The sequence below is a fragment of the Lutjanus erythropterus genome, chromosome 14, assembly GCF_056507025.1.
Source record: "Lutjanus erythropterus isolate fLutEry1 chromosome 14, fLutEry1.hap2, whole genome shotgun sequence".
Lineage (NCBI taxonomy): Eukaryota > Metazoa > Chordata > Actinopteri > Lutjaniformes > Lutjanidae > Lutjanus > Lutjanus erythropterus.
Genome location: NC_139330.1, coordinates 24,175,633 through 24,463,990, shown reverse-complemented (window position 1 = coordinate 24,463,990; position 288,358 = coordinate 24,175,633). Strand labels below are relative to the sequence as shown.

Sequence of the window (288,358 nt, the reverse complement as noted above, 5' to 3'; positions counted from 1 at the left end):
GTCTGGGGGAACGATAAGCAAACGACACGAGGAGGTTGGGGCAGAGAAAGGGGTGGGTGGATGGATGGAGGTAGGGACACAGGAAGGAGGAGGGGGGGAGAGGACGACACAAAGGAGAGGCTGTCACACTCACTTAGATGCTGAAATATTAAAGTGAGCAGTCAGGTTGTAATTTTCCTGAGAAAGCCGAGGGAAGAGGGGGATAAGTGAAGCGAGAGAAGGAGGGAGGCGGAGGGACGAGTGATAGAGACGCAGAGAGAGGAAAGGTATCACCGCTGATCTCTCTTTCCTCTCTTCTTGGATGAGACACAGGCACACTTTTAATACCACTACTTTAATTAGCTTGGCTTTATACGGTCTGTCTCTTTCTGCTCCTCTTCTCCGCAAGACGTGAATAATTCAGCAGGAATGGTGTAGTGCTGCCTTGCAAAGACAGCAGGCCCACCGATCTGCAATGTATCTGTGGCGAAGAAACAGACACAGAGAAAGAGGGGACAGAATAAAGGATCTCCAACATCAGACAGCAGATTTTGCTTGTCTAAAACCTTAAGATTTCCTGTCCCAATTTTACAGATCAGTGTTTGTCTTGTAACAATTACCAGGTGGGCTCTGTGGTTATCCAACCTAGTCTTTTCACTCTGCCTACAAAAAACACAACTTTATACTTTGAGATAGTGTACAGTGCATATGACAAAGTCCAATTTTGCAAGTCGGTGATATGTTATTTCTTCCAATTAACTTCTGTGGTAAGCAGATCCGTCCAAATACCACACATTACAAATGTCAGGTGACATAAAGATCAAGAGAGTCATGTAAGATGGAGGTCAGGGTAGACCGGTGTTCATGTCACATGTAAAACCAAAAGTCATCATAGACTTGTTTTAATGTAAGTCTTTAAGTTAATGGATATAATGCAATGTGACAAACCAGGACCTTTTCCTAAATCTAACCAAACCAGCCTGTTCTCACTCCCAGCTCATCAGATTCCAATGTTTTGTCACCGCCCGGGCTTTTGAAGTAGTATAAAGACTGCGAAGGGCATTATTGGAAGTTTTAAGGACAATAATGTTACATACGTCATATGACTTGCATCCAGCAAGTAGCTTCAGTGACATCACATTATATACATAAAATAATGTAATGTAATTATTATAACCCTGAGGTCTTATTTGAATCCAAACCCTAACCCTAAATTAACCCTAATCTCTTACCCTAACCATAACCCTAACCAAGTACCTTTGTTTCCTAAACCAACCCAAACTGTTACATTTTCACTACTGAAAATATGTTCTGGCATGTGTGACACCCAGCTAATGTAGTCTAAAACAACAATCCCACAATAAACTCTACTTTCATGAAGGTTATAATATTCAATAATAATATTCATTTTGTTGAAACTGTTTTAAGAAGGTGTTGATTCAACTTCCTGGTGATTTTGGAGGCTATGGTTTGTGGTGCTGTTTAATGTGTTGCTTTATTCTAAGAGGTGTTTCACATATTTAGTCTATCCTCAGTACACCTCATACTCATATACCTGACAAACTGGCAACTAAAAGTGTATGCCTATGTGTAGGTTTGTTGAGAATGTATGTCCTTTGTATGAGTGTGAATGTGTGCGTGTGTGTGTGTGTGTGTGTCAGTGTGTATGCATGTCAGACTCTGCCTAGCTCACAAATTTGGGTCGTTGAGAATGATATGTCAGGACACTGTAGGTTGGTGGTTTTGGTGTTGGTGGGGTTGGGGAAAAAACAGGGGTGATGGAAGAAACAGTGATATAGTTTCTCTCATATATCATCATGTTGATAGTATATGTTCTCAGTGTGTGTGTGTGTGTGTGTGTGTGTGTGTGTGCATTTGGTCTGACAGCCTATCAACATGCACCCCAACTCCCAAAACCCCTCATGTCCCAGCTTCCCCAGCGAGGCAGCATCACTGTCTGGATGGGTACTCTTGGTGACGGAGGGGGCCGCGGTGTGCTTAGTGGCCCAGACAAGGTGAGTGTTTCTGGGCCAGACTGAGGTGGGCTGTCCCCTGTGTCAGCCCTGGAGCCTTCACTGTCAGTGCAGGAGGGTAGAGGAGAGAGGACTTAGACACTCACACACACACAGAATGATACGAGCGTTGCTCTGTCTCTAGTCATCTCTCAGCTCCTGAAGAAGTTTTAATGAGTTGAGAATAAATAGAATTCCTCGTTCTCCCCCTCGCTGTTGCTCTCTTTCCATCTTTGTCTCCGTCTCCCCTTTGTGTGACTTGTCTCCATTCCAATCATAGCTCGCTTCAATGATCGCTGAGTCACGTCTGAAATAGAATCGACATGGCAGCCTGAGTCAGCCAGGACAGCGAGCCGAGCGCAGATTAGTCATCCTGGCGAGGTGCTTTTGTCCGGGGACGATGACAGATCTATGAAATGAACAGGAGAGTGATGCACCAGGGGTGTCTGCCTGTCTCAACTAGGGATTAGAGATACTCCTGAGTGTGTGTGACCGCGGTTGTATGAGTGTGTGTGTGTGTGCATCTGTGTGTGTTTGAGTCCAACTCTATAAAAAGACATGACTCTCCAGCTCAATCTCCAAATCACAGGCAAAATTACTGCAGAGTGTTCTTTGTTGACTCCTGATTGTCAGAATGAGCTGGACAACTCTGCAACAACATAAACCAGTGATACAGAAGTTGTTCGGTCAGAGAGTGAAATAAAAAGTTCAAACTGTTCTCTTGTCCTGATGCATCTGCATGTGAATTCTGTGGTTTCCATCCTGCTGGCTACAAGCAGGGCAACAACTTGTCTCACAGTGGTGAGGGCTGTTTTGGAGCTTCCCAATCAAACATGATCCGCTGCCACTAATCTTGTTTGCGACTAGATCGGTCACCGTAATCCTTTCCACAACAAATAGGCTTCTACAGCGCAGAGTGAAATCCACCAGGTTGAAATGGGCTCTCACGGTATCACCCACTGGAAATCTGTCAAGAAGAGACACCTCCTTTATCTGACTCCCTATAACTTTGTCAAAGAAAAGGCACGCAAAATCATCTCTCTGTATATCAACCACCATTATCTTTTATTGTCAAAAATTTAAAACATATTGTATGATGTTTTTTATCACACTGTTTACTGCAGGACAGGCTGCAAAACAAGTATTCATCCCTCGAGGGAATGGTAAATAAGCTGCTCTATGTGCATTTTAATTTCAAAGTGGTAGCCAAATATTATTACATATTTGTCATGTAATCAAGTTTGATTTTGGATCATTCAAAAATACAGATCTGTATATAAAATCTTTATATTGAAACGGAGTGTATTGATATTAAATTTAAAAAAACACATGACTAAAAGAGGTCTGCTTGTATTGCTTTAATCAAATTTTTATTGTTTGATTGTTTTTCCCCTTTCTTTTGCTATGGTTGCATCATTTAGTTTTTTTAATGTAATTTATTAATTTAACTTTTATTTTTTAATCTGAATGATTGCAATGGACTTGAAAGAAAAAAAAATTCTGGAATGGTGATCTTTTATTCATTGCAGTAAAAAGAGATTTATTTATTTATTTATTTATTTATTTATTTATTTACATTTTTCAGGGTATTTTAGGGTCTTGTGGCAGAGTTTAAATTCTGTAACAACTGAAACTTACAAATAGTGGGTATTTTACAAGCTCAATGCAATATTTTTGATATGTTCAAATTTCACACCCACAGACCAAAAACAAATAAAAGACCAGCATTTCCCAACTAAAGTTGTATTCCTTGCTGTTTAAAAATCATTCACAGAAAAAAAAAAAACAGTTCAGAAGTTAAATTAAATGTGAAATATCCTGATATTTAGACAATTTTGCATTTCATTTGGCGTCTGGTCAAACTTTTCTCAAATTGTTCTGGGGGCAAGTAGACTCATTACATCACTACATTTGGCTATAATATGTAATCATCTGCATTAAAATGTCTAAAAACCCCAGTGATATGTTATATATTTTGTTGAACATTGTACTTATATTATCCCAAATATTTCAAACTATGTTAATTTGCAGAGAGATCCCTAATTTATATAAGTAATATATAAGTAATATGTAACTATTTTATTGTGTTTCCTACTTGTCACTAGTTGATATAACTGTACACCGGGTTAAGATGGTGAGAAGAATAAACATGACTAAACATGAACACTAAATGTGAAGTGAATAAAACGTAAATACATTCCTCATCCATGAACATGACGTCTGCCTGCATCTGCAGTGGTGATTGTTTAACAATAAAGACAACAGCTCCCAAACATCAGCAAACTACGTCTTTTGGTATTGTTTTAATGTGACAGACTCCTGGCAGCATAACTTACATATTGTGTGTTTAAATGTCATTCTACTTTTCCAGATTTTATCCAAGACTTCATCCCACAAATCCAGAAGAAAAATTGGATTATAGCACTACTACACCAGGTACAGGTTTATCATGATCATCAGGGGGCTTATCAGATTAGTAAAAAATAGTAATGGCTTTGCACATTCAACTTTGACACACTTTTCTATCAGCCTGGCTAATACAAAATACAAAAATATCACTTGGGACTAAAATAATAATAAATTAACAACATTTTTTTTTACAAAACAATGGGATTTGTTCTGTCTCGTGTTAATGCACAGTAGACGTAACAACATGTTTATGTGAATGAACAGGTTCTAAAGCTGCTTGTTGGACAGTTTCCCATGGAAACAGATGGCCTCAGCATTGCTGTTAGTGTTGTGTTGACAATAGAAATGTCCTGGCTGATTTAGAGACTTTGGAGTGAGCTGCTATGTTTTGATGACACACACACTCACACACACACACATACAAAAACCTTGTCCCCCTCTAACCTGGACTGAGGAGGTGTATGTGAGTGAGCGACTGATTAAATCAACTTTCATTTCTAATTCTCCTCAGACCCCCGAGGTTATCCTGCACTATCACTGCCGAGGGAGGAGGTGAGGGCCGGGATGGGATGGGGGAGAGATAGGATGACAAAGAGTGGGAGAGATTCAATTGCTTAGACTAGAAGCTGCTTTTGTAGTTTAATGGAGACAGAAATAACAAGATATACATGCAAAGTATCGCGCACAAAGCGCGATGGGAGGCTTTTAGTCATAACAGAGGTTTTCTTTAATTTCCCTGACATTGCTTTCTTTTTTTCTCTTTCAATCTTGCGCTGAAAGGTCACACGGCTCGTGTGTGTGTGTGTGTGTGTGTGTGTGCTCCTGTGGTTGTGGCTTCAGGGAAGAAAACTGGCTGAGTGTAGGAGCTGAATTATAAATCTAAATATATACATAAACCTTGGTCTGTTGTCAGTTTGTGCTGCTCCACGGCAGAGCTGGGCATCCTCTTAAAAGCCTCAGCGTTCAGATCGCTTCAGTCCCACGGACTTGCAGGTCAGCTAAAACTATTTAAATGCCAAGACACTTTGGAGAATCCAGGCTGTTTTACATTGAGGTATAGACTGAGGTCACTAAAAGCAAACAATACTGTTTTCACAACAGGAGCCTCTGTTGAAGCCTGTTGAGTTGGATGTCAATCAAAGCTGATGTAGGTGTATGCCAGTGCATTTACAAGCACTGTAATATTTTGATTATCACTACAGTAAAGAAATATTCCGAATATTACAGTGCCTTTAAAGGAGTTATTTTAGAGCAGGTTGTGATTGGATTAAACATAACTTGGTTAACAAAGGTGGGCTATTTATCACTCTTTCAAATACCTGTCATTCCTGTTTTATAGGGTGTTTTGATTCTGTTCATGAACCAAAACTATGAAATGGACCAGATGCAAATCAGCATGTTGGAAAAAAGAGAGGCACGGGTAGAAAAGTATAACCTGTTTTGGGAAAGCAACAGCAAACATACAACGAACTTGGCACGTACATAAACAATTCTTTGTACTCTTACTCACCTGTAGGCTACAAATGTTGGTAGTTCTGGACAGTTCTGCTGTATTGTAGTCATGGCCCTCATTTATACTGAATATAACTTGAGAATGTAGAACCTTTCTCAGACGATCTGAATTATTTATGATCAGACAGATTGTAAACAAGTCAACAGTTTAGTCAGATATCTTGACAACTTTATTTGGGGGTAAAACCAGAGGTGAGAGCACAAAAAAATCTGTTATAATCCTTCTTTGGACAGGACACCTGTGTGCATGCACAAATTCGGCAAATATAATAGGTAAAAGTGGAACCAGAAGGACTGTAATAATTTTATTCATTCTTCAAAATAAGTTTTGTGAAGCTGGGGTTTGTTAAAAACCTGTTTGATAGTCTATGTTTTGTCCCATCTGACTTCTTTTTAGCAGAAAGGCACCGATTGCAATTTTCTTGCCCAAGATTTCCAATTTTTTAAAAGTCTGTCTGGCCAGTTGCAATTTTCTTCCTTCCAAGAGCTAGAATTGACAGCATAGACAAACAATTTTGTAACTTTTCTTTCATGGAAAATTAAATTGTATGTTCAAAACCTCGACAACCAAATAACTTTTGCATTTTCTCTAAAAGTGCTTCTCTTTTGTCTTTTCTCACATTTTCTTGCCCTCTTTTCTCATGTCCTCTCCTCCATTTCTCCCTCGCTTCTTTCCCAAAATCCTAACCGATTTTGAGATCTGGTTGTATCAGATCAATCTCAAATATGTCTAAAAAAAACATTTAAAATCCACACAATACAAGATTTGAAAATAATGGTGCATCACAGACTACAGGATGTTATTGAGAGAATTGTACCAGAGAGAAAGTATTGTTTGACGAGAACCGGTCCACATGGATTGTCTATTCTTCAGCCAGAGCTGGAGGTGAGATTTTAATTTATCTGTTTTAATACCTGCTGATAGAAAACATAAGCCTCAAGGATTAGAAAGTATACAATTGTTTGGCAAGACCATCAGCCGCTCAGCTGTTTTCATCTCCCGGATAGACTGTCTCTCTTCTCTTCATCCTGTTCCATTTGTGTGTACATGTGACCAGCGCTGTTGAATATGGCTGTGATGTTACTGACTGTGAGGCTGTGCACATTACATGAACCATTATCCAGAGCATGCATGTAAATTTGACCAGCACAGACTCAGATATAGACTATAGGCTGATATAGACTGTCTGCTCCCAGCTGGTCACTGGTCATGGCTATATTTATATGCTCCTAGATCACAGAAATGAACTCAGTGACTACAGTTTTATTATTGCAAATAGGAATGACAGCTAAAATTGTGAAAACAAAACCAAAGTTGGAATAAAGCAAAACTTTCCTTTAAACAAATCCACTGCAACAGTGGTCGACAAAGTTGAGTTACTGGTAAACTTGCCAACACCGTAAGTGAACTGTTACATCAACAACAGTTTTTAAGAAAGTTTAATTATAGTACTTGTGAACTTGTGAAAATGTACTGAGTATCTTTACCATAATGTCAAAGACGTCATATAAGTAGTCTTAGAAATCTGTAAATGTGCACTCAGCCCCACAAAGGTATAGATTGAGTGAAACTACAGGTCTGAAATGCTATTAGTTTACAGCACATTTATAAATGGATTTCCAGGGCTATTGTAGCAAAGATAGCGAGTGAAATCTTTATGACTCCTTCATAATTCCATGCAAACTCTTGCCATGATTTGGACTGTATGAATAAATGGACACACATATGCGCAGAAATAAATGTACACTGCAGTCAAACCAAGGCTGAATCAAGCAAGAGGGAGGTAAGTTTTTATAAAGGAGTGATTTTATCAGTCTCACACCCTTCTCCTCCATCTATCCTGCCTCCGTCCCCTTCCTCCCCTCTGTCGCCCTCCTCCTCTGCTCCTCCTCCACCCCCCTCCTTTCATTGGACGGTGGTGAAATATCAGTATTGTTTACGCAGAAGATTAGGGCAGAATTGGGCAGAAGGCGGTTGTTCTGTGACGATGGAGATAAGATAGGGGATGGTGGTGGTGTGTGTGTGTGTGTGTGAGCTGTGCTACCCCGCCTTATCTTGGCAGCAGGCGGAGCAGCCATATGAAGTTGTTCATTGTAATTACCCGTGGCAAGAGTAGATTTCATAGGGAGATTTAGGGTAGAGAGTGACAGAATAAAAGCAAGGGAGCAAAAAAGGAAAGAAAAGGTGAGAAAGGAACAGAAAAGGGGACATATGAAGATGAACAGTCACAAAATACACACACATACCGTTACACACACACCTCACTTTGATTTCTGCTGTCTGCACATCGTTCTGTCTGAGTATTTTACCGCTCTCATCTGTGATATCTCAATGCTGCCATATCTTAATGACCTTTTGTAAGTCTAACATCTTAGCCACTGTTCTAATAATCAGCATCTCATGACTCATCCCCATCTTTTCCTCTGTTATTCAATCAGTGATCTTTTCTCTCGCTACCCGTCTATTGCTCTCCACTGTAATTATCACACCGGATGAGAATGTCAGGTGCAGCCAACCAGATATTCATCTTCAAATGGAAAATCAATCCACAATCTCCTAAAAGTTATTTATATTTTCAAGGTTTCATAAAACTTTTCAAGTCTTTATATGCATACAGTCATATGATTTTATGAAAAACTTTGGTAAGCAAGCATCACCGCTGATTTAAACCCTGATTGTTCAAAACCGCACAGAGGAAAGTACAAGTACCCACACAGATACACCATCCCTTAACTTCCATCAAACTAGACAGCTGGTAAAGAAATTTAAAATGTTTGATATATTGACATTAAAAATATAGCAATCCTCAGCAATATTTCATTAATGATATAATGATAAAAAGAAAATGATAAAAATTGGACTTGTGAGGAAATGTCAACTGGACAGACAGTAATTTGTATATTTAGGTCCTGTCAAATAAGTATAGAATGGCAATACATGTAATCAGAATTATACACAATAAAAATATAGGTATTTTGTTGAAATGAACTGATCTTATCTTGTTAGGCAAGGCGCTTTACAGAACTTGAAAATACATTAAAATAAAAACATTAAAGGAACATTAAAATTGCATTTGAGATCATTAAAAACAAAAATTAAATTAAAAACAAAAAAAGCAAAATGCTGGTTAAATTGAGTCTTTTTTCCCTGTGGTGTCAGCTAAAACAGAGGGTGAACTGTCCATAACTCAAAGCCACACACCTCGTGACGAGGAGTTGCAAGTAGATATTGCTTTGTCCTAAAGTGTCACAAGCAAAAACAGTTGGGTGCCACTGATCTTAAATATCATTCACTGATGATTGTCATTTATCCTGGTCTTTTTTCTCCTAGGAGAATTTATCAGATTGATTGGACCTTACCTTAACAAACTCAGCATGCACCGTTTTATGAATTATAATCAGGCTCCCTTTTGCCTGTTATAAATGTTAGTAACTCAGTAAGATTAATTAGTAAACAGTAACCGGATCTGAAATGGTGAGCCCACATGAATGTCAATCAACCTAATTTTAAACCATTTATAAAACATTTATGAGGGTAGTTTTAATTGTAAAGTGGTAGTGATATTTTTACTTGTCTAATTCATTTGCCATATTTCTCTATTCTAGTCCTATTATAAACTGTGAAGTTGAAGACGACACAGACAGTCTCAGTCTGTGTCTGCCTCCCCTGTAAATGTCACACTGAAAAATAATGGCAGTTGATTGAATGCAGTGATAAAGGCCATGAGATTTTATGAAGTTATTATGGATATTTTCATCTAATCAACTACTGTAATTCAGATTGTGCACATTATCTGAATTTATACTTCCTACATTTAAACCAGAGATGTTGCTCAATGTACAAAGTGCAAGTCATGATAGAGGGATCTCTGAATATGGACCATGGCCATTATTACAATAACACAACAGTGGTGCAAGTGCATTTTATAAATTTCCTTTCACTTTGCTCTTAAACTTACAACAAAGTCCCTTCAATGCATATCATACATCAGTGCTTTATAACCTTGGAAAAAGTGTTGTGTTATAAAGTTTAAAAACCAATGAGAAACTACAATAACTTAGTGTTCAATGTTTTGCACACAATATACTTGACTCAATGGAGGTCTGTGGACTGACCTAAGTAACTATTGTAAACATTATTTTGGTAAAGGTGTGCTGCTTTTGAGTTTTTCAAACATGATTTTTCTAAGCTTTAAGCTGCACTTAAATGATTCTATTCACTGCCATTGTACTGAAGTAGAAGCATAAATTTAAGACGATAGCATCTCCAAAACTCAGTACATCAAACTGAAACTATCAGCACAGCCTAACACCTCGAGGGGTAAGTAAAAAAAAATATGTTTTTGGCAAACTGGGAGAACTGACCCTGTAACTTTAATATTTACATTCATTACAATACATTATCTTTAACTTTACTAGCTGCTGAAACATGATTCAGCAACATAATTCCTCTTTTGATTTTTGTTTACATGCTTTTAAGGTCGGTAAGGTCAATAGAAACTAGAAATGTATTGCCTTGACTACCCAGCTGAATCAGTGTTGTTTATTATACAGACTGGAACAAAAAGAAACTCATTTAAGTCACAGGTAACACATATTTGTCTTTGTGCGTTCCATGTACTACATATGGAGGTCATGAGTCAAGTACCACATGGCATTTTCCAAAAGGGGATTTCATAATGCTATAGCAGCACCAGCATTAAATTGATTGGTTGATTATGATATTATATTTAATAATAAAGAAATGTTGTTGACCTTCAGTGAGTCCACTTGACTGAATCCTCTTGAATGACCATTTTATGATTAATATTATAGAAAGAAAGAGCATACCTTTCAGCTATCACTGGTTTTCTTCCTCTTGTGGTGCAGGTCGTTTGCTCTTGACCAGTGCGCTATGTGTTGAGAAAAGAGGTTTCTAAATAGAAATTTAACTGTCAGTCTGGAAACACAGAATATCTGTAGAATGACAAAGAGTGTCTGCCTGCATAACTGACTTGTGTTTATGAGTAGAAAAGTAGAAAATCATGAACAGCTCTTTAATTTTGCTTAAGCAAAGGTCAGTGTCATTGAATTCTGGCTGGGTGTTGTGTGGCCTTTACTCACTCAAAGTTCTTCCATCAAAAGTAAGTATGGTACATTTCATGGTTCAGCATCACAGACAACCTGTTCTGGATGCCACTTAAAAGCATTACTGCTGCAATCCTGGTAAAGAAAACTCAGAAATAGGTGTATTTCTTAAGAAACTTAAGGGCGGATTCACACCAGCTTTGTTTAGACTGGTTAGACTGAACCCTGGAAAATTTCACTTCTTCATGCGGTTTGTTTGGGTTGGTGTGAACAGCAGATTTGAACTCTGACATTCTAAACCTAATATCCACCCCAGCCACAACCTGTTCACCCTGCTGCTGTCTGGCAAGAGATGCAGGAGCGCCCACTTCTGTACTACAAAGACTTCTGACTACAAAGCTGCCTCTTCCCTCAGACCATGACACTGCTTAATTCAGTGTTTTCCAAACTTTTCACTGTCATGTACCCCATCAGACATTCAGTGTCCAGCTATGTAACCCCGCCTGTCAACCTACCTACACACAAATAATTTTTTTCATGTTCCTAAGCCCCCTCCATACATGCATGCAAAGAGAGCCTATAAAATCCACATTGAATGTGAAGTACTCAACACAGGTTAATGAGAGGGATGTGCTTGAAAGGATGTGCATATTTCTGCAATGTCTGGCTGAATTTGCAAGAGTTTGAGTCTGATTTTTTTTCCCCACACTCAGTCTGTGCCTAAATTTTGCAAATCCCATATTTTTTGCATACCCCGTACATCAATTCATGTACCCTGGAGGGTACATGTACATGTTTGGGAATAGGGGGATTAACTCATCCTTGATGTTCCACCATGTAAAATAGCTTGTTTTACTTTAATGTTTTCAATCAATACACTATATTTTAATGCTGTTTTAATATTGTTTTTTAAGTAGCAAAAACGGGTACAACTTAATCTTTCTATACAACCCTGTGTTGTATAATGATGAATAAATCTAACTTGCACATTGGTAGAATAAGCTGTTTGTTTTGCTCCCTATCTTTAACAGTAGACAAATTGGCTGTTTAGCCTGCAGTTGCTAATCTATTAGCTTGCCTTATCTGAGCCCTTATCTACACAGTGTCAACCCTATTTAGTGACACACAAACAGTTTACGGCACACTTCACAGCACTTCACCATTTAGCTCCTCATTAGCTCTGCCTAAACAAATGCTAATGTTAAGCTAACGTAACACAGGCTGTTAAACCTTCACTGCTGCTCTGCAGGTGTGTTTAGCTGTGTGTGTGTTTGTGTGTGTGTGTAGATTGTGGGTTCCCTGGAGACGTCCTTACCTGAGGGGGAGTTTAAGCTTTTCTCCAGTTGAACGAGCGGAGAAGGAAACTCGCCGTAGGCAGAGCAGCAGAGTGGGTTTAGAGGAGAGTGAAGGGAAGAGCAGTGGAAAATTAATTCATCACTTGAATTCAGCTTACTCAACTTAAAATCACTGGTGATCCAGCAATGTTTGGTGCTGTACGTCAATTGAGAAAATATTTATATTTAATATTTCCCTAATGTTTCGTACAGAATTGCTATTGTACTTTTTTGGCTTCTCAAGAGAAGCAGCAAGACTCGGTTGAAGGTCAAATTCCTTTGATAAATCATGGTTGAGTGGCAGTGCAGCTTACATGCAGGTAAACAAGACTTGAGAAAATACTTGAGCTGGAATTTAAAGTTTTAGCAAAGTAGCACAGAAAAATAAGTGAAAAGACATTATGGAGCATAAAAGTTTGAACCAAATGTAAACAGTAAAGTGCAAGATAATATCTTCTCTGCCATCTGAGATTTTTGTGGGGACTGACAAAGTAGAAACTGAAATCTGTGATCCTCCCTCTATGGTTTAGAGTCTAAGCAGTGACATTTCTTGCAAACCAAAACATTTGCCCTCAAGATCTGATCACATCTCAAGATATGATTTAAAGGATCAGTGTGTAGGATTTAGTGGCATGTAGTGATGAGCTTGCAGAATGCAAACACTTTGTCTTTACTCTCCCCTTCCAAGCATGGAGAAGATCTTGCGATCGTCACACAAAACATGAAAAGCCGTATCCAGCGCCAGTGTTTGGTTTGTCCATTCTGGGCCACTGTAGAAACATGGTGGACTCAGATATGAACATTTCATTTTAGGTAACAATAGGGGTGTAACGATTCACTCATACATCCAATGCATCAGACTTTAATGTGTTAGATATGAGTGCATCAGTTCAGACGGCCTGTATCGGTAAAAAGCTGAACATGAATTGGAAGAAAATTTAAGCAGCACCACGTATTGGTACATCTCATTAGGATGCACATATGTTTCATTTTTGGTATCAACGAACTGCTGCTGTAACTTTCGTCTGTTTTCTCTCTCCTTCTGCCTCTGCCTGCACCGCTCTTGCTGGACGCCTGCTGTCGCAATCACACAAAACAAGCGCTCCTTCCTCCCTCTCCTGTGTCTCCTTTTCATTTCCTCAAAACAGACTGTGCTGAAAACAGCGACAGAAGTGTCACCGTACCCCATCGCACCAGCAAACTTTCATAACACGTAAGTGAAGAATAAGTTATGGATGTTATAAGAAATATGAGAAACACTGATGCAGATCATTTATGCAAAATGTGTCGGACAGCATAGTACAAAGCCACGAGTCTGACCCACAGGGACGTCATGTCACTGTGAGAGCAGGTAACACTGAGCATCACTGTTTCTCCACACTAATCAAAACCACAGCACTCTTCATATGAAACAGAGAAGAATATCATCTTGCTGCAAAAATACTAATATTTTAAACAGTTTTAAAGTTTGTTCAGTTTGTAGGCTGCAGTGTGTCATTTACACATGAGACTCATAATAAGATCTTCTTCTTTCTGTCTCTGCTGTTACTATATTTAGTAAAACTACCAAGACTTATTTTTTTCAACTAATAGCACTCTACAAATGTTGCATTAATTTAATCAAAATGTAAAGATTCACACATTGCATTATCCTGTATTGCATCATATTGTATTGTATCGTGACAGGGCTCAATCGTATCGAACCGAATCAATGGCCATTTAAAAATTTCCAAGATATATCATATTGTTCAACATGTATCGAGATATGAATGGAATCAGTCTCAGTCAGTGAGATACACACCCCTAATACTTATGAATACTGTATTCAATTTTTTGCCATTTTCTGCCAGTAAACCCCTCTAAAGGTTACACACTGGACTTTCAATACAGTTAACTTTACATTGTCCAGTTGTTGAGTTACAGCCTCTTCATGTCATTAAAACTCATCTGTTTTAATAACATGTGGACAAAGCAATACAAACAATAAAAAACAGTTGCACAGATTTTCTTATATTATGTGCAAAATAATCTATATTGAGCCAATAGCAAATCATCTGCAAAGTTAATGTTGGTGTTATGTATGCTGGAAACTTCTTAACTACTTTAGCGGTACAATGCTTAACAATAATACAATAATTCCGTCTCCTCCAATATAGAATTAGGGAGTGACTCAGAAGACTTTCCTTATTTAAACGATTAACGATGCCTTGCAACACTACGGTTTTCAAGGTTGGGAAGTTATGTTTATATAGAAAGATTTGCAATGAACAGCAATGTCTGAAAATACAACGGCGAACTATTCCTTTCATTGGATGATGTGACATTATTACTGTAAAGTACTGCTTCCAAAGCACTTTGATGTAACCACAGGAATGTCATCTTTTCCTCACCCTGAGAGGTGCATACCTGCTTTTGTAACCATTAATAGAGAGAAGTGGAGGCCCACAATCTTGTTAAGAATTGATAATATTTTGCTAAGAGGCAGAAAATGAATGTTATTGTGCGTGTATCGGTGAATAGGGCTTTGTGTTGTTCTCTCTTGTCCTTCCACCATCTTGGTTTTGGAGCACAGTGTGTGTTTTTGTGTATGACTATCTCAAACAACCTTGCCATGTTTCAAAAAACAGAAGTCCAGTCAAACAGTTTTGCTCATTCTCTTTCTCTGTTTCACCATCACTCACTCATATGTTCAAAGCAAAGGATCAATCCGGTGTATAATTAACATCAAAAAATGTTGTTATGAGAATCATAAGAAATCTGTTGAATATGTGAGGAGAAGAATTGAAATCTGCAAACAGGAATGTGAGAGCAAGAGTACATTGTGAGAAGAATGAAGCAGAGAGTAGTTTTTTGTTCCTCTTTTTAAGGTGCAGAGAGATATTCTGGACAAAGATGGTTAATTGTTTAGGCTCATTCCCAGGTCATTAAATACTAATGTTTTGAGATTGAGACTCAACAAGTATCTTACCAGCCTGTGATTAGTCTAAGTTTCCCATCACAGGCTAGATTTTTTTAAGCCTGAAAACTGGAGGAGAAGTAGTTTTTGCTCAGAGCACTTGAATACCAGAGTACCTGGAGAGAACCCACACGGACACGAGGAGAACATGCAAACTTCGCACAGAAAGGCCCTGCCCCAGCCACAAACCCCACAACGCCCCAGCTGGCTGGGGGATTCGAACACTTCTTGCTGTGTAGCAGCAGTGCTAACCACCATGCCGCCATGCCGCCGCAGCTAGTTTGCTCTAAATGTGGGAATTGAGTGCTGGAGGGGAGAGCGCATGAGGAGCACCACTTCAAGCGACTGCTGCCTGGAAGAAGAGTAAGCACCACCTGCCTTCTGACCATGATGTGATGATGACAGAGCAAAACCCAGAACAAGAGGCAGCTTCCAGCGACAATTCCTGGTCACATCTGGCCTCACATTTTATACCAAAAAACAACAGTTAGTATACAGTGTATATATTATACAGTAGAGTATACAGTACAGTATTCTAATGTCAATTTAATGATTAGCATTGCCTTTATAATTGCAGTGGCTCCACCCATTTGTATTTTTTTTAATAAGGGAGCTGCATGTGGTTCATTTTGCTCACCTGTGACTAACCTACTCATGAACAATTTTTGCCTCTGTAGATTTTAAAACGAAAGAGACAGAGGGGCAGGACTCTGAGAAAAAGGCTAAATTAAAAATCCGACTGATACGTCTCTGTCAAATACACACATATACATAGTAAGGCTATGGATATTTCAGAGCCATGGTCGGGGTCATACATTCTAACTTACATGGACCAAGCCAGAATAGGGATCAATAAGTCAGGAAGACTAGACTAACATATTCAACTTAGCAACCCCTGCACTCTCTCTGCTCCTACAGGATGGAGAGGGGTGATGCATTTTGGTCATTTTCCTAACAAGGGGGGCGGCATCATATTACCTACTGGCTACACCCAAAAATCTGAAAATAGAAATTAACCTTTGCTTTAAGTAATCTAATAACTGGGTACTGTTTTACTTGAGCAGATTTCTCAAATCGTAATTGTTACTTTTACTTGAGTAATTTTATTAGTTTTATGGAGTAAGTTTGCTTTTACTTTGGAGTTTTTTGTTTTTTTTCCTGAAGGTGGTGCTTCTCTCCTGGACAGTAAAGCTGGAGATACACTCATAGGCGCCATCTCCGGGGGGGCACTGGGTTTGCCCCAATCTTGGATGAAATAGTCTGATCCGATGGATTTACCTTCAGCAGTTGGCTGTGACAAAAAGTGCTCCTCACTGAAGAAAGACAACAAAATCTTGCGAAGAATCCATCCAAAGCCTCAAACAAAGTGAGTGAGAATTTTTTTGGTTCAAGCTGCACACAGCATGCAGAGTATTATGTTCAATATACTGTTGATTAATGTTGAAATGACGTTCTTCTGCCTCATTAATACCACCACATAACAGACTAAAGTGGTCATCTGGTAAAAATGTGACATTTTCGGGAAAATTTTAATCCCTACCCTTCACTTTATCAACATTATATAGACCAATATTTTTTGCCAATTCTTCAAGTCAAGTCGGCACCTATGTCCACATCATCAGAAATGCTATGTCTACGCAAAGGCAGGGTTTAACAGCAAGTATATCTCTGCCCAAACTCTAGCCATATTTTTAGGTAGGTAAATCTCCTTGGCCAGATGTGGGTATACACTTCATACCACATGTATTCTCACCACCACCACACCTCTGCTCCATATTTCTGTAAACATCAAAGAATGCAACACAATAGCAGGATAACATCATTCATCAGTGACAAATTACAAATGATTGCAATGGTTGCCTTGCAAAAATTATTTGACTTTCATCTAATGTGCCACTGGTGCAGTGTCAAGTTTAAGAAAAGACTGTGGTTGGATCATGGTTAAATCAAAATTTTCGGCTGACAGGAACAAGGAAGTGTCTCCCGTGTTAAAGTCACACACTTTGTTGACCCATCCGTCCATCCCAACTTCCTGCCAATGAGGTTCTCTTGTGTTACTTTACTTTGTTTCTAAAAGACAAATGTCACAATTCACCCAGCGCCAAGAGGTCTTTGTCAGGTAACATCACTTTGTTTTAGTCATTTGACCAAATGACAAACGCTGTCATTCTTCTACCGAGGACAGAAAGGAACAGAAAGAGATAGATGCAGAAATAAAAAGAGAGAGGCATCCCAGTTATGTTTGGGTCAGCTGCGGGACACAGGGCTCCAGCGTGCCTGTTGTTGTTGTTGTGCTGTTTTTCTGCCTGCCTCTCTTTCTCTCCATCGTTTGCAGAGGGGTGGTAATGCTCCACTCATCTATCATTCATCAGTGCTGACGATATGATCCAGATCAGACGATCCACATTTAGCTCCCCCTGCGTCCTCGTACTCCTCCTCTCCCTCAACCCCTCGCCCTGCATCTGCCTTTCACTTACTCTTTTCTGGATCTGTTTCTGTCTCAGTGTCTTCTGTTTTGGTTCATCACATATCTGCTCTGTCCTCTATCTGTTTCACTCCCTCTTCTTGCAAGGTCTCCTTTTGTTTTTGCTTCTCCCCACTTAACTCCCACTTCCATCCATCTCAGTCAGATTTAGATGATGCAAATGTTTCCTGTTTCCCTCTGAACTATTTTTAGAGGGTTTTCCTCGATTGTCCTTGTCCCCTTTCTTCTTTGTCTCCCTGTCTCTCTTTCTGTCTCTCTTACATTCAGACATACTCAAACACTCATTCACCCCCAGGTCTTTTCTCTTCCAGTGACTCTGAATGAAGCAGATGAGGTGAGTGAACTCGAGGGCTCGAGGACTAACTACTGACACTCCATGAGGGACATTCCCAAAGGCAGCCATTTATTTGACACTCAGCCAATCAGCTTTTTGCTTCTGCATGACTGACACCGGTGGTGTCTAATTACACAGGAATGTTTGGAAGCACCCGGCTAATCCTCTAAATGCCTATCCAAAAACTAAAACTTCCCACTTTGGATAAACAACAAGAACAAGTCATTGTATTTCTAGCAACATGGGGTTGAGGAGCAGGGGAATCCCCACTCAACTGGGACAATTAAAGTATATTTTCAAACATGGAGAAGTATCAGTCTGAGTGTGTAGCTGTCCAGACATGTTCTAAGTAAAATCAGAGGTGTGACATTAAGAATCGTGACTATTGTTCCCATTCTTGAAGAAAACTGATTCCGAATAGTGGAGATAAGTCATTTGATATGGTTGTAATACACCATTAATATTTGACGTTTGACATTATGGAGACTTTGCATCAAAACAACACTTAGTGTCTTTCAGACACCACTCACTGAGGTTGACTGAAGCGCAACCCACACCAGACACACATTTTTGAAGCATATTTTGGAGCATTTTTAGATGTCACATGACTGATACACACTATGTCTATAGACTCAGAGAGATTCTTGTGTGACATGCCACAAATATGCACACCATGGATTAAATGAGCATTCTTTATTGAATATAATTCATCACCTTCATGAACATAAATGTAATTGATGTTACTGTTAGTTTGCTGTTAGACCACCATACCATACCCTTTTGTGTGTGGCAAGTGGAAGAGCAAACACTTCTGCAGTGAAAATGTTGTTTTTGAAAGGAACACCAACAAATATGGACTTCGGACTTTATAATGCTCTGGAGTCATTGAACATGTTCGTAAACAATCCAACACAGCCACCACTTATTCTAAAAGTAGTGTAATGCTTATAATATTAGTGTGGCCTCCTCTGTGTCTGCAACTGTGCAGAAATACAATGATATACCAGGAAAAAAGAAAAAGAGCTGCACACCATTCAAACGTTGATTTAGAATTCAAATGTCAATGTTATGAACGAAGCTTCAAACTATTTGGTATAGCCCTACTTAAGTATGCTTCATAACTTATGTAGCCTTCACTACATAACTTAACAGGAAATCATACTTGAATTGCCTGGGTGAAAGTCCTCTGTATGTCAGACTTTCTCACTCTTTATACTACATCTTCTGACTTTGACGGTGCATCATAACATAATGCTAGAGGGGCGCCTCCATAAATTACTTTACAGGGTTGCCTACCATAATAGTTTGAAGCATGAGGCACAAACCAAGCTGCTGTATTTGACACTTTGAGAGTGAGAACAGGCTGATTGCCAAGCCTTCTCTCAGTAGCAGAAGTATCAATAGTATTTCTCATACTAGTCAGCTTGGTAAAGAGAGTTGATTGAGAAGGGTGGTGGTCATAACAGTGCTTCAGGTCAGGGCAGATAGAAGACATGAACACTTGGGCAGTTTGCATAGCTGAGAAGAATTAATTGTATACTATATATATTTCAAAAATGAAAACAATGTAGCCCCAAATGCAAAAAATTACAATGTGGATAATGTAGGATGAATACTGCAAGCACAATTATTTTTCCACTGAGCGGACACAGTGGTCAGTCTCCTTAACAACAGCACAGAAGTGCTGTAACTGGAACCAGTGAAATCTTTTAGGGCTATGGTGGCTTCTTGCTGCTAGCTGGTTTTACATGGCAGCTAATGGGTTGCTTACATCCACTGTTCGTGGTCCATCCATGTTTTACTGAATCCTGGATTAAATAAACAGTCCCCTGAGAGCAGCTTCTGTCGTTGCTTGTTGTTGAATTGGGAATAGCAAGGCCGGGAATGAAGACAATGAGGCAGCCGGATAGTAGGTAGTGCAGTTTTAGAGATAAAGAAGCCCAAGTGTATTGTGCAGTTGTCAAACCAGAGTTGAGCCAGATGTGACCTGATTTGCCTATGTTAATATCACATGGCATCTCAAAATTAGTAAGGCGGACACATGGGACACCAGCCACTGTTTGCTTTGCTTAATGGTACTGCAATAGTAGGCCTACTTCTGTCTGTGTGCTGTGTGTGTGATGAATCTGCACTTGGCTAAGTGTGTGGTCATGTGCGTGCAAGAGAACAATGTCTGCCCATACTCCACATTTCTCTGCACGATGCAGCTCATCATATTGTATTACACTGTGCAGTGCACTCCCTCCAGCTCAGAAAGTTAGAATATAGCAGGATGAGGTTGTCAATTCTTGTTAACCTGTGTCTGAAAGACAGTAAGGATAGATGAGAGGAAGACAAGAAGAGACTGAAGAAAGGAGGAAAGAGGTATCTGAGGTGGACAGAGGAAGAGGAGGGGAAAGAAAAAGGGGAAAATGTGCAAAATACATAGGGAAGGCCCGAAGATAAAGGAAGATGAAGTGATTGACAGAGAACTAGGAAGTGTATCCTGACCTCGCCACTCCAGCTTTAATGGAAGATTCATGTTCACAGGGTCATCGATCACCTGTGGGAGACAGATAGGAGAGAAGGATCCAGAGCAGTATGTGTGTTTGGGGACAGAGGAGGTGCGGAGGAGTGAGGTAACAGAGGAAAGAGGAGGACGAATAGTATAGGGTCGATGAGAGACAAAGGTCGAAAGTCGAAAGACAAGCTCCCCTGAAAGCCTCATTTGAGAAATTTAGGGGGAGCTCAAAAATATCGTAATTTTTGGTGACACTGGTTTTAAATTTATATTTTCCTGTATGTTTAGGTATCTGAAATAAGTTGTAGGCTGATAGTTAAAGGTATAATATGCCACATTTTCCTACAAAAAAACAATACACAGACTCATATAAACATAATCCCTGTAAATCATCACTTATGACTAGAGGCATGTGGTGAGGGCTGTATGTGCACAGACTCTGCCCTCTGCCTGTATTTACTTATATTCTCATTATTTTGCTGTGCTTGGGATGCTTTACCAACCCAAAATGTTTGTGTTTTACATCCTGTCACAGCAATCAACTATTTTCCACTATTGTTTAGGAACACCTCAGACAAATGCTACTGATTCTACCTTTAAGCACTTATCAACAATTATAAAAATTTCTGATCATTGTGTCTAATAAAAACAGTGCTTCCTGTTTCTGCTGTGGCCATCGATGCACCAGGGCGCATTCAACGCACATTATGCACTGTGAATAATGTTTTGGCTCCTCTGTTGGCCTAGGCTAAATATTTTCTGTCTAGACTGAAATATACTGATAATATATTTTTGCATGTAGGTTGGCACATTCATGTTAGATGGATGCATGTGTGCAGTCCCCTCCCACCCCCTCAAAACAGGACTGCCCTGAAAACCACTGTGTAATTCAACACTGATGAGAAAGAAGGAATCTTCAAATGTTGAAATGTTTTTTGATACAATCACAACAGACCTCATGCATGATGTTTTCTTATTTTTATCTTATTTTTCCAATAACAATGAGAAAATAAGAATAAATAAGAAAAAAACAACGTGGGATTCATTAAACGTGCCAAGTCTTTTCTTACCTACCTGAGTATGTTGATGACTTGTTCAATCTTAAACAGGATGCGTGTGCAAAGGAAGTTAAAATTTTGGAAACACCCTGATAAATCCATTTAGAGCAGTGGACTGCTATGTGCAAACTAAAAACCAACAAGCCACTGATACTTGACAGGCAACCCACAAAAAAGAACAAAATGATAAAAGGAAAGGAAATGCCACAGGAGGACAGCAAAAAAAACTTTCTTAACAGACGTGTGAGTGCACTGGAGACGTTTCTCTGTCGGGCTGCAGCAGGTGACATTTCACAGACACAAAACGCAAGCTGACTTTTGCATGTATTGGCTTACGTGTGGGCACTCTTAAATTTTGAACAAACAGGAAGTACAAAACAATTGATGAATGCCACAAAAGTTCTGTAACTGTTTGCATGCACAATTTAAGATCAAATCTGTGTATAAATGATTCATGCATGAGGCCCAATCTTTCAGACCACTTGGCAATCTGGTTTTCCTTGCTGCCAAAAAATTTCATAATCAGATAAATTAAAAACTGTTGCATAAGTAAAATTTACTGACTGAGTGAAAATAAAGTGGAAATATCTTGAGCATTTCATCTTGACAGCACCTTCTGTCAAGTAAACCAAAATGCTCTAGGTGTTTCAGAGGTGATTTGGTAATACAGAATTGGCTCTCACAGAGGCCTTGGAGGCTCTGCATGATGTCCAAGGGCTTTAAAAGACTAAAAGACTTTGAGAGCATTTAAGTAATCAGGTTTTTGTTTGCTTTTTGGAGAGAAGCCCACGGCTCATCTTATTTAACAAACAGCCATAAATTCTTTTAAAACAGCATAAAATAAATTTTTTTTTTTTGAAATTCTCCTGATTCCTGTCATGAAAGTATTGAATTCACAGTGAACTTTAACTACGGCAGAGAGCAGGAGTCTCTACTACTAAATAGTGATACTCAATAGTGAGCCCAATAATAAAACATATGCTTTATTTAAAATATTATTTTTTATATCAGAAATGACTTGACATTTAATGTTACTTCACAAGACCTCAGATTGTATTTGTTTGGTCTTACCCAAAACATATTCCCATTGTCAAAATTGTCAAAGATCATGGAAAAGTGGAAATATTTTAGAAGAACTCAAAGAAAAATGGATATCTGAAGATGTATTTGCACAAAAATACCTACATCTATTCTATAAACTATTTTTTCTCCATAGAAACTATTTCCATCTTTTAGTGTTTGCAAAAAAAAATCAATTATCAAACTGTGCACACAACGAAAAAATGCATTTTTGTTGCGGCAAGGTCAGTGAGGGAAATCTCTATAAGTTGCCTAGGTTTGAAAACCTAACAAAAAAGGGGCAAGGCACATTGAACACACTCTTGTAGCCTTACACACATCCACCTACAATCATACACACGTGCACACACACACACACACACACACACACACACACACACACATAAAACTCATAACATAAAACAGGCGTTTAGTGAGTAAGATTTGCTCCTTGGCAGCAGATGAATGACACACACACACACATATGCTGTAACCCAGACACACACTCCCTCCTCTCTTGCAGCCTTCCTACTGATCATCACACACTTGGTTGGGCCAGGAGAAAGCCAGTGTGTGTGTGTGCTTGAGTGTGTCCATATTATGACATGAGTGCTTATCTTAGCATGTGTGATTTGACGTATAATATGCCCGCTCTGTTGTTGGTGTGTGTGCGCGTGAATGTGTGTTTTACTCGCACTTGACTAGCCATCTATGTGAAATGAGTGCAAATGTTCCACTGAGGTGTGAGTGTGGCTGTATGCATTCTGCTTGTATGCTCTGCCAGTGTGTGTGTGTGTGTGTGTGTGTGTGTTCTTGGTTGGTCTTACAAGTGCCGGGGCAGTAAGCTTGTGTACACTGGTGAGGGGAGCGAGAAAAAGAGAAAGAAAGAGTGAGAAAGCAAGAAAGACAGAGAGTGGGGGGTCTCAGGGGGTTAATGGTGCTACATGATTACGGTCTGTTGTAGGTCAACCTGTTGTTCTCTTCCTCTCCCTCTCTGTCCCTCTGCCTTTCCCTCCATTCCTCCCTCTCCCTGGCTTGCACCTGCCTACTCCGCCCCGGCATTGTGCCGCTGTGAAAACGTTTAACCGATGCTGAATGAACCAGCCACCCCAACCCCCCACCCCCCTCCCTCACCATTCCCTTCAGTGTTGGAGAACTAGCAGGGGTGGGAGTCGGAGGAGGGGGAGGCAGGATATGGAGAGATAGAGAGAATGGGGTAGGGGGGCAACAAAGGGCACATTCTCCCCTCCCCTGCATACTTTGCCCCACTTCATTCTGGCCCAGCCCAGAGCACAGGGCTTTGTTTCCGGGACATGGCAGAAATATGGCTGATCACTCCGCTCTTCCAAAGTGAGCATCACGGTATGGAAAGAGGGGTGGAAGGGCAGAGGGGAGAGAAGAGGAGAGGAGAGGAGAGGAACAGGAATGCACAAATACTGTAGTGAAAGGTTGAAAGGGATGAACGTGATGTCAACTGCTTGACCAATCACAAAACCCTCATAGCCAAAAACATCTGCTATAACTCTTCTGTCATACACACACATATGCAACGCATGGCCTTCCACCGTGCTGGAGTGGGGTCACAGTGAGGAGAAGGGGTCAAATTCAGGGTGGAGAAGAGTTAGATTCTCACTTCAGTTGGGTTTATTCCAACAAAACAGGTGTTTAAATATGGAGGCACCCTGCCCTGACTCGGAGCAGATGTGATATTTGTATCAACTACAATGATCAAGATCAACAACATCGAGATATCAACATCTTGCCAGTATCACGGGTCAGTGAAAATGTGACATGCATACTTTCTCTTACTCACTCTATTCTACCCCGTTAACCACTTGTAAAACACACTTCATTCATGCCTGACAAAAAACTAAATAAAACTCACCAAAAATAACTTGGTTAGTCTTTGCACAGCAATCACCAACCCTGGTTTGGTCAAAATAAATCAATAATTAACTGCATGACATGTCAAAATGTTCTGGCTCTACAGGCTGTTTTCCTCTCACTCATCCTCCTCCTCCTAACAGTAGGTCGCTGAGCAGCAGCTCTCACTCTGCCAACCATAAAATAAGCTAAATAAAACTTAAAAAACAACTGGCAATGGACTCAGCTAACTGCCATTAGAGAGCATAAGTCCCTCCCCTTCCAGTGGACCACGATGTTGGTGTCGATGACCGGTAGTTCATTGAGTGGGGTCACACAAACCTGAACAAACCTACTACAAATTGTGTTCTTGACTTGTAAAATTATCTTTTAAATTGACAAACATCATATGTTTGATTCATTCTGGGGCACACTGGAGGGTCAAGGATTTCACATCACACCCTAAAACGGCATTTAATACTGACTAACATGATGTAGTTTTATGGGAAGACAGGGAGACATGTTACCTCCAGTAATTTCATTTAAATGACTGGTGCTCAATTAACTCTGCCAAGTGCCCATGACAATCACCCTCATACCCTCAAGTATTTCAGAATGAAAGAAACTCTAATATTTTGTGTTTTTCCCCCAGTTTAATATGTCCCGTTTCTCTGCGCTGAGGCCTGTCTACCTCCATTGTTGGCCGGGGAAAGGTGTAGACAGAAATTTAATACCTCTGACATACAGTGTCTGCAGCTGCTTGTTTTCACATGCCAGTGATGAACTTATTATCCCCTGCTATCTGTTCCATTTCTCTCTCTTCTCAAGTGATCCAACCAAGGACGCAATCCCACCCTGGCTTCCCAATTTTATTTTGTTGGAATCAGCACGTCCTCATACCTAAACATTGCATAATTTACAGGAAGTTACTTTGTATAGGTGATGCAATTTAACTTACATACATAGTTAAGTTAAAATAAGGGTGTGTTTGATTCTTTCATCCGCCCCCCAACCTCCTTCCTTTGGCTCGTTATACTATGTCACTTGACTTGAGCCTCCTTCATAATTACTATGTCCCCTAGGGGTCAACACCTAACAACAGACATAAATATGAATTGAAATAAAGTCCTACAGTGGAGGGCAAGAACCTTGCCCCAGCACCAACCATGTACCCCTGACTCTTAATCTAAATGGGAGTAAATCAGGGAGTAAATTTCACAGATATGGATAATCTCGCCACCTAATATTCAAGCTTAATTTACTTGCCACTTATGTCAGCTTTTCAATATAGATGGCAATTGTGCAATTAATATTTCTCTGGCAGTCATGCTACAAATATCACTTTGAGGGTGCTACCTTAAGTGCAGACAGTATCCTGTAGCTAAAGTACATTAATTTGGAAGTGCTTGTTTGTTTTCATGAGGGGTCACTCACATGACTGATAATTAACCCTCACCTCACTATTTCTGAAATCCCTTCCTCGTTAACTCATTTACTACTCCCTAAATAATAAACACTCACTAGTTTACTCACTTATTAGTCATCAGTTTGTGTCATCACTAACGAGTGTAGTGTTATAAAGTCATTTTTGCTTCCACAAAATGCAAAGTATTCCCTTGTAAGATTGCTAGCGCAACATAGTGTATATGCCATGGAAACTACTTTTTATTTCCATTGTGGGATTTTCTGATGTCACTATGTAATGCATACATTCCACAGTCACAATTAATGGAATTCATTCAGGAATTTTGGGTGTAGCCTTCCTGTTTTCAAGGAATTATTTGTTGTCAGAATGTCTGTGGGTCCTTACATAATAATAAATTCTAGTTTTTTTTTATGTTATTAATCTTTTAAGTCTCCATTTTGAATCCATTGTCTTAATTCAATTATCTGATTTATTTCTAAGAGAGAAAATATAGTCTACCCACCACTTAAATCAACCATCAGAGTCAAAATTATTATTTTACGGAGGACCTCTGCTAATGACCTTTTCTTACACTGTTCAGGTCAGGATGTCATGTTGAGTCCCATAAGGTATATTATGGTCTGCAGTGTATTATTCAGATGAATACTATTCCATTAAGAACATCACTCTGCTGCTGTAAAAGATTATAATTGTAGTGGCTTGAAGAGTTCCCAGTGGATGTGTCCTCCAAAGATGAAATGAAAATTATGCCCTAGTTGAACAAACATCACATTAAAGCATTATTTTCTCTCCGCTCTCTACTTCCCTCAAGTGTGGAAAGTTGCAGTGCTGTTGTTCTCTCAGTAGAGTGCCAAAATGCATCCTGGGAAATGTAGGAAATTGCTGACAGAAGTAGACACAAATGAGGTGAGCTGAAAAATCTAATCGTAAATTACAACACTTAAAATACTGTAACTCCTGGAATGCACACAAAAGTGCCAACATCTATGTTTTTTTCTTAGCCATATTTACTAAATATATACAAATAGGCCTGTATATTTTGACCTAGTACATATGTTGTTTAACAGATTAATGCTTTAGATGAAAACTGTGAAAAACATTTCAGCCAACAATTACAGTTTTCACAACATGAGAAATGCAGTTTGTACTTTAAAGAGACTTCAGTTCAGCATTTCAGCTCATCAACACTGACTAATGGAAAAAACACTGATAAATGGTTCCCAGTGTGTGTAATATCCATTGTTAAACATGCTGCTACAGTACACTCATGAATTTGGGTAGCTATTATACCTTATCAGGATTTCTGCAAAACAGAAAAGTTTGGTAACACTGAAAATGAAAAGATGTCAATAATTTGGTATCTGAGAAAAACTGAAGCCGAGGCTGGTTATGTTTCCATTGTTCAGTATCAGCTCTTGGCTCATTATTGTGCGGAAATGTATTTCATAACATAGTTTTCTCCCAGACCTTCCTAGCTTTCACACCAATAGTCCTCTGATATGGAAGAGAAAAAAAACATATTATTTCAATACTGTATTCATTTTGCATTAAACAAGGCACATTCATTCAAGGCATATTTTCAGTCTGTCTCTCTCACACAAATATCCACACACACACACACACGTGAACATATCCATAGAGCGAGGCTGAAAAAACAATTACAGTTTCTCATTAAGACACTCCTAATCCCTTTATGCAAAACACAGTTACACAAGTACACACAATGAGGAAAAAGAGAGAATGAGGGAGGGGAGGAAAAGAGGAGGGAGACTGAAGAAAAAAATGTAGCGCAAATGCGAGGAGAATAATTACATATATCATGAAGCCGTCCCTTTTATTTCGGATGTCACTTCTGATGTCACTGGCCGGCTTTGGCGCTAATTTGAATTCAGACCTTTATCAGTCGCCGGCAGCAGATTTTGAGTGACAGCGCCACCAAACGCCTCTCGCCAGCCGTCCTATTGATTTCTCTAAATCCCCAACAATAGCATTTGCATGCTTGTTTCTGTTATAATACAGATATGCCGTTTCGGAAATTAAAGAGCGGCAGGCAGACCAGAGGTAACTAATTGTGTGCCTGTGTAATGAGTGCAGTTTCAATTTGATATAACCCACAGCTTTTCCCCTCGCAGGCCCGCGCTAAGTACTTTCAAGTCTTTGTGGGGAAATAATTGATTTTTGTGCTTTGGGCACAGGGAAAACTATTATGATCTTTTTGAATAATGGCAGCGGGAGGAAAGGCACGTTGAACGATTTAAATTGGTATTAGAGGAGAGGAAGGAAGGGAAGGAGGGCTTGGTGACGGGCGGAGGACTGATAGCGTAGCGGAGTCCTGGATTTGACTGACAGTCTGCAAATGGCTCCCAGTTTGTTGATTACTCATTCTCTTAAGGTGGAAGTGGGGCGATGCGAGGTGTCGTCGTGGCAGTAAGTAAAGCCACATTGAGCCTGACTGCTTGGATTGCTGGCTCAGAGTAGAGGAGAAGACGGAGAGGGGATGGTGTGAGGAGGCCGGTCAGGGTGGTCTGGCTGGCTCGCGATGCCAGGGGCCTGTTAGTGGGCCAAAACAGTGGGTGAATGAACAAGCGCACAGGGTGGGGTTGGCAGATTGTCATATAGCCTCAGGGTGTTGTGTGTGTGTGTGTGGGTGTATGTGTGTGTGTGGAGGTGTGTATTTTTGAGCAGGATGGTGAAAATAAAAAGTCAGTGTGCAAAGTCATAGAAAATGCAACACTCTCTGGTGGATGGTTTTAAACCTGTGCATGTGTTTGCATCTGTAGATGAATGCTCTGGGTGTGTGTGTGTGTGTGTGTGTGTGTGTGTGTGTGTGTGTGTGTGTGTGTGTGTGTGTGTGTGTGTTTGCACCACATGCCAACCAGTCTGATTTATTTGAGGGAAATGTGATTATTCTGGATATCAGTGAGCCACGCTGTCTTTCTCTCTCATGACTGAGAAATCCTTTTTTCCTCCTTCCCTGCTCCCTCTCCCTCTCTTCTCTCCTGAGGCTTTGTTTCCTTTGTAACAAAAGCAGGGTTTCTTAGTTAATTCGGCATGTTCGAATTTCACACTCTTAATTGTACGCAGAGATAAACAGGTTTTTCCATTGTGGACAAGGGTGGCGGTGGGAGAGGGAGTGGGGGGCTAGCGGCTTTACTCTCCTGTTGTCGTTTTACATGGTGGAGGGCAACAACCGTGCCATGTTCTCTTGTCCTTTGAAGCCCACTGGTTCCCCATTAAAATTACAGCGACCGTTTTCAATGGCGTTATCCAATACTCAAGGCTTCTGAGTGACAGCTAAGTACAAAAGGAGAAGAGAAGACTGGTTTGGGAAGGCACACTGTCACCGAGCAATCTTGTGAACCAGACACACCACTGTACCGCCAACATCAAATACAAGGACACCATGTGTACGGCACTTGCACATGTTGTCTTGGTTTTCATAGCGGCATGTTTGTTTATAACAGGTCGTCACGGCAGCTTAGGCTGTATTGTTGGTGGGCTACATTTCAAAGTCCAAGTATTTTACATGGTGACAATATAGGGCATGTTATGGAGAAATTATCCTTAGCACAGTGTACAAAAACACCACAGTATTATTGCACAGTATTCAGCAATAGGACTGGATGATATGGCTTATTAATAATATCTCAATATACACATTTTCGCAAACAAAATATACCATAAATTCTCAAATAGTGCAAACATATTTCTTTTCTTCAGTAGGGTTGGGCAATTTGCACAAAAACAAATATCACAATATTTTTGGCCAAATAAATTGATATTTACAGTGGTGTAGGGATGACTATTGTTTCTTTCACAAAATATTAACACAATGAGAGTTTTGATACATTATCATCAGTAATGACTAAGTGGGAAAAGGCAAATAATACTACAACTGGCACAGTCTGATAAGTTCAGAAAATTACATCACTTTAATGTAGCCTTTAAAACCAGGAAAAAACAACACTTGTTCTATTCAATTCAACTTTATTGTTGTTAACAGAATATGGAGGCCCATATTTAAATGAAAAGGGGGTTACAGATTCACTAAAATTGTGCAAGGGGGAGACATGGGGGACATACATGAATGAAAAATAAAAAAGATAAAATATAATCAAATAAAATATGGCTAAAATAGCAGCATTTGAATTTAATATACTGTATGTACAAATAGTAACATACCATAATCATGATATAATGATTTCCAAATTCAAAGATGATATCTTGTCTGATATCACAATATCAATATAATTATATAACCCTATTGAGCAACAGTATTTCTGGACTTTTAACTTTTATTTCACTTTGCTTGTGTTGTTGAATTGTCGAACAGTGTGAAGAAATCATTATCATAATATATCATTTAAATTGGGGACGACCACCTCAAGATAATATATGTTTTGTTTCTGAATCAATTTTTCATGTCAGTGTCATGTAAATATGAAAACATATCTTTGGCTAGTATTTTCATGTGTGGTCAATCTAGGGCTGGACAATATATCGATATTATATCGATATGAGACTAGATATCATCATCATAAGTAGCATAAGTGTTGTCTTTTCATGGTTGTAAAGACAGCATTACAGTAAAGTTTTGTAATTTTCTGAATATGCTGTTCTAGCTGTTCTGTTATTTCCAATTACCCACTTAGTCATTATTTCTACATTGCTGATGATTATTTATCAAAAATCTCATTGTGGTAATATTTTGTGGAAAAACCAATAGTCATCATTGTCAAACAATATTGTTACACTCTCAATAAATATTTATATCAAGGTAGTGGGCCAAAAATACCATAATATGATTGATTTTTTCCACATGACACAGCTTTCAGTCAATCTTACCTCAGAAAAAGCAAAATTCCTGATCAACTATAAGTCCATGGTCACAGCTGAACTCTTGATGTGAAAACCAAATACTGGATGGATGTTTTAAAAAGATCTCTAATTAAAACTGCAGTTAGCTCCTTGAATGAATAAACCTGCTGAGTATTGATTTTTGGATGTGTAAGGTTGTCTGTGCATGTGTGTCTGTGCGTGTCTTTTCAGGGCCGTATGAATGCCAATATCATATCAACACATGGTAAGCTGGGAGAAAAGGCAGCGTGGGGGGGATGAGAGAAGAGAGACAAGTCAAACACAGAGGAGAGACGATGGCCCTGGGCACAAAGACTGCAGCAGCCACGTGAAGGTGGCTGTGCTTTGCCCCGTCGCATCTCCTGTCAATACAGTCCAGATGTGATGGCTTAATACTGTTAGCACAGGCTTAGCAGGGTGTGGTGTGATACTGTGACTGTGTGTGTTTGGGACATGTGTGTGTGTGCATGTGAGAGGGGTCAACTCATGCAAACAGAAAGGCAGTGTGTGTGTGCTCCATGGCCCAGAGCCTCCATGTCTATCTCCCAAATCAACACCAACACACACCAGAACACACACACACACACACACACACACACACACAGCCATGTTGTTCCTTGTGACCCTCAGTCAAGAGTAGGCAGGCTGGTCTGAGAGCCATCAGGAATCAGAGTAAAACACACAGAAAAAGATGAAGATATTAGACAGGAGAACAAACCCATCTAATTTAAGTTATCTTTAAATTATAACAGAATTTGGATATATCTGATGTATTGATACAGAAGCTCAAAAACAGGATTGCACATATATATATTTTTAAGTACCATTAACTTGTAAATGTAATGAAAAAGCAATTTAAATCAAGAATAATGAACAGGTTGAAAAAAATCTACTTTGTACACAGATCATTCATTATACTCATAAATACTACCAGCTCCTCCACTGAGTCAGTTCATATCAAAGTATTTGTGTTCTTTTTTTATTATTATTTTAGTAATTAAAACTTTTAAATAACATCTACTTTAGCAGTACAATATCATCCCTTGTGTCTGTGTGAGTTGTTTTTATTCAATGAGTCCATTGTTTGAATTCCCCTGATGTTTTCCAAGAAGGTGCTGCATGCAATTAAAACAAATCGACCACAGAAATGCCATTAATGTGAGGATGTTTACTGCTGTAAACCCTGTGGCTCATAAACCAAAGAGACGCTGTCAACTGGAGAGTGTTTGTGACAGTTAGCACTGCTAGAAAATTGTGTTTATTTTCACTTGACGGTCTATTCAGCGGCACTGACACTGCTGAAAAGGAGAGCGCTTTACTCAAAGGCAAAGTTATCGTGATGATTGGCTCAGTCCATTGAGACAATGGTTAGATTTTCTATAATTTGAGATGGAGTCAAGTGAAATGACATTAAGTAAATAAATGAAATTGCATAGTATGCACCAAATTACTGCGGCGATGAGCAATGTTTTAGCCAGAGTTTGTGTGACAGAGAGTCAACATGAACATTTATGGGAGAAATTTGTATTTGATTTTTTAAATATGACAAAATAATGACTCCAGTTCTTTCTGATTTCAGAATATTTCCTAGTGATGTCAGTGTTGGTGTGCCATGTGCATGTCATCTAAGCGTTAGGATATCAGCACAACCAGAGTGTGTGTATGGCTTGCAATACCTACGTCCCAGAGAGTGCGATACAGAATGAGCCACTTCAGAGTTCACATGCACACACACACACACACACACACACACACACACTGCTCTGAGCACTTGGCCTCTCTTTCTATCCCTCTCTCCTTCTCACCCTCTTTCCATCAGTCTCCCCCCTGTTTGTCCCTCTATTTCTAAATGGACCACCCCATGCTCATTCCATCTCCCTCCATCCACCTCCATCTCCCACTCCCGCCTTCTCTCCTTCTCAGGGAAGCGGTGGTGGTTAATTTAGTTGGTCATAACTAATAGCGGCTAATCTGCGGGCGGGAGTCTGCCGAGGATATTGGACAGTGTCGAGGTTAATCGCAGCCCGCCCGGTTAGCCAAGGCAGACAAGGGAAGGAGAGGGGAGGAGGGTGGAAGAGGAAGAGGTGGAGGAGGAGGAGGAGGAGGAGGGCTTAATTCCACCGAAGGCAAATGGCATGCCGGTTTTTATCTGGGCCCCTGATAAGGGAGCGCTAATACACCGAGGAGAATGGATGCTCAAGGGCCGGGTTCCCCTTATCAGCAAACTTTACAACAGGAGCCCCGGACTAACGGCGCAACCCCCACGCCGCGCACAATAAGCACCTCATTTCACCTCTCAAGCAGAACTATCGCCACACCACCACCCACTACCCACCCGCCCCGCTCGTATACGCCTGCATGCACGTACACACTTACACACACGTACGCCGCATCCTCTCCACTTCACTTTTCCTGGTCGCCAACCCCGCCTACCTCCACCTCCTCCTCCACCGCCCCATCCCATCAAGCCACGGAACACACACATTTTACGTGGACACACACACACTTACATACACGCCACTTCCCTCCCCGTCTCTTGTGCAGCCCAGAGCAGGCAGCCACCAGGAATGGGGGAGTATTATGAGCGTGGGCTAATTGGAAGATCACTCTAATGCATTAAGAGATAAAATAGTTTGGCTGCGGGCCTAGAGGCAGGATCAGAACAACATTGGAGGAAGCTATCTGGCCCTGTCACACATTTGCAGATTTCCATACTAACGCAGCGAGAGCAATTACCCCAAACACAGAGCTCTGTTGGCGCTACAACACACTCCCTGCCAGTACCATGGCCCCAGGAAATTAGAGGAGGTGTGTGTGTGTGTGTGTGTGTGTGTGTGTGTGTGTGTGTGTGTGTGTGTGTGTGTGTGTGTGTGTGTGTGTGTGTGAGTGAGTGTGTCTGTGAATAAGCTTCGGCAAGGGAGGAAATTGGCTTAGTGTTGTTTGATTGTGTATTTGTTTTCTGGGTAAAAAAGGCAGGAATTGGCTTTAGGATGAGTTTGGATTTTACAGGGTGGCCTTGGGTGTGCCGTCAAGGGGTAGAAAGAAAGAGCGGAAAAGAGTGGGAGAGACACGCATCCACCAAAACAAAGATATTAAGGCAGTGGGCTAATCAACCTGGCTAATAGGGGAACAGGCATCTGCTTGCTTACACCCCGTCTGTGTTGTTTTTCACATGCTAATCACTGTTTGTTATCACCATCAGTGGGAGGTGTGTGTATTTGTGGGAGTGTGAGTGTGTTTGTGTCACCATCCTCTGTGTTCTTTGCTTTTTAAAATTAGGTCCATCCTGCTCAGACTGAGTGTTATAGTTGTTAATTTGTGGAGTTTTAAGTAAAATACTTCAAACTTCACAAGTTCTCTAAACACACAGTGGAAATGACTGTAATTCTACAGTCTGTAGGGCATCATCATGTGGCACAAGTATATTAACAATCTGTATTTCATTGATATCTTCACATGTTTTATTGACATTGCACATGTATAGTAACAGTCCATATGTCATCATGAACAGTCCTATTTAAATGTCTTTGAAATATGGACTGTACATGTATATTAACAGTCTGTATTTCATTGACATATTGCACATGTTATCTTAAGTTATAGACCATCTCTTTTTTTAACTGGTATTAGAATGAGGAGTATGAAAGAGAATACTAGAAATTAATGGTTAATGTCTGTCTTTGTTATTTCTTACATGGGAAGAAATTTACTAAAAAATAATGAAAGAACTATGCAAATAGATTGTTCACAACTTACTGTCTTTTGTAGGTAAAACATGTTTAACTTTGCTAGTTTGGAGTCTGACAAGTATTTTTTCAAAATCAGCAAATAGGATTGGATCAAGTCCCACACTGACCCAGGACCCATGTCGTCATGGCACCTGTAGGCCTGAGTCACAGGTGTAACAGGTATGAGCTCCCCACAGCTCAAAGTCTGCCTGGTGGGGCTTGTTTGGCTTGATTCTGTGCTGGCATCCGCCTGCGGGCAGGAACAAGCACTCCCCTGACTCTCCTCAACTAAATGGATAACAGGTCACGGCTGGAGAGAGAAGGTGCTTACGGTCAGAGCGATTTCATACCTTAACCGAGACGAGACCCGTTTAGGCACACAAACACACGCGGAGGTCTTCGTAGATCCTCGCTGTAGGGTGGGACAGACAACAGCCCTGAGCGTCCTCAACCATTGTTGCCTATGATTTGCCGTTAAATCCAATTTATCGCTGTTATGGAAATGCATCTCTACCCTGCAGCACATAAGGCAGGGTTTATTCCACATAACCCCTCCATTTATCCATTCCTCATCCCCTTGTTGATTTGCTACAGTGGCACGGCTTAGGTTAATGTAACAGCAGCCTGAGGATACAGTACAATATAGTACTTGAAAATTATTGTATGTACTATTGGAGTTATTGATGAATGGTGGAACGTAGCTGTCACATAATTACCTGATTAAAATAACTACAAATCTCATAAAATGCTTTTAAAAAGTGCACAAAAATACATTTTCTCACTTTCATCCTGTAGTATCTAACTATGGAGTTAATTTTGGCTTTATTCTCTGAGGTTCTGAGTTTTCTGTGTTCAATCCAATAAAACAGAGATGAATAGTATTGTACTACATGTAAAAATTAAAAAAAAAAAAACATCTCTTCTCAGAATCAGTGTCCTCGATAATCCACAGACCTCACTGTGAACTGTTTTCACTGAAACTACTTTTTAACTAAAGAAATAGTTCCTGTGAAAACTAACAGGGACATTGAATCTTTTTAGAGATGTTGCTGAATTAAATTATTGAATTAAATGCCATTTTCCAATGCTGTGAACACCACAAAGGAAGTTCCATACACATGCATTGTATTGGGGCTGGCAGCAGAAATGTCAGAGACAAGTATCTTGAAAAAACAGAGCAAAGAAAACCACAACTGTTTCCATGGACTTCTACAACTAAAGGTAAGTGAAAAAAAAATCTTTATGAATGATCCTTTAAAAGCAGATTATGTACTCCATTTACTTCTACACACCTTCTTATCTATGACGCTACTGTTTTTGTCTAAGGCAGAAAATAATGGCACAAATTATTACAACTGCAACAATTAGTCAATTAAGTGATTAGTTGATAAAAAAAAAAAAAATAATTACTATTTTGATAATCAATTAATCATCTCAATCATAATTCATGCAAATGTGTCAGACATTTGCTGGATCCAGCTTCTTAAAAGAGAAATATGCACTATGATAAATCATAAAATGACCATGATATGGCATCAGAGATACAGGAAACAACTTCCTTCACCTATAGAAAGTATTTTTAATGGGAATTCAACCTATTTAATATACTGTCTCTGGTTCCAACCTGCTTTTTTGAACTGCAATGCTCATTTCCGGGTGCATAATTATACATATTGCTCCTTTAAATGTAAGAATTTGCTGCTTTCCTTTGTCATTTATGATAGTAAATGAAGAGTCTTTGGCTGTTGGGTTTTAGACAAAAGACAAAATTTGAAGACATTGCTTTGGGCTCTGGGAAATTGTAATGGACATTTCACATTACATTTTTAAATTAACTGATTAATTGATGGATTGATAATCAAAATAATGGTTGGCTGCAGATCTACAAATAATATAATTCTATATATAATTCTATATATACATATATATATATATATATATATATATATATATATATATATATATATATATATATATATATATATATATATACATATATATATACATACATATATATATATGTACATATATATGTACATATATAATGTTTACACAAACACACTTGCACTTTCTGAAAATCAAACACATAGATCATCACATCATGTGGGACGGTGTATGTTTTTCCTCCACCCCCTGTGCAGTTTGCTAATTGCTCACAGGGTGATATGTAACAACTAGAGCAACTCCCGTCACAGTTTTCATTTCACCAGGGGTAAACAAAGGCTCGCTCTGTGGACGCGAGGAGGAGCTGCGTGTGTGTGTATGTTTGGTGTGGGTGTGGGTATGTAGCCTAAATGTGTGTGTGTGTGTGTGTGTGTGTGTGTGTGTGTGTGTGTGTGTGTGTGTGTGTGTGTGTGTGTGTGTCAGTGGATGCTGAGGTGTATGATGAGATGCATCATGAGACAATAAATATTCATTATCACACACACAGACTCGCACACACACCAGCCACAGGCACTTTGGATGTTTTCCACTATGCAAGGCGATTGGTTCCAGGTGTCAGTGAAAGGCAGCGAGGCCAAGATATCTGAGATAGCTGCTGTCTGAGCAGAGGATTTCAAAGTGTTAGGATACGCTGTTACACTTCTAACACTTCATCTGTCTGTCTCGTTCACACACACTCGCACAAGGATACACACACACATCAGATCAATACAGACTAGGACGATGACACTGAGATGCTCAATGTGAGGCCAAGAGCTTTTTCTATCTGTCTGTCTTTGCTCCAATATCTCCTCTTCTCTCCTCCTATTACCTGTCTACTCCCTTCTCTTCCTCCCTTTTTCCTTGGCCGGTCTCTGCAATCTTCTCTTCAAACAGTCCACCCTGGAGCATTGTCTCACCTCCACTTGTCTCCTCCACCGCTTCCTACCCCTCTTCCTCTGCTCTCCAGCCGTCCCCTCCCTCCTCCTCATTGTGCCTGTGAAACAATTGGCAGATGTAACATTTAATTACGGCGGTATCTCCTCAGGCGCTGTCGAGGCAGAGCGAACCTAACGCCACTCAGAGCAAAGGAGGAGTTGCATTACAATTTGCCGTGAAGTGATTTATTCGCCGAACAAGGTGGGAAGGAAGAGAGGGGGGGTGAGAACCAAACAGGAAAGGTAATTTCTCGATACTCGCTACAAAAAGGTCAAATGCTTTTTAATGACTGTGTTTTCTGATAATGCAGAATGGAGTACCGCGGCAGCTACAGTGGCAGCAGTGCTGGCGTGGGGGAAGTGGGCCCGGCAATAATAAAGTTGCAGATTGGTATCACATTGCGACGTTTTAATGGAGTCTTGTGGCTGAGGACTTCATTTGCAGCAGTATTCGGCCCTCGCCTCGACACGACTGTCACCGTGTGTGATTTCTCTATTCCAGGCGGGGCCTGTCGTTGTTGTTTGCCTTTAACACGAGCCAATTTTAAAAGAGCAAATGAAGTGTGGCCCATTAAATGTTGCCATTCACACAGTCATCGCGGGTTATTGACTGGTGATTAAAACAAGAGAGAGAGAAGATATGACTATGTGAGCAAACTGAAAAAGCCACAAAGCCGCTCTGATACCTGGCACACATGGAGGGCAGCGAAGAGAGAGAACAGGGAAGTGAATAAAAAGAGAAGGGAACTGATAAGGACAGAGGGGGTGGAGTTAATTAATGAAGACGACAGCCATACAGTAGCCACAGAGAAGACATCCTATTATAATAGTCAAACTAATTTATATTCCAGGGCCCTTCATGAAAAGGTCAAATATTTTTAGCAGTCCAGCCCTTTTTGCAGCATTCGTAAAGTGCTCCCAAATTCCTCTAATGTCTCTTTAATAATACCAGTTATTTCTATTATTTGTTGTTAAAGGTTACTACAACTGTTAGTTATGAAATATACCTCTATCTCTAAATTCAGCAGTGATGATCCACCATATCAACGAAAAAGAAATGCCACATAAGTGTAAAAAAAATAAAATGTTGCAGCCAGTTTTGATATTCAGCTTCTTTTTAATCAAACATCTGTGCAGCTTTAACCTTGAAAGCTGCCATTGAAGCCAATTTTGAACCATTTTTAATACACACGTATTATATAGATTGTGGAGATGCAGCTATAATTATCAGTATAGAGAAAATGAGTGGGCTTCAAGTATGAATGTAAATACGTTTTGCATCAAATCATTGCTATTCAGAGCAGGGGTGTCAAACTCAATTTCATCCTGGGTCACATCAGCTTTAGTTGCACTCAGAGGGCCTGTTGTAAATGTAAGACTCTTTAAATGTTCCTATTGTTATCATATTACACACTCTGCCTCAGTATTTGATTGTTAGTTTAATAACTTATGGATTAATAACTAGCTCTGAAAGCAGGAGTGTAAGACATATTTTAATTAAATATACAAAATACAGTGGAGTATGAGTCATAGTTTATGTAGCCTAAAATTCAAATTCAAAATATGCCACTATTGGAAATTGAAAAATTTGAAAAATTTGAAAAATTAATTAAAGCTACCCCAACAGTGCTAAAAAAAAAAAAAAAAGGAGAAAGCAGGAGAATACTAAAAGACAATACCCAGCCCAGCTACAGCCTGTTCACATTGCTGCCTGCTGGCAAGAGATACAGAAGTAACTGTTGCCATATCACCAGACTTCAGAGGAGTGTCTTTCAGAAGGCAGTGGGACTGTAGATTAACATTTATTGTTAGGATTTATTATTTATTCCAGGATTGAAGAGGGGGAAGAACAAGGGATGTCTGTGTTTGCTTTAGGCCCCAAAATGTCTATATCCACCCCTTAACCCTATAGCCAATAATGACATCCAATGGCTGGACGCCTTCAGTCCCCGGATAACGAAATGTGGATGCATTCTGAAACATATAGTTTATGGACACTATACCTCCAAAACACAACATAGAATTATATATTTAATTGTACATACATATATTATTTTGCAGTGATGACCCTGGCATTGTTAGACTACAGAGTCTTGATTTGTAAAGATCAACAGATCACTGCTTTTATGCCCTAACAACTGTCATTTACTTTTTAAAATTCTTCTCTTAGAAGATTGTCAATATGGTACCAACTGTGATAACAGCAGGTAATCTACACTATGTCGTCTTTGAGGTGTTTTTTTTTGTCCTTCTGACGTTCACCGAAATTGCAAGTAGGCGGGGATAGGAAAAAATACTACTAGACTTGTCAGTTGTGCCGTTGATTTTAATTATTGAAACTGAAAGCTCTTTTTAATCGAATCTGATTTTATATTGAAACTGTGACACCCCTACAAATTATACTGGCCTCTGGTTTGACATGCGATTTAGAGCAAAACGATCCTTTAACTTCTAGTAAAGGGTCAAAATGTATGTGAACAAATATCCATATTGTGGTTTGACAGTTTTGACAGTGTATGTGTGTGTGTGTGCATACGCAGCCCACAATAAATTGACTTCACACGCTAAAGTATAGTATATACGGACACACTTATGCCATGTATCCACAGAAGAAGCCGTTTAAAATCGATGTGGTTTTAATTATAGCTTTGCCTATATGCAGCAGCAGCAGCAGCATGGGCAACATGTAGTGTATTTGTACTCAATGTGGCTCCAAATCCGCAGGAATTATCAGTCTATTGCTCAAACACCCCCCTTCATCATCCACACCCAAGTCCTGTTTTGAAAATTACATAATTCGCCTTATTAATGAGTGTGAATTGTACTCGACAATTAGAGATGGGTGGAAAATGTTAAGTTGGGTGTAGAGAGAAATGCTTCCAATTACACGGCGACACGGGGCCTTGTACCTTCCCAGCCTCCACCGCCAGTAATTAAATCCACAAGCTTCTTAACGAGGCAGCCATGAAATAAGAGTTGAAGGGTTAATGCGACTATCATTTCTCCCCGCAGAACGACTCCATGAGGCGCGCGCGCGCGCACACACACGCATACATTTGCATACACATGTACTGCAACAACACAGAGCAGCCTCGTGCTTCGGCTCTGTTTTAGAGGGGGGGGAACGTGTAAAAACACAGACAGCATCACCTTATTTAAAATAAAATCACCTGTGAATCACATTAGGCTGAAGCGTAATTCCACTCCAAAAACGCACAACGCTTGTGTCACTCTGTACAGGCTAAAAATGCGTCCAGAGTGGCCTCCTCCTCTGTTACCTCCACAGTGACGCAGAAGAGGTTCCTCGTTTCTTCCCATCCACGTTTTATTCTGTTGTTGTTGTTGTTTTCGCTCACCGGGTTTCCCTTCCGTCCAACAAACCCAGCTACAACATGCTAACCTAACTCTGACAGTTGCCACTGAGGAACAATACGAGCCAGGGAGTCTGTTGAGATGATTAGGGAGCTGCTGCTGCCCCTCTGTGTCTGTCTGCTGCGGAGAGAATAGACTGCCACTGCAAGGCCATCCTTTTCATTTAGACAGTTGGTTTAAAATAAAAAACACAATGATAAAGTGGTTATTGTGGGCATACATGTGAAAATTTGCTTGTAAAGGGCAGGGTTAGTTATTTTGAAATGTAGTCAGTTACTGAATACAAATTCGACAGACATGGGGATTTTTGTATTTGGATTACAAAAGAATATTTAATCCAACATAATTACTTTTTCATTACGTTTGGATTACTTCAAAATCTAACACTGAAAATATTGCACCTAATTCTAAAAACTAGTTGCAACCTCAAAAATTTGAGTTCCATAAATATTATTTTTTTCTCCTTCTTCTTTTTAGACATCTCAAAACTTTTTCAGTGCGAATAAAATTCATTTTTGCACAGGGTTCTTTTTGTGGAGCACTTGTCTAAGAAACCCTGTATGTATGCAACTGTAATATAATTACACATTTTTCAACTGTAATCTGGGTTGATTATAGTTACTGATTTTTGTAATCTGATTACGTAATCCCGAGTAAATGTAATCCTTTACTACCCAACCCTGGTGAGAGGAGACCCTTTCACCAGACACGATCTTGCATTACCTTTGTGCATTCGCATTTATCAAGCTGCATAAATCATAAATGTTATTTACAATACTGAGGACTCTTTCTGCTATTCAACAGTAGTTAAAACGAAAGTGCGGCTGTGACTGAGCTTCTGTGTCTTTTTGTTACAGGAGCCCCGCGTATTTCTCTCGTATTATTATTTTATTTCTCGCCCCGGTGACATCTGAGGAAGCAGCGGTCTCTGGCTATTTGATAATTTTGTTAACTTTTCACCTCCGTTCAATATCCTGTCAGGGCGGCTGAAGGCTGTGCATACCTCGTGCCATTATCTGCAGCAGCCCGTGGCTTATTGTAATGGTTCCCTTCAATCACGGGAGGATGTATTTGAATTCATAATAGCGGCAGAATCTGCGTCTAATCTGCCGCCGCGGAGCCGCAGTGTGCGCTCACCCGCACTAATGGAGGGAGAGTCTCAGTGAGGAGGCACTGACAGGAGCACTACGGTGTGTGTGCGCGCGCGCGTCTGCGTGCGTGTGTGTAAAACATCAATCTTAATGCGTCATTTCTTTTTAAAAATCTTATTTTTTTTTCCTCGAAAGTTAAATTATTCGGATAATAGGTTGTGATTAAGTTTGTTTTAGAATTTTTGCCGTCCAATTTATTATAAATGGTGTATTTATTTGGTGCCACTTTACAGTAAGAATACCTTTATCAGTGTTTATAAATGTTTAGAACTGTGTTATTAATCAAGTGCAAAAACATTATAAATAATTAATAAGCTGTTACAGATGAAAAAAAAAAAAAAGGCATCAGTGACCTATTGCTTGCCAAATAGCGAGCCCACATTTATGTGTACTCTTCAGCCTCAGTTTTCAGTTCTCAGTTAATTTGTCTTCTCCATCTGCAGCATTTCTACCTGTCAGTTTCATCAGATATTTGTCAGTAAGTTTCTCGCATTAACCACTGCCAGCATATCTTAATAGTCAAATTTCATTCGGCAACAAATTAACCAGATTAGCTGATTCATACATTAAGACTTTGGCAAGATTGTTTACTTTGACATTTTCAATATCCATTGTTTTATACTTTACTTTTTTAGATTTTGTAAAGTATTTTTAGTTTATTATTAGTTAATTATTAGTACCACTACTAATCAATAGTAATCAGCAACTGAATCTTGTCAAATAGTGATCCCGCACTGATGTATGAAAACTTTTTTTTTACTTTTTAAACTTGTTTATAATTGTTTATTAATTATTTATAAAATGTTTGCAGCCAAATTAATAACCTAATTAGAAATAGTTCTACTCACTTATTTTAATAAATTATGGGGAAACTGGCAAAGGAAAATGAGACACTTAAAATACAAGAATTGACATGCAGTAAACTCTATTTTGCACGTACACAATGCATATTTCCCACAAGGCACCATAGGGTATTTTTTCTGACAGATATCTGACAAACTTTCACATTTTCACTCCATCATATAATATCCGTGCTGGCACCTAAAGATAGTTGCATAATCCGCTGACACAATGACTTTCCCATTATGATGTTTGGCCTCTAATCCTCCGCTTCAGGAGAGGTCAAATCTCCCCAAATTCTCCGGTCGCGGCCTTTTTACGCCGCACCGCCAATTATTGATACCTTATTCCAATAGGCGATGGGTTTCATTTGTATTTCATTCATCGCGGAATGACCTGAAAATGTGTCAAAGAGCTGACATTGTTGAAAACCAGCGATGTGGGGAAACCTCATCATTGCGCCGGCCCTTCAGCTCCTCTCGTCCAATAATTAAAACACTGTTAAAATATCAATGTCCCGCGAGAAATGAGCACACTTCTGCACAAAAAAATGGGCCACGGACATAAAAGATATATGAGGCTGTTCACGCTTTTATAATTCAGTGAAAGAAATGGAGTCTGTTCATGGTAATGTGATTTAAGGTATTGCTGCTTTCTAATGTCTGCGGCCCTGAATATATCCCCGCTATTCGACCTGCATTGAAAATGACCTTCCGCAGCTCACTGTGGCTGCACACTGACACTGTTATTGATGTCATGTGGAAATGTTATTTTACACAAAGCCTGCTGGCTGGTCTCATATCTCTGTGTTTTATTAAGACAGGGCCGTGGTAAGGTATCCCCAGCTCAACAAATGCACATACACATATACACACACACACACCTTCTTCTTATTACACTGTATGGTTTCATTACCTCTGTTTGTTTAGTAGACCTGTAAACAGTGCGAGCTGATCTGGTATCTGTAGCTCGCAGCCTCGCCTGGGCCAGACACAAACACATTGCTTTTAATGAGGCTCCAGAACTGCCTGCACACTCCTCCACTCCACACCATTAATATTGTATTGTTCATATCATGAACTCCTAGGTTACAGCGAGCATGCATTTTTCATTGCGATAATCCTTAATTATTTTTATGCACCCTTAATCTTTCATATAGTTTCAGTGTTTTGCTTAAATATTTAATGGCATGATGATGCGGCTTGTCTTTCAGGACTCGGCTTTCTCAGACGAGGGGAGAGATGGAGAAGAGGAGAGAGGAGGTGGTGGTGCAGGGAGAAGAGACAGAGAGAGATGGATGAGAAAAGGGATTTTTAACGCCTCTCCTAATATAAGCCTCCTCCTCCTCCTCCTCCTCCTCCTCCTGCTCTTCCTCCACGGCACTGCACTGTCTGGTTGAGTGACTAGGCCTCCAGCGGAGACGCTGTTTTAATTCACATCAACACTGACCTCATTCAAAATAATCCTCTCTCCTTTAATCGCTTTTATTCTGGAGCTGCAACTCATTTCTTCATAGTTAACTGCAAGCGAAAATAGATGACACACAAAAAACAGGAAATAACTTTAAAAAACTTGACTATATTAATTTTGGAATTCTTATAAATCATATCAAACAACACCAAAATTAGTAGTAGTAGTAGTAGTAGTAGTAGTAGTAGTAGTAGTAGTAGTATGACAATAAGCAGTAATTTAAAATATTTAAACAGGTAGCTGTGTTGCATGTAACCAATAAGTACAGTATTTTTATTTAATTCAAACTGACTTTTTATTCCATTTTACTTATAATAAAGGTATAGTATGTAACATCCCCCCCCCCCCAAAAAAAACAATGTGTCTCTCAGTCATCACTTATGACTCACAAGAAGTGTGTCTGTATCTGCAGAGACCCTGCCTGTATTTTTTATTTTCTCATTTTCTTGCTCTGTTTGGGATGTTTCCAAAACATCAGTACTTCCTGGGAATGAGACTCACCAATAAACCATCTTTGTGGTGCATCTATAAACAGCTCTGAGAATTCCTACTGACTCCACCTTTAATTCTAATTGACTTCTTATTCAACTTTATTTAAATTAATAATGAAATGAGGTAGCAAATTATTTAAAGGAAAAAATATTCAAATACTTTCTCTTCTTTGCACGTCTACAAAGCCCCCACTCCAGAGGTTCTTGAGTTTTCTCAGCTAAGGACCCCTTACAATATAGAAATCTACCAAGGACCCAGGGAATGTGATGTTGCCTTTTTTTTTTTTTAACATTTCTGTTTAATTACATGAAAGAACAACATATTTTAAATACAAGTCTTTTGTCGTAATACATTTCTCTTATTTGCACTATGTCAGCACAGAATACCCACGACATACGTACACACACCAAGGGAATGTGTTTCAAACTTTGTGCATACATGCAATAAAATACAGATTCTGATTATTTTAAATATTATTTTGAATAAATAAATTAATCTGGCACCTTTTCATGGACCCCCTGGCAGAGTGGGAGCCTATTTGACAGCCACTGCCCTAGTCAACACAAAATCAAGGCTAGAACTATACTCCCATAAAAGGTGCAATTTCATATTCTTGCTATTACAGCATATAATAATAGAGAAGAAGGGGTTCTTATGTTATAATTAATTGTGCAAGTTTTCTTAAATATTAAATTTATTAAACATAAAAGCTCAAACTTTTAAAGTAAATACCCCCCACCCATTTTGTACCCACAAGATTTTTCTTTTTGGTACGTTGGGTGTAGCCTCAACAGGGGACAAAACACTCCACTGATTAAGCGGTTAAGTGAGCCAGCCAACATTAACTTGTCAGAGCAGCAGCAGAGGCTGAGAGGTGAGAGAAGTGGTGTTATGACTTCTTAGAATCCCTGCGCTGGCTCAGAAAATAAGTCTTAAAAAATAGATAATCAGAGCGAACACTGGAGGAATGAAATTGTGCAGCATTTGAATCAATGTGTGTTGTGAATGTGATAGAATACAGCCTGAGTCCCTGGATGAGTAAATATTAATATATAAAACCTATAACATATGTTAACATATTAAAAAGTAGCTGTCTAATATAAAAAGCGTAAAAAAAAGTAAATGTATTCCAAAGAAAGCTAAAGTGAAATAACTTTGTCATCAAGTCAAAGGTCAATCTCCACATAATTTCTTACTGGCTTCAGGCTGCTAATGCTTTTACAGTGAGTGAAGTATCATTGTGCCCTTGGCTTCAGACTCTCAGCTGAGTGGCAGATGGGCAGAGTTGTTGCTGGTTCAAAGGTCCATCCTTGGATGTGTTTATCTCCACACCTAGCACTGAGCGAGCGCAGTTTAATTCAAGCATCACGCTCAGGGATCCATTAATCCCATCTAGTGATATGATAGGAAGCGAGATGGGATAAATCTCCACCAATACCATTAGTGATAATGTTACTGTAATAATACCTATAGTTTTGTGGTCGTGTGTGTGCATGTTTGTCTGTGAGTATGTGTCGTTATATATAGGGTAGTTCTAAGTAATCTGGTTATAGATCAAGCCCATGTTGATTGATAGGCTATGAGGATGAAGCTGAAATGAATAAAAGATTATGTTAAAGGTCAGAAACTGTTTCCTTATGATTAGAGCTTGTCTGTGAAAGGAGTTCAGACGGACAATACAAAACATTATTTACATCCCACACCATTCATGGGATCTTCACTGTTGGGAGAGATGCTGAAGCAGGTTCTAAATGGAGTAAAGTTCACATGTTGGTTTCGTTTACTTTAACTACAGATTATCAAGCGATTCTGAATATGCATCTGCCATAATAAATTAAGTGTGCCACAGTGTTGCACTGTGTATAATACAATGAATAATATAATGAATAATATAATGTAATGAATATGGGCATTGTGCACTAGAGGTGTCACAAAATACTGGTACTGACAATAATTGTGATATAAAAAAGAAGAAAAAAAAAGAACTAATATCATGTAAATAATCCAATGCCTCTTAATCAAACGGTATGTTTTTAAGTCAGTTATGGTTACAGACTCTCTTTCCACCTACCTCAGCTCATATTTTGAGTCTAATTCATGTGCCAAAAAGAGACATAAATTTAACTGATAGCATTTTTTTTTTTGTCGTTGTTGTTTTTATTTTCTATAGAAATCAGAATAATTCCATTATTGTGAATTCTTTTGGCCATAAAAACTGTGTAGGGAAATTCTGATATTGTGTCAACCCTACTGTGCTTTGTAGTTTATTTTGAGCAGTTCCCACACACACCGTCCTGCCGTAAATAATCACTATGTTGCCAAATAAATTAAAATAGAGTATATATTTGTGACACTCCAGTGGGGTCAAATGGGTTTGGAGCTGGTGCCACAGGGTAAAGTGGTAGCAACAGACATCTATTGCTTGTTTATATCTTTTCATTGAATTGAATTTTGATAAAACCAAACATATCAGTAGCCTTAATCCTTTAAAGCAGCTACAAGAAGTGAGCTGAATTAGCCAATCTTGTTGCAGATGGTCTTCTTAACATATGTGGATCATATAGAGGTATCATAATTAAATTGAGATTGTTTCATAACCAGTTAAAAAGTGCTTGTAGTAGCAGCTTTAAGTCAATAAAATAGGTCATACAGTCCGTTGTTGAATGTAAACTGATACATTATTCTGATTGGACATTCTAATCTGTAAATTCGACTGCTATGTATCAGAAGGTTATGGAAATTTCAAAAATTAATCCTTTAAACTTGTTTAGAATTTAACACACAAATATATAAAGAAAGCTGATTTAGCTGTCTTCATTAGGTATCTCTGGCTCACATTTCAGAGGGGAAAGTTACCAGTTTGTAATGAAAATCAATAAGATAATAGTCGTCAGTTCCCAGGGCTGCTAAGTTTTCATCCAAAGTGAAATATAAGTCCAGGTCTGTGGTCAGTGAATGCATCTGTCCTCTTCCCCCCCTCCTCCTCTCCTCAGTCCCCTCCTCCTCCCCTGCAGTCCCTTCCTCTCCACACCTGTCTTATTGTACTGAGGAGACGCTCTTATCCCTTCTTCCTGATTCACTTATGTTCCGCTTTCACTGCTCTTAACTCTCATGGTGATCTTTGAGACCACCCAAGTTCTCACTGTATTTGGCTCCAGGTCATGTTTGGCTGAAGACTTCCACTACAAAATGAAATCACAGTTTGACATGTACTGGTGATTACTGGCATGCAAGTCTAGCAGTAACAGAGGAGACTTCAGTTGATTAAAAATGATTTTTTTCAGAAATCAAATTATTTTGCTGTTATTTGAAGGGACAGTTCAACCCAGAATCAAATACATATATTTTTTCCTCTTGCCTATAGTGCTATTTATCCATTCAGATCATTTTAGTATAAGCTGTCGAGATTTGGAGATATCGGCTATAGAAATATCTGCCCTCTCTTGAATATAATGGGACTAAATGGCACTCAGCTTGTGGTACTCTAAAGCACCAATAAATACATTTGAAAAACTTAAAAGCAATTTTTTCCGCAGTAGACTCTACTGGACATACTTTCTTTCAACTAGGAAGAAAAGGGTTCCCACATTAAAGTGTTCACAACAAGGTATATGGATTATCTTAATTGACCATGCCATGATTTTTCTGGAAAGAGGCAGTGTTGTTGAGCACTTTGAGCACCACAAGCACAATTGCCATTTAGTCCCACGGTGAGAAGGCAGGCGTGACTACAGCCAATATCTCCAAAGCTTGGCAACTCACACTAAAATCATCTAGATAGATAAATAGCACTACAGATGGGGGGAAATGTCTCTTCTTGATTTGAGGTTGAACTGTCCCTTTAACAGTACAGATAAATGTGGGCTCATTATTTGGCAAACAACTGGTCACTGTTGCCCTTTTATTTCATGTGTTGTAACTGCATATAAATGATGTATTAAGTGTTTACAACCTAATTAATGACTTAAGTATAAATCACTTATAAATGATTTATAAGGATAGTTTTATTGTAAAGCGGTACCCTATTTTACTATATTTTTTAAAGCTGCTACAAGGAACCTTCATATTTTTTTTTATTTTGTAGGCCCCTGTGGACAAAAGTCCTAGTTTTCCCACTGCCATAACCACAAAAGAGCCATAGAAAAGGTTGTGGTAGACAACTGGACTTGGTAGAGTTCTTGAAGACATTTGGCTCTCATCCTAGAGGCTTCTTCAGTTCTGTGAAATGTCTTCGAGAACTTCTACCAAGTCCAGCTGCCTACCACAACCTTTTCTATGAATTCCATGACCTGGATAACAGAATCTTCACAGGCAGCCACAAAAGATAACATCAAAAATAAAAATTATGGCAATAAAAATCTCCTCCTGTTTCACTTTAACTGCCTAAAGTACTATTCACTGCAACTTCACCTGAGAAAATGTAAACACGGGCTCATTTCATCTCATTTCACTGAGAATCTGATCTGGCAGGCATTAAGAATACCTATATAGGGGTGCCCCTATAGCTCAGTTGGTGGGGCGTGTGCACCATGTGTTGAGGCTATCAGTCCTCTGCAGCAGCTGCCGGTTCAATTCCCGCCTGCAGCCCATTTGTTGCAAGTGATCCCCTCTCTCCCCCTTTCTGTCATATCCTCAGCTGTCCTATCTGAATAAAGGCTAAAAGCCCAAAAAATAATAATAATAAAAAAAATACCTATTTAGAAAAAGTTGATCCTCCTATGGATGCTTATGTAGGTGATATAAAGCCATCAGTATTAAGTAGATATGGTTTCATAACCAGTGAAAAACTCCTTGTAGCCTTAAATAATATAGGGTTTGATTGGTTGTTTTATGGGTTAGTATTTTGGAACCAAAACTCATCATATAATAATGTGGAATAATGCTGCATGAACAAAGCAGGTCCTATTTATTATTGTCAAAACATTTCACTTTCTGTTATTATGATTTGGGCCATTCTGCTATACCCTCCTGTTAACAAAGTCTACGTGGCCCCTATGGAGCTATTTAACAAGACTCTAACAGCATCATGGAGAAGGACAACCATTCATCCAGGGATCCAGGACCCCTGATCTCCAAGTAGCATCCCCAGCCATGAAGAGCTCTTCTCGGGGGTCTCCACTGTGCATTTCGACAGAGTAGAGGCCTGTATGATTGTGGATGGGCTGCTTGTATAGTGTACAGCATGTCAAGGGAGGAGTGTAAGAGGAAGCTGGGGGCACCATCTCAGAGGAAGAATGGTAAATAAAATGCACTCATAGGACGCAAGAAGGGGAGGAGTAGAAAAGCATAAGGATGAAGAGGAAGAAAAGGAGGAGGAGAGTGTCTTCAGTGCTAATTAGCCACCTAGCACAGACCCTTCCTTGAAGAATACCATGATGGTGAGGACTAAGACACTCACGTACACACATGCTGAAGCACTGGGTTGTGTTGTGGGGGGTATAGCATCCTCTGAGTGTTAGGTAATTGGAGCGTTGTACCTCTAGAGAAAACTGCTGATTTCATAGGAAGTGCTAACAGGACCTTTGTGTGCCATGTTTCCCTTTTCCAGGGAGCCAGCGGGGCCAGACAGAGAGAGCTATGGGCCTATAGTGGGAACAGACCCAGCCATACCTGAGTAGGGCCAGCCACAGCGGTAATGAACCTCTTCACATGGCCGTTCACCCAAAAGGAAAAGAGGTGGATAAAGAAAGGAGGACTGAGAAAGAGGAGGGGGTGCAGCCTAATTTCACAGCCGGAGAATAGCAGGTGGGACAAAAGGTCTAGCCTGAGGAGCAGAGGTGGGGGGGGGGGCTTTATTAGTGGTATTCTCTTGCCCCATTTACACCATCTCTCTCCTCGGCAATGGAGCACTTATCACAAGTGTACCCATCCAGCTCACCAATAGAAACAAGCAAACGCTATCCGTCAATGTTTACCATTAAGGATCTGTCATTTGCAGATTCACCATATGTGGCAGATTAATGGGATGCAGGCCTCTCTCTCCTCCTCTCCCTCTCCTCAGTGTACGCCCGACACACAGTGTGGCCAAACTCAATGTTATTCTGAGAAACAGAGAATGAAAACAAGCCACAGAGAATGGAAACAAGTGATAGAGAGAGGAGCGAAATGACAGTGTCACACAGGCAGACTTTCAGAGTTAAAGGAGAGATATGTTACATATATACTGTACTAAATCATAAATGACAATGATATGTCATCAGAGATTAAGGAAACATGCCAAATTCAAATACATGGTACTAAAATTCATGCTGAATGTTCGTCAAATGAGTTTTCTTATGAGCCGTAAGAAATTATCGATAATCTTTTCAAAGGAGTAGATGTTTATAAGAGTTAAATTGAGCAATATGTAAATGGGAGCTAACAGCCATAAAGGCAGGAAGGCACTTAACTCCAACTCCAGAGAGTGTATTTTCAGAGCAGTGGGCTTTTTTTCAGGATAAAAGGCTTAGCTTTACATTGACAGACAACTGACAGAGTTATAAAAAGCTGATCAACTTTGAGTGAAGGACTTGTACACTTGTCTTGTGCTTGTAGATTCAGTTTTGCTGCAACCTGTCTGAGCTTTGAATCTGGGAGGAGAGAGCAGGGGGAACAACTCACACCAATATTTTGAATTTGAACTGCAGTATCAATTTTTGTTACACTGATGTGTTACACAATAGAGCTTTAATTTTGCAGTCTTCATCAGGCCATTGCAGTAACTAAACTAGCTGGTCAATAAAGTGGATTACTGCAAGCTCAGCATTTGTGCTTCTGGTAGCTTGATACAAAGTGAAGAATGTTGGATAAATTTTATTCATTCCAAATAGCCATTATTCAAAAATCAAAAGTCAGTGACACATATTAATATAATCTCATAATTATTATATCACAAGAGTAAATGTGCAAACAAAGTGTTTCTCCGTCTTCATCAGGTTTGTGTTGCAATATAGTTTTGGTTGACAATCCTGTCTCTTAGAAACTATGTTTACATTCTACTGATAAATTTTTCCAATTATGTTATGGCAAGACACATAATCACAGCCTGGATTATGTTGTTGGAGTGAGGGAAGTGCTTCATTTGTGTATAAAACACATGACCGTGACACTGGAGACTGGGGGTTTGTATTGCAATCTGCATTAAACCAAGACCATGATCTTGTGCCTAAACATGACAATAAAAGTTGAGTCATGCTGTAGTTGAGGGAGGATACTGGAGAAAAAAAATGAAATTCACACGCTTAATGAACATTTTAATAGCTTAATGAACTATTAACTATTAACTATTAACTATCGACATTTTGCAACTTGCCAAAAAAAGTTCATTAAAAAATTTCCTCAATATGATGATACCTGTGTGGGGTTACATTTCTTCCAAAACATATTCACTGTTGCAAATTACTTGTAAATAAATGTGATTTTAGGGAGATGGGACTTCAGTTGAGGATTAGTTCTATAGGGAAGTCATAAGGGCTTGAGCAAGAACGACTGCAACTATTATTGTAATCCCAAACTAGTCCTGAGAATAAAATATCTTAAAAGCTATAACAGCCAGATGTAACTGCTTCACCTTTTGTATTTATCTTCATCTCAACAATAAAGATTAGTAGACATGCCTTACAACAGAGCCATAAGGTAGTTGATGGGCCCCAGGAGACGCTATTATGATGGGCCCTAATGCACACCAGTTACTGGTGATGAAGGACCATTAAGCCTATACCTATACAGAGGAAACAGCTTGTACTGATCAAAAAGTTTAGGAAACAACCATTCTATAAAAACACAGTTTAAATAAACTGCTTTTGATCAAGTAATCTGCTCACAGTCTTCTTTTGTTTTTTCACACATGACAACATTTGGACAAGCAATTTTAAATCTATGGTAATTCTTTTTTTTTTTTTTTTTACTTTACTACCATGACGCTTCGCCTCATGAGGCTGCTGCTGTGTGCCCAGTGAAATCATGATGATAAGAAAAAAGTAAATTTCTCAAAGGTGAGTCAATGAGATGCAGCAGCAGAACTACAGTAAGCCATAATTTCTATACAGTACAGGACTGTATTATAGGGTATTTGAATTATACAATACAGTCATTTAATTTGTACATTAATTTGATAAGCATTTAAAACAGCTGTACGGTATTTTGAAACAGTCAGTAAATAGTCAGGTTGTCTGTTCCATTACTTTATATTTATTTAATAAGTATATAAATGTCAATAATGTCAATAATCCTAATCTGCATTAGAAATGCAAAAAGATATAAAAATGTTTTTAATAATCATTCACTTGTAGTAATCAATTTGACCTAGACGGATGTGATCACTATAAAACAAAGAGCCACGGAAAGTGCTGACTGTTAAAGTTATCACAAACTTGACATTGGACAGCATCAATATACATACACTCTTCAATCATCACTGTATTGTCTGTACTGTTCTCTACCCAGTACATTGTTGGAGGGCCCCAACCTCATGGGCCTCAGTGCAACTGCACTGATTGGCTATATTTACACCACTGCCTCACAATAAAACAGAATTAATCACCCTCAATAACAATCAATTTATAAAAATGCACAAAAAGCATCACTCAATACACATAATTCTAAAAACAATGGGCATAAACCACAACAGCTCTGAAAAGGAACCACTTGTAATCAAATAGAGAAGCCTGGTGGGAACAGAATTACATGAGAGTGTGAATTTCCCATTGTTCATTTAGCTACAAATTAGGAGAAAGTACATAAATGGATGAAAAGAAACTGCAGTTCAACAAACACTATCACTTAACAGTAACTATGAGTTCAGCAGTTGTGCTCTTAATTAGAGACATGAAAATTGTACGTAGTAAAGTAAAGAATGTGGAATAACATTTTTATCTTAAAACGACCTTAAAACAACTCCACTACACAACTTAGCATAGGCCTATATATACAGATAATTAAGCTCTCTGCGCCAGCCTTCTCTGTCACCATCTTTGATTATGTGTGGTCTGCCCAGCCCCCTGCACGCACGCACACACACACGCACACACACACACACACACACACACACACACACACACACACACACACACACACACACACACACACTGTAGTTAAAGCAAGGCAGTCAAGCTGTTGTTGAGACACTGACTTCTTTTCTCCTAATGCACACTGGGCATCTTTGTCACCGATTTGGGCTGAATGGTGACCCTCTGCCAAAGAGGAGGAAAGGGAAGAGAGGCGAGACAGGGCGAGGGTGACACTCAGGTGGTCCTGACTCCATCTTTCTTTCTCGCACTCTTTCTCCCTCTCTGTTGGACAAACATCTCCACACTGTGGTCCGTCTGTCTGTGTGGCTCTCTTCACCCTCGAGGCCATTTCTGCCCATTCAACAGGGTCCTATAAGTAAGCGAGTGAACAAGGAGGGGGGTGGAGGATGAGACGGAAGGAGAGAAGGGCAGACAAATCATTTGGGTTCTCCCCTTTTTGTTGTGCTCTTCCTCTGAGCAACACAAGGGAACACAAAACAACACAAAGGAGAAAGTTCTGTTCCTTTTCCTGACCCCCTTCCTCTCCCTTGTAAGCCCTGAAAACACACACACACACACACAGACACACACATACAGAGGAGGTCCTTTCTTAACTACGACTTCTCTAACCCATGTCACAAAGGCCCCCTGCTCCCTGCCCTGTGCCGGAGGAACCACAAGGTCTGGCTTTCTGTGTGAAAACCGCCCTACAAATTAGTCCATATCAAGAGAGATGAGGATGGATGAAGATAGAGACCAAGAGACGAGGGATGGGATGAGAAAGGGAGCGAGAGAGAGAGAAGTGGCCAGGAGGGGTGCACAAGTGGGGCAGGAGAGGGACAGGAGAGGCCAACCTGCCCCAGAAGTTATCACTCATTTCCAAACAAGACAGAAAGAGTGAGGGTGAGGGGGGAGAAGAGATACTGGAGGGGGAGGAAGGGGGGCCAGAGGGAGGTAATGAGTAGGAGAGGCCAGACTTCCCTGAAGTTATCCCTCATTTCCGTTATGCTTTTGTGCCCCAATGGCCTCCCTCAGAGGGGCTCTGGTGGCTATTGTTGGTGCCAGACTGCTGGAGAGGAGAGGAGAGGAGAGGAGAGGAGAGGAGAGGAGAGGAGAGGAGAGGAGAGGAGAGGAGAGGAACAACAAGAAACAAGAAAGAATTTTTTTTAAGGCTTTAGGTGAGCGAGCAAACCCTGTGCAAGTGAGAAGATGTTTTTTTAGTTGTTCTCAAACTTTTTTCAATAAGTTACCCCCTTTGAAATATTTACAATATATACATTTTTGACTATATCTATAGATTTTTGGTGGAAATAAAAGCATACTGTATATAAAGAGGTATAATACACTCACAGTGAATGTGCTTGCATTAGTTGCTTTCTGCTTCTGTGATATTTTATGGCCATTGACAGTTTTCACTACTTAAAGCTACACAGAGTTTTAAGTGGCTATGAAACCATCTCAATTAAATACTGATGCTGATATGATTATAATATAATTATTTTATGAATTATACATGACTGATATTTTTTAAATTAATATTTTTTAAAAAGCTCACATATCCTTTGCAGTACTCCAAAGTACTCCTAAGGGTATTTGAGAAACACTAAACCTAGAGGACTTATGACTGAAACCTACTTTTTAAAAGACCAGTACGTAGGATTTAATGGCAGCCTCCATGGAAGAGGACTTATCAATGGCTCATTCTACGGAAGCAAAAACATGATTCTTAGTGTGTGATTATACACTCATGAAAATATACTTGAATGAATATTAGATTCCATTTCTTATATATTCTGCAAATAAATCCCTGTAAATCATCTGGACCTTTAAATAAGACAAACTATTACCAAGGTTAACACTGATAATAGGAGCACAGGAACAAAAGAAACTGTGTTGGGAGACCTGAGTTATGTTTGTATGTTTTTCAGTGGCTAAACGGAGACTTAATGTGAACCGTTTGTCAGGGTGTGGTTATTGTTAGTTATTTCTGCTTAAATTTAAATTGAAGCTCTGTGGTTGTATACTGAGTTGACTATACAATGTGTCTGTGAATGACAAAAAATAAGATTATATTATATTGTTGGATCAGTTTTACAACACTCAGAGCATCAGAGTCAATGCATCAAAAGATGCACACAGAGTAAAATGCAAAAGCAAGGGTATTCACAAATATGGCTTTACTGAGTAATTACAATAAAAGCAAAGGTCTTTTTTTTTTCATATTCAATCAAGTAGTGCTTATCTTCTTCAAGTGCCACACTTTAATACTACTACTACTAATATTTTAAACTTTCTTAAATGTATTTACATCTAAGTGTGATTTGTCCTTGAACTGTGATGGGGGCCACTTGTTTCATTTACAAGACAATTTATTATGTTAGTGTGTCAGATACACATACCTAACATCTAGCATTTTCTATGGTGTTTTTTCTTCCCAATTAAACTCAGCTGATCTTTTCTTGTGGCCTGGCATACTATCAACTTCACAAATTTAGCTCATTATGATTATCAAAAGCCATTATTTCTCTCTTCAATGCCACTTCCCACTGTAAACAATCTCTTAATAAAGACAATAAAGGCCATGAAATGATCTCAGAAGATATGAATTTTTAGAACAAATCAGACTCCATAGTTGGCCTTGTACTGTCAGATGCAATTAAATCAGTGTGCTGAGGGGACCATATGTATTTCAAATCAGTTCCAGTCGAAAGCCATTCAGGCACTTCCACAGCTCTTTTTAACCACATGGGGGAAAGTGCATTGTTATTGAGAACAGGAGGAGGTTATATGCATCTTGGTGCATTTGTCACATACAGTAGGGTGCAGTGAGAATGGCGATATATAATGAAATGTCACAGCAATCAACTGGCCTTCAAATGGGTTAGTTTGACAGCTGATTTGCAGCTAGGTGGTGGGATACAAACTGGGAGAGGATGGGAATGTGTGACGTGATAGAGAGATACTTGGTAAATGTAGGCTCAGTGAGGAAAAGCTCCAAATAAAACTGGGAGGCAGACACAGATCTACTTCAGAGACAGCGCAATGACCAGCCAAATACAGACAGGCTGCATGATTTACACTCAAGTCAATATTAAGACAGATCCACAAACAGACTGTGCTGCTTATAGAGTTTCTTATAGGCTGAGAGCAAGACAGACAAACGGCCAGGCCGCCAGACAGACAGGTTGGTGTCACAGAGAGCTGATGGACAGGTTTGACTGACAGGCAGACAGACAGGTCTGTGGCAGCCCAGTCAGTCCCATTATGGCGCAGGGGTGTTCCCTCTACAGTGGAAGCTGTCAGTCCTCTATCGCTCAAATGACAAGCCACTCTAGCCGGGGACGCGCCGCAACGGGCTGAGAAAGCATGTCATCTTTTTCTTTTCTTCCCCCTCTCGGCGATGTCTCGCTCGATAAAGGAGCAGCCGCCAGAACAATAGGAACGACGGACTAGAAAAGGACAGAGAAAGACAGAGAGATGGGGGAGAGGGCGAGAGGGAGAGCGCGAGACGGGGCGTTTTGACATCTGAATTACATTTCTATCGCCTCAGACACGAGAGAAGAATGGAGGAAAGAAAGGAAGAAGGAAGGAGGGAGGGAGGGAGGCGGGACGGCAAACCATCACTTAGATGTTTATTTTAACTTCACTGTATTTGGCTGGCATCTAAAAAACTCAAACCTCTGCGCCTGTGACATGTGCTCCTTGAATATGGCTGCAGGGAAGGAGCTTACAGAAAAGTGATAGGCTGTTCGTGTTATTTGACAAGTGCAACAAATGTACGGGAATTTGGCTTGGAAGCAGTTTTTAAAGAGTTTCGCACGCTGCGGTCTACAAATACCACACATGAGGCCTGACAAAAGGACGCTGCAATCTGACAATTATGACAGCACACTCGAAAGACTGCCGCTCAAATATGACGGAGAGGAGATATCTGACACCACCTGTCCATGTGCAGTGAGATGCTTCCTTTTAGCTTTGCTTTGAGCCACTTTTCATATCACAAAACTATTTCTCCTTCGTATCAAGTGTTACATTGCTGTCAATTGTGGTCAGGTTTGGGGAGTAACAGATTGTACGTAACAGGATTACATAATTGGGATCCAAAAAAAAAGGTAACTGTATTCCATTAGAGTTACAGAAAAAAAAGATGTAATCAGATTACAGATACATTTAATAAAAAATGGGATTATTAGCAGGGTTATGATTTTAAAATAAGTTTTAAAATAAAGAATGATGTACTATAGGCATTGCACACACATTAAAACATTTATGAGTCTCTAACACCACTCACACCACATGTTTATTCAGGTGGAAAATTTTTGTCATTAAATCAGAAAGGAGGAACAACACCACACTGCAGTGACAGTTCTGCCTTCAGCTGTGAAAATACTGTCATCATCCAAGAACTCAACATCTAATTTAATTAAACATTTACAGCTAAATCCAGCTGCTAACTTTAGCTACGCAGACAGACAAACCACCAACGTCAAGCTACGCAGACCAACCACTATTGTTAGCAACACAGAAATCCAGTGAACCTGTCAATACTACTGCTACAACTACTGCCACTACTGACAAATATCTGGGGACTGCAGGTGGTGATAGTGTGCGGATAAAAACACAAACCCCAGACCTGAATAAGTTTAGGTCAGTTTATTTAATGTTTGAATGTAAAGAGCTAACGTTACTTAACAAATTACATTTAAATGTGCATAATTACAGCTGCTTATCTAGATGTGCATGACAAAGGAAGGGTTTGCAGGAAACAAAAGCTTACAACAAACATAAAACATTATATTAGGCTAAACAGTTTCATCATATTTACTACTGAGCTAATCCAAAACTAACAGAAAGTAATCAAGTTACATATATGATACTTGGATTAGGTTGCTGACTGTGGTTCATGTGGTGCACGAGAACAATAAAAGCCAACGGGGTAAAGAATGAGCCTCCATCTATTCACTAATTCGGAAGACATTTTCACCCCCTCTTGCATCTTATTATCCCATTGCACGCTCCCCTCTCACACTTTTAACTTGTCACATATCTATACTTGTGTGTGCGAGTGGAGAGTGTGCATGTGCATATGTAAATGTGTGCGCGGGTGTGTGTGTGTGTGTGACACCCAGCCCTCTATAACCTCATTAGAATCTTTCAGGTCCCGCTGTGCGCCCATCCACACACACTCACAGTGCTTTGATTTCTCAAAGTCTAAAGATGTCAATCACCTGCCTCCCCCTAGTCAGAGCAGGGGAATTCATACACACTGGCGCACACGTACGCCTGCGCACACCCCTGAGCATGCACGCACACATGCATAAACTATCCATCAACGTCCTCCTCCCACTCCCCTCCATCTCTCTCTTGCTCTCCCTCGTCACTCCCCCTCAGCCATTCCACTATTTGAGAGTAATTTCATGTGCCAGCGTGGTGCATAATACACTTTTAATGGACAACTAATTCTCTGCCATTACTTCGTCAACATGATTACGGGATCTGCCGCTCGCAATCCTGAGGAGTTGGGCCCAGGCTTTTTAAATATACACAAGACATTAATGTCTCTCTATTCAGCTTTACATCAGGGGATGTCAGCCATTTACATAATGCTGCCATTGAGGTCTGTGACAGCCCCGCTCTCTCTCTCCTGCCCCGGCTCTATTTTTCGACATGATTTCTTTCCACAAAGGGCCTCAGAGCACTGCCTTTTCCCTTCTACCGCGCTCTCTCTCTCTCTCCTCTATTCTATGAATGCTTGCACTTTCCACCAATGTCATGGAATAGAGCGCGGAGAGATGGAGAAAGAGAGGGAGAAAGAGGGAGAAAGAGGGGAGTAGGGATTAGGCGAGGTTGGTTTTTCTAAAGGGGTGTGAATGGGGAAAGTTGCCTTTCCATCACCTGTACAAAGACAGGATATCAGAGAATAAAAAGGGATGAGTGTATAATTTGACCACTTAAACGGCTAGTTCATTAGGCCTGTCAGGATAGCACTTCTCTGCCTGTCGGGAGGCATGGCAGATATGCAAATCTGTTCCCCATGCAAGACTCTTCTGCTCTTGCGTTCTGTTTTTTGGGAGGAAAACACAGCATAGAGTGCAAAACACAGACTGTGATTAAAAGTAAATCTGTTTTAAACCTTTTTTTCCGGTGCAAATATGTTTTCTTTCAATCAGATTTGATGTGATATGACAGTCAAGGGAATATCAGTTCTGTGCAACAAAAGGTTAACAATCAGATTATTCAGTCCTATAAATCAATGCAGAGTGCTGAAAGGTATTTGCTGCAATTATTGCAGTCAGATAACTTTTTGTATTTAAAGCTTCAGTAAGAAATTTGTAACTGGTTATGAAACAGCCTCAATTAATACCGATGCCTCGAAATAACCTACATAAGCAAACAAGACCATCTGCGAGAAAATTGTCTGTTTCTCTGTAGTTATTCTTAATGCTTGCTGGTGCCTGTGTTTAATTTTTTCCAGCCAAAGTCACAGTGAATAGTATGTAAGCCAGTTAAAAAGCAGAAAGAAGAGAGTTTTATTTCCAGAATATTATTTTTCATGTCATATTTTGGTTATGGCTGTGGAGACACTACTGCATTTGTCCACAGGCACCTTTAAACTCAACAAAATCTGATAGTTCCTTGTAGTAGCTTTAATAAGGCAGGTTAGTTAGGTTAGTAAAACTAATTTACAGCAATGTAAGCGAAATGTCTTTTGAGGCAGATAGATATTTGTAGAAAAGTTGCTCAACTAAATCAGACTTTAACCATAAAAAGAAAATCCATATGGCAAAACTGAAAACATTAAAACAATAAGCACAAAGAGGAGTGCTAATAATACGATACACACACATACACAGATACAGACACAGTGTCCTGGTGACACAGGAAACAAATTCTGTCTGCTGGCAGGAAGTTCAGGCAGCGTCTGAAGTCCAGTGCTGGACATAATAAAAGCCTCCGTCCGGTTTTGGGTAGCTTTTAGCCTCGGTACACAGCCTTGCGTGCGGTGTTTGTACAGTGGGGTCTCCGGCTAAATCAAAGCCACCAAGGTTGTTATTGTCTCCACAGGGACATTTCCTATTGAGCTCTGTTTGATGTATTAGAGCAAGCCACTATTGGCCACTCGGGCCAAATACAGGAAGCTCTCTTTCATGTTGTCGGACGCCATATTGTCAGGTCAAGGCTAGTTTATGAGTCTCTCAGGAGCAATGGGAGTTTGGCTGAAATTTATTGCTGTATGATGTCTAGAGAAGGTTTGATTCAATCCGAGGGCAGCAAATGTTTGAAACTGAAGGTTTGGAACTGTTTTCCACATGACACCTTTTTAAAAAAGCTACTGTAAGAATAGACCTTATTGCCATATTGACATGAAATAGTAGGGTAAACACAGGTATTATCAATTGTACTAATTAAGATCTTGTTTCATGTAGTGTGGCAGAACCTTACCAGTAAGCCAATATGCAAAATAGCAGCACCCTTATTCTGTTTGATCTGAATGGAACGGAACCTTAAATATCATTGGTAACTGTGTTTATCCAACTTTTTCATGGCTGCTGTGAAAAAAGGTCCTTTGGCCAACTCATATACCAGAAAACTGGCATGCCCATTGGTCTTTCTTTCTTTTTTTCTTTCAACAAACCGCTATCTTAACAAACATATGAACACTGTCAGTAATGTTATACAATTAGCTACCTTTATAAGCTATTGCTACATAGCCTAAGTTAACATTAAAAGTCTAGAAGAAACATGCAAGTTCAGCATAAAACTTCATATCTTTACTCTTCATCCCCTGACATTATAGCTGGAGTAGGCAGAATATTTTTGGCGTCATTGGGCAAAAGTCCCATAATAACCATTAATCAAAATGTATTTCACTTGATCTGAGAGAAAACTAGACTTCTGCTCATACTCTTGGTTCTGTTTTCAGGTTTTAGAAAATCTACCCTGTGATGGGAGACGTCACTGTGACCAAACACAGGTTATGACCTGGGAATGAGATTCAACTATCAATCTTTTTCCAGTATTGTTTACTACACCTCTTACTCCCATTTTACTTCAGGACATGCCAATTAATGTGGTAGCTTTTGAATATTCTAAAATTGCAGTAGTAGTGAATAAACATGACCATAAATTCAGATTCAGACTTTGCTTTGTATTTGGTAATTGGTTATAAGGATCAGTGTGTAGGATTTAGTAGTATCTAGTGTTGAGCTGTTTACACACTTTGTCTAACTCTCCTCCTCTAAGTGTGAAACCTACAGTGGCTGTGAAACTCAAAAGGCTTTATCGAGAACCAGTGTAGTTTTGCTGTTGCGGACTATAGAAATATTTAGGACATTGATGGAAGAGGAGCTGAGCCCTCTGTAGATATAAACGGCTCATTCTAAGGTAAAATACAATGATTCTTATTTTCAGGTGATTAAACAGTAATTAAACCATACATAGAATATAATATTCAATTTCTGCTATGTTCTGCCAAAAAATCCCCATAAATCTTAAAATCTGTGAAATAAAAAGACATATTTAGATTTATCATCTTTGATTATACTGACCCGTTACATTCAAATTAAATATGGTGAGCAATGGAAAACAAAATGTCACATGTAATTAAAAAAAAAAAAAAAAAGAAGAAGTAAGAATTCCCAGCTACATGCCATTATTGACCGAAGTATCATGTAACTTGTTTTCCAGCGTATACAATGCATACTTGACATGAACAAGCCAGCTCTTTGACCAAAAGTGATAAAACCATATGAGAATGTTGGAGCTAGCATTGTAGTCTGAGCAGTAATTGCCTCTAATGGAAAGACATATAATAGCAAGAGAGTAGGAAGGCCATATACCAGCTTAAGAGTGAGAGTACTTTTCTTTAGAAAATGGAAGAAAAAGCCTCAGCGAAAGACTGTTTGTGTGTGTGAGAGTGAGTGAGTGTGTGTGCGGTGCACAGTTGGAGGTTCTGCATAAGGTGAGTAACAGGTGTGTGTCCAGATGTCCAAAGAGCTCTGTGTATATGTGTGTGTGTGCTAGTAATGGTCTGGTATGGTCTGTAATTTGCCACTACTGCCACCATTAAAGGCAGTGCTGTACTCACCACGGATGCATGCACGTGGAACCGTGCACATGTACACCCACACACACCGTTAGTTAGCCTCCTAGCCAATAGAGAAACAAGACTATGAGTCTATAGCCACACACAATGCACACAATGCTTTAGGTTAAATGTTAATGTTATGTGAACATGCTGACAACGACAGTGCTAACTTGCAGATGTTTAGCAGGTAAGAATCACCATGGTCACCATCTTAATTTACCTTATTGACATGCTTATATATGCATATTACTAAACACAACACACAGGTGAGGCAGAATTTTGCAGGTATTTGGTTAACCAAATGGTGTGACAGTGTATCTAGTGTATGTGGAGTTATTTAACTAGATAAGTGAAACTTTGGCTCCCTGGCGGCACTAGATGAAAGGTCAGTGGATTACAAAAGTCATCAGGATTCATCTTCTGGGGACCTTAAATATCTCAGAAAATTTTCATTGCAAGCCAACCAATATTTGTCAAGATATTTCATAGTAGGCCAACCAACCAATCAAAATGCATACTTACCAACCACGAGGCCACAAATATAGGGAGGTTCATGAAACCAAAGTTGTTGTTTTTTTGCAAACAGATGCCTACAGTCAACGTATAAATGCCACTATAACTGGAAAAGACTGAGAGAATGGAACCACAGCATGCACATAATGTACTAAATGCTAAGCTAAGCATTTAGTACATTATGTGCATGCCTGGAAAAGACATTTGGTGTAGCTGAATTATGGTCCGAGTGGAAACAGTAGACTTTTAGAGTCACAGGACTTGTACAGTGCCAGAAACAGACTGTGATAATGAAAAGGGAAAAACATAGGCGTAAAAATTAGTCATAAATTGGGGAAATACATAAGAATTGTGACCCAGGGAGGAAACCAGGGGCAGTGAAAAAACTGGAGTCTCCCAGAAAAATAGTGAAGGTTGGCAAGAATGCCAACATGTCCATCCCTAGATCTCTAGAGGAAGAGCTACAGGCTATCTCAGCTTGGATTTCTCATCTCCTCCTCTGGGGAGCCAGATAGTGTGCTAGATGAGTGTTTTTGTCACCTAACGCTACGTTTTGGACAACAAAGTAATAGGTATAGACAAGGGTAGGGTAGTGATACACAGCAACATGGGCGTGGGCACATTGGACGTGGACGTATTGGTACGGACACTGCTAACACAGTTCCACATGCTGTTTTCTTGGTCAATATCGCAGTACTGAGGAATTTATTGCTTCAGTTGACCACATTTACCGTCAACACTGACTGGGCATCCACATGAAAAGTAGCAAAGTTTCTCTTTAATTTTAGTAAACACTTTATATAATTTAAAAAGTATCTCATATCCATTTGAAAAAGTGTAAATTAAAAACATTCTTTCAGTGACTCTTTGGCCCTCCACTATAAAAGTAAAGCTTCTGAACAATCATAAGAGCTTTGCTTACAAAAAAAAAAGTGACAATTACAGTACTTTTCAGTGGCACCTGTGTGAAATACTAATTGAGAAATTCAGATATAAACATTCCCTCTCTCAAAATGAAATTTATAATGTGACTGCTCATATAATATTGTTTTGACTTCCAATGCTCAGCGTTGGCATTTCAGGATGGGAGACAGTGACAGGTAAAAACACACGCTATATATGATAACAGACATTTCAATGAATAGCTGAACAGTGCCATTAGAGAGGTGAGGGGTGTGGAGCTATGCAGATCACAGAGCAATAGAAAGATGATATTGCTATTACCAAGCGTTGACACATGAGATTGCATTTACATTTTCATCCAATGGAAACCTAAACACAGACTGTTGTTTGTGAGAGTTAGCCGCCAGTCGTGAATGCCAAAACAGTAATCAATATGTAGAACAACTTTTGGAAATTACATTGTAAAACATGGAAAAACTCTGTAACATCCTGGCCCTTCTTTACTCCCCCCATCTCATCCCTCTTTGTCTCTCTTTTCCCTCCTCCCTTCTGTTGCTGACTCTCATCCTTCACTTCCTCTCGCTTTTCATCCAACCCACTCTCACTCTCTGGTGCTTGAATAGGTTGTCGGCGAGAGACTTCTCTGTGTTTGTGTTTCGTGTTGTCAATGGCAATGGCGTTATCAATTAGTGCAGCAGTGGGAGCCCAATTAACAGCATCAAACAGCTAATTAATAGAGCTGTGTGAGTTAGTAGCGCACAACAGCACGCTGCATGACTCTAAGCTAGCGCAGCCACGTTATAGCATGAGTACGCTGCAGGGGAGACAGGGCTATACAGTAACATATGGTCACATGCATGCACATAAACATACATATACAAATACATGTAAACACATACTGTATATACATAATTACTAAGACAAATATGCCAATTTACTTATGAACAGTAAACACAAAACTAGAACACACATATGCACACAAGTACTCAGAGATATAGAAACCAAACAGGGACAATGAGTAATGGATTAGAGACATCAGTGACTTACACAGTATAACACTCACTTTGTCATTAACAACAGCAACAGGTCATGAGCCATGGCACAGCTGCAGACAGGGAAGGTTTACAACAAATTAGGAGGCTCAATCAGCAGTAGGTGATTTAAGGGGGGATACCGCTGCACCATTATTGTGTCTGGAATAGTCTCAACATCTTATATTTTATCAATAATTACTGATAAAAGATGGAGATAATATTTTAACACATTCATCTGAAATAACACACAACCAGTGATGGTCTCAGAGAAGTGTTGTATGTTATGTTTCTGTCAAGTTTTCAACAGATTCTGATCATTTGCTTTCAGTAACTTTTTTCTGAAGCGTGAGTACACCGTGACCATCTTCCCCTTTGACTATGCATTTATCAGTAAGCTGCTGCATCCAAACAACAAGTTAGTTGTGAAAGAGGAGCTTGTTTTTGAGTTATTTATTTGTAATTGCAGTAAAACTAAGTGATGCAGTTAAAACTAAAACTCATTATATTTGTTATTATCCTGTATCATCCTGGTGAATGATGAAGTGGGGCAACAAACAATTAAAAATTATTAGAACTCAAACAATTTCCGCAACTAATCTGCAACTATTTTGATAACTGATTGATAAAAAAGTGTAGTTTTCTTCTTTCCTTTTCATACTATTGTAAATTAGGTTTGGGTTTTATTGGGACAGAACAAGCGATGTGCAGTGGGCATGGTTTATCCCAGACATCATGTCAAACTGGGCAAATGTATTTCCTAACCTAATATTCATTGGCAATGCAATTGTTGTGCCATTCAAAACATCAGTTTAATTTCATAGTGGCATATAATTAATTCAGAAATACATTTCAACATCCTCATACTGTACTTTTCATCCCCCCTTTGAACTATTTTGCGTTGGAATTAGGAACTCTACAGTAAAGATTTATCAAAAAACTTCAGTTGAAGGGAATAATATTAAATTCCCATCAGGCTGTGTTCATGTTTCTTGATGCGTTGCAGTACAAGAAAATTATACATACATTAATAATATATCATAAAAATATTACAACATTGAATAAGGTACTTGCGTAAAACTGTACTTTTTCCTGAATGATAATGAGTAACTTTGGGAAGAAGAAATAACTGTTTCCATTGCATTATTTCTGCTTTCCGAAATAACGTATTTGTATTTGGATGCATCCCTAGTGAAAACATCAACTTGGGAAGTAGGAAATGGCCAATTTTTTTGACATTTTATACACCAAATAATTGATAACACAGTAAGACTCGAGTGGGATAAGAATGCATTATTGTCTGATGACTTGGGTGCGCTCATTTCCTATCAAGGCTCGCTGGCACAGCACAGCTGCAGGGGATTCAGGCCGGCAACTGCAACACATAAAAGTGCTCAGCTTTTGCCTCTACAGCTGGGCACTTGTTTGAATTATCTGGCACCAAAGGCCACAAACTGCACTACAGATAAATGTCTCACCACTGCTGCGAACCAGGTGAGACTCAGTGAGGAGGTGCGCAGGTAATCACAGATATGATATGATATACGTGAGTAAACAGACCAAAGACAATGAGAAAGCTAAAACAGAAATACAGCACATGCAGGGTGACAATAAGCTGGCTCTTCTGAATCGTGCCAATATTTTGGGGGCTTCCAATATTTTCACCACATACTTAGCTCAATCCATTGGAGCCAATAACAAAAAGAGAACTCAAGGCTAGTAGACTCTCAACAGATGACAGTCTGCCAGGGCTGCAGGCTAGACTCAAGCTGGAGCAGAGGACGCTCCTTCTGCAGGATAAACCCAGGCCGTAACACTGGAGCTCAGAGTCTGAACTCATTGGCTGGAGAAGTGGCTGCACTTGTGGCGAGTGAGGGGCAAACACACACACACACACGGACACACACACACAAAGATTTATATGCATAGACACATAGGAATTCATTTGAAAACTAAGAGGTAGGCCACCTCCTCTTCTCTCAATACTTAAGTTAAACATTCAGTATTTAAAAAAAATGCACACACACATTCTGTTTCTCTCTCAAACACACACACACACATACACACACACACACACACACAGATTCTCTCAATCACTCAAACACACACACAAGGTTGTGGTTATGGCTTAGGGAACACTCCAGCTCTATTCAATCAAACAGAGTACTCGGACTGAATCAGCTAAAGGTTAATTGCACCAACGTCCTTGTGCACATATGGACGGGAAATGTGTGTGTGCGCGTGTGTGCGTGTGCAAGTGTGTGTTTGTACGGATGAGTGTATCTGTTGAAACCCTCACCAAACCGCTGTATTGAAGCAAAATGCCTTTTTGTCGCAGAAGGATTAGTGTGGACATAATCTATGTACATTTCCCCCTAAGGAGGCAGACAAGTGGCTACTGGAGTATTTCCCTCCCCCAGACAGAATAGCAACAAAATTGTTTGGAACAGGTGCATGCCACCCTGTAAGCTGACATAGAGGAAGACTGTGAGGGAAAAGCTGCTCTACATCGACTGATTCAATACTTACAAACCCAAATTCTGCAGAATTGTACATTTTTCAAATTTCTCATACGCATAAATTACACTCTACAAAAAGAAGAAACTACATGTAGATACAGTACATCTACAGTCTGTTACAGTGGTTTCTCACTCTTTAAAGGGCTACGAGATAAATCTGAAGGGTCACAATATGATTAGTGGGATAAGAGTGAATCAGAAACATTTTTCCGCTGTGCAAAATTATCCTGCCTTTTACTGACATCTCTTCTCTCATTCTTTTTTTCCTTTTGAAATAGTGGATAGCTATACCACTAAAAATTATACAAATAAAACTATTTGAGAAGGGAAATGTTTTTGGTATAGCGCCGGAGTTATCACTAGGATGACCAGATGAGGTGAAATTCAGGACAGGGAGTTGGGGGTGAGCGTGTCATTTCAGAAAGATGAAAATAATATAATTAATAATAAATAATAATTTAGAGTAGCATCATTTGTTATCAGTATTGTGAGGATGAGTGCAACAGACAAGTAAAAATACATCAATAATACTCTTACATATTTTTCAAAAACGAATGGGACATTTTTTAATAACTAAAAGCAGAACTTATAGTCTACATAACTGATTTGAGTAGAATATTTTCAAAAGTTCATATGTTGTTTATTCATCTGTCATCTATTCATTTTCAAGACAAAAAAGACAGGATCTGGGACAACTGCTTTTAATTAGAATAATGTAATTTGGATTTTTCACATTTAGTCACCCTAATTGTTACAATACCAGAATTTAAAACTTCTATACAACATTAGTATTGACTTCACACGCATATTGAATTTTCATTAATTGTGCTATTTAAATAAAGCTGAACTAACTTTACTAGTATAAAAAACTATGATTGATACATCTTTCAATACCACAGCAAAAAGAAAAGGTCACACAATGCAAGATTTTTAAAAAATAATTAATTAACCTGCACAAACTGCTGGTACAAAAAAAGTCACTCAACACTGTCGTGTTTTGCTGCTGCAAGCCATTTCAGGCAGGACAATAAAAATGGAACTGGTCTGAGGTCTTAAGTGATAATAACAATAATATTTTATAGCTTTGGTACTATCAATACTATAATGAACAGATATTGTATTGTTTTGAACACTTGTTATAGAAAAAGTATCAAAGTATCCTTATGTACGTTGCAACTCACAACTCAGTTATGACAAACTTCAGACCAGAGGTCACAAGTGGACATTGCTTGGTGTTCAGAGGATACAAATCAAAAAGCGTGGACATTACTGGTGAGGTTATTTTGATAGGGGGTCCATTTTTTTCCACCATGAAGCAAGCAGTCATAGAAACCCTGAGCCTGTGTACAGAATGCTTGTCCGACTGCACTTAATGATAGAAAAAAAACAGACATTTTGGAAATATCTAACTGATGTCATCACTGGATGGTGGAAAAGTGCAGCAGTAGTTCACTGTTACATCCAGGATGTGCACTCAAACCCAGGACGTGTAACAATAGTTATATGTGCATGTGGTTGAATTGGACCTTCGTTCCAAAGCTGTGTTTTGCTGTGCTGGTCTGGGGGGCCCAAGAGTCACTGGCAGAGTGCCGGGCTGCGGCCTCGTTGACCTTCAAAGCAGAGACGAGGGCCCTCTCCATCCTGCCAGCACCACTTGTGGCAGGAAGAGAGGCTTGTTGACTGGCCCCTAATGGCCCCCTGGCCCACGGGAACATGGGTCGGCAGGTTAGAGCTGTTGCCCTGGCAACCACAGGCACATAGGCCATAGAGAAGAGAGGGCAGGAGGGAGGAGGAGAAAAAAGGATGGAAAGATGGAAAGACAACAAGATGAGGAGGCAGACAGACAGACAGATGGGAGCGCAGGAACCTCATAAATCATAAATGAAGGTTAGGCAATATTTACAGTACAACTATAGTATGGACTGATGCTGGTCACAAAAAAAGTCAGGTTACTGGCACCTTTCTAAATTTTAACGATGGGACAGGTCCCTAACAATTAAGTGAACGACACCAAGTAATGTATGTTGTGTTTGATTAAATCCATTGTACAGTATAACTTAAAATCCAATCTAATCATGAAGATAGTAAACAAATATTTACCTTTATAGCTGTTAAAAGCATCTCCTTTTCAAGGGGACCAACATGTGTTGTATGAGAATTTTACTAAAACTATGGAAGCCAATCGCGTCCAACATGCAACTTACACAAGAGTGACGTTAAGGGGGGATGCCATCACCCTTGTTAGCAAAAAGGACAAAGTGCATCCCCCCTCATTAACTGGCCTCATCAGAAGTTAGACTCTAAGGTCCCGACCATAGGAATGACACTCAAGAATCAACTACCTTAGTCTCCCATCATGGACTAGATTTTCTAAAGCCTGAAAACAGAGCCAAGAGGAGGAGCGGAAGGATGATTTTGTCTCAGACCAGTTGAATTACATTATGCTGAAAAGTTATCAGTGTAGACAGTTTAACTTCTACTCTTACTCAAAGATGCTTTAAAGGTGCATTAAGTCAGAGAATGGTGTGGCAAGTTTTCTGATACTGCATAACTAGTCAACTACCTGTATGACAAGTGGAGCTACATAAGGTGATGGACAACTGAGCGTGCCATGGCATCAAGATGATACAGCCTATCAAGTCAATGGAGCCAGACACAACAGTTTAACCAAAGCAGAAGCAGAGGAAGAACGTTCCTTTGGGGGAAATTAAATTTTTCACTTACTTACACACACATAGGCTTGTATACACACATGCACATGGGTTCGGTGCCTCGCTTAAGGGTATCTCAACAGTGTCCAGGAGGTGAACTGGCAACTCTCCACCTACCAGTCCAATACGTACTTTTTTGACTGAGCTGGACTTGAACTGACTACCAAGCCCTTACAGACTGAGCTACTGCCGCCCCACCCAATACAGATCTAAACCCAATCTGCTCTTTGCTTGGTAGACAACAGGAGGCAACTGAAATGTAAGTTAGGTCATGGTTAGGGAATGGTGTTATCTGTCAATGGACCCAGTAGATTTAGGATGGTGCAGCCTGACACCCACTACAGGGCCAAGGTCAAAACATCATTTTCTATGTATTAATAAAATATGCCTGGAGGGGATCTGTAATGAATCAAGGGGCAGATTAAGCACGGAGTTAGTTTTTATTCTGATTTAATTGCAATTTTCTCAGGGAAAATATCAGCTGAATATCAACAAAAAGTTGATGTTTTTTATTCAAGGACAAAAATACATACTCATATGAAAAGAACAATACAACCAGCTGCTTGTTTGGGAGCTGAATTCACTAATTGCCTGTGTTACTCATTAAATGTACAGATTTGGCGGCTCTCTGACAAACTAGCTGTTTCCCAGACTGATTGATGGCCTTGCTGATTAACTGACTGACAAAGTCACCAGCAGACAATAGCACAGAAAGGAGCTGCTTCTATGCAAAGAGGCAGGTGTTAATTCAGCGTGGCTCCTACAGCGGCTGATGTCGGCCCTCTGCCATTAAAAAGTCGGGTAAACACTGCCACGAGAGACTGTCAACATTTATGGGAAGGACTCTCAACCAACACAAACCACTTGTGTCACTCTATATGTTGTCTCACAGTCCGTTTCCTCCTTCTTTTTCCCTCCGTGTCTCTTGCCTCTACCCAGCCTGACCTAATCAGCGATAAGTTGAGTGCTTTCGTCAACAGCACAGCCCTCTTAATTAGCAGTCCATTGCTATAAGCTCATGTGTAAGCATCACTGTACTGTGTGAATGAGCATGTGTGTGTGTGTGTGTGTGTATTGCCAGCATACAGTTTGACCTCAGCTCGCTCCAGTCAGTCAGTGAACTTAGCCTCCTGCATATCCAGATGGAGAGCTTTAATGGGTATTAGAGATGGAGGGGCTGAACAGGTAAATGGGGATAATCACAAGCAGCCTATAGAGCCAGGCAGGCCTCTGAGAGAACAGATGGGAGTCAAGGCACAATTGATTTTGTGTGTTTACGTCTGTTTAACGTGTCGACGAACGACAAAAGCAACACACATTAATAAACGCACATTTCCCACTCTGTATAGACTGTATCCTATTCAACTCTGCTCCAGGTGACTACATTAATACCACAGAATTCCACCTCCACATATTTCCCAATTCCTTCTCTTGTAATGGAAAACATTATTGTCGTCAAGGCCAGCATCAGGTGTGCGTACGAGGAGGATTGTGAATGTGGTGTGTGTGTGTGTGTGTGTGTGTGCGCGCGTGTGGGAGTTGGGGGTAGCACCCACTCTGCCACGTCAAGTCGTACTCGATGGCTTTCTAAATTTAAAAAAAAAAAAGAAAAAATGCTCTCAGGGACTTTGCTGCATTCCACTTCATGAGCACAAACAAACGGACCAAAAAGCCATTCTGGAGGGAGAAGTGGGAGGGGGGGTTGGTGCAGGTGGAGGAGGGAGAGGGAGGGGGAGGGGGGTGTAAGCAGAAAAGGCCCCCTTAAAAAACAGGGAGAGATAAAGAGGAGAGGGGGGCAAAAGGAAGCAGGAAGGCAAGCAGACGGAGCTGAAAAACCAAAGTGACTCCACTACCGATAATGAGCGGATCATTTAAAAAGCCCTCCTCAAATTGCCTTGAGGAGGAGAAGAGAGAGGAAAAGGCTTGAAAGGTTTTGAGAGATTTTGGGTTATGGACGAAGTGGTGAGGAAGGGAAGGTGGGGGTACGAAACAGAGGACGTGTAAACATGTTGGACTGTCGGATGCACACGCACTATACTCACACATATACACTGCAGCATATGGCTCATGTCGGTCTGTGGTTGTGGATGGAAGTGTGCAGGTCAAACAGTCAGGTAGAGTTGACCACCTGAGCCCACCTGGCACACACCATCTGTATCTCATTGAGTGTGAGGAAAAGTATGTGTGCATGCCGGAAAATAATATCCGCACTGTTTTTGGGCAAATGTAATAATTTTTTTTTCTTTTTTAAGAAAAGAAAAAACAATGCTTTTGTGGCAAAAAACATAAATGTGTTCTTCTGGGTTAATTTGCAGGTTACCTATAAAGTGTTGTCTGAACTACTTAACAGAAAATGTAAAACAATGGCATGAAAAATGCCAGTGTTTTGAAATAAAAGTAAATGAAATAAAATACAAACACAATCCATTTGGCCTAGATCAAATTAAATACTCTTTCTTTGACCTTGTGCTTCAAAAACAAAAATTAAGATGTGTTAAGACTTTTTGGAGAGCACCAAAAACATGCCAGTCAAAGTGAAGGAAGACACTGTTTGTGGCTATACGGTGTGTGTGTGTGTGTGTGTGTGTTCCCTGTGAGTGGTAGTGCACCATTCTGCAGTGGCAACCAGCCCAAGGCCCTGGGGATGCCAGCTAGTTGGCGGCAGAATATCAACAAAGCACAACACAACATGGCTGGACTGCAGCTGAGCCCATGAGGAGTGTGTTGTGGAATATTTGTGCATTTGTCTGTGTGTGTGTGTTCATATGTCGGGGCTGTTCACGTATTGCTGTATCAGCCTACACCTGTGTGTACTGTACACTTTACAGTGAATGGGGGTAGCTGCACTGAATCAGGAGGTTGTTGACCCGTTTATGTTTTGTGTGGAGGATGTGGACAGTGGATATTGTGTCACCATACTGGTTGCCAAAAGACGGAAAAAAAGTAATATTATTGAACTATACCCATTTTATAAATACATGTAATTCACTGTGGCCAAGAAAGCTAGATGTAAAGGGATCAAATCATCCCTCGATGTTTTGATTTTATGACCCACAACTTTAGTGTTTTGAATCACTAAAGCGGCTGTTTTCAGTAATAAAGCTCTGATAAACCCACAGTACACCACCTGCCGAGCACCAAACAGCAGACAGATAAAGTTAACAACTAGCTGGTGAACACAGTACAGCAGTTATTTGCTAAAAAGACAGATATTTCCTTCAGGAATTGGTAAAGACCAAAACAGAGCTAAAAAAGAGAGTAAGTATTGGATTTGAGAATTTTGCATTTTTTCAGGATCATTTCTTTTGTATGCGATTATTTTGCACATGAACTTTTTTTAAATTCTAATAAAATTTTTGCCCAATGCAAGCTTTAACATTAACGATGGAATTTTGCTGACCATTATTGCAGCTTTAATTTTTTTCAGACCAAAGAAGCCTTTTCAAAGGTTTTGCTTTTGACATATACACGTGACCAATCAAACTGCGTACTGTTGGCGACACTGTTTAAATGGTCAACACAACAAATAAGATAATACCATGTAATTGCTGTATATACAGCTTATTCTGCTGCACCAAAGTTGCCAAACAATTTAATTATTGTGGATTTAAGAAAGCACATGGAAAGGGACAATGTACAAACAGCTGAAGAAAACATATTTACTCTTTTGACAACACATACAATATATTTAATTTAGATAATTAAAAATCTGCAAAGAGGAAAACCAAACTGAGACATGAATTTGACAACCACACACTGTGGCTTATTTTCATCGTCGATTAATCTGTCCGTCATTTTTGTGATCAATCAATGAGTTATTCAGCCCGTAAAATGTTAGAAAATAGTGAATATCAATCAGTGTTTCCTAAAGTGAAGGTGATGTCCTCAAATATCTTGTCTTATCCACAACCCAAAGATATTCAGTTTACTGTCAGAGTAAAGAAACCAGAAAATCTTAATATTCCAGAAGCTCTAATCAGAGATCGTTCTAAAAAAAAAATATTATTATTAATTCATTATCAAAACTATTGGTGATTAAAACAGGAAGCAGTACACAAATAGGAAAACACAAGCAAATACAGACAAGTTGGAAGTCCTAGTAGTTGAAGTTTTCAGGGGACACTCTCCCTCTGCCGCCCACCTAACACTCATTTGCATAGATGGTGCTAACTCAAAAGTTCAGACCCCTTCCATGTTAACGACAGTTTTGTCATCCGTGCATCTTTCCGGTTCTTGCTTTCTTTCCCTTCCTCCCTCTGTCCACTTCTTCCTCCTCCCTGTGCTCGCCTCTCTCCCCCTCTCCTCTTTTCCTTCCCTCTCCATCTTGACACAGTGCACTGAGCCTAATCGTGGATAATTGGGTGGGAGGGGCAGTGGGCCGGCCCTGCCTTTGTGTGCAAAGGGCAAGTGGTCAAGTTAATGGGGCCCTTGTGTCGAGCCGGGAGCACTCTGTCTCTCTCTTTTTCTCTGTTCGATCACTCACTTGGCCAGTCAATCTCAGTCTCTCAGTCAGCTTCTCTTTTCTTTCATGGCTCAAGCTTTTCCCCGCTGTTTCGATCTACTTTCACCTCATTTCCAGCTGTCTCACTTCCCCTTTTCCTTCCAACCATTCAGCGTGTCTCGTTCCCTTTCTTTTCTCTCCTCCTCTTCTGCCTTCTTGTCTTTTTCAGTCCTTCCTTCTCTGTCTTTCTGTCTGCAGCTTTTTCTATCTCTTCTCTCTGTATCTTCGGCAGAGTGTTGGGGAGGAGAGAACAGACCTCTTTAAAATATCAAAAGACAGATCAGGAGGCCTCGCTGGTCCCTCCCTTTCTGCGAACTCTCCCTCCCTCCTTCTGACTGATAAACAGAAGAGTGAGCCTGCAGGATTAGCTGCTGTGTACTGCCTTCCCTCCCTCCTTTATCCCTCTCTCTTTTCTTCCTGTGGAGGGGTAGACTGTTGACTGGGCTTGATATGTGTGTATGTGTGTGTGAGAGAACGTATGTGTGTGTATCTGTGTGTATTACCTTGTCTGGCACCAGCTTAGCCTGCAGGAGGCCATTGTGTTTGAAACACAGGCCACGGCTGATCTGGGCCTGAAGGAAACTTTATTACATCTGTGGACATTTAACACTGGATTTTTAATAATGGAACACACACATTTTAGTCAGAAGCGGGTTTGTCAACAACCTACCCATGATGAAAAGAATTAATATAAATAATATAAAAAATATTAATCATCACAGAAAAAATCTACAGACATCTGCAAGGTGACAGAATAGAAACTGTATCTTTTTTTTTGTTTGATATGTGATACTGAAATGATAAAGTATTGAAAAATTTCTTATGAACAAGGTTTTGTTAGGGAAACAATACTGTGGTTACAGCTGATTTGTTAAAGTCTGCGTATTGTTAGACCAATAAAAATTTTGTGTGGGCCTTAAATTATCACTTGATGACGAACTGGAGCGATATGTATCCCAACACTATACAAACTGGAGCGCGTGAGCATCAGTGGAAGTGATGAGAAGACATTCATTTAAGTAACCTGGTTCATTTCGTTCACCTGCCACATGCTAACTGGCTCATGAATGAACCTCCCCATATGAATGTCATAAACGTACCTTTAGCAACTGTTTCAGATCGAGTGGAAAGAAGTTGATTGTCAGGCAGGTCACTGTCCTCTGTTTTCTGGTGGCTCAAACATGTATGTTTATATAGTGCAATAAACCTGCTAGATGGACCGTACTCGTAGTGGTATTTGATAGTCGTATATTTCATGATTTTGAAATTGAATATTGAATTCATGGCAATTTTTTAACCATTCAAATTTGGCTGGGTGGTTAATAACACATTTTTCTGTTGTGTCAAATTCGGCGCACATGTTTATTATTCCTTCACACAAAGGAATAATTTAACAGAAAGAGTACCAGAGTCCCAAATTTCTTGAAGAAAATGTATTTTTTAATCATTCACAAAAATCACCCACCCTTAGACTGTAAAGTACAACATTGATTACAGTGAAGCAGAGGGAATTTGATATACTGATGAGACAAATTTATGAGGCCATGTCCACACTTAAATTTAAATATTGATTTAATTTGTTTTCTTGTGTCAAACCCCAAAACGATATAAAAAAAAGCAAAAAGCAGTAGACCATGCACAAAACACTTGAGCCAGGGGCTTTAAACCACATCAAATGATAATAGTATGTTAATGTTTTTGAAAATGTGTGGTGTCCACCAAAATTAGAAGATCTTGAACTTCTGTTTTTGGTGGTTAAAATAAAAGTGGAAAGACGGCCCAAACTTCAAAATCGATCTGGATTAGTGTGGACATGGCCTGCAAAATCAATTCACAGGATTCTGTTCGATAATCAAAATAATAGTTGAGCTGAAATATCCCACAACACAGTGACATAAACCTGCTGGAAAAGAGCAGGGTTTGTCAAAGTCTGAGACTGTGGGCCTCCCCTCAGACAAAGCTTGGAAAAAAGTGTCCCATCTTAGTTTACTTGCTCTGTCTTGCTCAATTCCTGGATGTCTATGGGATCGTGATTATGATATTTGATCCCGTAGACATTCAACAGTTTAGCCAATATAGTCTAATATTGCTCTTTTACCTAATGTCTGACTAAAACAAACACATAAAAAGGTCAGTTCTATGGCATTTATTCATTTCTGAGTCTGGAAAAGTGGGAAAAAATATTAAAAACGTCTTTAACCAAATCACATTTACTTAGGTTATTCTACGTGATCTCCCTTTAATAATTAACGTAATAAATAAAAGCTGGGGAGGCCTGTCTCCCACTTTGAAAACCTCTGGAACAGAGCATCCCTGTATGTTTGCCCAAGGTAATGCTCAGCTGCAACACACTGTGGTCTCCTCTAATACAACTGTTGGATTTCTCACCATCAATGTTATTAGTAAGCAAATCCAAAAAAAGACTGTATGACCGTCTCTAAATAACACTTACTATGAGTGGTTCACTGACTGTCTCTTGATGTCACAGTGAGAAGTGGTAAGTGTCCTATCACACAGAAATAATATCACAACAAGGAGTGACAACATCACTTGTGAAGAACATCACAGCAGATCGTGGGTGCACCAGGTGAACATTTTCTCTTTTTTTTTTGCCACAAAGAGAGGCAGTGATGTTGGAAGAAGCAGCAACGCAGAACGGATGTCACAGTAAACAGCGTATTGTAAAATGACATCACTGTTCATGGTGGTGATGTCACACTAGACGCAGTCACAGTTGGGATGGTGTTTCTGTGTTAGCCCACAGATATCAAAGGTATACAGTAAACTGCAGTACAGATAATAATGTAATTAAATACACTTCTAAACCTTTGCAATGGGAACGTTTTTGCAATGCAATTTAAGTCCTCAAAGCACTGAGAGCACTGATAAAACTGGCTTAATTTACTTTTCTGAGTAGTTACACACAGGGAATACCTCTTCTTTCTGAAGGTGGATTATTCTTTCAACACGAGGAGTGTAAACAGCAGCCACTGAGAGATACTGCATAGCTTCTTGGCTGTTGTGTACAGCAATGGATCACAGTGAAATATGGAAACACTTTACTAGTGCTAGGTACAACTTTAGGCCCGAGTGACCCTCTGACACTTGGCATTTCTTTAATACCACAAACAGGAAAACAGCTGAATGCATGGGAGAAGACCTGAGTCAAACAGTTAATTGTGCAGTTAGAAAAAATGCCAACAGAAAACAGAGGAGCATGGTCTGAGTGTATAAAGTATTTTGCTTTTGAAGCTATTGGGAGATTGTTAAATTTTCAAGAGCTTCAATTGCACATTGCTGATCAATTTGAAAACATATTCTAACCCCAGATGTCCACTGGATGTGTCTGTGTCGTGTTCCTGTTCCAGCAGACAGATTTCTTATAATGTTTCAAGTTGTCTGCACACATTTCTTGTCTTTTGCATGTCAATTGAAAACACATTTGAAGCTCATTTATGGTCATTGCAGTCAGAGACACTTTGTGGCTGCACTTTACTCGCTTCAGATACAAAGTGCAGCAAGCCATCTTTGTAACTGTATTGTCTGAATAGAGTATATTAACAGAATGAAAACTGCAGTATTTCTTCTCCTGTTTCAGAGACTCAATTGGAGAGGTGACAAACAAAAAGAAAAATATTTTTTGCTGTATATTCGTAACACTAAACCAATAACAAATGCTTGTTTTTGCTCCCATTTTACATGAGTTAAAAAAAGTAAAACTTCTTCTGTGTGTCTGTGTTTTTCTCAAATTTAGTTCAAAAATTTGTGTGTTTTGGGACCAAGTAGGGTGGGACCTGACTCTGCCCTCCTGCAAAAAAATTGTCAATCTGCCTCTGATTGGCTTACCCTGATTTTCTTACCCTAACCCTAACCAATCACTCGTCTTGCCTAAACCTAACTAACCCTTCCAACCCAACCAACTGAGGCAATGAGTTCTAGCCAATCAAAGGCAGAGTAGGATGGGCTTCGACTTTGCCCTCATGGAAAATTGTTTTTTAATCTGTTGCCCTGCGTGAAATAACCACAGTTCAGTGCCTAAAAAATGTCTTTTTTTTTCCAAGATAAATGTCAAATTTTTCAGTGGCCTTTTATTGTGATCACTGCAAGGCACAGTTGCGCAACATGCATTTGTGAATAATTTGTGAGAAATGAACGTTTCATAAAAATGGCAGAAAAAACTAAACTGTTGCATCAGTTTTGCTGTTGAGTGTATGCAGGCATTACACAGTATATTCAAATGTGAATGTTGCACTTTGAGAGTGATGCTGAAGTCACAGAGCCAGTGGACATCTGGAAACCAGCTAGAATGGCTGTGTACAACCAGTGGACACTGGGGGTGCACACAAAAAAAGGAAAGGGAAAGGAAAAAAAAGATTGATACAGTATATCATATTTTTTAAATCTATTCCACAGTATTGGGGTCACTTGTCAATAAATGTGAGGAGCAGAAATAACTGCATGTACGTGTATTTTCTCTCTGTCTCTTTGGACACACACTTCCTGAAGGTTTGTTTAGACTTGGAGCTTTTAGCAGTGTTTAGCAGCTGCCACAGGATCTGACTGTTGCCAATCAGATGACTCATTTTAAGTCACTTTGAAGTGCTAAATATTTGTGAATGAAGTGATGGAGGATTCAGCTGGCAACTCAAACAGACTTGCAAAGCCCAATTTCTGTTTCTGTTGTCAGTGGAGCTGAGTTTCACATTTTTGGTTTGGGATTTTGGGATGTTATTGGAGGTGCAGTCAGAACAGACTGCACAGATTAAACACATTATAACTCCAACAGAGCTGTGTAGAGTGAAATTACATTAAGTGATGTACAGCAAACTACTTGTATCCATGACGATGTTCCTGTGGAATATGCCAGCTGTAGCTCCCCGCAGCAACAACTGCTCTTAAATCTGAAAGTGCCTTAATGTGTTAATGCACTGTTGGAAGTAATGCACAAAAGAAGTTATTAATACTGACCTCTGACTGGGATGAATGAGTTGTATTAGAAGAAATTAAAGCGGGGGAAGAAGGGAACAAAGAGAAACGAAAGAAACACACAGGAAACTGCGAGCTGCTCCACAGTCTGTGATAGTTAATGAATTAGAGCTGGCCTCCATGCTGGGGCCAGAAACACAGTGGCATAGGTTAATAATGGCTGGTTAAAGAGGGACAACTGACTGAAAAAATGAAACCTACTGTAAGGAGTGAGGAAATGTAACTGACTGACTGACTAAACAACTGATTGGCTTGTTGGCTGGAATGATGACTAGATAACTAATGAACTGAATAAACTAACCAAAAGGATGAATGACTAACTGATTAAAGGGCTGACTGATCATCGAGTGACTGACAGCAGACATTTGGCAGATGACAGGTGATTAAAACATACTAGGTCAGAATATATCGGCCTCTCCTTTTCTTTCTCCTCAGACGCAAGAAGTGAGGTTGTTCGTCACCAACACTTCGAACTACAAAACATGCACGCTCAAATATTGTCTAAAGCCATGCACCATCTTAAGATAAATCCTCTCATAATAAATTTGTGATTTGCTCGCTGTGCCAGTCTGACTCAGCTTTGACACAAACACTACCCTACTGTGTACTAATACTGCTCTTTCAATGCATTTCTTCCTCCTCACTCAGATCACTTGTGGATCACGTCGTTGACATGACCCTGTAGCATCAATCCGTCTCAAATATCCAAAAGCCTGTGGAGTGGTGCCATGTAGCGCTGAAGGCTCACTTGTTCTGGTTCAGTGAGTGTGGCTGACAGGTTGAGGTCCTTTGGTCAAGGTGAGGAGGACGGGGTAGTGGATGTTCTCATCGTATGCTTCTTTTCCCTCGCTCAACATCTGAAAATTAAACAAGAGAAGCATTAACACAGACTAAAACTTTCATAGAAAGTCAGTTCAGTAGAATATTTTATCAGTCTTTTCAATATTTTGGGCTGTCCTGGTTGCCTAGAAAGTTAAGGTGATCTTGTGAATTTTCTCCTCAGGGGCAATTAAAGTATCTACGTATCTGGTCACAACATCACCGATTTTAGTCCATTGCTGCACATCATCTGTCTTCCCTCTTCCTTCAAATAGTATCACCTTCTCTACTGTCCACAACAGAAATTAAGGCAAAATGCCATAAAATACAAATGGCACTGCAGTAATATATGAATTAGGGCTGAAAGAAATTAGTTCAAAATTACAATTTTCCAATCAACAGTCCAAAACCCAAAGAAACTTTTAGGAAAAGCAGAAAAGTCTCACTTTGTGGAAGATGGAACTAGAGAATGTTTGGTATTTTTATTTGAAAATTTATGATTAACTGATTGTCAGAATAGTTGCTAAATTTGTTAATTGACTAATTGTTCCAGGTCTAGTGAGTGTATACACAAACACACACACACACACAGCTTTGTAGGGTGCCCATGTCGTGCCCACTCAGTGCCCTTTTAAGCAGACTTGGCAGTGTCAGCATGCACCAGCTAATCAGCTCGCTCTGTGTCTGGCCAAATGATCAGAGACTTATGAAAGTGAGTTTAGTGGGTCTGCTCATGTGAGAGTGTGTGATTGTCTGCAAGTGTGTGTACATGTGTGTGGCGAGACCAGGACAGGGGAGAACTGTGTGAAAAGGTTTCCTCACAACAAACAGAAACTCAGACTGACCCAAAATTCACTCCAGTCAGCGGCAGGTGCTATCCATCCAACTCAAACCTACTTACATTACAAACTCAGCTGCTGACTGCGTGCTGTTTTCTCAGCAAATTAGACCATTTCGTGGCATAAAAATCACGATGTTGTGGGCTGCAGTTCTTATTTTATTCAAACATCCAAATATCTAAATTAGCTTGTGTGTCCTTTAAATAAGTTCCATAGTACAAATTAAGACATACTTTTTCATTTAAAATTATTGTTATGACAACTATAATTCATTTTTTTTTAAAAAGGAGAACTTCTAGAACTTTACTTAGAACTGAACATCAGTGACTCGTGAATTCACTGGACTTGAACAGTTTTACTTGAAAATACTCAATTCTTTCCCCCAAGTCCAAAGATTAAAAGAATATGTTATTTAAATAGTGTGCTACATATCAATTCATTTTTCCTAATTCCCTGAATCACCTGAAGTTAACACTGTACATTCACAGCAAATTGAACTAACAGAACTAACATTACATTACTGAGCTCTACTATGCAGTGGTTAAGAGGAAAACAGATTGTAGTATGCAAATTGTGTGGGTATATATAGATGGAGACGCAACAACTTCAGCAGCGTATGATAGATTACTTTGTAAAGTGAATGTCTTCATGACTTCAAAGTGGTCGTATTTCATCTTCTCACCAGTAGCTGTAGTGACAAATACACATTTAATGTGTGTAAGCACTGACTGATAGCCAAAATGATTCATTTACAATACATACAAAAGTAGATACAAGTTGTTACATGTACACACTAATAGTATACCATTGTAAAACCAGATAAAGTGCTGGTCCCCAACATTTCCTGTAGATATACTGTAGTCTACGATGTCACAACACCCAGAAAATAGGAGGTTGGTGTGATTTAAATGGCTACCTTTGGTTTTGCTTCGCACTGTTCCTTGACACAAACCGCTCTCACATGTCTGATCACTTTTTTTTCCCACATCTTGTCCCGAGAAAGCAAGAGATCTCCTCTGTGCCACCTCTCTTCATTCTCCCTTTTTCCAATTTCTCTCCTTTTTGTTGAATGTGAACAAACTGCTCGTGTCTGCCTCTCCCCTCTCTCCTCCGGTCCCTCCCTCTCTCCCCCGGTGCCCTTCATGTGCGTTATCTTCCTGTGGCCATCCCTCCAGGCACCGGCCTGTGGTTGAACCTGTGACCCCCAGAGAGAGAGAGGCAGAGAGCAGACGGCCCAGGGGGTGGTTGGGCGTGGAGGGGCAGCTGCCTGCCCCCCGTGCTAAGCCTGCTACGGGGACCACGGCCAGCATTCACATTCAAATTCTACCAGGCGGAAGGAGCAAGGAAGCGATAGATGGAGGGATGGAGGGATCGGGAGGGAGGTAGGGAGGGAGGGGGCCTTAACACGGTGAGGGCTAAGAGCTCGCAGAGGTGAAAAGTTTAACAAGCAAAGCTGTTCCTCCTGATCGCAGGCTGCCTAATCAGCTTCATGGGTGGCTGGCTAAATCGGCTCTCAACCCGACCCCCCACCCCCCCACCCCCCCAATCTTTTCTCCTTTTTTTTCCTTTCGAAGGTGCAAGTCATTTATTTTATTGCCACTTTTGCTCCAGCCTCTGTCTCCCTCTCTCATGCTCTCATTGTGCCTCTCTATTTCTCTGCCTCCTCCTCCTCTTTTTTTTTTCTTGCCCTGCTTGTGCCGGCCGGAGAGAAAGTGAACAAGGTGGAAAAAGAGAGGGGGGGCGGCTCTGAGACAAGGGAGGGGACGGATGAACCGGATGTCTGGGGTCTCCCTCGGCAGGATTAGGAAACAGAGAATGAGGGATTGGGTGGATGGAGAGACGAGTAGAGGAAGGGATAGAAGGACAGGCTTGAATAAATAGAGAAGTGGGTCGTGATGTAGGAAATGGGAAGATAGTGGGGAGCAGAGGGAAGGCGGGTGGAGAAGGGTGAAGGAAGATATGTCAGGGAAAAAGGGGAAGGAGGGAGGAATGGGCAGCTGAGGGGGGAGAGAAAAAGAGTGAAGGAGGGAGACAGAAAGAACGAGGGAAAGCAGGAGAGTGTGAGTGCATGGACACAGTGGGGATACTATTTATGCATGTGAGAGAGATGGGGGATCTACACATGTGCACACACACTCCTCTTGCATGCATGTGTGTGTGTGTGTGTGTGTGTGTGTGTGTGTGTGTGTGTGTGTGTGTGTGTGTGTGTGTGAGAAATTAAAATTCATGACTCTCTCTTCACAACCATTTGAGTAACAAGATTAAGATGGCGGGTTAGAAAATAGCGCTGGCATTATCAGGCTTCTTGCAGTCCCTCCAGCTGCTTGCCTCTCTATTCCACAACAGTGGGGATAAGAGGATAACGCGCTAGCCCTGTCTGCCCGTCCCAGCACACGCCTTACACTCACGCACACACAGTTCTTAGACACACACTGCCGCTGCACATCGGGCCTGCCTGCCTGCTGTCTGCAGTCCCTCGAGTGTGCTTGTGTCAGAGGGCGAGAGTGTGTGTATGTTTGGAAAACTGCAGAGTAGCGAGCTGGGGGTCTGGAGACGGTTTGTAAAGAATTGCTAAAAACACTCCTCGCTCTTTCTTTTTCACACTTACATTCACAAAGCTAACATTAAGACAGGCAGTATATTCAAAACAAAATCAAATCTGACATGTGTCGTACCGGCACAGCGAGGGATATATACTCGCAGCGAGTGGGGGTACGTTTGTTTAACAGTGACTGTGCCAGATGGAGGAGCTTGTGAGTCGCTATGGGAGTATGAGAAGATGTAAACTCGGCCTAAATGACATATTTGGAGACTCAAACTACATTATGATATTGTTGAGGAAAATTTTAACAAGTTTGGAATTTGATTGGTGTGTGGCACTACCTCAGTACCAGAATTGAGCGATGACTCAATATTGTCATTGTGTGCCTTTAAGTGGTAGCATATCAGATACAGGGCTCAACAATACGGATTGTCAATTTGCCCGGAGCAAGCAAAATGCCATGATGAGCGAGAAAATCTTTTTTAAAAATTAAACTATTAAACTATTTTGATAATTGATTAATCGTTGAAGTATTTTTTTTGTGCAAAATGGCCTCTAAAATATAGATTTTTCTTGCATTGTTTCATATATTATCATATTAAACTGAATATCTCAGAATTTTAGACTGACAAAATGAGACATTCAAAGACCTCGCCTTGGACTTTGAAACACTGGGATTTTCGTTTTTTTTTTCTGACATTTTATAAATGTTGTAACCCTAGCTTAAGCATGACAATTAACTTAAGTCACTGTTTTTTTCTTAACCACCAGCAGTGGTTTGTACAGGGGAAAGTAAAAAATTAACTTTCACTGGGAAGTGAAAAGAAAAACATTAACGCTGAACCCTGTATTATATATGATCATATAGGTTTACAAACAATTGATGTCAAAACTAATGATTCCAAACAAAATACACTGGCAAACAAAATTAGTAAGTCAGCCTTTTGTTTAACACATTTGTGTGCTTTACTGCTTATATATAACTGATTTCTAAGATATCGCTCTGTCGATACTTGGGCTGCAACTAACAATTATTTTCATTGTTGATTAATCTGTGATTATTTTCTCAATTAATTGATTAGTTATTTGGTCTATAAGATATCAGAAAAATATCGATCAGTTTTTCCTCAAATCCAAGATGACATCCTCAAACCAAAAGACACTCAGTTTGCTGTCATAGAGGAGTAAAGAAACCATAAAATATTCACATTTAAGAAGCTGGAAATGGAGAATTGTCACTTTTTCCTTGTTAAAGTCACTCAAACCACTTAATTAAATATCCAAATCACTGGCGATTAATTTAATGGTTGACAACTAATCAAATAATCAATTAATTGCTATGATTCTAGTTGACACCCATATTTAAATAATTGATCTTGAAAACGTATCACATATTACTTTTTGAATTTATACATCTATAGCAAATTATAACTTTTCTTTACTATAAAATGTAAAATATTTCTTAAACGCATAATATGCAACATTTTCCTAAAAAACAATGTCTAGACTCATATGGATATCATCACTTTCAGTCATCACTTATGACCCACTAGAAGTGTGTGTCGGTGGTTGTATCTGCAGAGATCCTGCCCTCTGCTTGTGTTTCCTTATTCTCTCATTACTTTACTGTTCTTGGGATATTTTACCAACCCAAAATGTTGGTATTTGACATCATGGAATGAGAGCCAACGATCAACTATCTAAGAAAACAGAAGGCAGCTTTTTAAAACAGACTCAACTAGATCTCATGACAGGGTCAGTGAGAGTGAAACTTAATTGAGTGTGTTTTGTTCACAAATTAGAGTCATTTTAACAGCTAGAACACACAGCATTAAAATTAATAACATATAAGCTTTTCAGTTCCATTTTTCTTTTTTTTTTTCTAAAAATGGATACACCTGCTTGGTGCGGACGTCTTTGATTGTTTTAAGCTGCAGTAAAAGAAAATCCATAGTGTGTGTTCCACTGTCAGCTGTGATATGCATTTTTCTTGTGTTCTGGTCCACCCACTGAAAGTAAATATAGCTGAAGAAAGCTAATCTGTAGTGCAAATGAGTAGCAGCTGCTCATTTGGATGTGTGTGTGTGTGTGTGCGTTGGGGGGGGGGGGTGCATGGTGGTAGTGTATGTTTCGCTGTGATATCATCATGTGGTATGTGTGTTTGTGTGTAATGTCTAGCCAATACGCTGTCTGAGTGATGTCTGGTCTGTGTGGGATTGTGATATAGCTTGTTTCTTAGCTGTGTGCACAGTGTGTATGTGTGTGTGTGTGTGTGTGTGTGTGTGTGTGTGTCTAGAATGGTCAGTCAGGCACATACAAGCACACACACACAAACCCACACAGGGGTTGTTCAGAGTGTTCATCAGAAGATAAGCAGAGGAGACTTAATCACCTTCAGATGTGAGGGGGGCACTTCAACTTGTCCTCATATCCACACGCAGCACCTGACCCCACTGTGCATGAGTGTGTGTGTGCATGTGCGCCAGTGTGTGTGTGTGTCACAGATGGGAGTGTGCATTTCAAGCCTGAGCTGACTGGTCTGACAGTCCACTTGCATGCCAAAAAAAGAGTATAATTTCAGGGTGATTTTTTTTATATCCCACATCAATTTGAATCAATCTGAATTTCACCGTTCACCGCTGTACACTTTCTGTTGTCAAGCAACTCTCATCACCAAAACAGGTCTGAGAGGCAATTTTCCCCAGCGGTTGAGGTGCTGAACCATTAGGATTATTCAATGAGTGTATTCTGTGGCCTTGGGGCCCAATCAATTCTCCCCGCAGCGTTTTCAAACCAAGTTGTATTTCTTTTAAATTTAAGGCAGTGGCAGCATCCACTTTAATCCCACTGAAGCTACTTCATTTTTTTTCTGTTCCTCTTAACTTCTCTCTTTTTTCTTTCCTCCCTTTTTTCGTTTTCTAGAATTTTGTTCCCTTTTTCTAAAGTCACTTTAGCTCCTTTTGTGCTGCAGGCCAAAACCACAAACTATGATTTTTTCATCTGAAGCCATGCCTCATAAATTGAATGTCCCTTACAAATGTTCTGTCATTTAAGCTTGTTCCAAATATCAACTGTTTTTCCGTTTAGAAAAGTTCTCTCATCATATATACAATTCTCCCCTCATCTGACTGTATTTGTCCATTTTCCATTTTTTTGTGTGAAACTTGCAGAAAAGTAATTAATTCCAATTTAAAATGCCCTGCTATTCCATATTGTCCACTGGGGATTGTGCAAACAATAAGAGAAGCAGACCCTATGCTGGATGCACTATCCCACATGCAGGGACTTACAACTGACATACAACATAGTATATTGACAGTGAACAGTTTCCTTGTTATGTTGATAAAATTCGCTCAAACAAAGCATGTTTGCTAATGTAACTTTGAAAAGACTGGATGTGAACAAACTGGTAACAAACAATCGGAAAAAAAGAAGGAAGAAAATTTTACTGGCTGGAGTAACATGATCAGAGAGGCATACTGGTGCATGGTACGGAGGCTAAATGTGGATTGTGACAATTTGACCTGTCTTAAGTCAGTTGCTCTATAAATGTGTGCTCACCCTAAATCTGGTTTAAAAGGGTCCAGAGTCTCTTAAGTATAGAATATGTAAGTGCTTGTTCTTGCTAAATTTAGTGAAGGATGAATAGAGAAGGAGAGAAGGAGTGAGATTTTCCTTGCTGAGGTTCAGGCCACTTTAACAGGCACTTTAATGGCCAGTCTGTCCAATTGTCCCACCAGTGCAGGTGAACGTGTGTGCACCAATTTAGCCCGCTCCTTGCTGTCCTGTTCTTCTGTAGCTGTGTGTGTAATGGAGTTAACAGCTGGACACCACTTCTTTTAACACTGCCTACTCATGTGCTTTCTGTCGCTCCTTTTCTCTTTTTCACTGTCCTTTTCTCTCCTTCCCTTGCTTCGTCTCTCTCATGGTGCCAAGTTAAGGCAGCTTGTTTTAGCTCTGGTGTGTCTCACAAAGTGTCTCTAAACATCAAAGAACAGGCTAATCCGCAAGTCTTTATTAAAGCTGAGTGTACATTACGCGACCTGGATTTTTGCTTGTTTCTTTATTAAGTAGCAACAGACTTTGCACATTTTCAAGTGAACAACTGAGCTGTGTTAACCAGTTAACATCCACATCTATTTTCACTGCTCAGATGTTAATGACCTCTGCAAATGTTCAAATAAAACAAATGTGACTTTTCAGCAGTCCAAATTAACCAAATGTATTTGTGCACAGAATGGAGGCTGTGGATTTGGACCTGTGACTCTTACAGTGTAGTCGTCTTAAAAAGGAACAGTTCTATGGCCAGTCTGAAGAGGAAGAATGATTACAACCAACCAACCAACTTTCTCAACAGTCATATAGTGTGCAAGTATAGTATGATGGTGGAGAATCAGAATCACATCATGGGAACTACTGTTTGGCTGCAGGAAACCTTAAAAACATCCTTATACCAAACAGCTGGATTTCCACCCAAAGTGCACAGAATGTTTAGTCCCAGGAACAACTTTTCAAGAAACTGACCCTTCACCTCATTGTTGTCTGCGTTTCCACCACAGTCAGATATATGAAAAGCTGTTTTTAAAGTACATGTCATTTTTGCCTGGGAAAATAGAAAAAAAACGATGACACCATATAAAGCAACAAACAGGCTTCATTATCCTGTTCATGTGTTGTACGCTTTCTTCCGTCACTCTATGCTGATGTGTCAAAGCACAATGAGCAAAAAATTGAGCAGTCAGTAATCGTCAGCGCCACAAGCCCCACCCCAAAGTTTCGTCTACTTTTGGCAAGTACTCCTGTCCAATTATGGATTTTTTTAGGGGGTAAAATAAAAATCTTCATATAAACTCTGGTCCCTGTGGTGGAAGTTCCTCCAAAGGTTCCTAGTCCCTGAGAAAAGGTCTTACTGTGGAAATGTGATGTTTAAAATAATGTTTTTGATTATCTGATCATTGCTTTGGTTTAGCTCATTGCCTGAATGTCTTCCCATTACAGGACTTGCTTCTTACCTTCAAGTGAACATTCATGACCTGAGCATCGTACTGGTGGTGTTGAGAGACGTAGAGTCCGGCCTGCTGGGCCAGTTGACAAAACAGTCTCAGCGTTTCACCGCGCAGTGGAGCAAACACCAATGCCATGCCCTGGATAGAAAATGTGCACAGTACATTTCAATCCTTATTTCTTATAGCAGTTGTTGATTAGCTTTACACACATAAAGACACAGACTCACATATACACACACAGCCTCTCTTTCCTTTGATTTTTACCAGGTAAATATTACGATAAACCAAAAAAATTAAAGCTCTACAAATCCAATCAAATGTGAACACACATGTAGGTGTGAACTGTCTTCTCATATGAGTGTGTGTGCCTGTGTGTGTGAGACAGACAGAGAGAAAGAAAGAGTGTTTGTATGTGCACAAGCATCACAGACGTCCTGCAAATACTAAGAGGATTACCAACAGGTTCAAAGTTTCTTTGAAATCCTTCAGCTTTCAGTTTTATTTCATGTTGATCATGTTATTATTGTTTTAATTAAATGGAGCAAAGAGGGATGTTCACACAAGCACACACACACACAGCAAATACACACACAAGCTAAATGAACACAAAGGCAGGGAAAACAGCAGGATCACTCCATTTGACAGATGATTTTTCATCTGTATATCCAGTTGCACCCCCTCCCTCCCTCTGTAAAAACACAGTAAAAGCAAACAAACAGACAAAATTCCTCCCAGCACTAATCAGCTGATTAAGGGGATCTAGCCCACCGGATGGACCACCTTTGTCAGAAACAACAAATTAGTGCCATTAGATGGGAGAATTAATTGCTTTGTTAATTGCTTAATCAGCTTAGCAAATTATTAAATATTTGGCAAAGCTTGTTGTGGCAGCGACAGTCTGATGGCCGACACTCAAATCATATTAGCCCCTGAATTATCTCCTCTGGATTAAAGGGAGAAAGACATGAAGAGAGACTTAACACACAGATGTACAACAATGGCCAGATGTCATGTCTGTCATTCGACCACAGCAGCTTCTGCATTCAGCTGCAACTGAGACGCAGATTCAGGTTGGAGGTGTTACTGCGCATGTCACTGTCTGAAATGTCAGCTGAGGAAAGTGGCAACAACCTGAATGTAATATAAATAATATATTCCTTTTGTCTGTCTACTTATCTCTGACTGGAAATTGGATTTTAAAGGGTTTGTTCACCCAAATTACAGAGATGCATATTTTCTCACTTACCTATTGTGGTATCTAGCAAAGCGGATAGTTTCGGTTTTATGTGCCCAGGTTTTTAAGATATCTGTCACCGAGATTTCTGCCTCCACCACAATAAAGCAAGGGAATGCAATTACATCTGAGGTGATGACAGCATTTAAAAATGACATTTAAAAACTACAACAACAATATCTCTTTCCAAGTTTGCTGGATTATCCATAGAACATGCAGTCAGCAGTTTTCATGGGGACTATTTCTTCTGTAGAAAGTAGTTCAACTGAAAACAGTTTACAGGAAGGTCTGTGGATTATTCAGAGAAACAGGGTCATTGTTTATGAAAGGATGGGACAGACAGACATTTGGATTTTCTTGCTGTTTTTTTTTTTTGCTTGTTTGTTTGTTTTTTTTAATAATTTAAGTGAAGTGATCCTTTAATGACCCAACTTTGAACAGAAAACCTAATTAAAGCTGCAAAGATAGCTCAATTATTGTCGCCTATTAAATTAACTATAATTACTCTGTAAAAAAAAAAAAGTTGAGAAAACTCAAACTTGTTTCACAAAGTTGTGAAATAAACTAAACAATCTTTGAGTTTAAGAATTTAAAAATAATATAATAATTTAAAATATTAAATTCTTAACCACTTCCAACTTTAACTTCAATGAGTTTACAAGTCTTGAAATATAATTTTTGGAGTTTCTACAACTCAAAGATTCAAGTTTATCAAAAGAAGTAAAGTATCTCAAAACATTATGCCTTGAAATTTTGTGTGAATGAAAATACGATACAGCCCTAAACCACAGTATAACCTGCATGTTTCGTCTCCTCCGTCTATAAAAGTTTTCAAACAAGATCAATGTTGGGATTTTAAGCTAAAAGAGAAATGTATTGTGCACCAATTCTCTCAGCGAAATTTCCCTTTCCTGATTTTTCTCTATCATGCATCTCTCTTCACTGTCCATCTTTTCACACCTTCATCATTCTGCTCCTTTCCTTCCATCTTTGCCATCCATCTCTCTCCTTCCTCACCCCATCCTGTGTCCTGTCCTCCTTCTTTTTTCCCCCCTATCTCCTTCCCTTCAGTGCTGTCTTCACCTCTTTTTCATAAACAGATATTCCCTATACCAGTCTGGCCTCTGTACTTAAAACGCAGCCCTCTTCCCTCAGATGAATAGAAACCTCAACCCTATCTCTTCCAGCCTTTTGCTTTTTTTCCCCCCATTTGCTTTGGCTGTCACAGCGTGAGGCCTTATCGCGAGGCCAAAAGGGAGAAGTTGCCTCGGATTTATGATTAAGGGAAGGCAGGAGAGAGCGAGGCGGAGATCAGAGCGATGCATTCAAGTTGCTCATAATAAGCATTAAAGCATTACATGATATTAATCCTGTCAGACTATTAATGTGTATAGGGTTTTGGGCGAGGCCTAATTATGATTGAGGAGAGTGGGTGGTGATTTAGAGGAAGGGGGATAAGCAGAGATATATACAGTAGACACACAGAGGCAAACACACACACACACACACACACACACACACACACTTACATTGGGCTGCAGTAATCTCCTTATAGCATCAACCAGGCAGGCTCTGTACTGGTCGAGAAACAAACTGAGAGGGAGACAGAGAGGCAGGTTAGAATGCATTCTTGTGATAGCAGCTCCAGATAAAGCAGCAGGCTATTTATTTTCTTTTGTTCACAAATAAATCCACCAACAGGAAGAGGGGGAAAAACAATTTGCATGAGTAAGATGCTCTTCCTTTTTGTTTACGTTTGAGTTTCCGCGTGTATTCACCTCGGCCTGTTGTCGAGGCACCGAGAGGAATGCAGAACATCAGAAAATCCGACGTGCGCAGATACCATCGCCTACAGCAAACACACACACGTATGTACGCGCGGACGTGCACACTTTTACTGTGACACTTCAAAGTGCCTGGAATTTGTGGAATTAATACCTGGAGTGTGTGCTCTGAAGTTAATATGAAGATATAAGAACAAAAATAACACACAAAGGAAAAAAAAATGTTTACAGAATCAAATTAACTGGTTCCATTTTACATTAAACAACACTGTATTTTAACTTGCATGTGTGTGTGTGTGTGTGTGTGTGTGTGTGTGTGTGTGTGTGTGTGTGTGTGTGTGCGGGAGAGGCAGTGTTAACATCTTTGTACAGGTGAATTAGAGCATTTGTGCATGCCTGTGTTTCCATAAACTTCACAAACAATATGATAAGCACCACATTTAAATAACTCATATACCGTATATCAAGCTATAATACAGCCACTGTGTGATGATAAGTAAGTCACAGCTTAGAAATTTAAGTGATTAATATTAGATTATTTTTGTGCTCTATGGTGGAGTGTGTGTGTGTGTGTGTGTGTATGTATACAAGCAGTAGTGCATTCAGGTTTGTATTTGTGTACTGTATGTCTAATGTGTAAGTTTGTATTTGTACAGTACGTATGACAGTTTGAGTCACTGTATGTGAGTGACTGTCTGCAAGCAGAATTAGGAGTAGTCACAGACAAAAGGTGATTTAAATATTGATAATGCAAAGATTAGCTGATAGTGTGTGAGGAAAACAAACTCTACAGGCACTTTTTTTCTGAACGGGAAAATTGTATGAACTGAAGAAAGAAGAGGCTGAGACATAGATGAGGAATCTTTTTGTTAAGGGGACAGTAATCAGCTTAATGAAAAATGGCTTCTTAATGGGAGTTGGCATGTAATTTAGGAAAAAAAATACAAAACAAAAAAGCCAAAATGTTCCACTGGCAAAATGTTTACAAAATGAGTCTCCATCTACACTGTTTTTAGAATTTGCAGATACCCTGCACTCCTTGCCTGCATCAATGCTCATGGAGGCTTTTGTCTGACTTAAAGTTTATTGCCATTTTTCAGATCTTAACAAACATAGTACTAAGCACTGTAAAGTTCTGTAGGTAAAATAACAAATAACTGGCATCTGATACAACTTCTGTAATGCCATGACCATCAAGAGGCAAACTCAGGCTAGTCAGTCACTCCACTGCTATACATTACATCAGTAACTAATGAGTAAGTCTCCACACACTGCAGATTGAGAGATCTGACATGAAATGACATCATTTGATAAAAATAAAGAAGAGTTTCAAAACAAAAACAAGGAGGAAAGGTGAGGTTTTAAGCTCTCAAACATTTCCTCTTCCTCTTCTTCTTCAAATATGGTACATGATACATAAAAGAGAAAAAATAAAGATGTAAAGATGGTATTAAAGATAAATGTAAGCTTAAACACATATAGGGTTATTTATGTGCTGACTATTATGATGACAACTGGCTCCTTGCAACTGAAATATAAATTAGGTTATAATGAAGTGTTGATTTCTTTCTCCCAACACATTCACTTTTTCAAAACAAGTTGATTTTACATAACGGATGGAGATACATGCAACACACACATTCCCAAATCAACTCCAATCATTCTAAACAAAGTAACACCTGTCTCTATATCCACAAAGACAAATTTCAATCCATTATGCAAGTAAGTAGAGCAGTGAGTGTGTACGTGTGTGTGTGTGCGTGTTTGTGTGTACCTATTATCACAGATGAGAGTAGAGTAATTTGACTAAAATGCAACAATACAGTGCAGATTTGACATAATCCCTCACATCCGTCCAACTGGCCAGTGGAGTGGCAATCTGGAAGTAACTTTACAATCACAGCCTCTGACCTCTCCTCATACAAAATCCTCTGATCCCAGCGAGGAATGAGAGGTGCACATCACACACTCTCCTCTCAACATCTCTGCCTGCATCTACATAGATACGCTTCTGTTCATGGGATATGAGAAAAAAAAATTAAATGTAGGGGGGAGAAAAAAAAAAACGAAAATAGGACTTTCCATTACAAGGTCTTGCCGAAACCAGGATGGGTGTACGTGTTTGTAAAGTTTATTGTTCTTCTAAGGTTAAACAGAGGTGTGAAGTTTATTTGACTAGAAAGGTGAGAGGTTTGTGTTTGGTTTATTTTGCCACAGATATCAGTTCACAGGAAAAGTGAGTGGCAAGGAAAACAAGGAAGTGAGCTTGTTGGGTGGAGGTAACGGCTGACACCCATGCAGACACAAACACACCGAGGGCAGGGAAAGGACACCATGTCATTAAGAGGGCAACAGTTAAAGGACAAAAATGAGCCTGTCATTACTGATAAAAAAAAATAATTAAAAGACTAACAACAACTAACCATGTAAGACATGAAAAATAAAGCCACATAAAGTAAGTCTTTATAAAATTGCACCCATTATTTATACAGCAGTAAACTCATGTTTACTGTAAGTCATTACAACCTTGTCTGCTACAAACATAATTCCAGCTTGGATTATATTCACAGACATTTCTTTGAAATAATACATTTGTATAACATGCTGGATTTGTAAGGATGTTGTCTGGGGTTCAGATGCCTGACTCCTGCTACAAAAGTTAATGTAAGGAAATATTGTGGTTTGGGTCAGGTTCATGCAATATAAGCACTTTGGTTAAGAGTTGTGGAAACGTTGTCATTTTGGTTAAATATTAATAAATAACTGCTGCCTTTTGAATAATGCTTCAGTCACTACGACTGGATAGTGTCTTGCAGAATTGCCTATTTTGGCGGGAAAAAATGAAATACATCAGTGAATGTTTTACTCAGTTCAGTATCAATCTTAATGATATTTTTCCAGGAACATTAATTAACAACATTTCCTCATTATGCTAATAGAAAACATATTTTGGTCGGCATTACTTTTCCTTCAAAAATGTATTTGCTGTTGCAAATTAGTTGTATATGAACGTAATTTCTACGAGACTGGGCTGGTCATTCAAAGAAAATCCAAATTTAACTGCCAGTTACATGTTTAAATAATGTGTCACGCACAGGTATCTGTTAGGGATGATGGCGCCATTAGTTTAACTTTATTACTGCAGCGACAGGAATTATTCATCTGAACAGAAACAGGGTGAATACAAGTTTGCGGTATACAGAAAAAAGAGAATAAAAACAAAATTTAAACATGTAGGGGAAGACAAGAAAATGTAGAATCAAAGAATACTTAAAATTTAAAGGTGAAAAAAATCACCACTTCCATTTGGCAGTATTTATCTACCAATCATATATTATATGTCTCCATCATTGCAACTTTTACCATTGTTTCTGTTCATTGACGCAGTTTTGACCTTTGGCAGATGTTCTCATTATTAACGTAATCTATCACCTTGATGCAATAAATAATTCAGCATTTTTTTTTTTATATTTTAGTATTACATTGGTTATCTCAGGGACGTGTTAATTGACTTTGGCTTCTTTTATAGCTGTCAAATGCTGCTAATTATCACTTAACTTAATTAATTTGAGCCATCTGTGCAGCAGTCACTTTTTGTATATGAAAACTATTTATTTTTCTTCAACTGCTATTTTTTCACTGCCTATTTTAGTTCAGACACTGGCATTATAGAGGCAACTTATTTGTTTTGAGTTTTTGGCCTTTCTCCACATTGAATGTATAAAACAATGCAGACCATGCAAAGTCATATTCTTGTTGTATTTTGACACCTCGATCAATGTTTCACAGTTTATTACACTATTTGGTGAGGAGTCACACTTTAATAGAGGCAGTGTAATATTTATGGACTCTAAAATTGACTGGTCTTCCCCTTTAAGGTCACCTCGGGTGCCCCAGACTGTCAGAGGGCCCATTGTCTCACGCTGACCCCTCCCACCCAGGATGGCCCAGTGATCTCCAGCCAACTGGAGGTGAAAGGGCACGAAAAGGGCTCGCCTGTGTGAGAACGTTGTAGCTATATTTGTCTGCTTACACACGTAATTGAACATACAGGATGTCGTCATTTCTGCAAGGGTGAGACCACGAAAACACATGACATCATCTACATATGTAAGGTTGTTTATTTTTACTGGGATAATAAAATAAATTACCTGACAATTTATTTCAGGTTTTATGAAACATAGCGTACTTCATATATCATAAATTGATCAGGTTCAGGACTTGTGGCATCTGTTTTTCTTGTTCCCAAAACCAGCTGAACAAAAATGTGAGATAGCGCTTATCCTTGTTTTCGTCTAATTTCTCTTATTTCTCCTCACAGTTGATATTTGAACCAACAACTTCTGTTATTAATCAGATTAACTTGATTAGGTAACCATTAGTCCTGTTTTCTGTGAATTTTGTTGACATGTACTTTTTCGACCTGCTGTATGTTACTTAAAAAATCCAATCAGTTTCAGATTATTCAGTCCCACATCATCTGGGAAAATCACTCCTAGAAAAGCCTAAGCCTTTTTTAAGAAGGGTATAGAAACAGAAAAAGAAAACAAAATACACGCAAACACTAAATATAGAGCAAGTGAAGTGTAATGCAGTAAGTGTTTTAAGCTCGACCTTCTTAAAAAGACAGTTAATACCAAAACTGTCTAAGCATCGCAACACTAGCTCAACTTTTTCATCCTATTAAGGAGTGCATAAGGATGCATTGTGTGTGTGTGTATGTGTGTGTGTGTGTGTGTGTGTGTGTGTGTGTGTGTGTGTGTGTGCGTGCTTGAAAGTGTTAAACTAATCACACTCTTAGAAAGCGACTTAAACGTTTCTTGGCAAAGACACTAACCGTGCCTCTAAGAATTGTGCCTCTGTTGAAGTGGTAAAAAAAAAAAAAAAAAAAAAGCTGAAGGCCTCATGGTTTCTTTTGTTCATGTTTTCTGCAATAGAAAAATATAAAATATAAAATAAATTAACATGCCATTGAGATGTTAATAGCTTGTGTGTGCAGAATGTTTAAAACCTGAATGAGATCTGAGCAACACAGGTTATGACATACTTCTCACTGACACACTTAATCCCTGATAGTATACTGGTTTACTGTCTTTTCATTTATCAGAATCTTATCAGCTTTTTTAATGTTTATGTTAATGATTTCAATTTGCAGTCATACGTAGAGGAAACATTTTGTAAAAATTAAAAGGGTTTACAAACAGTGCAATTTTGAAAGACATGATATGATGAAGGCAGAGAGAAGACAAAAAAAAAGAGAAGAAAGAAATAAAGCTGAGTGAATTAGAGTGTCTTTTTTAGGTAATAGACAGCCTTTAAGAATCAGTGTGTAATACAGACCACGACAAAGAGACATTAGAGCCTGGGATTTCTGAGTCTGATACCTATACCAATTTTAGAGCGGAAAAACTTCTGAGCCAGAATAAAAAATATAGACATTTTCTATGTGGATTGGGCACCAATTTTGCACAATATTACCATGTGACTATAATTATTATATATTTTATTTAACATTTTCGATAATTTAACATATACATATGCCAAACAACTGCATAAAGAAACACTGAGAAAATAAAGACTAAATTAAAATGAGATAAATAGCTAAATAAACATCAGTACATTGTCCTCATAAATGTCCTCCATTGTGCAAAATCTTAATCACCCTTTCTGCAGTGCATCTTCTGTTAAAAATGTTTTTTATATCAGGTAAACTCACAAGCTTATACTGATATATCTGTTATAGGCCCATATCAGGCCAGTATTGGGTCGATATATCAGGCGACTGATATATTAGTCAGGTTCTACATGAAATACAATAAAGTGCACTTTAATAGTCTTCTAAACCAAATAAACTGCTTGATGTGATGACTTTTATAAAGAATTTATTGAAGCATTAAGCTTGATTTAAGATCCTTCACAATGACCTATCCTGTTCTGTGCAATGGAAAGTATACTGGAACAGAGTGACCCACAGAAGGTGATGATTTTTTTCTATCATAAATTAAACCTCAGTAATTCTCTATTCATCACCATCTGCACGCACAGAGCCACACTCCCTTGCTTATTGTCTCAGCGTCATCCAAAGTGCAACAGATTGCCATTACATATTTTTGACCTTCTGTCCAGGCTGGTGCTATTGTGCCAAGTCATCACATAGAGCTTTCAACAAAAACGTGTGTGTGTTTATGTACCAGTAAGATGTCCATAGTCCTGAATTCTGAATCTAATCCAATTCAACTCTTCAGTGAAAAACAAAAAGGTGTGTGTGCATAAAAAGTGCTTGGGTGAATCTGCATGAGATTCAACTGACATAGATACACTGAAAAAATAGAAAAATGCACACACACGCACAAACTCACAAACACATACACAGGGCTTTATCTCAGTGCCCACACATGGACAGCTTTTGGAGAAAGCAGACGTGCCAACATCCCAGCCAAGGATCCTCTGCCACCCACATGCCCACTGCAGGAATCCCCCTCGCTTTCTCTCTCTCTCTGTCTCTGTCTGTCACACACAGACACACACACACACACACACACACAGATGTGAGGGTGCACACAACACTTCCCTATTCCTGCACTGCTGTCTGTCTTTCTCTGTGTGAATCATTTAAAAATTGACTGTCAATTATTACACTTTTGAAAAACTGACAAGATTTTTCACACCTGTAGTTAGTTCTATCTGGGCTGAAACAGTTGATGAATTTGAAGATGAACTTGGAGTTTTTCCCCGCTGGTTCAGTTTCTTTTCACACTAAGAAAAATCCAAGCAAACTGAAATACATCACTACAAACCATGTTCACTCTGGTCAGACATGTCTGGGTTGGGAGCAAAAAAGTTAATAAAGGAAGAAGATCCTGTCTTCTGGAATAGGCTTCTGTGAGACAAACATTTCTATGTAATTTATCATGGGGCAACAGTTTAGTTGGCATTTGCTCATAACCATGGTAATTATTTGAGAAATATACTGGGAGAATACCTAATGCATTTCTTGAAAGAACCCTACTGCTTCACACTTTGCTTCACTCTTTGAAGACGTGCTTCCTTCAGATGTCCAAGCAGAACAAAGCAGCTAATATCGAGTATATATCACCAAATCAAAACAGGTAGCTGGGTTGGATCGTGATCACAAATGGACCACTACAGAGTTCATTTGGGAGTGCAATGAGACCACCAAGGGTCTCAGTGCAGTTGTTTTGGTGTGCACCCAAGTGTGATTAGTGAGTTCACATCTGCCCAAACAAATTTACCTGGACTAAAAATGTGAGTCATGACAGACAGATTTTTATTGGCAATGGTTGTTGTTTAACAATGAAGAAAACCATTTCCATGATCCCATGCTACTTCAAGGCATGATGAAACTACGTTTTTTGTCACTGTTAGTAATGTGACAGAGATCCCTAGCAGCAGAACCTACACATCGTGCTTTTTCTCCTCAATTTAGAGTCTGTTTCACCTCCAACACAAGATGTCTCCTACAGTACATCACTGAAATATCCATTCTCAGTATATGTGCACAGGAGGTTTCCAAATCACACGTGTTAATTTTTGAATTGTGTTTTGCTCCAAACTAGTGATGGTGTCGTAACAGCATGCTTGTACGTACATGTGATAGACTGAGACTTCAGTTGAGAGCATAAAATCTTTCCTCCTTCCACAGATGAATGTAAAAACAGCCGTCTGGTGTCAAAAACTCTGCACAGTGAAGCTTAAACATTCAAGTGAAGCAACAATATGCAAAACACATTTTTGAGCAGAGCGGGACTGAAAATATAAATGTTAACTGAATGTTGATTTCTCTTTTAGCCTCTCATTTTCTCTATGGTCTACTTGTTTTTTTTCACCCATCTGCTTCCCATCATTCTTCTACACCTCCTTTTTGTTAGTTCAGTGGTGGGAAAATGAGTCTGAAGCTTTATTTGCTTAAACAGGTTAGACTGGCAGAACAGGAAGAACAGGAGAAATATTTAGTATTTACAGAAAGTGGGTACCTTTCTGTGAAAACACTGCTCGCAGCAGGTCTATTTTCTTTTAGACAAGCTGGTATGACTGCTGTATATATACAGAATATACAATATGAAAGACACTCACTGCAACATTTTTTAAAAATCAAAAGTTATTCTTTTTCAGCAGAAGTCATTTGACATAACTGTAGCACTATTTTTTAATCAACAGCTATTGTGACTGGCTATAGCTGGCTGTGACATTTAATATCTAGAGACCACATCTAGCAGTATACTAACCTTGAGGCAAATCATAATGTCTTATTCAAATGGTGCAATTTCATTACATTAAAAAAAAATGGAAGCAGTGAGACTTACTGGATTCACACTTTAACAGCACTTAAATAAAATGTCTAACAGCAAAATCCACTCTAAGATTCAATAATTCTCCTTTTGCATAATACCCCCGGTTCAAAGACAGACAGGATATCCAAAGAAGTTAACAGATAAGGGACTAAACAATGTTACACCGAACTCTTCTCCCATCCTTACTCCCCTCCTCACTTCTGTTCCTCTCTCTTCTCAGCGGTGGTTCCACTGCTACCGGTAGGAGCTATAATTAATCGGAGTGGAAGCCACGTTGTTGACCTTTTCATAGGTGATCATCACCATGATGCGCCCGTTAATCGGTCAGCCATCACTCTTCAACCACCACCACTGCAATTATCACACAATCGCTCACTCACATACACAGAAAAGATGGCACCACACAGAAAAACATCTTGCAGCACACACACACACACACACACTGCACAGACCCGTCACCGAAGCATGCATCTCTGCTGAGAGAAATGAGAAATCTGAAGAACGTGCGATACCAAAAATTTACGTGCAATTTACTCTGTTTTCACACTATCTGCTTCTGTCTGTCGCACACACATGTGCAGGTACTCTGGTCCACTGTAAAATATCCTCTATTAGCTGCCTGCTCTCTTTCTCTCTCTGGGTGTTGTACCTGACTATTACCTGTAATGACCGTGACATTACAATAATGATAACGGCGTTTGCTAATGCTGCACTTAGCACACATGCACACCCTCGTGCAGGTAGATACACACGAACAGTACACAAGCTAATTTTGTTCAGTGTTTGTGAAGCTGGTAAATAGTCAAGTACTTTCACTTCACCCAAGAGCATGTCCATCTTCTCAGCGTGTGTGTGCAAGTGTGTATGTGTGTGTGTGCAGGTCTAGTGGTAAACTGACGAAAATGTGTCTGACTGCCTTTAAAAATCTAAAATAGGTTAAAAAAAAAAAAAAGTAGGAGGCCCACTATTCCACAACCAGCCCTAAAAAATGAGAACCATCATGCCTCCGCTTAGGCCTAAGGTTACAGTTCAAAAATATTCAATACCAGTACAGATACTTTGACTGCAATACTGGTTCCTGAATATTAGTTTTTTTTCAACACCAATTTTTTAAAAATCCATTTTAACAACAACAACAAAAAAACACATACATGGGAGCTGCTGGAGAAACTGTTTGACTATGCACACTGAACTTGGATAACTGGACTACAATGAAGAAAGTGATGGAATATTAGTACAGTATTAAACTATTTATAAATATGAATAACTGTCAAAAGGACAGCGATCTGCCTGATCCAAAGAAGAAGGGAATGACTATGTAGGTGACATTTGTGGTTCCAATTAGAGTCAGAGCGACACCACTTACTCTCTCTGTGCTAAAGAGCAGCTAGACCAGCTCTGACTGTCAACTTAAGGTGTTTCTCTTCTTTTACCTGTTGGTCTGTACACAACAACATGCCAGCCATCAGAAACATTCTCCGCCTCAGCTCCAGGTTATACAGCCCTGTGGTGTTGAAGAGAAGATGCACCAGGGCTTCATTTAGGTGAACAGACTCAGCAGCAGTGTAACAGGTTAGCTGCACTGGCTAGTGGCACTTGGTTCACTGAGCAAACAAACAGTGATCCCTACCTCTGGGCATAATTTAATGTTTTTCCTGCATGCCTCTACGATGTTTAACCTGAGAAGGCATATCATGAGAATTATTCAATCTTGATACAAGCATGATGCATGCTTTTTTTGCTCACTAATGCTGATGAGGTTTACTATATAGAAATTTGGTACCAAATGATGAGGAATTTTTCAATTCTCGATATGATAAGATAAAAGTATGTAAGTTTGGTATCCAGCTCTATTAGGCAACTTCCATGGCTATTGAAGAGACATGTGAATCAAGGCAGCCTAATGCTGTCCATGGCCTTCAGCATATCTTGGAAGATGGTCCTCAGTCTCTATTTGTAAGTCTAAGTCCACCAGTTCTACTCTCCTGCTAAAACACTCTGGGCTTCTCCCTTCAAAATCATCTAAAGGTTTGCTTGAACCTTGGTGAGGTAAAAAAAAAAAAAAGAAAGAAAAACGGAAAAAAAAGTGTGCTTTGGCCCCACTGTGGAGATGGTCCATTTCAGGCGACTCGGCACAGCTCGGCGCATTCTGGAAATGTAAATCAGCATGACATGGTTTGACTCGGCACAGCCAAAAGTGACAATGAAAAAGCCCAATACATGTATACTGGCTGGGACCAGGATGCAGCAGCTGTAATGAACAAGGTGTACTTCCCATTTTATTTACCACTACAGCCCTGTGTGAGTGTGTGTGTGTGTGTGTGTGTGTGTGTGTGTGTGTGTGTAAACAAGTCAAGGCTGCACAATCCATCCATTTTGATAGATTTACAACAAAGAATAAGAAAAGTAAAAGAAGAGAAACGGGAGCAATGAAAACTCTCAATTGCTTTCACAGATGATTCGTTCCTTTCCTGTGCAGGGTACACAAAAAATCCTGATGCATTTTACCTCCCAGCCTACAGCTGAGCCATAAAAAAGATGTAATTCTTGATTGGCCACCAGATCTACATTTCAATGACCGATGGGCTAATTGTTATGTTTATGTTGCTCTATCTCTCCATTTCCATCTCCATTTCTACTCCTCCCTCCATCCGCCCTCAACTCTTTCTTTATCTTACTGTGTCTCCTTGCTTGTCAAGGCGCAATTATTTGCAATTTGCCTAAGTCATCCATTTGCTGGGACACCAAGCATGAAAACGAGGCAATTTGGTGTAAAATGGAGGCAGGCGAGCATCTGAGCATATGTATGCGTATGTGTGTGTGTGTGTGTGTGCATGTGTGCGTGTGTGGACAAGGCAGGGGAAGGTCCAGGTGCTGGTGGGGGGCCATGCAAGAACTGTCATGCAAACGTGAAAATTAATGCCATGAACGAACACATGGAGATAAATCTGTGTGCGTGCGTGTGTGTACCTACCAGTCTGCACACATGACAATGTCAAAGTGACCCTCTAGTGCTGAAATGTCTGACTCACAGTCCCACCTCACCACCCTGTAACAAAACACAAAAAAAAGAGGAAATAAAACTTTAGAATTTGCAGAGCTGATGACTGAAGAAAAGCCATGCAGCGTTCATGAAACTGCACTGTGAGCTGCAACAGTTTGTCCTTCACTGCTTTCTTTCTTTTCTCTCTTTACAATGCTCTGAGCTTCTTGCCTCCTGACACCTCTCTCTGCGACACCCACTGTTTTTCTGCTTCAGTAGAGATTTGGACAAAGTGTCAGGGAGAGAAGACATGTCATCTGTGAGGTAAAGAGAGGGAGCTTCGGACATGACACTTGACATTTATACCATGTGAACACACACTAATACCACAATACATGTTGCTTTTCAATATCCACTCTGTCCTTTCTCTTCTTCTTTTTTACTTCACTGGCATGAACACTGCTAAAGCGGTCGTATGTAAGTATACAGATTCAGAAAGTAGGAAAAATGACAACAAGTGGTTTGCATTTTACTGCACAATATAGTACAACCCCCTATATACACTAACAAATCTACACACCTCTTGACAGTAGACATCTGTTCCTGCAGTTTACAACCTGTAAATCTCACATATTTATTTATCCAAAGTATAGTTAACCATATTCTAATAAAATAATGTTTTTTAATCTGCTACTGCTTTAATTTACCCTTAAACATGTAGCAACTGTTTATCCAGAAATGAGCCACAGACAGTATATTAAATAAGTTGTATCCCTATTTATTATATGATCTATGGTTGAAGTGAGTCCCCCCCATTAACGTGTTTCCTTACTATCTAATGACATATCGTGGTCATTTTATGATTTAATATTACAGATTTCTCCTTTAATTTAAAAAAAGGGCTATAAAAAAGAAAATATATTTATATTTACTTCATTTAATCAGGAAAAAAAAAAACAGTTATGATAAAAATCCTTTTAAATGGAGACTTGGCCAAAAAAAGGCAGCAAAGCTACACATACAGTGCACAAAATTTACATACAATAAAAAATACATGACAAAACATAACAAATTGCACAGAATGAGTTAATGAGAATGTGCAGTCATGTGTCTTTCAATGATGTCTTAGTGCAAGACGTCTTTCAAAAGCCAAAGTCGTATTGTTTGGCCTCTGCTGGATGCTTTTGTTTCAGGTGACGCTGAAGTTTAGACAGTTTTAAACACTCGTTTGAGAAGCACAGAATGCATTTGGGGCACATTCTTACGTGTGTCATTAAATCCATACTTTATGTGTGCTGCATCATGCTTGTGAGGCCAGGACTTCTTTGGATTTTTTGCGGCAGAGCTTTTGTCAGCTGGGCTGTTGGTCTGCTTGTCGAGTCTTTTTCCTTTTCGGGAAAGAGCAGCTTCATGGCAGTCCAGGTCAACACTGACAGTTTATGACGTGATGAATGATGTTTCGACTGCCACGAAATTTAAAAGACGGGCACAAAAAATAAGGCTTTGATATGCTATATATTGTTAGAAATTATATTTTATAATAATTCATATAATGATAATTCAATTTTATTATTTAAAATTATTTGTTAGCATTTTGCTGAGGCCTCCTTGGCATCCCATGTGGAGCCCCACTCTGAAAATCACAGCTGTAGCCTGAGTTTGACATGATGAGCTAATAGTGAGTGGTTCTCACTAGAGATAAGATAAAAATTAAAAAGAGGAGGCATATTTTGACGAGTAAATATTACGTTATCATTAAGCACTGTGCTGAGAGTAAGTGCAGTTCTTGCTATTTGAGAAGGAAGAGTTCTGTTGGCAGCACTGACAGTCTGTTTTCTCTGGGTTGCCAGGTTTGTCAATGTCCTGTCTGTTCAGCACCAAACAGCATTAAAGTTTACTCCGAATTTGTGCAGTAGATTATCAGTGGTAAATGTATTTTTCTTTTTTCTTTGGTTATAATTTGGTTGTTCCAGATTGTGTAAGGGCTGTGCTGATGCCTCTTTCTCCTCCATCTCTTTTTCCACACCACTTTCCCTCCCTCTTTCTCTCTCTCTCTCTCTCTCTCTCTCTCTCTCTGAGATGGTTAGGCAGAGTGGGGGATTATTAATTAGGCATTATTAACACTCAGTAAACAAAACATTAGGCCCCGCTAGAAACACAATCTCAATTCGCGGCAGGAGGTCCCAACGCACGCACACACATACGCATGCATGTGCACACACCATCACGCGACATGCCCCTCCCTCTCCCTCCCCTTGTCCAATCGCATCGTGCCCTTCGCCCTCTCTTGCAGTGCGGCGATGACAGCAGGCATAATCTGAAAAGAAAACAATCAAAGTAATGTAGCCTAATTATACGTTTACTTTTTCACTCCATCTTCCACTCATGTAAATATGCGCAGGAGGGTGAAACGGAGAGAGAGAGAGTGAAGAGAGAAGAGGAAGGGGAGCAAAACAGTCAGTCAATGGCAAAATGCGTTTTTTGAGACAGGGACAACAATTAACTACGTTTTAGCCCGTCCTTGCATATGAAGTGTGTTTGTGTGTGTGTGTGTGTGTGTGTGTGTGTGGGAGGGTGGTGGAAAGTTCCCTCGATGGGTTCTGGATTAGAACTCCCTATCAAAGGGAATCATTTTGCTTGGATGACTCTGTGCACATGTCCACACACACACACACACACACACACACACACACACAGAGAGAGAGAGAGAGAGAGAGAGAGAGAGAGAGAGAGTCTATTTGAAGAATGGGTAATACTGAATGTAGCTAACAAGGTTTGATATTTTGTTGTTCTTTTTATGTTCAAATTTAAAAACAGATTTGACTTTAATCAAGATAAAAATCAGACTTAATTGTACTGTAAGTTAGTGATTCATAAAAGTCATACAACAGATTCATACAATGCAAAAAAAGATGTGTTGTCCTTCTAAAGGTGGTCCAACGCTATCACTTAAAGATATTTGACAATAGCACAAATTGAACAAAGCAAGAACCCAAAATGTCAGTCATTAGCTAAGTCAAATACTGTGCAGGACCCGGTGTTAGGGGAGGAGAGAAAATTATCTTCTTTATTTCCATTACTAATATATTTCATCACTGTTTCACAGTTTCTGTTTTGTTTCAGTTAGCCCTGAATCGGACACAAACTCAACTCTTCTGTCACTTTGAATCTGTCTTTAATACCTCTATTGAAAATGGTTAACTGAGCACTGTTGTTTTTGTCTGTGCTTTTGTCAAGTGCTGAATTGTCTTTATTTCAATTGTATAGAAAAGTTAGTTTAGATTGGTATTAAAACATAAATAAATAAACAAAACAAAATAATTTTGTAGGCAGGATAATATTGTATTTTGGCTATTATATTACAAGGAGGGGAGTGGGGTCCAGAAATGGCCCCTGTCAAACAGTTTGTGTTACGGTGGCGTCTAGGTTTAGGTATCTTAAATACAACCGCAATTCAAAAAAAGGTTAACTGGTAACAGGTGAGAGTATCATGACTGGGTATTAAACGGGCATCCTGGGAAGGCTCAGTCGTTTAGCTTAGATGGAGTGAGGGTCACCACTTTGTGAAAAACTGCATGGGCAAATAGTCCAACAGTTCAGTAACAACGTTCCTCAATACAAAACTGCAAGGAATTTTGGGATTTCACCATCTTTGCTGTTAGAAATATCTAACATGTTTGTGTCTGTGACTGCTGTTCACCCTCAGTCGTACATCAAGCAAGAATGGGAAAGAATTTCACTTTCAAAACTTCAACAATGACCGTCCTCAGTTCCCAAACACTTTCTGGCTGTTGTTAAAAGACAATTCATGCCCATGTCCCAACTATTTGGAACACGTTGCATGCATCAAATTCAGAATGAGTGCATATTTACAAAAAAAACCCAACCCAAACATTAAATATTGTGTCTTTGTATTGTATTCAATAGAATATAGGTTTAAAAAACTTTGCAAATCATTGCATTCTGATTTTATTTATGTTTTACACAGCATTCCAACTTTTTTGGAACTGGGCTTGTATGAAACTAAACCATTTTGAGTGAAATTACAATGAAGTTTTTACACTATGAAAACAGAAATACCACCACGCAGTAGATAACATGTTGGTAGTGGTTTGAAAATGAACGCAACTTTTTAAGAGTTGAAAATGGGTGTATATGCCCATAAATCACTGCAATCTTCCTCTCTTCTGCAGCACTTCGCTCTTAAACTGTACTGTTGGGGAAAAACATTTCTCTTACACATTGTGCAGCTTTTGTGTCCTTTACTTACCCTCCACTTTACTGTCATGTAGCATCTGTTGGTGTTTATTAAAATGTCAACAACAAGCCTGGATGCATCCTTTAAAAAGTTACTTGATTAAAAATGGAGGTTTAGCTGTGCTGTATCTGGGTTGAGTGGAATACAGCCATGGTTAGAGTTTTTCGTTCCACTTTTACACTCCCAAGCTAAAAATGTATGTCCTCAAAGCACTGTAAAGGCACTTTAGATAAAAACATTCACTACATGGCTTAAAGTATGTTATGCTATGTTTACTTGATGTCCTGCAGTACAGCGTGGTGTGTGCCCCAATCAAGGTGAGCACTTGTAAGAAATATGTGAGGCCCTTTCAGCTAAAAGTGTTATGTTAACAATACAATGAGCACTACACACATTCCACTCTTCTAGCTGACTGCAGTGGTAAAGAGCACAGAGCAGAGGTCAGATATTGTAACTTTCCATAAAGAAATGAAAATGGTCTCACCTGGCAGATACATGTGTTGACCCAAACTTTCCAGTCTGCCTGTTCCTCTCAACCAGCCCTCGTACATCTGACGTGCCACTGTCAAGGATTCATCATGGACGAACATATTACATCCTCACCTGAAGGGGAATGCTTAAAGATCTCGTATTATATGAAATACATGTTATCTCTCTTTGTGTACAATACATGTGACCAAGGATGCTGAGATAAAAAAAAAATATTCAAAGATCTTTGAAGTGTATGTACTGGGGTCAGCTCCATTTGATCTTTACAGACCAATATAACTAATTTGTCTCAAAGGAGCTTTACAGTCTGTACAGTTTACAACACCTTGAATCCTTAGACCATCATTATTAAAATTATTAATTATTATTAAAATTAGCTAAATTAAAAATTAATTGAAATCAAAGGCAGGATTGATAAATCTCCCAGTTTTTTTTTTCTGGTTTGTGTCTGAAAAAAAAAATCCCAAAACAATATTTCAAAGATGACATAGTGTAGCTAACCAGTAACATGCAGCTGCACTTTTTTATCTTTTTAAAGAAGAATTTGATACTGAGCAGTTTTCAGGGCATCAAACCTATGATCTGTTTATCTTTACAAATAAATACTGTAGTCTAACAATGACGACTGTCATTGCTAAAAAATATATGTTTGAATTGAATCGTGACCATAAAATCGAATTGTACCCCCCCAGTAACTTTTATAAATCGAATTTTAGCACACAGTCAGAAATTATTTTAACACCAATTTAATGCACAAATCTAAGAACATTTCTATAAATGAGGCTGGGCGTCTAAATATGTGGACTCCCACATAGAGACAACATTAGTGAGCAGAAATGACCTCCAAGAATCGAGAGCCAGCCTGCAGAAGCAGATCACAGCAGCCTCAAGCTGGATCAATGGGAAGGCTTTTAACCACAGATACACAAACTCACACTGTCCCTCCCACACACACACACAAACACATACATGCAGATGAACACACACAAAAGGAGGGTGATTGATGTCAAGTTGTCTAGTAATACACTGGCTTGTGGAGTTGCGAAAGCAATTCAATTAGGATTTCCTTGTCTTTAAAGCCTGCAAAGAGCTGAGACAAATCCAATCGACAAAGACAGAGAGCAGGAGAGAGAGAGCAGGAATGCGTGATAAGTTGATAGATGGATTGATAGCTGGAGAGCCAATCCAAAATCAAAGAGTCCTCCCAGACACAGATACACAGTAATATGTGGGATAGTATGCATTTATATACACAAGCATAAGCACACAACAATACACACACATGCTGGACACCTGTGCATCAGTGTGTTATGCATAGGGATGACAGGGTGAAGAGCAGAGCAGCTTACTGTAATCTCATCACCAGCACACCACTGGGGGAGAGGTCAGCACATGCACAAACACGCGCACACACACACAAGCTGAAAACACACACAGAAATAAAGCGGAAAAGAGATTTGAGTAATATTGAACATTAAAGTGGAGGAATATTTGCTTCTATCACCTGAAGTAGACAAGTAGCATCCAATGACATGCATCAATCATTCTTAATGGAACATTTCAATTGATTTCCACCATGAGTATTCAAGGTCACAGCAACGGAGTGTCTCCTCTCTACGGTGTGTGTTTGTGTGTGTGTGCTTCCACACTATAAATGAGGTCCACAGCTTCCAAAGAATGGGAAAAATCTATTCTCTCGACATATCTAAATGTGGTCTATTCACAACTTCTTTCCCCGCATATCTTCTCATCTATTTCACTGTATAAAACTGAGCCATATCACAACCCACTATCTCTTTCTATTGTAACACTAGCCACACAATGAGACAAACAGTGGCCATTAGCACAAGGCTAAGACGGGCAGCTTCCTCAGCCGGAGGAAATGCCACATAGTGCCTACAGTATGTGAATGGGCCAATTTGGCTGAGCCCAGAACAAATTATCCGTCTTTCTCAACCCTCCCTCCCTCTTTCTGTGTGTGTTCGATCCATTCTCGCTATGATTTCACTTACAATTCTCTCTATGTGTTTGTTCTGAGAAACAAAGCAGTCGGTCAATGGCGCATTGTTTGTGTGCCCAAGTGTGTGTGTGTGTTTTACAGGCTCCATAATGTTATTGTTTGGTCTTATTGTGATCGGTAAAGGAGCATTGTAGCCGGATGAGACAGAGATATTGTAAGCACAGCTAAATATGGAAAGTGCCATATCGGTCAATGGGGAAGAAATGTGTATTTATATTTCCTGCTTTTGTGAAGATACTGTGAGCAAGTCCAGGCTTCTTTTTCTTGTCTGTGTAGTCGTTGAGTGAATAAAGCGAGATCTGGGAGGACGGGAGAAAAAGGACAAGAATGATGAAAGAAGATGGGGAGAAAAGAGAGGGAAAACAAGAAGCCACAACGACAGGGAGAAGTGTAAAATGGGTAGGAAAGAAGAGCAAGATGGTTTTGCAAGCTGACAGAGTTGATCAATAACCCACTCAAAGAACAAATGTTGGCCAAAAAAAAAAAAAATCTCACCTAAAGATTTGTCCTAAAAACTTAATTATAGGCCTGAACCTTAACCACACACAAAAACATTTTAAACAAACCTTGATTGTTCCTGTTTCTAAAACACTCATCAAGCCCTAACCCTAGCCGTAGCATTAGATGAAGTCTCAAACTAAATCTGACAGGATGGCAATTACTGTGCTCTTAACATGGCATTGTGGGCAGCTAGGATTGGTAGATGCCATGTTGAGCGCTAGTGCTGGGTATTTGTCACTGTGGGTGCCCCATCTGCTGCTTTTGCCTAAAGATAAAAGAGGTGGGTGGCTATTCTTCCCCCACTCCAACCCAATCTCGGATTTCAGGGCTGACACACCAAGGTTACAGCGTATTGTCTACTTTTTGTTTATGATACTGAATACAAGAGTCACTGTATAGTTATAGCAGAGTCACACAGCGTGGAAGAGATTAAAATATTAGCAGAACTGATTAGCAATAATAATGGTTTCGATTGCAAGATGTTTTTGATGTTTAATAGACAATAACAACTGCAACACAGTTTCATGATTGATTAAGCAGAAACTATGAAACCAGAATATTACCACTGTACTTAATGGGTTGCAATTATTTTATTGGTGTACATATAAAACCAGTTTCCACTTTATCAGGTACAACTAGTTAAAACTAAACCAGTCTAATATAAGAGCCCTGCAATAAATCCTACCTTCATGACAGGTGTAGATTCAACTTCATGGTCATTTTAGAGGACATAGTTTGTGGTGGTGTTGATCTGTATTGCATAATAATGACTGAGAGGCATTTCTGTTATTTAGCCTGCCCTCACTTGTATAAACAGGGTAGACAAAATAATAGAGACACCTCTCAGATTAACAGTATAATCAGAGTGCATTAGTTTTCTCTAGGTGTACCCAGTAGGTGATTTGTTCATTTTTAACAAGAGGATGGGCCTGGTTTATTTTGTTCACCTGTAACTAGCAAAGGACTCTTTTGGATCTGTATTTTTTTTTAATTATATGTTGGTGAATAAATGACAAGTGTGCCAATTGGAGGACTGAAAGAAGAAGAAGGTATTTTAATGTGAATAATTCACATAAAGTGAGCTGACCTGCCGCCTAATAATGAACCTTGTCAACAGCATGAAGTTGCTAAAACCGGCCTGTTTTCTACTTCTCTCAGCTCGTAGTAAAAGTTCACATAATGAGCACAACGTAGTGACAGCAGCTCCACCCCCTGTGAGCTCTAAAAAATGGGTCCAGTTCAGAAGTTCACCACTTTCCCCCTCAGAAATTGCAATGAGATCTGATCAGGGCCATAGATTCTAACTTGGTCAAACCTCAGTTAGATAAAGGATCAGTGAGTCAGGCAAACTAGACTAACATATTCTACTAAACAACCCCTCTGCCGCTGCACTCTTGCTGCTGCTAGGTAGATGGAAGGGGGGGATAACAGGTTAACAAGGGGGACACATTTTAGTCATTTTGTTAAAAAACGGGGAGGGCATCCCCCTTTAAATCGCCTCCTGAGTTTAGATAATAAACTGGCAACTGGGGAACATAAAAAGTATGTGTGAAATTCATGATTTCATCTGTGAAATCTTACTGCATATGTAAAAATGTCACATTTCATGGATGTGTTAGAACCATAAGTGCCCAAATTGGTTAAAAAAAAAACAAAAAAAACATGTTAAATGCTGTTACCCATGTGACATTAGATGCAAAATTGCTGTTACTTACAAGACATCACATACGACACTGATGTTTTCAAATGCAAAATCTATATCATGTAAATGTACCATGTTACATGTGCTAAAACAGCATGCTTCTATATGAGAATTCGTCACGTGATTAATTTTGTGTACAGGAATGTGCAAACATGTTCTCCAATTCAAACCGTAATAAAAAAGACCAAAGTTTTTGCATAAATAAATCCATATGAATGCATATAAATAAATGTGAGCCAGAGGAGTGAGGCAGAGATAAAGAGATAGACAAAAGGAGAAGGGGAGAGGACGATGAAAGGATACTCTGAATGGACTTCTCGTTCCCATCTGATAGCAGAACTTCTTTCACGTCAGCACAAATGGCAACCTGAGAGACAGAGAGACAGGAAAGAGACAGAGGAATGAAACAACACAGAACAAAAGAACAAAACCAAAAGCACCCTTAGATGAAGCAAACATCTGAACACACACACACACACACATACAATAATGACATAACCATATCTACAAAGCTTCACTCTTGGCAGCCCAGCCCACCCCACCCTCTCTCTCTATTGCTCCCTCTCCTCCCTGCCATTTCCCTCACTATCTTCACCCCATTTTTATGTCTGCATTATTTTAATCATTCAATCAAATCAGTCAATACTTTTATCATTGTGGCTAGCGGTGGGGGCTGCTATCTTGCTATCACTCTGTTCAGTAATTGCATTGTGACAGGGGATGATGGCAAGCGCAGAGCCTTTTCATTTGACGCTGGGTGTTTATCGGGCCGAGCCATCACTCCGTTCGCCGCTGTCACTCTGCACTCAGCTCGCCGGGCCTGCCTGATGCCCTTCATATAACTTTGCAGAGCAGACTATGAGAGACGAAGAAAAAGAGCGGGAGAGGGAGGCAGACGGGAGAATGGATAGACAGCTCTGTGCTGCGCTGTGTGTCTGTGTGTGAGGAAGATATAGATAGAGAGGTGTGTGCTTTACTATAACCTCATCTTTTCACATTCTCTTTTCATTTTTTTTTATATCAGCAAGTGTGTGTCAGGCTGTCAATTTCTGTTAAGGAGTGTGTGTGTGTGCATATACCCACGAGTGAGTCTAAGTGCAAGTAGCTATTGTGTTGGTATGCATGCAAATCCTATACAGCTGACTCAATGTAAGCTTGACTTGTATGGCATACAGAAAATATAGGATGTGACATATAAAGTGTATGAAAATTTCTGTAACAAACAGAACACACATGCTTGCATGATTTGACACACGAACTCACACAGACACACACACATGTTAAGGCCCTGCAGGGTGTGTGAGGGGGTCACTGAGTGCTGTGTGTCCCACCATCTGCTCAAATGGAGGAAGGGACCTCCAGGCTGAACCAGAGCATCCAGCTGAATGATCAGGAGCCCAACCTTGCAACCCATGAGCAACAACCCGCCACCCGCCAACAGTCTGGCAGGATCAGAGATTCACATACATCTTAATCTAAACAAAGGTTATCAAAATATCAAACGCTGTACGCCACTGTGAAGTAGATAATACGGCATCAAACCAAATTCAATTCAAACTGTCTGGTCTGTTCAGTCACTATGTAATGCTGAATGAGGTCACACAAGGCTGACTGAGCTTATAGCCGACTAATGAAAGCTCTTGTGTTTTCAATATTATGAACTGGAGATAAAATTCTTTTTAAAATTAATTTTGAGGTGCATGATTACCTAACATTTAGGTGTTTGCCAACTAATTTGGACCCATTTAGTAGAATAAACTACTAAATGTATTGAGTTTGAGTAAGAATTCATCAGTGAAATCAGAGCTGTAATGAGTTACATGTAATAGTTATTAACAGAGAAAATAAATAAATCACTGAGGATCATTGCATACAGATTCACTTATTGCAAAACTTGACTTGAATATACATATTTTCCCATGTAATGTTTTTAGCATTTATAGAATTTTTAGCTAAAAGCAATAGGAACATTTTAGGTCTAATGGTTCGCATGTTTCACATGGTTCCTACAGATCTTTGTTGGAGAGAACACTGTCTGCATTTATCATGGCAGTATGAACTAATGGGTTTCATAAGTTATTATTTCATATAGTTATTGTGCAGTGTTTTGAGGTAAAGATTTCATGGTGTTTGCTCTGGGTAACTGAGTAATGATTTATGACTCCAATGATTCAAATGAACTTTGAGTATGTTTTTGGGACACTGTAAGAGAAACAAGATTTAAAGTCTATAACCATGCTAACAGCTCTGTGAGGCTTTACAAAGCTGATAACAAGTTAACAATGACTATTTTACCATGCAGATGGTTGGCAGGCAGTCTTCACAATGTTCCCCATCTTACTTTAGCATGCAAACATTTGCTAATTAGCACTAAGCACAAAGTATGACTGAGGCTGATGGGAATGTCATTAGGGAACATAAATGCCTGTCCTGAATTTCATATAGCAGTCCATTTAAACGTTGTCAAGACATTTAACTGCGAACCAAAAATGCCAGCCTGATGTTGGCATTAGATGAAGAGTTAGAGAAGATTTTTACCCTCTGATGAAAGGAGATTAACAAAGATGTCGAGGCTCTTACTCGACATTCTTCGAAATTCTACGGCTACACAATCAGCAGGGTGACTAAAAACTTTCACAAGGATGGTTAGTGTGTGTGATACCATAGCCAGCCAGGGACATAGTGGGTTAATGATGATTCAGAAATGGCCAGGACATGAGCTTTCAGGTCTGCCAAGGGAAGCTTATTTTAATCTATTTGGGGATGAGGCTACAAATGTTAAGGTGACATATCCTCATTTGATTGCATGACAGTACTGTGGATTGATGGGTTGGTAGATCGTTACCATGAAGACAGGGATTTGCATTTAATGTTATCCTGAAATCTAAAGTGCAGTTTAACTGTTGGGGGGATGTGTGAGAAAGGAAGGGTGCAGGGAAATCAGGGGGGTGAAAGAAGGGAAGGGAATAAATGCAACAACTAAACACATAGTTAATGAACAGTTTACGTGAACTACAGAGAAAAAACTTGGATGTGGTGTCAGTGGCAGATGAAGGAGGGATGAGGAGATGGAGAGGTGCGAAGGAAGGACTCCATCTCAAGCCACCAATGTCAAAACATGGTGTATTGACTGCCAAGAGATAAAACCAGGCTTTCTCACACTCACACACACACACACGCACGCACACACACAGAATGGCATCTAGCAGATCGATTGGACACTGACGCCTGCTATGTGGAGGAGCCCTTAAGACCCTGGCTAATAAACCCTATGGCTGACAGACTGTGGTATATCTCAGCATGTCAGTGTGTGTGTGTGTGTGTGTGTGTGTGTGTGTGTGTGTGTGTGTGTGTGTGTGTGTGTGTGTGTGTGTGTGTGTATTGTGTCAATACAGGGCAGCTTTTACTTTGACTCTAGCGACTTCATATAGCTAGGTGTCATCACTCAGGTGGTCTTCTGATTGTGTGTGTGTGTGAAAATAAATGACTTCACATCTGAAAAACCTTCTCTTTTCCATTTTCAAATTCTGAAAATATAAAATTATTTGGATTTTGTTTTTTTGTTTTTTTGCTAGATATCAAATCTGCAATGTTGAGTGTTTTGCCAGTATTAATGCTGCATTAATGATCCAACAATCCGGTGTCCTTGTTAGCAAGTACTAGGTGCTGTGCTCAGATGCAGCAGTGCTCACCTACACCGCATTTTGTGTCATTCTGGTTTTCCCGCAATCAAACATGAGGGAGATTCCTTATGCAAAGCCCTTCTATGGCCTGGTATTGAAAGAAAATTGGACCACACTCACAAAGAACTTTATCTTACTATCGAGTCTGCCTGAATGACACCTAAAGGTGCTAACTGAATGTTTTCTCTTAAGACATTTAACAGTGCTGCTGAGAGCAATATTTTACTAAGAAGAGAATGCTTAAGCGAAGAGAAGAGAGTCATGTGGTTTGCCTTGTTATAAGGAAAATATTGTGTTTCTTGGTTGAGTTAAATCAGCTTAAAATACAGGAGCAACAAGAAGAAATACTGTTCATAACATATCAACAATCAATGGTGAAATGTGTAACACTCCAGTGTTTAAAAATAGGTATTGCAGTCGAAATTCAACATATCAGAGTGAGTTCCCACAACACACACAAGGTAACTCCTCACTGATCATAGACTTAACAGCTATATTCAGCAATAATACTACGCTCTGTGAATTGTTTCAACTTTGGATGAACACAGCTAGAATTTTACAAGTTATTCAAGCAGCTAGGAGTTACCTACAGGCATGAGATGTTTTGTGAATACAGCCTGAGTTGGTAAACACTGACCAAATGATCCTGTTAATTTAATGTGGGTAAAGACACACACACACACACAAACACTCGCTCTCTCTCTCTCTCACACACACAGAGGCACACAAGAAGTGAATGGCATGTATATGAATAGGTATGGATACTGTGTGCTCATGCTGTTTGTTTATTGATTGGTGAGGGTCAATTTCATTAGAGAAGTCAAGACACTTCTCCTGCAGGCACTGAACATGCAAGTGTGTGTGTGTGTGTGTGTGTGTGTGTGTGTGTGTGTGTGTGTGTGTGTGTGTGTGTGTGTGTGTGTGTATGTGTGTGTGTGACTTACCATAAGCCCAGCAAGACAAGTCATACCTCCTCCTAACTCACACACTGCACCCCTGAGAGAAAGAGAGAGGAGAGGGGGTGAGATTCACCTTGCTGAGCCAAACCTAGCAGTTTAGCACCAACACACACACACACACACACACACACACACACATACTCGTTTTCCTCCCTTACGAGGACCGGTCTAATTTTGGCCAATTGTGGGGTCCACCCTTTCCAGTGGTTCTACAGCTCTGTAAAAAATCAGGTAAGATAAAAAAAAAATCCCAAACAGAAATATCACTTGAAATTAAGAGAATTCAATACTTTTTTCTCCACACCAGTTTTTTTAGCTACTTGTGGGGCTCCATTTTTACCATTCCGAACTTGTGAGGTCCACTGCCACACACACACATTTGTTTCTAGTTTTTATATCTCAGCGTGGACCAACATTACTATCTGAAGATATTAATGGCTAAATGGTTTGTCACTGATTACCTAACTATCTAACTTACATCCTCTTCATCCTGGTACTAAAATAATGACCTCCTGCCCAGCACTTACCGAACCAAAGAGACTTTTCCAAATAAATTCTATTTAGTTCTTTCTAGGGCTAATCATCAGTAATAATTTACACAAAACACTGCATAAAATAAACTTAGGACATGCTTTGTTTTCAACGAGCGTGAACTTCTTTATATTTCAATTCCAAGAAAAAAGTTATGGCCAGACTACATCTGCATCAAGAAAAAAACAAACAAGAAAATGTGTCAGGCATCTTGACTGTCATAACCTCACATCAACATTGAGCTGAACAGTATAAAATTGTAAACACCACTTAAAATAAAAATGAGCAGCATTTTTCTTAACTAAATCTGCCTTTATAGACAAGAAAACAAAGGAATGAATACAGAACACATCTATTAACATCACCTTACTCTTATTCTAAGTTTCTGTGTTTGTGTGTGTGAAGTACTTTCATTGTATTTTTCTTCGAGAGGCAGAAATCCGATTTTTTATGTAATATTTTACTGCTCTCCAGTCTCTGTGTCTCAGGGCTTCGGGTTCTGCAGTGATGCAGCGCTCACAGTCCACCTTTCCTGGAACTTGGTTTGTAACAATGCATTTTCTTAAATGTCTCTCCACTGCAGCACATTCCTCTGGTGTCCAGGTTCTCTTGACTGCAGCTTGTTTACCTAAGTAGGCATAAAGAGAACGCCTTATATGTTTAACAAATTTAAATCTTAATTGGAACTGAAACCCTATTGGACTGTTCACATAGGTCATCTATTGCAGCACTGGCTTTGATAAGCCTACCTCTCTTTTTTGTAGATTTCCTCTGGTTTGGGGGATCCTCTGTGGAAGTACATTCTTGCAGGGATGTCACACTGACCTCTTCTTCCAATTCTTGTGGTTTCGGCATACTAGATCCTAAGTACAAAAAATAGGTTAGACAAATATGAAAGACAGATTGTGACAGCAATCCATTTGCAGTGATTAAGAGGATAGATTTGATAAAGTATTAGAATTTGTTGTAAGGCATATGTGTCTTGTCAAGATGAATGGGAAACACTTATATCCTCATTCTGCTTTATTCTTTTAAATCTTGTTGGTGTTGTAATGGTGACAGGTGGAGTGTCGTTTTGATTGTTCTGTGATTCAACCTGTTTTTTTCTTTTTCTAACCAGTTACTGGGTATGGTTAAACACAGGAGTGTTTGGCTCCTGTGGCTAGTCCCAACTAAACCTGTAAGACCAGGAGGAGGTGAGATTATCCAATATACAAAGGAGATAGTAATGCAGCTAAAAAGAGAATACCCATTTAAAACACTATGTTTTGATTTAATGATCGAATTATACAAAAACATGCAGACCTAATGGCAACTCAAGAGTAAAGAAGAAGCGAGCCACAAGTACTGTACAGGCTCAAAAAAGCCAGCAGTAAGCAAACATATCCACTGCTTCCCTTGATAAAGTTTGCCTGTGTGAGATTGCTGTGAAATAAACTTGAACTCCTGGCAAACCTAAGATATCAACATGGATACAAGGAAGAAAATTTCATCCGCATCACAGAGACTGTTGATGAGAGTTGATGATAAGTGGCGATACTGGAATGTGTTTAGATGGCTGTGGAGTACCTCTCAGACTAGACCAGGACTCTAAAACAGTGGTAAAACCATGGGGTGTGGTTATGTGTGTACATTAGGGGTGTAATGATTCACTCATGCATTTGATGCATCGGACTTTAATGTGTAAGATACGAGTGCATCGGTTCAGACGGCCTATATCGGTAAAAAAAATGAACATCAACATCGAACATCGGAAACAAATCGATGCAACACTCGCGTATCGATACATCTCATTAGGACGTGCATGTGTTTCATTTTTGGCATCAGGGAGCTGCTGCTGTAACTTTCCTCCCTCTTCTCTCTCCTCCTGTCCCTGCCTGCACCACTCTCACTGGATGCCTGCTGCTGCCATCACAAAAACAAGCGCTCCCTCCTCCCTCTCCTGTGTCTCCTCTTCATTTACTTAAAACAGACAGTGCTGAAAACAGCAACAGAAGTGACACTGTACCACGTCGCACCACCAAACTTTCATAACACTCAAGTGTAGAGCAAGTTTGTGCGTTCTAAGAAAGATGAGAAACGCTGCTGCAGGTCATTTATGTAAAACATGTCTGACAGCAGAGAACAGAGACACGAGTCTGACCACAGAGACGTCATGTCACTGTGAGAGCAGGTAACACTTCACTGTTCCTCCACAATAATCAAAACCACAGCACTCTGAATATGAAACACAGCAGCTCATCATCTTACTGCACAAATACTCACATTTTAAACAGTTTTAAAGTTTGTTCACAGATTATCATTTAGACTACAGGATCTCATTTACACATGAGACACTCTGTCTCTACTGTTACTATATTTAGTTTGTTTTTTGCAACTTTGCACTCTACAAATGCAGCATTAATTGAATCAAAATGTAAAGACTGACACACTGCATTGTCTTGTACTGCATCGTATCGTATCATGACAGAGCTGAATCGTATCGAACCAAATCATTGGAGATTTAAAGATTTATAAGACATATTGTATTGTTGAGCATGTATCGAGATACTTATCAAAATCGTCTCAGTCAGTGAGATACACACCCCTAGTGTACATGCATACAGTTTGGTGTAAAACAGTTGAAATTATTTTGTCATATTGCTCCTTAAACATTATACTGTTGTCCATATCCTTCAGACCTTGATATCTATCACAGACATTTAGTTATTATTGTTTACACACCACTCTCTGCCAACAGGAAGAGGAACCACTGAGACAGACAGCAAGGAGAAGGCCTCCTGCTTGTGATATAGGTCCCTGTACCAAAGAAAGGGCCACATCTAGTTTTGTGCCCATGTCTATCTCTATCTAAGGAATCTAAGGTATCAAAGGAAACAACTACTATTATGATTATTGTTGTTATTATTATTACTACACCACTACTGCTCCTAGGACTGTTGTAATAGTAAGTGTACATTTTAATCTTAGCAGTAAGTGTCATGTTGATGGTTGTCATATTTGTCTTTACAATACAAAAAAAGTTCCTTGTGGAAAATAAAAAATAAAGAAATTTCAATTGAATTGATTTGATAAGCCCACCTCTCCTTTTTGTGGATTTCCTCTGGTTTGGGGGATCCTCTGTGGAAGTACATTCTTGCAGGGATGTCACACTGACCTCTTCTTCCAATTCTTGTGGTTTCGGCATACTAGATCCTAAGTACAAAAAATAGGTTAGACAAATATGAAAGACAGATTGTGACAGCAATCCATTTGCAGTGATTAAGAGGATAGATTTGATAAAGTATTAGAATTTGTTGTAAGGCATATGTGTCTTGTCAAGATGAATGGGAAACACTTATATCCTCATTCTGCTTTATTCTTTTAAATCTTGTTGGTGTTGTAATGGTGACAGGTGGAGTGTCGTTTTGATTGTTCTGTGATTCAACCTGTTTTTTTCTTTTTCTAACCAGTTACTGGGTATGGTTAAACACAGGAGTGTTTGGCTCCTGTGGCTAGTCCCAACTAAACCTGTAAGACCAGGAGGAGGTGAGATTATCCAATATACAAAGGAGATAGTAATGCAGCTAAAAAGAGAATACCCATTTAAAACACTATGTTTTGATTTAATGATCGAATTATACAAAAACATGCAGACCTAATGGCAACTCAAGAGTAAAGAAGAAGCGAGCCACAAGTACTGTACAGGCTCAAAAAAGCCAGCAGTAAGCAAACATATCCACTGCTTCCCTTGATAAAGTTTGCCTGTGTGAGATTGCTGTGAAATAAACTTGAACTCCTGGCAAACCTAAGATATCAACATGGATACAAGGAAGAAAATTTCATCCGCATCACAGAGACTGTTGATGAGAGTTGATGATAAGTGGCGATACTGGAATGTGTTTAGATGGCTGTGGAGTACCTCTCAGACTAGACCAGGACTCTAAAACAGTGGTAAAACCATGGGGTGTGGTTATGTGTGTACATTAGGGGTGTAATGATTCACTCATGCATTTGATGCATCGGACTTTAATGTGTAAGATACGAGTGCATCGGTTCAGACGGCCTATATCGGTAAAAAAAATGAACATCAACATCGAACATCGGAAACAAATCGATGCAACACTCGCGTATCGATACATCTCATTAGGACGTGCATGTGTTTCATTTTTGGCATCAGGGAAGTGCTGCTGTAACTTTCCTCCCTCTTCTCTCTCCTCCTGTCCCTGCCTGCACCACTCTCACTGGATGCCTGCTGCTGCCATCACAAAAACAAGCGCTCCCTCCTCCCTCTCCTGTGTCTCCTCTTCATTTACTTAAAACAGACAGTGCTGAAAACAGCAACAGAAGTGACACTGTACCACGTCGCACCACCAAACTTTCATAACACTCAAGTGTAGAGCAAGTTTGTGCGTTCTAAGAAAGATGAGAAACGCTGCTGCAGGTCATTTATGTAAAACATGTCTGACAGCAGAGAACAGAGACACGAGTCTGACCACAGAGACGTCATGTCACTGTGAGAGCAGGTAACACTTCACTGTTCCTCCACAATAATCAAAACCACAGCACTCTGAATATGAAACACAGCAGCTCATCATCTTACTGCACAAATACTCACATTTTAAACAGTTTTAAAGTTTGTTCACAGATTATCATTTAGACTACAGGATCTCATTTACACATGAGACTCTCTGTCTCTACTGTTACTATATTTAGTTTGTTTTTTGCAACTTTGCACTCTACAAATGCAGCATTAATTGAATCAAAATGTAAAGACTGACACACTGCATTGTCTTGTACTGCATCGTATCGTATCATGACAGAGCTGAATCATATCGAACCAAATCATTGGAGATTTAAAGATTTATAAGACATATTGTATTGTTGAGCATGTATCGAGATACTTATCAAAATCGTCTCAGTCAGTGAGATACACACCCCTAGTGTACATGCATACAGTTTGGTGTAAAACAGTTGAAATTATTTTGTCATATTGCTCCTTAAACATTATACTGTTGTCCATATCCTTCAGACCTTGATATCTATCACAGACATTTAGTTATTATTGTTTACACACCACTCTCTGCCAACAGGAAGAGGAACCACTGAGACAGACAGCAAGGAGAAGGCCTCCTGCTTGTGATATAGGTCCCTGTACCAAAGAAAGGGCCACATCTAGTTTTGTGCCCATGTCTATCTCTATCTAAGGAATCTAAGGTATCAAAGGAAACAACTACTATTATGATTATTGTTGTTATTATTATTACTACACCACTACTGCTCCTAGGACTGTTGTAATAGTAAGTGTACATTTTAATCTTAGCAGTAAGTGTCATGTTGATGGTTGTCATATTTGTCTTTACAATACAAAAAAAGTTCCTTGTGGAAAATAAAAAATAAAGAAATTTCAATTGAATTGATTTGATAAGCCCACCTCTCCTTTTTGTGGATTTCCTCTGGTTTGGGGGATCCTCTGTGGAAGTACATTCTTGCAGGGATGTCACACTGACCTCTTCTTCCGACTCTTGTGGTTCCGGCATACTAGATCCTAAGTACAAAAAATAGGTTATACAAATATGAAAGGCAGGTATATTCACTTAAAATATAAAGAACCTGCCAGTGAAGAATTGGGATTTTTATCATGCATATATTTTCTTGTCACTGTGACAGTAATCAATTTGCAGAAATTAGAAATATAGATTTTATAAAATAATAGAACGTAGTATATGCCATGGGTATCTCTTAAAAATAAACAACAACAGTTAAGAGTAATTTCATATTGTTTCTATAGATCTACAATATAGTGGTTGAGGGCACAGGCTGAAATCCCACCAATTCATGCAGAGCCACAGGAACACAGGTGCCACATCACCTGGAGATATTGCACACTACACCATTGCATAGGCAGCAAGTATAAAATATGGCAACCATAATTTGAACTAAAAGATTCTATAATCTTTTAGTTCAAAACCAAATATATGAGAGTCCTGAAGGTTGTGTGATAAAACGTCTACACTTGACATGTCACATTTCTCGCGTGTTTTCAGTAGTTAAAGTTTTCAAAAAACAGTTCCTAGCACTGTGGCATGTGGCGTATGCGCTTACTGCACATGCTCAAACTACACAGAGGAATCTCCTGTTTGCATTGTCCTATCTCAGTTGTTGGTAGCATGTAAATAAATATGTGAATAGCATGAACATTTGTCCTTTTCCTCCATTTCACAATTATGGCTTGGTGTGCTGTGCCAGAATGCAATTTAAACATAAATACAGGGAGTTCCTCTGTTAGGGCTTTAAGGTATTTGATTGTCTTGATAGGATCTTTCAGTTTTAACTCATACTTGCTGTATGTTCACGATAAGTATAGGCAACTGGACTTCTTAAAAAAGGTTGTGTTTGCCTGTCATCCAAGAGGCTTCTTCAGTTCTGACCAGCTGGTGGGGAGCTGCAGGTATATAAACAATATATAAGCAGTTCCCCACAAGCCAGTCAGAACTGAAGAAGCTTTTTGGATGAGAGACGAAACATCTTACCTTTTTTCCAGTCCAGTTGCCTAGGCTGAATTCGAACACATTCCATGACCTGGATGAGCATCCTCACAAGCATACTCTGTGTTTTAGACTTGCCATCTATCACAACGGATGTGTGTGTGAGATACTCTCAAGCTGATGCACTACCACTGGTGCATTAGTCTGGTTCTGCATACAGGTATACAGGTAAAGTATGGACTGTCTAGCTCCCACTGTATAGTAGAACTATGGAAACAATATGAAAGTACTTATTTTTCCCCTTCCATTTAAGCACAGTGGTTTGTTAGTCAGGGCAAGAGGATGGCTTAGCAGTTAGTGGTTCTATCATTCTACCAGAAAGTCCCTAGTTCACAAGTATCCTTGAGTAATAAACTTAACCCCTACTCTGTAAGCTTTTTGTGTAAAAGCATATGCTAAATGGTTGTAATGTAATGTAGTCCCAATACACTTTTGAATCTTTGCTGAAACAGGTCAAAACTCTAATTACAGTTAAAGCATAACAAAGATATAAACACTGTCATGGAGGTTAAAGTTAGTGGGGAGTCCAAAGGCTTTTTTCTTTTAACTGGAAACCACTGTGAATTGACAATAATTCCCATTAATATGGAGTACCTGACAGTTTTCCATGGCTAAAAACATGACAAATACACCCCCCACTTAAAAAATTAATTGACCAATTGTGTGTTCCCAAAAATGGTCAGTAGGTGGAGAAACCTAAACAAAATGCACATGCAGTGGTCCTAATTATTCATAACCAATTAAAAACAATCACAAACACATACCTTCCATGTCCTCTTGTGAACATCCCTCCACATTGAGAGTCTCTAAAATAGTAATTGACAAGAGTATGAATGAGGTGGAAAGCTGAAATTCTTGTGATCAACCTCTGATAATCAATAGAACCTAAAAGTACTACATACACAGCAAGGCTTATAATATAAACAGATGAAATCAAATTGTGTAGGTATTGTCAAACTAACAACTATAAAGTCACCTTCTTCACCAGTATGTTAATTAAGGTCAAATACTTATATTCTTGGAGAGTCAGATTTATAGCCAGACAATTCCTTTTTTCACTTTTTCTTACATTAAAATATAATAGGACTTATACCGTTCAGATCAATGTGAATTTCATCCAGACTCTTCCCTTTATATTCTCCAAGCCGTCCCTGTTCCAATGCCAGGAGAACTTTGCTTATTTTGGCCAGCTGGAGGGTGCCCTCTGGAAGGCGGTAGTGCTTTCTGTGGACATCGATGTTATGCCCAAGGAAATCTGCCAGCTGGTCAAGTTCTGTAGTTTTGAGATTCAGAACGGTTGAGAGGGTAGCAATGTGTTTCCTGAGTTTTGTGGAGGTTAGTGCTTTGGGATTTTTGATATCATCACATTCGTTCACAAACTGCCTTATGCAGTCAGAGCCCCTGAGGTAGTGGACAGAATGTGGCAATGCAAACAAGAATCCATTTTCATTCAGTACTCCACATTCTTCTCGCTTCTCTATCAGAGTATCAAGTGATTCCTTCATGAGTGGGGTGAGGAGAACAGGAACTTTCCTTCCTCTCTTGCCTACTATGGTTACTCGGACGAAATGCTTGCAAAGCTTCTGCTCGAGTGCTGTAAGGGCGAGGTTAACGTCTTCATGTGTTTCTGATGTGTCTCTTGATAAGTATGCAGACAAGGGCATTCTGGATACTTCTCCTTCTCTCCGGCGGTTGAAAAGTATAACTTGTGCCAGGGTCACTTTAGCAAGGTCTCTCCAGTTTGAGGATGAAGCCTCTTCTTTCAGGGCATTCAAGTGTTCTTGCTGTTTGTCACACAAAAGAGAATGAAGATTTTGGACATCCTGTGTGAATGGTAGGAGTTGAGGTGCGTTCCACTTGGACTGGTCAAGTTGAGTTAATGCTTGGCTTGCGATGTCAAATTTCCAACTTTCTTGGTATAGCTGTGCAAACTCCTCAGCATTTTGAACAGTTTCTTTGTCTTTCAGCTTCAGTCCTTCAGACTTAATAAACATGGCCAAAGACAGCAAGCTGTGCCCAACTTTGCGAGCAAGAGATGGACATTCATATTGGCCAGTTTCATCACTGAAGCCAGCTAGGCATCTTGCAGCAGTGACAACATGGCCATAGTTTTCAGGTTTTATGAGGTCTTTGATAGTCTTCACAGGTATAACCTTTTTTGCTGTAAGTACCAGTCTGCCAAGTTCTCTCAGTTTTTGTCGAATATATTGATGTTGGCTGACTACTCGCTCATTCTTCCTGAACAGTCTGTAACCATACTCTAGGATGCAGTGGTCTTTCTTAATAGCAATTGCAATCTTGTCTTGATTCATATCATTTAAGAACTTCCAGTATGCATCACTAAATCCACTTGGAGCAGGTTCAGCAAAAGCACACAATGCTTGGACTCTTCTTTTACCTGGTTTGGAAGTCTTGTCCTGAGGCTTGAATTTGCAGAGCTGAAAATGTCGCCACATCACTCTTCTTGTGAACAAGCCATAGCAGTGCACACAATGCATAAATTCCTGTCCTTCAGTCTTTTTTTTTGGTTGCTTGCATGGGATAAGTTTTCCTCTCTGGCTCTCTAAAACTTCTACATTATGTTCGAAGTTCCCCTTATTTCGGATATACTCTAATTGCAGATGCCTTTCTTTTGAGTTCTTTGGAAAACTAAATGCTTTTGCAACATCAACCTTATCATTGTGTTTACGAAACAAGTGTCTTGACATTTTCTGAACTACCTGTCCACAATACAAGCAGTGATGTTTCTTGTTGTATTTTCTTGAACCATCCTCCTTCTTCAAAACTGGGTTGACAAAGACAGTTGCCTCCTCTTCAGAGGGATTTGAAACACTCGCCTCCATGTCAGTATGTGCCTGCACCATTTCCTCTTCATGCACATCATCTCTGATATCAGGAAAACTCTGTGTGGAATCATGGCTTGTTTCAAAGCTTCTGCTCTGACTGGACTTGAGTTGGCTCTGACTGGAAGACTTGACGCTGCTCTGACTGGTAGACTTGACGCTGCTCTGACTGGTAGACTTGACGCTGCTCTGACTGGTAGACTTGACGCTGCTCTGACTGGTAGACTTGACGCTGCTCTGACTGGTAGACTTGACGCTGCTCTGACTGGTAGACTTGAAGCTGCTCTGACTGGAAGACTTGAAGCTGCTCTGACTGGAAGACTTGCGTCTTCTCTGACTGTTAGATGTAATATGTAATTCCAAGCTGCTGTCACTGTCTGTGCCTTCGTCCTTGGGATTTGGAATATACTCCTCTTCGCTATCTACACTTGAGTCATCTGATCCTACAAGACTCATTTGAGTCTTTAGAAGACAAAAAAGACCTAAATTAACAACTCAACCTGCAGGTTACTAAGATAAGTAAGACCAAAACTGACTTCACTCTTAACTGTCTACTGCCTGTTGGAATGATGTACATTTACAGGGCTAAATGAAATTAAAAGTACTCCATCAAATTAGAAGGAATTACTGTTACGTTATGTTAGAGTAAGGGAAGTAACATTCAAGACTAGATGAATTTGTCAAATTTAGAGCAAGTCATAAAAACTACTATCTACATTATCTATATGTATCATTGGCACTACTTAGTGAACATGGTGTTGAGTTTGGTGGCTCTACCCTTTAAGTGATAACATGAAGAAGCAAAAAAGAAGCTTACTTGACGGCAACACTCTCTCCTTGGCCTTTGTGAAGCCATTTCAGACAGAGAAGTGGAAGGACCCTCTACACTGTCATCACTTGAATCGTAGAGAGCATCAGAAACATTTGGTACTCTATCCATCTGTAAAAAGGAAGTTATGTCAAGGTATGACTATCCATTTTTGTTCACATCCTATTAAAATCAATTGCGAAGGAATGATTTAGGAGGAAATGGCCTATGTACCAGTTATTGATATTAAAAGTGTTAGAGACATACCAGAATGCTTTTTGTCCTTCTCAACTTTGGAACAAGTTCATCATCTGATTGCAGACTCGAAGTGTCTTTTATAGGATCTTCTTTATCAGTTTCTTCCACTATACTCTCGGTGGAATCATACAGAGGATCAGAAAACTCTGGTGTTCTATCCATCTGCAAAAGGGAGTTGTGTCAAGGTATGGTAAGCCACTTTCATAGATGCTATGAAAATCAATGACAAGGGAAGGATTTTTGTATCACAGGTCTATTAATATTTTGCTGTGTAATAGATGTATCTGAGACACAGAAGAATGTTTTCTGTCCTCAGCTTTTGAACAACTTACATCACAGTGTGCAGACAGAGGTTGGTCTTTCAAACAGTCTTCATCAGTTTCATCAGTGTCAGGATAATCCACTAAGGAAAACCCTCTGACAGCACACACCTAAACACAAGTTACCAAAGTTAGATCACATTAAAACTGTTTCTGAAACAGCATGTAACTTGAAGACAAGTGCATGTGGTCTCTCCTAGAGGTCTCAAAGAGTGTTACAACAACCTCTGAAGTGCTGCAATGGATCACATTGAAAATACTATTGATAATAATTACTAAAATATGTCATCTCTCATGTGAATCGTGGTAATTCAACTATTTAGTGCAGAGTTAACATAAATAGTACATGAATTCAGTGTCAACATTACCTGTGTTTTAGCCTCATCACTCCTTGAATCTTCAGAGGAAGTCAGATCCATAGAGAATCCCTCCGTCTCTGCTGCCACAGCATCAGCCTGCTTGTCTGTCACCTGCAATTCACATAAAACATAAGAATTCATTGGCAGTTGATAATATTCAAGTTATGGGAGCATATCCATAAGTGACAACAATTAGCTCACAAGAAAACCATGTCTGAAACAGCATATACATTAAAGCTAGGTGCATGGTATAGTCTTTTCTAGGAAGTGCAGTGGATTCTGTTCAAAATTCCCTTTGTAAACATGCAACAGTTCAGAAAGTATAAAATTACAGCTGTAATAACTTGAGTTTAAATATTGTAAGGTGTTGCTAAGTAGATGTAAAATCACTGACAGTCGGATCCAGACGAGAGGGCCCCATAAGGACTAAACTAGAAACATATATGTGTGTGTGATGTTGAGAACAGGGCTGATTTAAGAAACATCTCTCAAGTCACCTCACACACATATGTTTCTAGTCTGGCCCTTGTGGGGCCCTCCCGTATGGATCTTGGTAATTCAACTATTTAGTGCAGAGTTAACATTAATAGTACATGAATTCAGTGTCAACATTACCTGTGTTTTAGCCCCATCACTCCTTGAATCTTCAGAGGAAGTCAGATCCATAGAGAATCCCTCCGTCTCTGCTGCCACAGCATCAGTCTGCTTGTCTGTCACCTGCAATTCAGATAAAACATAAGAATTCATTGGCAGTTGATAATATTCAAGTTATGGGAGCATATCCATAAATGACAACAATTAGCTCACAAGAAAACCATGTCTGAAACAGCATATACATTAAAGCTAGGTGCATGGTATAGTCTTTTCTAGGAAGTGCAGTGGATTCTGTTCAAAATTCCCTTTGTAAACATGCAACAGGTCAGAAAGTATAAAATTACAGCTGTAATAACTTGAGTTTAAATATTGTAAGGTGTTGCCAAGTAGACTTGCACCGATTAATCGGCAATGCTCGGAATCGGGCCGGTTTTCACGTGACTGGCCTTGACCGGTGACCGGCCGGTCAGCGTCACAAATCCGGTTCTGTGCCCGTCATTGTCACACACATGTTCTGCACGATGGTCACGTCATGCGTGCAGCAGACAAACTGACCGTGACGTCAACACAGTGCTGATAACAGCTACACACACTCAGACACGTCTGCTTGAAGCTGGTGTCAGAGACAGATTCCAAGAACAAGATAAAGAGAAGACAGACAGTCTACAACGAGACAGAGCAGCTGACAATGACGCAGAACAGCCGTAAACTCTCTCGCACTTCAGGCTAATGCTAGCAAGCTAGCAACAGACTGCTGTTCACAGAGGGACAGTTAAAATCTCACCTCCTGTTCTGGCTGAAGAATAAACAACCTGTGTTGATGTGTCTCCTCAAACATTTTCTCATCCAGACTCCTTTAACTTCTGTGTCTGTTTTTCTCACGGCAAAGTTTTACTTCAAACTGTTGCACCGCGTTAGTCTCCGGTTTGTTTACATCCGCTTCCACAAAAGATCACGTGAAATCGCGTCCCGCTAAATCCCGCGAGATGATCTCGCGAGATCACGTTCACCCAATTCACCCATTTCATTAAAAAATATAATAAGGCCTGGTTGTAATCTGGATGATTTTGGAGGTAGTATTAAATGAATATTTAATAGTCAGTGTCTTATTATGAACACATTTACAAGAAAAGTTGCAAAAATGTTTGTGAATGCTGTCAATTACAGTTCTTAGAAAGACTGAAAATCGGAACCGACCAAAATCGGAATCGGTAGGTCAGACCTCTCAAAAATCGGAAATCGGAATCGGCCAAGAAAGTTGAAATCGGTGCAAGTCTATTGCTAAGTTGATGTAAAATCACTGACAGTCGGATCCAGACGAGAGGGCCCCATAAGGACTAAACTAGAAACATATATGTGTGTGTGATGTTGAGAACAGGGCTGATTTAACAAACATCTTTCAAGTCACCTCACACACATATGTTTCTAGTCTGGCCCTTGTGGGGCCCTCCCGTATGGATCTTGGTAATTCAACTATTTAGTGCAGAGTTAACATTAATAGTACATGAATTCAGTGTCAACATTACCTGTGTTTTAGCCTCATCACTCCTTGAATCTTCAGAGGAAGTCCGATCCATAGAGAATCCCTCCGTCTCTGCTGCCACAGCATCAGTCTGCTTGTCTGTCACCTGCAATTCAGATAAAACATAAGAATTCATTGGCAGTTGATAATATTCAAGTTATGGGAGCATATCCATAAATGACAACAATTAGCTCACATGAAAACCATGTCTGAAACAGCATATACATTAAAGCTAGGTGCATGGTATAGTCTTTTCTAGGAAGTGCAGTGGATTCTGTTCAAAATTCCCTTTGTAAACATGCAACAGGTCAGAAAGTATAAAATTACAGCTGTAATAACTTGAGTTTAAATATTGTAAGGTGTTGCTAAGTAGATGTAAAATCACTGACAGTCAGATCCAGACGAGAGGGCCCCATAAGGACTAAACTAGAAACATATATGTGTGTGTGATGTTGAGAACAGGGCTGATTTAAGAAACATCTCTCAAGTCACCTCACACACATATGTTTCTAGTCTGGCCCTTGTGGGGCCCTCCCGTATGGATCTTGGTAATTCAACTATTTAGTGCAGAGTTAACATTAATAGTACATGAATTCAGTGTCAACATTACCTGTGTTTTAGCCTCATCACTCCTTGAATCTTCAGAGGAAGTCCGATCCATAGAGAATCCCTCCGTCTCTGCTGCCACAGCATCAGCCTGCTTGTCTGTCACCTGCAATTCAGATAAAACATAAGAATTCATTGGCAGTTGATAATATTCAAGTTATGGGAGCATATCCATAAATGACAACAATTAGCTCACAAGAAAACCATGTCTGAAACAGCATATACATTAAAGCTAGGTGCATGGTATAGTCTTTTCTAGGAAGTGCAGTGGATTCTGTTCAAAATTCCCTTTGTAAACATGCAACAGGTCAGAAAGTATAAAATTACAGCTGTAATAACTTGAGTTTAAATATTGTAAGGTGTTGCTAAGTAGATGTAAAATCACTGACAGTCAGATCCAGACGAGAGGGCCCCATAAGGACTAAACTAGAAACATATATGTGTGTGTGATGTTGAGAACAGGGCTGATTTAACAAACATCTTTCAAGTCACCTCACACACATATGTTTCTAGTCTGGCCCTTGTGGGGCCCTCCCGTATGGATCTTGGTAATTCAACTATTTAGTGCAGAGTTAACATAAATAGTACATGAATTCAGTGTCAACATTACCTGTGTTTTAGCCCCATCACTCCTTGAATCTTCAGAGGAAGTCCGATCCATAGAGAATCCCTCCGTCTCTGCTGCCACAGCATCAGCCTGCTTGTCTGTCACCTGCAATTCACATAAAACATAAGAATTCATTGGCAGTTGATAATATTCAAGTTATGGGAGCATATCCATAAGTGACAACAATTAGCTCACAAGAAAACCATGTCTGAAACAGCATATACATTAAAGCTAGGTGCATGGCATAGTCTTTTCTAGGAAGTGCAGTGGATTCTGTTCAAAATTCCCTTTGTAAACATGCAACAGGTCAGAAAGTATAAAATTACAGCTGTAATAACTTGAGTTTAAATATTGTAAGGTGTTGCTAAGTAGATGTAAAATCACTGACAGTCAGATCCAGACGAGAGGGCCCCATAAGGACTAAACTAGAAACATATATGTGTGTGTGATGTTGAGAACAGGGCTGATTTAAGAAACATCTTTCAAGTCACCTCACACACATATGTTTCTAGTCTGGCCCTTGTGGGGCCCTCCCGTATGGATCTTGGTAATTCAACTATTTAGTGCAGAGTTAACATAAATAGTACATGAATTCAGTGTCAACATTACCTGTGTTTTAGCCTCATCACTCCTTGAATCTTCAGAGGAAGTCCGATCCATAGAGAATCCCTCCGTCTCTGCTGCCACAGCATCAGTCTGCTTGTCTGTCACCTGCAATTCACATAAAACATAAGAATTCATTGGCAGTTGATAATATTCAAGTTATGGGAGCATATCCATAAGTGACAACAATTAGCTCACAAGAAAACCATGTCTGAAACAGCATATACATTAAAGCTAGGTGCATGGTATAGTCTTTTCTAGGAAGTGCAGTGGATTCTGTTCAAAATTCCCTTTGTAAACATGCAACAGTTCAGAAAGTATAAAATTACAGCTGTAATAACTTGAGTTTAAATATTGTAAGGTGTTGCTAAGTAGATGTAAAATCACTGACAGTCAGATCCAGACGAGAGGGCCCCATAAGGACTAAACTAGAAACATATATGTGTGTGTGATGTTGAGAACAGGGCTGATTTAACAAACATCTTTCAAGTCACCTCACACACATATGTTTCTAGTCTGGCCCTTGTGGGGCCCTCCCGTATGGATCTTGGTAATTCAACTATTTAGTGCAGAGTTAACATTAATAGTACATGAATTCAGTGTCAACATTACCTGTGTTTTAGCCTCATCACTCCTTGAATCTTCAGAGGAAGTCCGATCCATAGAGAATCCCTCCTTCTCTGCTGCCACAGCATCAGTCTGCTTGTCTGTCACCTGCAATTCACATAAAACATAAGAGCCAATACTGTAGCTATATATCTGAAAGATAACTAGCTGCACTTATTGGCACATTTTTGTAATATAATGCATCGGTGTATATTGTATATATTGTAAACAACTCACCTTTTGACGCCATGGCCACTTTGAATCACCATAGTTGTAATCTATTTCAGTTCCTACATCTATATTCTCCACAGCAAATAGGCACAAATGTGGCCTGTTGTTTACTACGATCTTCTTCATGACACAGTTTGGAGATTTGTGGTTGTCATTCACTAATCTTCCAAGGGATCCATCTTCTCTGGAAGCATCGATACTGGTAATAAGGTATAAGAAAATTGACCATTACACTTTGTACTACTAAAATATCAAATTACACCAAGTGTATATATCATCACATCTAACTGTGTAGTGTGATCCAGCCTGATCCAGATCAGAAGAGCTCTTATCATTAGCTACAGACTTCACTCATCAGCGTCAGATCAAGTTAAAAACAAAAACTGATTCACAGCATTAACTGCTGCAGACCACCTAGGATGTGTGATTACAAGATTATTCCTGTTTTCATTCATTCATTCATTTTAACTTTTATTTCCCTGATCTCTACAAAATATTTATCTTCATGTACTTACCACAAGTTACGTTTCTGCCATTCAAATTCAAACAGAAATGTACTCTCAATCTCTGAGTAGTGTCTTGACTGGCATTCTTCCACTGATAGGAGTTCACCCCTGTACTCCAAGACAAAAGCACCTGCTTCGATGGGCTGGGTAGCAAACACTCCTCTCCCTATGAAGGCACATAAGTTATTTACATTCATTCGTTACATTTGATTAGGAGATTGAGTCAACTTAACCTTTCCTCTTTGGAAATGACAATATAGTCTTGTAAAATTTTTCAACTACAAAGATAAGGATTAAAGGCAGTTCTCTGTCAACACATTTCTGTTTCTGACATATAGCCTAAATATTTATTCCTTATGTGTATGTAAATGAATAGTAGTGAGATATGCACTTGTGTGATATTCTGCCCTTAAAAGGACATCTTTGTACCTTTGTTATTATCAATAAATTGTTCCATAAACCCTTTCTTGTCCCTCGAAGACAAAATATATGAGGCTGCATCATCAACAGGCCGTATCCTTGTCCTCCTTTTGAACATTATGTTTCTGTGAAAATAATTTTAAAATCATTACACAAGCATCGAACATGAGAAACCAACCTCTCCCAACCTCAAACCTCTGAGGTCAAAGCTAAATTTTGCTGTTTTTGGGTTACTGGTAGTATAACCTCAGTCCTGTAATGCACAATCAAGTTACACATCTTTTTTTCCAGTGTAACCTGGGCTATCAGAATATGTATGCTGCAGTATCCCCTTAAAGTATAAATAATTATACGACCATAAGGACCACAAAGATAATAATAATAAAAATAATAATAAAAATTCAGATTCCTTTATTAATGCCCATGGAGGAAATTCATGATCTGCAGCAACTTAAGAATAAAAATAATATAGTAGAATAAATTAATAAAAAACTGTAAGTTCAGAGCATGAGAAAGACACTATATTAATTGTAATGTCCTTGTTATTGGGAGGAGACGGCCTGGGAGGAGAGCGTCCAAAACGTTCCGTCTTACTCAGTACACAGTTTTATCAGCCACTGACTGAAAGAGCCCAGCTGCCACAGTTCACCACAGAGGGGGTGAGAGGGATTGACCAGTATAACTCTGATCTTCTCCTTCACCATCCTCTCACCCACTGGCTCTAGACTGTCCAGCTCCAGACCCACCACAGAGTTGGCTCTCTTCACCAATAAAAATACTACTACTACTATTACTACTACTACTACTACTACTAATAATAATAATAATAATAACAATAATAATAATAATAACAATAATAATAAAATTGACATCAAATCTATTCAGATCACACAAACATGTAATGTACAAGATATATGGCTTTTGGGAATCATTTTCAGCCTGAGAGTTTCATGCCTCAGTCAGCCCTCTTAAGTTCACAACCTATTATACTAGATATATACTGTATAAGTATAGCTCTACTATATTTTGCTTAGTCTGCTATACGTACTGTTTTTCAGTGTATTTTTCTAAAACACAATTTCAAATTCAGTGTAATTAATGGTAGCTTCAAAGCCTCCATTTATTTACACAGATAAGAAAATTGTGATGTGCTCAACTCTTTCAAAGAACTTAAATATTTGTAACTGCTTTGGGTTTTTGTCAAACAATTAATGGTCCATGGAAGCAAATGATATGCAGTCTTTGAAAGGTAAACTATGAAATAAACAATGTAGCAGCCACTGGCAAAAATTATGACAACAGAGAGGATCTAACAGGTGGCTTTATGATGAGCAGCATCACTGACAGCACGGTGAAAACCAAAAAAGACATTCACACTTATTAAGCCTTTCACCTGACACAAATATTCTAAGCCTCACAATATAAAATTTGCACTTGTCACTTATACACTGCATATTAAATTACTTTGTAAACAACTAAAAATAAGGAAATATATGTAGACTGACAATAATGAATAATTACATGCTGCTCAATGTGCATGCAAATGCAAGTTTTTCCTAACACATGACAAAAAAAAAAAAAACGTAACTTTTAAACACACTTCATAGAATCATTTTAAAGCCTTTGAGTTTCTTTAAACGTGACATTATTAAAACAAGCTCTATATGATCTAGTATTAAAGTTACAGCACTATACTAGGGGAAACTTTCCAAGTCAGCAAGCAAGAATCTCTCTGAGCTAAAAATGGCTCACAGATCTGCCAAATACAAGACAAATAAAGTTCACAGACACAAGTTTAACAGCTGATAGATCAACATGCAGTTAGAGAGTGAAGAATACTAGAACTGCATCGCATATTATTCTGACATACATGAGTCACGGAGCTTTTCTGAGCCGACTGACGTCCTGCTGCAGGTACATATGTTTTGACGATCAATGACGTTATTTTACTTACCAACCACGGCACGCGGCATATATCCACACACCACTGCAACCTAATGCGATCTCACCGGCTTCACAGCCGGCTGCAAAGTAACGAGATTACTGGCGCACGATGTTGTGGTGGCAGCCATATCGGATTCACCTGTGGCGCCGGCGTATGACGTCAGTGACGTTATCACAAAGCACGATTATAGAACTACTCCGGGTACCTTCTGATACCTAACAATATAATTCTATGTGTCACATACACCAAATCCCAATTAATTAATTAGAAGGCCCCAACACATGATCAGCAGTAACAACATTTTGCGTTTCCTGTCCTATTGTTTTCCTATGGAGAGAGCAGTGTCTCCCGACCAAGTGGCACAGCTACCCTCGGCGTGGCGCACCGCTTGGATCTGCCACTGACCGCTGAACTTTCACCTCGTTTGTTACTGACCTTTCAAAGCGCAACCAATGACATAACAGCTGAATGTCACGATGCGGGCAGAAGTTACCGCAGGTGTGTCGAAGTGACACAAACAGAGGAGACAGTGTCTGATGGTCAAGTCTTGAAGGGAACCCCAGAACGGCGGAAGATCTCGCGAGTAATCATTTTATAGTCTCAATGAAGGAACGACGTTGCATTGAAAAATCTCGCGAGAACTTCGCAAATCAAGGGTTCCCCTTCAGATACGATCGAAGAAAAGCGTTTCAGGGTTCCCCAAATTTTAACAACATTAAAAGCAGAATATGATCTCGCCAGTAAATGTAATGCATGGCGAAATGTAAACAGTCAGACTGGGTTATAAAATTTGTGAATCATATAATTTATGAACTTAGTTACTTCCAGAGCTAAAGGTAGCTCAGCTGTTTGTATACCTGGCAGACAGGCCGTAGCGGTTGTAACACTGTGCTACTCTCTGCACCCTAAATGTCCGTGAGGCCGAGACAAATTTCTTATCATGTGAAGGCCCTATTCGAGTCCACCACATAGTATGACAGAGTGACAGAGTAACAGACTGGCCACCTCTATCTAGGTGAAAACTTCACCTAGCCATCTGTGGCTAAGATTAGCGGTTAGCAATATGTAGCTAACATTAGCTACATGCTGCAATAGCTCAAATTAGCTAGCATTACATAAAATGGTACTTTGTTTATCCTTAGGGGTAAACTATTAATAAACAATTAATAAATTGATTTTAAAAATGACTTCATTAACAAAATTAAATAAAAAATAAACCTACCTCTTGTATCCATTTAAAAGTTGCTTCTGAGTCTGTATACCGATGCAAATCACGCGAGATTCTGTATATCACGCGAGAATTGGGGCGAGATTTCATTGGCTCAAATGTTACACACTTCCGGAAGTGTGTATCTGCAGCTGTACCGGGGACCAAGACCCAGAGGGCGCTCCAGAGCAAAAAATTTTTACACACTTTTTACACACATTTCCACATTTTGCTACCTTGTGGGCCAAGTGAGAAAAAAGCAAGAGGCATGTCAGGGGAGGCTTCTGAGACGATTTAAATGAAAATCCGTTGTGGGGTCCACGATTTTGGGCCCCACGACTGCGGTGGGCCCCATGCAGTTGGTGGGCTCCTTTCAACAGGGCCCTACGAAGTAACAATTACGAGTGCACACACACACACACACACACACACAGATACTGTGCAATAGACACACACACACTTGCTATCATACAAACACATGCACATACACACTCACTAAACACAGCAGGGTAAGAAATATCAATTCAACCATCAACCTGAAAGCAGAATACTGAACATTGAGAAGCACAAGCTCAATCAGCGGGAATCTGAGAAAACACACACTCACACACACACATGCACACACACACACACACACACACACACACACAGAGTCATGTAGCTTGCATGCTCACTCAACCCCTCTCTCCATCCTCTTCCTCCTTTCATCTCCCCTTCCCCTCCATCTCTAGCCCTGTCCTCTTTCATCCCTCCCTGCCTCCCTCCCTCCCTCGCTGACCTTCACTATGCTGCTCTGATCAATACCCCTCTCTTCCTCGCCTCCCGCCTCTTGAATGTTAAAACAGGAAATCAAAGGGTGACGTTCCACCTTGAGTGGAAATCAAAGGTGCCTGGGTGCTTTTGAGCCCCGTGCCGCAGGGCAGGCCAGTGCTCAGCAGACGAGAGCAGGGGAAAGAGCAACACAGAACAACACGGTGTGGCATGGAAAGGCACACAATGACACGAGTGCCAGGCATTTACTGCACGTCGAACCGATTTAAATTACAGACATTTTCAGGAAAGCGCTGCTGCTGATGTGCTTATTAATTTGAAATACTGTCAAAATATAGTCGATTAACAGGCTAAATGTAGAGGAATTGACACATTTTGGTGTAATTGCATTTGAAAAAAATGTTAAACAGCTGTGTGTAAGCATTTCCAAGGATGCTGCTACTTTACCTTGCTCCACCTCCACCTCCCTGCTGCTGATTTGTGTTTTCAATTTTCTCTTTAATTTCACTGAAGAGCAAAAATATTTTCAAAGGATTTTCCAACAGTCTGTCTCTACTGTGGTTCCACGATCTGTTATTACAGCAAATGCAATGCTTTGCCTTGCAATAAGTTTGTTCTTCCTGATGTGTATCATAAAGCAATTTCCTGTCATATAGCAGGTTTCTCGTGAAATCAAACATGGTAGAAAGAAAGTGATTACATGCTGCCAAATATTTTTCTGAGTGTCTCATTTGTGAACAAAACAGTAATGTTCCAATATTTAAGCAGTAAATATTTTACTGATGTCAAACTGTTACAGGAAAATGAAAACTCTTAACTGTCTGGATTAGAATAAAAACGTACCCTGACTACCGGAACTGATGCTTAAATACAACCTTAAAAACAATCTTGTTGATCCTGGTCACTGTTATTAATCACGGCTGTTAGTCCTTGTTTTATCCTGCATTCATGTGATGGAACAATCGGAAAAAGTCGTTCCCAACTGGGAAAATTCAGGTGAATGTCCCCTCAAGTCAGAACAACAACTGGGAAAGTCTGACACACAAGTTGCAGAGTGATTGTCTGTTGATGCCATACAAGCAGGAACATGCAAACATTTTGCATATCAGTTTTTGTTCACATGTAGTCATTTGTAATATGGTATTAGGTTGTAACTGTTAGTTGCTGTCCACACAGAGTTACCAAGACTGGTTAGAAAAATTACGTTTATTACAGCCCAACCAATATACTGGTCAACCAGTATTATTGGCCTGATATTGGCCTATCACGGCTATATCATTGGTACTGACATATATGTTCTCTGATATATGCCTATTAACTTTTTTTCAACAAAACATAATGTAGATTGTTTCTAGTTGTTAGCTTTACAGGCTACAGGCAATTTTATGTATATTTGATCCTTTTTCTGAATTCAGGTTTGAAGGCATACAAGTAGTTGTATCTGCAAAGATCCTCCCCTTTGCCTGTATTTTCTTATTTTCTCATTATTTTGCTGCATTTTGGATTCAACCCAAAACATCAGTATTTAACATCGTGGGAATGAGACTTAACAATCTACTTATCTTTCAGGTGTGCTTATGAACAGCTCAGACTAATCCAACCGATTCTACCTTTAATATATACATCTATATTTTCTCTATTTTCTTCACGTTTACACATTTACTGGTAAAAGGTTGAGTATCCTGTCTCCATTACTTATCTTTGTCCATTTTTGAGGGATCATTGCAAAAAATGTATGTTGATAATCTATATTCTGTATAAAGAATGTTGGCTGACATATTGATATCTGATTTTTTTTTCTCTTTGACATTGGTATCAGAAAAAAAATCCAAAATCACTTGGCCCTATTATTTATTAGTATTAACCCTGATAACACGTCAGGTAGCCTACATACAGACTCAGCATATAACATTCCCTTTACTTCAGTTAGTAGCATCCATGTTTTTTCAACATGCAACTTAGAAGCTCACGAACGTGCCAAAGTCCCAGGGGGCCATCTGAGGAACATGTGAATGCATTATTACTGTTGAAACTGTTGAGTCTTTTGACAATGGAATGAGCAGCTTTAAAAGAGAGACAGAACTCACTTGAACATGTGACGTTTCTTCAGGCAGTAATGAGCCATCACCTCTTCAGAGGGCCACACACCTAAAACAAAAAAAGACAGACGGAGGGTTAAAGACTCAGTTACTCACTGATGTTTATTCATTTCAGAGACAGACATTTATTTATCTAGTATCTGCAGTGTGACAGAGTGCTTTGATTCCAGTGTCTCAACATCAAAAAACCTTAATATTGATATAAAACCCAAATAAAAACAATGAGCGTTCAGTCAAACATAATTGGATGCATTGTATTTTCCAGCCTGTGTTCATTTGCTTCTCTTGTGGTTTTTCCACCTTGCCTGTGATCCAAGGCTTCTCTGTCTCTGTTTGTCTGTCTGTCCGTCTGTCTATCCTAAATCCTTGCAACACACTCTCTCATTGGGCACTGTGTATGCAAGTGTGTGTGTGTGTGTGTGTGTGTGTGTGTGTGTGTGTGTGTGTGTGTGTGACAGGGGGTCCGGTGGGTGATAATCACAGCGTGCAGGCCTGTCTGGCTTATCACCTACTGTCAGCCCTTCTCCTTCTGCCGTGCATGTAACACACACTGATGTACACACACACTTGCATGCTTGGTGCTATTTTCCCTCTGTCTCTCAACACACACACACACAAACACACACAAACACACACATCTTGGCAGTAGAAAAAGTAAACATTCATTTGAATAAAACTTCAGCTTTTTGCTTCTGGCTTTGAACAAGAAGGTTCGGCTTGGCGCCGTCTGTGTGTGTTTGTGTGCACGTGTGCGTCTGTGTGTGAGTGTGTTTATATGAAGGAGTTGTTGAATGGGGGGATATAGAATGAGTTGGAGAAAGCGAGCGCGAGAGGGAGACAGAAAATGAGCGAGGTAACGAGAGAAAGCTGTGGAGGGAGGGCGGGAGGGTTAGAGGAGGAGAGAGAAAAGGTGGTAGTCGATATAATAAGCGGCTTACAGGCGGTCTCTCTTCACCTCATGGGGCAGACATCACTGCTCTCTCGCTCTCCCTTCCTGCGTCTATCTCTCTCACTCACTCGCTCGCTCTCTTTCCCCTCGCTCCGGTCCGCCAAGATTAGCTCAAGCAAGCAGGATTTAATAATGCCTATTGATAAAATGTCCAAATATTCCTTTTCCCCATTAGAAAAAAAAACACGCTTTCTTGGCTTGACAGCACACACACACAAACACACACAAACACAATGACAGCCAGAGTAGCTATACTGTGTGTTGAGAGAGTGTCAAGACATGTAAAGCTTAAATAAAGTGACATTTCAAATTTCATCTGTTATTCCCCTTCAGCCAAGCGCTTGTCACAAAGTACAGAAAACTTTATACTGTTATGTCGCTCAGTGCAGCAAAGCTTTACTGTACTAAGATGAATGCTGGGAATTCAAGATGTGGTATTTGTTGTAGTATATATAAATGTTTTCTTCTGGATTTTTATCCTTTACAATTATAGACATTTTATTGCTGGTTCATTGACTCAGTGAGTATGTGTTTTAGGAATAACGGTAAAGTTAGTCTAACTTTTTATTTGTCAACAAATCAAATTCAAAGTTCAAAATTCAAAGTTCTTCTTAATGCCTGCCCCGAGGTTGGATTTTCCTTGTAATTAGATAAAAAAAAAAGCCTGTGCTTACAATTTTCCAGCCAAAGTTGCACTTTAAATTAAAATGAAGTAGAGGGAGATTTTTATTTAGATAATTTTAGTTTTGACTTTATATGTATTTATTATATTTTGTGGTTATTACAGTAGAAATGCTACCGCTTTTGTCCAGAGGGGCCTTCAAAATCAACAAAATATGAAAGTTCCTAGGATCCTAGGGTGAGAAGCTTAGTCATCCATGAGGGACTCGGAGTAGAGCCACTGCTACTCCGTGTAGAAAGGAGCCAGTTGAGGTGGTTTGGGCTCGTAAGGACGCCACCTGGTCACCTCCCAGGGGAGGTGTTCCAGGCACGTCCAGCTGGGAGGAGGCCACGGCGCAGACCGAGGACTAGGTGGAGGGATTATATCCCTGCCCTGGCCCAGGAACACCTCAGGATCCCCCAGTCAGAGCTGGTTGATATAGGCAAGGAAAGGGATGTCTGGTTTCTCCTACTGGAACTGTTACCTCCACGACCAGACTTCGGATAAGTGGTTGAAAATGGATGGATGGATGTTTGAAAGTTCCATAGTCTCTTTAAAATGTCTAAAGCCACTAGACCTATATTATGTACTTAGTTGAGTTGTTTATGTCAAGTGTCCCAAATGCCTCCAACAACATTCAAACCTGGAGAAAATACATAATTTATTCAGGGTAATGTTGCATTTCCTACTGCTACATCCTACTGATAGCTGCTATAACTTTCTGGAAAACACAGTATACATCGGATACATCAGAGAGTGAGGAAGTCAGCGAATGTTACTAAAAGAAACATGCATAAAACTTTAATACATTACCTCATACCTGAACATGATTTACTCTGTCATGTCAGATCTTCATTGGCAATGGCAATTAGCAGTGAAGACAACAACTCCCACAATCCCCCACTTCCTGACATCATCAAACTACACTGTTTTCATTATTGTTTTAATGTGAGAGAGATTTCTTGTGGCAAAACTTGAATATTGTGTGTTTAAGCATGGCTGGATGATGAAACATATTTTTCAAATTAGCAACATCTAAATTTACTCTTATCTCAGTTACTGTTACAGTTACTGTTAATTGCATGCATTTACATTCAATTCCAGTATTCACCAGGCAGATGGAACAAATGATTAAAAACAGACACTGGAGCAAATTCAGTCCCTGCTCATCCTCTAGAGTAAACATGTGAGGGTTATTCTGTGTCTTAAGCTGCATCCTAATTCTTCCCTTCCTCCTTAACCCTAACCCCTCACCTTGTGATTGTGTGTTCACATGAAACATAATGATGGCCCCCCGCAATCCACCCATGTGTGTCACCATGACACTTAACATCATGGACCACCCAAAACATCTTGAGCAGATGAACAGTAGAGGGTGGTAATGCAACATTTCATCCTACCCTGAAGCTGAACGGGAAGGTGTCAGGGGAAGAATTTGGACAAAGCCTTACTGTACCCTTCAGAGTGTCTACACATCCCTGAAGGGACTACACATCGGTATGAGTTAAACCAAGGTGCCTCTGGGCCATCTGTGATAAAACAACACAAGTGACCAAGAGTTCAGTCTAGAACCAATAATGTAAATATTTCTTGCCATGTTTTCATATTGTCTGCTGAAGGCCTAAACCTGTCGACTAACCTATACCCACACTTCTAGATTAACATTCTTTAATTCAAAGTTATGTTCCTACATGTGTGTGCATGTGTGTGGGTGCGTGAAAGGGAGCATGACAGACAGCACTAAGTAATAAAGCTTTGTAAAGCATATGTGAATCTGATGGTTAATCCCCAACTCCAATAACATTAATAGCCCAGGGTGATAAAAAAAAAAAAGAAACTGTGTGTGTGTGTGTGTGTGTGTGTGTGTGTGTGTGTGTGTGTGTGTGTGTGTTTGTGTAGGTGTGTGCATGCATGTGTGATAAGTATGTGGTGCCTGTTTGTGTATGTGTGTGCCTCCCAGGTCGAGGTGCACTGTAGGAAATGAGGGGATCAGGAATAGAGAGCAGATTACTCTTCCTGAGGATAATGAAATTATTTCTCACCTTCAATTACTAGATGAGGAAAGGAAGCAGTTTAGGTGTGTGTGGATGTGTGCATCAGCTTAATATAGCTATCCGTCCCAGACACTAAACCTTGTCAATGGTGTTACCCCGAAAACCATATGTGCAGCTTAATGTGGCTTGGTGCTAAAACAGTGCTAACTTGCCTCTGGGTTGCTGCTGCTGGTTGAGGAATAACTAGGACTTATGAGACGTACAAACAGTTAAAGCCTCACTCCAGCCACTTTAACTGATGTTTTTAAGTTCTTTCTCTTTCTCAAACAGAGAGTGGGGGTGTGGTCAATAGTCAGACGTGTTCTATTATCAATAAAAAAGGCAACCATATTGCTCAACATCATTACCATAGAGGGCGATATCATAGATATTAGCATTGATATGTCTCACTGGTTAAGTAAATGACACATTGTTGACTTCTGCAGGACATAAATAGCTGATTAGCTGTTAGCTGCTGACATGCTAACATGCTACATCCCCAGTGAATGAGCCAATGCTACACCACTGCGGGGGTACTCACTGGATTATGGCTGAAACGTAGCACACCCACATGTCAAGTCGAACCTTTTTTTTTTCAATTTTTCTAACATTAGCCCAAAGTCACAAAACACAATTTGTCTTTGAGTGCTTTTCTCTCTGGTTCATGTCACATCAGAGTCAAGGTTGACAAAGATGATGGTGCACCTACACAAGCTTGGAAGATGACATACGATGTCATTTTCTGTTTAAGCTTAAATTTTATAACATTGAGCACAAAATTAAGTTACATGCCAAAAATTATTCAGCGGACAGTGTGGTTAATCAACACTGTCATTAAAGGACTCAGAAAAATATAACCCCAATTCCAAAAAAAGTTGGGATGTTGTACAAAACGTAAATAAATCAATCAATAAATTTTCAATATTTAATGTTCAAACTGATACACTTTATTGTTGTTTGTGATTATGCAATCAAGATTAAAGAGGTGATGATATTATGGATTGTAGATGGTGAAATCCCTCAATTCCTGCAGTTTTGTGTAGAGAAACATTGTTCTGTTGGACAATTCCTTACATAGTTTTTCACAAACTGGTGACCCTCACTCCATTCATGCTTGTGAATGACTGAGCCTTTCCAGGATGCCCCTTTAATACCAAATTATATCACCTTTTACCATTTAACCTGTTTATCTCTGGGATCTTCCAAACAGGTGTTCTTTGATCATTTCACAACCTTCCCAATCTTTTGTTGCCCCAGTCCCAACTTTTTTTGAAACATGCTGCAAGCATCAAATTCAACAATAAAGTTTATCCATTTGAACATTAATGTCATGTCTTTGCGCTGTATCCAACTGAATACAAGGTGAAAATCATTTGCAAATTGTTGCATTCTGTTTTTATTTATGTTTTATACAATGTCCCAACATGTTTGGAATTGGAGTTGTATAAAAATAAAAAAATGCAAAAATATACTGAAGTAGAGCTTTAAGTCTTTCTGATAAAAAAAAGTTTCTTAAAATGTAAATGTGCACCATGTATGGTGACTTTCCACATCTGTTGCATGTGTTCATTTTATGAATGAGGTTTGATAATTGTTCTTTTGCAAACCATTTTTTTCCATTTTAAGTGGCTTAACATTGCTGCAGCTCCATTATATGTACATAATATGTAACTGCATTCATTATATTATTTTCAAACACTATCTAATCATCGCTGCTTATTTCAAGCATAATTCTGGTCAGTTAAACATTCAAATGTAATAAAACAGCAATTTTGTCAAAGATGGATCAACAGTGATGAAATCCAAACATGATGTCAATACAGAGTTCCGTGTGAAAACTAAATGTGATTATCACTTGATTTGGAGGCTTTCTGTACAGCTTCTGTACGTGCACACATGCATAGTTTCCCATGGTAGCCTATCTAATGAAGACCTACTGTAATCAATCATTTATTGATGAAAACACAACCAGGTTGAAACAAAACAGCTGAATACAAGCCATAAGTACTGTAATCAGTTGCATGCTGTTAATTTGTATTTTTTTGATCAAGTGCCTGCTTAGAAACAAGTACTAAGACACGCTGCGTTCCTGGTGTGTTTTATAAACTCACATACAACCAATGTTAACTGTAGTGGAAGTGAACCAACCCAGCTGACCCACAGAATCCACTGTATAATGTCATCATGCTCCTAAATGCTCACCCCTTCACATCCTGGTGACCCGGGGCTGACCCTGGAAACTCCACGACTTACAGCAGCTCTAATCTGGCCTCAGTAGCTGTCAGTAATCACATGCACAGGGATCGAATTATCCATCCATCCCTCTGTTTTCTGCTGCTTATCCAGGTTTGGGCTGCCATGGCAGCAGGTTAAGACAGGTAACCCGGTTACAGAGGCATCCCTCTCCCCACCCACGTCTTCCAGTTCTTCTAGAGGGATCCCAAGTCATTCCGAGGCCAAGGATCAGACAGCGGGGAAGGAATTACCTAAAAGGCTATTTCAAATATCAGGAGGGGATCCCGGTGCTATTTGGGGAAAGACAACCTAAAATAACTCACTAGCTGAGACAAGCTAAGCTTACAGTACTTGATTGAGACAAGGCCTTTCTCAGTACCAGGAATTAATTAAACAGAGTCAAAGCACTTTCATTTAAAAGAAAACAAGATCTGCTTAAGTGAACTTACGCTTCTGAAAGCAATATTGATCGCTGCTTTTCAGACTGTTTAAATGCAAACAAAGTTAACACTAACTCTCTTCATGTAGTCTTAATGGTTAAAGACAGGTGATCTCTTATAGCTCGACCGAGTTGTTCAGTGTTGGAGATATCGGCAGTAGAAATGTCTGCCGTCTCTCAAATACAACTGAACTAGATGGAATTCAACAGCAGAGTCTCCTTCCAGAAATCATGACTCGGCTACTGAAGATAGTCTACAGTGACCAGTTTCATGTATGAACCTTTTTCTTTCTACAGAACTAAACCCACAAACTGTATTACTGTGCAGGAGGAAGCTTGTCTCTACTCAGGTGTCTGTGAAGAACACATTAATGTTTACATCCCGTCACGAGCACAGGTGTCTTGTCCATGAGCAGATGCACACTCCCTTCTGCCTACTGATATGATTGGCCTTTGGTAGAGAAAAATATCCCTTACTGCTCACAACAAGGTCTGTGGATTATCTTCAGTAACTTGTTCGTGATTTCTGGAAAGAAAAAAATACATTTCTGTTGAGTTTTTCAGCAGTTCCATTATATTTGAGAGAAGGAAGACATCTCTGTGGCCAATATTTGCAACTCAGCAACTCACACCAAAGTAATCCAGATGGATTAATAATTAATTAATAAGATAAGAGGGAAAATATGTATTTTTCATTTTGGGGTGGACTGTTACCATTACAAGTGTACATATAAGGCCAGCCAATGGCCATTGTGTTGTATTACTGATGTCAGCTTCTGTATTTATAGTTTCACATGACGACTCTGAGATATAAGGCACTGGTCAATAGTTTTTCTTAACAACGCAACGATTTAGCTCAGTTTCTTTTATCTTCGGAAAATAAAATGTCTGTTTTTCGCTTTTCTTTCATCAACCACTGACAGGTCTCCTGCTGAGGACAGAATGCCGCTGTATAGGGCTATAAAAAGCATAGGGTGAGTAAAAGAAGAGATAAGAGGAGGATCAGGAAGACCAAGGAGGAGAGGAGAGAGATGATCAGAGTGGAGAGGAACGTAAACAACAGTGTGGAGGACGAACATGGGAAATATTTTAAAGGGGTATAGAAGATAAGTGAGTTAGAGTTAGGGATCGAGGGAGGAAGTTAAGCAGGATGGACGCAGACAGTCAAATGGAGATGGGGCTGAGGAATGACTGAATAGTGAGGGGAGAAAGAAAAGGGGGGAGATGATGAAGAAGCAGAGGAAGAGGAGTGAGAATGAGGCAGGGAGAGGAGTGACAAAGAGAAAGAGGAGGAATGGGAATGAGAGGAGTAACAGGAGGGAGGGTGGGTGAGGCAAAAAAATAAGCAAGGAAGGGGAGTGAGGGAGAGAGGTGTCAAGATGGGGTTAAGTGGGCCATGATGTTGCTTTGTACACATACATCCACACACACATGTGCCTCTATCACTACATTCTGATACACACTGTTGGTTTGATTCACACACACACACACACAGTGTCTTTCCCTCCCCTCAGGCGCAGCGTGTCTTCAGGCTCCGTGGCTCTCTGGTGGTGATCCGTCTCCACATTAAGCGAGGCCTCAGATAATTCCTAAGCCTCCTCCATGGCCGATCCAATAAGGGATAAGGCTCTCGGCTGGCCATGATCAACTGACAATCTGTCCTCTCACACGGCTACTTTAGTGGAGGCCGAGATTACCCCGGCCAGCCTAGACAGGGTACACACAGTTCACAAGACCACAGAGCGGATGTGTGCATGTGTGTGTTGTATGTGTGTGTGTATGTGAGAGAGAGTCAAAGAGAAAGACAGAGACAGGTTGAAGAAGATTGTGTGCAGAGTTAAAAGTGTGTGCATTTGTCAGCATGAGTATGTGCATGTATGTGTGTGTGTGTGTACATGGCACCACAGTGAGGCACGAGAGAGCTGCATGCATGTAGTTTGTTACCACTAGCATTTGATGGGTTACATACTGACAATAAACAGGGAGATCTCTGTGACAAAATACTATGAAATTTAAAACATATATTGTACTTTGTAAAAGTTTAATACTTTGATTATTACAAATATTATTACAACTATATTGTACTTTGATGATTGGACAGTATTGTGACACTGAATGATGATGACCACAGACTGTTATCCAAACTGCTGTGCATTTTGGGACAGTTATTTTGACACATTTTCAAACGGCATCAATATACAATTAAGGAAAATGTATCTGGGAGGGTGATGAGCTCACCAAAACTAGCAACTGCAGCACTTCTCTTTAGAACTATCTTTGAATTATACCTCATACAAGAGTCAAAACAGTTCTTTGTTGGATGTCCATTATTAGAGGAGATGGGGGAAAAAATGTGTTTTTAATATAACTGAATACTGAATTGTCAGGCTCACAAGGTCTTTTTAATTTCTGTCATTGGTTAAATATTTGTAAACAGACAGGGGTGTTTTTTGAGCTTCAAAAGGCTGATCAATAGTATTGACTTATGAAAAAAAAAGATAAAATATGGAGATACAAAGTTCCGTTCGCCACTTTAAAATTTGCGCATTAAAATGTTTGTGCTTTGAGGAGAGCTCCTCAGTCAGAGAAAACAAAAATACTCTCTAATAATCTCTCCTAATATGCAATATGTCAATCAGGACTCAGAACAACACACACAGGACTGTCAACCCTGTGCTGTTTTATGTGTTTACTGTTTTTAATTGTTTTTTAATAGTCTAGTTTTTGTTGCTGTAAAGCACTTCGTCATTTTGTATCTGTGAACAGGGCTGTACATATAAAATTTACTTACTACAAATTACATTTTTATAATTAAAGTATACATTTTATAAAATACTCAATAGGGCTGTGTATTGGCATTAATATAATAGAGTCATCAATTGGATTTCAGCTCTGTACTACATAACTGTGACTCGTTACTGATTGCAGCATTAGCTACAAGCATTTAAATATTGTAAAATGAGATCAGCATATTTTATGTGACTGTGTGAATAATAAACAACTGTTGCAGTAACCACATTAACTGTGTGTACACACTAATACAGGACAAGCTATTTGGGCTAGCCAGTTAGCTTTTCACGTGGCAAGGCTAATTTCTTAATAGGCTAATTACTGAAACAAATCTTTACTGACAGCACAGCTGTCCAATAAACACACTTAACATCCACAGGACAGTTCAACTTCATGAACGACTAAAAGAGAGTCGAGACATTGTACTACATGGGTCTGACAGCACATCGTCTGTAACTTCTGCGCTGGCAGAAACACACCAGCAAATGAGCAACGCAACAGGAAGCTAAAACATGTATTTCCAAAAAAAGTCTCTGAATAAAAACATCTGACCATGAAGAGTTCACAACAAAAATTAAAAAAAAGAAAACATTTATTTTAAGGAGAGCAGGAGGTCCCATAGGGCGGGTAACACTGTAATACTGTAAGAAAGTTTATTAATTGCTTTTTTTTAATCTAATGTTAGGCAAACTGTAGAACACACCACCATATGCATAAAATCTGAGTTTAAGAAGTTGAGTGAAGATAAATAACAACATTGTTATCTCAGGATCTGGTGTTTAAACACAACACAAAATGAATCACTACCACAAATCTTCAAATCACAACAGAATCGATGCAGTATCACAAAAGATAATATCACGATATTTAAGTGTATCGATATTATCTTACATCCGTAGTATTTGATTATCCAACTATGTTCTCAATATTAAAATGGAATTTCCAATTAATTTTTCCAATCAGACACCGTAAAAAGCTTTCTTTTAAAGTTAATAAACTCTAAATTTGCTGGACAAGCAAAATGGAGAACTGAATGTTGATACTTAAATCTGTACAACTCATAGGTCCATAATAATACATGAAATTCTAAAGAATATTTAGATCAGTTGCTGACTGCAGTCAACTGAAAAGCTGCAATGCAAACACAAGTCAACAGAGATTATTTATAGATTAATTATAGATTTTTTTTGGTAGTATTACAAAATCAAAAATAGCAAAATGCTTTTTGGCCTTTAAGGATCTTCATCCCCTGATAAATCTGATCTGGTCGTGTACTGTCAAAGCTTGAACTGTTAACTGTTAACCATATGGTAAAAATTCTAATAGTAATAATAATGATAATAGCAATTATGAAATGATCAATCTGCTTGGCTGGTATGGTAAACACACATGCTGTGAATAGGCAGTTTAGATAGCCTATTCGCCTTTCACCAGAAGAGCCAGGCAATGTGTGATAAGCATCGACATTCTAGCCAACAGAGTCTGCCTTGGAGACACTCCTGATCCCTTTTTCCATTGGAATAGGCTCATTTTAACACATACTCACACACACACACACACACACAAACATGCACTCACACACACACGCTTGGAGGACTGTGCAGGGCTTCGATAAGCGTGGCCCTTCTCTCTCTCTCTCTCTCTGAGTAAACATCGTTTTGGATTAGGCAGAGTATAATGAGAGCAGGGGGCTATCTGCCCACCACGCCTGCATTGTGGCCCCCCGCTCCTCTCTGAGGGGGCCGGGACCAATCTTTACTCTGCTATTTATCCCCCTCCTCTGATAGCTTACTTATCTGCTGCAAAATGCCAGGGCTGACTGCCTGTCTAACTGCCCCTATAACTGTCTGCTAGCCTTCTTGTCTGCCTCGTTCCACTCCTGTCTGTCTACCTGCCTGTCTGTCTGTCATCCCGTCTTAAAGCTTGCAAAAGCATTAAGACAAATGCATGACAACGTCTTGTTTTATCTCTCCTCTACCTGTCTGTCAGCATGTCTGTCTACTTGACAGACTCTTTTCCTGAATCTCATCTGGAGCTGGCTGCTGCTGTTGCAGGGGACAGTGCTGCAGTAGGAGCGATATAAAAGCAGAGCTATGATGTATGTAGAGCAAGCATGGACACTTTTCTTTTCACTGTTACAGAAAGTCAGAACTTCCTATTAAGTGCACAAGCTGCAAACCTGATATTATAAAAGAGGTAGTTGTGACCAAACAACGTGATTGGTCAATTAGAATGTGCTCAAATCAGCATGACAGCATACAGTGCATTTTTATATATATATGGATTATGACCTCCTGTTAGGCTATTTCTTGCATCCATTAAAGTGACATTTATAGAATAATACATCAACTGTCTTTAAAGAATATAATTTATAGTGCTGTTAGACTGCTGCTAAACCACCCCTTTAATAAAGGTTTGTGCCTCCCCTGTGTGCGGCAAGCTAAAGCGCAAAACACTTCTGTGACTGCAGTGAAAATGTTGTTTCCTAAAAAGCTAAATGGCCTTTTTTCAATTCATTTTGTCTTTGACTTATTTGGACTTTAAAGCAGTTATTTGAAATGTTTGGATGACACAGAATCTCTGTTCTGTATCGTCCATCAGCTATGTTGGTGAGTACGTGACAGATGCTACTTGCTTAAAATACATGTGTTACAAGTTTGTGGACATAGTAGCTAAATTGGTGCATGGATTTTTTTTGTTTTTTTTAGCAGATATCTTAGTTCCAACAAGATTGAGCTAGCAAAGCAGTTTTGTATTTATATGTGTGGTATTAACTTTAGCTCAAGTGATGCTGTCAGTAGAGCTGGGACGATACACTTATATCCCAATCAAAATTCCTTCGCATATGAAAATGAACTTTCAAACTGTGCATTTTGAGCTTGAGTTTTGACCCTTTGAGGTTGCTGTAGCTAGTCAGTGTTGAGTGTTGAAGACAGAATAAGAGAGTTACCAATGTGAAGTCAGCAGCTATTAGTTTGTTTCCACAGATCAGAGGAACTATATGTCTCAAAATGTGGGCACACATGCTGTTTCATATTAAGCATGTGAAGTAAAATAGACCTCTTTGTTAAGATAATATTACAGTGATCGTGATGCTAATTTCCGTTCATGTTCATGGGAATACCCATTATGTGTTAGGAATCATCAATATAAAAAAGAAACACGAAACAGAATAGATTTTTTTCTCCCACCCCTAGCAGTCAGCAAGCATGACTGAAGTGCAATATTACTGAATAACAGGTTGCTTTATATAACGTTACACATCATTTAAAATAAAAATTTATCTCTATACTTCGCTTTATTTAATACCAACCCTTAAAACCCCACAAAAATGGGTGATATATTTCAGGAAATGTACACCTTTCTATTTTTGTATATTGTATATGTATATTTAAGTATAAAGCAAAATGAAGAAAAAAAAATGGGTTCTCAAGCTGGAAATGGTACTCTTGTTTACATAATATCCATGTTAGACTACAAACTACTTCCATGAACCAGCTTCCTTCAACATCCCATCATGCCTTGCACTTCTCATTGATATTGAAGAAAAGTAGAGAGTGTACACTTGATGAAATTACATCTGGTGTGCAACCATTGTTGGCACAGAGTGAGTGTTTGGAGCAAAAGAACACGGGGGAAGTGAGGGTTACAGGAGGAGAGCTGAATAAAGTACAGAGAAAGAATAGGAAGGAGTGAGAGAGACACAGCAGTGCAGGAGTACAGATAGGAGGAACGATCGAATGAGAGGGGAGGGAAGGAGATGTGGGGAGAGACAGGAGGAGGCAGAAACAAAGAGGGAGTTTGACATGTGGCTAATAGACATATCAGCACTGAGGTGTGGGGTTTAGCTGGCAGACGAGAGCTTTGCAGAGCTTCGTTCATTGATTAGCATACTGAGAGTGGCATGGGGCCGTGTGACAACCCCAGATTACACTGCATGCGCGCGTGCACACACACACACAGACAGACACACACACACAATGTAGATTGCCACAGATTGCGTCTCTCTCCTTCCTTGGAGAAAGGCAAGGATGTCAAATTACAGGGTGTCACCTGCACCAGGCTATCTAGTTTCTTGAATGTTAATGTATATAAACAATTAGGACCGGGGAAAGAGAAAGAGGAGGGAAAGGGAGTGATTGAAGGAGAAAAAGATGGAGAGCATTGAAGGAAAGAGAAAGAGAAAAGACTTGGGATAGTGTGAGGAAAAAGAGGAGAGACTGTAGGGTTAAAGGGGCAGGAGTCAGTGGATGGAGTGGGAAAGGTAGAAAATGAGAAAAGTGTGCAGGGAGGAGGAAGAACAGGACAGGTTGAGATTAAAATGACTGATGAGAGGTTCTTGATTCTTGGATCAGAGAAAAAGAATAAAACAATATGAGAAAGCATGACAGCTGCCACTGAGCCCCTCCCTGCCTTCAACCTGCGATATTCTCTCTGAACGTGAACCGATGGGAAGTGAAAAAAACAGAATCATCTTGCCTACAGCATGGTCCAGAAACAACATGTGGTGATATAGAATGAAATCATTTGATTATTTCAATATTATCAACATATTTCTTTTTTTATTGTTTTTATTGTACATGAATTTTACTATCCTGTGCTGGCTTCAATTTAAAAGACTGTTCAAATGGTGTGATGTGTGAAAACTGTTCTATTTTTGTTCTACTGTCAATATCCTGTGACTACTGATGATAGTCATCCTAATGCGAGAGTCACACTATTTGACTTTAAAAACACCAGTTGTTTCAACAGAAATTGCTGCCCTTGGTAGGCACTGCTTCAAAAAAGCACTTCTCAAACGAGCCCCATCTCCAAATGAATGAGATTGTGGAGGGCTAGAACACACCAATACCTGAAGCTGTGTCACTTGGTCTGGTATTATCTGAGTACGGCTGCGACCTCTGTGCCTGCTGAGTGTTGTCCTGCTTTATGAACAACTATAATAAAAATCATTTGTGTCAAATAATGCGAGTTTCCACTTCAGTATATCTCTTGTTTCCTAACATACATCCACCCTTGAACATCACATTTAATTCTCCTCCACAAATGATACAAGGACAAAGAACAAACCGGTGAGTGTGTTATGATACACACACATCATTGCACTTGCAGTACAGGGCTGTAATAGACTCACAGGTCAGTCTCTGAACGGGTGGACACAATTTGAGAGTTTAAAATAACTCCATTAAGAACAAATCAAAAGTCTTTAGGCCTTAATATTGGATGTGCTTTCTACTGAGGACAATTCTCTTCATCAGCAACTAATCCGCTGATAATGTGCATTATAATTCTGTGACCAATGGTCCAAAACCCAAATATATTCAGTTTTCAGTACTATAAAGCAGAGAACATTTGCAAATCATCATACCTGATAAGATGGAAAAGGCAAATGTTTGGCGTCCTGCCTGAATTATGGCTTGCAGTATATCAAAACCAGACAGTTTTCAGTGACCTTGTATGTATCAATGCTCTGTGCAGGTTTCCAATTGAAAATATAAAGACAAAAGATATCCTATTTTGTGTGCCAGGGGACTTTCATTTTGCCATAGTATTAAAATATCTGCAGACTATTGTTTTTTATACTACTCTTATATGAAAGTTTAAAATTAAGGTATCATGACAACAGAAATTTAGAAAAACAAAGTTTGTTCTGAGACACTCTGACTTATACTATATAATAAATCAGACTGATGAAATGATAGCACAAAAATCTACACCAATTCTACTAAGATCAGTAGGAGGTGTGTGCAAGAGCATACTTAAGTGTAATTTTGGGTGAGAACATGTCTGCTCTATGTGTGTTTGTATTTCTGTGAGCACATCGGAGCAGGACTGAGCACGGAACGATTATGACTCGTATACCTCAAAGTTATCAAAATTCAAAGGGGAAGGCAACTGATGGGGGGAGAAGAGGATATATTCAGGAAGAGTGACAGAAACAGGGAGTGGGTGACAGAGGCGGGAGACAGAAATCACATCTACACCACTGGAGCATCCAGGAGTCTGCCCAACAACTGCACTGATGCCTTAAACATGAGACCCAGATTTTCTATCTTGGTGAAGAGGTGCTGAGGGAAGAAGACAGAGAGGAGAGGATGGGGAAGACATAATATAGAGGAGAGGTTGTAGGGAGCAAAGGGAAGAGTGGGGAGATACAAAGTCAGTGCTGCAGAGGGACAGATTGTCAGATTGACTGCCGAATGCATTTTAACCGTGTAAATTGACTGTTAACATTCACCTATCACAGTACATCAAATACACGTCCCAATACTGTTGTGTTGTCCAGTGGCTGCTAAGCAATGCCAAGCAAAGCCTTCAGTCATGTGATAAATGTAACATACTAATTTTAACCCATAACCACAATTGTTTTCTAAACCTAACCAAGTACTTTTGTTACCTCAACCTAACCACGAGGGCTTAGTACCTAAAAATAACCAAACTGCAACCATTTTACAACATTATCCACATATTTAATGTCATATAACTTACATAACATGAAAAATTACTTGAGTAGCAAATTAAATTGTGTGAAATTAGCTCTTTAACCTCACTCACCTCATGACACTTTTGTTACAGCCTGGATGTCATATTGACTGACTTTTGAACAGTTATGTATGAATGTTAGTGTGGTTGGAGAAATGGGAGAAAATAGCAAAGACAGTTTGATGTGATCACAGAGTGTAGCAGAGATTATTTTAAATTTAAGCGTACTGCATCATAACTCTATAAGAGATAAGATTTCATAGCATACAATGTGGGACAAGACAAGAGACAAGAGACTAGAGGAAGGAAGGCCGTGGTGTTGCAGTGGCTCTACAGAAAGTCTTATGCCTTTTAAGGGATCCAGTCGTATACTGAGTCTGCTGTGCGGAGCCACTTGAATGATTGGCTGCCTGAAGGGTCACCTCAGCGTGTATTGGCCTCTTAGTTTCACGCTCCGGCCAACATCAAGCTGACCGATTTAAATTTGGACAGGACAGATTTGGTGGCTTGCATGTTCAGCTCAGCAGCTGCTTGTCGCTGTTGATCACTCGTCAGTTATTACACTATTATTCACTATTAAGTCATTTTGTTACCTTCTGTCTACTTTCATGAAGTTGTATTAAGTAAGCAAGCGTGTTGCAATTATTATTTTATATGTGAAAAAGATGGATAAATAGAAGAAGATTTGCTGCCTGTGTTGGCACAAAGTACTCATATTGACTTTGAATTGATTTTTAATAGTTTGTCAACTGTGTCACCTCTGTGATCCCCTACTAAATCTAGTCCAGCTATTCAAGCTATATTAAGAAGATCATAACATTGGTTTTGACATTTGGCAAGGATGAAAAGCCAAAGTACCATGCATGACTTCACAGTGAGTAAACTGAAATGTTTTCAGGAGTCTCAGTGCAGAGCGGTGGTGAGGGCAGAGTGAAAGCAGTCTTTGGGAAGGTGAGAGCAGGGGAGGGAAAAGGTTAATAGGGTGGATGAAGGGTGAGTTTGTTGACTAAAGTATAGATGATTCAAATGGGAGTGGGCAGTGGTGATTGGAAGGAGGAGTGGTGGTGGCAGGGTGTTAATTTGGGAAGCACAGAAGAGGAAGGAGACCCCCGGGGCTCTCTGTCGCTCTCTCTCTCTCAACTGAAATAAACTGCACTGCGACAAACTCGCCATGAGAGGCCAGCGAATGTGTGCACATGTTATACAGCAGTGCCTGTGTGTATTCCTTGACTGAGTTGGTGTTTGTGTGTGTGTGTCTATTTGCATCTGTGTGTGCGGGTGCATTCACATTTGTGTGTGGCGGGCTGCCTGAAGGCTGCTTGTGTGCAGGCGTTTCATTGGAGAGGCAGATGAGCAGGGCAGATATCCTGGGGCGGCCTGGCAGTGGCCAGAGCTTTATCTGAGCTGAAATGATTTTAGCACTCCGTTTTGGAGCACTAACCCAGGAGCAATGTCACCCCATCCTTCTTCCTCTTCTGATCCTTCTCTCCTTCTTCCGTTCTCTCTCTGTCACTTTGTCATTTTCAGTCTCTCTCTTCATTTTCAGTCTCTTATTCTCTTATCCCCTCCTCTCATCCCCCATGTCTTTTTCTAGCTCTGGCTGGCTACTGTAGTAAGGAGAAAGGGTTGACAGGAAAAAAGAGAGACTGGTAGAGTTAATTATTGCTGGATGTTTTTGTGTAGTTTGGTTTGCTGTTTCATTGATACTGCGTGTAAATAGCTTTTTATTAGGGCAAAAAAATACATCAGCGATTAATAGTGCACTCAAGTCAAGAGCTAAAACTAACAATTGCTTTTCATTATCAGTCAATCTGCATATTAGTTTCTCGATTATATCACTTAATCGTTTGGTCAGAAAACAGTCAAATAAATTACAATATCCAAAAGACTAAGTTGTCCTCAACGCGCTGTCAAAGAGAAAAGAGAGTGAGCAAGTTCATCTGGTATGGAGTACTGATAATGTGAAAAATTTTATATATATATATATATATATATATATATATATACATATATATACATATATATATACGTATATACGTATATATATATGTATATATATACATATATATTTATATACATGCATCCCCTAAATTATAAGGTGTTCCCTGCCTATCTAATGCTCTTTTTGAATGCCAAATCTATCTTTTATCAACAACTGCCTTGGTGAGCTTATTCCAAACATGTGCATGTTATGTGAGGCACAGGGAGCGAGGGAATGACACATTCACAATTTCTGCAAGATCAAGGTAATCATAAGGCAAACAAATATGTGTTTGTTATGAAAGCTAGGTTAGCTTAAGTTACACCCATAAATAGGACTGGACATCAAACTTCAGTCATGTTGTGCGCTGGTACTTGACAGATCATTTAGTCAATGTGGGTATTTCCCCTGATTAAGAAGTCAAAAACTGCGGTGCTTGTATCCTGCTATATGTACTTTGGCAGATTAAAAAGTGTGGGACATCGATCCCACAGTAAAAGGCCTGAATCACGACTGTACAAGAAGCCTCCTTTTCATCCTGTCTCTGCCTGATCAGATGCAACAAGTGCTGCATGAACTTCTGTCAGTTCACGCAGGGACCACAAATAAATTACCATTTGAGTGACACAAAACCAATGTAATTTTCTTCATGAAAATTATGATGAAAAATTATATTTACTTGACAACTATTTTGATTGCAAATATATAATATTATTTTACACAAATATGAATAGAAAATAACTGCAGATTTTTCAGCAGCTTCCACGTCATGTGACCCATTGACTCCAAAACCATTACCGAATTGTATTACTCCACTGGACAGATAGGTCATACTTATTTTAATTGGATTTTAGTGCTTCTTATTTTTTGTATTAATATATGTATGGAAAGTGCAATGATGCACATGCCACACACGTTCTTCATCTTTTCTCACCTTTGTCTCAAAAGGGGAAAACCCTACAATAATACAGTAATAACTACGTTTTAAATGTAACTTCCCTTGTGTACCTCTGGCTGAGATGATGTAACATGATTGCCTGCCGGTGGGGTCAGGTAGGTTTCTTAAACCTGCCAGAATCTGCTAGGCGGAAACACTGACATTAAGTGGCACTCCATTGCATTTTCCCAGCAGGAGGTTGGACATTCAGACTTCCCTAGTTGTCAGGAATGCCACATTACAGGAGGACTAATCCAAGTGGAGCCTCCCTCAACCACCAGCTTCACTTCTCCAAGCTCCATATATGTGTCGTCTTTATGTAATATCCCATATTTTACATGACATTCTCAGGCAGTGGCATGCTGGTCTTCTGCAATCAGAGCCATTATCATGCTGGGTCGATGGCTGGGGCCCACCAAGCAGCAGCGTAGATGGCAGCTTTCCCATTCCTCCTCTTTCATCTCCACAATCCCTCCTCCACTCCACCACCACCCACACCACCATCACCGGTCACCACTCACTCTCTCCTTCCCTCACTGCAGTTACCTCAGCTGCCACATGGGGAATTAAGTGGTATTACGAGGAAAGGCTTCTAGCTGAGCTTAACTGCATTACAAGAACAGGTAATATACCCTGAGAGAGAGCAAGGGGATAGCGGGTGGAGGGACGAGGGCTTCTTGTGGGTGTGAGAGTGGAAGGGAGAGAGAAAGAGAGAAAAAGAAAAGGGGTCTTAAGTGAATTGTCAACTCAAACGCTCTAATCACAGTGAAAGCTCTGGACAAAGAGCACCCACAGACACCAATGGAGCACACCCTGGGGGCAACGAAAGGCCACTTAGCCCTATCTGACTCCCTCTCTACCTCCGTCTGCCTGTCTGCTCCTCTCTCCTTCTCTCACTACCTATAGTGGCAGGTCTCTTCAAAATAATACCTCCCGCAACACCTGAGAGAGGTAGATAGAGACAGAGACGGAGGTAAGGGAAAAATAAGTATATACACCATTAGAAATATATACAATACACAGGGAGACAGGCAGGTGGGTAGGTTCACAATAATAAATCAGAGAGGAGGAAGTCAAAGGGGATTTTGTCTACTGAAACATTAGAGGGCCTCTAATTTGAAACAAATAGAGGGTAAGTTTATATTAACGTGATGCAGAGCAAACAGGAGCAGATCAAAATAAGGCTTTGTACTTCTGCCAGCACAATAACCAGGATGACGGTTGTCAGAGACAGGGTTTATTAGAGTTATGCTGGAAAAATGATGGGGTGATTTTACTGAATACTGGCCGATAACAGCTGGCATTTGATCAATAAGGGCATCCCTAGTTTGTGTTATCCGATTATGACTCAGTAATGCATGTTTGTGTGACAAGTAATAATATCACAGCAGGGAGACTTCACACTGACAGTCGTGTGTCATGCAGTGTGTGTGTGTACCTCAGCCTGTAGTCATAATCACTTAAATCCACTCAAGGTGAGATGATCATAAAACAAACAGAGAGGAGAGGAGAGGAGAGGAGAGGAGAGGAGAGGAGAGGAGAGGAGAGGAGAGGAACATAGCACAAAAGATACTTGCTCCTCAGCAGCTCTGAGGAGTTTCTAACAGAACCCACACTGGCCTCCATTGTGGCCCTCAGTGGCTCTGCAGGACATCCACTTTCCATAAAGCCTATAGGCAGATCACCGGCTCCCTAGGGCTAGGCAGCCATGATGGCTCTATTCAACAGTCCGACTAATGCTATGCTGATTGTCTGAGCACAGCTAGCATGTTGTGTGGCTAAGCATGGGTCATTTCCTCGTTTCCCCCATGTCTCTATTCAAATGCCCAGGCAGGGAGGGCCTTTACTGGGGCGTTGGGGAACCACTGAAGGTGACTAAAGATGGAGATTTTTGCATGTGAGAAGTCAAACTGGAAAATCACAATGGTAAATGCACAGTCACTGGAATGCAATTATAATAGCGAACATAGAAATAAAAAATGTCTGCAGAATCTCAGGTAAAACACACAAGTTGTCTGTGCCCCCTTCAGAGTGTGTCCATTGTGCAAGGTGACAAAGGAGCGCTCATACAGCCAGACTGAAACATAATGGATGTGGCCCCTTGGTCCACTGCTTATTGTACCTCAGAACACCTCCTTCTCCACTGTGTGTGTGTGTGTGAGTGCTCACTTGGAGCTAAATGTTCACCTCTGTACTGTAAATATAGCCATATAAGCCTGTCAGTGAAAAAAAAATAATTCTAGTTAATTCTAGTTGAGTTTTGTCTTCTAAGATTGAGTCCCATTTTATGACAGTATGGTGTATGATTTCATTTTCTTTAAAACAAAGAAGCAATAAATTTAGATCCTCACTCACTTTTAAGCCATTTTGAAATGACAGTTTTGTCAGTGAACTGTCACTCATACTTTCATTTTAAACTGCAGTGAACATTTACAGTCCAGTTCATTTACTCACCTTCTACACTCAGTCCTGCACAAATATTACTGTTACAGACATTTCTATAGATGTTTTAATCCTTTTTAGCTGTTAAACTGGGTAATTACTGTATTTAAAACCACTGAAACTTTGCTGACTCAAAATTTTGTTCCACAAAGGAGCGACCTACAAACTTTTCTGAGCCACCTTTTAGGATCACAAGAGGTCAGAAATCACAACATTTTCATTGCCAACTGATGAACTATTCTGGGATTATTTTTTTAGATGGTCTGGATACATGCACATATTCATCATGGCGGAAGGGGGGTCATGCCCCCAATGTCAAAAGAGGGAAATTTGACATACTTTTCTGTGTTTAAATACACACAGTCAGGTGGAGACAGCATTCACTGGATTAACTGCAGGCACACAAAAAAAGAGAAAAAAAGAGAAATGATATGTTGAACCACAGTCTCTGAAGTGCATTGCCAGATCACAGTGTTGTTACACCTGGCTACTCACACCTGAAAACAACACCAGGGTGCTACAGTATAACCATACAGACCTCTAAACACAACAGAGCGCTAACTCCATATTCTGCTTTTTTATGAAGTAGACGTCTGTTTACCAGGGCTTATCTTTTTCCTTGCAACAAATCACCGTGCAAACAGATACATCAGAATTAAAATTTCATTTTATTTCTCTCATTATTATAGTACCTACCTGATGGAAAACCAAACTCGATCTGTAGTGATCTGCGTTCATGTTGTGAGACTATGAAACATTTCTATCTCCTTTCCCGAGGTAAAGCTTTGCACTGAGACACCCAGTCCATGCGCACTGACTACACTCCCAAACAGACGCATATTCAGACAGCTGTGGACACCACAGACATGTGACCAACCCAAAATTTCAGTTGCATGTGCAAAATTAGGGTGCAGTGTGTGCTTTTGCACTATTGTAGAACCAGGCCTGGAACCTGTTTCTGTTAACACTGGGCTTTCCAGCTATGAGTAAAAGAGATGGGTTGTTAATGTTACAACCCACATAATTACAACCATGTGTTAGGTACTGAAATGATATAAAACGGTCAGGTGATCGTACCTGCAGGGAAAAACTGTTACAGCAGCAGGTAAAAGTGACATTCAACAAAGTGAAATGTATTCACGTAACTAAAACATAATGTTTTAGAAAAACTAGCTATAATTTCCAAATCTTAAAAGCAAGGCTAATGCTCAAAATAATTGTGGGTAGCAGTTAGCATATCAATATATGTATTGGTCCTTATTACTTGTCACATTATTGTAAACTCAAGTAGGCTTTTGTCAGGATTGTATAGGACTGATGACTGTTTCATAAGCAATCTGATTGGTCACTGGTCCAAAGTTTGAGTGGAAGGTTTGTATTTTAGTTTTTTGTGCAGGCGGCATGCAAGCAAACGTGGTAAAGTGAAAGAGGGGGAAAGGGCAGAAAAGAAACGGAAGGAGGAGGGAAGACAGGGTCTGAAAAAGAGAGAGAAACACTGTCTGAGAGTGGCAGAGCAACCGAGAGTGAAATGGAGAAATGGAGAAGGGCAGAAGAGGTGGGACAACAACAAGAAAAGAATACTTTAACACCTAGTGTGAGTGAGATTGTGTATGACACCAAACCCAGGCAACATACAGAGAGCATGGCACTGTAACTGGGCACAGAAGGTTGTGATGAATATTTCATAACAGAGATTGGAATTTATTGAAATGGCTCCCATGAAGTGTGTGTGCATGAGTATATGTGTATTTGTGCATTTATCTTGGTCCCTCTGGAGAAGGGTGCCAAGAGAGTAGAAGCTGACCAGATTACTACTTTTTAAAAGTGCAGACAGATTCAAATTCATATGTTAATTTTCATTGTCATGAATTTCCAGCCTGCCTACTCTAACATCTGAAGAAATCATAACAGTTTTATTAAATATAGCCTACGATTAACCTGTATGGCAAAGGAGCACAGTCGCTACACTATAATTAGTCAGAGCAGCACATCATAAAATCCATTTCTATATAAATCTGATGATCTTGTCTTGAAAAGTTCTCACAAACACAACCAAAAAAGTGTGTGTCCATCTTGACTTGACCAGCTCTAAAACACAGGTTAACCACATTTTGTATTAATTCTTCACAAACCTTTCATTACGAAGCAGCAAAATCTGGAAATATGGGATGCTCATATACAGTAACTTAACATTACACATACACACCTGAAACAGGACATAAAATAAATATATACCAGACAGACAGACACGTGAAAGTACAAACAGGGATGCAAATGGGAAACTTAACTTCAAACTACAGAGATTCAGTTAGAAGCTACAAAAGCTGAACACAGACATGTACATTAGTCAAATCTTGTGTTTTTCAACTAGAAGCACACAGAGCAGCTACACAAAAAGGTGGTGGAGTTCTTAAAAAAAAAAAACTACATCTTTTCTCTTGTTAAGATGGTCTCTCCACATTGGGAACAACTGAAAAAAGACAGTGGCACTCAGAAAAAAACACAGGGCAAAAGAAAGCATAAGCTAAACTATAACTTTGTTACAGCTCAAATAGAGCTTCCAAAGTTTCCTCCGAGTTTGCTGTTGGTATTTAAAAACTTTGTGAGCTGGAAGGAAATTCTGGAGTTTACAGTTAAGATGCTATTGGGCTCAATAACAAACTCAGAAAGTGTATCGTTTAACATACATGTGGGTCATGGGGCACTGGAAATGTTTGAGAGCTGGTTTATACTATGGTGCTAATGATCACATGCACTCAGGGTGATGAAAAGGTTTTTTGTTTTTTATATCTTTCTTTTGGGGTGATGTTGTAGGGTTGGACTGACTTGCATTATTTGATAAGTGACAGAGGCAGGCAGACAATAGCCAACTGTCAGAGCCTTGAGATGAGTGGGAGGGAGGGAAGAGCACGCACACACACACACACACACACACACACATACAGTCAGGGTCAGTAATTGGGTGGGAGGGATAAGCTCTCCTCATTCTTTCTGTTTGCCTGTCCCCCCCCTCCTCTCTCTCTCTCGCTTTCTGTTTCTCTCTCTCTCTCTCTCTCTCTCTCTCTCACACACACACACACACACACACACACACACACACACACACACACACACTGGAACACACCAGTCACCCAGTCATCACCCAACAAGACCAATTTGTTGCCACGAGTTACCAGCAGGGTCCGGGACAATGTCAGCTGTCAGTCAGAGCAGGCAAGGCCTGTCATTGGTTTGGTGGTCACCAGTGGTTACAGATGGTGCTGCTTAGTTAGTGAGATGATTCACTCTTTAGGCAGGCAGCGACCTTACGTCTGCACACACACAGAGCTCTACACAGACACACAGTCTAAATTTGAAGAACAAAAAAAAATACAAACTCTGGCACACACAAACACAGATACACATGGCCTTGAATAAAAAAGCAATATAAGATAGAGAATAAAAATGCATTGGTGCTGCCCCGTATCAGACAAAACCGTGCGACATTGAGATTAAGCGTCACACTGCTGAGAGAAAGAAACAGAGATGTGAATAGTGAAAGGCAAGATATCATACATTCATTTTCAACAGGGGTAGGTGGTGATTGAGTGAGCAAGGCTGTGAATGAATCTGTGTGTGCGTGCGTGCGTGTGTGTGTTTGTGTGTGTGCATGTGTTTGCATTCTGGCCCTAGGGTCGTGGCGGACATATTGACACAAAATAAACAGCGCTCAATCTCCTGGCCTGTGATTGCTGCTCCGGTGTCAAGATAAGTCCTGGGCCGGTGGCAGCCGAGGGACCAGCCGCTTGCTCAACAATAGAGGACGGAGGAGGAAAGAAGAGAAATACAGAACATCATCTCTCTCTGCCCCTGCACATTATCTTCTCTTTAGCAATCCAATAAGATCCAATCAATGTAGGAATTGTATTGTTACCCTATAAACACTGTAGTCAAACTGTCCCTTAGATTTGAAGGCTTGGAGCAGTACAATACTGATTTAACCAACAAACACATTTTTCTCTATCTCTTATAAATGTATCACTTAACATACTTGGTGAAGTTTGAAGTACTTACAAGATTCTTACAATGCACCTATTGTAAGCTGATGGTGGATAAAAGCGTCAGATAAATTAATGTAAACTAATTTAGGAATATACATACTATCTTTAAATTCCTTTTTCACACACAATCTCTTGTGCCTACTTCTACTATATATTTCTACTAATGGAAAGGGGGTGAAGAACTTCTTGTTCTTGCTTGTTGACTCACCTTTTCTTTTAGTTGATTTGTCTCCTGTTGGCTATACCAAGTCTGTTTAGAGAGGAGCCACAAGAGCATGCTGATTTTTGCAAATTTTGCTAATCCTGAAATGGTCCTAACTAAGCCAAGTATTTAGAAGGGTTAGACAATTAGACAAATATATCAGCTCCACAGTTGGCCTAGTCCAATTGGTCGTTTTTTGGGGGGGAACATATCTCACACACATTTCCCAGCTGAAACTGTGCAATGGCAATCTTCCAGTTGCTGGCTGATGGTTGCCGGTTGGAAAATTTTAACATTTCATCCAACTCTAGTGTTTTGTACAGCTTACATTCTAGCCTGGTAAGATTTTCAGCCCTGTTCAAATCGCAAAACAACAAGTGCAAAGCAGTACGTTCGAGCACATAGACTGCACATGCATCTCCAAGCAAACCTGCTATTGTGATTCACCTATAGGCAGCAGTGCAAAGTGAAATGGGCTGGGTGAAGTGAAATATCGAGGTCTCTGCTGCTTTCAGATGGCTGCAGGTATTTTATAAACTGAAGGAGGAGCTTTTCTTCCAGTATATTACAGTATAAAGCAGCTGTGGACAACAGATACTGTAAGAATCATATTCATCTGTACGTCAGTGCAGACGGTGTTACTGATGTCCCACATTAAATAAAATTTTTTATGCTGATTTGACTTCATCTGGGTGGGCAGTATTTAAAGCAACTACAAGGGACTTTACTTTTGTCAGTTTTGGAGGTCCCTTCCACAGTAATAACCACAAAATACAACAGCAAAAATAAAATAATTTAAATAAAAATCTAAAATGTAAGCAAATCCAGCGTACAGAAGACTTTTCCAATAAACAAATAAAGTTTACTAAAGAAAACACAGTCAAGATTCTAGAAACTTTCTTGTAATGCCAATTACTTTGCCAAGGCACCCACATGCTAAGAACTCCATTAGCAGCAGCCAACAGTTGAAGACTGTGGTTGCTAAGGTAGAAATGTAGACATGAGACCAGAATAAACTACAACTGAAGGAATGGACAGATATAACCCGAATAATGTGTGGATATTTTGTCCCAGACAGAAATAAATAAACGGAAAAACGAAAGAAAGAAAAAGTGAAAGCAGGAGAGACAGGACAGATGAACAGGACTGATGGACGTGAGGACAGATGGAGAGCTCGTAGACAGGAAGGGCATCAACGCATTAAAACAGAGTAAGTGTCAGGGCTGTGAGTTCTTCGTCTGTCTCCTTCCTCACCTCCCTCCTCCCCGGGCCACCACCAACACCTTCCACCCCTCTCCCCCTCCAGAAATGAATATTTCTCATCACCATATGAATATTGCGGGCGTGACAACTGCGTGTAAACACACAAAGGCGGAGTGCTCAAATCCACTCACTGGGAGCTATTAAGTCGTCAGGCGGCACAGAGAGGCTGACAGAGGAGAGAAACAGTGTGCATGTATGTGTGTACGGTGGCAGGGAAGAGAAACGATGTGGTGGGCCACTGAACAGAGCAGCCAGAGACAGAGAGAGTGGACAGGCAGTCAGAAAAAAAACAAGGAAAGAAAGAAAGAATTGCTGGCAGACTGCTAATTTTACTTGTCGCAGAAAAAAACACCCAACCCGTGCTCAAACTGTCAACGTCACTGTCACCTCAAAACCCAGGGGAAGGTGTGTGTGGGACAGATGGGAATAGGAAATGTGTGTGTGTGAACAGTGCGCATGAGGAAAAAGAGGCAAAGACAATGTTTGTGCAGGGTGTCTTTTGGTTTAGCAGGTGTGTGAGCAAGGGGAGCCCTTTTTGAGATATTGTGGGTTCAGTTGTGTGTTTGTGTGTGAGATGTGCACACATGCAAATGCACACACACAGAACAACTCATATGATACTTGACAACTTCCTCATGTCAGATTCAATAAGGTTGCTCACTCAATACAATGTGTTAGAGAGTGTGTGTGTCTGGGAAAGGAGCATGTAATTTCCTCTGATCAATGAAGGTGACCGAACTCCATCTGTCTAACATCTAACTCCTCACCTGTCCTCCTGTCTTTCTTTTCAACACAAACGTTCTCTTTATCAGAAAAGATCGAATGGAAGAAAGAAATTAGAACAACAGCCCTCTCACTTTTTTCCTTCATTTTGTTTCTCTGTGCTCTGTGTGACATCTTTGCATAATTGTGCTTCCATCTATCTGTATATTTCCCTTTACTGGTGATTAACCATTTCATAAGGGAAAAAGTGATTTTATGAGAAAAGATACAAGCGATGCCACTCAGTATCTGTTGTGTTAGACCACTTACTTTCGTCATTAACATTAGATCTGTACATCACCAGCTTTGAACAAAATGAATGCTTGGAAGGTTGGTAGTATCAAGTTTCAAGTTGAAGGTCTTCAAGTTGCACTTTTTGGGAATTCAGGTTGTAATTGGAGCATCCATTGTCTGACTAAGTATAGCATGCTTAAACAGGGGCAGTGGGCAAGTAATCATAATTGTTGTATGTGCGAACAACGTGATGACACCCGTAAAACCTTCTCTATTAAGCCATGCCAGCACAGGGTTCTAGAAAAGATGGTTGTTCAGCCAGTTGGCCTCCCATCCTTGATCCAGACAGAAACATCGCTCCCAATACTGAAACGATTGCCACACTCCCATCAGTCTCAGCTGTACTTTGTTTAATGTTAATGAGCAAATTAAGATGGTAAGAATGATAAACATTATACCTACTAACATTAATACGTAGACAGATGATAGTGTACTGTCTAGTATGTATGCTACCTCACAGAGCCACTGTGCTGTTGTATCTCCATCTTGTTTTTGTACATTTGGTAACACCATAATTTTTTTTAAGAAAGGGTGGGGTAGAAAAATTGATGTACTGATGAAGCCAGATGGAAACGCATTTTTGCATACAAACGACTCACCTACACACCCTTATTTCACTGAGTAATTAACCCAGAACAATAATTCAGGTTTTTCACCCCAATGGCTTATCAAGTGAACTGATATCATCTGTCATCTGCATGCTGCTTATTTTGAATCATCTACAGGTGCTCTCTTTATTCAACCTATAATAGCACATACATGGAATTAACACAAAAACAATGACTTGTTATTTGACCTTGTAAGAATGATCCTGAAATAAGTGAAAATGTGGGCGTATGTGTGGAGGTGTGCAGTTCTATATTGGTGCTTGGAATTAATTATAGAATATGTTTAGTAGTGAAAATTGGATCTTGTTTACTTTTCAACCACAGCAGCTAAACATTTTCATGGATACTATAGCTGGGTGTAAGCAACAGAGAGGGAGGGTCACACAAAAGACAAACACAGAGAGTCGGAATATCACGGATAGTCAGGTAGGGTGATATGTAAGCAAGGTGCAAATTCACCACGTTACATATGCTGTGTATGTTTACTATGCCCAATAAACAAAATAACTTCAAAGTATCAATAAATTGAATATTTTCACACCTAGTCTCCTTTTTAAACAGAGTAATACAACCAAACGCCTTCTGAATTCAAGCTTCTCTCTTTTACCAAACTAAGAGCTTAATTGGCTCGTTAACTCCTCATAAAACACACTTCATTCAAATATAATACTGTACATGTAAAACTCATCTAAACTGTCTTTGTTAGTCTGTCCACTCTTCCAACCATCACCAACTCCGGTTTGGTTTAATTACATCCATTAATTTACAACATTAATTCACTGCATGACAAGAGTGCAGATTCAGCTCAGCACACCCATGGTCTGCCTGAGTGAGTGTGTCCTGTGTGGCTGGATGGGAGCGCGACGTGGAGCAGTGGCTGTCACTCTGCAGACCATAACATTAGCAACATAAAGTGACAAATATCGCCTCAAAAACTGCCCAAAAAAAGCAATTGGAGATGGATTCAGCCCATCGTCAAAAGGGCAATATATTTGTCCAGTTACCCAACCCTACTTAGGAGGCCCTATCAAGAACACCCCATTACCAGACAATGAGTTGTTATTGGACTAAACGAGGACTACATTTTATTACCACAATATATACGTATAGAAACTACAGTATAGGTAAGGTATAATTAATGTTAAGCAACTTTAAAATTAATTCAAAATTCAAAATTAATTGCAAGTTTGTGACTCAAGTCCCCCACAGTAAAGGTCGTGAAAGTGACAGTGCAAGCCAATCCACCTCCCAACCCTTACTTTTCATCTCAGCTCAGTGATCTCTGCATTGGCACTGAATGTAGATCACAATATGGCTAAGTGCAATAGCCAAATTGCAGAAACTACAAAAGTACTGGAGTGCTGCAGAGATGCCCTGGCCTACAAACCCCAGATTGTTTGATACAGATCCTAACAAATGTCAAATGATCATGAATTTAATAGTGAATGATCAGTGAAAATGAAAATTGTAATGCAAAAGATCATTCCCACTAATTGTGAATCATTTTGCAATTGCAAATCTGTCAAAATAATCACAATAGCTTTTTTTTTTTTTTACCATATCGTACAGTTCTACACTGGACGCAAACATGCTGCAAAATCACTCAAAAAATGAGTGAAATTTATAGACACACAGACCTATTCTGTTGACTGTGTTGGTGTATGCACATCTTTTTGTTAAAAGCAGATCACCTTCAGTAAACACACCACGATGGTTAAAACAAATCCAATAATCATCCTTTAACCATGTGCATCAACTCAAAAATGTGACAGCTTCTCATGCTTTCATCTTTTCATTTTCTCTTCAGAGTAATCACAGAGCAAAAATGCCACTGAATGAATGCAATGACATTCTCTGATTTAGGGGTCAACCAGGCAGTTAGACAGATTTCAGGCAGATACAGCTGTGACGTCAGCCAGTAAGTGGGCCAGGGGTCTATCAGTCAGCGGATCTGTTAGGCTTGTAACCTGCGGCGACAGGTCCTTAACGCTCTGCGCGGACAGAGCTGTAACAGATGCCCAGCTAAGTGCCTGATTAAAACTTAATATGCAGAAGGAGCCGTGTGTGAGTGTGTTTTTCACCAAGTGTGTTTGTGTGTATTGCACAGCGTTAGGGAGAATATGAAATGGGCGCCAGCCCTCCAGCGAGAGAGGGGCCATGCCAGCTGCTTCTCTCCCAAGAGACGGAGCCCTGAAGCTGGGCAGCGAGGCAGGGCAGTCGGGGAGGCTCTAGGGGGGCATGGCACAGTCACAACACAAGTGGCATATGTGACGTGACACTCCACTTATCAAATAAGATTTCATTTTCTAATTTAATACACCCCCATACCCACACAGACACACACACATTTAGTAGCCTACATGTGTGTGTGACACAAATCTAAGACAACAGTTTAGCCCTTGAAGTCAGGTTTTCAAACCTACTTTGGCACAAGGCTGAATAAAAGACCCACCATGTGAACTGCAGTTGTCAGGAACAACATATATGTGCAAACCTCTGCATGTAAAAGTGCCCAAGGTACACATTGTTGATGGCAATTTCGGAAATCAACAATTTAGATACACAGAGAATTCAAGCCTGGCTGAGTAAAGTAACTAAATGGGACACATTAAATAACATTTATACTTGTGCAATCTGGCTAATGTCTAAAATCTAATTCATATTTGGACATTAGCATCCTTAATGTCCAAATATTACATTGCATGAAGATGTTAATACTTTTTTAATTTTGTCTGGTTATGTTTTTACAGGGTATAAAATCAGTTTATGGGTTATCAAGTTATAAATGTGCATAACCACCACAAGGTCAAAGTCAAACAGGTAAAAAAAGAAACGGCCAGATTATCGTGTTGTTGGTCAAAACACACAGATGACACAGTGACACTGTCTGTGGTGCACAGCCCTTACCACTGTGTGTGTGTTTTGCATGAACATCCAACATATAGATGCTAGTTACTGAGAAATACTTGTTTCTTTTTGCAAAAGTATCATGAATGTGAGTCTGGTGTGTGTCTATTTGGATACAAATGGGAGCTAGTGCAGACATAGGCTCATCTCACAGATCTGCAACATCGACTATTAGTGATTAGTACTTTACGCTAAAGGGACAGTTCAGATTATTTGAAGTGGGGTTGTATGAGGTACTTATCTATAGTCAGTGTATTATCTACAGTAAATGGTGGTCAGCACACCCCCAGTTTGGAGAAACAGAGGAGAACCAGCACAGAAGCTAAACAAAGCACTTTTTTCACCACCTAAAAAAATAATCAATATCAGTTTAAATTTACATTATATTTAGAATATTTGCATTGCTTATGCTTGCTGTCAGACAGCTTTTTATGATGACTCTTATATATGCCTAATATCATTCTTTCCAAACCAACCAAACTCCATAGACAAAAAACATTTTATCATGCATAACACTCACCTTGCTGGTCTACCACTACCGCTTCTATTCATCAAAGTAAAAAAAATAACACAAACAAACTAACAGATCAAGGCAGAAGTAGACCAGCAACTCTTGTGTTCTGCTTGGTAAAAATTAGTAAAGTGGTGAAAATATTCTAAATATAGTGCACAATTAAAATGGTACTGATTGTTTTATATAGACTTTTTTTGAGTGGCTAAAATACCTTTTGTGGCTGACTGTGTTCACAGCAGTACATTGCTTAGGTTCCATGCTGGTGCTCTTCTGTTTCTACAGACTACAGGGGCGTGCGAATTGGCATCTTCCTTAGGTAATACACTGACAATGGATAAGCACCCCATACACTCCCACATTAAATAATCCTAACTATCCCTTTAATGTGCTGATTTAATGGTCATTACCTTAACCTTACACGGTTACAAATAACTTTATGGTTCGTATTTTTTAATCCCAGTTTGGTTGTAAAGTGCAGGTGTTTTCCACTTCCAGAGCAACGGTTATTATTGTTACGTTTATTCATGGTTATATTGAAAATAACAGTCTAATCATTTAATGAACACAGGTTTTTCCACCATACAGTGCACTCAAAAACTTAACTTTCATGAATGAGACAGATCATGTGTGTGTTTGTGTGTGTCCAGGAGGTATGAGTAGCTTCGTGGGTCAACAAGGCAGCAGCCAATAATTTACCCACTGACAGAAAATTTCATCTGCCTATCATCCTCTCCCCCCCTTCCTCGGTCTGTCTCTCCCTTCATTCCTCTCTCACTGATTATGCCGTCAATACGGTGCGGATGAGAGGAGCTGACAATTGACCAGCCTGGATCAATATCAGCTAATAAGCATGTCAGGAGAGAGGAGAAAAGAGCAAGGAATCGACTGAGAGAGAGTGAGAGAGACAGAGAGGGAGAGAGGATGAGTGTGAAAGTGACAGAGAGAGAAAAAGCCAGTTTGATCCAATTCGGCTGCTCGGCGTGTGGAGGTGTAAGTGGGATGATTGGTCTGTTATTGCTGGTTTAATGTTAGGCAATCAGAGCCCTAGTGGTCTAGATATCAACAAACATCCATCAAATTGTCCCTTCTTCTTCTTGATACCACCTCCTCTGCCTGGCCCCGCCTGGACCCTGACAAACAATACGACAACAATGAGAGCCGAGCAATGGTGCCGTTTAAAAAAACCCCAGGGAGGTTGAATTGATAGCCTTGCACTCGCTGCACGAGCCAAAAGAAAACACGCTTGTTTGGAGGGGTTTTGTTTGTGTTAGGGAGATCTTCACTCATTTTATTTTTTTATTTTCCTTTCTTTGCAGCCTCTCGCTGTCCTTCCCCCTGGCAGAGGAGCACGCCGTTGTTGATGGTGATATAATAACACAGTCAGGTGTCTGTGGCCAATTCCCTGTCATTTGGACTTTTGCGTAAATCACCATGTATTTTTCTCTTCTTTTCTTTCTACTTGCTTTCTCTATTTCACCGCTCAATCTTTCTTTTTTTTCCCAAGGTGTCATTTTCTTTTGCTCAAATTACCTTTCCCGTGGCCTCCCAGACGTCACAATTGCTGATGTTGTATGGATACTGATGGAAGCTTTTCTGTGTAAATGCAACACTGCTACAAGCACAGCTAGTCAACACTGCTTAGTCTAATACTGCCTATTATAGAGGAGCAGGAAGATACATGACTGACTCTAGATTGACTGAAATCTTGTTTGACTAACTACCTGATTGACTGACTGAATGGTTTGCATTATGACTGATTGACTGACTGTCACTCCATTTTCTGTCCATAACAATGTCAAGGATTTGAACTGAACTGAAACAGTTCAGGTGTGTTAAAAACTCAGAAAAACACAAATATAACACAAAAACACAATATAAAAAGTGTCACCGTGATCCAAGCTGCAGCAAATAAGATAAAGTGCCAAGCTGTGGCAGGGATGAACAGGAGGCAGTTTATGGTATATTTAAATGAACTGTGTTTATTGCATGTGAAAAGATTTTTCAGGGTAATAATTGTTGTAACTGGTTTTCAGAAAGCCATTTTTCTGACTAGAGGGAGTAATGGATGTCAAAATTATTAAGATTCTTTTTTGTTTTCCATGAGCAATAATTTAACGACCAGAGATGCCACCTTATTGGCCAACTTCACAGGGTGACTCACATTAATTTTTGTTTGCATTTTTAGATTCCCATATCAAAACAATCGAAGGTCAAGGTTGATTAAATGACAGATAAAAAAGCACTATCAACCCAGTATCCTAAAAATAGAAAGTACCAATTTGCAACAGCAAATATGTTTTGAAAGACACATGCTGCCAAGATTATATTTTTCATCAACATACCAAGGAAATGCTTCTCATACACCTGGCTGTCTCACAACATGTGAACGCATCTGTGTTCACTGATAACATTTCATTCATTTGTTTGTTTTCTCTGTAATATCTGGTTGTGGCAACTAAAACATGTCTAACATTTTACATTTAGGGCATAGTTACCATTATTTAGAAATTACAGTTTTTTACTCTGGAAATGTGTGAAAGTGTGACATATTTAAATCTCTCTGGTCTAATGTCTGTTGAAAAGAGATGCCATCCCAGTGATGACAGTGCTTCATGGTTATGGAGGCTTGAATTTCCCAGCAGGGAATGCTGACCGGGGCCAGTGTTTTAACAGAACTGGAGCTCAGCGAGTGGGAAACATAACTGGTGTCAGCCTAGAGACAGACGTCATGCAAAGTCAGGCAAAGAGACCAAACAGGACATTGACAGAGGATGCTGGACAAGAGTAAATCTCGGACTGCCTTTTGGTCAATAGTGAGAACATCATGAAATAAAAACCTGTGAGACAGATGTCGAGCTTGGCTTCTAGAAAAGTTGGAGAAAAGAAGAAAAGTTGTTGTCTTGCTAGTTTTTGATCTAAGTAATGTACTCAAAACACATTTCCAGCAGTCCGTATTTACAGCAGTGGTGTATAGGTGAATAAGGCAAATAAACATATTGTTGAGATATAGAAAAAAAAGTTCAAGAACATCAGATGAAATTAAAAGATGTAAGACATAAGGCTAAGAACAAAAGAAAAAAAAAGAAAAGCTCTGGGGAGAGAGGAGTGCGCTGCGGAAGAGATGCGCAACCTACCAAAACACCCCAGTTCAAAACGTAATGTTGGCGAAAAGAAGGAAATAGGAAGACATAATAAAGGTCAGTGTTAATTTTCTTCAGGCTACTATGGCTGTGAATGTTCAGTTTCATTTGGCTGCAAACAGGCTGCAATAAATGTATCTTTAATCATGGCGTTTTTCTGTGTTAAGGATTATTGAATGAAAATACAAATAAATGAATACCCCAAACAGCCCATGAGAAATTACTTTAAATCAGAGTGTTTCCTCCTTGACACAATAACAGCAGCCATCTGTGCACATCGCTGGGCCGATCAGCACCTTCCTATAGAAGCAGTCACAGTCACCGCAAATTATTTTCAGGCTTGGTAAATTGCAGTGCATATGCAGTGTGTATATTGGGATTTTCTCCCCCCTGGATTTTGCACACTAGGGTTGAAATGCCGCATACTGCATTTTCATTAAGGCAAACATACTAAAATGGACAGTGCATGCTGTCTTGTACATTTGAAAGACGCAATCCTCATAATGCACTGGGTGGATCACTTCGCACATTTGTGTGGATGGTATCAAGTTTACACAGTTTTACACACACAAACCTTTAGTGAATCAGGCCCTCAGTTGGTCCCAGGGAAAGACTGATGACTTGGTGAATTATCAAAAAGGTCAGTGGTGACACAAGACTTTCAACATTTAACCGAAACCTTTCCCTGCCCTTAACCAAAGTGATTTTGCAGCCTAAACCTTACAACACATAGGATATAGGTTGCAGCAGAAGATCTTTTTTTTTCCAAGTTTTTCCTCTTTTCCCCCTGTTTATTGAAATCTGGACAGAGTAAAGATGGTGAATTTTCTTGTTTGTTCTAACTCCAACAGATAAGTTGTCCATCACTTTCCTGTCTGTCCTAACACGTCCCATCCCCTGCCAGACATGTTAATCACCATGCAGAGCCCCCTGCCTACATATTCAGCCAGTGTCCCTGCTAGGGCCAACTAGACGATATGACCTGTTCTCCCGCACATGCTGATTGCGGTGTGGACGTAGTGATGAGTGATGGAATGGAGGGGACGGACGAGGAGGTGGGAAAAGAGGAGAGCGGCGTTGTTCTCATTTACATGTTTATAGCTCCTCGGTGGGGAGGGGACAGCGCTCGTTTGCGGGTGTTCGACGGACATGTCCAATTATCAACCCTGTTGTTTCCTCAACAACGCTCTCGGACTGCTCAACATGCAAACACAGACAACCAGACACACACTCTCTCTCACACACACACACACACATCTGAGCCAGCTGTGCTTGCTGGGAGAATGAGCTGGTTAGTGTACTGCGGGCTGCTTGTGAGCATAAGGGTCATATGTCATATGGCAGGTATGGAGTCATCTGTGCTTTAAGGACAGCTGTGGGTGCATGTGTGTGTGACAGAGAAAGAGAGAGGTCAATGCCAATCTGCCCACACACACACACACACACACACACACACATTGAGGTTAACTCATAACTCACAAACACCAGACACACTGGATGAGACATAACATATGCCATATGGCAAACATACAAACTCAAGCATACCTAATGTGTTATTTCCATGTTAATGCAATCCTCTCCATCACCATGACAACAAGCCTGATTGACAGAGCCGGAAAGGTTGGAGGGGGGCAGGAAAGAAAGAGAAAAGAAATATTGAGATTTTTCATACCAAATGCATCTTCTTAACCTCTCCACCCCACAAATGCACACACTCATGCACAAAGATAAAAATTCAGCAATGTATTCCAGTGATGCCCCCAAAAACTAATCGAAGACCCAAAACGTGAGCTGCAAGGAAGCTAACCACACACTCACGTGCCATCTGATAGTCAGCCTCTCATCTCCTCATTCCTCAGCCCCCCACCCTCCTAACTCCAACAAACACACACACCCCACATACACACACACACACACCCTGGTTGGGAGGAGAGAGAATATTAAAAACAAACAAACAGAGAATTGACTTGCTGAGAAGAATTACACAGGTGCTGATTACATCTGACCCCTCACCTCTGCTGTCAGAAAGCGCTCCTCTCTCCTCTCCTGTTTTCTCCTCCATTTATGTGTCAACTCTCATCCCCCCTCCTCTTTGCTCCTTTGTTGACCTCAGTGTTCCTCTGATCATGGGGAGTATTCTTGCTCAGGAGTCTAGGGGTGGGTAGTGAACCTGTGTTTTTAATGGTACTGACTATATTATGTAATTCGTGTTAAAGCAATTGGTGCCAAATTTAGTATAGATCGCTTTGGCAATATTGTTTATAAGACATTTATGCCAATAAAGGATATTGAATTGAAAAAGTTCACTGAACTAAAAGAGAGAGAGAGAGCATCATTAACCCTGCAGATTGTTCAAGCCACAGTAATACACAGCAATAGCGAGCCAAAAGTGGTGGCAATTGTAGTTAAACTGTTTCAAAACTAAAAACTTGACATTCTCTTAGCATTTTAACTAGTGTTAGTTAACACTCAGCCACTGGCTGTATTTGAAATTCCTTACCAGCATGCTATTCAGTATGCTTAAACGGTATGTGAGATTTATTAGTATATCTGAAATCTTCTTGTGAAACCAGTTTGCAGTATTTACAGGGAAATATTACAGTATGCAAGTAATACAGTAGTAACAATAACAACATAACAGGAAGGATATCACATATGCTTCCTCTGAGACACACACGACAACATGTTGACAGCAGGTTTTTAGGGGTAAGAAAATACCGATACCACACTGACTGTAAACAAAGACGGACGATGCCTCTCCAGTTCCTCCCACGGTACAAAAGTGAAGCAAAAATATCATGGATACAACTGCTGCCATCTTGTGCTGGTGACATTGGGAGGCAGGATTTTTGACGTGCCCTGTAGCCCTAGAGGTTGTACGACAGGCTTCGGTGGTAGGAGGGAGGTAGAGGTGTGTAAAATAACAAAATGCTCTGAAAAAATAACAATGTTGAAATGAATAGGTTTGGACTTATTTTTTTACAACTAAAATTACAGAGAGTGTAAAGTACCAAAAAAGGTATTATTGCGTACTGCAGCAAAGTCCATTTATCAATTCAAACATTTTCAAATGTTAACGGTACCCATCCCTACAGGAGACAGAGAACTTCCCAATAGTTCTTTTTAAATCTTTATATCTGTGAAAGCACCATAAGTTGGACAGAGGGCTTTACTGTGCTATCCACACTGTAAACAAAAAGATAAGACAAAAGAGACAGAAAGGTTAAGATTAGCATTAACGAGGTGAGGAAAACAAACTGATTTTGAATGTCTCAGTTACCAGAAGTTAAAATGACAGTCCAACTCTGTATCTGAGACCTGTCTTATCCTACACAGAGCTCGAGTGGGATATACATGAGAGCTGTCTGATCTGTTAAGGGTCTTAACTGCGCAAAGCTACTTAGGGCCTCCAATACACAATTGTCAGTGGGAAAGCTGGTTAGTAGGGAAGGTCAAGTGTGGAAGTGCCCCCTAACCCTGTAAGTTGCATGTTTTGATTTGACCACAAGTTGGTAACGTAACAGTTAGATAATGCCCCATTAACCCTTTCAGTCAGATGCTTTGACTGTAACTTAAACCCTTTGAACATAACATGAGGTAATACCCCCTCAACCTTTTAAACTGGATGTTATTGACAGACACAACTGAAAACACTTCTGGTTAAATAAGAAAGAGGCCATTCAAAGGACAACAACAATGAAATGTAATGCCATAACTTAAACCCTAATTAACCCGTACTTGACTTGCTAAACCGCAATTATGTGTTAGGCAAATGGTGGTAGATATTCTGCAAGCTAAGAGGTAAGAGTGTCCACATGTGCACTTGCGCATTTTATATAAATAAAGCCAACTTTCTGTCCTCAACTAAGATCCTATCGGTTTACAATTATGTCTCATTTTTTAAACATGATAATATAAAAGGATGAGGGTGGCAATATTTTATGCTTGTTGTCTATGAATACCATGAAAAGACTGAACAATGCATTAGTCAGTCTCTAAATACATTCTGACTACTCTGTGGCATTAGTTCCTACTAAAGATGTACACCTAAAACATGGGGCACAAATATATACTTTCATTTTTTTAAAAAGGCAAAGTTATTTCTTGAAATGGGTGGGTTATTTTTAGTGAATGTTACTAAAACAGGAGTAAACAGTGTATTTGTTGGGTCTTTTTTCAGTATTACTGTCTGCAGTATCAGCCTAAACTAAAGTTTTTGTGTGCGCGTGTGTGTCTGTGTGCAGGTGGGTGTCATCCAGTGCAACGGTGTGACTCATTGATGTGTTTTCTTAATAGCTAATAAATGGCACAATAAGTTGTATCAGGCTTTGACTACACAGGTAACATGAATTCATTTATGCTAGTTCTGGTCTTTTATTGAGATTTGTTGAACATAAGGAAACACAGAATACCACCAGACATCTTCTTCTGCTTCCTTTAAGAAAGCAAGATGCTGTCTAAATGGTGTCTGATTGTGAGTGGATAAAGCTAGCCTATAATACACCACATTTGCCCCTTTCACTGAACCTTATGCTCACATGCAATAAGAGTCTATCCAGAGTGTTTCCTTATAGCTAGTGCTGAAGGAGTTCACACCAGTGGACCTGATCAGAAACATATCACTGATGCTCAGTCGTCTGAATCCTGTGACCTAGATTGTTGGGTGTGCTACTCCTTTCTCTCTCATCCTCTACATCTCTCTTTCTATCTCTGTGTCTCTCTCACACTCACATACACACTCTGTTTCTAATGACAGCAGTGTGATAGTTAACTGGTGCTGGAGTGGAGTTGCGCTGGTGTGGCAGGGGCTGATTTGGCAGCAGTCACAGCTGAAAGGCTTTTATCCTGCATGGTAGAAAGCACAGAGATGGACATGCACAAGGACCCCTGAGGGACACACACACACTCACACACAGACACACATATACACACACACAAGGAGTAGGCAGTCAAAGGGAGTCGACTCAAGTGTTTGTTGGGTCTGAGGAGGCAGAAAAAAACAGAATAGGAAAAATGACAGAAAAAGAGAGAGAGAGAGAGAAGGAAGAAAGGCCCCAGGATGGTGTTACTGTATGTTGCTAGGAGATAAAACACTGCCACTTTTTTTCTTTTTATTACCCAGAGGGCTTTGCAGTAGTCAATGGTCTATCGGTCAGTGTACAGATCAATGGAGCTCTTCAGACCAGTGCTCTACTGTATGATACCACACCAGGTCAGACAAGTGCACAGAGGCAGACAGAATCGCAGAGGACTAGAATTACTGCCTGGCAGTTGTTTGCCTCTGCCAACCAGCCAAATTGCAGTTTACATCCTTGCCTGTCCAGACTCTTATAATATACAGTATATAAATTGAATAATTGAAAGAGTTTAATAAAAGGTATTGAGTGTATTCTTCTGGCAAAACGGAAGTTATCACTGTATTGACATGTATGATTCCAACAAACAGTTATTTTTACAATGCAAAGAGGTCTGACAGAAAGCTGAACAAAATGATGTCACAGTGAAGTTGACCTTTAACCTTTTGGATATAAAATGTCATAATTTCATAATTTCATCCTATTAGACATATGTATGAAATTTTGTAAGAATTAGCACATGATAGAGTTGGGCGATATGTTAAAATTTTCCAAACAATCAGTGTAAGCCCATCCATCGGCAATTGGTGATATCATCGTCCCCCCTCCCACTTTCTCCCATCCTCTCGGGTCTCACCTGATAGATGTGCGCAAGCACCAAATTCACTATGTTACGCACACTGCGTACGTTCACTACGTCCAATAGACAAAATAAACTCACAAAGTATCTAGAAATGACATGTTCTCACACTTATTTTCCATTTTAAACAGAGAAATACAACCGTTCACCTTCTGAATTCAAGTTTCTCTCTTTTACCGAACTAAGACAACCTTAATTGGCTCGTTAACTCCTCGGAAATTTAGTGCTGTATACAAACTCAGAGTCAGAACAGAACAGTGTATTGTTTCTTGTCAGTCCACAGATGACAACAGAGCATTTTGATGTGCCTCAGTCTAAGGGGAGTTAAATCTAACAAATTTGGTAACAAGCCAGAGTCAAATTATGCAACTGTGTCGACATAGAGATCACAGGCTAAAGAGAGGCAAAACAAAGATGAGACTATAAAACAGCAAACCAGTTATCTGGCTATTACTGAGTTCATTCTCATTATCGGTTGTTAACAGTCTGGGGTCGTCCTTTTAATCCTTGTGCAGACAGTAAACACATGATTATACAAATAATGAGGGGAGATATGGATAGTCAGACTGAGTACGGCAAAGGAGCATAGTAAGATGGACACCATAGAGAGGGGCACAACAGGGTAGGATGCAGAAATCTAGGGCCCATGTCTGCACACAAAAGACTGGCACCACAAAAGCCTGGAGCATGGCAGAAGCATTTTTGGTCCTGTGAACAACCGTGCACAAATGATTGGAAATGGACAAGACTGTACGATTTAGTGTAAAGTCACTGAATTGCTCTTTATTGCAAACAGTCATAGAGAAAGAATGTCACACATGTCAAACACAGGAATGCAGGACTCAAAAGGTTCAGATAGGATTCCAGGAAAGAAAACTCAGTATTGAAAAGGTGACTTCAGGTCACACCCGTACACCATGCTCATGAGAAATGTGGACAATGATTTTATACTAAATGATTTAAGATTTACTGTAAGACAGACAGTTATGACTGGAATAAGATTAGACCTGCAATGATAAATTGATCAGATGTGAACTACTAAATTAATTGCCAACTATTTCAATGAGCAAATAATTGGTTTGAGCAATTTCCTGAGAAAAAAGTCAAGATTTTCTGATTCAAACTTCTTAAATGTGAATATTTTCTGGTGTCTTTACTCCTTTATTACACTAAACTGAATATCTTTGGGTTGTGGACAAAACAAGACATTTAAGGATATTATCTTGGGCCTCAGGAAACAATGGACAATCTTCACCCTTTTCTGACATTTTACAGACCAAACAAGTTATAGATCAAGGATAAAGGTGTGTCACTATTGTGTTGTTTCTGTGGTAGAACAACAGGTAAGTAATGCTTGTCTGTCACAAGTAGGAAAACAAGCTAAAGGAGGAACTTAGAACAACCTGTACTTACTGAGACAAATAAGTTGAATGCTCATAACTCCGTTTCTCAGCGAACAGGTCCAGTAACTGTGCACAAACAAGGAAGACTTGAAACTCACAGTTGAATATGATTATCTCAACTCTAACAAGTAGTTTCATTCTAAGTTCACATTAAAATTTAACTGAAATTCGGGAAGAAGGATTTCCGTAAATTTCAAAATACATTTCTGCTTCAGTCTCTACAAACCCAAACACGCACAGAGCCACCGCAGGGAGTACAGAGTGTTGCTACAGGGCCTATCTAGTACAGTGTTTCTCCCTCGCTGGTTTGACTATGGCACTTATCTGCCTACTGCAGAGAGAAGAGAGGAGATACCACACAGATGAGCTCTACTGCCAGTGTGTGTGTGTCTGTGCATGAGTGTGTGTGTGCGTGCATCTGTGTGAGCTCATTCTGTACGCGTCTTTCCTCCTGAACGGGATGTGTCTGTGTGCATGTATAAGTGTTTATGCAGGTATGTACTGTGCGTGTGTGTGCGCATTTGCCATTCAGTGTGCTGCACAGGAGTGTGTTTGTCTCCCTTTACCTTTTCCACTTATCTTGACATGCAAACCCCTCTGTGTGAAGGTGTGAGATGTGAGTAGTGGCGTCTGACTGTGAGGAGATTTGAGCTGTGGTAATATTCAGGTTTGGGATCCCTCTCTCTCTGTAGGATTAACCTCAGATGGAAAAGATCTGGCCTGCAGACTGTTGACAAAGCCACAGTTATGTATGATACAAGGGCTCAGCAAATGCATGCCATGTTGAAGCCAGACCTTTCATACGTATATCAGAGATGCTGTACATGTTTCACCTCACAGATCTATATACACTGTAAATATTACACACTGTGCAATAGCAAGTACATAATATCAGTAACCTATGTATACCCAGTGGTGGAAAGAGTACTAAAAGTCTGTCTCAAGTACAAGTGTTGTTACACCACTAAAATATTATTCCTTACTAGTAAAAGTACTGGTGTTAGAAAAATACTTAAGTAAAAGAACAAAGCATTCTTCTCAAAAACTACAACACAATCTGTTGTTCAATATCTTACCATGGAGATGTTAGCTGGTGCTAATTTGTTAAAAATAAGGCTAACTTGGCCAAACCAAACTAGCCTTGACAAGGAGCTAACATTACAGCTGGCATGTACTTAACGTGGTACTTTACAACTTGTCTGTGGGTATCAGCTACAGTTGTTGGGGTCAGTGTGGGGGAAATTTGACAGACCTGACATCTCAAAACGTCCCTCTGTTCAAAGTAAGATCTAATGTTAAAGGTCACAGTAAGCGCCCTGATGTTACAGATGTTGTACATCTTTGCTCATGCCTTTTTTTGTAAAATGTGAAGTATAATTGCTAACACTGGTGTTGTCATCCTTAGTATGCTTATTTTTTACTTAAGTTTGTGAAGCTGTATGTCTATATTAGTATTTCCCTGTACATTTGTTTTGTGTACTGTGTCTAAATGAGTCAGCATACTTGGCCAATAAAGTCAATTCCAATCCTGAATCAAACCCAGACTGATAGAAGTTGGGTTTTTTATTGTGATACAACTATGAAACTTTGACATAATGCCAAAGGAAGTGACCACACTCATGTTATGTTCATACGAAGAAACTCTGAAACCCTCTAAATTGAAGCTGGGCAAAGAGAGAGACAGAGAGAAGGAGAGTAGAATTGAGGTAGAGTTAAAAAAAAAAAGTAGGAGAAAAGAATGTGTTCTGAACACATATTTGTGTTCTTGAAGGAGCCCTATGGGGATATCTTTATTGTGTGTATCTGTTAGTGTATGTGAGAGAGAGGGAGCGAAGAGAGAGGGACCACCACGGGTCATCCGTCCATCTGTCCAGCCAACGGTCAATTTGGAGCCAGAGAATAGAGGCATTGAGTCAGGTAAATGGGTGGCGAACACAAAGTCTGTGTGTGGGTGTGTGTGCTTGTGTGTGTGTGTGTGTGTTCCCTGCACTGAAAGGCAAAGGCAAGTCGGACCAACTCCATCACTCTGGATGAATAGGGACACCCAGGGATGAACGGATGGAAAGAGAGATGGAAGAATGGGAGAGGCAGAGGATGAGGAGCGACAGGTGGAGGTTATCTGGCCTCAGAGAGAGAGGACGGGAGGCACACATGGGAGAGAGGAAGCTATTGTACATTATTAGCTGGCATACAGTAAAAAGACCTCATACATGCACAGACACACACTGGGCTTCAGTGAATAGACCGTTCCATCAGGGATCACACATTGTACTTTCAACACAGTGGTCTGTGCAAGTACTCTGTAGCTATTTCATGAGCTGTTGAAACATTATCTTGAAGACAGGTCCTGTTGAATTCATAGATTGTCACTCCTAAATCTTTGGAAGAAGTCAATTCATTTTTCAATGACAGAATGCTTTTCATTTAGTAGTACTGTGCACACTGCTACTGACTGTTTCATTGATAAAACCTTTTAAATAAAAAAAGACTTTTACAATAGATATGGTACATTAACATTTAGCAGATGATATTAATTCATAATATTTCTGTTTTTTATGCAGTAAGTGAAACTACTGGTTTGATGGTTAAGTGATCACAACATTGTTTTTAATAATCATTTGTAATTTTTCAAGCACATTTGTTGGTTCCAAAATCTTTAATGTGAGAATTTGTTCTTTTTATATCATTATTAATAGAATATCTCTGACTTTTGGATTGTTGGTTAGACAAAACAAACTATTTGAAGATGGCACCATGTGCATGTACCTGAACTCCCAGTGTTGGGCTGACACAAAACAATGTCGATTTTGTTAGTTAGCAGTTAGCATGAGCAGCAATGTCCACTGTGGGCAAAGAAAAGACGCTGCTCAAGATAAACAAAACTAGTCAGTGGAAAAATCCACTCCAGGGATCCACTCTCCGTCTGAGAGCTACTTTGCATCTGTGGTGTCCACAGCTGTCAGGAGTATTATCCAGTCGACTGAGGGGTTTCCGACTGATGATGTGAATGTAAGACTTTCAGGGAGCAGCCCTATAGTGTTTTCAGGCATTTATCTGTTAACACATAATGGAAAGAAAAATTAGATTCAGGGCTTGGCTTATATTGCCATCGTCCATAGCAATGACTGACAGTCATCGATAACTGAGCCCTCTACCACTGCAACAGCGTGACTTAGAGGCCTTCTGTATTTGGGATAGTGTGTCCCCTCTGAGTTGCCATATAGAGTTTTGTTACCTAAGTTCAGTTGCTGACATGTGGGAGAGAAAATAAAAAGAAGCTGCTGCTGCTCATTGTACTACATCTCCATATAGTGTTTATTATTTTCTTTTTAAACACAACTAAGTTAGCGACTTGTGGTACCAAAACGAAGACCCTTTCAGACCCAGCAATGATATCATCATGCATCATGATGTTTAACTGTGGACATTGTCATATGCCAGTTTGGTAAACATCCCCCAACCCAACAATCCAGTGGGCTGTTCAACTTTCAAACACATGCTCTTTCTCCTGTTTACTGCACACACATATAAACAAGCTCAAACAAATAGTCAGGCCTGCATAAATAGACAAAGGCATGTATATTCACACAAATACCCCAAGGTTAGCAAAACACTCCTCATTTCAATTAACAATTTTCATGCTTCAGAGATGGATCCTAAAATAAACTTGCTTGCCATCTCTCTTTTTCTCTCGTTCAGTATCAGTCTGGCGTAGCCCTCGCTCGGATCTTCCCTCATTTCCTTCTCCTGCTGCGGGGTAGTAACTGTTCATCTCTGTCATCTCTCTCTCTTTCTGTCCCTCTTTTCCTCTCTCGTTCTCTCTCTCTCTCCCTCCCACCTCAGGGCCACTCCAGTCTAAATGGAGTGATTAGTCTAAAGTGGGTGCTGTCAGTGAGATCATCCTAAGATAGAGTCCTATCTGGAATGACCTGAGCCGACAGCAGACCAGCTCCAGAGAGACAGAGAGAAAGAGAGACACTATTAAATGTTCTATTTGTGACAGCTGGCTCCAGGCTCTGCCACAGCCGTGCCTCCTCCTCCTTTCAGAGCGCCGTCTAGATCCAGCTACAGCTCCTGCTCTGAGCTGTCTATGTCAGCCAGTCTCCCTCCATAGAGTTAATGTGGAGAGTCAAAAAAGGGGAGGAGGAAGAAAAGAGAGAAAGGGATGAGGGTAGGATAGGATACTGGATAGGGTATAGGGTATAGCAGGGTACAGTAGGATAGGAGAGGATAGGGTAATGTATGATAGGATAGGGTGTGAAAATGAAAGACAAGGAAATGGTAGGGTAGGATAGAATGGGTTCTTCAGCTTGTCCCCAAAGGAGAACATTTTTTGGTTCCTGGTAAAACTTTTGAAAAGGTCCCACTTGGAACCCTGTTTCAGGCCCTTTTTGCACCAATATGGAACTGGCCCTGTTCTGGTTCGAGTACCTAATTTTGAATGGTTCAGAGCATTTCTACCAATTAGAAACTGGTTTGGAACCTGAAAAATCACAGGTCCTTCTTGGGAACCAAAGTGGGTGTGCCATATTCTACAGGATGTTGTGCATTGTGCAGTGCCCTTTGTTAATGACATCTTTGATTACAAGTGTTCCACTCAAAAGTGGTGGAAATGTGGGTTGGTTCACTTGATAGCACTAGAATCATCTGTGAAACCCCCAGTAAGAACCCCCCCCATGGAGTAATTCCACCCAAAACACTTTCTCTATCCAGAACCTTCCCTCCATCCAGGTGCAAACAGGAACAGGTTTTCTCTAGAGCCCACCAAGGAGGTTTTACCAAGAACCCTTTTATATTCCAAGGATTTTACCTAGAAACCATGAATGGGGTTCCCCTGAGAACCCTTTTATATTATGGTACAAAGAACCCTTAACAAAATAGTTTTTCAAGTATTTCAACAATCATTGAAGATATCTTTCTTTCAAAAAGTTAGTTAGTATCACAAAGAACCCTTGACAAACACTTCAAAGTGTTCTTTCAATGCAAGTAGTTCTGGGTAGAACCTCAACTCTTATTTCTAAGAGGGTACGGTAGGGTAGGATAGGGTAGGGTAGGTTAGGAGAGGAGAGGAGAGGAGAGGAGAGGAGAGGAGAGGAGAGGAGAGGAGAGGAGAGGAGAGGAGAGGAGAGGAGAGTTTAAGTGAGGTGAGCCTTAAACCGGACTAACACACAACACATTAACGAAATAAATTGAGACATATGATCATAAATAAATATGGTGGCTTAAAGATTAGAAGGCTTTAGACTACACCTGTCTCTCTCCCTCTCTCTCACATGCACACGCACACACACACTCATACATGCATAGACAAAAGGACAAGGACAGAGCATTACAATATGCTGCAGAGGGCACAGGCTGACAAAAGCCATTTCATCACGGGTTAACCTCATTCACACATTAATCTGCCACAATAGCTTCCTAATCACATAATCCACAGAAATTATACAGACAACACCTTTAAATTATGATTGCACAGCTGGAGGGAGGGGGGATTAACTAACAGGAATGAGAGGTGTATGCATGTGTGCAGCATGTGTGTGTGTTTCATAAAACCGATGTAAAACTGAGATGTGAGCTGGTCGCGCACACACACACACATACACACACATGCGCACACACACATACAAACACCACAAACGGGTGTTAAGGTTTGTCTGTATTATTCGTCAAGTGAGCATAACACTCTACCTCTCAAAAAAATCCCTCTGTGGGATGCATTGTTGTTGTTGTGGTGTGTGTGTCGGTGTGTATGTGTGCGTAAACATCATTATGTTTGTGCATTTTTTTTAAAAATGGAAGTGATTCCTCCCACTTGACAACACATAACTGCACTAATCATGACAGTGTTAAAACACTCCACATTATGTGTGATCTTGCATACACACACCTACACACAGACACAAACACACACACATGTGCGCACATGCACACTGAGCTGTTGAATAGATGTATGGGCGAACTGAATGATCAACAACTCAAGTGTTTTGTTATACAGAAAACCACTTCTCATTAAGGTCGTGTTACAAACAGCAATTGACCTGTGAATGTATGTGAATGGCTGTATGTGCAGCACCTGGATACGTGTGCATCTGAGTGTATGCAGTATCGTGTATAAATGAGTATGTGCTGCCAAACAGTTGACGTTTGAGTGTGTGTATCGAGTAACATAGTGCCTCTGAGAGATAAGTTTCTCTCCCTATGCATTTCCTCTTGCAGTCAGCTGCTTTCATCCAAATTGTGTGTGTGTGTGAGTGTGTGTGTGTGTGTGTGTGTGTGTGTGTGTGTGTGTGTGTGTGTGTGTGTGTGTGTGTGTGTAAAACTAGGCTCTTCAGTTAGACAAGGTAGGATTAAGAAGAAGGGATAGACTTTCAGAGGGAGAGAGAGATGCTTCAGAGAGCCCATCACGTATGCATTGAAAATTTCTTCCTCACTGCAATTATTCAAGAGCTGCTGTTTGCCAGAAAGGGATGAGCAACAGGAAGAGAGGCAGCGAGAGGAGTCAGATGGTGGATTAACACGAGGTTAGATGGCGTGGGTAGGTTTAACAGTTTACCAGAGCAGTGAATTCAGGAGGCCAGGACCAGAATATGTGTGAGTGAGCGTGGTGTAGGTGGATAAAGTGAGTAAAAGATAGAAAAATATAAAGAGATATATGTACATAAGAGAGACCTGGCTGCTCTCGCAGATAATATGTGTCAGAAACAGTTGTGAACTGTAGAGGAGAGAGGGAGGCAGAGGCTTCAGAGAGAGGGAGTAGAGAGGAAAGGAAAGGACACAGAAGAAATGAAGTCTGAATTTAAGATGGTTAAAGAGAGAATGGGAAAAGAAAAACTAGAGGACAAAGAGGTTACAGGTTATAGGTTACAACAAAAGGCTTGGCAACATATCAATATTATATCAATAACATCAGACCAGATATCATCTTAGATTTTGGATATATTATATCTTCATATGTCATAAGTGTTGTCTTTTCCTGGTTTTAAAGGCTGTATTACAGTAAAGTGATGTAATTTTCTGAACTTACTGATGATTATTTGTTACAAATCTAATTGCGATTTGCGAAAGCACCTACAAAACAGTCGCAAAATCACCAGAAATACTTGGTTAAAGATATCTTTATTTGATTATGTCCATATTGCTCAGCCCTACTTCATATACAGTTGGGTAGATTAATGTACACCAGTGCATCATATTCTATTAGATCATCACTATTTGAGAATTCATAATATAATATTTAAGAGAAAGTTTATATTGAGATTTAGTTTGTATATCGCGCCACAGCCTGAAAATATTGGGATATTATTTGATAATGTCCATATCGCCCAGCCCTAATACCACAATCACAGTTTCAATATATAAAACAACATATAAAAAATGCAATAACCAGGGAAATTTTAGTTTCACACTGTGTAACTTCAATATATATTTCTAGTATTTCCTGCATGACCATGTATGCACAGTATAATCAAAATGTTGTTTCAGTTTATCTATTAAATTACTTCCTGGAAACATGGAAAACATTCCATGATCTCAGTCAGATTTGTCTCCAAACATCCTCTTATTTAGCATCTTTCTCTTATTGTCCACTTGTTCATTATGCAATGAAGAAGAGGTCCAAAACATTCAGGAGGAGATGTAAGAATAGAAGGAACATCAAGGAGGGACAGATGAATGCAAGACAGAAAAACAAGCAGAGAAGGTTAATACTGGGAGAATTGGGTGGAACAAGGGTCTATTCCATCAGAAGGGGACAAAGAGGACAAATAGGAGGAGCTGGAGAGGATGACATAGAAGAAAGTTGGAAAACGATAAGCAGAATCACCAAAGAAATTCAGTGTGTGTTGTTTGCTACTTGTTATAATCCCTCATGTTTGCTGCCAAAGCAAGAAGAAAACTTTTTATTTGTATGCTTGATTTATTGTTCGTTTACACTGATTGAGTGTTTATAATAAGTTTAACCATGACTTATCAACCTGTGTTGTCCTTTGCTACTATACAATGTTTCAGAGGGCTTTGTGTGGTGTTGTATAGGTTATTGTTGAAGGAAGAAGCACACTGCATTGTGATATATAGTAGGAGGGAAGATTGTATGTGCACTGGTGGGTGTTGTACACAAGTCATGAGTCCATGGAAGAAAACACCCTAGCATCTGCTCCCACAAATACTACACATTATTTCTGAGTCTGTGCCACAGGTCACACTGGAGTATCAAAGAACAAAATCATTTCATTCAACACATAATGTCTGCACCATTTCTCACTTTCCAACCCTATCACATTAGTTGAAAAGGACAGATCATTTTTTATGAAGGCACACACACACACACACACACACTTTCAGCGTACACTCATAAAAAGCAACAGACACACAAAGACCATCCTAAGCGGTGAAAGCTCTCGCTTGTTAGATGATCAGATTGTTCTTGCTGCAGGCTTGCCTCTAAACATATAGAGCCTACACCCGCCTGATGCTAAAAGCCTGACTTAGTCCTGCTGAATATTGCATGGCGCTAATGTTTCACAGCCTGGCACAGATTGGTAACACAGTCTCCTGGGTGAAGTGTGGGTGTAGAGGGGGAGAAGGATTAAGAGTTTATAGGAAGTGGAAAAAAGTTGTCTCATTTCCTGCATGTCTTTTTGTCTTTTTCCTTTGTATTTCTGGGGCTTTTAATCTCTTATTCAACCCCCGTTGTCCTTCTGTGTGTAGCATGTGTTCTCACACACCCCTTTACACCAAGGTACTCAAAACAGACAACATAATGTAAACACTTCACCAAAAAAAATGTTACTTGATGGTAACTGTATATTTGTCACATAAAACTCAATAATGATTTGGTATGTGCAGGTTTTACAAATCATGATGCATGACAAACAAACAAACATCTGTCACTTGGACTGGGCATTGTTTTAGAAATTGGAGATAAACACTGTTTTTACACCAAAATTAGCATGTGTAAGCAGTTATTAATGCTGCTAAGCCTGCTATTAAAAAAAAAATTCTAATTGCCCGTAGACATAGGAGAGCAGAGAGAAAGATGTTTTTAAAAGTATCTATGTGTTTGGCTCTCTCCTTTTGTTGCTTCTGACTGAATCTCTGTGGTCTGAAGTTTAGTTTCTCTCCTGTGTCACTGTTTGTACTTTCAGGTATCCACTTTACTTTTCGGTTTCGCGTTCTATTTTTGTCGTACAGGACTTGTGTTAAGTGACTGCTGATTAACCTCAACATTGCCTGATGTTGCTGCTTCATAATAAAAGCTTTTAGATTACAAAATAACAGGAATTTAAAGTTAAGCCAGCTCATGTGTATGCAAAAGGATCAAAGTAGTCACAGAAGTTACTGATGCAGGCAACAAGCCTTCAAGCCTCTAATGAAAAAGAGTCTGAAATTAGTGTGTCCACCAGGTGTCATGGTTCCAATGCAGCCTATCAGTGCTGGTGCTGATAAAATATCTGTGACTACTACAGAGTCATAAGTAAACCAGCCAAAAGAATCTCATCAAATCTTCAGTTCCATCTTTCAATACTTGTAACCATTTTTTGATACTGTCGCTACAGACACATTTCAGTCTGCACTCAAAAAGCCTCAAGTTTTGATGCCTAACTGTATAGCTGTCTCAAGTTCAAACTAACAGATAAGAAATAGTATATGATGTACAGTCAGTGTATTTAGGGGGAAGACAGGTGTTCATCCATAACTGGCATCCAAACTAGACTCAGCTTTAAAGCAGGGTTTTCTCTAGCTACTTTAAACATAACAGTCCCTTTCCTTCAAGCACTTTTTCTCTGAGCCCACTCTGACAACTCTGTCACCTCTCTCTTCATTTAATTTTAAGCATAAATCTTCCATGCTGTCTGTCTGTCTCTGTCACTTTGCGTCTCTGTATAAATATATCTCTCCCTACTCCACTTTCCCTCTTTATCTCTCTCACCCTCTTTCTTCTTCTCGTTCCCTGTGTGACATGTCCTGTTAGCATTAGTGAGGCGGCTAGGTGGAAAACCATCTGTTTCGTGTACCTCTTTAGCCCATTATGTGGTTGTCTGACTAGAGCACTCACAAGGTATGCGTGTGTGTGTGTGTGTGTGCGTGTGTGTGTGTGTGTGTGTAAGCGAGAGAGAAAGTCACCAATGTATAACAATGAGTAAAACCTGGATGGTATAAAAATCTGTCCTGATTGCTTCACAAGACAACTGTACAGTGTTTTACAAGGATCTGCTACAAATTCAGATGTATCTGGCCTGCAGAGAGAGAGAGAGAGAGAGAGAGAGAGAGACAGAGAGAATGTGTATGTGTGTGTGTGTGTGTGTGTGTGTGTGTGTGTGTGTGTGTGTGTGTGTGTGTGTGTGTGCGCGCGCATATCAGACAAAAAGGCTTGTCTGTGTATAATGGGACAGCGGGATCTTGACAATGTTGATTTGGAAGCCCCAAAGGGTGCCTGCATCAAACACCCACACCTACTCACACACACACACTCACACACACACCGGGGGGGAGGCCCTCATCAGTGGAAGGTGCGTTGTTTTACCAACACAAATCACATCAAGTGATTAGACACAGCACAGTCACCGTGGAGACAGGTGGGAATGGCAGCAGATGATGAAACGGGGGCTTCCATCAGGAAATCACACAACACACACACACGAATCCCATATGCAAGAATGCAAGCACACAGGCTCTCAATCTCTCTCTCTCTGTCTCTCTCTCACACACACACACTCACACACACACACACACACACACAGAGGGACGCCATCAGGAAATCAGCAGCCAATCAGAATAATTTGACTGGGATGATGACAGGTCTGTCCATGGAACAATCTGCAGCCGCTGTCACCAAGAGAGAGCATCGTTATCGCCACACACGGACACAAACACACACTTTTTGGACCTGTACTGTATGTGTGATATTAAATTATGTGTGTGCGTATTCAAAACCACTGCATACTCACTATACACATATGTAAGTGTGTGTTTGTGTCCAAACTGCTCGATTTCATGTTCAGTAATGTGGCGAGCATGTGGCTGACCGCTTGAGTGTGTTCATGCATCCGTGTATGTAATTCTGCATGTGTAGGTGCTCGGCCGGCCGTTCTTCATGCTGAATACAAATCCAGCAGTGTGTCAGTCAAACTGGCAGCGTTAGTCTCCCTGGCAATTTCCATGAGATTCGATTTAGAGGGCTAATGTATAATAGGCCCTCGAAGGGAGGTGGGAGAGTATTAATTGAGATGGACTGAGTGACAGAGAGAGAGGGCGGGAGGAAAGAGAGACAGATAGAGGAAAAGTGACAGAGAGAGACAGAAAGTGATGTTAGTCTAAGCCGAGAGTGGACTCTGCCAGTTTGACTGACACACTGCTCTCTAGCGGATACTGTCACTCTCACACACACACACACACACATCCTCTTCAGAGTGCAACTGGAAAGGAAAAGAGTAGCTCTATGCCGTCTTGCAGAAATTACTTACTTGTACTTTACATTTTTTACTGAACTTCTTTGACATGGGACAAAACAGAGGAAATGCTCTAAGATTCTGAGCAGGAATATTGGTAATCCATCTAAAAATACCTTAAAATAGCTTAAACTGTTCTCCCTCTGGACGTTTCACTAAAAGGGTTTAAGAAAAGATTTATTAAACTCTCAGCAGTGGCAGCTCCTAAAGCTCTTGGTGTAAATACATTTTCCTCTCAAATTCATCACCTGAAATTAAGTCTGCACAGTATGCTGAATAAAATCATATTGTGATTATTTTGACAGATGTTGCAATTGCAAAGTGATTCATGATTAGTGGGATCGATCATTTTTCATTCTCACTGGGAAAAAAACTACTAAACATCATGATCATGTGACATTTGTTGAGGTCTGTACTAAACAAACAGGTTTTCTTATATCTGGAGAACACAGTTTGTAAGCAAGGGCATCTCTGCAGCACTACAGTATTTCATTATGATGCTTTTTTGTCACACCTTATTCCTTTATAAAAAAAAATTCCAGCTTATACCTTCTGGATATTGCATTTGGCCATACTGCGATCTAGATAACATTCTGTGCAGCCCTACCTGAAATTAAGGTTTCCTAAAACACAAACATATGAGTTGAGTCACTGTTTAAAAAGTACCCAAATGGAAGCTGTTGTTAAACATCTGTAAAATGAAAAAAGCTATGGAACAAATTGTTGACCCCCAGGGGAAAACTTTCTAGAGCAATGAATTAAATAATTTTGCCAGAAAAAATGTCAGTCTTTGGTTTCAGTTTCTCCAGTGTGAGGATGTGCTACTTTTTACAGCAGTAACTGAATATCTTTTGGTTTTTGGACTGTTGGAGGGACAAAACAAGACTTTTCATTACATCACATGGGCCTTTTTCACTATCTTCTGAGAATTTATAGCTTGCACATTTAATTAAAACAATAATCTTCAGATGAATCAATAATGAAAATAATCATTAGGTGTGGCCTGAAGACCCTACCCCCTTAACACAGCGAGGTCAGAGGTCAGGGTCACAGAGCAGAATTGCCTGCATCACCTGGCAGGGAATTAGGATCTAGATCGACAGCAAAGTGGCAGAGTGGACGTCTCTTGATCCTGATCATCACCAAATCAACATGCTGCAAAAAAAAATGTAAACAATTGTTCTGTGATATCAGCAGCAACTGTGTTAAATTAAAGTGTCTTTGACAAACAAACACATGTTCACTGCCATGAAGGTCATGAAATTTGCTTTAATGTTTGTCGCCAAATATAACAAAATTTTGAGGAAAGTGAAATTTAGATCTTCTCTTTTGACAGCGATAAAGTAAAGTTTGTTTCTGAACAAACACAACATCTGCAGGAGTGTCATATGTTGGGTCAGACTGTATTGTACTATGAGTAATAAACATTTTGTGACTTGTGTAATAATCACAAAGTACTAGTTACTAATTCTATACAAAAAATTAAACTAACTATGTACTGAACAGAATTTGACAGGTTGTAACTACCACACCTGGAATACATCTTATATTTATTATAGTCTTTCACTTTTCCTGATTTTTTTCTCTTTCTGTTACCCCAACATGGCAGAGTCTTTGCTATTTTTGTGGGAATCCAAGTGATGGCTTTAAGTTAGTGTGTGTGTGTGTGTGTGTGTGTGTGTGTGTGTGTGTGTGTGTGTGTGTGTGTGTGTGTGTGTGTGTGTGTGTGTGTGTGTGTGTGTGTGTGTGTCTCTCTGTTGGGCCGAGTCTCCCTACGACCAGTTTAATGCACTAAGATGTTGTCAAGCAGGAATGTTATTGATGTTTCTACGGCAACCTAGGGGCTTGAGCGGAGGATTATGTTGGGAGAGAGGGACAGAAAAACAGAGAGAGAGAGAGAGAGAGAGAGAGAGAGAGAGAGAGAGAGAGAGAGAGAGAGAGTGCAGGAGAAGAAAATACAAAATACATTGCAGATAGAAGTGAGCGGAAGGAAGCAGGAGAGGACAGACTTTTTTTTTTTCCCCTTCACAGTATCTCCCTTTTTCAGCAAATGAAAGGCCACTTGGAAATTAAGAAGGGATGAGAGAGGGATGGAAGGTGGATGGATGCTGGGTGAGAGAGACAAAAAGTTGGTACACAACAGTCAATATTCAGCATCTGTTTAAATTTCAGGAAATAAATAATATAAACTATGAATATTATGAATCAGGGATGTCACCATTCTCCAAAATCCATGATTCAATTTAACTTTTAATTAAGGTCACAATTTGATTTGATTTTTGATTTAAACATATTTCTTTAGCACTGAAGGTTATGATATTTTTAGACTACAGAATCTTGATTTATAAAGCTGATGGGTTTCGTGCCCTGAAAATATATATTTACATTTTACATTTTAAAATTCTTTAAAAATATTTTAAAAAGTGCAGCTGAAGGCTACCAGTAAGCTACGCTGTGTCATCTTTGAAGTGTTGGAGGGGTGAAGACTAATTGGAGACTAATTGGAGACTAATTGGAGAATCACCAATCCTGCTTTTGATTTCAATTGATTTTTTATTTAGAATTGGAATTATGATGCCCCTATTATAAATAGAGGCTTGCAAAAAGTTAGCAAGAGTAAGAACTTTAGAAAAAAACAAAATAAAACACATTTTCTCACTTACTTTTAGAATAATCCAGCCATGCACATAGCTTTGGGATATTTTGCCCAAACAAATCACACAAACCAAAACTATCTGCATGGCCACGAGGAACAAATGAGAAAAAAACATTTGTTGTAAGGTGAACTGGCCCCTTAAGACCCTGCCTGTCCCAAATATTATGCACACTTTGTGTCAGTATTTCTTTTATTTTTTCATAATAATTCAGTATTTACTAAATTGCCTGGCTGCATTCTGAGAGTTGACCCACTAATGAGGGATATCCAAACCCCATCCATATATGTTCCTATGAGCCCAACCAATATATATGCTAACTGATATTATTGGTCTGATATTGGTCTATCATTGCCATATCGGTCTATATTGTGTAGGGGCATATATGTTGTCGGATCAGTGCCTACATAAAAAAACGTTTTTTAAAAGAATATAATGTCGAATGTTTTTATAGGCAACATTCTGTGTATATTTGATCTTTTACTCAAATCATGTTTAACGTAAAAAATATATTTTGTGCTATTTGTTTTTATAGGCTACATATAACAAAATACCAGCGACAATTTACTGTTTCAGTATAATTTTGGACTTGCTGCTCTTGTCTAAATTGAACCAAAATTATACATTTTACAGATCATGAAACAAGAGGTAAAATGTTTTATTGCTGCAATAAAGTATCTGAAATGATGTGGGTTAAACATCCACACCATCATAATTGCTAAAAAGGCTATAAAACATGGGAAAATAGGAAAGTGTGATTGGTCAAATAAACAATGACAAAATGAGGAGAGCCAGAGAAAAAGACAGCGACAGAAAGAGACACACAGAGAGACAAGTCCCAGTTTGAGCATCATTTAGTGTCCAGCTGGCACAAATTAATGTTCTTCACCATATGTACCCTTTTAATTTTTTGTCTCGCTCACACACTAACTCACACGCGCACACACAAACTTAAAAATACAGACGTTCTCCCTCTCTCCAGCTCCCTCTTGTTCTTTCTCTGCCTGTCCCACATCAATCAAATCTACTCCCAAAATGATCATCTGTTTAAGGCAGATTATCTTAGGGAAAGCCATCTATCGAATTACAATAGCACTACTTTATCCACCTAGCCAGACATCATCCCTGGAGTGTGTGTGTGTTTCTGTGTGTGCGTGCGTGTGTGTACAGCCACAGAACAATGTCCAGTGCATTTGTTTTCACATGCCAACATCCATGTGTACACAAACGCACCTCTCATACTCTCCTACAGCATTTTCTGCCAAATCATGTGCGTGCAGTTTGTTTTTAAGAGTGCATTTGCATAATTGTATGGTATCATTGGACTCTGGTTCAGGTTCATTCCCTTTTCAAATCATCTAATACGCATTTCCTCTCTTAAATCCATGTGAAACCAGACATGCCGATGCTTCTGCATCTGGTATACGAGCAAAGGGATTCCCATGGGAGACCTCTGCTGAGCACGAGGATGACAGTGCTTATATTTCCTTATATTTAGAAACGATGAAACAAAGAAGGCTCTGCACCCTCAGGTCCAATGAAAGTATTTCATTATAAAGCCAAGCTTTAAGTCACCAGACTTTTATTGGAGTACAATATGACAAAATCCAATCTTCATCATTAAATACCTGTATTGGACTTGATGTCTAAAGCCCTCTTTTCTTTTCTTTTCTTTTCTTTTCTTTTCTTTTCTTTTCTTTTCTTTTCTTTTCTTTTCTTTTTTTCTTGCACCTTATGATATCAGTGTGTGGTTATCTTTTTTAAAATAATAAACACCAGTGTTTCATATTCATACACTGACTTTTGACTGTAAATCTATATGAGCATCACCTGGTGAACAACACACACTCAGTCTGCTCTACTTATTTTATGTATCTTAACTAGGCCCTGACAGATACTGATACCGATATCAGGAAGTATGAAACTCCTGATATCGATATATTAGCTGATATTCTTTGTTCAGAATGTAATATATAAAATATAGACGGTATACAGAAATTTTGCAGTGCTCCATCAAAAGTGGCTTATGACAAAGATATGTAATGAAAGCAAGATATTTTACAGTTTTAATAACTTTATTGTCCAAAATAATATCAGGGCACTGAGACAGTAAACTTTAATCAGCATTTTTAGTAATTATAAATAATCATAAATAATTATAAATACAAAAACATGAATAGAGCAAAATATATTATGTTCCAATAAAAAAAAAAAGTTTTCATATGGGTGCATATCACACAACACATATGCAAATACCACTCTAGACTGATGTAGCTGTGATAGGCCAGTATTGGGTTGATAATATCTATCGACTAATATATTGGTCAGGCTTTAATCTTAAGGGACCAGCTCTCTCCAAAGTCAAAATCAGATATTTCTGTTTCCTCTGGCCTGTAGTGCCATTTATCCATCTAGATAGTTCTGGTGTAAAATGTCGAGTTTTGGACATATCAGCTGTAGAGATGTCTGTCTTCTCTTCATATAATGTGAATAAATGCCACTCCATTTGTGTTGCTCAATGTGCCAAAAAAAAATCTGAAAAACTCAACAGTAGTGTCTTTTTCCACAAATCATGACGTGGTTATTCAAGATAATCCACAGACCTTGTGAGCAGTTTCACGCAGGAACTATTCTTTCTCTGAAGTAGAATGTGCGAGAACTTACATAAGCACTTTATTTATAGATCTTTTATAGATCCGTCTACAAGACTAGCTCCATTTGGAGAATAATACCAGAGAGACAATTTATTAAATCACCAAAGAATTTGCCAAAGAAATTCTTGACAACCACTCTACTAAAAATTTCTTTAGTTGAGGACAGCCCTAGTGCAGCTAATCTTCAGATAATTTATTTTCCAAGTCACCTTCCACTAAAAAAACCTTGCTATAGTGAGGCCTTAAGCTAATGTAGCCCCAAAAAACAAGACGTCTAAACGTGGATTAGTGGCTGTGAGACATTAAGACATGCGGGAGGCTTTTTTCAGTTTGGTGTTAACAAGTAGCCTGCCTCATTCCAAAGACAGAAAGTTATTCTGACTAGTAATTAAAAGAATTTTCACTGTCGTTGCCAACACCACTTAATAAAAAAGCAGGGAAGAGGGAGTGCAGAATGACTGGAAAGGGGCTGAATGTGAGGAAGTGTGTGTGTCTGTGTGTGTGCGCTCCTCAGCCGAGGGGCCTTGTGCTGCGGGCACTCTCAGTGAACAATCAAAACAGCTCAATTTAGGCTTTATCTGCAGCTGAAGCATGCATACACACACACACACACACACACACACACACACACACACACACACACACACACACACACACACACACACACACACACACACACGCACAAATCCACACAGGGCTGAGACAAAAGGACAGTGAAGTGAGGAAGGCAGGAAGAAAGCAAGAGAGGAATGAACATCAGCGGCGTACTGCGGTGATGATGCCAGCAGTTTGGAAGGTCAGGTAAACGTGGAATTCGATGGCACCTGATCAATATCTTCCCTCTCTTTCTCTCTGTTTCTTTTTTCCCTTCTCCCCCATTCTCCTTCCCCCCCTTACCCAGGAAAACTAAGACCTGGCAGTATTGACTGGTGCCGACCACAAGGCGATCCATAACAACGGGTCAATCAATTAAGAGCACACATAAGAGCGCACATCAAGGCTAATACATAGAGAGTGACAATGTGTAATCAACTGTTCACTGTCCCCCTTTATTTTTAGACGTCACTCCTCGAAAACTAAACAGAATAGATTAGAGTAGAATAGAAGAGAATAGAACAGACCCCGAGGGTTAGGACAGGTCAGCTAAAAAAAGAAAACAAAACAAAATACACTCCATTAAATCCATTTAAATCCCTCATCAACCACAGATGAGTTAAAACACACTGAAATAATAAATACACACATTAAATGACATGACTATATGAATACGATTGTTACACTTTGTAACTTGCTCCCATTGTATGTTTTGTTTGTACTCAAACAAGAAAAGTAGACAGCTTTTTAGGAGCTGCTCTGTGTGCTGTAGGTCTTCCTCTATTGCAGCAGAGCTGTCAAACTGCAGCCACTGCTCCCACCTTCAGGCCAGAAACAGTACTGCAGGTAAGAGGAGCAGCACTAAGGCCTTCTCTTAACTCGACTTCCACAAGGTCTTAGCTTTTTGTTTTTGCTTTAAGTGAATAATAAAGCGGCCCACTTTACAGTGATGTATGTAGTAGAATAGAAATGTTATTGTATCATCAATATATTTTCTCAGTTCTCTATTAGATTTAATTTTCATTAGTGACCCCATGACCTTTTGAAATAATTATTCATCATTTTTATTTACTTTTTCATCAAACTGTTTAAAGCGGTACAACAAAAACTCTTAGTAAACATTGCTGATCAGACATTGACACTGCATTCATGAAGATCTTCTCTTTTTGGGTTTTTGCTGTTTACATTTGAAAGCAGAAGCTTGACAAAAAATAAAAAGAAAGGGGGAGATGGGATTAGGGTCAGATTCAAACAGGGTACACAAACAGTTACATTGTACCAAAGGTACCATGGTCATAAAGTACAAATACTTTGTCAATGTACTAAGTTTTCAGGTATCAGTACTTCACTTGAGAAGTTATTTTTGCCATTTACTTTTACTCCCTCAGTATTCATGCATTTGAGGGGAATTATTGATTATTTTTATTGTGTGTAATTGCATGTCGCTTTCCCATTATCTAGACAAATTTCTACCTAAATGGACGGGACAACAGCACATAGAAAAGACGATTCCTTGGTGTATCCAGTGCATATCACACGTGACAGATGTAACAAGACAAAAATGACATTAATGATGTAAAAAGATGAAACAGATAGAGAGACACTCGACTGTGGAGAAAAGGTGACAGCCACCAGAAATGTCCTTCAGAGGGCTACTTTTTACTTTAATACTTTGAGTACATTTCAGAGCCTGTACACACAAGTATCTGTACCACTACCTGAGTAGAGAATGTGTGCACATTTGCCACCTCAGGATAGTACATATCTTAGACCCCAAGGCCACCCACACGCACTACTTTCAGGGTTGTTTCACTGAATTTTTCAAGTGTCAAAACTCTTTCCAGCTGTTTAAAATTGACGGGCTTCTGTTGATGAAAAGTAAAAACTGACACCACATAATTCCACATTTGTTGCAACCTGAAGCTAAAGGAGGAGAGAGATATTTGACCAAATTCAATATGTCTTCCACTGAAAGAGAAACACAGCATTGAAACTAACTACATAAGAGGGAGACAGAAAAGGATAAAGGAAGCGAGATTGGGGGAAAAAAAACACACAGACAGACAGAAATATACAATGCTTCAAAATTATGTCAATAAACTGAGCTTATTGACAGTTTGGAGCTAACAATAGTGTCGTGTGTTTTTGTGTGAGTGTGTGTAAACTGTATGTGTGTTTGTGTGCGTTCTTGGCGGTGGTCGGAATTGTTATGGCGATGACAGCACTTAGGGAGGCTCCTGACCCGTTCCTGTGTGATTGTCCTCAGGAGGAAGTGATGTCACCTGTTTGTTCTTGTCCCTCCTGACACAGGAAATGGACCAGTGAGGGATACTGGCCTGTCTGTCTGTCTGGTTATGAATCCATCTCTGTCCTTGTACATCTGCCTGGTGCAGCAGTGCAGGTGATTAGCATCATATAAGGTTTCCTGAGTGTTTTGAAGTTGCTGAGGCTCAAATACCTCTGTCCATCAACAGTCCAAGGATGCTCGACGAGGATCCAAGCATATATTTATGTTGCACTAACTGCTGCACTATTTTTTTTCCTTTTCTGCTTCATAACCATCTCCCAACAGGAGTTGAATCTGTCAATAAGATTGCTGAACACGTTGTCATTAAAGCTACTACATGGAGGTTCTAACTGGTTATGAAACAATGACTGCTACCGGGTCGGATTCTCTGTGAAATCAGATGAAACGAGCCTGTGTTTACATTTTGCCTGGCAGAGTTGCCCTAAGTAGTATGCTCACCAGTGAAAAAGAAGCAGGAGGAGATTTTTATTTACCTAATTTTATTTTTGGTGTTATTTTTGTTCACAGGGGCCTCAAAAATGAACAAAATATGTAAGTTCCATATATTAACTTTAAAGAGGTGTGCTCATCGGTTTCTCTGCGAGCCCAAGACCCCATCTCCGTAAATCTGCAGAGACATTAATGTGCATCTTTGCAGAAGCATAACTCTAAACTTATACAATAAATAATGAGGGTAAAAAATAGAGCTGCAACTAATAATTATTTTAGTTTTTCAATAATCTGCCAATTATTTTCACCCAAAGCCCAATATGATCCTTTACTGTCTTGTTTTGTCCACAACTCAAAGATCAGTTTAGTTCAGTTTAGTGTCATAGAGGAGTAAAGAAATCAGGAAGTGTTCACATTTAAGAAGCTGGAATCAATTTTGCAATTTTTGATTTTTCTCATTAAAAAAATACCCAGATCAGTTAATCCATTATCAAAATAGTAGGCGACTAATTTAATAGTTGACAACTAATTGATTAGTTGATTTATCATTGCAGGTCTAAAAAACTGTAAGATCACAAAAATTCAAACGTCATAAAAAGTACTTTTTTTGTTCACAAAGTTTTTAGTCACCCTTGTTATACTGTCACTCATTCTTATGAGAAGAAAATTACATTGGCAGTGGACATTACTTCTTCCAGTTTTCACCCTTTATGTAAAGCAATTTATTTGCAGAGCTAAGTTATTTTTTGAAAAATGTAGCTTAGCTCTTTCAACAATGCAGGGCTCCTAATTTCATCAGCACAAGCTTGTGTCTTTTTTAACAGTATTATATGAGAATGTTAATAATACATCGAGCACCATAGATACTGAGCAAAAATAATTTTTCACATCTGCAGTACCCACTCTGTGCATCTGCCCTCTTGTATCTCTGTATGTGTGTGTTTGTGTGTGTGTGTGTGTGTGTGTCTGTGTGTGTTTGTGCTAGGCTCACCTACTCCTCTCAACAAATGACAGTGCTGTGGCTAACAAGCACTCCGGCCCATTTTGACTGGGCAACAAGGGCTTAATGACAAGTCACATAACAATGGAGAGGAGAGGGGAGTACAGTAGAGCGCTCCAGCCAAACTATCAGTCTGTCAAACAATGGCTTGTCAGCCCTCATCTTCTCTTCTCTCTCTCATTGTCGCACAGATAAACAAATCAAACACACACTCACCTATGCACATATGCTCATGTACACAGCAAAACCTTGTTTTTTTTGCAAAAACAAGCCTACTCATTAACACACAAACACAAAAACATGCTCAGGTATATGCATTAGTACACATGAAGATGTAGAAGCGCAACAAAGTGCAAACTCTCTCCCACACACCCATGCAAACACACACACACACACACACACACACACACACACACACACACACACACACACACAGGCAGTATAACTGGCTGTACAAGCAGGGTTTGATGACAGCCCCCAAACAATAGGGAGCAGAGCAGCCTAGCTATCTGCCTGTCACACAATGAAGGGGGTACTGCCGAAGAGGTTGTCACCACCAATACATGTAAACACACACGCACAAACACACTGAAAAAATCATCACAAAAATAAAAACATGAGCTGTGGAGTGTGTGCACGTGTGCATGCCAGCGGGCACACACACACATACGCAGACACAGACACACACATAAACGGGGTAATTCAGAGCGCTGCCATTTATGTGAAGAGCGCTCCGTTTTCCAGACTGTGAGTGGAAGTGAATTTGCTTTTTCTGTCGAGTGCAAGTCAGGTTGGATTAAACAACACTTGGCCAGTGCTGATGGGTTATCACTGTGCATCTGTGTGTGCATTTGTGTGTGTGTGTGTGTGACTGTACTGTGATGATGCCCACAGGCGCCTGGATTTGATGCAGGCACATCTGTAGACAGCCTCTTTCTCTTGTCAGGACCCATCTCTCTCTTTTCTCTGTCTTCTCAAGGTGTCCTTTCACTGTTTACTTACTCATCATGTTTCACTTTGTTTTTATCTTTTCTCGCTGTGTTTCTCACTCCTCTCCTCACCGTCCCCATCTCTTCTAAGACTCTGCTCTTTGTGTTGTCCACAGCGCGGCTTAGCAAGGCATTTTATTGTTTTTTCTTAATCACTAAACAGAGAAAGACACAGGGAGACAGACACAGCGACAGAAAGACAGAATGGCTTCCACACTAAGCATGTACTATTTGGTATTGGTACTTTATACCTTTAAGGTATCAACTCAAATAACCCAGTATCAAGTGGTACTGAAACTACTCCAGTCAAACGATTCAATCCTTTTTGTGCCCAGATCAAAGAAAAAAAAAATCAATTTCTATGGTTTTGTTTGCAGTGGTGAAGTCAAGCTGCAGCCAGCTATTTTGATGTACATACATGCATGCATCTACATGTGCATTCATTCACAAATACACACACCCACACACACACACGCACACACCCACATACACACTTGACCTGCATGACCAACATAAAGAGTGGGACTAAGTCACACCAATGGAGAAAGGAAATCTCTGAGTCCAATGACAAATGCCACATGGGTCAATGAAAAACAGAGTTATGAAACGGACCATGGCTAAAGTTTAGGGCACGAGACAAATCATCACCAATGAAAAAATTAAGTCTGCTTAGTCCAGTACTGATCCCACGAGTGCCAAAAACAAACATGAAATGAGTTATGAAGGGGGTGCGGTTCAAGGCTAACCATCACATTGAAAAAGGAGCTCTGCTGAGTCCATTGATTCCTGCCACAAAAGTCTTCTTGAAATGGTTTCCAGAGTTACGAAAGGAGTGTGTCTAAAGTTTAGGGTGTGTGGCATAAGTCACTAATGAAAAAGAAACTCTGCTGAGTGCAATGATGCCTCCAACAAGAGTCTATAACTAACAATTCATGAGACTGGCCATTTAAAAATTATAGGCCACTCGCATGCCCTCTTTTTTGCCAGTTGGAAGGAACAGTTAATCAGCTTTTCCCTGGCACATACCCACCTTTTCACTAAATGCACTAAATAAAACTATGGATGCCAATGAGTGGGACATTTTTGTGGACTAACTGATCAACCAACCAGCTGGTCGCAGCTAAAAAAAAGATATAAAATGTGGTACGCTATCAATTACAGTATCACCTTGAAGGAAGTGGTAGCGGTACTGGTATCAGAATTTTTTAAAAGGATACCCTGTCCTAGTGAGAGATAAAGTCCCTCCTCTTGTGGTGGACTACCATGGGACCCCTCTGAACTGTGCTATGAATCACACATACGATGTTTGTAAATTTAAAAGATAATTTTACAAGTCAAGAAAGTTGCTGTTGTAAAATTGTTGCTCATTCTTTGTCTTCCTGTATGACAAAGGAGCAGGAGTCGCTAGATAAAACACTTCTGGTAAGTTAACACCACAACAGACAGCAATATTGGTGTTGATGCAAGATGAGAGATGTAGTTCACTGAGGGGTTTCACACAAAACTAAACTATGACAAACGGTGACTTTCTTGACTTGAAAAATTATCTTCTAAACTGACAAACATCATATGTATAATCCATGGCACAATTCAAACAGGAATTACAAAATAGTCTCACCATGGACTACCATTCATATTTCTTACAAAGTAAGGTCTCATTGGGCTTTGGGACTTCACCCCTCTGTCAGCATGTAAGTGCTAACAGCACCTAGACAGCACTTATATACACACAAGACGTCAACTCCCTTCAGTGCCATTAAGTTCTATCAATTCAGTAATTATTCTTTTCATCTAATATGGGTATTCTCCAAAGACCATCAAGAGTTATATGGGAACTCGTTACACATTCCTTTTTTCCCCCTTATGTTATTATATTATGGGACTGTGGTTTCTCTGAGCCCTAGGGATGCCTTGTTTTTGTGCTGAGCCAATAAAACAAAGACTCTGTTGCAGTGTTAGGTAGTAATTAGCTGCTGCTAATGAGGAATTCATAGAGTGCAGATCAATCAATATTGGAACAAAACCAGACTTGAGTTCTCATTTTTGCTGTTGCTGACAGCCATGGATACAAAGGACTGAATGAGATCACAATTCTACTTGGTGTTATTTTTAAAGTATAATAACTCCCTGTTTTCAGTCAAATTATTGCTATACATGAAAGCAGCCCTCTCACTCAGGAAAAAATTAATATTACTAAAACATATCTGAGAAAATCTATTGGTAATGACAGCATACAGCCAAGCATGGAGATCAATGCCGTTCTGAGCCAAACAATTTAACATGTACAAAGAAACTGCTGTTACATTTCTTTATAGCGCGTTCATTGAATGTGTTATTCAGGCATTTGTTCAAGTGAGGCTGGTGCTGTAGTATGCTTTGTTTACACACACATACTGAGGCATACATACACACACTCCAATTTAAAAGGATAATACTGCCTTTAGTTAATGTTGATTGTTTATTATTATTAATAAATCACCCAAAGTAAATTTATCGTTCTATAAAGCCTGTTATACTTTAACTTCTGATATAAACTCCATCCAAACATTATTAAAACATATATAATAGTCATACTGCATTTTGTGACATACAACAATGACCGTGGACAAATGAAGTCTAAAACAAAACTGGTGGTGCAATTTCGATCTCTAGAGATTTCACTGAGTATGCTCTGGGATGCAGCAGAGAGGAATAACCTACATTCATCATGCTCATTGTAGTTAAGCAAACTGTTGCCTAAATGTAACTGTAAAGTCCTTTCATGCATTTGTTAAAGTTTGTGGTAGAAAATAGAGTTCTGTTGCATGTAAGTGATATTGGTCTAGGGTGCTGCCCTGACTTTTTATAACATGAACAGCAGCAGCAGACATACAGCCTGTAGCCTGCATGATAATCATATAGGCATTATTGGTGAGGAAATATCCTGAAGTAGGTTATAGGCTATAGATTTTAATGATAAAGAGATAACCTCTGCTTTGATGTTTAAAAAGTTTCACATCACACAGTAGCATATCATATTCTACATTTTAGGGAGGGGCAGCATTAAGGTGAGGATGACCATTTTGCACCATGTTTTGGTATTTGGTTGTGTTGTGTGTTTTCTCTGTTTTTTTTTTTTTTTTTGACTAAGATATGTTCCTAATTTGCTTGTATTGTCTATTTGTGTTTTCTTAAGTTGCAGAGCATTTGCCCTTGTCAGCCACCATAGATTTTACATGTGATAGTATCCAGATAAAAGATTTACAGTACAACACTTGAAGAAGTCAGGCACATGGAACAACTTCACTTCATCCCCTGCAGGATCTGTTCTCTCATCTTCTTCTTGTTCACACACTTCAGCACATTCGTTGTTCAGCTAATTCACCTACAAAGGTGCTGAGCCTGACACTCAGTCAGTAATACAGATCTGTGAGAGTGTGTTCAATTGGATGGATTTGAGGGAGCTACAAAAATGAGGGGTCTGGTGCTAAGGAAAAGAGAACGAAGAAAAGGACCAGAGAGCCACAGTAAAGTAGAGAAGAGTAGCACTAATGGTGTCTGGATTGCAGTTCAATGGATAACAAGGCAAAGGATCAGAATATCGCACTTGATCCTGCAGCACTCAGGTGATTTTAGCCATGTGAACGCTGATGACCTAATGACCCGGCTGCCTGCCTCAGGACAGGGAAAAAGGAGATTGTGTGTGGTGCATCATAAAATACTACAACAAATGACGTGAGCTGTCGCAGATCAGCCCGGACCAACTTGTTAGGTGAAAATATGTTAAAAGTTATTGTAAAGGTAGTGTAGCCAAAATCAAAAAAGGAGTTACAGTAGGACCATCAAAGACGAGGCCCAGAGGAAGGATTCCTGTTCTCATCTATGCTTAATTTTATGAACTGTTTGTAGTTTTAGTTTTAACAAAATATCTTTTAACTATTTTGCTTAAAATCTAGCAACTTTCTTCTAATGTTGTTCATGCAGCATGATAAAATATTACCCTACATTTAGTAACTCAGCATCGGTAAAAATATCATGAATCTCTTGAACCCATGGAAAACTGTGATATACTACAAAGAAAAACTTCCTTATTGACTCTGTTTTCTGACATGTTTAGCAGACGATTCCAGTCTTATCATTTCATATTCTCGTCTTACTGAACCAAGAATCCCACCCATATAGCCAAAGTAGGACCAAACTATCCCTGAAGCAGAATTTTATATGAGGGAGACAAGTGCATCATCTAAGTTGTGCATAAAATATCTTTATCTTTACATATTTTAAATTTGCTAACAACAGACCTAATGTTCTCCCAGCTGACATGTAATATCAAATCTAATTACTTGAACAAATTTTCAAAACATGGTCACTGAGTGACTTTTATAAAGCTTATAACTTTCCTGTATGTTTAATTTAATTTGGGTATTTTTTTGCCCATCAAACTGATAATGTATTACCCATGCCCATATTTTGCCATAAATATGATAATCAAATGATAATCATAAATATGCTTCTTCTTTACTTTTATGAGCTATACAATATGAAACTCTGAATACACATTAAAATGCAAATGTGTGTATACATGTATCTACTGTACATTCATGTATTTGTGGTGTTTCAGCTTGCCTATGTACTGTATGTGCATGCAAGTACAAGATTTGTTTATGTGCTCCATACTCGTGCACTGATGTGTGTTTGTGTATGTGTGTCTGTCTGTGTCCCAGTGAGTATAATGGTCCCTGGAGGCAAGCCAGCGTCCATCAGCGGGCAGCAGGCATTAGTGCACTGCCCGAGTATCGATGGACCACCGGTGCTTGACAGCAGGCCCCTCCCTGCGGTCACAGGACAGGATGGGTATATGTATGGCTGTGTGTCTGTGTGTAATAGACACACAAAGTGTTTTACGTATAGACATAGAGGCAGAGAGGGCGATGTCTGTGTGTGTGTGTGTGTGAGAGACAGAGATGTTTGTATATGACCCCTGACCCCAGGCTATGTGTCAAAGCTGTGTGTGTGTTTATGTGTGTGCAAGTGTGGATGAGGGGCCGCCCGGCTGTCATCGATCTCACACACACCAGGCCAGCACTTAACACTTGGACTGTAGCGACTAATACACTCACACCCTCTATTACTGCTCCACTGGAGGCACAGCGTGTGTGTATGTGTGTGTGTGTGCATGGCCTACTGCCAAACTCATGCTGCTGCTGTTCAATGGCAGCACAATAGATTACACATATAACAGTGTAATGATATATCTCTATTAGACATTCTCCTCCTCCTCTCCCCTCTCTCGTCTTCTCTCCGAGTCCATCCATGCTTTACTTTGCTGTGCATATATGAAGGACAGGATCATCGTTATTACTGCACTTTTTGTTGTTGTTATTGACTTTTTTGTACTTATTTGCAAGAAGAAAATACAGAACATTCTTGAAAGTCCAGAATTCAGGAGTAAATAAAACATGAGCATAAATGCAAGTCTTCATCTACTTAAATTTATTTTATGCATTTCTCACATAGACAGTAGAATAATTAGTGCCACCCTGACATCACCCATCGGTTTGTTGACTAGCAATCTGAAGCCTTGAATTTGGCATTATGATTGCTGTCAACATTCTAGATGAGAAATAAGCAAATTTCTTGCCATGTTTGATCCACACTGACTTGTTTTACAGTTTTATCTGAGTTTCATGAGGCTCTGCTGGAAACTGGAAACACAAAGGCGGCCGCCTGGTCACAATCTTTCTTGTATTACAGCTCAGCAGTGCACTAAATTATGTGTCTGAAAACATGTAAGCAACAAATAGGCAGTCTAATTTAACAGTTTGATCTGAGTTTCGTGAACCTGGTTTGTTACACTGGATGCTGAGAATGACCTGTCAATCAAACAGGAGCGCCATCCTAAAGCTTACCCTGCTTAATTGTCTATTTTATTACTCTAAATGGGACCGTACTTTACAAAATAGACATCATCCTGTATAGAGGAAAAGTTGAGACCAGTGACTGAGACTAGGCCTGGGCAGTATAAAGGTATGACGGTCTACCAGGGTATCCCAACGGTGTGATTTTTAGCACTGTCATAAAAACAGATGCTCCTGTTTCTTTTACAGGGCTAACTAATTAAAAAGAAGAAAAATGCATCTGCCCCTGTTCTTGACTATGTTGGATTCAGTCCTGATAATAAAAGCTAGCTAACAAAAATGGGGACTACTGACTGGTCAGAATACCATTTTGTTGTGAGTGCTAAACTTTAGTGAGCATTACAGAGGGCAAGGGGAAGACTAATTACTGGTGACAGAGTTGCAGCGAATGCACACTGAGCAGAGGGAAAGGTTTACGAGACCATAAACTCATTAGGAAACGGTTTACAGAGGTCATAAATCAAGTGAGAAGTCAGATCATTTTCTCATAAGTCTTCACACATTTGAAGTTCTTTTTGCAACCAGTGGAGTCATCCTCTGCTAGCCATTACAAAGAACGCAGAGTTAAGACCCTTCTGCATTGGTTTTCTGAATTATCTGGCTTTAATAAAGTACCAAACATTTTTTTTCAAAATCTAAGGATACAAATCTGTTTATTTAACAGTCTGAGCTCAGTATTCTATTTGCCATAGTGCTCTCCACCAATGTGTGTTTCAGACAAAAATTAGACCTTTGTGCCATTGTAAACAGCTATAAAGCATTTTACAGAATCCCTGAGAGTGAACACTTAGGAGAGCAGTGGATCAGACTCTAAATTTCTTTCAAACAGCAGTGCAGGGTGTGTGGATACCTGCGTTTTTAAGGAGCCTGGGTCACATCAGCACTGAGAGAACATAAGTGGAAAAATCACAACAGCATAATAGTTGTTTTGATCCTCTGAGTGGTCAGAAACTGGTGAGGCTCCAGGGAGTTAGATAGATAGATATCATGGAAATGCAAGTATCTAACAATAAAGGAAGTAGAGGCAAAGGAACAGAGGTTAAAACATCCACAATTGCTGATGATAGCAGTCACATGATGGAGCCTTGCTACATACTATTGCAGACAATGTATGTCATTGATACAGTATAGGTATATAGTCAACAATATAATGGTAGGACAGTTAGACAACATGAAATTACTTGTTTGACCATGTGATTAACCACCTCTGATAATGAGGTCAATCCAACTTGTTGCAGGTAGCATCTAAAAGACTTCTGTGGTTATTGTTGTGGTGCACCATTTGAATTGCCTTTACTGTTATTTTGTACAATAAGACATGTTTGTTTCTTACATTGTCAACTGCGGAAAGGTCACTTGAGAACAGGCAGTGAAAATGTCTTGATTAATGTTGCAATATCAACTTCTTTCCTTGATACACAAGTAAAGCTGAACTGTGAGCTAGTGAGCTATACAATAGGTTAAAGGCAAACTATGTGCAGGAACTTCCCCATAAAACAATGCATAGAATCACAAAAAATAATCCCTCTCAATTATTAACCACAAATCTCTAGAAGCATGTGATGCACTTACATCTGCAGAGAACCTGCCCTCAGCCCACACCTTCTATTTTCTCATTATTTTGTTGTGCTTGGGAGACTTGACCAACCCAAAACATCTGTATTTGATGTCCTCAGAATGAGACTCAACAATCAACTATCTTTCTGGTGCATCCACAAATGGCAACGGACAAATCCTACCCATTCTATCTGTAATAAGTAAACCTACAACACAATTTTTCTATCTAACTAGACAATGCTGCCCACAGATGAAGGAAAAAGATGAACAGAAACTACATCAACTTAGCTTACATGTTGAGAACAATGTGTGTACTAAATGCATTAATGCAGAAGTTATTGGTGACTTCCAGCTTCTCTGATATGAAGATTTGCCACTATTAATGATTTATATCATTGTAAATTGAGTATATTAGGGTTTTTGAAAAAATAGAAACTGAAAAGGAGACTTAAACATATCTATATTTTACCATTGACTAGAGTTTCTTATGCACAACAGTAGAATAAGCAACTCTTAAGATTACAAGCAAAATTACAAGAAACTAAAACTAAGACTGTGCAAGTGAAAGTGTCAGATGTATAGTGTTTAAATATGTTCTTGGGACACTGTGTCTGCATGAGAGAGGGCTGCTGAAGTGGAAGGGCTGAGTAAAAACACAAACTTAATAAGTTTTACCGTAAAAAAAAAAAAAAAAAAAAAAAAAAAATATATATATATATATATATATATATATATATATATATATATATATATATATATATATATATATATATATATATATATTTTTTTTTTTTAAGAAACTTAATGCTTAACTTTGTAATGGATGTTGATGATTCCAGATTTCAGGAAACAGATTCATGGGTTTCATTATCAAACACCTCAGTGTCACCAGGGTTAAGGGACCTTTCACTAAACAGCCTACTCTGACTCTCCATGACAATGTTGTCATCACCGTGCATACACGAATGAAAACAGTCCACTAAGCATGCTGTCAAGATACACACACACACACACACACACACACATATTTGTGTGTATTAGTGTGTGGTCACTGTGCACCAGAAATGTAAGTAAAGCAATGTCTATGTCACTGGGTCCCAGGGGCAGATACCCACCTGTCACACAGAAACACATGAGTCTTGCATTACCTCACTCTTCATTCTTTTCAGTAATAGCTTGTCAAAGCAACCAGCTAACTGAAGCTAAATAATGCCTTATACACAATTGGGCATTATCCGCTAGGCTAGCTAGCCTCTTACCACAGGCGCCCAGGGGCTAATGTCCAAATGAGATGGTTCATTTCAGCTCTCTCTGTCTCCCTCTCTTCCACTTTCACTTTTCTATGTTTATCTTCATGACCTTGTCCTTTTTCCCCCATGGAGGTAAAGGACAGGAGGCAGGAGTGGTAGAGAGGAGAAGAGGCAGGCTAAGGAGAGAGAAGATAAGGGTTGATGGCCATGGCTGCTGGGGTTTTTGTGTGTGTTGGAGAGGGGCATTAAAGGATAGAGAGAGAGAGACACATACAAGGAGAGACAGGCAGCTTTAGGCCATAGACCATAGACCAAGCAGACTCTTAAGTGATCTGATTGCCTTGCTGGGGAGCTACAGTGACCATGCTCAGAATGGTTACTAATAATACATCTCCATTTAGACTGACCCTGCAAACATGTCTGTGCACCTGAATACACACACAAGCACACACCAGCAAAGAGAAACACACATAACACAAACACAAACACATACACTTATGCTAACAAAAGAGATCACTCTCTCATCTCATAATGAAAACTAAACACAGAAGTTCACAAAGAAACAGAGACAATTTTAAGGAGACATAGAGACGGACCATCCCGCCTCTGTCCACGTCCTTTAGCAGACAAGCAAAAGTGAATGACACTTATTTTCAATTGATCAGCAAAGCACTGTGGTGTGTGTGTCAGTGCGTGTCTGTGTGTTTGCAGGATGAGAATGGGCTTAAATGACGATCATTGATTAGCTTTAGGCCTATGGCCCACTTAGGGCACGCCATGTGTTTGCACTCACACAGAGGTACCCACGCGCGCACATACACGCGCGCACACACACACACAATCATCATAAGTGGATGGTGGACTGGACAGACAGAGAGTAAAAAGGGAGAGTCAAAAGGAAAAACAAATGGATACATCGAGGAGAAGGGAACAGAGAGTGGACAACAGAGAGAATGAAAGAAAAGGTTCACAGTGAGGGCAGTGGATAAAACTGCTAAATTCATTTAAAACTTTGTTTTTGGAATACTTAATTTTCACCTCCTTTTTTTTTTTTGTTTCACTTTGGCTTGTTTTATTTTTCAAATCCACTTTTGTTAGTGGTAGGGCTGAATAATATGCAAAAAAAATCATATTGCAATTATTTTGACAGATGTTGCTATTGCAATGATCATTTTTGCATTTCATTTTCACAGAAAAAAATATAAACATGGTGGTATGAAAGGGGGCGTGGCTAAACTATTGGGGGCAAGGCAAACTGTCACCAATAAAAAATGAATTCTTCTTAGTTATTGATGACTCCCACCACAGCCTACAACAAACAGTTCATTAGTTTTGTCATGTTACATGAGTCTGTTGAGAAGTTATTATATTATACACCACTCCCACTCCCACATGCTATTTTCATCATTGCTTACTCTTGATCATTTTCTTGGTAATCAATTAGTTATTTCTTCCAAAAAATGTCAGAAAATGGTGGGAAATGCTGAATACTGTTTCCCAAACTCAAGGTGACATCCTCAAATGTCGTGTTCTGTCCACAAGCAAAAGGTATTCTGTTTACTGTCACTGAGGACTAAAGAAACCTGAAAATATTCACATTTGAAAAGCAGAAATCAGATAATTTGGACTGATATATTTTTAATCTTTAATATTTTTTTGAGCTTTTATGCCTGTAATTGATAGGACAGCTGAGGAGTGACACGCAGCCAAGGGGCTCAGGCATTATTCGAATCCACAGCCGCTGCAGAGGACTCACAGCCTCCTCTGTTTGCTTGTTTTTTGCTTTTTCTTGTGGGTCCATATTTCCCAGTTTTCATTGTTATGTTTTTACGATAGGATAGCCTTACCGCCTTAAAAAAGTAATTACACAGTGTGGTGCATACTTCAGTAAAAAAAAAGGACAAGTACACAAAAATATAAATTAATTAGAGAAAGGTGAGTACTTGTAATTCATTACTTGCGCCGCTGCCTTACCCCTACATATCTTTTAAAATGCTGAGCATCTGGCTAAACAGTATGCCTAACAACCACACTGAAACTATCAGTCCTATCTAAAACCTTGTCTGTGGATTTAGTGTGCCTCTTTAAAAAGCAAAAAGCATACCAGGACACTGAGGTATGACAACACAAAAATAAATTACAAAGTGCCAAGTAGCTCTAATTTACAAATAACCAGACATCCATGCATGCAAACACACATGCACAAACATAAGCCAGCAGTGGAGTCATACAAAGACTTAGAGCACCCCCAACTGGGGGGACGACACTGACAAAAAGAGACAGAGGACGCACTGTACAGATGCACATGTACAAACAGTTGTCCATTCTCATAAATAGGGGGGGTGGCTGTGCACATACAGTAGCTTATACCCTATTATAAGGCGTACTACTCATGTATTCTTTCTGTCTCTATTTGCTTCTCTCCTCCCGCTCTCTGTACTTATACACTTCACACCCCTTATGTGTGTGTTATGTAGCTTATAGTGTTTGTGTAGTATAGTTATAGCTGAGCAAATGTTTTCCTGCACACAGTCCAAACAAAGGCCAGGTGACACTCACATTCGCACACACACACATCCACGATACACACACACCATGAAAGAGGTGCAATTAGAGCATCCCACTCCAATTAACCAGCTCTCTAAACAAATCCACATTAGGCCCTCCATTGTGGCTGCGCTCGAAAACAGCCACTTGGGAAAGCAGCATAAAAGCTCCAACTGTATTTCTCCTCCAGGACACATGTGCGTGTGTGTGTGTGTGTGTTGATGTGTGTGTGTGTGTGTGTGTGTGTGTGTGTGTGTGTGTGTGTGTGTGTGTGTGTTCAGACCAGCAGTGGCTACACAGTGGCACAGAATCTGGGCTGTTATGATTATGGTGGTGATGGGAAGATTGTGCAATCACTGGTGGGTGGAGAGAGTGAGAGGAAGGCAGAGAGGGAGGGAAGAAGCACAGCAGAGAGGGTGGAAAGGACTGAAACAGGGAGGGAAGATGTCACCAGCAGAACAGGAAGAGAAAATTAGAACCTGTAGTACTGACATGGGAAGTTACAACTCTGCTGCACAGGAGTGAAACTTCTTTTTACCAATTTATTGTTTACTTTTAAAAGGCTATTTGTAGATTTCAACTATGTATTTAGATACATTTTAATTCTTGCATTTTTTTGCCACTTGTCACTAAAGAGAGGTGGTAAATGTTGATACTCAATGCCCCTGATGTTTCACCTCTGTAGGACTTAATATGGTATTGGACAGAAAATGCATCAAATGGCACAAATGACAAGCAGAAGTTTTGTAATGTTTTGTCTGAAGGACTGCTTTGTTTTTATTTTTTTTCTATTTATCCAGAATAATGCTGCACACAGTGTAACATTATTCATTATAAATAAATCTCTTTTTTTGATTAATCCATTAATTTTTGCAATCTATTACATTATATTTCACTGAATACAGAAAATACTCTTCACAAGTTCTCAAAGTCCGATGTGATGTCTGCAAATGTCCGAAACCCAAAGATATTCAATTTACAATTATATTGTATACTGAACAGAGAAAAGCAGCAAATCCTCACATTTAGGAACCTGCATGGAAACATCAACTGTTAACCTCCTAAACTATCAAAATAGTTTTTAAAAAGTAATAATTCTACCTAACTACTAATCAATGAATCAACTAATCATTTCAGCACTAATCCAGAGTGACCCAAAGTGTCTGCAGGCAAACTTACTTTGATTCATGACGGTCCATGGAACCAAGCTCTTCAAGTAGTGAAATACACCTTTTCTGAAGGTGTTACATTTTGTACGTAGCTGCACAGGATTTTTATTTGACAATATTTTAATACATGTATGTAACGGTCCCAGTAAGCAAACTTCTGAGGCAGCCCTGCCACACACAGCTACACCAATCAAATCATTAAGTTCAGGTTTGTTTGTTTTGTCCATTCTGGGCTGCTGTAGAAACATGACAGTTCATTATGGCAGACTCCATGGATGAAGACCCGCACCCTCTGAGATATAGATGGCTCCTTCTAACGTAACAGAAACACACAAAGGTGATTACACACTAATGAAAATATACCTACAAATATCATATCTAACTTCTGTCATGTGCTGCCAATAAAACCCCTTAAATCTTATCCACTGAACCTTTAAAGCTAGTAAAGGTAACAGTGAGGTCAGTGTTTGTTATTGGAGTCTACAAAGCACAAAAAAGGCAGGATTTGTGTGTAACTTGGTTTTCATGTATAAAGAAGATGTTAACAGTATCATTTGAAGTCACAATAAGCAAAAGATTAATGGTGAAGAAAGGAAGTCAAAATACACACTGAAAGATAGCGAAAGAAATAAAGAAAGAAAGGGAGGGAGGAAGAAGATATGGGGTACTGAAAAATTATGTCTCCATCTGTGATCCCACACTTAACCCTCCCTTCCCTAGTTCCAGCCCTGAACACACACACACACAGGCACACACACATTTGATGAAAGGCCCAGTGGGGCAGCACAGAGAGTTTGGTGGGGATCCGTCTAGAAAACCTGGTTGCACACCAATCTTCTTGTAATCCCTTCTGTCCCTACTGAGACACACCCACACACACTTACATGTTAAGTACACACACATACTTAACCCACGCAGGTTTGTTGTGTATGTGCATATGAGCCCTTAAAAAAATGTGTTTCTTGACATCAGAACCTAGTGGTATATCAGGCCTGTACCCCTGTATAATTAGAGATAAGGTGACAAAGAGGGTAAAACACAAGAATCAAGATTTTCTGTTTTGCCTGTTTTATATAATTGCAAAAACGATACCTTTGGGTTTTGGACGGTCAAAACATTTTTTAAAAATGTCACTTGGGCATACTTTTTACAGAGCAAAACAATCAATCAAAAACCTATCACACACATCAATTAAGTTGAAGCTGTGGTCGTGTTTGATGTGATGTGCCACTGTCACACTGATGAATTTCTTGTGAAACACTTATCATGAATCCTTCTGTGTGATCACTACTCCTGACCACTTTAATAGCTGTTAAACTCACTTTCTGCTGTGGTTTCACATAATCTGGCTGATTTTTTTGTATTTGGGCACTTATGGTTTTCTGATTTGTATGGCTTCTAGCTGTTTGTTACAGCACCAAGGACAGTGACACTGTCCTACATTACTACCCAAAGGTGTCAGTCATTGTGACATGCTGGCAAAACACTTAAAAACACAAATTTACAGTGTGCACATCTTAGGGATATGCATATTATTTATGAACTATTGTGAGGTCTATGTTCACTCACAGCTGTACTGTGATACAAGTTAATTCAAAAATCATTTTGTTATTAGCAAAACCCCACCCGAATGACCTCATTATTTTTTTTATTTTATTAAGTAGGGCCTGTGATTACTGCTCTGAGGGTCTTTAGTCACCACTACTAAAATGGAAACTAGTGGCTACATTAATGAAAGGACCAGTGTGTAGGATTAGTGGCATCGGGCGGTGTGCTTGTGGATTGCAAAAACCTCGTCTCATTCGCAAAAGTCTGCATTTAGAGCCAATGTTTGATTTGTCCTTTCTGGGGTACTGCAGAAACTGGAGTTGTCATAATAAAAGAATGTTAAACTTCAATACAATAATAGACAAAAAAAAAATACCTCTTTTAATAGCACAACATCAAGCAAAAAAAAATACCTTGTACACAAAATAGGATCTCTTTTTATATTATTTTTTTTAAATTAACAACATGCACACAATGCTGGTGCAGCATTGTGTGCATGAACTGAACTGATGTCTGGAAAAAGCACGTTTTTATGGCATCTGTACTTTCAATACTATGAAATGGTAGTATAGTATTGTTTTTAAACATGTGGTATTGAAAAAGTATTGATATACTGATAGTGATATATACTTTGATACTTTTGACAACCTTAGTAGTAACATGGTGGTCTCTGTGGAAGAAAAAACATACGCTCTGTAGATATAAACGTCTCATTCTAAAGTAACGAAAACACAACAGTTCCAATATTCAAGTGATTATACAATAATGAAAACATACTTATATTATATTCCATGTTTGTCACATTCTGCCAATAGATCCCTATAAATCTCACACACTGTACCTTTAAACAATCAATATATATATTTGTTGAAACTACTGAATCCTAATCAGTCCCAAATACACTACTCTGAATATTGTTTGTTTGCATTTACACAAAAATCACATTACAGTTTGTAAAAAGAAAAAAAAAACTCCTAAAGCCACTTATGAAATTTAAAATATAAATTTTAATACCCTCAGCACATATTGTGTCTCATCTAGTGTGTGTGTGTGTGTGTGTGTGTGTGTGTGTGTGTGTGTGTGTGTGTGTGTGTGTGTGTGAGGGAGAGAGAGAGAGGAGGAGGGGGAGTGTGTATTTCAGCCTCAATTGGCAAACACAAAGGTCTGTGGCGCCATGGCCTGCTGTGGACAGATAGATGGACAGAATAAGAGAATGAGAGTAAAAAGGTGTGTGCATGTGCAAGTGACACTGCATGTGTCTGTGCATGTGTGTATGTGTGCGTGAGAAAGAAAGAGAGGGAAGGGGGGGGGTCTAAAACTCATCAAAACTAAATTTTACAGTGTTTGATAATATATAAACCCCATAAGATGAGACAGTATTTTGTCACCATCATATACTTTAAGTCTTTCTAACTTCTTACACTCAATGTCAATCTCAGACAATAGACTACTTTTTGAAATCCTTTTATCCATAATGTTATACAATGAAAAAGTAAATCCATAGCAATATGGCAGTTTGCTGTCAGAAAAACTGCAACAGCTTTAGTCCCTTCAGCCTGGAGCCCAGGGGAGATGCTACAGCTAGTTAGTGACTAGGACGGTCTCTCGGGGGGCCAATTGAAAATCAGTTAACTTTCCCCTCAGAGGCCCACGCTAACACACATTAGCATTTAGCACACCCATTAGCGTCAACACCTACTTTAGCATTAGCACAGCCCACAGACAGTTAAAGGCCCCTGTGGGGCTATTTAGGGAGTCTCCAGATAGAGCGAGACTGACAGAGTGAACACGTACTGTAGCGGTTTGTACATTAAAGCTGTGTGGTGAGTCACTAAGCAAGTTAATGGCTCCTTAGCTAAATGGCAAACACATTCACAGTTTTAGCAAAGACGTGTTGACAGGTTGAAGGCTGACAGGCAGCTGCTCCACCTCCAGGAACTAGTCCCAGGAACTCATAATCTATTCATTGATAATCAACAATGACTCACCACACTTCCAATGACTGAATTAAACAGAAGACGAAGTCAAAGCTACTGCCTCTGGGGCCACTAGCTCAGGAGTTCGGTATGACTTTCAGCTGAACTTACCACCATGTTCCTGGAGACAAATTGTAGTTCTCGAGCACTTAAAACATTTTCTCATTTCCTAAAAAGATGTTCACAATGAAAACAAGAGGTGGACAATAGAGGAATAAAAAAAATTTTAAAAGGAAACTGGTTCTCCAGGAAAACAATTAATTCCTATGCAAATTGTGCTCTAAAAGTGAAAAAAATAGATCTGGAAAAATAAACTATTTTAAAACAGCATGATAATTTTTTATAGATTTACATCAGCTGAAAAGGAATTGATGAAACCAATGCAAAGCAAGAAAATACTTAAACACGCACAAACATAGAAACAGAAACTGGGTGTTTGGAGTGGAGCCAAAGCCTATTCCCATATGCCCATGTTGCCATTTACTATAGCGGTTTCACTCCCAGACTAACACACTAATCACATTAATCATGTATTTATTTTAAAACATCATCAGGGACATTCACACACAGACGTGCACATACATAAACAAACACATACACACATTTGTACCTTTGGAAGTATAGAGTGGTGCACTTGATGGATACAAGAGGGAGTGGGGCCAAATTAACTACCATGCACTAATCACTTAGCTCTCTAATGCAAGCATACTCAGCACATTTGTGAGTGTGCCTACATTTACATTATGGTACACACAAATATGCATGCAGACACACAGAGAAGCAAAGTAGACACTTAGTGTAAATAAATTAAAAAAATAAAGGCTCATCAAGATACTTCAAGATATCTCACACTTGCTTGTGTTTTAAAAATGTGGTATGCAACTTTCTTTTTTTAACTTAAAGTGACTCATTTCAAAATCAAAAATACGTGTCTACCCCTCGGGCCTGTAGTGCCATTTATCCATCAGGATTTTTTTGGTGTAACCTGCAGAGCCTTGGAGATAATGGCCAAAGAGATGTTTTCCTTCTCTACAATATGAAGGGACTGAATAGCACTCAACTACTGGTGCTTTTGAAAACAGTTCCTACATGAAACTGTTCACAACAAGGTCTGTGGATTATCTTGAGTAACTGGGTCATGACTTTTGGAAACAGACATTTGTTTTGAATTTTATTTATTTATTTATTTATTTTTTTGGTTTGTTTTCATGCACTATTGTGCAATTATACCCAAGGGGGTAGCTATTCATCATTGTGTCAGCAGGTGATAATGTAAAAGGCAAATGTAAAAGATTGTATACTGTAGGCAAACCAGAAGTAACATTATGATGAGCTATTATCAGAGAAAATAATATCTTTGAGGGTTTTATTGCTTTGAATTAATCATTATGCTTGCTGACTGAAATTTTTACTCAAAGTAGTATAAAAACTTTTTTTTTTTTCAGAAAATAAAGAAAGAAAGAGTCAGAGCTATGATTACCACAAGAGTTTGCATAGCAACTAATAAAGCATAATTACTTGTGAATTAACAGCACAGCTGGAGCACTTCTTTGTGCGGCCGCCTCAGCTTTTAACACACTTTCTATATTGTTTCAAAAGCCACATGAATAAATGCTTTAAAACTAACAGGATGGAGTTGAGTATATTGTATGATAAAGCCAACTAGGTAGGATGATGTTCCTACTGTTAATCACAACTCAGTGATATTATATACTCCCACTCTCTCTTTGTGTGTGTTACATGGCTTGAGGGGCCAGTGTATGCTGAGCACTGGCACCATAGGGGACATTGCCAGGAGGGGCACATAGGGGTTGGGTGACTTAAATGGAGAAAAATCCAATAATTGTATCCGTCCAGAGGGAGGGCGAAGCTTTTAGGGAGGGGAGCGACCTGTTATTACTCTTTCTTTTTTCTTTCTCTCTTTCATTTCATCCCCTAATTCTAGGGTGAGGGGGTAACCTAAGAAAGGGAGGGAAAGGAGTGGAGAGACATGAGGGGTTACGGACTGAGCTTGCTGTTAAAGTATGTCCTTGTAATTAGCTGAGTATTAGCAGTGGTGACAATGCAAGAGCACTGGGCAGGGAAGCACCCTTTAACGCTCTACTCATTTCCTGAACTTAATCCCCACCGCTTACTGGTAATAGTGCACACGTGCACACGCATCTGGACACACACATACACACACAAACTCTCAGTCATGCACAAATTCACATAATCAACTGCTGACTATAATGGGAGAGGACTCCTTGAGCAAAGCTACTCCCAACAGCTCACCTTCAATCCCTATTGTGCTCAAAGTCATAATGGTGGTTTACTGCAGGGAATTTCGGTGTGTGTGCGTGCGTGTGTGTGTGTGTGTTACGTCTGCATCTGCACATTAGCATCAAGTTGTCCTCAGATATAGTGTGGCGACTGTTTACTTCTCGAGTGTCAAGAAGCTTCCAACACCCAGCACTACTTGAGGCAAGTCCCTGTTCCCTGTTTCCTCCAGTGGACGGATGGAGGAGACAAGGCTGCAGAAGCGAAAATCAATTACTTTCAATTAAGTCAACCGGCAACTCTTTCAATGTGCCCTCAAGCCACTCAAGTCTTGCTCACACTACCTCAAACCCCCCACTCCTCCACCACACACACTAGAAGCACATGTGCATACACACTTTAAAAGCCACATCCACTTACTGTGTGACTGTCTTTTTCTGTTTAGTGGTTAAATTATTGACTTAAGAAATAATTACTGTGGCAATGACTAAAAATGCGCTTGAACAGTTATGGAGCATTTCAGTCTGTCATTTTTATCCAACATATGAAAGCAGCAAAAATGCAAATTTTCAATTTGTGCTTAGTATGATTCATTTGGTTTATTTGAAAAATTAATGAATTAAACAACTTAATGTCTATAATAACTGTTTCTCCAAAATTTGTTGTTTCAAATTTATGCTGGGGGAAAAAAAACTCACTCTGTGGTACATGTAGCTTGTCCTATTAAAACAAAACACTACAGCTCAAAAAGTCATAAAGCTGAACATTTTGCTGTGTACTGACAAGGATCTGGTGATAAGATATGCAGGGGTTACAATTCAATATATTGTGATATAGAGCTGCAGGAATTAATAGATTATTAATTAAATCATCAAGTCAAACATTTCTTATTCCAGTATGTTAAATATGATTGTTTTCTCATTTCTTTACTCTTCTATAACAGTAAACTGATCTTTGGGTTGTGGACAAAGAATGATGGGCTTTATATAGAAAACCATATGCATGAAATTTGAGTTAAAAATGTACTTTTTTTTTAACCAAGTAGAACAGAGAAGACAGATAACATCACAGCTATTTAACGACAATGTAACACGAACTACCACCACAAATCTTTGCATGAATGACAATATTATGATAGTGTTTTTGAGAACTGATTTGCAATATCAAGTTTACTCTTACACCCCTACGCCCTGCCACAGTAAAGACTGTTAAACAACAGTGGCTGAAAACCCTTTTGTAAGCTTCTGTGTAAAACTATGAGTAAAACTTTTTGTTTTGTTTTGTTTTGTTTTTACACAAGCTCCTATAGGGAGTTTAGCTAATTTCCAACAACTGAAGCCATCTATTTAATTTCTCCCGAATCATGACATTTGTTGCATACTATGCGAAAAATTCTGAAGCCAGTTAGAGTTATCTGATTTTTATAGCTTCTTTGCGTTTTAAGAAGCAATAACTGACACTTGGTCTGGGTATCGGAACTCAATACCTTTATGGTATTTACCTAAATAACCCAGTACCAAATTGTGTCAGAACTTCTGCAGTCAAACCTGCATTCAATCCTTTTTGTACCCACATCTAGAAAATAAAAAAAATATTTATTTGCAGCAAACGCAAGCATTCTTTGATTTAATGCCAACAGTGATTGGCCCACTACCACAGCAGCTACAACCCATACAGTCTGTGATGTGGTGAAGTTGAGTGTGGTGTATTTGATGGAGTTGGCCGCTAAAAAAAAATGAAGTACTCTATTGGTATCAGCATCACTTTGGGGATACTGGTATTGGTACTGTAATTCTAATTTTTAAATTATAACCAGCCCTACCTGACATTACAAGGCACCTAAATACTTTTTTTTCTTTCTAATGGTTTCTCACATGGTCAACTGAGAGTAAACTGAGGTGTGTATTATTACTTCACGTCACAATATAAACTGATAACATAAGTGGAGTTTAGAAAAATACAACAAATTGCTGGCAAAGGAGCAATTAACAACAGCTCTGTTGAAAAAGAGAGAAAAAGAGAGAATGAGAACATGAGCATGGACCACTTTTATTATATTCTGAGACAGCTTGTGGTGTATTCTTGTTTCACATTGATTTTTGTTCCATTAACTTAAATCAAAATCGTAAGAGACACCTGAGCTCAGTCCGGAGCACACTAGCAGAGAACCATTTCTATAGAGAGCATGTTATAAACAGCGCAGAGGGGGACCACAAACCTTGTCATTGACACAACAGTCTGAGTGAGCGTGTGCCTGTGTGTGTGTCTGCGTATGTGTGTGTATGCCTGCCAGCTCCCAGTCTAACGCTATTGTCTAACAAGGTCTAATTAGCACTATGGCACAATGAATTAGCATAATTATGCAAACAGGGCTCCGCTAAAGGCTTGGCACAAGGGGAGGCTACGGGGGGCACCTATTACAACACACACACATGTGCATGCTCGGATGCGCACACACACACAGTCTCTAAGAACACTTAGACACTAGTGCAACACATTAAACATGCATACATGACTATGACAGATCCACTGCATACAGAAAACACACACGATACACACCTGTCCAACACAAGGCTGACATGCAGTGATGATTGGTTGATTGTAAAGAGTATTTACTGTCTTATTCAGACAATGAAAATGTTATCTATACTGACATTTATCCTCTCTCTTCTTTACAAACATCCTCCCCATCAACAGCAAATAGATATACACACAGAAATGACCAGCAAACTGTCCCCCCCTCACACGGCCCTCCCTCACAACACTCAAACATTCTGGGCTTATAGTATTTACCAGCGGGGGTGATAGGTGAAGTCTGTGGGAGATAATAGGGATGACTGAGAGGCTGAAAGGCTAGTAGCCATTCAGACAATGACAGCTGGAGTGAAGAAGGCTCTATTAGGCTTCATTAGGATGGTTGGCTCTTGATTACACACGCACACAAAAGATGCACACACACTAATTCAGGAGCAGAGAAAGCATCGCTCTAAATGAGTCTGTGCTGAACTGCATCTCTGGCTTCCAGTGGAGGATTCCAGACACTAAAACAAGCATTGAAGATAATTTATTCCTGTTTGTGCGTGTGTGTGTATGGGCACACTGGACTGCGACTGTGACCTTTGCCTGCAACATGAACCCAACAAGTAACCCCGCACCCCGACAAACCCTCTTAGCAAAAGCTCTGCAATGTCAACAAGCTCTACCTAAACCCTCTCAAACACACACACACATGCACACACCTCCTCTGATGCATTCTTAGTCATCCAACCCAAAGGGCCTGTATTGTCTCCTAAAATCCTGATCCCAAGCAGGAAACAAGCACCCCTAAAACCCCAAACAACCCCCATACAAAGTTCTCTTACAATTACAAGCCCCCACTGTCAGCTTAAGGACCGGGAAGGTCGGAAGTTCAGAGTTCAAATAGTTCAAAGTGATTCAGATCTGTCTGAAATAGGCACAATTATTCATTTACAATGTATAACGAGTTACAAATGTAACTGCAGTTCTACGACCTCTGGATTATCACAAGATGGGGTGCTTTGGATTTGGATACCTGATCAAAAGCAAATGCAGATGAATACCTACATCACTAACATAGAGTAAATTCAATTTAGATTAAAACAAAACTGGTTTCTGCTTATATGTTGTAAGACTAATTTCTAGAAATAATATAAAGTATTTTTCCATCTCCAGCCCCAACAATAAAACATACTGTAGCAAAGCAGACAATACATAGTTTCTTTTTTCTTTAATACATTTTCAACATATTACTGATTACTGAAATATTTTCCCTCATTGTGATTATATGACAAAAGATTGATTGAATTTTCTTGGTTCCCTTTTAATTCTCTCAGGTAGGAAATATATTGACACAAAGACCCAAGACCTGAAAGTATAATTTGGACTTGAAGCAACCTGAGTCTTGCGTAGAGTCCTGGTTCCTCTGATGAGTCATTAAAGCCTTAAAGGAGTAGTTTGTAAAATTTAGTGGCATAATGATGAGCTTGCAGAATCCCTTGCATCATTCCAAGTGTATAGGAAAACCTACTGTGTCCACAAAATTCATTCAAAATGCAAAAACCCCTATCTAGGGGCATTTTGGGCTACTGTAGAAACAAGGGGGTGCAACAACGCAGCCTCTGTGAAAGAGGACCAGCACCCTCTGTATCTCTGCCATATTCTGCCAATAGATCACTGTAGATCTTCCACACTTGACTTTTAACTTTTATTTCTTTGTGCTCAATTAAGTATTTGGTGTGAGTGTGTGCCCTGTACACACACTGATACACTGATATAAATAATAAATAATGGGCTGTAGACTATTCTCCATTAAATGTTGAATCATATATTGTATAGTTTGAAGTGAAATAATTATTCAATTTGGGCAGAGCTTCCCTAATAACCCAGATTTTTTTTTTTTTCATTTTTATTGCACAATTGAAAATAACTGCACCAGAGTTACCTAGCAGCTCATTTGCATCTGCTTTCCCTGTGCAGGTAGGCTAGACAACAAACACAACAAACAACCCAACCCAACAATCACCACAGATCTACATAAAACAGCCCAGTACATTAAAGTCGATCGGTGCGAGATTATAAATGGAATAAATATGAAAAATACATAAATAAAGGCAATCGTGCTGACTGGTTTATTCAAAACAGTATGTTGTCCAGTCTATGATATGATGTCATCTCTAAGATACACTCTCCACTTCCTAAAACATCTTCATTGAGACCTCTTTCCTGATCCTCTGGTCTTGAAATGAAACCATTGACTCCAGCTTATCGTCACCTCAAGAAACAACATATTGTTCACATACGTGCACAGTGGTGGGACAAACACAATAGCCGGGAGAGAGGGTCACGCTGAGAGGGGGCAGCAATTTTAAGCTGAGTCCACACATTTTGGAGGCAGTGGGCTAATCCGGCCAGGCTTTTTAGCCTGCTATTCAGGAGGACAAGGACCCCTAGGATTTGGGCTTGTCCACACCTCAGGGGTGGGGGATTATCAAGATAGCAGGAATGGTGGAGAGGGTGTGATGGTGGGCAAAGTGAATATGTGCTTATAAGCGAGACTGTGCAGATTGGCTGCATATCTTTGTGAGGAGCACACATAAGTAGGTATGTGTGTGTTTGTGTATTTAGAGGGGTTTCACTCTGACTCCCACCCCCAAAAATATACCCCAGAGCTTTGACAGGGTCACCTCTGGGCCTTTCAGAGCATCCTCTCAACCAATCCTAATTGATCTCACGCATTACTAGTCCCAAACATGGGATGGAGAACAGGAGGGAGATGGCTGGCTCATTGTCTAAAGAACGAGGTCCCCTTGCTAGTGGCTCTTCACTTCTTAAACACACACACACGCACACACACTCCACCTCTGGCATGCCCACCCACCATCTCCCCTTCTCCCCCCACCTCCTCTCCTCTATGCTCTCATCTCCGGCTGTGCTAATCCACCAGCCAAGTCAGGAACTCAGTTACCCATCTGGCCAAGCATGACTCCAGCTGGGAGGGAGGGATGGAGGGACGGGGGTAAGAAAGGGGAGAAATTTTAAGTGGGGTAGATTGAGAAAGAGGGATGAGGGGTATGCTGTCAGTAGAGGAAGATCTTTATATTACTCACTACGTTATATATTCTAAAAGTAAGAGAAAGACGAACAGAGGCAATGAGGTATCTGCAAATAACAAAGAACCCAGTGAAGGCTGCTAGAGGGCCAAAAGGCAAAAACATCATAATATCTTCTTTCATCTCTCCAAATAAAAAAGTACTGATCCTATTGTCTACCTGCAGAAAAAGGGGATTATCTATTCTAGCAGGTTGGAATGAAAGCTGTCACTGGGCTCTGTCATGATTTATGTAGTCTGATCCCAGTGTGTGATGAAGTAGCCCTTAGCTATGACCTTCACCTCTGACCCTGATTCCTGTGGAGCCATCTGGCTGGTTAACACTAACCCATGATCTTTGTCATACCCCATCACATGCCTGTGAAGATTGAGTTGTTGAGCAGGTCTGTGAAGCTGAATTCATGTTTTTAATCACTGTAATAACACATAATGTTGATGTTGTTTGTAATATTATAATGTTAGATTTTTGCAGTACTTTATACTGCTGGGGTGTAGCCAAAGACAAATTGCTACAAAGCTGGACAATAAAGTTGTATTGTATTAGGGGTGTGCCATATGATACCATTCACAATAATAGTGTTATTCTGTGATAATGCCAATATTACAACTTGCTGACAAAATGCGGTCACATCGTTACATACAGCAAAAACAAGCATAACACACAGTAATATGTAAGAACAGACATGAAAATTTCCATTACATTGCTATAATAGCTTAATTTGGTAGTGCAAAAAATACACATACAATGACATTAACTCTGTATGCTAAAAAGTACATATAACAGAGTATAAGTGTCTGCAGTCTCATCAAAAAAAACTTTTCTGCTCATTTGTTCCAAAGAATTTGATTATTAATGCTTTTGCACATGTAAACAGCAGTCATACACTGTATTTAACTTGCTAAAAGGCATACGTAATAACTGAACAGAGCAATAAGAGTCAAAGTGAACTAAACTCAACCAGAGGTAAGCTCAGTCAACCTCAGTGCTCCACCAAAAGTTCACACAATGAAGGTGAAATCAAGGCTCTTGTGATTCAAGTGATGCTATTTCACTCCATATCATAGAGCATGTGAAAATCCCTGTTTGAGTCATGCTCTTTCCTTTCTCCCAAAACCCCTCATCACTGTCAACTGAAGCAATAAGAAGACTGCAGCCCACTTTCCTCCTAAAGGACATCTGAAGGTAGTTGGGAGGAATAAGTACATGATAAACCGCTGTGGAGGCCACACAAGAGACATACTCCCATTGAAAGAGATGGAATCAAAGCACCTCCATCAAACCATCAATCAAACACTAACAGCACACAGCATGAGGCTAACACAAAGTTGGAGTGTTTGTGTGTGTTCGTGCGTGTGTATGTGTGTGTGTGTATGGGATAAAAGCCAGGGAGTAGTGCAGGTAAAACAAACTCTGTGAAAACAATCACTCACACACAAAAATACATTATAAATACAATGCCTTCAAGCAGTAAGTAATAAATTATGTACTTACAGACATTCCCAGTGTTGTCAAAACTGTTGAGCACTTCATTAACTCTAAGAGGCCCCAGGTTATCCCTGACAGACACAAAAATACAGAGACTTATACAGCAGTCTGGAGAACTTTCTCTATTATGCATTTTTCTAACAGACAGTGAAATGAGACAAAGAATCTTAGTATTAGTTAGTATTTTAAAGTATGTCAATGTTCCAAAGGAAAATAATCCAAAAATAAGTACAGATTGATGTGTCATACTTACAAATCTCAAATTTGTTGCATTTGAAAACATTTAAAAATAACTAAGTAACTATCTTTGGTTTCAAGTTTGAAAATGTTTTCAGAATCCAAAATCTACTATGTCTTCTGCTGTATTCTGTAGTAGTTGCATACTACTGTCTCATCTTTGTGTGGACATCAATGTTACATAGAGCAACTGATTCAACAGTAGTTCAGTCACTACAATTCAACCTGATTTATAGGACATGCTTTAACAATGGTAAATAGACTTGCATTTATATAGCGTTTAGCTTGTCCATGGACTACTCAAAGAACTTGCTCAACTCATGTGCACCCATTTGCTCACTTAATCACACAAACACTAGTAGACTGATGGCACAGCCTTCAGGGGCATTTTGGGGTTCAGTATCTTGCCCAGGCAACAGTCACCCAGCCACACCCAGCCAAATAAACCCCACTGTATATTAGAAATGGGGTTTGTTTTAGATTCACAACAAGCCACAGATTCTATATACATTAATTAATGTTATTTTACCCTTGATGGTAAAAGTAGTATGACATATGGAACTTGTTCATTAGTGACTTTTACCCATCTAGTCTGATGTTTTGTGGTATCATGGAATGGCCCATTGTGTGGTGCACTGTCACTATGCTATATCCATGTCAGCATGCAAACATTTAAGAACAAAGCCCATATTTTTACATGCATACTATTTTCTATATGTTTCTGGTATATTATTGTTATGTGCATCCATTAAAGTGTGTGTACCTGAGAAAGGCACTGTACTCAGGAAAGTAGACACTTCTGTACTCCACCCACTGGTCATCTGAGGAATCAGTGGGGTTTTGTGTCACAAGCCTTTTCCTGCTGAAAAGGTCAAATGTGGCAAACCTGCGAACCGACACCTGTTTGACCTCTGGACTGTCCACCTGCTTCTGACGCAGCACCTGTGATAGTTGGAAGTGGAAACAAAGGGGAGTTAATGAAATTTAAGTTCCACAAATGAGCACATCCTTAACTGGTAAATCTCTCCATAAGTTGATTCGTCTCAACATTTACAGAATGAATCAGTCATGTTTATTGATGCACTGGTCCACTTTTTTCAGCACGGATACAATTCTGATATCTGAATTTGGATATCTGTCAATAACAACTTACAACTTTTGCCACTGGAAATGTTGGCTTTATACACATTACAAGTTGTTGTCTTGCTTTTCTGTTTTGAGACTAAAATATCTCCAAACTAAGGACATGCTGAGTTAGCCAACTGTTCACTCAATTGCAGACTGTTTCATCAAAAGTTTGGCTCCAACAGTGGGCTTATAGTCTGGTACATGCTCCGCCTGTATGTGTACCTCCAAAAAACTATGGGGACTACCAGATATCTTTGTTGAACCGTTTTATTACTAATTGATTAATTAATTCATTTGTGCTACAACGTTTTGGCTCTTGGCTTACAATTATATGATTACATATTCATAATTCATAAAAACATCACACTATGGAATGTGGGTCAGTATGTGGATCAGTGATGTCAGTTCAATATCCAATGATTGAATTATGCCAATATCAACACCAGATACCGATACTGGATCAGGTCAGTCCCAACTCTAGTCATGGTTTCCGGTTTTGGAAGGGTGAGGTTTCAGTCCAACAGACAAGAGGTCCTTCTGGAAAACTAAAATATGCAATGGAGGTGAAAGACATTTGCAGCCAGTTTTACATTTGTCTTTTTTAATGGCCATGTTTTGGTTTTAACTTGATGTAACACAATATATACAAAATTCCAATAATAACACCATGTTTTCATGTGTTGGATTCAACCAGAAAAAAATTGAATAGCCTTAATCTCAGTGGTTCACTGTACATCTGATCTTTTACAATGAAAATACTTCCACACTGCTGAATCTGCTGCCCTTTTTGGAACTATACTATATAGCATACCCCTGTGATCTATCTATAGCAGTGGAGTCCATGCACATAGAAGTCATTACTGATCAAGGGGGGAAAAAAGGGCAGAATGCAAGATAACCTCATTGCAAGGAGCTTTTCTTGTCATTTAAGTGTAACATCTGTGCAATGCCCATCTATGGGAAAAAGCAGAAGCCCTGCTTTTACAGCTACTGCTCCTGTGCAGAAGGCTCTGTTACACACATACTGTAGCTAACGAGATTCTGTGCCCAGAGGAAAGAGATTCCAACTGGTGGAGCAAGAAGAGAGTGTTTATAAAAGTACTTGTTGATAAAATAACTTAAGGTAAATATTTAAGTTATACTGTGTATTACACAGGAAATGTCGTAATCACTGTAATAAACAGGGCAATACACTTCCAACGCCTTAGTATTCAACAATTACATTGGGCAGCAATTCTACTGGAAATACATAATATAAAGAGGTCCTACAACACATTTCACGTCGAAAAATCAACGCATTTTGGAAAAAAAATGTGCATAAAAATAGTCCAAAACCATAAAAGGTTTGTTTTTTTCCCTTTGAGGATAACAGTACCTGTCTCAGTAGTGTCCACCTGGCTCTTGCGACATCAGTAGTAGCACAGGTCCCATCCTGGGCGGTTTGGGACTTAGCTGCGCAGGTGTCTTCATTAATATTTTTCCTCACAGGCGAAGCCGGCTCGGTCTTCTCTGCAGTACCGGTAGAGTCCCTCTCCATTTTGCCCTCGAAGTTACGGGCGGAAAAAAATCCGTAAACAAATGTACTGGCCGTGGAGCTGTCACATTTATCGCCAGCAATGTGGACATACAAAAATACTGCTTTCTCATAAACGACACCAACGCAGAAATTATTACAGATATGGCTCGACTGTAATCACCTGTTACACCCACAATGGATGCATGCTACTTCCGTACACTTCTGGCACTCGAGGCATAGCAATGGACTGTCGAAACGATCATGCTCGATTTTCAGTACAAACTGTCAGCTGCGCCCCTCTGGGTTTGATTATTTTAGTCTGGCACTGCTAAGTACGTCATCAACAGCGGGCTTTGTTTAGGAAATCATGCACGTGCAAAGAATTTGCTGGCTGCTGTTAACGGTTAACGCAATGATTGTTTTAATGATTGTTTCCTTTAAATAACAAAACAGTGAATTTTACAGGTTGAAATACAATGATTAATGCTTATATTAAACGTGGAAGCATTTACTGTCGAGATGACACACAGTACGTGACATTTACAGCTATTATGTGATAATTTAGCTAATTAACTGTTAAATCTTCACAATGGCCGTTCTCTCGTCTCTGCTGTGTTCCTCCGCTCGTCTCGTTACACCGTCTTTGTCACTGTTTTGGGAGCTGGCCGTTTGCAAACGGATAACACGGCTCTCCTTGTCCGTCCAACGTTGCTACACATCGGTAAGGGTGTTCAGTTAACGTTACCGATGCTGTTTTTACTCACCTTAGGCTTGGTGTAAAATTACTGACTGTTAAGCTATCTCGTCGATAACGTCCAAGTCATTCATTATTCAGAACGGTGTCTTTTCACCATGCTGACAAAACTAGTCTTGTACGGAGCCACAGATCAGGGCATAGGGTTGAAATTGAGCCTCTTTGGATGTGGCTCGCTGCACACATACCGGGATAAGCTACAGCAAATGGGCACATAAACGCCTGTACATAATTATTAATGATCAAATCAAGTCTTCTAACTTGAAATGTTTTCAGAATTGAAAGCATGTCAAGACCTAACTTTCTCATTCCTTACAACTTAAGAAATTACACATAATGTCGCCAGTAAGTGAAATAGGGCTTTTGCAGTGTGAATTTAGATGTGGATAAAAACAGAGTGGTTCTAACATGTTTAACATAAGCAGGTTTCATACTACTTAATATTGCAAAAATGCAAACCTCTTCTGTTATTACAGATCTGTTGTTGCTATTGCCAAAATAACAGTGTAGTAACAGCTTTACACCAGTTCACTCAGTGGTTACAAACTACAATGCTCTTAGACAATCAGTGTGTTGTCCCAGTGACTCTTGGACAGGGTACAACAAAGTCATTTGTTAATTAATGTACGTGTTTTATATCAGGATACTTCAGACTCATCAGGTGTTCGTCTCAGCTCTGGACTTGAGAGGTACAAGGACTTGCAGAGGTATTTCAACAGGAGGCTGAAGGCAACATACCGCAGGTTCTCCAACATACCTGATCACTCAGTGGTAAGTAAAGACCTGCTTTTCATCATGATGTTGATGTTACCACAGTGGGACTGGTGGATAAAACATTTGAATACAAAAAATAAATAGCCTAACAGTTACATATCAGTCCCCTGCCTGATATGCACAACAATAGCAACCAAGCTTTATATCATCACCCATCTCTTTGTGTTAATGACTCGAATTCACTCTTGTGGTGTCATGAAGAACAGGGTGCACATTTTTGTGTAGGATGAGTAGAATTTGGAAGACTCAGATTATACTTATCCGGCAGGCATTTGTGAAATTTGTGATTATTTTTGCAAGTTACTGTAATTTCTCTTGACACAGGTTTGTGGACATCACCATGTGTATTTCATTGAAGGTGATGGCATCTACAGAATGGACAAGAGACAGAGTAAGCATAAAAAACATGAGCGTAGCTTGACTACAACAGCTCTGAAAGCCTGCAACTGCAAAGACCTGTGATGATATTGAATTCTATAAATTAGTTGATCCATAGACATTCCATTGAAAAATGTGTTAAAGGAAACTAAAAAGGAGATTACAGAAATTAAATTATAGTACATTTTCTTGTATAATATGTTCTTATACTTCATGTGATACATTATTCAGAACAGTGGCTTTCCCATTTTTGTGAATGACTCTGTTTCTTCTTCCCGTTTGCAGGTGAGCTGGAGCCAGAGCAGGTGCTAAATCTGGGACAAGGCTCTGAACAGGAGGAGAAGACAGGACTTAATAACGAAGAGAGGAAGCCTAGATTTCAGTGGACCGTTCAGAGAATATGTCTGTCTCCAGAGGAAACGCACCTTGCTGCCACATTAAAAACTAATCACAGAGAAGAGCCAAGGTGAAATAAAGAGAACAGCATCAAACATACAGAATATCGTTTATTTGACAGAAATGTTTGTTTTCTTTGATTGTCAAATTTAAAACTGTTGACAATTACTGAACTAAAAAAAGGGATGTCCTTGATAATGCAGGTGTGTGATTGTGAAACTTGGAAAGGGAAATACCCCTCTGCTGGATCCTCCACACATCATATTCACCGTGGACAAAGTCTTCAGCTTTGGTACGTTTCAAAGAGTTTGCACTTGTAAAAAACAGAGAGGTAATAGCGCACTAGCTAAATATATGTCTGTGTCTGCCTCGGTGAAGAGTGGGCCACAGACGAGGTCCTATTTTACACGACTCTGGAGGGTCTGCGCTGCAGCAGAGTGTTTCGTCTGGACCTGACATCCAGTGGAGGCCGGATAACCTCTGTGTATGAGGAAACTCATCCTGAGTAAGTGTAACTAACATGACATCTAAGTTGTCTCTGCTCCCTCACCGTCTCTAATCGAAACACCAACATCTCCCCAGTGTGTTTGTGGAGGTTGCCCTTTCCAGAGGCAGACAGATACTGAGCATCAACTTCAACAGCAGGACCTCTTCAGAGGTGCTGCTGATTGATACAACAACATCCCATTTAGAGCCTTTCCTGATTCAGCCCCGCCAGTTGGATCTCCTGTACCATGTGGAACACTGGAGACGGATGTTGATTATACTGGCTAATACAGGGCCTGGACAGGAATATCAGGTAGGGTTTATACAATACATATGTAAACACACACTTTTTATAGGGTGCATATATAGACACAGACAGGAAACATAGCGACTGTTGCTGATTCCTCTTTGTTTTGAAATGTTATATGGTCTCTATATAGAGTATTATGTTTGGAAGAAGAAAAACATGCAGATAAATCTTTTTAATTTCAAGAGATTTTTTTTATTTTATCCTTCTGTATGCTCATTAGGTGGTGCAGGCCCCTCTCTCAGACCCATCCATGGTGTCCTGGGTGCCCTTGTTTGCCCCTGGCCCTGGCACTGCAGTCAAAGACATGGACGTGGTTGGAAACCACTGTGTGTTGGTTGCAATAACACCAACCGGTGAACTCATCCTGATCGTGGTCCCACTGACCAATCCCAGGGAGGCATACACTGTACAGGTCAGTACGACAGAAAACTGGTGGAAGTAGAGTCCAGCCAATACTGGATTCTGGGGGCCAATTTCAACATATCGACAGATATTCTTTATTTGTATATAAATACACAAAATCCAAAATGGCATCAGGGCACTGAAACAGTAAACTGTAACTGTTTTATTTCTACATAAATAGAAATAGAATCATCATCATCATCATCATCATCATAATCATCATCATCAATCATCATCAGGCATCAGTCTAAAATCGAGAGGGTCTCATAATCAGATAAACTCCTTGTAGTAGCTTTAGGTTTCATTCTATCATTCGATCCTTTTTCTTGGTTTGAGAAAACCATGCATAAAATGCTGTCTATAAAACAAACACAAAATAAATCTGCATTATTTGTTGTGTAAAGGAAATTGTAATCAATATACTTAGATAATGATAGAGCTGTGATAGGCCAATATCAGCTGAGCATTATGTCTGTCTGGCTCTATGTAGAATTATTTTTTCTTCATTTGTATCTCCTGCTTACTTCCTTGCTGGCCTGCTTGCAATTAGTCATGTAACTTGTTCCTTTACCATTTTGCTTCCTCTTGCTAGCTTGGTCTTGTTAAAGTAGTGGCCCCTGTGGACAAAAGTAGTGTTTCCACTGTTGTAACCCAAAAATATGATATCAAAAATAGAATTATGTAAATAAATATCTCCGCCTACTGCATTTTAACTGGCTGTACTACTCACTGATTTCAAGGAGAATCTGACCCTGTGGCAGGCACTAAGAATAACAATATAGTAATAGCCAATCTTCTGATGGATGGGCTTGTTTTCTTTTGTAGGTCATCAGGCATCAGTCTAAAATCGAGAGGGTCTCATAATCAGATAAACTCCTTGTAGTAGCTTTAGGTTTCATTCTATTTTTAGATATATTGTCCCAGATCAAGATTTTTTATATATACATATATATATATTTCTTTTACATATCTATTCAGCTCTAATACCTTTATATTTCTAAACTACCAAGCTCCCCTCCTGGGCCTGTGCCATCACAACCATGAATCCAGGCATAGCAGACCAACGCAGTGTGTTCGAGTTCTTGATCTCATCCCCAGTACACCCACCAGTGCCCTACTGTCTGAACCCTGAAGATGGGCTACTTGTATCCACAACTGAAGATGGGTCCTCCACAGAGATCCAGAGCAATTATACCACCACACGCTTGGAAGCCAGAAGCCAAGTGAGAACACTTGACATATAAGACACACGCACACACTGAAACAGTATCAGCAGAGAGGTAAGCAGTTTGTACTGAGACGTAGGTGTCCACTGACAAAGCTCTATGGGCAGCTAGCCACCAGAGACAGAAGACCTCAATAGTACAGACACACTGACATGTATCTCTGCATAACCACACAGAAGTGCAAATGATGATACCTTAAACAATATCTCTGCCTCTCCTCTGTAGGATGGTACCTTGGTGCCAGTGACACTGTTTCATACAGCACCTGTGGACAGTTTGACACAGGCACCGCTACTGGTCCATGTCTACGGCGCTTATGGCCGAGATCTTAACATGGAGTTCTGCCCAGAGAAAAGGCTACTACTGGAGGAGGGCTGGGCTCTGGCCTACTGCCACATCAGGTACTGTATAAAGTGAAGTCAATATTATGGAAGAGGAAATTACGGGAAAATATCTGATATATCAAAAAACTACATCCTTTGTCACTGCTTTAATGTTGGAGAGATCACTAGTGGCAGAATTTAAATATTGTGCATTAAAGTGTTGATGTGAATCTGTGTTCTTTACCTCTACTCCCCCTAGAGGAGGAGGAGAGCGGGGTCTGTCCTGGCAAAGACAAGCTCGTGTGGAGGGTAAGCAGAGAGGAGTGGAGGACCTCCAAGCCTGTCTCCATCACCTTTTTTCTTTAGGAGTCTCCTGTCCTTCACTCACTGCCCTTGCAGCCTGCAGTGCCGGGGCTGTGCCAGTGGGAGCACTGTGCAACAGACACCCACACTTAATGCGGGCTGTTACATTGCAGGTAAGATGTTAAATCACTGAAGATCTGTGCGTTTGTGTACTTGCATCTTGTATTGTGTAGCTTTTAGTTTTATTCTATGTCTAATGAACGAAGAATATGAGGGACTCTATGTCTTCCTCAGGGGCACTTTAACAGAGCAGGCCTACATGTAAGGGTTAAATACAGCTTGAAATACAGCCTTCACCATAAGAGATGGCTTAAAATACACACACTCAGATCCAAAACCTTCTGTTTTTCTGCGCACAGGCTCCTTTCCTGGATGTGTTGGGAACTATGGAGAACCCCAGCCTGCCTCTAACTTTGGAGGACAGAGAGGAATGGGGGGATCCAGTGGGAAACCCAAAACATAGACTCACCATCTCCTCCTACTGTCCCCTTCACAACATTACTCCTCAGGTATGGATAGGAAAACTATGGGGAAAAAAAAGTGTGGCTGCAGTTTTCTGTGAATTGGGTGTTTTCCTAATGTGTTACCACTTGAACTAATATTTTCCTTTACTAAGAATGCTGCATACTTTCAATTTTTATTGAATGAAGGATGCACTTTGGAATATTAGACTTAATTCAGACTATGTTGAAAAGCCATTATAAATTCCCATGGCCCACATTTTAGTCCAGTGTGTCTGACTAAGCTCTGGCTCTATTAGTGGCTTTCACGCTCTCTCTCAAAACAAGTAAGTTGACATCTGTCCAACACAAGACCAGAACTCCTTGTTTAGTCCCATGTCCCACTGACAGCGACTGTATTCTGAAGAATGTACAGTATTGTCTTAAGAATGCTGATTTAGGGGATAAAGAAGATCATTAAAAACAACTTTTTGCAAAAACAATAAAGAAAACTGCTGCAGGTTAACCATTTTGTGTGTTTGTGTGAGCCAGTGTTACCCATCGATTCTGCTGACGGCCTACAGCGGTGACGCCAGAGTTCCTCTGGCAGGTGTTCTCAAATATGCAGAGCGGTTGAAGAACACCATTCATACACACTTCACCATGACGCCAAAATCAGGTACATGCGCACATACACTCGCTCACATGCTATTATATCAGCTGAATCATTTTTGATCATCGAGATTTACATGTGTTCAATCGGTCATTAAGAATTTGATCAATCAAATAAAATTATTTGATCTTCAATGTTATGCATGGTAATTTTATCTGTGTAATATGTCAGCCTTTACATCTTTATGTTTCATAGGGTATGTAATGCCAGCAGAGAATATGCAATATATTGCTGTTGAAAGGTTCATTGAGCGGCAAAAACCCATTTGGTATTATTACCAATAATTGATTAAGGAAAGTGTTTACAATTTGCAACCTTCATGTCAGAAGTGCATGCTTTTGTAAACTTTTTGATGCAAATGTGCACAGCAAGGGTGGGAAAAGTACACACATCATGTATTCAAGTAGAAGTACAAATACTTGTCAATAAGCTGTAAAAAAAAGTATTGATTTAACTTGTTTACTCAAGTAAAGGTGAAAAAGTACAGGAAAGGAAAAGGTCCCCCTCTGAAGGACAGTTTCTGTGCAGTGTCTCTGCTTGAGTCTCTCTCGTCTGCTTCATCTTGTTACACCATTTATATTTTTTCTGTCTTGTTACATCTGTCATGAGTCATATGCACTGAAGGATACACCAAGGAATCAGTTTTTCTGTGCTACTGGCCCTTTCATGTAGGTTGAAATCGGTTGAAGTCTTGATGTTGGGAAGATGGCACGCAATGATGCAAAATAAAAATAATCGATAATTTCCTTCAAATACGTTGAAACTAAAGTATGTGTGTTTGTTTACATCTTTCTGTGTGTGCATTCCAGCATGGATTTTCCACTTGTTCCACATTCTTTTAAGTGTAATTTCTGCATCATGAGAATTTGAATAGTTCAGGGTCAACTCCCAATAGTAGTGTCAGTGTCCATGTCTGGAGAGGCAGCAGTAACAGATGTATGGCTGCCTGTTTGGGGAAACTGCTAACAGCATCTGAAGTTCATGACCAAAGTATAGCATAGGTCACCTTGCAGTATAGCAAATGTGCGTGTGTGTGTCAGCTAATTGCTCTCATTTCTCCCTAGACAGGCTCTTTCTCCCTCTCACTTATAATCTGCCTTCACCACATTGATGGTACTCCTCTTTATACCCCTCTCTCTCTTTCCTGTTGTTCACGCACACATACACCAGGCAGTGTGTGTGTGTATGTCTCCCTAATCTGTCTCTCTGTGTTCTCCGGAGTCTTTGATAAAGTGCTGATGGCATAGACACATGCAGGCAGTGGGCAGGCCCATTAGCATGGTAAAGAGATAGTGTATCAGAGCAAGAGATTAGACGCCACAGACTGGGAGCTGTCAAGGTCAAGACCGCACTTGTGAAACAGCCCATACCACAGAGATGGGGAGGAGGGGGGTATGGAGGGGCTTGAGAAGAGGGAGGGAAATATCAGATGGGAACACGAATGAATGAAAGGAGAAGAAAAACAGAGTCAGAAGACAGAGGGAGGATAGAGAGAGAGACACTGTACAGAGAGAGAGGCGGAGCAGAGAAAGTGGACATACAATAAGATAAGAGAAATGTCTTAAAGGAAGTTTGAAACATCAGAGGTCCTCTTCTCCCTCAGTCTGCCTTTGACGTCTTTCTCTCTGTCTTCCTATTTCTTTTAGACCATGAACCAGAACCAAACATAGTTCTGAATATCCAATCTGGAGCAAATCACCTCGGACCTGAAGACTTTGATCTGATGCTGGAAGAGGTAATGAATTCTCCTTCAAGACTGGAAGAGTCTTTAAGGGATTTGTCCCTTTGGAGTGTGTTATTTTCCAAGTTTTAAATGTGTGCTTTCAGATACATTTACAAATAAGACAAATTAAGCAGCTCTATTTCATACACTTTTCCCAATAGGTATGTTTAAAATGATTTAGTTTTTAAAGCCCCAGTGTGAAACTACAGTTCAGGTGTTTATGCAGTCGTCTTCTCTCCTACACCTTTAAAATCCAGGTTTATTATATCAAATTATCAAATTAAACCATATACTGACCTGGCTATCTGTTTGCGCCTATAGACGTGTGAGTTGAATGCATGTTTGTCTTCCCGCCTCATAATGCATTTATTTTATTAAATCATGAATCTTGCATTATTGTCCAGTTAACCTACTCAGCTGATGCTAAGCTGCTTGATTAGCAGGTGAATGGTACAACTTGTGTTAGTCTTGTAACAGTCACCAGTCAATCAGTAAAGTTGCCTAAGTAAACCCTAAAATATTCAAGAAACTAGAAGAGACCACCATTGTTACAGTTATCTAGTTAATATTAGCTTAGCACAGTGTTCCTGCTGTCAACAGTTATCTGTGGTAATCTAATACAACTCTGCTGTGAAGACCGCAAGAGGATACCCAACAACTCAAATCTTTAAGAAGCAAAATTGTCAGTTGAGTTGATAGGTACAGACTGAGAAATTTGTCCTCTGGTTTTTCTCCCTGACACAGGAGGCCCTCAAGCTAGCTTTCCTGTACACAGAGCTGGGTCTGGACCCTCCTCGGCCTCCACGCAAGAGGAGGAGATGGTAAAGCTGTCAGGAGGCAGTCAGGAGTCCAACGACAATGACCCAACATCAACCTTTACAGCGAGGCCAACCTGGATGAGACATTGGTGGCCATATCTTTAACAGCACCACTGGAAGAAAAGACAAAAGTGAATGTGTCTGCAGTGGTCCTCTTTATTATGTGACATTAATCCAATACAGTGGCAATGGCAAAGACCAATCTTGATGATTTGATCACTACTGTGAAACTGTAATAACTAAATATCATTATCCAGTCACATTAGCATTTATAAAGTATGTCCAAGGCCCCCAGATAGCAGGCCTTCTCAGAGATGTAACACTGTTCAGGGTGGTTGGGATTAAACAGAGTGCTGGTGGAGTACTGAATCACCAAACCCTCGCCTGCATCTGTCACGATACGAGACTTTTGCATCACCTTGCCGTCATTGACTTTGTTTGTGCTCATCAACACCTTCAACTGTTCTGGTAACTCACTAACAGAGGACAGATCTGTGCTGACAGATTCTTTACCAAAGTTAAGCACCATGAGGAACGCTCTGTCGAGCCCGTTCAGCTCTCTGAGGTAGGCAAAGACACTGGCATCAGCGTGGATGTAGCAGAACCAGCCACGGTGAAGAGGGAGTTCTGACTGACGCAGGATGTTCAGGAAACGGTACTGCGCCAGAACGGAGTCTTCATCCTTCTTCTGGACCTAGAAGAGAAAGATTAGTGAGAGGAGACATGATGAAACCTGATCAAGCTCTGGTCAGACGTTTGTCCAGAGTTGGACAGTACTGCAAGAGTTCTGTACCTCCACGTTGACGTTCCTGTAATCAGGGTGTAGAGGCAACCAGGTGATGTTGGTTTTGTTGTTAAAACCTGCATTCATGTCAGCACTCCACTGCATTGGAGACCGCTCAGGGTCCCGACTGGCACTCTGCAGTGAAAGAACAGGAATTACTTTGCCACCTCAGCTTCTGACAATGAATAGACAGTTTACAAACACACACTTTAATGCACTCAGTTGCCATTTAATGTAGTCTAAAGTACAACAAACGTGCAATAAATTCTATCTTCATGAAGGTTAAATCATTCAGTTTCTTAATTGCTACACAGAGATAGTGTTACATTTTATAGCCTTTTTCCATGCTGTGAATAAACAGGTTATTTTTTATGTACATACTGTACTTGGCAGAGATGTTGCAGTGAGTATTTTAATGTTTTTTTTGTGTATGCACAGCACTGACTGAATTGTATTTGCCAGCAGGGTCCTGTATTTGACTGTCTGTGACATTAATGTTCTCCATGCCAATCTCCTCGCCGTAGTAGGTGGTGGGCGTGCCTGGAAGGGTCAGCAACAGCATGTTGATGACACGAACATAGGTCTGACCAGCACTGGAGGCAATTCGAGACCTGTCATGGTTCCCAACCTAGTAACAGCAGAGGTAAAAGAAATACAAGCAAAGGTGGAGAGATGAATGAGATAAGGAAGTGAAGGTAAAAGTGAGGGATACAGGATAGATAGATAAAGTGGGAGAGAGGCCTGAGATTGGCTGAGACACTGTAGGCTTTAAGTGTCACAGAGGAGTAAATAACACTGAAACAATGAGCACTTTACAGTATCTTTCACTTTGGCTTTAATGCGGTTTGTTCTGAGAGGAGCAGGTTAATGCAGCTCACACTGGAAACACTTCTCTGTGACAAAGGAAAGTGAACTGAACGTATCTTTGTTTTCATGGTTATCTGTTAGGTGCTAGAGTTTGATGTTCAGTGCATCAAAATGTTGTTGTGTGCACCTAATCAGTCACCAGCTACTTTCTGAACTCAACTAGCCGTATGATCCACCTCATTCATATGCATAAACCAGATTTAACAAGTCAGTTTTTGTATTTGTTTTTGTGATAAGATAAACTTAATCTTTATTTTATTTACTTTATTTATCCCACACCGGGAACATTTACCTGTTCAAACAGCTTAAGAGTAAAAAAAAAGTAGGGAAAAGATGCACAACTACCACCATCTTTTATTATTTATTTTACACCTCAGCCTGTGTAATAAATACAGGGTTTCTGCAGACCAGTAAAAAGTCTAAAATCATCTTAACTGTAGACTTTAAAAAGCTTTCAGGCATCTGCTTTCATCAAAAAAGCTACCTCTAGAAGTAATAAGTTAAAATAGCTACTACTATTACTTTCATCTACAATGGGTAAATGCAAGCTCAGTGAGATGTGAAGAACAGCGCGTTTAGTACTTGGTTGAAGCATGTCATAGATAACACCTTGTTAGAAAATGTTCAAAATAAGAACTTTGGATATAAAAAGACATTAGAGTCACATGGGAAGTGAGAAATCATAAAGCTGCCATAAAAAGCCACCAGCAAACACCTGCCATTGCCCAGTATTGTAAATACAGTGTATTTACATTGAGAACATCATTCATTTACTTTGAAAGTAATTCTAGGACACCGATTTTCCTTCATGTCCTTCATACTTTTGCCTGTATGGATGTGCAATAGGTCTTAAATTTATAATGGTCTTTAAAAGGTACCTTAACCTTAAATTATTGAAACCTGCAGGAACCCTGAAATAAAATATAAAATGTGATTATAAAGATATGGAAAAGAAACACAATTTAATCAGACATATACTGAGAGCGACCCACCAGTCTTGTGGTTTTAACCTTTAAGTGTTTAGAAGGCAGATTATTTGGTCTTATCCTCATATGGCAGCCTCATTTTTAAAGGAGTCAAGAAAGTGACATATCAGTGCGACTGCTGTGACTCACCACCCAGTTGGCCCATTGTCCCTTGGGCATGTTAGCCATCCACAGGTGGACCAGATGTTGAGCCCACAAGCCACTGGTGTTCTGAGGCAGGTCCAGCAGGTAAAAGTTAAAGGGGAAGTCACTTTCTTTGACCAGTGGGGTGCCATAGTACATCATGGTTTTGTCCACCTCGTGGTAATCGTACGACTCTGTCACCATGAACCTGGAGTGAAGCAACAACTTTTGTTGTGTATCGTAATATGCAAACTGAACGACAGCCATAAATTGTAAACATTCAAGACTCAGCAGTGAGTTTCATCCTTGTGAATATGAGCCATGCCTTGTTTAACTCATTTAAGATCAGCTTTTAACAAAATGATTTTTTTAATTCTAGACTAAAATAGAGATTTGCATGAGAAAAGGTTCCAGTTCTGTAAAAAAGAGGAATATTTTTAGTCTAGGCTTTATATTAATATTGCATGATTTTAATGTGATCTTGGATCTTAATTTTGCCTTGGCACTATATCAAGTTAAATTTATTCTCAGCACACTTATAGACCACAGTAAAACACAGTTACATTGGACAAGGCTACACCAAATATAAATTTATTAACAAATGTGACAAAACATCATATCAGGGACTGTCTAAACTCATAATAATACATAAGAAATATAATTAAATATGAATTATGAGCGTATGGCATCATCATCATATACAATAGCTAATTACAGATAAATAGGTAAGAACATTACCAACTTATACAATAGCATTATTGTATTGTTCTAGATCCTATACCTGTATCTGCCAGGCTCACGGCTGTAGGTGTCCATCTCAGCCCTCCATTCTCTCAGCAGGTCATGTAAGCCCAGCTGACTGGTGGTGTAGTCATGGTAGAGATCCCACTCTGAAGTTATAGACTCCTGGAGTGTTATGAATACAAAGAATTATGAGGCAGTGTAGCTAGTATTAGATTTCTGGCCCATTAGATTAATAGCCTAAGTGTTATAGTCAAGTATTGCATTTGGTTCAGGTAGGGCACCAATGGTTCATTCATAGTAAAGCCGTAGATCATCAACTATAGTGGGATTAAGAGAGCTCATGTGTATTTTCCTCTGCCCACTGGGAGTTAGGAGAGCTTGGGTGTAAATGTGTTCCTTTGTCAGACCAAGGCACAGGGTCCAATCACAGGCCTCAGGTAGAAGGAAAATAAGAGGAAACCAGATACACAGAGAGTAGAGGCCAAGTGATAACAGACTTTTGGGTTCAGTGATCAAACATTATTGTTGTGTGTTAGGAATGTTCACTGGGACGTTGTTCATTGTATTAAAGATGTCAAGAATACAGTAAAAAGGGACACGGCCAGAAAAATAAGTTTTATTAAGGTATGCCCATGATCAAATGTGATGTGAAGACCAGTGCAAAGCAGTAGGTTTACTGTTTAGGGAATTCACTCAGGAGTTGCTTCACTGCTGAAAGCACTTTTCAGGGACAGTGATGTAATACTCACCTAATGTGTGTGCAGGGTACAATTAGAATTTTTATGTAATGTTTTCGAGGTTTGAAAACCGATTAGACTTTGGATAAAGTGCTTGAAACTGCATTGCATTATTGCATTATAATACTTTCATAATAAAATCATAAATCGCTAACTAGCTGCATAGTTCAGGTTTAATATAAAGAGATAAAATAAGTCATATATTGGCTCATATTGAATATGTAACCCTTCTGTAAAATGCAAGGGCAACCAGGGTATGTCTTTTTGTGTAGCAAAAAAAAAAACACACACATTAAGTGTTTTGTTTTTAGGAGTATTGCTCACATGGGGCCACATGTGCAAACCAATAGAGCAAGAGTGATAACGCAGATAGTTGCTCGGTTGTGATTGGTTGAACCATATCCAAGGTTGTGATTTAATTCTCAATATCCCAATAAACACACAGCTGTGACTTTTTATTGCAATGATTTAGTTCTATTACACTGTAAAGGCATAAGAAAAATCTCCATGTAGTGCCTAACAGTGATTCTTTATGTCAGAAAACACCGCTATAAAGCACAGCGTTGAGTGAGATATTGCCTAAAAATGAGTAGTTGGTCAGTTTGAGTGGGCTGCAGCAGCAGTGAGTACACCTCTCAGTCAGCACTAAGTAGACAAGTCAGTCTCAGTGCTACAGAGTTATTCTGCAGTGGTAAGTAAATCCCAGTGACTCGCTAATCCACCAAAATATGCCTCTTTGCTACTAATCTTCTGTCTGCGAGAAATAACTTCAGCCTCCACGGAACAAAACACTTTCTTAGTGAGCTTAACTCTGCATGAATCATGAACCCTTCAGATTCCAGAACAGTACTTCACAAGGTCAACCCGACGTTTAGGCCAGAGATAAATGATGAATGATGCATCATGGACAGTGCGCATCCCACTCAGCTGTTGATTACGTTTGTTCTGCCGGCTACACTGTGAGGCACTGTTTCAGTGGAGCTGCTTCTACCCACAGGGCTGCTTTGATCTCTCACATTGTTAAAATCTGGACTCTGACATGGTGTATTATATGACATAATAAACCTGTAATATAATTTCTTAACTGGCGGTTGCAGTAGAGATTGTTCACTAAACTGAACTTTGCTCTCAGAGATAGAAGAGCTGCCATGTGGTGGGAGCGTAACAGAGTACTGACTGAACAGACCCTCTGAATGTTGTTTGTTGCCTTTTACAAGGGATGCAGCATTATATCAAATACAGCGATATCACGACAAAAAATGCTGTACCAGACGGCGGTGACATCTATTGCAATATTACATGCTTAATATTTTTTATTATTTTAATTTTATCCTGCTACTGACTGCTGCATTGTTTTGTACGTAAATAAATCAAGCATCCATTCCTAGAGACAATTCATGCCAATTTTTTGAACATATTTAGGTCATTATTGACTACTTTTAATTAAGGAGGAAAGTGGAAGCACTTCAAGTTGAAGAGAAAACCAAATTTTACACAAACAAAAAATGCTGTACACATTAGTGAAGCACATTTTTTCCAAATTGTTTTTCTTTGTTTTTTTTAATTTAGTAATAAATGTCATATTGTGAACTTTTTGTTGTGATATTGTCATACCTTTTATTTTTGGTATTGTTACATCCCAACTTTTTACTATTATTGATTAAGATTATTATTCTTCACATGCTATTTGCACCCGGGATGTAATAGACAATGACGCTATTTGCACCCCGGGTGGAACAGTCAATGTGGCAATTTATACCTGGGTGTGTATAGCCTAACATGGCAGAGACAAGCATCCAGGTCTCCATAGCCAACAATGCTATTTCCTATTTGCACGCAGGGTACAAATAGCAAATGTGGTTATTTACACCCACATGGCAGAGACAAACCATGATCTCTCCCTAAACCTAACCAAGTAGTTATCAAACTGCAACTTAAAATTGAAAAATACTCATTTAAGGAAGTGTAATATTAAGTCAGGTAAGTCTACAATTGTGGTTAACAGAGACTTCTAATTTCACACTTCACTACTCAAACACTGTTCTCCCAGGGGATAGTTACGTACCGCAGCCTCTTGTTCGCAGCAAATTTGTCACTATTTCTAGCTGAACTAAGGGGTTCAGGTATGAATAACCGAATACCAAAGATTACGAAATTTACGTCATGTGGACCCTAGCGGAGCATAATACCAGCTTAAATGTTCTGAGGTGCAAAGAGGCGACACTCACTGGTGGTTTGTTTGGGTCCACTTGTGGTTCATCCCTCAAGTGTGCAGCCTCCAGGATGTGTTTCACCGCGTCCATCCGGAAACCATCCACCCCCTTCTCCAGCCAGAAATGAATAATATCCTAAAATAAAATAGTAAATATCATGTAATAAAAATGTTGTATTTTACACTCACCTCAACTGGTTGGTTTCATTAAAATACAACCCAGAAATACTGAGTATAAACAAGCACAAAACAAACGGGCTGTCATTCATTCTGTTGAACCATGTATTGTGTAGCAGAAATTACAAACTGATTAACTGTCCTAAATGAATATGTAGTGAGCTGACTATCAATCATTACTGCAGATTCGACAGGATTGTGATATGAAGGACAAGACAAAGATTTTTGGAAATGAAATCATGTGAGAAAGATGTGTGCATGTGTGGTTGCCTTATCTTACAATCATCTCTCTGCGGACATCTGGGTTTCTGAAGTTCAGGTCTGGTTGCTCCTTCAGAAACTGGTGCAGGTAGCATTGTCCTCTAACTTCATCGTAAGTCCATGATGAGTTCCCAAACACGCTCACCTGAGAGAGAGGAGGAGGGAAATAGAAGAGAAAAGGATATTTTGACAGTTCTAACTACAGGCATGAGGAAACTGACATTCTGATGACTATATTTTCAGAAGAACAGTTCAAGTACCAACCCAGTTATTAGGCCTCGGTGCAGTTGCATTGCAGTCAGTCCAGATATAGTAATCCTCGTAGTGAGGATCTCTAGTCCGGCTCAAGTTGAACCAGCGGTGTCGGTCACTGGTGTGATTGGGAATAAAATCCACGATCATTTTCAAACCTGGTGGAAGCAGGAAGAGATTAACATGGTTAAAGAGTTACATCCTGCCATCGAGCGGGCCCTGCTGCCTCCAAAACAAAGCGTGTGTTCATCAACCATCGCTTGAAGTACGCACCTCTGTTGTGCATTTCAGCCAGGAGCTCTTCAAAGTCGTGCATGGTTCCAAAGAGCGGGTCGACGGCCCGGAAATCTTCCACATCGTAGCCGAAGTCCCTCATGGGAGAGCGGTAGAAAGGGCTGATCCAAACCGACTTAATTTTCAGGTACTCAAAGTGATGCAGCTGCTCCTGAATTCCTGCCAGACCAGAAACATGATAATGATTAATACTGCATAATGCTGTACTCTGTCCCAAATGACAAGTCTGAAGGCAAAGAACCTACATTAACACTGATGCTGTCAACAGCTGTGATAACATGTATTTGGGTCACATGGTGCTATAAATCATATTAGTATAAATATAATGTGAAAAGGGATCTGAAAATAACTGTGGAAAAAGTTATGTACCATTAAAGGGAGGAGGATAAATCTGTGGATTGAAGAGTATCAGCTGAGAGAAGAAGACCCTTTGAAGCAGCAGGGTCGGGGGCATCTTACCTTTAAGGTCTCCCACTCCATCTCCGTCGGAGTCCTTGAAGGAGCGGGGGTAGACCTGGTACACCGGGGACACCTGCCACCAGCTCAGGCACCGCGGCGACAGCGCGATCACGGTGATGGTGACCGCCACCAGCGCCAGCGTGCAGACCACCATCAGCCAGAACAGGATCTCTCGGGGAACCCGGTACCGGGCCTGGGAGGAGTACAGCAGCAGCACCTCCTTGGGCATCCCGGCGTACGGTTTGATCTGCGTGTACTCCGCCGCCTCCTCCTCCTCCTGCTGCTCCAGCTTCACCGAGGTGGAGTCCTCCTTGTCTCCGGGCACGGCGGTGATGCTGTCCCCGTCCTCTGCATCCCGATAGCCGGGGTTTCTGGTGCACTCCCCCAGCTCCATGTTCCCGACATCGCTCATCTTAGTTAGACTTCTGAAGAGGAAAACGAACCCTGCTGCTCCAGCTCTTCTTCTGAAACACTGAGTGACTCAGTGACTACTTTATCTTCTCGTTAAGGTTCAGAGTACACACACACACACACACACACACACAGAGCAGTGCCACCTGTGGAATGTGGGAAACTGGAGAGTTGATTAGAGATTAACATTTCTTGCTGCAGTGTGGGGTGGGAGGGGAGATGGTGGGTGATCCTTTTGTTGGGTCACTGGGTCACTCAACATCAAAAATGTGTATTTCTCCCTGGCCTGTAGTGAGAACTGTCACAATATCAGGTTTTCGCTACACAATAATGATAACATTGCCATAGAAAAATTTCCATCTATCTAAATAATTCTGTAAGTCAAATTCATCTTTAAGAAAATGTTTTGATCTTCAAGATACTGCAGATTAATATGTTTCCTGAAAATAGAATTAAACTATTTATTTGGAACTTGACCTTTCTCCTTTGTGCTCTACATCCTGGATCTAAACATTGTTGCAGTGTAACACACATGGAGAAGATAAATACAGTAAACGTCCTGGTGCAAAGGGCAATACACTTGCTTATATGAAATATTGTACTTTATATGATTAAATATGCTTCTTTAATCGAAAGAGATAGTTGGTAGATACTTTTTTGCTTATGATTTTTCATACATATCATTTAATGAGCTTGGAAAAATTATGATACATTGCCATTTTCCCTCTTAATCTCAAACTGTGGTACGTGTACCCCTGGTGGTACATGGAAAAATATCCAAATATACCAAAAATATCTAGAAGGATAAATAGCACAACTGGTAACAGGAAAAATATGTATTTTTGATTTGGGGGAGAACTGTCCCTTCAAAGTTTAGTAGACACCAGGCCATGCCCAAAGAAATGTACTTTCAGTCACTTCAAATACAACATTTTTGTTAACATCTACAATTCAAAAGCATTGCATTGGTAGATTTATGTTTTTCTTTTGTTTCTTTTGTTTGTTTCTTTTTTTTTTTTTTTTTTGCAAAGCTTTTTTCTGAGCCTTGGCGCAGGCCACCATTTGCACAAACACCAACAACATTTACAAACTTTCTACTGTGTTGTACTGAACAGTGCATTCTTTAAAAAAAAAGTGTAACAGTTAAAATCATTTAAACTTAGATTTATCTTTTATTAATGTTTATGTTCACTGTATGGTCTGTAACATCACAACAGCATTCTGGGAAATTAGTAAAGGAAGAAGGAATGGTGAATCCTCTGGGTGTCTCATAAACCTCAGCTTCCTTTAGTCTTCTCAAAAGTAAACATGAGTGGGCCAAACATTACTCTCACCAGTTTATCATTGCCTCATTCTGTCTTCAAAATGCAGCATTTTTGTAAGTGCTCAAAAGCAAGGGAATAAAAGTTTATTATTGCCATCATACATCTGTCAGCTCTAGTAATATGTGTATAAACAGTTACCAGAGATGAAAGGAGGTGGCAGAGAACAAGGGTTCATCTCCTTCCTAAAAAACCCACAGAAGGAATGTTACGTATATTTTTCTGTTTCCGAATTCTCTCCTGCTGTCTGTTGTCCACACTGACCCAGCAGGCACAGAATAACTGACAGGCTCAGGAGACAATATGCTTTGTTAAATGATCTTTACTTATCAACATATCCTGAAATCAAAGCAACAAGTCGGGGTCAAATCATTCAGGCATCACAACAACCTCCAAAGAATCCTTCGGAAAAACTTTTAAGTCTTTACTACACAAAATTTCAGATTATATTCCCCAAGAGTGATCAAGTGCTTTTTGTCAAAACAAAAAGGGAGCCAAGAGAGCTTTGTTTGTCATTAAATGACTGATGAGGAGAAAATGTGACGCTGTAGCGCTGCTTGTATTCAGTCCATGCAGTGGTATCTGTGTGTAGGAGCCATTGTATTTGTCTAATTTGTAACCTATATCAAGTGTACCACGGGAGGCAGTGTAGGCTATGGTGGTGCAACAGACTAGGGTGGTGAGTGCCAGTCAGGACATCTACTCATTGAAGCGCATCATGAACAAGGATCTGCTCCCGCACCCAGCAAAGAGGCAATTTGCTGGTAAGGATAGTCGCTATTCAGTGTGAATAATGAAAACTTACATTCAGAAAAATAAATGTTCCTCCAGCCTTCCCTCCCTTAAATGGATAGTTTGGATTATTTAACGTGCGGTTGCATGAGGTACTTATTTAAGTCAGTGTACTACCTATAGTACTCAGCGGTCGGCAAGCCCCAGTTTGAAGAAGCGGAGGGGCACTCACACGGAAGCTAAGCAATTATCTGCTAAGGTATTTTAGTCACTTAAAAAAGGCTCACCTAAGAAGAATCAATGTCAGTTTAAGTGTACACTATATTTGGAATATTTTCACTGCTTTACCCTGCTGTTAGACAGCCTTTTCTGGCCAGAAACTTCTGTTATGCAGGTCAAATATTGCTGTCTTCAAAGCAAGCAAAGTGGGTCAAAGTTTCTGGTCTCCTGCTGCTTCCATCAGTTTTTGTTACTGTGCGACTTCTGTGTTCTACAGTTCAGATTCACCAGCGTCACAGAGTAACAACCCAACTAACAAACTGAGGCAGCAGTAGATCTTTGTTCTGTGAAAATGATTGTTTTTGTCAATGGAGTCTGCCATTTTTTGTTTGTGTAAGAGTGTTTCCCTGTCAGAAAAGGCTGTCTGTCAGCAAGGTAAAGCAGAAAATATCCTAAACTGATATTTATTTTTTTAAGTGGACCATTTTAAGTGTCTAAATTACCTTCTGTTGCTGATTCTGTCCACAGCAGTGCATTGCTTAGCTTCAATGCTGGTGCCCCTGTCTGCCTCTCCAAAGTGGGGCATGTCGACCACCATCTACTGTAGCTAATACACTGACTACAACCCCACTTCAAATACTCCACATCATCCAATTCATCCTCTCCTAGCCCAGTGTCAGATATAGCTTAAACATTAACCAAATCCCAGCCCTGTGTTCAGTGTGGTAAAACCTAATACACTGTTGAGTCAGGAAATGTAATGTAGGAGTTCACAAATGTAAATGATTTATTTTCAGGAACAATATCAACTCAGATGACGTGAAAATTGTCAACTATTCTAGGGTTTAATAAAAGTGAACCAACTGAATTCCTTGAAACAACAATAGGCAATTAGAAGTTCTTGAAAGAAAAGTTATAATCCTGCTGTGTCCTATTTTTCTTTGTTTTTCTTTCATCTACACCTTCTAACATTTCCTCTCCAACACTGAGCCTCATGCAAGAACATTTTTGTATTCTTTTCTAAACATTCTCTTTTTTTTCGTATGGAGGGTTTGTGCGAAAGTGCCAATTCAGATTCAGCAAACGCTCCTAACTTTAGAAAACTGTGTAAATGACTGACCTGTGCATGTGAGTGCACATTCATGAGACTTGTAAATCAGCATAACAAAGGCCCCAATAATACCATATAAGGCTATGCTTCCTGTCCTTCATGTCAAGAAGGCTTCATTCATAGATTGTCACATATGGATCTATCATTTTAACATCATCATCATTGGAATGAAGGGACCTGCTAAAGCCAAGAAAAAGGAAAAACCAGTGCTGCTAATGCCACTGAAATCACTCCAATAAAGACGAAATGGTTTAACTTGAAAATGGCTTTTTAAAAAAGTCTCACCACAGCAAGGTAATTGATGACAGTAACAGGGGGAGGAGGTCAAAAGAATGTCTCCATCACAGAGACAGAGGACAGAATGAATGCCATAATAAGTGATGTTGCACTGTCAGGCACTGTAACAGAGGATGACCCCCCTTAGACAGATACTGCCAATACGCCTGACAGTAGACAATTTAAAGTAATGATATTAGGCTTCATGTGTAAATTTATGATTATATTGTAATTTGAAAGGCAGTCAAACAGGATAACTGTTGACATAATTATGAATGTAATTTATTTTTCAAACTCAAAACGTCTTCAAACTAATGAAATATTCAGTCATTAGAGAAAAATTTGGCTTGGATAACAGCAGATAACCTGCACGACTCTTACGACGGTCTGGACCGTTCATAAATTGTATTTGTATCTTGGAGAGAATTCAAAATACAAGAAAACTACTGAGTGTGACAAATCTTCCTTCGCATGAGTGGTTCTTGCATGAGGCCCATTGTATTCCACCACACTGAACATGCCCACATTATCCCCAACATCCGCCCAGTACATCTCCCACTCACACACAAAATACACTCCTCCCTCAATCACAAAACATGCACAACTATAGAAATCCCACCCCTCCCTCTCCCTCCACCACAAACAAAGAAAAAAAAAATCAATCATCCCATTAAAACAACAGCAAAAAAAAAACTACACATTCAAGTACCTATTTGTCATATGGCACCAAGAGCAAGTGTACCACAAGAACATTAAATCAGCCAGCAAACTGTCAGGCCTATTGTCTTTCAATACTGCCACTTCAGAAAGCACAATGAACTTGCCATTGAATGAATGATTGAAAAAAAAAAAGTGTATATTACAGGTTTGTTTATACTTAGAGTCTACTTTAAACGCATCTACAGAAAAGAATACATATGCAAAGTATGTGTATCCACTTTGTGTCAAAAAGAAGAGTTTTTTTCTGACAAATATTTGTGTCTGAAGTTTCAATCACTTATTAGTGCATGGGTTGACAGAAATGAAATGGACTCCTGGTCAGTCCAAAGAGTCAAACTATGGGTTTCCCACCAACCATCCTGTGCGCCTTTGAGGCAAAGTCTATGAAGGTAGCTGTGGAGCATTTAAGGACAACAATTTCAGTGACCATGTGAACACAGCTCGAGTGTCCTCTGTCCTACAGTGTCCCTCCTTTACTTCATACAGTGAAACACCAAAAACATACTTCTCTCCCAATCTGCTGTACAAGGTATAATTTATGCTCCCCTTGTCATTTTGTTATCCATCTGTGTCCCTGTTCAGAGCTGGTATTAACATGCGTCCTGGATGATCTGATCACAGGTGGACACCTTTAAGTGCAAGTGTGAACACACTCAAGTGGCATTTGAGATCTGATTTCTTAGACCACATTCAACTGGCATCCTGCAAGAACATCATTTTGTTCATTATATTGCAAATTACCTATGGCTTACCTGCAGTGGATGTTTGTGAGTACTACTAAACCAGAATCCCAAAAAAAAAAGAAAAACGCTCTGTTTTTGAGAATTGTTGAGGGAGGAGGAACTTTACAAATTGGGTGAAACCCTGTCTATGACAAATTCTTCTTGTAAATTTGGCAAATGTTATATATCATGTTATTTTTTTCTTTATGGAAGTGTTCGTCCCAGTGTGTTCATGGATACTACTGTTGTCCTGCAGGTTAAAAACAACACATTCTGATAACATGTTTATTTGCATACAGAGCAGGGAAGTAAAACAGCTATGGCAAATTAATCTGTTGTGCCTTCTTGTAAATTCTGCCAAGAGCTGACAAGAGCAGGCAGGAGGGAGGCTTCATGGTGTGCTGGGACGCATACTTTAACTCTTTTTCTGACTGTCATTAATGGCTTTCTTCATCCCCTGTGATGTGAAAACATCAGATTTCCACCCAGTCAGAAAAAATCAAAGTGAGTCATCCTGTTCATAGTTAAGTTAAAAACTCTGAGTGTCACTCCTGCCGAGTTGCTGACAGTGCAGGTAAAACATGAGTGTCATTGTGGGCTGATAGAGAAGTTTAGTGTGGCACTGAACTAAAACAGAAAAAAGGGGGTACAAATCAAATGCCAAATGGGCAGTAATGGAGATTCAACTGACAAAATAGTTCTAGTGTTTGTTTGTATACAGAGTCGGGAAGTAAAATCTGATCGCAAGTGGTCACTCAAGACACATCTGGAGACGCATTGCAACGCCAAGTATGAACTCACGACCCCAGAGCTGTCCACTGGTGATCGAATCACCCAGGATGCATGTTAATACCAGATACAAACAGGCTCTTAAATGAGACCACATCCACAGTACTCTGAAAAGCCATATATAACAAAAACATTGTTAAAGACATGTTTTATAAAAAAAAAAAAAAAAAAAACAGAAGGTAAATGATGGAATTTTCTCAACCAAAACAAAAAAGGCATTTTTTTTTTGTTTTGTTTTTTTACACAGGATATTTGAGAGATAGAAAAGGCGAGTTATAGCAGAAGCAGGATTTTGTGTGTGTGTGTGTGTGTGTGTGTGTGTGTGTGTGTGTGTGTATGTACGCATGTGTTGAGAAGAAAGGGGGAAGAAGGTGAGGCAGGAATTCCTTTACTCCAAACCCTGTCTTTGGAAAGCTGCTGTCGTAGGAATACTGTGTGTGCAACTTTTTCTTTTTTTTTATTTCTCTCTACACACACACACGCACACACAGATCACACACACATTAGGCCACAATGAATACCATGGCTGGGAATTAAGATGAAACAAACAAATCAAAATATATATCTATATATATATTTATATACGAATTTAATATATATTTTCTATCTTTCTATCTCTTTAACAACAGCAGGCTCAGAAGCTTATGATTCTGGTAATGTCTGCCAATGCAAACGACAGCAGAGACTGTCAGATGAAGAGACAGACAAAAGCAAAAGTATTGGGACAGAGGAGAAGAGTGAGAAATCAGCTGTTTGATAATATCCTTTAAGAGACAGCAGGAGAGAAGTGAGCAGGGACGTGCAAGAGGAGACATCACACTTGAGTTTAAATTGTCTCCATGTAATTCCAGTCTGTCTGTCCAGGCACGCCAGTCCCATGCCCTGTCTCAGTCTGGACACAGTATGGGGGAGCCATGCTGAAATTTGTTTTCAGACAGACTCTGCTCTGTGCTCCTGGGCCCTTTGAGGCTTTACTCCAGAAGTGTTTGGGTAGTGAAGTTTTTAAATCCGGGAGCTCTGTGAGGCATTTCTAGCGAGCTGGGTGCATGGGCAAGTGAAGTGTTGGGCCCAACTTCAGTACCAGTAATGCCCAAAACCCCAAGCTCACCCAAACTGGACATCATAGCTTGAGGTGTGAGGGAGTTGTAAGCTTGTGTGGTCGATTGGCTGCCAGTCAGCGCAAGTAAAGTTCACACTTCAAAACAAGTAATGCCAAAAAAATGCAGCCAACAAACCACTTTAGACTATTCAGCATCGCATCCATGAGTGGCTGGTTGGGAAATGACTGGTTGGTTGAGTTGCGAGGTCCTCCCTTCTCTCTCAGTTCTGAGGAAGACACCGCAGAGCAGAGTCTCTGTCAATCATCAACAAAAACAACCACCACAAAGAAAGCAAGAAAATGACAGGCCAAAGAAACTGTGCTTGTTTGCTTCTCCTTTGATGTATATACTGTGTGTGCAGTTCTGCTTTCAGACCATTAATGCAGCTGTTCTTGTTCTACAAAAAGAACCAAAAAAATCTGTTTCGTAGTCCTCCGCACTGGGTGTGATGTTTGTTTGTTTAAAAAAAAAAAAAAAGAGATTTCTGCTTCGATTGATCTCTCTGTGTTGCAGGGAAAAAGAATAAAAATCCCAGAAGAAATTAAAAGGTGACTATGGATGTGATCTTGTGTGGAAAAGTGGTCCTGTGTTTTTTTTGGGGGGGGTCAGGCAGTTGTGCTGGACATCTACCAGTGGTACTCCAACTCAGCTCCATTCTGCAAGAGGAAAGCCACCAAGAAGAAAAGGGAAGAGGGAAGTAGAGAGATGGGGGAAGAAGGAATAACAGAGAAGAAGACAAAGTAGGGAGAGGGAGGACAAAGAGAGGACACAGTTATCAAAGAGAAACGCAATCTTTGACAATGATTTTGTTCCCCAACATGGACTTCAAGGCCAGGTTTTCCTCTGATCAAAAGCACAAAAATAACAAAATTAAGTTTAAAAGCAGTTACAATAGCATTGTAAGCCAGGGCACACTTTCAACCTCAGTGTGTAGCATCTTTCTGCAACAATATGCCAACACAACAATCCCAAGGCCTTTGGTCTTATTGCAGGGAGTGACACAGAAAAACGGAGACTGGCATATACTTGCGTGCAGTTGTGGAAAGACTGAGTGAGACAGCGATGCATGCGGGTAGGGCCAGTGCATGCGTGTTTGAGTGCGTGTGACGTGAGAGAGAGGGGGACGGACAGGACCAGAAACAACGATCATTCATCCTCATTCAGCCTGGACAGACACACACACATACACATACGCCTTAAACTCTAAATGGAGCTCCACATGCTAGAGAGTCGATCAGAACAGGGAGTAGAGACTGATGAAGGAGTGACAGGGGAATATGTGGAGCAGGTCGCCACTTACATGCGTGTAAGAATGCGTGTGAGTGTGTGTATGTTTGTGTGTAAATGAGGGGTTGGAAAAAGGGGGGAGGAGGGGTGTAACAGTTATATATGTGATCACTTACCAAATGAAACAGGAGGGCTGCGTTAATCAGAGGTGAACACACAGTTAGACAAATCGATACATCCCTTATCAATGTGTATGAATGTGTGTATAAGTGTGTACTTTACCACACACCATTTGCTGACTATCTTTTAAACTATTCCACTATGCGGTGATGGTAAAACATATTCTTAAGAGAGAAATCACACTGATTTTAGTTTGTTTTGTTCCTTCCTTATCACTCCTGCCTTGCTGGATACTGGCCAGTGTAAACTTAAGTCATGATGAATAGATATACTTAAACTCTTAAGACAAACAGTTTTTTTTACTTCTTTCCACTAAAGGTTAACCAACAGGTCCTGAAGGGGTATTTCAGATTATCTGAAGTGGTGTTGTATGACGTACTTATCTATGGTCAGTGTATTTCCAACAGTTGACTGTGGTCAGCATGTCTCCAGTTTGGAGAAACAGAGGAATGCTGGTGTAGGAAGCTAAAGATAGGGTCAACAACAAAAGGTATTTTAGCTAACTAAAAAAAAAAATCTATATGACTTTAATGAATCTGAACTAGCCTTTTAAAACATCAAACAAACAAACTAATTGAGGCAGTGGTACACTAGTAACTCCTGAGTTATGCGAGATAAAATTACTGTTGACATGTCATGTGTGCCAATTGTGCCTGTAGATCAAAGTGAATCAGAAAAAAAACCTTTGTGATAGTGTAACTAAAGTTTTTACTATGAAAAAAATGCACCAATTTTTGGAACGGAGTTTGGTTTAATGGTCTGTCCACTTGCTGGGAGCAGAGGGTATTTAAATGTTAACAGGCTGAGCTACCTTCTAATGATGAACCTTGTTAACAGAATAAAGTAATGCAATGTAGGAGTGAAGTTCATTGCAATACGCTGAAGGTTTTATTGAGATCTGTGCCCTTGACTGTAGGTAATACACTGACAAGTACCTCATACAATCCCACTTCAAAAAACCCAAACTATTCCTTTAACATCTGTCTGTGAAATCTTGACATAAAACTATTACACATGAGAGGTTGTGGAGGAGCACACGTGTTTACAGATGTTGTAGCCTCCCAAAACCTCTAAAGGACATTTTACTGTCAGGACCTTTCATTGAAGAAGTCTGTGAGAAAAACAGTAAGCGCTGTTAACTGTTATGTAATTATGTAACTCATTTTACTCACCAAGTTAACATTACACCACTCTTAAAAATTCATAACAATTCAAATCTATTTATGTTTTCGAATGTGTGTTAATGTGTGTGTGAACATATGTGTGCATAAGGCAAACACTAACTCTACGTCCTTACAGATAAAAGAAGATAACACTACGAGGTGAATATCACCTCAACTCCAGCACAAGCTACCAAACACAGATCCCCGTCTAGGAGCAAGGGTCCACCTCAAGGCTTTTGTCATGTCCATCACTTGCAGACACATACACACATACACACACACACACACACACACAGACATACATGAATACTCCAGACTTACCAGGTAGTTAACAAGTAGACAGACTTTTATCATGACACTGCAATGCTAAGAGTTCTTTAGACTGTCATCTCAGTGCACTATTCCCTCACAGACACATCTGATCCATTTTTTATAAATACAAACACACACACTCACGTATATAACCACCAATCCGCTGCAAGAAAAAGTAACAACACGACCACACATACTCTCTGGCAAGTAGAGATCTCTGCAGAACACAAGTGAGAATTTTCAGATCTATGTGCCAGACTATGTCCTTACCACTGACATACATAAGGATGGCCAACATGAGCCAAAAAGTGAATCCAAAATGTCTCAATTGCCCCCTTGTGGCTGCCTGCAGTATAAACCTTGTCCCATGTTAGCAGGTGGGACATGGGCCAAACAAAAAATCATTTCCTAAACAGTTTCTGTCATTTTATGCAGTTCTGTATGAAGTTCCAAGCGGGTATGCAGGCAGGACTCCAATCACTACTACACAGACTCCAAAGGACAACATAAGTGTTTACACTTCATTGTTTTAGTGGAGTGTTCCTTTCTTCAATCCGTTGTTCTGAATGCTGCAATAAATCTGTACATTGTGTTGATCCCAGGCATCACCTATTGTCATTTAGTTTTATATAACTTCATTAGTTTTGACTACTGCCTCATGTGTGTGTGCAAGGGAGTGTGTAAGTGTGTGTATCCAAGTTTGCAACTTGGATACTCAATAGTTCTGATAACACAAACGCAGCACAAATCTGAGTAAAAGTGAGCTTACAATTTATGAACCAATACTAAGTTTAGTATCACCATACATTCAACTACATTGAGCCTGAAATAATATTTTTTTGATACGTGAAACCTAACAGGCACACATTAACCCTGGACATACAATATGCTGCTGCAAAACCATAAGACCCACAGTGTGGGTTTACGGTGAAATTTTAACTAATTTAATTTCACACAAATGAGGACAAATTGCTAATCTATTGTTAAATTTATTGGATCATATGTTAATATATTATGTATTGTAGACTCACCCTGCATAATGCTCATGTATTATTCTATGAATATTTCCACAACTACAAATTAAAACTAAGTACAATCACATATTCTTTAGCTAGGAGCTTTATATTCACTATGCGCACAGTTACGTTCTCTAAATTTACAGTGGGAGTCAGTGTGTCTTTTTTACTGCCCGTACTGTCCAACACTAAAGAGCCACTGCAGTTTAGAAGTGACATGTAGCTAGTGCTAGTAGCCCTATGGTCTTTGGCTATTTAGTGGTTTTAAAAAGCACCAAAACGAAAACCCCAAATAACGCACACTTCATACAATGCTGGCTGCAACAACTGAGGGCAAAGTGAAAGTGAAGTTGAAAATATTCAAATTTGCGTGTATCACATTGCTTTGCAGAGTGTGTGTAGAGGGCTGGGTGGAGCTGAGGAACAGCCACCGCTCGCCAACAGACAGCTGCTAGCTCCACTGAGCTTTGAAGAAAAAAGTCAGGGTTTGAGCTAGAGCTTCTGGAGGAATAAACACTGAAAGTCACATCAGATTCTGTTCTGATTTACTTTACACCATGAACACACAGACCACTGACATTCACAGAAATGGACAACATGAGGGCTCTGCAAAATGAAGGCAAAACATCTCTATCGCCCCTGGTGGTTGGCATGAACACAGCCCCCTCCATTATAATAGATAGGAAATGAGCCAAACTGAAACATAAAAGTACATGTTAAACACATTTTTTCCAGATATCGTACCTGTCATTTCAGAAAGTTCACTGATGTACACTGATGTATGTTTAACATTTTTCTGATTAGTTTGGTGTTAATTTGTTATTTGATGCCATAAAAAATAGGTTTCACGTCATGATTGAAAGGTGAGCCCAGCATACGGGTGGGAATTTGAAAGTATGGCTCCAACCACTATCACGACTGCACATACTTTGGTTTCAAATAACATCACCCACACAAGATGGCAGCACTCATATCCACAATATTTTGGCTTCAGTTTTGCACCTTGGGAGGAAGTGGAGACGTGTCCACGTTAGGGGTGTCCCAATCCGATATTGATATCGGATATCAGTCCGATATCAGCCAAAAAACGAGTATCGGACTGCATCTAAAATCTCCGATATAAGCACTCCGATAAGCAGTCCATTTTCCGCTCCAGCACTTCTATCCATGACTCTGGTTGCTGACTATTGTTCTCTGTTTGAGTAACATCACTTGATCAAGCCTTTTCTAACATTCCACACTACAAAATAAGTAATAAAAGTATGTATGAGGGGCGCAAACGAACTTATCAAAGAAATCTTTGATGTGCAGGGAGTCCCACACTTAAGAGATAATCCAACAAATAAATGAGAAGAAAATGCTTTCACCTGCAGTCACTGTATTTGGCAAAAGAGCATAAGTTCAGTTCCACTAGAAAGACTACTGACAAAGCTGTGTTGTCATGCATGCATAACCCACTATAAGAGCTGACAGGAAGGTGTGCATCATGCACCATGCACAGGAAAAAAAAACAGATGTTTATCATAATGGGTGTGATCAACTCAATGCCATCTCTGCAGTCAACCGTAATACTTCATCTGCTTTGGTTTTGAGTATGAAAATAAATTCAATACACACAAAGCACCAGCTTGGTCCATCAGACAGGATGAATCAACAGTAGATTAAAAGGTTTTCAGTGACCACCAAAACTCATATGAAAAAGATAAACTTAAATTAGGCAGCTGATATCTCAGGTGTGTTATGTAGGGATAAGACTCTAGCATAAGATTTGTGTGAGTGTTATATAAATAGTCAAAGGTCAAAGCTCATTTTCATCTCACATACTGATACTCACCCCGTCTTCCTCCCTGTATGGGTTCAGACGGTTGTATACGGCTTCAATAACATTGCGTCTGCAGAAAGAACAGATACAAATGTCTGATTAGGTCTCTTGAGCTATTCAATTCTGTGTACTATATGTGGAAAAACAAAGTAAAATCAGGGGTAGTTGTCAAAAAAGGATAACATCTTGCTAGTATTGTCAATTCAAAAATCAGTGATCCAATATCATGTAGAAAAAACTGATCCATATCGTCATCTTCAAAATGCGCCTCAAACTTCCATGGCTAGTCTGTATCACTGTTTCCGTTCTAGTGCACAAATTTGCACCCTTAACTGTAACTGCAAACTTGGAAAAGTACTTCTCTATTCCAATAACCATCCTGAGTATACGCACACTAGTTAAAAAGTAACTGCTCTGTTCTTGACCGTTTTTTGAAGCTACTAGTCATTGGAGATAAATGATGTTTGCTGATTTTTATATTCTCCTCCAACTATTATATTGTTATTCCAGATGTGTATGACTTGTGAATTATGTACAACTCCTGTGTAAAAAATAACAATAGTCTTTGAGGGGCAGAAGTCCTTACTTGCTGGCAAGGCCTCCCCCTGGTGGCAGCGTAGGCATGCCACTGTCAGTGGACAGGTTCCTCATCACTGTTACCAGGTCCGGAAACCCCACCTCCTCTGGCCGAGACAGCATCTCTAAAACAACACCAGACATTGTTGTTACACAAGTCAGTATCAAGAGAGCCAAGAACAGCTGGGGAAAGATAGGGAAGAGAGAACAGAACAGAACAGAGCAGCGAGACCAAAAATGTGACAAATGAAGAGAGAGAAAGTAAAGATGGAGAGCATACAAGTGAAATTGTGGAAATGAGTATGTGTCTGAGAGAAAGAGAGATGGTGACAGAAAGAGGCCTGCAACTAAGTTGAGAGTGGCATGAGGCCAGGTCAATGTTCAGCCAGAGCATTCCTCTCCCTCTTTCCTTTCTCCTCTGTGTCTATTCCCTCTTTCTTTCTTGATATCTTCCAGTGTTAGACAGTACCTGAAGCCAAATATCTACTCTGCTTCACCCAAACTAAATTTTTGTACTTTGAAGTTCCTGTCAAACCATTATGCAAACATTAATAGCCAGTATTATACACATTAACTGCCTGCATTACATAGCCTTACAACATGTCTTTGTTCCATTCCATTCAAGACAACACTGGTACTAGTTTGGTAAAAACAAGACAAGTGTGAAGATAAATTTTATGTAGTCTCAGAGTTGAATAATACATTTGTTATTTGGCCTGACACTGGCAAAGCTAATTAGCCCTGGTTTTACACAAACTAACAGAAGCCAGGGATGAGAGCTGACATAACCTACAAAGACTAGAAAAGCTGCACTGTATTCATCCGAGGGCCCCATGCACCCCAAGACAGAAAACTGGGATGAAATGAGAAAGAAAGGGACGACAAGAAAGACAGGAGGGGAGCAGGGAATCCATCCAAACAAGCCAGGGAATGTTTGAGCGAGGGAGTGAAAAGAAAGATGCATTTAGGGAGGGAAAGGGAGGAGAGGAGTGAACAGGGAATAAAGAGGGGAGATGCTTGCTGAAATGGAAAAGGAGGTCATGATGGTGTCATTCCTCTGCTGTGAGCCGGAGCTAACTTGGCTGGAGGTTAGACAATAGAGAGTGGCAGGGTCAGTTGGTGGAGAAAACATGCATACAGATATGATACACAGTTTCAGTTGGGTCCTGGGTTTCCAAGAAAAAACGTTAAAGGACTCATTTCTCCCATCTACCCCTTTTTAAACCCACAGCTGTTATACAAGCAAACAGACCTTACTATATGACAGTAACAAAAATCTATTTAAATTCAATTACCTACATATCACTTACACTTAAAGTATCTGAACATTACAGAGCTGTTTTCAGGAAAAATAAAAGAAAGATTATGACAATAAGTAACAACAATTGTTTTATATTCAACCCCATTATGTTCACAGATACAGTCAACATTTGTTGTTTTTTCTGTTTCTGTTCTCACCTTCCACTCGAGACTCCAGATATTTGTTGAGCTCAATGTCTTTCCTCACAGCTTCCTCTGACACTTTGGGAGCGTTGGGCAAACACACTAACACAACACTCATGTTATCCCGACTCCCCTAAAATGGACAGGAGGAGAAAGGAATGTAGAAAGAGCAGGTAAGAGAAAGAGTTATTGTGCTGAAAAATATAATGATGTTCTGAACTGCCCAACCAAACCTTTTCTTATTGAGAAACAATTTAGTTACATGCCAGGGTCATTAAAGGCATAGTTTGGTTTATTTGATATGGGGTTGTATGAGGTACTTATCGGAAGTATAGCCTACAGTAGACGTCAGTCAGCACATCCCCTGTTTGGAGAAGCAGAGATTAGAACCAGCACAGAAACTAAGCAACAAACTGCTGTGGACAAAGTCAGCAATAAAACGTATTTCAGCCACTTAAAAAATATATAATATATATATAAAAATATATATATCAGTTTAGGTGTATGCTATATCTAAAATATTTTCGCTGCTTTACTTTGTCATCAGACAGCCTTTTCCAATAGGAAACCTGTGTTATGCTCTCTCCAAATGCACCAGACTCCATGGGTGAAATCAGTAACTTTATCTCACAGAACACAGGAGTTGCTGGTCTACTGCTGCATCGATCTGTTAGTTTGTTTATGTTATTGTGTGACTTTGGTGGATCTGAACTATCCTTTTAAAACTCCAAAGACACAGACTAACAGATCAAGGCACTGGCAGATTACCAACTGCAAGGTCCTGAGAGGTAAAGTTACTGATTTCACCCACAGAGTTTGGAGTTTAAATAACAGCAATTTCTCAAGAGAAAAGGCTGTCTGACAGCAAGGTAAAGCTGTGAAAATATTATAAATATAGTGTACACCTAAATTGATAATGATTTTGCAGGACCTGTTTTAAGTGGCTAAAATACCTTCTGTTGCTGACTCTGTCCACAGTAGGACATCACTTAGCTTTAATGCCGGTGCCCCTCTCTGATTCTCCAAGTGGGGACCTGCCATCAGGCATCTACTGTAGGTAGGACACTGACTATGGATAAGTAGCTCATACAAACCCACATCAAATAATCTAAGCTATCCCTTTAAAGTTGTTACAACTAATTCCTGTTATGATTAAAAAAATAAAAAAAAATCTTCAGAACATTATGTACATCATACATTTATGTACATCACTTCATCATATAGTTCCCTTTGGAACACGGAATTCAAGTGGCCTTTATGGTGAAACAATCATTTTTAAAAAGTCATTTGAGACTTTTATGCTAGAGTACACACATTTCAATTTTCGTAAGCCCTTAAGCAATAGTTCACCCAAAAATGAAAATTCACTCAATTTCTACTCACCCCTGTGCTGATGTGAGGATGGGTGAAGATCTCCAGTTCACAAAACACTCCCGGAGCTTCAGTGGAAAATAGCATTGCAGCCAAATCCAGTACAATTGAAGTGAACGGTGACCAGTTTTAAAATGTAAAAAAATAAGTCTCCATACTGCTCGTGTGGTGTAATCCAAGTGTCCGTAATCCGCAACATTAAAACTTGATCCAAAAAGATGCCATTTACACCATTTTTTTTAGCCTAAATGTCAACTGTAGCCTCTCAATGTGAGATATATAAGATCTCGCAATACTTTCACGCCTGTGTTTACATGCTACCTGGAAGCGATTCAGACAATAGAGAGAGATCTGCTCAGAAATAGTGACTTGTTACATGCACAGCTGACTTTGCAAACTTTTAACAAAGAAGAAAATGTCCAAAGACGTCAACATAGGAGACGAACATCATTTCTTTGCTGCAGCCGCACCGCTTGGGCAAGAGCTTGTGTACCCGCTTCAGGTGTGTGCACAAGTTTCCGGTCTGAGAGGCTACAGTTGACATTTAGGCTAAAAACATGGTTTACATTGCATCTTTTTGGGTCAAGTTTTAATGTTGCGGCTTACAGACACTTGGATTACACCACACAAGCAGTATGGAGACATTTTGTGGGGGGTTTTTGTGTTTTTTTTTTTTTTTTTTTTACATTCTAAAACTGGTCACCCTTCACTTCAATTGTACTGGATTTGGCTGCAACACTGTTTTCCGCTGAAGCCCTGCAAGTGTTTTATGAAACTGAAGATCTTCATTCATCCTCACATCAGCACAAAGGTGAGTAGGTATTGAGTGAAATTTTAATTTTTGGGTGAACTATCACTTTAGCAAACAGTGGTTATCACAACAGAAGTCATGCACAAAAACAGATATGTCCGCACCTTGTGCAGGCAGGTGTCCACCACTTCATTGCAGACTCTCTCCAGGTCATCAGACACCTCAAGCCTAGATTTCACAAACTCACACAGCTCCTCATTGGACATGACATCCCAGATGCCATCACATGCCAGGATCACAAACTGATCCTGTTCTGGGGCCCGAACCATGTCAAATACTGCTGGTTCAGGGCTAACCAACTGCTCTGTGGGGCCCTTCCCATCCACACACTTGTAATCATAGTCCCCCAAGGCCCTTGATACAGCTAGTGACCCATTAACCCTCTGAATCATCACTGAGCCACCAGCATTCTGGATGCGCTCTCTCTCACGTGGGTTGCAAGGCTTGTGGTCAAGTGTGGAGAAGCACACGTGTGAATTGCGATATAGAACCGCTCGAGAGTCCCCACAGTTAATGAAGAAGAAGTGATCAGGTGACAGGAGGACTGCCACTGCTGTTGAGCCACTACGGTCCAATCCATTTCGAAGGTCAGAAAAGCTGCGCATGTGCTCATCAATCCTCAGGAAGCCTGTCCGGATTCCGGATTTCACAGCCTCCACCGTAGGAGGACCCGCTGCTGGAGGGTCAGTGGTGGAGCTGTCTGAACCAGCCTGGGAGCCTTGAGTCCCTCCGACCCCAAAGCTAGCGCTGATAATGTGTTCCAGAAGATGCTTAGAGCAGTAGTTGGCAACCCTTGAGCCAGCATGACCATCGTACACAGCAAAAAAGGACCAGTCAGTCATACCAGGAGCAGGAAGTCCCAACACAGCTGTGTGAGCATCTTCCATCTCCACCCGCCATCCCTGCATGGAGCTCAGCCCATAGCGCAGGCTATTGCCCTCACCATGTGAGTTGTGCTTCTCTGTCTTGGGCTTGTCCAGGAACGCACCCATGGCTCTGGCCTAAAGAGACCCACTGTTACCTGTGGAAGAGGAAAGAGAGATAGACAAAGGACAAAAGGAGACAGTGAATTTGACAGTTCAGTCACTTTAGGCCTGAACCGATTTATAACAATACAATTTAAAATGCTAATCCTCAAGATTGTCTGGTTTGGTAGATTTCTTTGTCCAATTTCTTTCGTTCATATTGTGATTTTTTTTTCTTCATAATATTCGTCATGTTTTATTTTGGCTGACCTCTAATATTTTTCTCTTAAGGTAAAGTAATATCTGCCTGACCACTCAACCATGCATTGAAAACATTTATTTGTAATATCTTGTTAGTTTAGTAGCACTTACTTTTGATATTGTAGGAGATTGTGTGTCATTACTGTTTTTACTGCTGCACAACTAATTGCATCTCCGAGGACAAATACAATTGTACCTTTCTTCACATGAGATTTTACAACAGCTTTGACATCTTGTGCTCATCAAAAGCATTTTCATAAAAACATATCAAAAGCTGTGCCCACAGTTCAACAACATAAATACTATATACTATATCTATACTTTTTTGGCAGTTTGTTAAGAAACTTCTATTTCAAGTAAAGCAAAAAATAAAACACAAAAAAAACACCAAAATCTTTGTCTGCTAAAGTCCCGTCTGTTCAGAAAGCATTAGGTTGCATGTGATTATTTTATGTTTTGATCTTGAGCGTTATGTTCTGTTGTATTTTGGTGTCCTCATTTTGTTTATTTGATTCTATTTGATATTATTTCCTTGACTGGTGTCTGTGAAAGGTACTATATAAATAAACTTTGCTTGCTTGCTCAAATTGTACTACTTTATCTTTGTTGTTTTCCAAGATGTTCTCATCATTGACTGCAATTTCTTCGCATGGCCACACATATGACTAGGTTCTCCACTTCTTTTTGGATATTTACATGACAACAGGCCTTTCCTAAGATGAAATTTTGCCACAGGTTAAGCTAATACCATTAATTATTTGGGGCGTGTCTCTCACTGACTGAGACGATTCGATATGTATTTCGATACATGTTCAATGATACAATATATTTTATAAATCCTTAAGTGGCCAACGATTCGGTTGGATACAATTCAGCTCTGCCATGATACGATGCAATACAAGATAATACAATACAATACAAGATAATGCAATGTGTCTTTACATTTTGATTCAATTAATGCTACATTTGTAGAGTGCTGTTAGTTGCCAAAAAATCCTGACATTTTTACTTAATATAGTAACAGTAGAGACAGAGGAGACATTACAGTGATGTTTATATCTTATTATGAGTCTCGTGTAAATGAAATGATATAAATGAGATAAATGAGAAACTTTAAAACTGTTTAAAATAGTATTTTTGCAGTAAGATGATCTGCTGCTCTGTTTCATATGAAGAGTACTGTGGTTTTGATTAGTGTGGAGGAACAGTGATGCTCTGTGTTACCTGCTCTCACAGTGACATGACGTCTCTGTGGGTCAGACTTGTGGCTCTGAACTTTGCTGTCAGACATGTTTTGCATAAATGATCTGCAGCAGCGTTTCTCATCTTTCTTATAAAACCCAAACTTATTCTACACTTCAGCGTTATGAAAGTTTGGTGGTGCGCCACAGTACAATGTCACTTCTGTCGCTGTTTTCAGCGCGGTCTGTTTTGAGCAAATGAAGAGGAGACACAGGAGAGGGAGGAGGGAGCGCTTGTTTTTGTGAGCGCGGCAGCAGGCATCCAGCAAGAGTGGTGCAGACAGAGACAGCAGGAGAGAGAAGACGGAGGAAAGTTACAGTGGCAGCTCACTAATCCCAAAATTAAACTTATGCGCATCCTAATGAGATGTATCGATACACTAGTGCTGCATCGATTTGTTTCCGATTCATGTTCACCTTTTTACCAATGCAGGCTGTCTGAGCCAATGCACTCTTATCTAACACATTAAAGTCCGATGCATCAGACACATGAGTGAATAATTACACCCCTATTTATTATGGCTTCATTCAATTTGGATGTACCAGTGGCAGGGCCCTGGTATTGTGCATGTTGACTCAACAGTGTGGCTCACTGGTACAGCTAACTGAACATTAACTCCAGACTTCCCAATCAAACTATGAGTGTGTTCACCTGAAAGAGGCAGGGTAGCCACTCATAGCTACCATTAAATTGAAACAAGCAGCTAGAGATGAAATTATACAAAATGAAAGCATTGTAGAGGAAAGGTCATATGAATCATCAAGGTAAAATATAAAAATGTTAGCTGACAACTTTCATATTAAAAAAGCAGTATGCACTGCAGAAGCAGGAGTAGTACAAACAACACCGTAATCACCATTGAGGGTGGGAAAAACAATGGTCTACTGTAATATGTTCATCACTTACCTAAAGACATAACTCCATATCTACAGACATCTGTTCTAATTAGTTAGGTTGAATGACAACATACAGTATACATTCATGCTGCTATGTGTGGATCAAAATGGTCAGAACCAGCTGGCAATAAATCCATTTGAAACAGAAAGATTATAATGCAGTGTTTTAAAAAATCATTTATAATACTAACTAGCACAAAACCTACTGCATACATTCTCTCAAATATTAGTTAAAGTGCATACAGTAGCCAGAATCAAATATTACTTACTCAGCTGTATGCTTAATGAAGTGAAATAAGATCTGCAAAAGTGCTTTATGAGTCAGATACAGCATTTCATAACGTATACTGCCCAGGTTTCACTTTCCAGTTGTTGAATTAGGCTGTGGACTTAAATTAGGTTTTCACTCAAAATTACAGTGTTATGCCTTCTCGGCCAACAAAATAGATTACAGATCCCAACTGAATGTTTGAGGGTCTGAAGATGTAAACCCTGCACATGTCCCACAGAGTTTTAAGAAGATTGTGGGAGAAGTTGGACTGCTACAGCTTTTAACCATATGTGTGTTTCTTTTACTGTTTACTTACTAGGCCTGAAGGAACAATTCAACCAAACAGTGATCATTCCTCATCATATCCTGAAATAGCATCGCCACTTTGGTTTATGCTGTAAGAGACTGTGGAGCAAGCTTAAAAGCTTCTTTGGCCAGCCAGAAGTGGCTACTAAGAGCATTAACAAACTCGAGAGGATGTGTTATCTGTCCATAACTGCACCTGCATTAGCTAAATGAACTGCAGCATCAGGCCACTTGATGAGACAGAGAAATTCTCTATCTAGCCTATGTTAATTGGTTATTTAATGTCAGAACATTAACTTATACATTCATATTGATTGTCACACTACTTAATGGCCTGGTAGTCTCGGAAACTGCACCCCTAACGTCTACCTTAATTCCTGATTTATGAATAAATGCTACTTACAGTTAATTTGCAGGCATACTCAAGGTTCCAGTAAACATGCTTAAGGCTAAATCATGTAAAGTAAAAACTGCCCAGTTTCCCACTATCTCACATTTCTGTTAACCCATGATTTAAGGTCAACAGGACAAGCATGGTTTAAATTTCATCTACAAAAATGAAAAAAATAAATGCTACCTGGCCAAAAAATGAAAGACATCTACGAATATATCTGGTGGCTGTTTCTGTCATCTGTCTCACATCCATCTTACAGAAGATATAAATCTTAACTAATATCACGGTCTATCACCACCACCACCACCACCACCACTTGCACTTTGGACATGTAGATGCAAATACTGTACATTATTGTGTATTGGCTTGTGTGAGCTCTGTAAAATCACTTGCAAGTATGAAGCAGTGCTGTGGCTTAACAGATCCAGTGTGAGATGTTGAAGCTTTTCCTGTTGTGCTGCTGTGTTGCTTTTGCTATACAGCTACTGTGTAGAAGATTTCAGATTCAAGTCACAAATTTATGATTTATCACACTTGATGTTTTTAAATAAAGCAACTGGGACATAACTTAGACTTGAGAAAAGCAGTGGAATATGCATTTTAAAATAGCTCCCAATATTACATGTGCAAAACACAAAGCTTTTACTTCCAATAATGTTTGTAGTTGATACATTACTGGCTCACATTAGTGTGTGATGTACACAAGACCAAGCAAAAGACAGCATACTAGTGACAAAAGTAAAAGTATGCTGTTTGCTGCAGTGAAACTTGCTGTGAGAGAAACAGACAGAAATTGAATGAGTGTGGATGAGAAAATGTTTGAGGAGACACAGGTTGTTTATTCTTCAGCCAGAACAGGAGGTGAGATTTTAACTGTTCCTCTGTGAACAGCAGTCTCCTGCTGGCTAACATTAGCCTGAAGAACTACAAAGTTTACGGCTGTTTTGCGACATCGTCAGCTGCTCTGTCTCCTTGTAGAATGTCTGTCTTCTCTTTGTACTGTTCTTGGAATCTGTTGCTGACACCATCTTCATACAAGCATGTGTCTGAGTGTGTGTATAGCTGTGATCAGCGCTGTGGTGGGTGTGATATCACGGTCAGTTTGTCTGCTGCACACATGATGTGACCATCATGCAGAACACGTGCGTGAATGACCGGCACAGAATCAGCTATGTGACGCTGACCGGCCAGTCATGCTGAAAACCATCAAGTTCCGGTCTCTGGCCAACTGATCGGTGCATCCCTAATCCCAATTCTTCATTTCTACACAATATCTTTCTCACTGTGGGACTACTTGCTTCTTTTAAAACAGAGTATTTGTAAAGATCCATAACTAGTTACAACAATTTACATACAGTGTGGTTCTTGTCCAGGTCTCTTTCCTTTTAAGACAAAATGCTCCAGGAGGTGTCAGTCAGATCAAATACATCTGCAGTTGCTTGCACTCAGCCATCCTCACCGAAAACACAAGAAGTAGCCTAGTTTCGAACCTAAACACGATACACGTTTACATCCATTATGTTTCACCATCCAGTTGGTTCAGCTGTGCAGAATGTACTGCTCTGTCTTACAAAATTCTAACAGATGATCATAGGGTTAAGTAAGTTTTTCTTGCATTAATTCATATTAAATTCATTCACCACTAATGATCAGTTCCAAAGTGGTTTGTGTGCCTTCCAGTCTCCCAGTTAATTTCAGTGAGTTAAGACAGGTGTGATTTGTTTTGCATATCAGACAAACACACACTTAGGAACATAAAAGCATGCAGGCATGCACACTGGGCTGCTGATCACATATCAAACAGATATAATTCAAACCACTTGAATTATTTACCTTGACAACGAATGCATTCACACAAACGTTCAACTTATTATTATGTGCACGCTCACCAAACCAAATCATTTGCTCTTTTACCTGTGCAACAACTGCATACACACCAAGGCAAAGCTCATTATAAGTCATCACATCAACACGCAGCTACAATGTGTGCCATACCCTGTTGGTCTTGCATAAAAAATAAATACCACCATACTTGTAAGCATTGATGTAAGCACTAAGAACTCCAGGGAGTGATGTCACCCAGTCTGATGTCTCCATGGTTACACAGCTTGGAGTGGCAGCTGAGAGGTTGCCATAGCAACAGAAGCAGTAGGTGTTGGTGGTTGCAGCATGCGACAAGAGGACTGCACAGCCATGTCACTGTGCGTGTTTGCGTATATTCATGTGGTTCATGTGGTTGTTTGTAGAGTGCACGAGCATTTCAGGGTTAGGTCTCAGCAAAGGCAAGACTGACCTAGGCCTGATTTACTCACACCACACAACTGTTTTTTTCACATGCCACATGGCGAGATGAAATGAATGGCCAGTGCTATTTGAGAGTCATTTGAGAGTTGAAAGCTGGCTAACAGACAGGCCCACAGGTCTCAGACTTCAGACAAGCAGGGTAGCTTTAACAAGCTAACTCAATTTAACAGTCAGCTGCTGATGGGATCCACACAGGGCTGGATTAGCCTGTCAAACACAGACCACAGACTACACACAGCAGTGAACTAACACTAACATAATAGGTCTCTCTCTCTCTCCAGACTCTTGTTTGGTGACTTGCAGGATACAATATGTGATACAGCCTAATACACATCTAGATCTACATAACAGATGACAGCATTAGCTGTATTTTGAATGTAATTGGAGGGAAAATGACAGGTGACAAATATTAACTGTGTTTTTGGTCATGTGCCAAAAGAGCAATAAATGAACACAATATGATCAGAATAATATTAGACAACATGATAGTTTGTGGACAGGTTGATAGTAAATACAGAATGGTGAGGTAGTAGAAGCCAGGTTCTGGAGTACTTAAGATAGAGGAGCAGCAGCAGAAGGAAATTATCAATGCATACATGATTTGCATGTGTTCCCAAAAGAAATATACAGAATCACAAGGGGATGCTGATGCCAAATACAGGCCTTCCTGCTTCAGCCTAACAGTACAGTTGGTACTGTAGTCAAACTGGTTTATTTTGGGGTACAACAGCGAGTATGGCTGATATTAAGGTTGCGCAATAGGACGAATATATCAGCAATTGGCTGAGTTGTTCTGGAGTGTTTTTGCTGATTTTACTACTTTTACTTTGCTAATTTAATGAACTGCTTAAGTGACAGCCACTGCTCCATGACACACACTCATTCAGCAGCACAGCCTGTAGGGCCAAGAAATTTTCACTTCTAACTCAGTGAATGAAGTTTCTATTTTGACAAAGTTGGTGATTGTCATAATAGCAGAAAGACAAACTGAGATAATTTTGGTACATTTTATTTTGTTTCTGTCGGGTGAATGTGATCTCGCAAGATCATGGCATCTTGCACGATTTCGCGGGATGCGATTTCATGTGATCTCCTGTGGAAACAGATGTAAACAAACCAGAGACTGACATGGTGCAACAGTTTGCTGCTCTTTTGTGAAATTGTCAGCTGCTCTGTCTCGTTGTAGACTGTCTGTCTTCTCTTTATCCTGTTCTTGGAATCTGTTGCTAACACCATCTTCAAGCAAGCATGTGTCTTGAGTGTGTGTAGCTGTTATCAGCGCTGTGGTGATATCGCGGTCAGTTTGTCTGCTGCACGCACGATGGTCATGTGACAATGACCGGCACAGAATCGGATATCTGACGCTGACCGGCCAGTCACCGGTCAGCCGGTCACCGGATTGCGCGCACTGCCGATTAATCGGTGCAAGTCTAAACTTAAAGCTTGTCTTAGTTCAGTAAAAGAGAGAGACTTAAAATCAGAAAACAGCTGATATGATAGGCAACTTGTGCCCTTTATGAAGACCAGCGCTGTGCCTAAAATCATCCACTATGCAATGTCTCTCTACTGTAGCCTGAATTTCTGGTGAAAATTTTTATACAGAATTTATCCCACAATGCAATGATGCAATGTAAGGGGAGGGGGGGATCAATGGACACAGAGCTATCTACCATTATGCATGGCACAGACAGAAACTAGACTACAGCCAGAAACTACACTGCTATATGAAAGCAATGACCCAAGTAGTGTCAAAATATTGTTTTTCACGCAATATCATCCACTATAAAATATTTGCTGTATAATAATGAATAATTAAACAATTTTGGACACAGCCCAGGTACAAGTGCCCTGAGCCAAAGATGTCCTTATTTAGCTGGGAGTAGAATATATTTAATTATATTTAGTGTAGGGTTTGCCCACAATACTGTGAATAATTATCAGATTTGTATCGTAAACCAATACCTGAACAGGTTTACCAGAAAAATACAACAAGTGGGGTTTTTAATTATGCAAATGACATAAATGTAAGAGGTAGACAACTGTATGTCATTTGTAATTCTATCCGTAATGAGCTGACAATGAGAACTTCATGAGGCTTAGAACTTTTCTCAGTGCCAAAACAAATTATAAAAATCACTGCACCTATGCCACATAAATGCATATAATAGCTGCATTGTAATTTCTACTCTCACATCCATGTTTTGACTCAGTTCTTCTTTGTAGTTTATCTCTTTCAAGCAACAACTGAGAGCATGGGTTAGAGCTTAAAGTGATCAGTTTCTTCTAATGTGCTTATACTGCCATTTAGGGAGGGGATCATCTTTCTGCTGATTATGTACAGGAGCCATTATAGGGCAGGACTAAATTGTGTTTATGTATTATAATCAGACTACTGAACATTTATGTAGACACATATTGTGCATGTATACAAACTGCAGTGACTGCCAACACAAATAATAATAAATAAGTTATCAATTTGAGTCAACATTTTAAAACTCCTACAACTTAGTTCTGGATAAACATAGCTGCCCCACATATTGGTTCCTACCCAGCTATGAATTTAGAATTTAGAATTTAGAATTTAGTACAAAAAAATGCCATGTGATGAACAGTGAAGATTCAGGGTTTAAGCCCCACAGACCTCTCCCTGGTGCCACCTATGATTGAGTGTCCATTAGCCACATCCAAATTTGAAAGAGTGGAAAAAAAAACTCCAGGTATCTGGAACCACGTGTTTAATGCACCATCCTCAGTTATGATAAAAATTACAACTAAAATGGAATCTGTTTTATCCCTCAATAAGGGATCTCTGTTTACAAATTGGCTGGGGATATCGCAGATCCCCCTCTTTGATGAGTCATCACTGAAGTCGCATCAGATGCAGTCAATTTCCCAGAACAAGTGCTCTTTGAACAGACAGCTTCAGGCATCTTCAGTGCAGTGGCGTCGGGGAAGCTGGGGCCATCATTTGACCAGACTGGAGTCTATCAGACTACAGCCAAAGAGGGGGAAAGTAAATGTGTCAGGTTATACTGGACTGTGAGTGGGTTCTCGGCAACAACAAGAACATGATGTGTACTTGTACCTGCTCTCTCTATCCAGTAACCTGGTCTGCCTTCAGTTTGACTACCAGGCTTCAAAGGTTGAGAAACCATGAGATACGGTGAAGAATGAGGCAGAGGGATTAACAACATGTTATTGCAAGGTTTCAACACTTGCTATGTACTATGAGGCTAACCTGTTCAAAAGCAGTGTAATCTGAATATGACAATGGAAAAGACTATAGAAAGTTAATGGCAATAGTCTAGGTGTTAACACACACTTAAGTATCATAGATAATTGTGCATATCCTAGATTTCATGCTCTGGTATCATCTGGAACATCAGCTTAAACAGTGAGTATTTGTGCTGGCTAATTCTAAAATAGAAAACAGTGTTATCAAGAAATTAATCTGCAACTCTTCAAGTCTTTTTCTGTTCAGACACATGCCCACGGTTTATCCATTTCTCCCTCTCAGCACTTGACAAATCCACCTTTGAGGTATTCCAAGCTTGCCAGTTAATGCTGTATCTGAGCGTACCTCTGCATATGAAGTGATTCAATCAACAGACACGACCAAAAGTGTGTAGGCAAGATAATGTCTTTGGACAGTCTAGTAATCAATCATAGGCTAAAACAGCATGGCTAGTGCAGGGTTTCACATCAAGGTGCCAACACAAACATGCCACTGATGATGCTGCCATTTCTGGAACACACTGTCACACAAACACACTGCCAAACACACAGCCACAGACAAACCAACAAACCAATAAAACTACCACAACAAGGCTATAAAACAAGTTAATTCCTGTACTGGTGTTTCATAAGTACAGAATGGGAATAGAATTACATTGACAACAAATATTATACCAATAATAATTATACCTTAGGGTATAGGTTGGAATAAAAAATGTTGTCTAGCTACAAGAATAAACTAAATATCATGAAATGGAAATGTAGACGTTACCTGAAAGTACAGCTGGGCAACATATCAACATGACTGACATCATGAGATTTTATATCTAGATCTACCTTTATCTATCTAGATTTTTGATATTATATATCATGATATGGCATAAATGTCTTTTCCTGGCATTACAGTAAAGTGATGTGATTTACTGAAATTACCAGACTGTTCTAGCTGCTCTATTATTTATCTTAACCCACGGAGTCATTATATCCACATTACAGATGTTTATTTATCAAAAATCAAACTGTGGAGTTTTTTTTTGCGAAAGCACAAATAGTCGTCGCTAAAATATTGTTCGCCAAATTGATAGATATTGACATTTAGTCAAACACATTATGATATTATTTTAGAAGATCATCATATGTTAGCCTTATTTGAGAATTTACAGTATATTATTCTACAGAAAATAAGAAAAGAAAATCACTGCATGGTCTAAAAATGCAAATACTAATTTTAAGCCATATCACCCAGCCCTACCTGAAAGTTAATTGTAAACAATGTGGGGATATCTATGTTTTATTAATATTATCCGATTTCTGTGCAAGATGAATGTGTGTGTGTGTGTGTGTGTGTATGTGTGTGTGTGTGTGTGTGAAATCTAAGTATTACTAGTCTCAAACTGTTGTTACTGTATGTTTTTGATGGGGTCTTATAAGAAAATTACAATAAATCTATTATGGAAAAATATTAACTACATTAAACCAGTGCCTCATCATGTGGCTGTGAGTCGCACTTGATACACACCATTATCAGTAAATAAACATTTACCTCTTGACCATCATAAAATAAAAACAAGGACGTATTCAGTTACAGCAGGGGAGCTCGCCAAAATATTATAACATAAACAGGATAACATTATTTACTAAGTGTAGCACATCAACAACAGCTGCTATGACATTCAATATAAACCACTAATTCCATCAATTATAAATTGACATACTGATGTTGGTGATACATTAGAAAATTGTCCAGCAAAAAAAACAAGATAACAACAACTAACGTCAAAGCCTTAACAACATAACAAAACCCCGCATCAACATTAGATCGACCGACATTACCATAGACACCATCATCACCATGATACGTACAACTATACTTTAATCGTTATGATACACAGTAACGTCTACAAACGTTAGCTAAGAGTCAGTTGTCCCTAACTGAAAATGAGGCCACTTAGGTTGCTAGCTAACCAGCTAGCGAAGTTCACAGTTGTCAAAGTGTTGTCTACACGTTAGTCAATGTTACTAAAACGTTGCTTATTACAAGTAGCAGACGTTACTTACTGTGTAAGAAAGGAACTACCTCTCTCAGCCCTTCTTCTTGTGGCTTCAGTGGCAGGTATGTTAAAGTACCCCGGCTTGTTGTGATAGGCTTATCTCTCGTTAATGTTAGCCACTTTCGCTTCACGGCCCCTGCTCGTCAGCTAGCTTTGATTAGGCTAGCCAGCATTTCACACGACCAGTTCTCCTTTCAGCATGTCTCTGCATCGGAGTAAGGCTTTGATATACATGTTTGGCACTGTAAACCCGGGGAGCTCCAAATAAATAACCCGCACGCAGGCTGTCGGTTGAAAAGAAAAGCAGTCGTTTCGATAAGCTGTATCTATGATTTGAACAACCAGCTAATTTTGGCTAAAGCTAAATGTATGAGGCAGATGACGTTCTTTTTCAACATGCAGTTTGCGGGAGAGGCAAGCCTCTAGTTCTCTTCTGAGATTGGACAAGCGGTGATTCGAAGCTGAGACGCGATTGGTCAAGTAATGAGTCAGTCAGACCTCTCCTCTGATGTACTGTAAACAGTGAAAAATCAAGTTGTTTGACTGCTCCTGCTCTCGCTGCTTGTGTGTGTCTATGTGAGGAAGAAAAGCTTTCCAAACTTTGTACACACACACACACACACTCACACTGACAGCCCATGTGGCTTTTTAGATTGTCCATATTAACCATACCAGTCAAGTTTTGTTTGACAGCCAATACATATGAAATGCAGATTGCAGAATAAAATACTCTTTTTACGACAGAGATATTGACATGCCACAGCAAGAAAAGCTAGCAGCTAACAAGTAGCTTGGGAAAAAAAACTGGCTGCACTCTGTTTGATTTTTGCCAATTTTTGGCAACAGGGCCCTGCCATTGTGACATTTAAATGGAACTGAAACATTATAATGACATGTCCAACTGGGAGGAGACCATAACACATTGGAGGAATTATGCCATTATACATCACTCAACTGAATTAACACAATAATTGTTCATGGAAAACTTTGCCTTTGTTTTTCTGAACTAATGAGATACCTCCAGTAGGCTCAGGGCCAGCTGTCAGCCAATCCATAGCCTATATCCCTATAACCAGCCTCTAGCATGCTCCAGCAGGCCCTGGCAGGGCTCTCAGCCCCATAACCCTGAATGAAAGCCCCTAGCACTGGTTCTCTGACAGTATAAGATGGCATTGAAAAAAAAACATGAAAAAATATCTCATAAATTTTGAAAAACAGAGACAATTTTTAACATGAAGAATTAGCTCATTAATTTAGAAAAGAAGAGCAAACATTTTTGTATGAAAATTGTCTTGTTAATTCTGAAAACCAGCAAAAATTGTCTCATTTATTCAGAAAAACACTTTTTTTTACAAGAAAAAATATTTTATATATCAGAAATACAGAGCCATTTTTGTACATGATTAATTATCATTCATTCTGAAAAACATAGCCACCTTTTTATATGAAAAAATATATCATTAAGAAGAACATAGCTGACTTTATTTTTTTTACATGAAACATTATTTCATCAATTCAGAAAAACAATTTTGAATGAAAAATATTTCATTAATTTTGAGAGAGACAGCAAAATTTGTTTGTTTGTATTTTTTCAAGTGAATGTAGTACACCTCTGCAGAATCCACGTCAGTCATAAGATCTATCCCCTGCACAGGTAGTATCTACTCAGTTACATGATGCCCAATGTGCTTTAGTCTGGCTCACGGTTGAAAATGTTTTCTCAAACTTCATGTACAACAGAGAAATTGATTTCCCTTTCAGTCTTAGGTGGACAAAAAACATTCTTTGTACATTGTGATAAAATCGGTGCCAACCTCCATTCCCCATCAACAACAGGTTACAATAGGTGGGTTCATGTGCTCTTTAAATGCACAATATTTATATGTTCTGTCACTAGGGGTCTCTCACATTTAGACAATAACAAATTATGTGGTTTGATGACATTGTGAAGTGTCATGGAATCACAGGAGTTGTTATCCTTACTTTTAAACAACCACAATAGGTGATGAAAATCTGACAGAAATCATATTCATTGATGAGGTTATATTAAAGTTTTATTCATGTTATATTAAGTCACTTTCGCTGACATCCTTCCTCACTCTCTGAATTATATGATCTATGTTTTTCCAGAAATTATAGCACCTAGCAAATATCTTGCAGGGAAGGCACCATATGCTTGAATAAAATGTGTATTTCTCTGCATTGTTGGAAACATTTGGAATATTGTAAGTACACAACTCAACAAAATATGTAATAAATGTCAACGATTTTTAGACATTTTAATGAAGAAATGTTACGTGTCATAGCTTTAAGGAAACAAATCAGTCTTGAGTAGATCTGCACCCCACACATAGAGGAAAGCTAAGGCTCTGGGCAACCACATGATATGACAGGGTCAAATACATTAGCATGATTTATAAATGGCTAAGCAACTTTGGCAACATATCAAAGAAAGTGCAGCTTTCTATTAGCCAAGTAATCAGTTTCTCTCCCAACTACTTTCAGCGCAGGCACTAATAGGTTTTCTACATGGCTGCAACTTGGACATAAAGCTTCCATTTGTCTTTAGAGTCCACAGATGTTAACCATCGTCTGCTTTCCACCAGCACCCAAATGCTTTCATCTATCCATAGTGATTTATGATATATGCAAAAGGTATTTATCAGGGTATTGATATTCATTATCAAATACTGCAAGAATAAATACTAGATATTGAACAAAGTTTTACTGACCTGATCTGTCTTATCTGGACAATGGACGTATTAAAGCAGAGTCATGCTTTTATTTAAGGGATTACCCTGTCTTAATTTCACATGTAAGTGCATTTTGTACGCATTTTCCCCAAGGCTAAAAATTCAAACCACTCATTTTAATGTCTTTCCATTGTATATATGATGTCATCATGTTGGCGCCTGTGTGTCTGTCTGTGTTTTTATAAATAGTTTGGAACACTTTAAGTATACCATAAATTATGAATGTGATCATTTAGTAAGTAGGATGTAATAAATTTCATACCAACACCAAAAGTTCCTCCTGTGAGTTGGATTACACTTCAAAGCACCATATGTCACATGCGCAGAAAGCTAGCTTTTAAAGTAATCTGTGCTGCTCTGTATACATGCTTCATACCCCTCCTCCCCAAATGTGACAATCAAAAGTTCCCAAATAATTAGTAAATAAAATCAATGAAATATGTAGTCTTATATTATGAAACATAAACAAAATTATTCCTTAAATATAGCTTTGATATTGATGGGAAGCCCAGTCCATAATGGAAGTACCTGCAAAGAATCTCATCATACTTTAATGAATGTAAGTGATGGGAGATAGATGTGTGTGCCTGCTGGCAGTTAGAGTACCATGAATGAGTGTTTATCCTCACAAGAACACCAAATAAGTGTTCATTTTTAAAGGACCTGTGTGCAGGATTTAGTGGCATCTAGCAGTGAGCTTGCAGATTGCACAAACCTAGTCTCACTTTCCCCTTGAACATGTGTAAGAGAACTCCACAAAGGGCTGAATCTAGAGCCAGTGTCTGATTTGTCTACTTGAAACAAGGCGGTGCAACATGACACATTTTAGGCAATTACACACTAATGATAACATACTTATTAATATTTTATTCTATTTCATATTCTACCACTAAATCCCCATAAATATTACATACTGGACATTTAACTTTTTGATTTAATTAATTTCATGTCATTATGTTTTAGCAAAGCATTTATATGGCATGAGAGATCCATCTTGATTTCATGAAGCAAATGTTCAGAAAAAAAGGGCCTTCTTTTTACCAACTTCAAGACTGTGGTCAACCCCATCATAATGGAGGACTATGAATTTTCACAAAGCATCCTTTGTTTATGCTGCTCATGTTGTCACGAGTCATATCATAAAGACAATTTAACCATGGTTCCAAAAATACACTTAAAGTATAAGTGGAATTTAAAGCCTTTTCACAGTTCAGATTGGATTTAAAAGCTGAAACCACTTTCCTAAACTAGTGAATCCTGTATTATTTTATCTATATATGATTCTAAACTTAGGTAATGAGAATGACTGAGAAAGTGGTGATTTAAATGGCTGTTTTAGAGACTGTATACAGTGTGTATGCTTAATAGCACCAGCAGCAGTCGAAGGGAAAAGAGCCTGACACTTGCATACTGAGCCAAAACTTATGTCTCTAAATGAGGTGTGTATTGAGCAGCGTATGACTTAATGTCTTCAGGCCACAGCCAGACTATATCATAAACAGTTCAGTGTTACGTATTGTTTACTTGTCTCTGAGAAGTAATTGCTCAACATTATTCAACCCACATCCCAGGACACATACTATAACTGCTTCTCCACTGAATGATTACAGAGTGCAAAGTTAATCACAGTGACAGAATGATGCTGAGAAGTGGCTGCAGCTCAGTTAAAGAAAATTGTTTAAGTGTCAACAAAATAATCCTTACAGATTTTTAATGTGGATCACTATAATGGTCACTTCTTTTCTTTTTTTAAGGATGACATTAAGACAAGTTGACTCTTTTGCTAATATGAGCAACACTTTAAAGGGTAACTGGTATTTTTCAACTTGGACCCTATTTTCCCATGTTTCTGTGTCTAAGTCATGAGTCTCTAACGGGGGGTCTATTACCTACTCCTGTGTGAAACTGGCTGCCAAATTATTGTTTGATTTTTTCCCCCCAAAACTTAAAATATGTTTCAAAATAAAAAAGCTAGCTTTCTAAATCACTGTGTGTCACCTCTCCATAATGGCAAACTAGAACTTATACGTATTATTGAAACATATTGGCCAAATGCTGTATTTTTATTACAAGAGTAGGTTACAGACACTCTTGGGAGTGACAATGGATCGTTTTGTAACTTCAAGACGCTGACATAGGCCTACCCAACCCTACCCAGACACAACTGGCAAAGTGCAGAAGGCGAGGCTAACGCAGCTAACACTAACCATACTGCTAACTGCTAACAAGTAAGGACAAACAAGAGAGGAAGCAAAAATATTCAGAGCAGTATATGTAGTAGTGGGTCCCTGCTCCCTGCTCCCTGCTCCCTGTCAGTTAAGGAGTCCATGGCCTGAAATATATTGAAGACCCCTGGTCTAAGTGACTCAGTTGATTCAGTACTGAGAAAGACCACTGTAGCCAACAAAAGCAAAACTAAGACCAGACTCCCTTTTCCAATAATAAACACTTCATGCAAACTCAACAGACAGAAAATAAAGCTCACTAAAAACCTCTTGGTTAGTCTTTCCACTTTCTTTCACCAACTCTTGTTGCCTGGTTGAAATAAACCCTTAACTCACAGCATAGATGTGAAAATATTCTGGCTGTATACTCTGCTTCTCACCAGCACTTCTCTGATGTCCGACCTCCCTCTCCCAATATTTTCACATCTAAAATGGTGAATACAGGTTTATTTCGACCAAACCAGAGTTGGTGGTGGAACAGTGGAAACATGAAATAAGACGTCTTTGGTGAGTTTTATTTTGTTTCTGTCATTTTTTAATAAAGATGACAATGACCATGTCAAAATCACAGTTTCTATAAATGGAGTCTAGTGGGTTTGGCGAGAGCAACAGCACAGCAGTTTCTGCTTAAATAAAATATATTTTACTCTTCAACAAAAGTCTCCGCCGGGCAAAACAATGAGGCTTGTGCACATGCCTGAGGAAAATAAAATGCCAAGTCCACCGAGTAAATCTGGCACCAAGAACAAAACTGTTAAACTATTTTTCTAATCAATTAATCACTACAGTAATTTTTCATGAAAAATGTCACAAAGCCTTTCAAATGTGGAGATTCCCCACTTTTCTTAAATTATTGTTATATTAAACTGAATATCTTTGGATTTTAGACTGCCAAAATGAAACATAAGAAGGCATCACCTTGGACTTTGAAAATTGCCATTTTTCACAGCTTTCTGACATTTTATAGATGTTGCAGCCCTAAATGAAGCATGACACTTAACTTTAGTCTTTGGTCCAATTTGTTGGTCATAAGGATTATGCTGCAGCTCAGTTTCACTTCTCCCTCTATACTGGGCCAAATTCACAACTTGTTGTCCCCATTAGTCACCCAGACACAAAACATGGGAAAATAGGGTCCAGGTTAAAAAATACGCAAGTTACCCTTTAACACCAATTTTCCATATAAATAACTCCATATTGGAGATGATACGGATATCTGCTTCTAATATTGTTGTCTGCATGTTGACACTATTGCAATTCCATGCATATTCATGTGCTCTGTATGATGCATTAAATACTGATGGGTTAACAACCCCTGCAGGCACTTGCTTATTTTGCTACCTAGATATTATATAAATGAGGTGACACACACACACAAGCCTTATGTTGAAAGAGGCCATAAGCTGGAATGTTGAATTGTTTTTTATCAGCTGTTTAATATACAACACAGAGAGAGAGTTTTCTCTATCATTATTTCCTTCTACGGATCAGCACAAGTTAGTAGAGTAAACACTGAGTTAAGTGCCTTCACTGCTTTCGCTCTGCTTGTATGAAATCACCCCATGTCTGATCCTCTCGGCAGAGTGCAGCAATCACGCCTTGCCTTGCCCTCCACTCATCAAACACAAGAGCACTTGAAAGGCTGATTTCCTGCTCCTCAGAGGGAGCAGCTTTCTTTTGTCAACTGAGGAGCCAGGTCAAAACAATAATTGTCGGCAAATCGTGCCTGAAAATATACAACGCTCATTTGATTTACATGTCATTTTCATAAGTCTGCTCTCCAAGCCTCCTTAACAGCTCACAGTGTTACATTAGGGCTTTATCAAATGTTTATGAGGGCAAATCAATTTCATTTCCTGGGTATAATGTATAGAGGGTGTGTGTGTGTGTGTGTGTGTGTGTGTGTGTGTGTGTGTGTGTGTGTGTGTGTGTGTGTGTATGTGCGCACGCATGCATGCATGTGTGTGAAAAAGAGAAAATACACCACAACCACACACACTTACACATACATATTAATACATGTTATGTGAGGGGGCAAGCTGCTCCCCCTGCTTAATGGGATTAGAGTCATTAACCAACTGTTTACTAAACGGGAGCGGACCTCTCTCTCCTGCTTTGTCTCTCATTCTCTCTCTCTTCCTCACTCTCTCCCTCCTTCTCTCTCTCCTGTCTCTGATCCCTAATCAGCGAGACGGCCTAGAAGTGCCTTGGGGCTGAATACGAATGAGTGCAGCTGCCCAGTCCGGATTACCATCACACACAGGCCTGCGCTCCATGTACAAATTCACACACACACATATGCGCATTAGGAGAAAACAGTGCATGTGGACGCAGGCTGAGTGGACATCTTTCATTCACATGCATGCCCAACACTTACTGACACACGCTGTAAAAAAAAAAAAAAAATCACACTGGACTCTCGATTTATCTTTTTTCATTAACTTAACATAAATATACAAGTTTTATTTATTCAAGTTTATTAAACTTAATATGTCTAGTATGTATTTTCAGAACACGTCAGAACTTTTGAATTGAAATGATGGGTTAACTCAATCTACTGTACAGAGTTCAATCAACTCATTAAATTATGTTTTTAAGGAACCACATGATCAGACTCAGCACACATTGTTTGAGAGTTAAAACTCGGAGATGTCTTTTTTATAGTTAAGTTGTATAACTTATACAGAACTGACTCTTCATGCTGAGAAACAGCAGAAAAGGAAAACAAATGTGTTTGTCACTATGACTGAAGAGTTGTTGGTTCAACTTAACATCTTAATTTTATTAAGTACAAATAAATTAATATCAGTTTTATTTAACCAGAAGATTTACTTGTTTTGAATCATCACAACTTGTCATTTCAAATTCAAATAATTTAAAATTTTAAAGCAGTCAGGACACAGACGTTTTAAAGTTAAAACAATCAATTTACAGTTACAGTGCATATACTTTTCAAGCATATGTCACACTCTGATTATATCTTGCATGTGCATGCGCAGAAAGCCACATACAGACTGCTCTGATCATATGCTTGTAAAGTACAGCAGCAGGAGACATATGCTGGGACACACCCACTACTTTTAGTGTGTCACAGGAACATGTGTGTACATGGCTTGTATATTAGTGTCAGGGAGGGCATGTAGTGGGGCCATATGTTGCTGATCATCAGCAAGTGACATTATGGTACCAGATTTACTTTGAAAAAGAAGATAAAATGAATGTCATCATGCTGATAGTTGGCGAACGGTACTGGACTTCTACAGCTGTGATGATCTCAGGCTTTGCATGCTCTGTGTTGCATTTTCTTGTACTTCACAAATATTTTTAATCTATATTAGTATTTAATGAAATATCCCCTGTTTCCTTTACTCTTGTGGTAAAGTCTGTCTCAGAGTCCCTCCCACTGTGTCTTATTTGAAGTCTTATCTTAAAGGGATAGTTCGGATTATTTGAAGCATGCTTGTATAGTCACCTTAAAATGCACTTTTATTCATTAGCTTTTAATGTGCCTAACTTAGTCAGGTATTTGCTTTGAGCCTTTTGTAGATCTGTGTCACAGATGAGCTCTGGTGAATTGGAAGGAATTTTAGCTGCTTAAAAGGTCCACTTAAAGATTCACTATCAGTTTATGTAATCCCTATTTTAGATACTCATGTTTTCAGTTTTTTATCTTGCCATCAGACAGCCATTTTATGCCAGGGAATTGTCATTATATAAGCCAAATATTGCTCCCTCTGGCTCAATCAGACTCCATTGGCAAAATCAGTAATTATATCTCACAGAACACAGGGGTTTCTGGTCTACCCCTGCCTTGATCAATTAGTTTGTTTTGTTCAAAGTGGCACAATAACACAAACTTTTTTAGGTGGCTAAAATACGTTTTGCTGCTGACCCTGTCCACAGCAGTACATTGCTTAGCTTCCATGCTGGTGCGCCTCTCTGCTTCTCCAAACTGGGGGTGCACCAACTGGCATCTGGCATGTGTTTCTGGAAACAGGCTGCTGTGGCGTATAAAGACCTCAGAGGACACAGTATCCTATACAGTGTAGACAGGTTTAAGTGTAATTACAGTGCTGTTAAAATGCCCTGCTATAGAAAGGTTGGCCCGAGTTGGTAAATAAGAGCCCTGGCTGAGTGCACCCACTGTGCTGGGTCAGAGATGGATGCTGGATCATCAGTAGTATTGCACCGCCATCTAGTGGGAGATAAAGGTACTGCTGCCAAACATATGGGAGAGACGGATAGAACAGGATGGAGAGAAAGATGTGAAGTAGATTTTACTGTGAATACACTGAATGTGTGTACAGTAGGAGACTTTTTTTCATAAAATCTAGCTATATAATCAACATGAAAATGTTGTATGAAATACTGTATGAACACTATAATTAAAGATTTGTGCCATGAAATACGAAAAAAATTACAAAATGCTTTACTGTGTACTTCAATTTTTAAAATTTATTTTCACTAAAAAAAAAGCGCTTCTCATTTCATTATGTTCAGTCAGAGGTTCATGTGCACTATAAAAAGAAAAATATATATTTTTATGGTTGCCAGGAAATCACCATAATAAATCTGTACTTTTTCTAGTATTACAATAAAAG

General features: G+C 39.6%; 4 protein-coding genes and 1 pseudogene across 6 annotated transcripts; 1 reads left to right on the top strand and 4 right to left on the bottom strand.

The window, feature by feature from the left end:
* Nucleotides 1-80,307: 80,307 nt before the first annotated feature.
* Nucleotides 80,308-233,110, bottom strand: camkmt (calmodulin-lysine N-methyltransferase). The gene is made up of 11 exons (XM_084735321.1): nucleotides 232,430-233,110; nucleotides 230,690-230,868; nucleotides 229,696-229,760; nucleotides 140,487-140,547; nucleotides 117,121-117,172; nucleotides 112,797-112,860; nucleotides 108,266-108,332; nucleotides 103,515-103,589; nucleotides 91,974-92,037; nucleotides 89,217-89,348; nucleotides 80,308-80,861 (listed from the first exon to the last, which is right to left on the bottom strand). The coding sequence occupies exons 1-11, from the start codon at nucleotides 232,589-232,591 to the stop codon at nucleotides 80,763-80,765; spliced, it is 1,020 nt and encodes a 339-aa protein (XP_084591447.1). The 5' UTR covers nucleotides 232,592-233,110; the 3' UTR covers nucleotides 80,308-80,762.
* On the bottom strand, nucleotides 118,077-134,594 carry LOC146315610 (uncharacterized; annotated as a pseudogene).
* An 8-nt stretch (nucleotides 233,111-233,118) lies between the features above and the next one.
* On the top strand, nucleotides 233,119-241,704 carry prepl (prolyl endopeptidase like). Its single transcript, XM_084735318.1, has 15 exons — nucleotides 233,119-233,291; nucleotides 233,967-234,095; nucleotides 234,423-234,489; nucleotides 234,762-234,942; nucleotides 235,076-235,164; nucleotides 235,251-235,377; nucleotides 235,455-235,671; nucleotides 235,889-236,080; nucleotides 237,081-237,293; nucleotides 237,522-237,697; nucleotides 237,879-238,095; nucleotides 238,342-238,491; nucleotides 238,975-239,101; nucleotides 240,742-240,830; nucleotides 241,563-241,704. The coding sequence occupies exons 1-15, from the start codon at nucleotides 233,160-233,162 to the stop codon at nucleotides 241,641-241,643; spliced, it is 2,187 nt and encodes a 728-aa protein (XP_084591444.1). The 5' UTR covers nucleotides 233,119-233,159; the 3' UTR covers nucleotides 241,644-241,704.
* A 72-nt stretch (nucleotides 241,705-241,776) lies between these two features.
* On the bottom strand, nucleotides 241,777-253,013 carry slc3a1 (solute carrier family 3 member 1). The gene is made up of 10 exons (XM_084735320.1): nucleotides 249,533-253,013; nucleotides 249,053-249,232; nucleotides 248,792-248,937; nucleotides 248,547-248,672; nucleotides 248,106-248,225; nucleotides 245,178-245,302; nucleotides 244,403-244,604; nucleotides 242,866-243,048; nucleotides 242,430-242,555; nucleotides 241,777-242,330 (listed from the first exon to the last, which is right to left on the bottom strand). Exons 1-10 carry the CDS (start codon nucleotides 249,942-249,944, stop codon nucleotides 241,899-241,901), a joined length of 2,052 nt encoding a protein of 683 aa, XP_084591446.1. The 5' UTR covers nucleotides 249,945-253,013; the 3' UTR covers nucleotides 241,777-241,898.
* A 4,388-nt stretch (nucleotides 253,014-257,401) lies between these two features.
* Nucleotides 257,402-279,180, bottom strand: ppm1ba (protein phosphatase, Mg2+/Mn2+ dependent, 1Ba). 3 transcript variants are annotated; one of them, XM_084735584.1, is made up of 7 exons: nucleotides 278,787-279,180; nucleotides 266,960-267,876; nucleotides 264,689-264,806; nucleotides 263,241-263,355; nucleotides 262,667-262,724; nucleotides 258,338-258,354; nucleotides 257,402-257,590 (listed from the first exon to the last, which is right to left on the bottom strand). In XM_084735584.1, coding segments are annotated over exons 2-7 (1,197 nt in total). In that variant the 5' UTR covers nucleotides 267,848-267,876; nucleotides 278,787-279,180; the 3' UTR covers nucleotides 257,402-257,589. The 3 variants fall into 3 exon arrangements, with proteins under 3 accessions (XP_084591710.1, XP_084591709.1, XP_084591708.1); XM_084735583.1 differs by lacking the exon at nucleotides 258,338-258,354 and having other exon boundaries at nucleotides 278,806-279,180; XM_084735582.1 differs by lacking the exon at nucleotides 258,338-258,354 and having other exon boundaries at nucleotides 278,787-279,179.
* Between the last annotated feature and the right edge of the window lie 9,178 nt (nucleotides 279,181-288,358).

What these genes read in the sequence shown, in the direction of transcription:
- slc3a1 (XM_084735320.1), bottom strand. Translation starts at nt 249,944, where the DNA reads ATGAGCGATGTCGGGAACATGGAGCTGGGGGAGTGCACCAGAAACCCC. An exon ending in CACCGAGGCCTAATAACTGG is followed by an intron (nt 248,673 to 248,791) that starts GTTGGTACTTGA and finishes CCTCTCTCTCAG; the next exon opens with GTGAGCGTGTTTGGGAACTC. An exon ending in GACAATGGGCCAACTGGGTG is followed by an intron (nt 243,049 to 244,402) that starts GTGAGTCACAGC and finishes TGCTGTTACTAG; the next exon opens with GTTGGGAACCATGACAGGTC.
- camkmt (XM_084735321.1), bottom strand. Translation starts at nt 232,591, where the DNA reads ATGGAGAGGGACTCTACCGGTACTGCAGAGAAGACCGAGCCGGCTTCG. An exon ending in AAGAAACGTCACATGTTCAA is followed by an intron (nt 117,173 to 140,486) that starts GTGAGTTCTGTC and finishes TCTTTCTCTCAG; the next exon opens with GGGTGCAGTGTGTGAGTTAG. An exon ending in GAACGAGAAGTCCATTCAGA is followed by an intron (nt 108,333 to 112,796) that starts GTATCCTTTCAT and finishes GTGGCACGTCAG; the next exon opens with ATGTACGAGGGCTGGTTGAG.
- ppm1ba (XM_084735583.1), bottom strand. Translation starts at nt 267,847, where the DNA reads ATGGGTGCGTTCCTGGACAAGCCCAAGACAGAGAAGCACAACTCACAT. An exon ending in TGGACACCTGCCTGCACAAG is followed by an intron (nt 264,807 to 266,959) that starts GTGCGGACATAT and finishes TGTCCATTTTAG; the next exon opens with GGGAGTCGGGATAACATGAG. An exon ending in CATACAGGGAGGAAGACGGG is followed by an intron (nt 257,591 to 262,666) that starts GTGAGTATCAGT and finishes TTCCTCTTGCAG; the next exon opens with AATGGAGCTGAGTTGGAGTA.
- prepl (XM_084735318.1), top strand. Translation starts at nt 233,160, where the DNA reads ATGGCCGTTCTCTCGTCTCTGCTGTGTTCCTCCGCTCGTCTCGTTACA. An exon ending in GGACAAAGTCTTCAGCTTTG is followed by an intron (nt 235,165 to 235,250) that starts GTACGTTTCAAA and finishes GCCTCGGTGAAG; the next exon opens with AGTGGGCCACAGACGAGGTC. An exon ending in GGCCTGGACAGGAATATCAG is followed by an intron (nt 235,672 to 235,888) that starts GTAGGGTTTATA and finishes TATGCTCATTAG; the next exon opens with GTGGTGCAGGCCCCTCTCTC.